General features: G+C 45.3%; 4 protein-coding genes and 2 pseudogenes across 4 annotated transcripts; 2 read left to right on the forward strand and 4 right to left on the reverse strand.

Annotated features, from left to right (window-relative positions):
- Window positions 1-20075: 20075 nt before the first annotated feature.
- LOC127212384 (growth/differentiation factor 3-like) lies at window positions 20076-21581 on the reverse strand. Its single transcript, XM_051172486.1, has 2 exons — window positions 20927-21581; window positions 20076-20237 (listed from the first exon to the last, which is right to left on the reverse strand). The coding sequence occupies exons 1-2, from the start codon at window positions 21344-21346 to the stop codon at window positions 20091-20093; spliced, it is 567 nt and encodes a 188-aa protein (XP_051028443.1). The 5' UTR covers window positions 21347-21581; the 3' UTR covers window positions 20076-20090.
- Window positions 21582-31273: 9692 nt separating this feature from the next.
- Map3k1 (mitogen-activated protein kinase kinase kinase 1) lies at window positions 31274-110251 on the forward strand. The gene is made up of 22 exons (XM_051172264.1): window positions 31274-31306; window positions 46383-46433; window positions 46573-47318; window positions 82483-82633; window positions 85275-85475; window positions 88172-88372; window positions 89040-89156; window positions 89558-89706; window positions 93627-93748; window positions 94311-94392; window positions 94637-94817; window positions 96891-97169; window positions 99346-99467; window positions 100269-100360; window positions 100982-101171; window positions 101433-102702; window positions 103234-103386; window positions 104170-104332; window positions 106232-106363; window positions 107359-107501; window positions 108439-108570; window positions 110087-110251. Exons 1-22 carry the CDS (start codon window positions 31274-31276, stop codon window positions 110234-110236), a joined length of 4860 nt encoding a protein of 1619 aa, XP_051028221.1. The 3' UTR covers window positions 110237-110251.
- A 4692-nt stretch (window positions 110252-114943) lies between these two features.
- Window positions 114944-124355, forward strand: Setd9 (SET domain containing 9). The gene is given in 7 exon segments (XM_051172265.1): window positions 114944-114961; window positions 122478-122739; window positions 122879-122908; window positions 122911-122977; window positions 123821-123903; window positions 123906-123971; window positions 124192-124355. Coding segments are annotated over 7 exon segments (690 nt in total).
- Window positions 124356-129346: 4991 nt separating this feature from the next.
- On the reverse strand, window positions 129347-146693 carry Mier3 (MIER family member 3). The gene is given in 11 exon segments (XM_051172540.1): window positions 129347-130765; window positions 130854-130968; window positions 130970-130997; window positions 131077-131204; window positions 134979-135073; window positions 137436-137517; window positions 139582-139733; window positions 143000-143072; window positions 143994-144079; window positions 144862-144982; window positions 146353-146693. Coding segments are annotated over 11 exon segments (1458 nt in total). The 5' UTR covers window positions 146479-146693; the 3' UTR covers window positions 129347-130313.
- A 15911-nt stretch (window positions 146694-162604) lies between these two features.
- LOC127212206 (WW domain-binding protein 11-like) lies at window positions 162605-163375 on the reverse strand (annotated as a pseudogene).
- A 62253-nt stretch (window positions 163376-225628) lies between these two features.
- Window positions 225629-226842, reverse strand: LOC127212207 (thymidylate synthase-like; annotated as a pseudogene).
- Between the last annotated feature and the right edge of the window lie 61516 nt (window positions 226843-288358).

Raw genomic sequence — 288358 nt, forward strand, 5'->3', positions numbered from 1 at the left:
TCTCCTCCGTCTAACCCATGGCGGCCTTCCTCTCCCCCTCCTGCCTTTCTCCTTCTTTTCTGTGGCAGTCTCTCTTCCTCTTCCCAGAATTCCTCTCTCTCTCTCTCTCTCTCTCTCTCTCTCTCTCTCTCTCTCTCTCTCTCTCTCCACCCCACCCCAGGTAATCTTAGCCACACCTCTATCTCCTCTGTCCTGCCCAGGTGGGAAGGCTTTTTATTAATCAAAAAGTGGGGCACAGAGACAGCAAGTAGTAACTAGCATCAAAATACACCAGACCATCCCCCAACACTTGCCTTCACGGATACAGATTTCAGGAACCATATAGACTCATAGGAGACTGGAAGCTGGAAGCTCTTCAGTTCTGTATTCCTACTTCCCTGATAGAAAGGTTTCTAATCATAATCATGGTTTTGGTTTTTGTTTTGTTTTATTGCTGCTGCTGTTGTTGTTGTTGTTTTGGTTTTTTGTTTTTCTTTTTTTTTTTTCAGGTTTTTTTATTTGTTTGTTTGTTTGCCTTCCTTTGAGATAGTGGCATGGGACCTAGAAGCCAGCCTTTTCCAGATGTTTTCTCATAAAATCACTCATAGTAGTCATCTGGCCCAAGGAGAGACATCACTAGTGTGCTACAGATGACAGCACCGTGAAACAAAAGAGCCCATGTTATTCATCCTTGAACCGTTGATATGGCCCCTGAAATAACTCAAAGTCCAGGATTTTTTATTTATGTGAGGCGCATTTCTTATTTTTAAAGCCGTTTTATTTTGGTATTCTGTTTTACAGCCCAAAGTATCCTGATGGGGGGGGGGTCACTTCATTATTTTGTTTCTTCAATAAAACTACTGAGATTCACAAGACCCTTACCTTCCCAAAAGAAAAAATAAAAAAGAAGAAACAGACTCTAAATACCCAAACCACTTGTCCAACACCACAGTGATTAGGTGACACAGCTACAATCCATACTAGTTTCCTGACTCTTAGGTTGGACATTTCCCAGCAGCTCCTGGAGAACAAACTATAGTGAGATGGGAATAAACTCAGAAAGCAGGCTGGGGGGCTCTGGGGGAGGTGGCGCTCCTATGACCGAATACAGAGCAATGGGACAGGACCTGAGCCAACTGTGTTCCTTCTGCCTTATTCCTGACCGCTTAGTCCACCCTTACGTCCCCAGAAAGGCAATTAAAAACAAGCATCGGCTGTGTCATTGTCCCAGATACACCAAAATAACATTACTGTACATGACCAACAGTAAACCAGATTCTCCGCATATTTTTTCAACTTCCAAAAATAGTTAGGACTCACTGCCAAAGAGAGTGGGGCCTGAATTCCCATGAAAATATTCAGCCCGTGGCATTTGCTCCAGTGTAGAAATAATTAAATACACACTGAAGAATGGAATTCTCGGTGCTCTTTCACCCGATCAGCTTGCTTTCTGAAAGCTCAGAAAAAAAAAAAAAAAAAAAAAAGTCAATAATGTAGCAACCATAGTGTTGCCAAGAACGTCCCAGATTTGTAATTGGGGTTGTAGTCTGCAGAAAACAGTTGCCACTCTCTAGCTAGTCAGTGTCTGAGCTTTTAAGATTAATTAATAAATTAAATTTTTGGAGACTTGAGGAAGTCCTTGTCTTCAGACAAAGAACCCATCTCTCACTGTGTACATTTGAAAGGCCAAATACTTACATGTCTGGCCTCTCTTGTAACTAGTTTGGGCACCTGACCTAAGTTCCACTGTAATCAACAATGGTATGTGCCAATTTGACCTGGGTACTGGGCACCCACATATTTGGTTAAACATGATTCTGTACCTGTGAAGGTATTTCTGGATGAGACTAGCATTTGAATCACAGACAAAGCAAAGCAGAGTCCTCTCCTTGAGGTGGGTAGGCCCCATCCAATCCACTGAAGAACTGAATAGGGTAAACAAGATAGAGTAAGAGAGGTCTTGTTTTCTCTACCTGTTTTTGAGCCAACGTTTTCATCTTGTCCTGACTTCCAGCTCAATCTGGAACACGCATGGGCCTTTTCTGCTACCTGATCTAGCTCCCAAATAATGACACAGAGACCTATTAAATTTATTCAACAAGCTTTAAACTCTATAACTAGGCAGACGTCCATCTGTTCAAACCTAATTATGCTAGTCCACTACCTCCCAGCCACATGCCCCCTTACTTGCCATCTCAGCCTTGCCCTGACCTTCTGCTGTAATTCTCTGTCTCTATAGAGAACTCTTCATTGGTGCCTTCTCTCTTCTTTCATCTCTTCCTTCTTTTTCCTCTCTGCTCCCTCCCTGATCTCCCCGACCCCCACCCCCTGCCTACTCTCTCCATTGCCCTGTCGTTGGCTAAGCTTTATTAACCAAGCAGTGATAACTGGGGAGCGTTGTTTACACAATCTTGAGAGCCGAGCTTCTTCATTAGAAATGACAATGCCCACATCTGGACTGCAACCAGATGTGGTGGGGCACAGAAATCAGCACCAGAACACATCATGCATGAGACCACCCCACCATGCACCATTAGCTCTCCTAACTCTCAGGCTCACTGATTTAGATGGGGCGGGGAGGGGGGGGCAAGGGACAACGACTGTATCACCAGGCCTCCTGACTCTCCCCCCAGATTGCCAACTACAAGTAGACTCTTCTTGCCCTCCGTTACCATGTGAGCCGTTTCCTTTTTTACATAGTCCCTCTCTGTAGGCTCCACGCCATTTTCTCTGGGGAAGCCTGCTATGTCCACCAATCAGCAGTACCTTCCTTAGATTTTTAAATGGGAAGTTAGGGAGGGAGTCAGAAATAGGCGTTGGCAAATAGGGGAGGGAAAAGAGTGGATTAGTTACTCCTTGTTGAGATTTGACCTGGAATTATAATAAATAATCTGGAAGCATTACAGAAAGATGGTTTTTTGTCCTCTCTCTGTGTTGAGATACCAGACAGCACAGATTCACGAGGTTAGCTTTGAATACTGTCCACATAAGAAGTTCCACAGGGGAACAGGATGCCCTGGCCTGTCTGCCATGGTATCCACAGCAACTGCCTCAGGACCTAGAATTCCACACCTGCCCAAGAAGATTTACTGAACAAATGAAGCCCTTTCTGCATAAGAGCACACCTGCCATTTCCTTTTTAAAGTGTATTAGATGGTGGTGATGGTGGTGGTGGTGTCTGCATGTATTTCCATGCACCACACTCCTGCCTGGTGCTCATAGAGGCCAAACAGGGATTTCAGGTCCCCTGGATGTGGAATTGCAGATTGTTGTGAGCTGTCATGTGGTGATGGGGATTGAACCCGGGTCTTCTGGAAGAACAGCCAAGCTCTTGAGCTCTGAGCTATCCCCACAGCTCTGATACCAACCATTTCTTGAAGACAGGACTGTTTTGTTTTCATGTTTTAAAATTCTAATTAAATCAAACGTTGTTCAGTGCAGACACTCTGGGGACAGTCTTAGGCTCACACGGATTACATAACAACCAAGGAGGTCTGGCCTGGAGCTTAGCTTTAAGTTTGGCTTTTGCTTAGAAGACACCAACATTGAATATACAGCCAGTGATAAAAATGCACAAGTGGCTTATGCCTTGGCTGGGAAGGTGACATCTTCAAACCCACATGTTCTCATAGCTCATGCTAAGATGCTCGAGGATACAGGTACCCAATCCAAGGCACTCTGCAGGATTTGGGGGCTGGGAGGGAAACACACACCCTATTACATTGCTGTCAGCTGTAGAATAAAGTGTCGGCGACACTGTGATAGATCTGGACCCTTATCTTTAAAAGAACTGTCAGTTTCTACTTCCTGCATCTCACCCTGAGAACCATAGGAAAGAGCCCATGTGCATGAAGAAATCATGTCAAATGCTCAACCCACTCACCCTAGATAGAACCACCAGAGGGGACAATGACTTACTGTAATAAGATATTAAATGTTATGCTGATTTATTATGTAGCAACAGATAACCAAATTATGATTGTTCACTAGGAAATAGTCTGAAATCTAGTCAATGGTTCATGAACAAAGTTGTTGGCTACATATTGAAAGCTATCATTAAAAAGAGAATTTTTTTTCTTTTTTTTATTGCCAGGTATCACAAGGGTTGGACATGGACCTTGGAAAGATTGGAAAGTGAGTATGACTTGGATTCATAATATGAAATTCCCAAATAATCAATAGAAGTATTATGAAAAAGAAAAATAAAATAACAATGGTTAACTATACATATCATCTATAATGTTGCATTTAAATAATAGTAAACATATAATACTACTTTATAAGGTTAAAAATGTTTGTAAAAGAAGTCACTGAATTTAAGTAATGTACGGTCTTTATCACATAATATGCACACATTTAGAAATGACTAGCAATAAAAATAAATGACTAGAAATAAATTTTTAGCAGAAAGTGCCACCAACATCTTTAGCTACTGGTAGAAATGAGAAGACTATCACTTGCTTATTTACATTTCTTTTATTTCCCTAAATTTTCTATAATGAGGATTTATTTCAGATTTTTTATCATAAATCAATGAATGCACATTATAAAAGAATAAGGAAACACAGAAGTAGAAATGGATACAATGAAAATCAGCCCAAGTCTGTCTGATATAGTTAACTTTTCCTAAAATTTTCATTGTGATATTTTGGAGTTTCTTCTTCTGGAGATATTCATGTGTAAATGTGCCTTTTAAAGTAGCCTAGGGTGCGGTCTGCTGTATTTGTTTTTGTATTCTGATTGTTGCCCCTGTTTTATAAGAAGATACAGCCTAAGATATATTGGTGAGATTTTCCTCAGACTACCTCACTGAGTTTTATCCCTTCCCCTATACACAGGCTGGTACAAAGAGGACAAACTTGGAAACACACACACCACACTCCAAGGTTGTAGTATCAGAGTTGACCACTAAACAGGAATCCCCATGTTACAAAAGTTGAGCTAGTAAGACAGAGGCAAAGCTTCATACTCCTTGTTCTCTCATGGATATTTCACTGCAAGGTCCCTTGAATCTGAGCATCTCCCACCACTACCATACCATCACCACCACCACCACCACCACCACCACCACCACCACCACCACCACCATCACCACCATCACCATCACCACCACCACCATCATCACCACCACCATCACCACCACCACCACCATCACTACCACTACCACCACCACCACCATCATCACCAACACCATCACTACCACCACCACCACCAGGGGAGAGAAGAATATAAAATAACAATGGTGATGGCCAGTATCATCATAGCAGGGGTCTCTGTTGCTGTAATAAACACAATGACCAAAAGCACCTTGGGAAGAGAAGAGTTTATTTGGCTTACAGGGTACAATCTACTTCCAGAGAAGCTAAGCCCAGAACTCTGAGGCATAAACTGATATGTGCAGAGGGTGTTGAGGAATGTTTCTTACTGGTTTGCTCCTCCTGGCTTACTTTGTCTTCTTATATACTCCAGGACTACCGGCCTAAGGGTGGCACTGCCCACAGTGGGCTGGGCCCTCACACACCAATTGTGAATCAAGAAAATGGCCTACAGGCCAATCTGTTGGGGGCATTTGCTCAGTTGAGGTTTTATCGTCTCAAAATAACCCTAGCTTGTGTCCGGTTGACAACACACACACACAAAACAAACAAAACAACAACAATAACCCGGGACAAAAAGACGATGAGTACTTGAACTGCAAGTCTCCTTCCTGTCCCTCCTGGCTCTCAGATCTTGCCAAGCGACTTCAGTTCTGAGATTAATATTTCCTTATTTAAAGCAGGCCACTCTTAATAACTCTGAAGGAACACTGCAAAGATTGAATTGAGGAGACATGGGACTGCTTGGTATGTCCAATTAATATCTAAATGATGGTAATGGAGTTAGTCTTCCTTTATAGAAAAGTCTGTTGCATTTGATAGAGTTCAAACTCTACTTAAACAAACCAGCATTCAGTCTTTAATTTAGAAAAAGAGTAAGTAAGTCAGTGGTCCACAGGAACTGAACATTGCATTGTACATATAAGAAAATTAAACAAGGATCCACAGTCTGTTATTATTTTATGAACTGAATTAACAGAGAGACTGGTCTATAAAAAATATTGATACTTAAGTTTTTACTTTTTTCAGAAATTAAGCATAGCAACAGGAGGAGGAAGGAAAACAAAGGAACCAGTAATTGCTATGTATTTTACTTTATTAAGTACTACACAAGGTGGAGCAGCTACAGAATTAATCATCTTAGTACTGCTGTCCCTATTTTATAAGTGAAGAGGTGAGTCACAGCTTCGTCATAGAGCATTCACTTAGCATATGAAAGGCCTTCCCTTGATCTATAGTACTACAAATAATAATAATAATTAACAGTAAATGAAGAAACTCTGAAATTAATTTATGGTCCCCTGTGCTCTATTGTCCTTGACAAACAGGTGAAGGAAACAAACAAAACTGTTCAAGGCCTGAAAAATGGAAATAGAAGCAGTAAAGAAAAAATAATCTGAGGGAATTCTGGAGAAGAAAACCCTAGGGAAGAGAATAGGAACTATAGATGCAAGCCTCACCAACAGAATACAAGAGACGGAAAAGAGAACTTCAGGTGTAGAAGATACATCGGTCAAAGAAAATGTTAAATATAAAAGTTCCTGACACAAAACATCCAAGAAATCTGGGACACTATGAAAAGAGCAAACCTAAGAAGAATTGGAATAGAAGAAGGAGAAGGTTCCCAGCTCCAAAGCCCAGAATATATTTTCAACAAAATCATAGAAGAAAATTTCCCCAACCTGAAGAAAGATATAACCATAAACATACAAGAAGCTTACAGAATACCAAATAGATTGGACTAGAAAAGAAAATCCTCCTGGCAAATAATAATCAAGACACTAAATGTATAGAACAACAACAAGAACAAAAGAATATTAAAAGCTTCAAGGGAAAAGGTCAAGTAACACATAAAGGCAGATCTTTGGAATTATACCCAACTTCTTAACAAAGACTCTAAATGCCAAAAGGATCTGGGCAGATATCTTGCAGTCTCTAGGCGATCACAGATGTCAGGCCAGACTACTATACTCAGCAAATCTTTCAATCACAATAGTTGGAGAAAACAAGATATTCTGTGACAAAACCAAATTTAAATAATATCTACCCTAAAGTCCATCCTCACAGAAGATGCTAGAAGGAAAACTCCAACCCAAGGAGATTAACTACACCCAAGAGAACATGGGGAAATAAATAACCCCATTGCAGCAAAATGAAAATAAGAGAAACACACACACACACACACACACACACACACACACACACACACTACTACTACTACTACTACTACCACCAACATCAAAATAACAAGAATTAGCAATCATTGATCAGTAATATCTCTCAACATCAATGGACTCAATTCCTCAATTAAAAAAAGACACTGGCTAACAAAATGGATGTGAAAACATGATCCATCATTCTGGTACATACTAGAAACACACCTCAGCAACAAAGATAGATATTACCTCAGAGTAAAGAGCTGGAAAAAGGCTTTCCAAGCAAACAGACCCAAAAAACAAGCTAGAGTTGCCATTTTAATATATAATAAAATAGACTTTCAACCAAAATTAATAAAAAGAGATGGGAAAATATTTTTATATTTATGAAAGGAAAAAAATCAACCAAGATGATATCTCAATTCTAAATATCTATGCCCCTAATGCAAGTGCACCCATATTCATAAAAAAAATTATTAAAGCTTAAACCATGCATCAAATCCCATAAATTAATAGTGGGAGACTTCAACACCTACCTCTCACCAATGGACAGGTCATCAAGACAGAAACTAAACAGAGAAATAATGAAACTAACAGGTGTTATGAATCAAATGGACCTAACATATATATACATAGAATATTTGACCCAAACATAAAAGAATATACCCTTTTCTCAGCACCTCCCAGAACCTAAAATTGACCATATGCTTGATCACAAAGCAAGTCTCAACAGATGCAAAAAATTTTGAAACAGCCCCTTGTATCTTATTAGATCACCATGGACTAATGCTGAACTTCAACAACAATAGGAACAGCAGAGAGCCTATGAGCCTCTGGAAACTGAACAATTCTCTACTCAATGATCATCTGGTCAAGAAAGAAAGAAAAGAATTAAAGACTTTCTAGAATTCAATGAAAATGAAGGCACAACATACCCAAACGTATGGGACACTACAAAATCAGTGTTGAAGGCTATCAGCAGTAAGTACCCTCACAAAGAGATCTCATTCTAGCAGTTTAACCGCACACCTGAAAGCTCTAGAACAAAAAGAAGCAAACACACCCAAAAGGAGTAGAGGGCCAGCAATAATCAAACTCGGAGCTTAAATCAATAACTTAGAAACAAAGAGAACAATACAAACAATCAACAAAATCAAGAGCTGATTCTTTGAGAAAGCCAACAAGATAGACGAACCGTTAGCTGAACTAATTAAAAGGCACAGACAGAATATCCAAATTAGCAAAATTAGAAATGAAAAGGGGGGGCATAACAACATATACCAAGGAAATCCAAACAATCATTAGGTCTTACTTCAAAAATCTATACTCCACAAAATTGGAAAATCTAAATGAAATGGATGGTTTTCTTAATAGATACCATTTACCAAAGTTAACTCAAGATCAGGTAAATAATTTCAGTAGACCTGTAGCCCCTCAGGAAATAGAAGCACCCAATAAAAATCTACCAAAAAAAAAAAAAAAAAAAAAGCCGCCCAGGGCCAGATAGTTTGAGTGAGGAATTCTATCAGACTTTAAAAGAAAAGCTAATACCAATATTCCCCAAACTAGTCCACAAAAATAGAAACAGATAGAACATTGGCAAACTTGCTTCATTCTATGAGACTACAATCATCCTGATACCTAAACCACACAAAGACTCAACAACAACAACAACAAAAAGTTCAGACCAATTTCCCTTATGAACCTTGATGCAAAAGTACTTGCAAACTGAATCCAAGAGTACATTAAATATATCCCATCCACAGTGATCAAATAAGCTTTATCCTAGGGATGCAGAGATGGTTCAACATATGAAAATCCATCATTATAATCCACCATATAAACAAACTGAAAAAAAAACACATGATCATCTCATTAGATGCTGAAAAAGCCTTTGACAAAATCCAACACCCTCTCATGTTAAAAGTCTTGGGGAGACCAGAGATACAAGGGGCATAACTAAACACATAAAGGCGCTATTCAGCAAGCTAATAGCCAACATCAAATTAAATGGAGAGAAACTTAAAGGAATTCCACTGAAATCAGGGACAAGAAAAGGCTGCCCACTCTCTCCAGATCTATATAGTAGTTGGAATTCTAGCTAGAGCAATAAGACAACTAAAAGAGCTCAAAAGGATACAAATTGGAAATGAAGAAATCAAAGTATTACTATTCGCAGATGATATGAGAGTATACATAAGGGACCCCAAAAATTGTACCAGAGAACTCCTACAGCTGATAAACACCTTCAACAAAGTGGCTGGTTACAAAATTAACTCAAAAAATCAATAGCCCTCCTAAATACAAACAATAAATGGGCTGAGAAAGAAATTAGGGAAACTAATCCATGGGACAGACCTAGGCCGCCTCCCTACACATATGTAACATATGCAGCCTGGACCTCATGTGGGTCCCCTAACAACTGGAGCAGGGGCTGTCTCTGACTCTGTTGCCTGCCATTGGATCCTTTCCCCCTAACTGGGATGCGTGTCTAGCCTCAATAGGAGAAGACGTGCCTAGTCCTATGCATCTTGATATGCCAAGACCGCTTGATACACATTCAAGGCCTCTCCTTCTCTGAAGAGAAAGGGAACGGAGATGGGTGGAGGTGAGGTGAAAGGAAGAGACTGGGAGAAGATGAGGGAGGAGGAGCTGTGATCGGGATGTAAGTACATTAATTAATTAATCAATCAATTAATTAATTAAAAGAAATTAATGTGCCTAAGGACACACTGTGGCAAATCACTTAAGCAAGATTTGAATTGAACATTTGGTTCTAGGCCCTGGGCATCACCTTCCCAAAGGCTACATGGCCACAGTATCTGTTTACCTTCAACCTGATCCAGAGTTAATTCCTGTGAGAGTTTCCATGGTGGAATTCTTTATATATATACTGAGACAGGGTTTCTCTATGTAACAGCCCTGGCTGTCTTGGAACCCACTTTATAGACCAGGCTGGCCTTGAACTCACAGATATCCATCTGCCTCTGCCTCCCAAGTGCTGGGATTAAAAGTCTGCGCCATCACCCCAGGCTCCTGGTGGAATTCTAAAGATGATTATGGAATAGTGTCTCCCTCACACCCCACATGAGTTATTTTCAAGGTCAGAAGCTGGTTTCATGGCTGAAGCCTCTCCATGAAGGTGCTAATGTCCTAGGCATGTGTGGATCTAATGAGGCAGCATGAAGTGACACTGGCCTCCATGTTGATTTCTTTGGAGGAACCAGTGACTTCTTTCCCCCTTCCCCCAGGCATTTCCGATCTGTTCACCCAACTCCCATGCTAGGTTGGCTCTTCTGTCTTCTCTCTCCTGCTTCCTACCCCCTCATAGATGACTTTAAATCTCTTTCCTGAATGACCCATCCTCCTCGCCTTTGTAAATTTCCTAGAAGGCTTTGATAAAGCAGTGTCCAATCAATCATGTCAGGAAGTGGGAAATCTCCTTTCCACCATTACAACCCTCCAGATCACCAGCCATCCATCATTCCTAGAAACCTACCCTACCTGATGACTCCTAAGAATAAAAATGTGTCTGATCTCCTTTTCCCAGAGCTGCCTGGCTGACATCAATTTTCCTCCAAGAACTCAGTTCTTAGGAGGGCCAAGCACTGTAATTTCTAGAAGGAAAAACTTCTAGAGCTGGGGAGCACAGAAACAGGCTGCTCCCTGCAACTTGGACAGCTAGCCTAGCTGACACAATGGGCTCCAGGTTCAGGGAGAGGCTGTGGGTATCACGTACTTCCGGTCACTGGTTAAGCAGCTTCCCTACCATGTGCGAGGCCCTGGGTTCACTCTCCAACACCACAAAGGAAAATAAAGCACAATGGTGAAGTCCAGTTCTTTTTATGCCAACCTTAAAATACTCGGGAGGCAGAGGCAGGAGGATTGCTATGAGTTCGAGGCCAGCCTGGTCTACAAAGAGAGTCCAGGACAGCCGAGGCTACACAGAGAGACCTTGTCTAGAGAAAAAACAAAACAAAACAACAACAACAACAATTTTTTTTAACTCAAATCTCTTCGGAATAGAAACAAAACTGCTAACTTTGAGCGGCCTCTTTGATACTCACCGTCCGGTTTTGGTTGCTAATTTCCACTTGGCATCAGCCACTGTGGAATATTTCTCTCTTTCCCCTGATAAGGCCACAGAAAGGAGCTTTTGAGATGAATTGACAGTTCTCTCGTCCCATTGTTGATACCTCGACATGACGTAGACCCACGGAAAGCTTCAAAGAGCCCCCAGCATCCGCTCTGCCTCTGCATGGGAGCCTGGGTTAAAAATGAAGATCTGAGAAACCAGAAGCCGGTCCCAGAATCTGCAGAGCAAGTTTCTCGTTCTGGAAGAATCCAGGACTTTTCCCTGGGTAAGGGCAGAACCACTGTGCCGCTCTACAGAGTCCTCTCGAGAGGGCTTTGGCTCTGCCACTCAGGCCTCAGCATTAATGTCCTTCCTGTGGATACAATAGACCCACAAGGACACAGCCTCCTCCAAGAGGCCCCCACGCCCAAGATGCGGCAGCACACACGGTTATGTCTTTTCTAATTTGCTCCCTATATACCCTCAGAAACAGGGAGATGTGGGGAAAAAAAAACTTCAAGAAGTTGTTAAGCACACACAAGAAAAAAAAAAGATAGTTATTCAGGGATGACTTACTGATTTGAAAATCACAGCAAAGGCCAGCAAGGTGGTTCAGCAGGAAAAGCTTCCCGTTGCTAAGCATGACAACCTAAGTAACTTTTAGCCCGGGACACCCACATGACGGAAGAGAACTGACCCCCACCAATTACCCTCTGCCTCCACATGTGTTCCCACACACATTCGCACAAGCGCACATACAAAATAAGCAAGTAAAAACGCAATCGTTAACTTTGTAAAAGTTTTTGAAGTAAGCATCAGATACCTTAATCTAGATAGGTGACATTTCCATTTGTGAGTTTATTACAACGACGCGGTTTAGTGGGGACAAAAAGCAGCTGAGAATTGGGAAACTTTAAGATACGAAACTTATTTCTTAAAAGTCACTCAAAATCGTCTTGATTGTACCATGAAGACGTGAAGGCAACAGTGAAGATGTGATAACACTAAGGCTCGCCAGATGAAATGAACACAGAAATCAAAATCAGCATCTAACTAGACTTGTGGGAGACTCCTCCCTGGACATGGAGTCCATCTGTTTGTGTTCCGGCGTGCAGTTATTTCCTCTTAGACTGATAACTATGGAAGGACGTTGTAGTCATTTTCACTGTAAGTTGAGCTTAAAGCTTTTCAGGTGAGTTTTGTTAACCATGTGCAAACAAGTCTCTTTTTAATATACCAAAATGCTATCTGAACAGGGGAAAAGTCATTTTAATTGTTCTCCATGCTTTTTCTCATGCTAAAGCCCCAGATATATTGTTCTGGAATGAAATGCTATTTCACTCTGTTTTCCAAAAGGCTGGAAAAAAGGATAAAGAGCAATACAACAAAAACAAGAAAACCTGCTTTGAAATACTCAGCCCTAAGCAGGACGTCTCCATCAAATCTCTCTCCTCGGGGCTCAGGGAATCCAACTGAAGAAAAGGCAGGAAGATTGTAAGAGCCAGAAAGGATAGAGAACAGCAAGGGGGAAAAGTCTTCTAAACAGAGGGCTACCGTTGATGCACAGAGGAATTCAGAGAGACCAAGGGAGGTAGCACGCACAGGGCATGCGTGGGGCGGCGTCAGATGGGGTCCTAGAGCTGAGAAAGGTGGACACCCACACTCTTCCCTAACCCAGAAGCCAGCTCCAACTGATAACTACTTGCAAATGAAAAATTAATTTTCTCCAAGGGGAAACCAAGCACCCTTAAGAAAACGGCCAACAGGAAACCAACTCAACATCTTAGGACGTTCTCTGTCTCTGTCTCATAATGTGTGTCAAGGCTGTTGGTTTTGTTTTGTTTTGTTTTGTTTTGTTTTGTTTTGTTTTAAACCTTACAGGTCCTTTGGATTAGTATGGCTTCGATTCTGAGTTTTTACGCGACAGCCATGTGTATGAACATGTTTGTCTCTGTGGTCTGTTTTTTATGCTTTTTCTCTAACTCCTTTTTCTCCTATTTGTCTTGTTCTGATTCGTGTGTTTTTGTTCTATCTGATTTTATTTTACTATTATTCCTTAGATGCCTATTTGTTTTCTAACTACAGACTGTGTAAAGCTGAATGGGAGGGGATGTGAGGAGGAACTGGGAGGAGTTGGGGAGAGAAAACTGTAGTCAGAATATATTGTATGAAAAAAAATCTATTTTCAATAGAAGAAAATTTTGATCTAACTAAAAAAATCTACCAAAAGCCCAATAACAACCAGATTTTCCCCCTAACTATATTTATTCTTTTTCTGTGAACAGATAGGTATGGGTAATCATAGTTAATTTTTTTTTTACATCCCATGAAACTTGTATTTTTCCACTGATTATAAATGAATACTTCCCATACCATCAAACAAATATTCTCTTGAAAAAGAAAAATACTATTTAAGACATCTCGACCAACTCAAACAGATTTTTCCCATTTGCATTTTTTATTTTACTGCCCATGCGTGACCAGCACATTTTAGTTTTGACACAAGTTGTTCTATTTTCTAACTGAAGAAAAAAAAAACTTCTGAACTCTAAGAATACCTGAGGAATCTAGAGTAGAAGTTTTTAAGCATATGGTTGTACTCTAACTTCTAACTGGATCTATAATGACAAAAATAATCTGTTTTCATATAGGTATTTTTTACATTGATTTGTAAGTATGAATGCTATGAGCACTCTTTTTTTTTTTTTTTTTTTTTGCTATGAGCACTCTTGTACTCATGCGATCCACACAAAATGTTAGCTCCCTGCTCCAAAGTGCGACCCCCTTGACTCTGTAATGAAGTGTCTGTGGCCAGTGCTGAATTTTAAATGAGCACCAGCACCATTGAGAACATCGGTCCACAGACACAGAGGGCCTAGTAAGGCAGTGCTCGCTGAGTTCAGCAGCTGAACCCACTGGGCACAGAAGAAATGCCCCCATTGTCCTCCAAAGCAGAAGTGACAATCCCCCACAAACAATCACTTGTCCATAGCTGATATAAATAGACTTTAATACACAGCCAGCTGTCTGAGAGGAGTTTACAAGTGTTGACCCGAGGCACAGTAGGGAAGGGAAGGTTTCTGCATAGCAGGAAAACAACGGCTTGTCTGCAGGCTGCAGTAAATAAGGGTGCACATCGCACTCCAACATAGAAATACATCAGCATGCTTGGGTTCAGGCTAACATTGTGGGAACAGCACTATGAGCCTCTCGTGGGAGTCTCTCAAGAGATACTGCATTCTTCCCTCCTGAGCATCCATAAATTCATGATTTCACAATAAGTGGCCGTTACCGGCAGGCAGCTTGTGAAGTGCCGGCCATGACCCATGTTCCCGTGATACGGCCCTGATGTGCCCCAATTTGCCTGTGATAAGAACTGTGGCTCTGCCTCAGCTCTCGCCCATTTCCTGTCCTGTTTTCCTTCATCTTCCCGAGAACGACCCTCCTTTTTTCTGTTTCTTTCACAACTTTTCTCATGGATAGTTGCTAGTGTTCTAGACAGTTAATTTTAACCAGACCCAGTCCCTGGGGCAAAATGTCTCAAGAGTCCGATCAGGTGTGACAGAGAACAGAGCCCAGAGCCGCCAGCCATGGACACATGACCGTCCTAAACTGCAACACATCCCGCCCCCACTGCTCAGCCTCCAGGCAACCAGAAAGAACTGCATGTGGCTGAGACGGAAGGCGGTGGAAGAATTGTTGCAAAGCCCAAGGAGACCCAGCAAGCAAACAACCTCTGGAGCCAAATACAGAAACAAAGTGGGCGCACACAAAAAGACAGAATGCAGAATACTTCAAAAAAAAGACAGTCATCCCCCTTGCCCAGAAAAATAAATAAACAAGAAGGCGACATCTTAATTAAAAAACACATGTAGTGCATTTTAATGGAGCTCTTTCTGATGCATCAATGTGAAAGAGGATTTGAAATCCTGAAGTTTCTCAAATGCGGTCTTTGTTTCACTCCCCACCCATTAAAACCTTTAAGACCAAACTATTTTAACTCACTTAAAAAGATACTTTTTTTTAAAAAGTAAGCCTATTAAACTGGGCATGGTGGCCCACGCCTTTAATCCCAGCACTCAGGAGGCAGAAGCAGGGGGATCTCTGTGAGTTCAAGGCCAACCTGGTCTAGAAAGCAAGTCCAGGACAGCCAAGGCTACCCAGAGAAACCCTGTCTCAAAAAAAAAAAACAAAAAACAAACAAAAAAAGAGTTTTAACTAGAGAATTATTTTCCAAGCTGGGTGGTTGGGTGGTAGTAGCCTGTGCCTCAATCCCAGTACTCAGGAGGCAGAGGCAGGTGGATCTCCATGAGTTCAAGGCCAGCCTGGGCTACAGAACCAAGACAAGGACAGCAGGACTACACAGAGAAACCCTGTCTCAAGAGACAAAAAAAAAAAAAAAAAAAAAAAAAAAAAGAACAAAACAAAAAAGCAGAAAAGACTGAATAAACAAAATCATTTTTTAAAAAGAAAGAGAAAAGAAAAGAAAGTTATTTTCCTTCCTTCTGAGAGACTCAAAGTTTAAGGTCAACGCCTAGTCATTGATAGCTTCCTGGGAAGGGAAAGACAGTTTTTTTTTAAGAGTGTGGCCCCTGGTAAGTGGATGACCACACAGCCAGGGCCTATGCAGACTCTGTGTCAAAGAGTACACAAAGTGAGTTGGGTATGGAATTGGGGAATGAGGAAGATTAGGAAAGAGGTGAATATGATCAGACTAAAATATATAAAACTCTTAGCTGAATTAACTAAACTATTTTAAGTGTTTCTGTTTCAAGATGACAAAGCCTCAGCTAAGTAGATGAAGGCATGTTCTCCCATAGCTGTGTATGGACATACTTGGATATCTGCTGCAAGTGTCCAGCTGCCTCATGCCCCGGGCAAGAGCCTCCATCTGCTCTTCTGGAAATCATCATCGCCTTGAGTCTACAGAAGATCAGCTGAGTTTTAAGCAGCTTGCTTTGTGCCCAGCACTTACTTATGTATCTGCTGCAAGTTAGTTCCTTAAAAATGTCTTCATTGCTTTCTTCTTGCAAGGCAATTTTTTATGTACATGCAGAAGAAGTACACATAAAACACACAACTTGAATTTCCACATATCTAAAGACCTCTGCTTAAGCGGCTAAGTAAGAAGGAGGGTCCGAGGGAGGATGCTTGACTCTCACTTAGAAGGGGAAATAGAGCAGACAACAGAAGTGGATGAGGAGAGGGAACAGGGTAGGAGAGGGAGTAGGGAGGGAAATGAGGGTGCGATCGGATGTGGTGAGTGCGGGCGGAAGGACAGAAGGCTTGGAGAGAGAAGAGAAACAGGGCGGGGCGGGGGGGGGCATTGCTGAGACAAGCTGGAGACCTACAATAGGGTAGGCTCTGTGAGGATATGGGGGTGACTCTAGTTATGACTCCTGGTAGCAGGGGTCATGGAGACCGAAGAGACTGCCTCCTAGCCAGACAGGACTCCTAGTGGAAGGAGGGGAACACCAAACCAGCTACAAAAACTTGGACTCAAAAGTTACCCAGCCTACAAGATATACAGATAAAGTTAGACCAGAGATTGAGGAAAGGTCCAACCAATGCCTGGCCCAACTTGAGACCCACCCCACGGGAAACAGCCAACCCCTGACACTATTAATGACATTCTGCTATGCTTGCAGATGGGAACCTAGCATAGCCATCCTCTGAGAGCCTCCATCCAGCAGTAGATTGAAACAGATGCTGAGACCTATATATAGTCAAACATTAGGCAGAGTGTAAGGAGCCTTGTGGAAAAGTGGGAAGAAAGACTGAAGGAATTTGAAGGGACAAGAACGCCACAAGAAGACCAACAGAGTCAAGTAACTTGGGCTCAGGGGTCATACGGAAGCTGAAACACCGACCAAGGACCATGCGTGGACTGGACCTAGGCCCCCTACACATATGTGGTCGATGGGCAGCTTAGTCCTCGTCTAGGTCCCCTAGTAAGGGGAGCAGGGGCTGTCTCTGACATGGACTCTGTTGCCTGCTTTTGATCACTTCCCACTGGTGGGGCTGCCTTGCCTGGCCTCAGTGGAAGAGGATGAGCTCAGTCCTGGTGGGATTTGATGTGCCCAGGTAGGCTGAGGGAGGTTTCCTTTTCTGAGGAGTAGGGGTTAGAGAGAGGAAGGGTGGGAACAGGAGGAGAGGAGGTGGTGGCTACGATTGGGATGTAAAGTGAATTAAAAAAAATATATATCCAGAATATTCTATACTTTCAGAGTTCCCCATTCCCGTTCTCTCTTCCAGACACGTTAGCTCCACCTCCAGCCAGCAGCGGCCATTATCTGGTAGCGCTTTGCTTAAGTGCTAGATATTTCAAGTGTGATAAAACATATACATAATTTACTACCTTAACCATTGGTTTGAGACAAAGTCTCCATAGATAGGCCTCACTACATACACAGAACTCACAACATAGACCAGGCTGATCTAGACTCACTGAGGTCTGCTGCTTCCTGAGTGTGTGCAGCATCATAACCAGCCCCTTTTAAAATTCGTTCTGAAGATTTATTTTTATTTTTTAGTTGTGTGTCTGGGGGATGGGGGAGTGCAGGGGGCCAGGGGTTGTGTCCATGAGTGTAGGTACCCATGGAGGCCAGAGGCATCGGCCCCCCCTACAGGCAGTCGTGAGCCATCAGCTGATGGTGCTGGGACTCAAACAGGAGTCCTCTGCGAGAGTCCTTCACTGCTGAGCGATCTCTCCGGCCCTCCTTCAGCCATTATAAATGCACAGTTACGATCACATAGTCAGGTGATTATCACCACCATCCAGCTCCAACACTCCCCATCTTGCAAAACTATAGAGAGCACCAAATAGTATCTCTCTCTTCACCCAGCTATAGCCCCAGCTAACCTTCAGGCTACTCTGAACCTGATCAGCCTACTCTCCTCCATGAATGTAATGAAAGTACACGTCCTGATCTTGCCATTTTTCCTTCTATGCAAATGCTGCGTCTCACAAATCCCTTCTTTTCTGTGTCTGTCTTCTTCCTGTGAGTCATGTCTGTGGGGCTCTCATCCACTGTGAAGAGCCATACTTCATTCATTAATGCAAATACATATGAAATACCTATTGATAGGTATTTGTATAGTCTTCCTCCTTCCTCCTACCCCCCTCTCTCTCCCTTCACCTCCCTCCCTCCCTCCTCCCCTCTTCCTTTAAAAATCTAGAAACCACTATCAAAAAAAAAAAAAAAGAAAAAAGAAAAGAAAAGAAAGAAAGAAAAGAAAAACCACCTAAGACTGACAGAAGCTTTGGGCATCCATGTCTGCTTTAGAAACTCCAGTTTCTACCAAAACAAAGCCCAAGAAAAGCAAAGCTCGGACCACCACCCCAGAGCCTTCTGTAAAACCAGCCCTCCCGCGACGACCACACCACACAGATGCAGGGCTATGACCGGCCCCCGAGTCAGGGTCACAAGGCAATGTTGAGGTCTCCTCTTGCCTTCCTGTTGAGGGGACAGCACATATGACGTTGAAGGTCAAAGTGTTTCTCCTCTACCCCAAAACTAAAGGTAATTTTGGCATAGAGTCCACACTGGAATCTGCAGACTCAAGGAAAGGGAGGTGGGGAATCCAAGTTTTGTTTTTAATTTTACAGAAAACAAAAGCAGAAGACAATGAGGTTTGTGGGTGAATCTAAGGGTCACCCGACCTCTCCTGGCCAACAGGTCTACACGGTCAAATTAATTTACAAGAGTAATAATTTCTTCAGAAGCCAATTTTTTTCTGTATTTCTGTATGAAGCTGCCAATAACATGAACAGAAGGGGAGAACCATAAAAGAAAAAAAAAATGATATTCAGTGTGTTTGCATTAACCTGAAGCAGCTATGTGGAAATGGGACTATCAGCCGAGGGACTTGGTGTTGCTTAGGGGTGATCCGTACAGTGTTTTGTGTTCTTCATCTGTAACTATATTGCTAAAGCCAAACTACTTCATCATGTATTATAAATAACACTTCCCCAGACCAACCATAAAGTCTCTGCAATGTACTGTCTTCCAGTTGCAGTAAAAATTACTGAGTTGCATCAAAAAAAAAAAAAGGCTCTCAAGTGATAGTATAATATTTTATTTTGTTTTGTTTTGTTTTATTGAACAGAATAAAAAAGCTAATTTCCATTAAGTTAAAGGTAGGAGATTTCTTAAACAGTGACACCTAGCACTCCCATGAGACAAAAGGCCTCCCACACTAATCCAAAGGTGGTGAGAGCCTTGGTGCCCTGCACTCATAGCTAACCTGTGACAGAACAGCCCCTTCGACAGAATTTTCACTCACTCCAAAGGCCAGGAATGCTGGCCTAAAGGGAACTGTCATTCCAAAGCTAGATCATAACAGCTCCAAACCTATACTGAGAATAGCAGAACACCCTGGAAAAATGCAAAAGAGAGCCCCACTTAAACAGGATAGTTTCAGCCCAACATGGAAGATAAAGTCATTTGTTCGAGTTCCTCTTCCCTTATGTGTCCTCAAAGATGGCCATAAAACCTGGCCTCCCTAGACAGTTCATGCCAGACAGCTCTCACAGCTGGATACACACTGTGCCTAGCTCCTTGGTGACACCAATGTCTGAGAAGAGCAGTAAGGGGGTTTTGCCCATAAAGAGAAGAAAGGATCTGTGGAGGGGTGACTCCTGCAACTCCATCTTTACTGTGCTTTGGAAAGAGAAACCAAATCCCCTCACCGACCACCAAAGAGCTCTGGAGAGCAGACCCTTAACAGATAGATGCCTAAGCCTTAAGTGGCCAGCAGACGCCCAGGAGGCTCCAGGGTACCTCAGGAGCAGCCACATTTCTCTATCAGGGAAGTGTTCACATGGTGCACGCTCATCCTGTATTCGTCATCCTGGATCATCAAGGAGAAAAGGCGGACCTTGACAGGACTACAGGCCTGGAAGAGCCGGGAGCAGGTGGGTGCCTCCTTCTGCAGAACAAATGACAGAAAGGTGAAGCCTGTTGTAACCCTGGCTACAGCAAACACGACAGGTGTGAGTAGGAAGGGGGATTGGGTACATGGGACACACCTCCAGATTAGGACTTCAGAACCATCTTTTAATAAAACCTGGAGGTATTCGGCTGGGCATGGTGAACTCACTCCTTTGATTAATTAAAGCAGAGGAGAGGTAGGTCGATCTTTTGTGAGTTCAAGGCCAGCCTGGTCTACATAGTAAGTTCCAGAACAGCCAGCGCTACATAGGGAGACCCCCATCTCAAAACAGAACAGAAACAAACCTAGAGGTGTTCATTGTGAACAAAAACTATAGTAAATAAGATCACACTGGGGAGGGGGTGTGCACGCCTGTAGTCCCAGCACTCGGGAGGCAGAGGCAGGTGCATCTCTGTGAGTTCGAGGCCAGCCTGGTCTATAAAGTGAGTCCAGGACAGCCAAGGCTACACAGAGAAACCCTGTCTTGAAAAATCAAAAAACAAAAACAAAAAACAAACAACAACAAAAATCACATTGAGGAAAGACATGACAGACTACTCTAGTGTCAATTTCATTAGCCTCACCTTCACCGGCTTCTTTGGCTCAAAAGGAGACATGCTCAGAGAGTTGAACATTTAGTGCTATTCCGACATAACCCAAAACAAAACCAAAGCTTCCTTTTATACCTTATAGCATTCAAAATTGGAGTGAAGGAGCTCACTGTTCAGGGCCAGGCAGATTCCTTGACAGTAAGGGAAGTTGAACGTCTTCGGTGCCACGATACACTGGCCCCACGAAGCCCTGTGCAGGTTCACCTTCCGCTCCTGCAGGTGACAGAGCTTCTCTGTGGGGAGATGACCCTGGCCACAACCCATCACCTGGTGATGCTGGCTTAAGATCAGCTGCTCCACATTAGGGAGAAAGGGCTCCTGGACGTAAGGCAGGTGGAACAGAGGTGGTTGTGGGTAGGACTGGGATATCAACAGCAGCACTACATCTCGTTTGTCCTGGGTGCTGGAACATTGCCACAGGATGGCTTCCGAGGCATCGGTGGAGACAGGCTTCTCTTCTGCCAGGAGGATAGGCACCAGCTCCATCCAATACATTAGCAAACAATAGATCTCCAATAACCAGCCTCCTTCCAACTGGTAGGATGAAAAGATAATGGGGAAAGTACCCAGGAGGGTCCTCTGTGGCTCTCTTTGATGGTCCTTGAACTCAAGAATGAGCTCAGAGGCATGAGGAGGAATTGGAACCCAAGCCCAGAGCTGTATTCCAGAAGTACCCAAGAAGGGAGCCGCTTCGAACTGCAGAAGCCAGTAGCTATGTAGGAACTCGGTGCCTGTGGGGACCGAGGGAAGTTTTAGGAAGTTGCTATCACAGATCTTCGGAGAAGGCTTACTCCCTACCACTCCCCAGACTTAGCAGATCCAGCTGTGCACACACACCCAAGGAGCCAGCTCCTGATTCCATGGCAACCAGTCCCATGCTCATCCTCTTGGCTTTCAACCCCACAGCTCGAATTAAATCAGAGGATGACAGCCTCGGGGCTGCTGACCACACAGATGCCACATGACCTAGGACAAGCCACTTGCCCTGTCAAGTTTCATAGCACAGTAGAGTTGTTGGCTGGACTACCATAGTTTAGAACATCTTTGTACATAGAACATTAGGGAACTTGCCGTGAAGTCTTAGGCCATCCTACTTTAGGGCCCCCAACGAGCTGAAGCCAGGGGACCGAGCTGAGGACCAGCTGAGTAAGTGTTCTTACCTAGTAACTCCAATGTGCTATGCCTAATAGATCCAAATGCCTGTGTTTCCCTACTTGGCCCACAACACATACTGCTACCAGACGTGGATTATCGCCTCCCTGTCGAAGAAGGAAAGTTGGAGTACCTCACCTTTAGATATGAGGGTAAACCCATGTTGTCTGGAAGAGAAGATCTCATTTAAGCGAGAAGGCAGAATGTGAGCGGGACATTCCAACGGCTGCATCCAGCTGAAGTTCACGTACCAGAAGCCCAGAACAAAAAGCCAGCATCTAAGCCAAGAGCTGCCACCCATGCCAAAGCGAGCCGCCATCACGCCGCTCCTCAAAGCTCACTGCCCCTCCTTCTGCCTTTAAATACTCACCTACCCAGGTGTGAGCCATCGGTTCCCCACCCACCCCACCCCACTCCCACGACCCCCCCACCCCCGCACAGCTTGGGCCTTATTGGGAATCCAGGAAACAGTGCATTCAGGTGGGAGGCTGCGCCATTCCCAGGACAGCATCAGAACCTGCTTATGCAGTAGAGATGGGGAAGTTATCACACAGGCTGTTTCTCAAACTACACTTGGAATGGGCAACGACGTAATTACTAGTCAGGTGCGTTTACACGGAATACGCAAACTGATGGAAGGTGTCGATCCAAAGGCTACAACGAAGACAGGAATGGAGACTAAACCAGATGCACTCTATCCCAACCTTGAGTCCTCCAGAGCTTGGCTCTCAAACTTCAGACAACAGAACAGTCTTGGTGTTTGTTAAAACAGAGACTGCTGGGGCCCTTGCCAGAGTTTTCCATCAGCTAATGGAATCTGAGAAGTTACCTTTCTAGAAAGTTCCCAGACGATGCTGAAGCTGCTGGTCCTGAGACTAAACTTTGAGAACCACTGATACACATTGTCTACACCACAACCAGTACATAGAAAATGCCTAGTAAGTATGTCCTCTCAGTAGAAATAAGTGGTGCCTTGGCGTTGCAAACTCTGGAACTCTTACAGAAATTGCTTCACATTAAAAGGGTAAAACTCACGAAACCTGGAAGTATCAAATTAAGTGCCCACATTTTCTTAATTGTGTTCAAGGAGAGGAAAAATGTGAATCTTCAAAACAATACAAAAATGACAAAATGACCAGGAGATGCCAACCCAATCCTATTCAAGAGTCAAGACAGTGATTGATATGAGCACATTACACACATATGTGAGTATTTAAAAAAAAATGAACCTGTCAATTAAGCATGCAATGTTACATGTGTTTCATTCATGCATTAGCCTGCCTGTGTAATACTTGCTTTTATTAAAAGATCAAATCAACGATGGGCACGGTGGTGCACAACTTTTTTAAAAAGTATTGTTTTTTAATTGTAATTTATTCAGATTAATTATATAACTTGTATCTTCCCGTTCCTCCCTCCGCCCCTCCCTCCATCATTCTCCCTACTTCCCTCTCCTAGACTTCTGACAGAAGGGGACCTCCTCCTCCACCATTATGTGAAGGGGAGAGAAACCTGTTTCTGTTTTGATCCCAAGTATAGGATGGAGAAGAGGGCAGAATGTTTACCACTTAAATGAAGTCAAACTACTTCATGGGAGAGCTTGGTGAAAAACATCCTTGAATAGACTGAGTGGATATGTGTGTGTGTGTGTGTGTGTGTGTGTGTGTGTGCGCGCGCGCGCGCGTGCGCGCATGCGCGGGTACAGAAGCGGAGGCTTTGGTTGGGACTTGGGTTTTGGTTGTTCATCCCCACACTTCAAGAGGCTCCTAAAAAGAACTGCTTCAGGAAAAGTTTCAAGGCTCTGGACTCTAGCTGAGGCTTGAGGTTCCAGCTGCTGTTCCTGGTTTCCAGCAGCAACTTTGGGGGAATTGCTGGTCTGCTGAAGTCCTGCTGACTACGTCAGGAGAATCATTCCTTGGAACTGATCTCCTTAAGGTTTCTTTAATATCCTTTTCCGATTGTTTGGGTTAGTTGGGTTGTTAGGGAGGTAGGCTCGTTTAATAAGTTCATAATAAAATATAATTGATAAGAAAATTGAGCCTACGATTATGACCACAGCTTATCAGGTGGTGGCGCACACCTTTAATCCCAGCCCTTGGGAGGCAGAGGTAGGTGGATCTCTGTGAATTTGAGGCCAGCCTTATCTACAAAGAGAGTCTAGGACAGCCAAGGCTACAAAGAGAAAATAGATAGATAGATAGATGGATAGATAGATAGATAGATAGATAGGTATTCCATTTTAAACAAAAATTTCCTGCCATCAGCTTGTGAACTCACGCAGTAATACAAAAAGCTTATGAAGTCAGCATTCAAATATTTGTTTTATAGCTGGCAAAATAGAGAAATGAAAGTACAGACCAAGGCACAGCAGGGCTCAGTGACTTCCTAAGTTTCTCTGGACTTTGGCCCTTTAAAAAAAAAAATCATGAGATATTGCCAGGTGTGATGGTCTGCTCCTTTAATCACAGCATTCAGGAGGCAGAGCCAAACAGATCTCTATGAGCTCAAGGCTAGATAAACATATCCATGCAGCTATTTGCAGGACAGTCAGAGCTGCATAGTAACCCCCAATACCCTCCCTCCAAAGGAAAAAGAAAAAGAAATAGTCCCCATAGGAAGCTATTGAAGAGAGTCCTTAACAATTGTGATAAAGATGCCAATGTGAGCTCTGCCACTTTTAATGGCTTCTGGAGGATGCTGGGGGTAGAATTGGGGAAGGACTCCGGTTTTCTTTAAAGGGCTGGCCACTGTGAGTTTGACCATGCTCCAATCACTATATGGACAACACAAATTGGATTTGGTGTATTTTTTCTTCTTCTCTGGGGGAGGGCATAAGGGGGGGAGAGGGTGAACCTGGAGGGTTGGGAAGTGAGTGTGATCAGAGAACAAATTCCCAAATAATAAAAATATTATGTTGCAGGGGTGGGGAAGAACCTCTCTCAAATAAAATAAAATAAAATAAAATAAAATAAAATATATCATAACATAGAAGGCTAGGGATGTGGCTCAGCTAGTCTAGTGCTTGATTAGCACACAGGAAGCCCTGAATTCAGTCCCCAGCACCACCCAAACCAGGGTGGTGGCAGGAAGATCAGAAGTTCAAGGTCATCTTCTGGTACAAAGAAAATGTGTGGCCAGCTTGTGCTTCATGAAACCTTGTCTCAAATGATGATGATGATGATGGGGGTGGTGGTGATGGAGGAGAAGAAGAAGAGAAAGAAAGAAACAAACAAACTAGCTCAATTTATTAAAAAAAAAAATGAGCTTTGGTGAAGGAATGGGTATTTTTTAAAGCTAAGGGCATAAAACTAACTCTGAAAGCAAATAATTTGTGTGCTCCCAAGCAGCCCACTAATTACCACCAGCCCCTCTGTTGTTTTCCTGTCCAGTGAGAAAGCGATGATAACCTCTTCTCCGAGCTTATGTTCTCTGCTTTTTAACGAGCAGATTTTTTACGGAACTCCAATTAGATATGTAGTGAGCTTATGGAATTTCTAGCAAACCCGAGTCTCCTTTTTGTTTACATAAATTAATCTTCAAATTCTCAGCAAGGCTTCAAATGCTGTACCAAGTGTGAATGTGTGAAGGGAACTGCTTCGTGAATGTGTAAATTGCTTTAAGTAAGAGCCATCAATAGCCATCCGGTATGAGAGCTTGTTTTCCCAATTTGTGGCTAAGCAGCTGTTGTTTTGTTAGCTTCTTTTATATGGGAAAATCTGAAAAGGAATCAGGCAGAGAAGCCAGATTGCTCTCTATGCTAAATGTCTTCATATGCTTCTCAGAGGCCTTTCTTGTTTGCAAGAAAAGCCAGCATCAAGAACAAAAAAGATCATTTGTTAACAGTCACTCTGGAGAAAGTGTTGGCCAATGATATGGACACCTCAAATTGGCATGGATTAGATCTCATGTGTCACATCGTGTCACAGCTAAGAGTGTGGGCTGAGAATATAGGCTAAGAAAGTGAGAGCCAACTCCTCCAGGATCTTGCAAGGCCAGACAAAGGCCTGGGGGGATGGGTAGGGCTGATGCTGGTAGCCATGGGCCCTCACAGTACCATTCTGTCCCCGTGGATATCACGTCCCTTCTCTGGATGGGGTGTCATGTGCGCCTAGAACACAGTCATCCTTAAGTTTCCTTGAATACCTTGCCAATAAAAAATAATTATAGTCATGTTCGGCCATTAAGAAAGCAGGGCTGGCAAGATGGTGCAGCTGGTTAAGACGCTTGCTGGGAGAGCCCAAAGGCCTGAGTTCAATGCCCAGAGCCCATGCAGAAGTAGGAGAGAACAAATTCACAAAGTTGTCCTCTGCCCTTCATATGTGTAACCTGAACACACACACACACATAATAATAATAATAATAATAATAATAATAATAATAATAATAATAATAATAATAATAATAATAATAACAATAACAGTTAAGTTCTTAAATAAAAATAAATTATATAAACAAAACTACAAGCATCGCAAATACATTCTAAAGTACAAAAACATAGCACTAGAATAAGAAAAATTAAAAATACACAGGAATTCTATTTTTAGTGTGTCCTTCCTACTCCCAGTGGATTATCTGTGGAGATCTCCCTCTGTGCTCATACTGGACTTACTTGAAGATAAGGGTGATACCATAACTGACATTCACACAGTACATGCAAACACTGCTATTACTAACTCTGGGGCTCCCAGCGTGTTAACTTGTATGATCATGGGGATGGCTTTATACAAAAGGCTTAATTGTTCTGTTCGTTTCTCAGATGATGAAAATGATGACCAAATGGTCTCTTAAACTATCCACAGCCACACTCCTTACAAAGGAGGATGGAAAGGCTTCATGTCCAGGAAGCCTAAAGCCAGAACCCAGCGAAGCTGAGCCTGAAAAGCCTAGTAAATTATCCCCATACTGACCAGTAAATGAAAGGGTTCCTGTCCACTGGCTCCAAAAGTGTCTTTCCATCTTATGATTGCTGCTTCAAATGTGTTGCTTCAAGTATGATTGTTGCTTTTCCCCTGCTAGTCTGAAAAGGCCCTCGGAGCAGAGACCGAGTGTGTGTTTATACAGCAGCATTGAGCACCCATGTACAAGCGTTCTTGGTAGATATTGTTGAATGGCTGTAAAGTGAAAAAAAAAGTTTTAGGTGTGTGTGTGTGTGTGTGTGTGTGTGTGTGTGTGTGAAAGAGAGAGAAAGAGAGACAGAGAGAGAGACACACACACACAAAGACAGAGAGACAGAGAGAGATGGACAGAGAGACAGGTGGAGATACCAAAAGATATCAGAGCCTCTGCATTCTGGTCCTCTACAGGATCAGTAAACATCCTTAACCACTGAGTCTGTCCTTCAAACCCCAGAAAAAAATACTTCAAAAACAGGGTACATAGAAGGACTTAGCCCAAATCACTAAATATGCATTGAAATTTTAATATACCTGAAGTAGGACTGGATATCTCTCCTATTAACAAAAATATTTAGACTTTTCTTTCTACTAAGAAATCAGGCTGTCATTAAGCCAGTACACGCGGGAAATGCTCACGGATAGCATCAAGCTCCAAGTAAGGATTCCAGACCCTTGAGCTTAGAGACCGAAGACGATGAAAAAAGAGAGATGAGATAGACACAGCTTGTGGAAGCCCCGTGCTTATCTCCTCTCAGGAAAGAGTAACACATAAAAGGAGTCTGTGCTCAGGCTTTGGAGACAACAGGAAATAACATCTCGTTGCGACTGTAACCTGAGCAGCTAGTTAGGAAAAATCATAATTGAAAATCAAAAATAAATAAATAAATATGAGTGAGCAGACAAATGGTGGGCTTCCTTCATATAAGCCTGGGTTAATACGGTGTTAGGACAGGGTGTTTCACATCCATGTCTGCTATGTCTTATCGAGATACTCAGACTTCAAGATCACTTACCCCTTATCCTAAACCAGCAGAGTCACGGCGTTTCCACTTCTCTGGATGGCACGATTTGGTACTGAGATAGGAATGCCCAAACCTTGAAAAGTCTGTTCCCATATTTGAAGTTAGACAAACTCCAGAACACATTGATTCAAACACGCATTCTGATAAATCACTCACACACACACACACACACACACACACACGCACACACACACACAAACCAAGTATGTATCTTTTCCACTGATCACTTGCCTACCAATGAACATGTGACTGTTTTAATAAATAACTACTCAGGGTAGCAGGATGTGTTCCATATAAATAATTTTGTCGGTTTTTGATTGCTTTGTTAGTTTTCAAATAAAGGCAATTTTGTAAAAGTTGAGTTCTGACCTGCTTGTGAGTTATTTGTCAGCTGACTGGTGAATGTCACTCTTTGGGGCTTCAATCAGACACAATCCCAATTGCTCTGTAGCAATCCCTGTCGAATTATGTCACTCTGGGAGCTACGACTGTGCTGCCTTCATTTTCCGTTCCCCACAATGATGGCCACTGTAGGGCCTGTAAGGTGTTAATGAATCTTATCCCTACTGAAGTATCAGCAAAACTAGGCTGCTTCGAAGATACTCACGTCTCTTTTTCACATTTATTTTTCTTCTATGTGTACCCGTGTCTTGTCTGCATGTATGTCTCTGTACTATTCTCATGCACTGTTCAAGAAGGTTAGATGAGGGCATTGGGACCCCCTAGGACTGGAGTTACAGACAGTCGTGAGCTGCCACGTGGGTGCTGAGAACTAAACCCAGGTCCTCCGGGAAAGCATTTAGTACTCTTAACCACTAAGCCAGTGGTTATGAACCCGTTTCACAGGGGTTGCCTAAAAACATGGGAAATATCAGATATTTACATTACAGTCCATAACCGTAGCAAAATTACAGTTATGAAGTAACAATGAAAGTAATGTTATGGATGGGGTCACCACGACAGGAGGAAATGTGTTAAAGGGTCGCAGCATTCGGAAGGGGGAGAACCGCTGTGCTAAACCATCTCTCCAGCCCCAAAGACACTCACCTTAAGGAGCACAGAAGATAGAGATACTCTGCCACTCAGAGTGTGGGTGAGTGACCCCTAAAGGGATCACCCGTCCCCCCATCCATCCATCCACCCACCCAACTTGCGTCTTCAAATACAGAAGCCTGCAACTCTTGGCCTTTAGCATGCTTGAACCAGGTAGGTTAAAAAGCAAATTCTGGCTCAGTGGGGCCAAGATTCCGCGGCTTCCAGTGATCTCCTAAGTCCTAATTCAACTTCTCAGGACAGTCCGAAGCAAGAGATGACTCCGCACCTTCAGGGTCTTCTGCCTTCGGCAAAGGAATTTACAGGGAAAAGTCAGCTGTGGGATCACCAAGTTTGTTTAGCCTATCACCCGTGATAGCCCATTTCTACTTGAGTATTTGACCTAAGAGGATCACGCAGTTTCCCTGCTGGGTATCACCCTGTGCTAAACGCAGGGAAGTACCTCCACTAGTTTTCTGATGATGCTGACATTTGGCCCTTCTATCTGGCTCACACATCCTATTGGTTGTCATCATTAAGACAGCCAACTATCGCTTGAGATGGTTATTTTTAAGAGGCATAGAACCAGAGATGTAATTCTCAAGTATTAAGGTGTTAAGGTGTTCTAGAGCCTTTAGGATCCAGTGCTGGTTAAATGTTACTGAAACCAAATAAAGAGATCCCAGAACTCCACCCCACTCCCTCTCCACTTCCCCCTTCCCCCTCCCCCACCCGTGCCTTAGCATTGACAAGCTGACTGCTTCACTGGCTTCCTCACTGACAATTTAAGCACAAATTTAATGTCCTGAAAGGAGAGGTTACCAAAGGTGCTGACATATTAGATTGATACCACGAGTGCTGTGAAAGCAGAGTGGTGATTCCTTAGGGTGGAAGGGGACCAGCAGGGCACAAGCCAGGAAAGAAGATGGAAGATGAGCGTATTTTATATGAAATGCCAAAATGAAACCTACTACTTGGCGTGCTGGTTAAAAAGGTTAAAAGCAAACAAAAGCTTGTTGGATAAGTGGGGCAATTCTAACTCTTAAGAACCAAAAATCTGCCAGACGTGGTGGCGCACGCCTTTAATCCCAGCACTTGGGAGGCAGAGGCAGGTGGATCTCTGTGAGTTCGAGGCCAGCCTGGTCTACAGAGTGAGTCCAGGACAGCCAAGGCTACACAGAGAAACCATGTCTTGAAAAAAAGAAAAAGAAAGAAAGAAAGAACCAAAAAATCTACTGTTTTCTCTGTAGCAGTGGTTCTCAACCTTCCTGATGCTGCGACCCTTTCATACACTTCCTCATGTTGCGCTGAGCCCAACCATAACATTACTTTCGTTGCTACTGCATAACTGTAATTTTGCCACTGTTACGAATCATAATGTAAACATTTTTGGAGACGGAGGTTTGTCAAAGATTGAGAACTGCTGTGCCCTACACCCATCCTCAAAATGTAGTCCCGGATAAACAGAAGCACCCCTGGAGCGGCTCAAAGAAACCTGTTCTCAGGTCTCACCCAGGCTCTACAGATCAAAAGCTTCAGGAAGGGCCAGCAGATCTGTGTGACGTCCTCAGCTGACTCTGATATACGCTAGAATGTGAAAAGCACTGCTTCCTCTATAAGTCTCTGGAACCATCCCATCATTTTCCCTCAGAATGCAAGTGACTTGTCAGGGGAATGTATGTGGTTCTAAGAATTTGCATATCTGAAGCCCGGCATGGTGGCGCACGCCTTTAATCCCAGCACTCCAGAGGAGGAGGCAGAGGCAGGTGGATCGCTGTGAGTTTGAGGTCAGCCTGGTCCACAAATCGAGTCTAGGACAGCCAAGGCTACACAGAGAAACCCTGTCTGGAAAAACCAAAATAATAATTATTGTTATTATTATTTAATAATAGTTATTAAATAATAATTATTAACTTATTATTGTTGTTGTTGTTCTTTGCATATCTGTGTGTACAGGAGGGGTGTGTGGGAGGGGTGAAAAAGTATGTGGGTGTGTCTGTGCACCTGTGTGGGGACCAGAGTTGACATCTGGTGTCTCTTCACTTTTTTATTTTATTTTATTTATTTATTTATTTATTTATTTATTTATTTATTGAGACAAATTCTCTCACTGAACCTGGAGGCCACCGTTTGGCTAGGCTGGTTGGTCAGCAAGCCCCAGGGAGCCTCTTGTCTTTGTCTCCCCAGGGCTGGGATTACAGGTGTGTGCTGCCATGCCTGCGACTCAGAGGCGCACTGGGGATCCAGGTTCAGAAGCATGCTGGGGATCCAGGTTCAGCTCCTAACACTTGTGTGATGGCGACTGATGCAACCCAGCCGCGATGCGCTACACCTGGAAGCTCAGCACTCAGAAGGTTGGGGCAGGAGGGTAACCCCAAGTTCTGAACCAGTCCAGTCCCGGCTACAGAGTGAGACCCTGTATCAAAAAGAAAAAGGGAAAGGAAAGAAGTTAGGATGGGAGGGAGAGAAAAGGAAGGAAGGAAGGAATGGAAGGCGGAAGGAAGGAAGGAAGGAAGGAAGGAAGGAAGGAAGGAAGGAAGGAAGGAAAGGGCGAAAGGAAACCTTGTTCCAGAAAATACGAAGGAATTTCAAATACAGAATGTCACAGGGCAAAACAATTACAGTGAGCAGGGTGTCTCAGCGGTGGAGTTTAATCCTCTCAGGGGACAAGAGATGTGGCCTTCTGCAAGTGAGGTGTGAACTCCCTTGTCCTATCAGTGCCTTGTTTCTCTAAATAGTTTTACTTTTATTCTGTGTTTTATGATTACATTTGTCTCTATAAAATATAAGATCCATAAACGAGAGAAAACTTAGTATTAGAGTAAGTTTGACTTCATTTACTTAAAATGATAATCTCCAGCTGCAACCATTTTTCTGAAAAAAAAAAAAAAAGATAATTTCTTCCCTTTTCATGGCTGAGTAAAATTGGATTAAATGTCTTTTTATTTATTTTTCTTTACACCTTCCTCTGCTGCTTTTTGTTATTTGTATACATTATAGTGGGTATACAGTGCTATTTCATTACATCGCCGTAGTGCAGTGGCTCTCAACCAGTGGGTCTCGACTCCTTTTGGGGGTGGAATGACCTTTTCACAGGGGTCATCTAAGATCATTGGAAAGCATAGATCTTTGTATTGTGATTCATAACAGTAGCAAAATTGCAGTTATGAAGTAGCAACAAAAATAACTTTATGGCTAGGAGGTCACCACAACATGAGGAACGGTATTAGAGGGTCGCAGAGTTAGGGAGGGTGAGAAGCCTGCCTTGGTAGTGAGTGATGTGGGTCATTTTTTTTCACCTGATCATGGGCCATTTGCACATCGTCTTTGGAGAAATGTCCATTTTAATCCTTTGCTCATCTTTAAATTGAGCTTTCGTGTCTTCAACATTAAACCATACAAATCCTTTGTGCTCTACATACAAGTTCCTTAGAAATGTTTCTTCTGTTTCTAGGTGGCGTCATTTCAAGCACGGCTTGTAAGTTTCAGTGTAGTCCAACTTACCTTTTCGTTTTTCTTTTATTTCTGGTATTTTTGGTGTCATATTCAAGAAACCATTGCCACATCTAATATCAAGGTGTTCCCCCCACTGTGTTTTCTTCTGATGTTTGGTAGGTTTGGTTTTTTGTTATTGTTGTTGGTGTTGGTGGTAGTGGTGTTGGTGTTGGTGGTGGTGGTGGTATTGGTGGTGGTGGTGGTAGTGTTGTTATTGTTGTTGTTGGTGGTGTTGTTGTGGTTGATGGTGGTGGTGTTATCGTTGTTGTTGTTGGTTGGTTGGTTGCTTGGTTCTCTGTTATGCTTATGTCTTTGGTCCACTTGGGTTAACTTTTGTAGCTGTGACCAGGGATCTGCTTCGTTCTTTTGCATGTTACTATCCAGTTGCTCCAGAATCATTTGTGGAGAAAAATAAGAATGTCTTCCTCCATTGAATTTTCTTGGGATCCTTGTGAAAAGTGAATTGATTCTGATGTGAAGGCTGGTGTCTAGATTCTCGGTTCATTTGCTGTTTTGATAGCAGGACCATATAGTCTTGACTGCTGTTGCTCTATAGTAAGACTTGGTATCAGGAAGTGTCGGTCTTCCAACTTTCTCTTCTCATGATTGTTTGATGCGTGTGTGTGTGTGTGTGTGTGTGTGTGTGTGTGTGTGTGTGTGTGTGTATCTTCTAACCTATTTCATTTTATGCATGTCCTTTTTATAGTTGACTCCACAGCAAAGCCCTCCATTTCGGTCCTACGTGAAAGCCATCTTTTCCTCCCTGTGTAGATGTCCTGGCTTTGTCCTTCTGGGACTGCCATGATCAGCAGGGTGACTCTTTCTGGAACTGTCTGGAATCAATGCTGGTGAACAAAAGGCTCTCTGTAATGGTTGTGGATTTTCCTTCTTCCTCAAACCTGTTCTTGAGCCAGATCTCTCCTCATAGTATTGTTGTTTTAAACTCCTAGGACCTTTAAGATAATTATTCTAGCTATGATTACTCTGGTTGAATTGTTTAAACTTGAACTGAGCGCATTCCTTAATGACAGATTCTTCAGGATGTTTCCCATGTGTGTATACAAAGCATGTATACAGAGACCAGTATAATTCATAATGGTAAAGGTATATACATACAGTTTTAGAATTATGTTATGAGGGTCATAGAGACACAAACGTGCATAGATACATATTTTCACTTGTAAGATTCTACATATAATGTCTTTTCTAATTGATTAAATGCGAAGTCAGTTTCAGTTTCCCCCACAAAGTAAAATTTTAGTTCAAGCCAACGAAAGAACTTGTCTCTCCTCAGGTGTTAGGGTGTCTATGTCAATTTTTTTTATGGTGTGAAGGACACAAGTCCCTCAATACCCTTCCACTGGCTTTTAAGAAACCCTGAAACTAGCAACATCTAAAGTTCTCATGAGTCTTTGCATGTGGCAAGAAAGCTGTCCTAGCATGAGAGACTTGATAGTTTTCAAGCTTTCAAGCCAATATGTATTTTAAGAAATCATTCTAAAAAAAAAAAAATATCAAGGATTTTCCTATAAGTTAACAGTAAGCAAGAAAAACAATGATAAAAACAGACAGAGTGCTGGTTGTGCAGGCTGCAAGCCTGGTTTTAAATCGCTTCTCCACACTGTGCAGGGCCATGAGAAGGCAAGTCTGGGAAGGTAGCTTGTTAGAGCTTGGATGTTGAACGTCCACCAAAAGGCCCACAAGCCAAAGGCTGTGGCTCCAGACTGCTCCTACTGGGAGATGGTGCGACCTTCAGGTGGAGCTCGGAGGAGCCTCCATAGGTCATTGCAGGACTACTTTGGCAGGAACTGTGAAATCCTGCCCCCTTCCTCCTCCTCTTCCTCTTCCTCTTCCTCTTCCTTTGCCTCCTGGTCATGAGATCAGCAGTTTCCTCTGCAGTGCTTTCTTTCCCTGCCACTACCATCAGGCACCCTTCCCCAAGCATAAAAGTAACGGGTCCTCATAATAAACTTTTTCTCTTTACAAGCTAAAAAAGCCATGTTTTTATTTGGTTGGTTGGGTTGGGTTGGTTTTCTGATTTGTTTGTTTTTTCCGAGACAGGGTTCCTCAGAGTTAGCCTTGGCTATCCTGAAACTCACTCTGTAGACTAGGCTGGCCTCGAACTCAGAGATCTGTCTGCCTCTTCCTCCTGAATGCTGAGATTAAAGGAATGTGCCACTACCCACCAGCTGCCATGTGTTTTTTAAAATAGTGACAGAAAGCTGACTAAAGAAAAGTGTTGCTAACACACAGGAGTGGATTTATAGACCAACATGAGCAGGTTCCAAGAGGCTGTTTATGGCAGGTTCTTTGTTAAGGCAGAATTACAGAGCACACAGGGGCTCCAGCTTTGTACATGAGAAGGCAATTGAGACAGGGCCCAGCCAAGGATTCTGGGTGAGCACAGCAGAGGCTACTTCCTCACATGACCCCTGGCAGAGTGCAAGGCCCCAGACATTAACATCAGACAGGCAATATTATAATACTGTGATGAAAATGGGGAGACTGGGGCAGAGAAGCGAAGACTGTCTCAGAAAACGCGGAGAACGCTCGGTTGCCTGCGTGGGGAGAAGAGATCCTGAGACGGCTCAAATCTCAGACCAGTCCACAGGGTGAATGGACTCCACTTGGGAAAACAAATGAGTGTCATGTCATCCACCTGATACAATGAACACATTCATACAGACCAGTGGTTCTCAACCGGTGGGTCGTGACCCCTTTGGGAGTCAAATGACCCTTTCACAGGGGTTAGTTAAGACCATCAGAAAACATAAATATTTATGTTACAGTTCATAACAGTAGCAAAGTTACAGTTGTGAAGTAGCAAGAAAATAATTTTTATGGAGGCAATCTACTTTTGACAAATTACAGAAGCAAGACAAAAATGAAGAGGACATTAAGAGTCACAGCAATCATACAAAGGGTTAAAATCTTCTCCGTGCTACCAGTGCCTCCCTAGCCACACAGAGTGGGCCAGGGAAATGGACGTGGGAAATGCTGCCAGCAAATCCAACAGGGACTCCCAGGGAAGGGCAGTGCTGGGCTTTCACTGAGGACTCAGTGGGTTACACTATTGTACCATTCCTTGCTTAGGGGATCATGAAAAGCTATGACCAAGACTGAGCTTCTTCAAGTCACATGAAAACAGCATCCAAGGAAGGAAGAAAAGGCCTGAAGGCAACAGAGGTAGAAAATGTTCGCTCTAAGCGGCTGTCCAGCTGCCAGGAGTCTGTCTGTTGCAGATAGGACTAGGCAGGCCACCTGAAGGCAGCCCCCTCCCTTCTGCCACTGTGACTGACAGGGAAACAGAGGAACTGAGGCTGGGCCTAAACCCCACCAAGCAGCTCACATCTGTTCCAGGGGCTGCAAAGAAGTTTCAGGGTGTCCTGGGGCTCCTCTGTCATAATTCAAAAGGAGCCTAACATTGATAGTTTGATAGTTTGATTGGTGGGTTTGTGGCAGCACTTCCTAAGGATTCTGTCACCTCAATACTGGGATCCTGGCACATGACACTTTATAAACATGACAAAATCCGAGGTCAGCACAGCGTCTAAGATAAATAGCAAACCAGGTGTTGTTAATGCAGGGCCCGGACCAATAAGTAAAGCATACCAAAGACCTCAAAGCCTTTAGAAGCCCCCATCTTCCAGTCAAATGACATATGGACATTGTGCCGGAGTATGTTCTAGAGTTGACGTCATCTGTTTGGATGAGGCAGAGACTTCCATTCTGATTTATCATGAAACAATTCAAAATGGTGAAAATTAAAAGCCATTGAAGGCAACTCATATATTTAGAACAACTGAGTTTTAAGTGCACTGGTTTAATGTCCCCACTAATTAGCTACCATACTGTAGTGTCAGCTGGCTATCTGGTCATGGGGAAGAGCTAGCATTTGTAGAGGGCTTTGCTTCTGCACTTTTTTTTTTTTTTTTATAACTGTGACTTTACAGATTGCTGTCTCCTCTCCTACTCTGAGCTCCCCCCAAAGTAGACAGTGATATAGGATCCTTGTTGACTTGGAAAGTGACAGAAACTCTGGAGAAGTGAGTCAAAGAAGAGAACCAAGAAAAATCTGGCTTTCCAAACTGACCACCACTGTGGGTGATTGGAGCTTAATCCTGCTTGGCGAGAGAGACAGAGGGAGAGAGGGAGAGAGAGGGAGAGAGAGAGAGAGAGAGAGAGAGAGAGAGAGAGAGAGAGAGGGAGAGAGAGAGAGAGAGAGAGAGAGAGAGAGAGAGAGAGAGAGAGAGAGAGAGAGAGAGATCTGTAAAGCATTGCAGAACACACCCCCTGAATTATCTCACCCACAGGGTGAAGGGACTAGCACACACTGGTCAATATTTAACAGCTAGCTCTGGGAGAGGGTGGGGGAGCTCTGGTCTGCAGTGGGTGCCAATTTCTGCTGTGTTTATGTTCCTATTAAAGGCATGTTCAAGCTACCCAAGTGGTAGCTCTAGACTTGGAATTAGGAAGAATTATCTAGTCTTGGATCTCATAAATTGGTACCAGCCACCTCTGGGCACCATCACAATTCCTATCACCAGCTGGAAACTGTGCAGGCAGGGTATGGGGCCACTTCTGGCTCAGAGGCCAGAGAGATGCAGGCACCACCATGGAACCAGCTGTGTGTGTGTCAGAGTGGTAGTATGGGTGAGAGGGAGCAGACAAGCCTCCCATGGTGACCATCCTTCCCCATGGTAATGGTGGGTGAACCATATGTGTCCCATCGGTATGAGGAGCCACTGTTAATCATGGAGACTCAGGTACCACAGCCCACTTGTCACTGTGCCACGTTCCTATTGCCCTAAGAAGCTATAAATCTCATAGCATGTGAATAGACAAAATTACATTGTATTATTTCAGGAAGACTGCCATATCAAGTAGGTCCAGATATTCAAGTAATAGCTCACGACTTCAGCTTTATTCCTGAGAGTAAACAGTTGTCTAGGAACCTGCCCTCCATCTGTACATTTAGGGATCCTTTTGTTCTGTGACCATTGTAGCCATCTGTATCCAGATGTGCTGTGTCTCTAAACCACCGCTCGTATACTTAGTTGCAAGGCATCTTGAGATACATAGTCCCTAGCAAAGCAATTAGTTGCTTCCTAGTTACAAGTGCCTGGTAGTGGATAGAGAGAAAATCTTATGAGCAGCTGTCTCTACCGTACTTTTTCATAGAGCATTTATACTAAGATATGATTTTCTAATTCTTTTTACAGTAGATTTTAAGATCCATAGTAATTTGAAAGTTTTATCTTTGAAGTTTATGTCTGGTCAGATTTTTTTTCCCTCAAATAGGTTTGGTTAAACTTTGAATTTAGGTTAAAAAAAATAAAAACAAAGTGTAGTATCCTGTTCGCCACTCAGAGGGTTTTTTGATAAAGAGCTTCTTGGTATAACTTTTACTTGAGACCCTTAAGGAGCCAGTAGGGAATTATATGCACAGCGAGAAAAGGCCTTTGAAGGGGCTCATGAGTGTGCGTGTGTCTATTAAGAAAACAATAGCAACTAACTCCAGAAAGACATCAAAGCAGCTTTGAGGTGGAAACAGACTATCTAAGTTCAAATCTTACATCTTCTAGTTGCCAGGCAGATGAGCTTGTCTGAGTTACTTACCCTCTCTGTGTTTCATCTACATCTGCAAAATGGAGGTGATTACCGTGCCTTCGTCATAGGGTTATTATGTAGATTAGCTGTTAATAACACGAGGCACTTACACTGTTCTGGCACACAGTAAGTTCTCAATAAGCATTTATAATTATGTCTAATAATATTTAGCACCTGCTCTCTAGAAACTTCTAGAATCTTCTTCCTTTATGCTTTGAAATGTGTTTCGTGATATAGACATCTTTCTTCGCTAGGCTTCTATTCCAAATGCCCGCAGCCTTTTGTCTTTGTGAACCACAGTACCACCTGAACCCCAAGCCAGTTTTCAAGGTTCAACTTCCTTTGGTGATGCCCCACCCCCACCCCGCCCCACCCCACCCCACACACTCCCACTCCCTTCCTCCCACCCCACCCCACCCCGCCCTCATCATCCTCATTGGCTCCAGAGGCCTCTCTCCCATCCTCTTGCAGAATGAATTTCACACATATAGGTTCACCTCTGGCCTTCCTCCATCAACAGTCCCAGGGGTTCCGGAAGTGCAGCTTTACGGCCTGAGTTCTCCACCCTTCATGTTCCTTAAGCTTTCTCAACTTTCTGTTTTCCTCCTGTGGATCCCTCCTCAACGCGCCAATTATCCTCAAAAGAGGCCATTAAAGGGCTGGGGGATTGCTCAAGTCACTAAAACGCCTGTCTCACACGTGTGAGGACCTGAGTTTGGTGCCTAGTGCTCAAGGACAAGCCAGGCATGACTGTAAATCAAGTGCTGTGAGGGTGGGGTGGGCTGGGGTGGGGGGTAGCTATTCCTGGAGTTCATCGGCCAGCCAGCCAGGCCAGATCAGGAACCTCCAGGTTCCGTGGCCCTGCCTCAATAAGTAAGATGAAAATAATAAAGGAAGAGGTCTCATACCCTCTTCTGGCCTCCCCAACAAGCACTAGCACACGTTACCCGCCCTCCCCCCCGACACACACACACCTATGCACCCCACATGCATACATCATACATACAGAAGAGATAATTAGAGTACATATCAATAAATAAATGCGGGCCCAGGGTTCACTCTCCAACACCACAAAGGAAAATAAACCACAACGATGAAATCCATTTCTTTTTATGCCAACCTTAAAATACTTGGGAGGCAGAGGTAGGCAGATTGCTGTGAGTTCGAGGCCAGCCTGGTCTACAAAACAAATCCAGGACAGCCAAGGCTATATAGAGAAACCCTGTCTTGGGAAAATAAAAAATAAATAAATACATAAATAAATAAATCCTATTTTTTTTCAAAATTGAATTTACAAATTTTGCAAATGCAGCAATATCACCAGGACATTTCCTGTTAGTCAGCGGTGGGAGGCTGGGGGGCTAAGGTTGGGGTGACTGAAAGGCAGATCCTAAGAACTTGTAGATGGTGTTTTGTAGCCACCTACATGAGCTCCTATTTATTGAGTCTCTGCTACCTAGAAACTTGGGGGTGAGGAGTGGGGAGGCGAGTGAAGATGGTGAAGAGGCAATGCCTCCCCACTGAGGGCTGAAAGCACCTGGCAATGTGGGCATGTGAACAAGAGATCCTAACACAAGAAAACTTTGTGAGTTGCCCCTGGCAACAAGCACTGTCTTATTTTCTCTACTCAAGACCCTAGAACAGGGCCGTGCCCTTAAGCCAGTGCCCAGCCATGCCTCTCTCAGACCTGGGCAGAGGGAAAGTGCACGTGGCCCGCTGTGCATCACAAATGTGGAAAAGCAAGTTTATGTAAGGACACCTTCTTCTCACTCAGTGCTGGCACACAGTGGTGGCTCTGCATAGCCCAACACCCGGAGCCCCCACAAGCCCCCAGGGAACTGTTATTCCACATACTCCCCTAGAACATGAAAGGACCAAGGTTGGAAGATGTGCTGCTGCTGCTGCTGCAGCTGTTACAGAATATCAGCTTGTAACCAAGTGGGGTCACACTGGTTGAATACTCTATCAACTTGCCAAATTCATCCCCTAAAATAACAGGAAGCTAGTGGAGTCTGGGACAGCAACGTGGGGCACTCTACTCACCTGAGGGTCCAAACTCTTGTTTCTCTCTGTAACCCATTTTGTGAATTCCCAAAACTATGCACATCTGTGCACCAATGCTAAGGAATGGGGCTGGAGAGGCGGCCCCACTGTTGAGAGCACATCCTGCTCTTGCAGAAGACCTGGGTTCAATTCCTGGTACCCAGGAGGCAGCTTATAACCATCTATAACTCCAGCTCTAGGAGATCTACCGCCCTCTTCTGGCTTCCACAAGCACTGCACACAGATGGTGCTTATACATGCAGGCAAAGAACCCATATACATAAAATACAAGAAAAAAATCTTTTTAAAAATGCTAAAGATCATTTTATAATATTGAGAGATATGTATATGTAAAAATGTATATTTGTGTAAGGTAAAGCAAAATATATGAAGTGTGTGGCTATTCTACACATTGATAACTATGTGTCTGAATTGCTGGAATTGCATATGCATTTGCATAAAACATTTAATAGTATTCGATCTTCAAGAAGTTTTAATAACTATTTAATACTTAAATAATTAGTATTCAAATGTTTACTAGCCATGGGCTTTATATTTTAAACTTACCTTTGCCTTTTAAAAATACTATAATAAAGTAAATTTAAATTAAAAATAAAACTAGTGCTTTATTGAATTGTTTTAGTGGACTTAACATAAATTATATAAACTGTAATTTGAATTAAGGGGGGGAAAGCCAAGAGCTTCAGCATCATTTTACACACCTGGGCTTGGTAGCGCATGCCTTTATGCCTCCAAGCACTAGGGAGGGAGGAAAAAGATTGCACAGGTTTGAGAATATCCCGGCTTACGCAGTAGTGAATTAGAGGCTAGCCAGGACTATATAGCAAAATGCTGCCTCAAAAAAGCTAAACACCTTTCATTTTTAAAGTTCTAAAATTATGTCTGACTATACTCCTCATCCGAGCACTGTCAGCCCATCAATGGAAAACCCAGATGTGTGCAGCTAAATACACTCAGCACTGGTACTAGGTCATGTCAGTCATAGCAAAACCTAAAGTTGCACAGTCTTTACAAAAATATTCTGTTCCAGTAAAAGCCTGAGGAATGCATTTACTGTTGGCTCATATATTAACTCTATGTTGTGTGGGATCTACTCTCGTAGTGCTGCTCTGCCCTTGACAGTGTCAGGAGGGTGAAGGTTTGGGGGTGAGGTAGATTTAGTTTCTGAAGGTATTTTCAGGAGAATAGGCTCCCATGGGAGAAAGCATGAAAGAACAGGGAGCTGATGTGTGGCTGGAACCACAGTGAGAACTGAGCAGTTGGTGGTCGAAGGGGAAGGTACCGAGATGATGTGGAACCTTGGAGTTCCATGGGGGTAGGAGCCACGGTCTTTGATCTCTGAGGTATTCCTGTGCCCAGTGTGGAAGGATAGATTCGATACTCCATGCTGCATGGACTGATGAAAGAGTCTGAGGAGAGAGACCAGCATCACAATGACAGTCGAGAAAGGCACACTGACTGCACGTGTTACTAACGCATCTGCTGCGTCCTGTTTTCTGCTCATGAACAGGTGGATATGTTTCTCATACACCGGCATGCCTTAATCGGCATTCTGAAGTCCGTAAAACTCACTGGCGTTAGATATGATGGTTCCAAAACTTACAGCAGCCCCAAGCTTCATGTGCATCTACAGTGGTCCTCAGCCTACCTAATGTGGTGACCCTTTAATACAGTTCCCCACCCCATCATAAAATTATTTCATTGCTACTCCATAACTGTAGTCTTGCTACTGTTATGAGTCATAATGCAAGTATCCGATGTACATAATCTGATAAGTGACCCTTCTGAAAGGGGTCACACCCCGCAGGTTGAGAACCGCTGGTCTAGAGGGCTGGAGTCTGAATTAAGCTCTTTGAGATGTTCTATAACTATAAAATGCTCACTGGACATGGTAGCGCAAGCCTTTAATCCCAGCACTCAGGAGGCAGAGGCAGGCGGATCTCTGTGAGTTCGAGACTAGCCTGGTCTACAAAGTGAGTCCAGGATAGCCAAGGCTACACAGAGAAACCCTATCTTGGAAAAACAAAAAACAAAGAAAAAAACAAGTATAAAATGCTCATAAAATAAAAAAGTTTAAGCTAAGAAGAAAACAAATGTCATTAGCAAGATTTTGTGTACTATTAGAACTTGCACTTACATATTTAGGGTATAAAATACATTGTTGAAATTAATTTTACTGTTTACTTACTCTTAAGTGTAATTAATAGAAAACTAAAATTGTCTATGTTGCTTGAATGTGTTTTACATTATGGTTTATTAAACATTATTCTTCTAGTGGATACCAATATTGCATACATTTTGGCCTCAAATTGTGAAAAACAAGAAAGAAAGAAAGAAAGAAAGAAAAAGGCACCCACAAGGCATGATGACATGTGCCTGTCTTCTTGCCACCTAGAAGGGGGAAGACAGGAGGATAAACAAATCTGAGCCCACCCTGTCTCACAAAACCAACGAATAAATCACCTTATACCAACAACCAATATGGCTCATTCAAACGATTTGAAGACTCAGGGCAGGTTAGAAAGGGTGAATTTTTGCTATGAGGGATTATTATATTTAATAAATTTCCAGCCTAATATGGTGGCCCACACCTTTAGTCCCAGCACTTAGGAGGCAGAGGCCAGTCTAGTCTGCATATTGAGTTTCAGGATAGTCTGGGCTACCCAATGAGACCCTGTCTGGGAATCAATAAATTTCCCCTTTGTTCTTAAATTTAAAACTTCCTGATTTGACTGGTTTTCACTATCATAAGATTTAGTTTATGGATTTTTGGGTTTTGGGGGGTTTTGTTTTGGTTTTTTGAGACAGGGTTTCTCTGTGTAGCCTTGGCTGTTCTGGACTTGCTTTGTAGACCAGGTTGGCCTCGAACTCACAGTGATCAGCCTGCCTCTGCCTCCTGAGCGATGAGATTAAAGGCCTGTGCCACCACGCCCAGCTAGTCTCTGGCTTTATTACAGTGCAGGTAAATGCACGAAATGTCTTTAGCTATTCCTTACACAAAGGAAGCCATATGCTTACATGTGTCTTAGTCATTTTACTGTCATTTAAATAACAGGGCTTTGCTTTGATCAGCTTGCTGGTTTGGGGTTAGGATTTGGTGGTGGGGCCTTGTGGTGTTGTTGTTGGAGCGGGACCTCTCTTTATACGTCCATGTGACCTTCTCACAGTTCGCCCTGCCTGCAAGTTGCATTGTCATTAAAGCTAGTAAGCATAGACACTTGCAAAGTAGATTGGTCTAAACAGGAACACTCTCTACCTCACCTGTTGGACAATCACAACCTTAACCGAACTGACAGAGAACGCTCTCCGTGTCTTGACCTCACTCATTCTGTGAAGCACTTAGTTTCAGTTTTCATCGGAACAATTTTCACTCTTACTCACATCTTATTGATCTAATAGTCGATTGAACAACACCTTATTAAATTTCCCAAGAGCAGTTCTAATAAGTGTAGCCGGGTTTGACAAGTGTAGTCACTGGGTTCTCATGGGCCCTGTACCTCACCTAGTGTGCACAGAAGTACATACAAGGCCACGCTAACACAGGCCGCGGGTATTTACTCTGCTGTGGCTCTCTTCGGCATGTTGCGTGGCACACCACCACACCAGTCACAGCTAGAGTGTGCGACTGGATGGACTAGTCATGTCTAGTTAGGAAATTTGTTACTTTAATGTCACCCATGCCCATAGATGACTTAAAACATATGGAATCACCTGAGTAATACAGTCTGGGGCGGGGGGAGGGGGGGCGGAAGCATAAAGAAAAAAGATATAGCTTCATTCTTTTTTTTTTTTTTAATTCTTTTTATTTACGGCGTGCGCGTGTGTATGCTGTGTGCGCAGGTGCCCAAGAGAGCCAGGGAGAGCATCAGGTCTCCTAGAGTAGGAGCTACAAGTGGTTGTGAACGGGGTCCTGGAAACCAAGACCAGGTGTTTTGGAAAAAGCAGCAAGCACTCCCATTTATCCAGAGCTGGCTCTCCAGTCTCTCCAGCCACTCATCCTTCCCCACGGATCTCACAAACAAAGCTATGATGAAAACACGTTTACAGACCTATGCATCTGAAAGTACGTCAGCCAGCCTGACAAATAACCACTAATACAATTACTTGTAGGTTAAAACATTTTATTGTTAAAACAATCAGCGATGCCCCTGAGAGGAAGAAAGCACCCTGCGTGTGCAACGGAGGCGCTGAGCAAATCCGAGCGGAATGGCATACGAGCTGAAATACCCTGCCAGTGCACACACCTTTTCTTTTTCACATCGTGATATTTATGCGCAATGAGGAAACGCCTGCTGTTTATATCCTCCAAGTGAACTTGATGTAGCAGTCAACTGTGACTTAGGCCATTCCTGGCAGCGCTCTGTGGGAGCCGTGACCTGAAAAGCTCTTTGGTAAAAGTTACCGAAACTGCCACAGTGTTCCGGAAGTCACTAAGTTCAAGTCCAAGTGAGAATGGAAGTCATAGCTGAGGGGAAAAATGGAATCAAATGAAGGCAAATTAAGGCCTGCTATTTGACAAATGTTTCTGCAGCCCAAAGACCAAGGTGGAGATGAGGGAGTGAGGGGCCCACTTAATCCTCCTTAAGACTCACTAAGTTGGGTAGGAACCTACCCAGTTAACTGCTTTCAGAGAGGACTTTAACGCATATAGCAGAGAGCACACTTCCTTAGTCCTTTTATTATTTATCTCGGAAAGAAAACCGTGTGTCTATGTGTAGGGGGCACAGTGACAGCAGAATATGTCTATAAAAGAGGACAGGAAATGGGATTCAAACCAGCAGAAAAGGCGGAGAGAGGTAGCATTTAAAGTTCTCCACAGACTTAATGTGGTATGTAGACCAGAGACCTGTGAGAAGTCAACGGTGCTTCACCTGATGCTCCCGTTTTCAAGCAGTTCAACCACTGTACAGAGAGGCAAACGTCACCTTTTGCTGAAATCCCACTTTTTTTTTTTTTTTTTTTTTTTTACTTTGCTATGTTCAGGCCAAACTTCCAAAACTGGCCCAAAGATCGAAACTAAGGCTAAGAGCCTGCCCTGCCTCTTCTCACTCACAGGTACCGCACTATGAGTGTGCCAATTTAAAGTTTATTTTATTTTATTTTTTTTATCTCAGCAGAAACTGGGAAAGCTAATCCTTTTCAATTTAGGATTTGGTGGGTGTGGCAATCTAGGAAGACCTGGGAAATAACTACTATTTTGGTTTGGATGTTATGCTTGTCTACCATTAAAGGAGCATATAATTATAGCCTAAATGTAGACCTGGATCTTGAACGACTAATCTAAACGTTCAAAACGTGTACCTTTTAATGTAGCCATCGAAAGCTATAGTATACCAGATGTTAGGGCACTGTGCAAAACACTGAGCTTAAGCCGAAGTCAGGGTTATTTAAAAATCCCCTTTTTATCACCTTGCTCTCTGGCTGACATTATGCACCTGAGGGGAGGTCTTCATTTGATCTATTTTGGAGACGTTAATAACATGAATTATTTTCTAGATAGTGCAGGCTTTTGTCTACATGCAGGAACGCTCTCCTTCTCTGCGAGAGGAAACCCTTCTTGCCCCTCCCCCACGCCTCATGTCTTAATGTTTCACAAAATAAATCCGGAGATCCTGGTTCGGAGAGATTGGCTATTCGAGACAAAGTAGCTAGAGGAAAAGTAGGAGTGGAGGCGAGTGAGCTACAGGGGACAGGGCTTCTCTATCCTGTTGAAAATGGGTCGAGGGGGCTGCGGGGGTTGGAAATCACTAATATGTACCTAACTGCTTTTCTATCCCCAGCACCCTCTCTGGAAAGAGACTCAGGCAGGGGAAAGGCGAGGGGACGCCATATAGGAGAACCTGGGAGCGGCGGGGGTGGGGGACCCGGGAACCCGGGAACCCGGCCTGTCACCTGACTGACTGCCAGGAAGACGGACGTGCAGCTGGGAGCATCTGCAGGGGGTGGGGAGAGACCTGGGGGAAGGCGGCAGGATCCAGCGCTTCCTGGCACGGCGCTGGCTCCTTCCCCAGTCGTGCTCTCCCACTTTCGGCCAGAGCCTGCCTCTCCAAGAAAACTCTGGCCGAGACCCGGGTTGGTCTCTTCTGCGTAGCCGGTGGGAGGGGGAAGGGTGTCCCAAGCCAGCGGCTTCAGATGTGCACAAGGTAGTACAGGAAATCTTAAGTAGTGTTATTTGTGGCACGAGGGCGGGACAAGAGGTCTGCTTTCCTAAGAGAAGACTTCGCGTCCCTCCGGTGAACGCCAGCCTTCCGTGGGCCGCAGGCGATAGTCCTGGGCGCCACCTGCGCGTCGGGCGCCGGCCGAACCCGTTCGGTGTGCGCGGGGGCAGGGGGGCGGACCCCCCACCCCAGCTCCCGCTACTAAGCGCGTGAAGTGACAGGCTGTGAGAGTCCTCCGGCTTGCGCCCCCTTCCTGCACCACCGACTCCAGCCCCACTTACTGCTCGCTCCAGGGTGAGCGAGCTCCGGCCGAGCCGCGGCCCCACTCCGCACTACCTGGCCGCCCCGGGGGGTGCCAGCCCACAGCGCCCCGTGCGGCACCCCCCGCACAGCCCCTGCCCTCCCACCTGCGCCGCGCGCCCGCCGCTCCGCGCTCCCGGGCCGGGCGGCTCGGCCTCGCTCGCTCCCGCGCACTCGGCGCAGAGCGCGCGCGCCCGCCGCTCCGCCCGCCCCCCGCGCTCTCCCCGCCCCCTCCCTCCCCCGCAGGCACGAGCGAATGTAGCCCGCGAGAGAAAATGGCGGCGGCGGCGGCGGCGGCGAGCGATCGCGCCTCGTCGTCGGGATTCCCGGGCGCCGGGGCGGCGAGCCCCGAGGCGGGCGGAGGCGGCGGAGCTCTCCAGGGAAGCGGCGCGCCCGCGGCGGGCGCGGGGCTGCTGCGGGAGTCAGGCAGCGCGGGCCGGGAGCGCGCGGACTGGCGGCGGCGGCAGCTGCGCAAAGTGCGGAGCGTGGAGCTGGACCAGCTGCCGGAGCCGCCGCTCTTCCTCGCCGCCTCGCCGCCCTGCCCATCTACTTCCCCGTCGCCGGAGCCCGCCGACGCGGCGGCGGCAGGAACGAGCGGCTTCCAGCCCGCGGCGGGACCGCCACCCCCGGGAGCGGCGAGTCGCTGCGGCACCCACTCCGCGGAGCTGGCGGCCGCGCGGGACAGCGGCGCCCGGAGCCCGGCGGGGGCCGAGTCGCCGGCTGCAGCGGCCCCCTCCGGGTGAGCGGCTGGGGCCGGGCCGGGCGGGCAATGAATGAAGCGAGCACAGCGCGCGGCTCCCGAGGTTCCGATCGTGGGTGCTCCCGCGCCCCTCGGAGCCCTAAAGGTCGGGCGGCCCCCCCCCCGGGCACGGCATGGGGACGGGATGGGAACGTGCGGGAGAGTTTGTTATTGTTTGCGGACATGTGACAGGCATGCAAGCCGCGAAGGTGCGCGGCTCCCGGGGCCGGGTCTTGAGAGCCCCACGGCGCGCTGCGAATGGGGGTGGGGGGCACGGAGAGCGAAGGTTGACGGCGGTGGGTCTGCGAGCTGTGACAGGGAAGAGCCACTCGGTCCCACGGGGACGCGCGCCCGCGGGCAGGTACCGGGCAGGGCTCAGGCGGCGCGCCCCGGGCGGCGGCCGGGGGATTCCGCGGGCTGCGGGGGGGCTGGGGGAAGACGCCTGTCAAAGCGACTCAGGCGGACGCTGCGGGCTGGTGGGGCGGCCGGACTGCGGGGACTTTGGGCTCCCCGCACTGCGTTGTCTCTGGGATATTCCTACTGCACCTCTTGAGGCAAGAGCGCTTGGTGCTGGGAGTTTGAATCTGCCTTTGAAGTTCGCATTTGGCGGAATGCCGTAGGGTCCAGGACCGGATGTGTCAGCCATTCAGTTTCAAAGCCGTGGGGACTGTGCCCCGCAGCCCCGCTGCGTGGCGGGGACAGGGACGGTGCGGGGCTGCAGGCTTCGCTCGCTGGGGTCTTCCGGTGCACTAGAAGTAGGATGTGCGTAAGATAGTTTACACCAACGGCTCTTTTGGCCTCGCCCTTTTTTAGCTACTGGAGATTATTGTGTTAAAGGAAATTCTTTTAAGTATATGATACTTTAAAAAAAAAGGTTCTGATTAAAATATGCAAAAGCATAAAATCTGGGTGGATGTGTCAAGTTGCTGGATATGTTTTCGTGATAGTCGCCCGGTGGCCGGGTAGAATTTCTTGACGTTTGCTGTGGGTGGAGAATGTTTTATTGTGTGTCGAATCTGACAGTAGGAATGCTTGGTTTCGGTTAGTTATCTAAAGTAATTTGACCCTTTTTTGTGCACTGGATTGTTTAAAATCACGGTCCGTTTATTACTTGGAGGTCGTTTGCCCTCCCCCACCCCCACTCCCAGCAGTAAAAAGTATCCAGAGCCCTGTTCTCTGGCAGTGTGAGAAGGGAGGTCGTCGCTGCTCTGCTCGAGTTTTCAGTGCTGCACTTGCACACGTATCTTCCTCTGGGGTTTCCTGTTTCTGTGCAGATTAGCTTAAAACCTCACCATAATAATTCTTAGATGGCAGCTTTTACTACAGATCAGCTGCCGACGAAAGGAAAAACACTGACTCCAACTTTGAGGAATTCATTTTATCTAGTTCTGTAAGACCTACTTTTTTTTTTTTTCCTACGTGATAATACAGTTTGCCACAATTCAGCATTATACTTAATATAATGGCTTATGAGTGTAGCATCGGGACAACAACTGCAAAAGTGATAAATAAAATGTCAGTGTGGCCTCTAGACATGAAATCAGAGAACCAAGGTAAAGGTGGGTAGAATTGAGTAACTGAATTATACGAGCTTGGCCTGCCCCCCGCCCCAGGAGTGGCTTATAATTGCACAGGCAGCCTTTAAAAATAAAAACTGTGAAAGCCTCATTTGCAGTAAAATAATGGATTCTCTACCCTTCTGAAAGAATAGTAACCCCTCCCCCCAGCATTGTAGCACTGGTTTGAAATTCATTTCAAGTCTGCTGGTATAAAGCTCATATCATGAAGAAGAGGTATACAGAACTGTTGTCATGTGTTTTGTGTTTCCCGTTAGGATGTTTTATGATTTTATCATTTAAAGTCTTGAGGAAATAATTATAAAGCAGTCATATAAAATCGCAATTGAACAATGCGTTCGTCTTTTTCCAAGTAGCTCTTCATTCATTATTTGAAGAGGAAAATATAATACTGTTGCTTCGCAGGTTGGTTTTTAGTGGTAGTAGAGCCAAAGATTCTTTCTGTGTGCCCAAGGACCTATTGAATCATTTTGCGGGTTTTTTTTTTTTTTTTTTAAATCCAGTTTCTAAACTTTGAGGGTAGAAACTGAAAGTTTACAAAATAGACATTTATAGGAGATGGTTTATGGGAAGTTTCATTAAAGTCAAATATTGTCTGTCTGGGGGGCATACAGTCTCTCCTTCAGAGAAATAAATGGAGTTGATGAAAGTTTGTGCCTGTAAGTGGCGCCCAAGGGTTTGGGATCTTTCCTTAGGCTACAGAATAGGGGCTTTTCCTTCCTATTTACTGTCTTTGAAGAAAAATTACAGTGTTACTCTCCATTGAACAGGCTATTGTGAGTCTGGCAGATATAATTACTCCATCCTATTTTTGTAGCTTCAACCAAACTATCAATTTGCTGCTCTGTGAAAGTACAAGATAGGCTGGGCCTGTTAACGCGGGCCTTGTTTAAAACTAAAGGTATTTCACAAGCTGCATTTGCTCCCTCGTAGGCCTCAGTTTTGCTTCCTTTTAGAGGCTATTAGGCTAAAAATATAACTGACTGACCCTTTGCTAGAGGAGAGTATAAAAACATTAATAATAAGCCTAAAAATAAGTGCTTTCCAACTTCGAGTGGACGGTTAGCCCTGCCTGAATTCCTAAGGTTTTGTACTGAGGAATTCTCTCCAGGTTTTTTTTTTTTTAAACCAGGTAATGAAATTACTGTATTCTTAAAAGATTAACCTTATTAAAAAAGATTCTGGAAGAGAAATATCAGAGCTAGAGTGGTTGCCAGGTTTTGTTTTCCCTTCATATCTGATCTTGGCAAGAGTGACTGGTTAACCAACATTCCTTAATATATGATTTCCAATACACTATAATGGCTCCATTTTGTTACATAGGACAAACGGGAAGGAGCGCCGCTGATTGAGACTTAACTTCTGTATTACTTCATGCATGATGTGTTGCATGCTTTGGAAATGGTCCCTGGCCTGTGGGCCTGAGGATTTGAACATGTGCAGAGAAAGGGGGGGGGTCTCCCATTACTTTTGACAAGGGCAAAAAACAAACCAGCTGCAGTTTGCCAAGGCGCCTGCTACCCTGCCCTGCCCTGCCCTGTCCTGTCCTGTCCTTGACCCTGTTGGCCAATTCTAAAGGAAGAAGCGATGAGGTACAAGTAGTCAGGGGATTGGGTTATCCTGAGGAAAGAGAGGGGCATCCTTGCATCCGGTGCTTTGTGTGCTTTCGTGGGCCCAGGGATAGTCTCTGTTGAAGGAAGTGGAAAACATGGCATGGGAAAATCTTGGTCCATGGAGGACACTCCTGGCCCTGTGTCTGTGCACTTTTCACGGGAGGGTACTTTGTTGGAATCACGTGTGTCATTTCCTTAACACTTGGTTGTCTGCCTTGGTCCTGGCCTCTTTGTAAAAATCTTTCGTTAAAGGTTAGCGTTGCTTAAGACCGTAAAAGGAACCCGTCTAGCTCAGAGGTAGAAGGATGCCTGCGCTGGCATGAGCAAGGCCTTGGGTTTGGTTGCTGAAATAAGCAATATCAAGAATAACAATGCTGTCTTTAGGAAATAACTTGAGAACATTCCTAATCATGAAAGAAGTCAGGACCAAAATTAAAGTGAATGACTCACAGGAAGCAGGAAGTTAGTCTCGTAGTCTTCAGTTCGCTAAACACAAGGATTTTAACCTGTGCCTTCAAACACACTTGTTGGGTTTGTAGATAGATGCATATGCCTTTAATATACTCACATTTCCTGCCTTCTCTGTGGCAGACAGGTTCTATAGCTCAGCTCTGTCTTCTTGCCGCTGCAGCCCTCTCCGGCGTGATAGTTCCTGTGTGGGGAGGTAAGAATTAATTGGAGATATAAAAACCCCATGATCACTCAGCTAGCAGACGGGAGATGAGATTCAACCCCCTCTATTGCCCAGTTCCTCTCATTAGTTTTTTCCTGTTTCTATTTTTGTTTTCTAGTTAATTATTAAATTAATTTATGAGCTTTAAAAAGGGAGTTCCTCTGTTGGAGTCATGAGAGGACTGCCTTGGACTCTACCCTGCTTGCACAGATATGACACATCTCTGTAGCCCAGCCTTGTGTGGGCACAGGTATTTTACAAGAAAGTACTATTTGCACCCTCCAGCAGCCCCCACCCTCCATGCCTTGGGCCAAGAGGATAAATTGTTAATATTGAAAGTCTCCTCAATTTGTGCGGTATTAAATCGTAAGTGAAAAAGAGACAAAGAGGCTGGAATAGTGTTCTCGCTCTTAGATTTTTTCATTCATTCAGTGTAGATGAACTTTGCGAGACAGTGGTCCAGTGGATTAAAAAAGGTCACTGGTACGGAGCCACGGTTTCAGTTGGTGGATGGTAGAGCGAACATGTTTCGTGACCCACACAACTAGAGTCAGTGCTCTGAACTATTAGGTGAATACAGCCACACCTTCCTAGCTCACTGTGGCCAATTGCTGACTGCCTCCTAAGTCAGTGGCTAGGAAAGGTGGGCTTGCCCTCGCCTGCTTGTGGCTTGCTTGGATTTTGCTCCTTTCTTCTGCCTTCTTGCTCTTCTCTCAGAACTGGCATGCTGGGTGTGGGTCGCAGCCTTAGTAAACAGATGCAGATTTGTCTCACGCTCTTTCTGCCTGTCCTTATTAAGAGGGATGTAGATGAAGCTGCAAGTTCAGGCATGATTTTTTTTTTTTTTTCCTGCTCAAAGAGAAAATTAAAATAAGGGTATGGGAGCAGGAAATTCAATATCTGCCAACACTGGTTTAAAAAACCCAATCCTTATTATTAGTAAAAGCAGTTCCTGCTAGTTAGGAAAACAACACAAGGAGATGCAAGATGTGCTCCAGGGCGTAGGATGATTATGATAGCCTTGTCTCTGCTCTGTGGGGCACCCCAGTTCATTCGGGTATGTTTCGTACAGAGGGGGTGTTCTGTACTGTCAGCGTCCGAGTGTTTGGCTTGATGCTTTGATATTATAGACTGAGACGTTATAGGATGCTAGGCAGAGTGTTTCAGCCTTAATCAGGTGTGCATTTCAAGTGCATGGCTGTCAGCAGGGAACTCTTACTGTGGCCGTTGGTTGGACCTCTTGAAACCTCTGGAGCCGCATGGCACGATACAGGAGCAGGTAGACACTAGACTCTATAGATGGGAGCTTTGCTTTCTGCACTGCTCAAGTCATTGCTGACTGATATGTTATCAAGTCACCTATCAAAACGGGGCTGGCAGCATCCTGAATACTAAGTATCAGATCAGGCGCTGTGGTTCCCAGCATGAAGTTTTGTGTTCTGTGCATCGCTTGGTGTTGAGCAGCAGCTTGTTGTTATTTAGTAAGCAGTCGTTGAAAATCTTGACATACGACTTAAAAGCTATACTAATTAGCATAGCTCAGTAACTTAATTGTAATTGTAAAATAACTGGAGCCATGTACAAGCTGTCAGGCATTGAGAAAGTGAACTCTGGTATCCAGAGTGTCTGCTGACTCGAGTAGAGGGTACACACCTTTGTCTGCGACGTCAGCAGTTCTTCCTTGAAGATTGTCTTCGTCCTTTGGGACATTAGGTTAAGTCCTCAGGGTGGTTGGTCCTCAGCCTTCTCTGCTCTGCCTCCTTACATTGCCCGTTCAGAGTAACCCTGGAGTTCGCTTTCCTAGTCGTGGCATCCCTGGACTGCAGGCTGCACCAGAACCAATTCTTCCTTTCCTAAACCTGTGCTAACCTGCTCCTGCTCACTAAGTGCAGAAATAGGACCTAGGAATCCTCCTTGGCACCTGCCCCCTCTCCCGACATCCATATTCTCATTCATTGTCTGTCTGTCTGTGTCTGTGTGTCTGTCCGTTCGTGTGTGTGTGTGTGTGTGTGTGTGTGTGTGTGTGTGTGTATGTGTGTATGTGTGTGTTTCCAAGACAGGGTTTCCCTGTGTAACCCTGGCTGCCCTGGACTCACTTTGTAGACCAGGCTGGCCTCGAACTCACAGGTGTGCCACCACGCTCAGCCCCACTTTCTCTCATAGACCTGCAGACCAGCCCCTTGTGTATCCTGTATCCCACTCTTGCCCTTCCGGAGTGTTTTTACCGCATTATATGCCGGGGTGGCCATTTAAATGTAAACCTAAGCTTAGCTTCCTCCCTCCAGAAAAACAAAAAGAATTCTACTAAGTCCAAAAACTTTCTGAAGTTTTTCACTGAAATAAAGACCAAGTGAATCTACAGCATTCCGTCAGCTGTCCCTGTGTGGCAGAGTTAGCACCACCACACAGAGGTATCTCAGGTCCATCCTGGCTCACCCCAGCCCTTCCACTGGCTTCCTTCATTTCATCAGACTTGGAACACTGCCTCCTTCTGGGGGTCCATGCTTTTCGCAGTCCCTCTGCCTTCACTCTCCCTAGATACCTAAGGTGGCTTCATTGTTGAAATCTTAGCCCATTGTCCCTTCCTGTGGGAGGCTTTCCCACTTTGCCCAGCCTGGCTTTGTGGTGCTGTGTCCCTGTTGACATAGTCAAGATTTTAAATTTAACTCCTTTGTTGACTGTCTGCTGGCCCCAGGAGACTGCATGCCCTGAGTGGGCAGGGCCATGGCTTGATAGGAACCCAGCACCCAGAGAGACGGTGGGCACATGCCAAACAGCCCGGCAGCTGTACGATAAGACAGAAAATGAGAGACAGCGCCGTGGCATGTTCAAACAAGTGGATCCTGTGCCTTCCCTCTGGTCGGATGTAGTTTACGACCTAGCTGAGAGGAGCTCAGACAGTGAAAGGATAGACTCAGCTTACAGTCTCTTGATAGGCTGGCTGGGAAGTTTCTGGACGGGTAAGCAGCCTGGTGCCTCCAGAAGTAGGTCAGCCCAGTGTGGTCTAGAGCATGCGGCTGTACTACCTGCTGGCCTTCAGGGAGGCATTTGCTCCATGCCTGAGACTTCTGTACTTAACTGGGGAATTGAGGATGCAGGCACAGGAAAATGTGCCCCTTATGGGGTGTTGGCCCAAGTTCTCAGGAGGATGATCCTTGAGAACTGGCTTCTAAGATTTGTAATCTTGGTTAAGTCGCTCTGGGATGAGTAGAAGTCCATGTTTACATTAGAGTTAAGATGTGCTAGGCAAGCACTGGGTGAGATTTCAGGCTCCGTGGGCCTGTGTAACAGGAGCCAGACAGGTGGTAACCAAACCCAGCAGATCCCTTACCTAGAACACAGTTTAGTACTTAAGAGAGAAGGCCTCCGGCAGCCAAAGAGGGCGGGCTGGGGAAGGGTGGATTTGTGAAGTCCTTTGATTTTACAAGAGTCTCCAGGCATTTGTACAGGACTGACACTTATTTAGGGATTTGCAGTCTTGGTCATTTGGTGTTCCTCCCTCATGGTAGTTAAAGGAGCGCAGTGTGGGCATTGCAAGAGGCAGGCACGTTCCTTTCTGGCAGAGGTATTGGCAGGCTGACCCAAGGGTGTGCAGAGAAGCAGGAGAAAAGAAGACTTTAGTGTGTGTGTGTTGGGACAGCTAGCTCCACCTGCGTAGGTGTGTTTGTTAAGTATGTGCCATTCGGCATCAAGTTGTTGGGTATCAGTTTTTCCTGACCAGCAAAACGAATGGAATCAAGACATAAAATCACTTTGATTTGTAACAGCCAACAGGGCTTCTTAACTTAAGAGTCTTCATGTTTCGGCCATCGCAGAGCTTGTAGCATGTATTAAGGACGTTTCCTTCAGATATTTATAGAAAGCATCTTAATGCTTAAGGTGGTAAGCCTCTCTCTGTTGTCCGGAAGCTGCGCTCTGCAGTCTAGACACCAAGTAAATGAAGTTTTTTTTTTTTTTTAAGCGTTACATAAAGTGGCTGCTGCTCATTAGAACCACCATGTGGATCTTCTGTGCAGGGAAAACTTTTATTTGTTGGTGTCAGGTTAAACCCTACAGTTTCTTTGAAATAATAAGCATGAAACTGCCACTGGTATATCTCAGCCTTTTCCCTAGATTCCCAAGGGTTGGGCATTCAGCTCCAGGTCCCCGCCCACTGTTGACCAAAAGATGTAAATTACTGAAGGTTCTGGCTTAATGAGATAGTCACTTGCAAAAACAGTGATTGTGCGTGTGTTCCAGGACAGGGTGGTATGTCAGTTTCCACTCTTTTCCCCCAAACGGAGAGTATTTTAATTGGCTGTATCTGTTACTGGTTTTCAGGATTTCAATTGGTGCTCTTTTTACTTTCTTTCTTTCTTTTTTTTTTTTTCTTATTGGACCTCAGATTTTTTAAAAGATGTGACAGGTTGGGGAAATGGATCAGCCATCAAGTACGCTTAGCGTGCACAGTGGCTGTGAAAAGAAAAGTGGACAGACGGACAGATGGAAAGAGACGTTCCAATTAGTGTGGATAGTCTCCTTCTGCTCCCGGCAGTTGAACCCAGAGCCTCCTGCGTGGAAGCAGGGCTCTCCCCCTGAGCCAGATCCCTGGCCTTTTTTCCTATTCTTGGAAAGGGTTTGTCTGTTTTCAGGGAGGAGGGCCATGAACACAGGGACTTCTCATATAGCTCAGGTTGGCTTTGAACTCTGTATGTAGCCTGGCTGCCTTGAACTCGCTCAGTCCCTTTGCTTTGGCTTCCCACGTGCCAGGACATATGCCACCACACCTGGCTCAGTTATGTCTTGATCTATATTTATTTTGATTTTTGAAAATGCATTTTTACAATATGCTTTATATTACAGTGGGGATCTAATGGCACACCTCACCTTTCCAGGCCCAGGTACTGTTCACAAAGAAGTCAACTTCATCAACAAAATAATAAGACAGTCCTTTTGGAAGCAACAGAAGCTTTTACTTGTTAACGGTTTCTTTAGCAAATGGGATCTTGCTATGCACAGCACTGTGGAAGTTGCCATTTCTCCTTGGCAGGAGTTTGCTAACTTTTAGTAAAAATGTAGCTATTTTTTAAGGACTGTATTATAGTATCATATAATGTTTCATTGATTAGTTTACTATCTTTAGACATTTATATTATTTTGAGTTGTTTATTAAACTTTAGTGAATATATATACATTCCATATATGCAGAAAATATATATATTTATATGTAATATATATTTATATATATTATATACTTATATACATATGCCCTTAGTTTCATAAACTGAATATGCTGGCATAAATTATTGAGTCAAAGGTAATGTATATTTAGAAATGTAATAATATAACAAATTACCCCTAAAACATGGTGTTACATCCACTTTACAGTAGACGGCAGTGACCATTTTTCTAGCCTTACTAAAATTGTATATTATCACATCTTCCACTTTTGTTAACTTGGTGGGTAAAAAAAGGTTTCTCACTTCAATTTGCATGCCTTACCGTGGGGTAGGGGTGGGAGTACATTCCAAAATCACCAGATTTCAAGTTTTAGCCAGCCATTGCCCAGATACAAGGGCCTATCTGCTGACTCGCCGTGATGGTGTTTCAGTAGCTGAAAGGCCTTGGCCTTGGTGACAGTCCTCTGTCAGGACTGAGCTCTGTCCCCAGCCCTTCCATCCTCACAGGAGAGTCTCCCTGGCCGGCCTTTCGGGCACCTTCCTGGGTGAATGCTGCCGCCATCTCCCGACTCGCTCAGCTCTTACTCCCACCTTCCACGCCCTTAGCCTCGCTCACCCTGAGCTAGCCTGCCCTTCCTCCCCCACAGCTGTCAACATGGGATCCACCTCCTGTCCTTAAAATGAAACCTTAAACTCCATAATGCAGTTTAGATGCTCTGGGGTACAGAGCATCTGCATCCTCTCACCTCTTGGCACCCCAATGCCCCCCCCCCCACACACACCACCTGCGCCCTCCCATGGTCACTGTTTAATGCCCAAGATGTGTCTTTCCCACTGTGTGGAGTCCTCCTCTCTAAGATGCTCATTTTGTCTCCTCAGTGAGGTTGTGTGTGTGTGTGTGTGTGTGTGTGTGTGTGTGTGTATCTGTGTGGTGTGTATGTCTGTGTGAGTGTGTGAGTGTCTGTGTATGTATCTCTGTGTGTCTATGTCTGTGTGTGTGTTCTCTTTGAAATAAAGAATTATTGCTATTCTACTAAAAATAAATGTTCTATTTGTGGAAGTCAGCACTGTGCTGCAAATACTGCCAAGGTCTTGGGTTTAACATTTCTCTATATCCATTTGTCTTAAAGCTTCTTCCCTTTCTCTTTATCATGGCTTCCAGTGCAACAGTATTCGCAGAGAGGTATCTGCAGAATACATTGTTGTCAAACAAATCAAATGTTCTAACTGACTGGTGTTAAAATTTCAGACGTGCAGTGGCAGGGGAAAAATGTTGGTACCAAGCCGAGACTGCCCTTGAGACTAATCCAAGGCCATCATGGGTCAGACAAATACGCTCAAATGCTTCGAGCGGGAGAGCTGGGCTGGGCATGAGCACGTCTATGGAAGGTTTGTGTCAGCGGCCAGGCCTCCACAGCGCCTCTTCAGAAACCTGCAGTGGTGTGTTTAGAGAAATGGAAGAGTCCAGTAGTGAGTGTGCCAGGATGCATGACCTGTGTGAGTTCTGTCACCACCCCTGACTAAGGGACACGATGCCTTCAGTTAACTTGAGTGTATCTGCTGTGAGCTAGACATCAAGGTGCTAGACACACCACGGGGAGGAAGGCTCTCTGCTGTTGTCACCTGTCCCTTGGCGTTTCCCTATCTGAGGCTGTGCTGCTTTCATCAGCCTGGCTCTGGAAGGTGCTGGGAGAAGCTGGCAAGTGTGGGGTGCTGCCAAGTCCCCAACTCTGGGGAATGGGATACTCATAAGGGATTTTCAGGAGATTTCATGGGTGGAAAGTACAGAGGCCCAGAAGTCAGCAGTCAGCGGTGGCTAAAAATATGTCACCTATAGCTCAGGCAGCCCCACCTGAGTGGTGAGAGAGGGCGCACGTGGGACTCAGAGACCAAAGACAAGGTTCCTGGCTCTGGGCAGCTGGAGAGCTAGCCTAGGATCTCTGCCTGGGCTTTGTTCCACTGACTGATTCTTAGGTCTCAGTGCTTAGAACAAAATAAAAAAGCCTTTGTAGCTGGCCGGGTAACCACAGTCCACCAGGAAGTGGGTCAGCAGGCTCAAAGGGGGAGTTGCGGAGGGAGCTGGGAGCCAGGCCTGTCAGTTACCTAATGCCACCGGGCTCCTGGGAACGAACACTCCTCCTCCCACCTTCACCTTTCTCAGCTCCAAAATGGCGTTCACAGTGGGAGTAGATGACTCCTTTTAAAGCATCTCATTAACTGCATTCGATGCCACTACACATGGCCTTGGATACTCTCCTCCTCCTCCTCCTCCTCCTCCTCCTCTTCCTCCTCCTGCTCCTCCTCCTCCTCGCATCCATGGACCGGATTACCCTCCATCTGCCCTTGTTCTAGCAAAGACCGTTTGTGCATACAACCATCATCTTGTTGGAAGTTCATTTCCCCTTGCTATTTTGAAAGATTATTCCAGAAAAAAGAAATGGAAAAGCCTAGCTTTTAGATTTCCGTGGTGTGGGGTAAAAATGACTGACATGTCTAGCTTTTGAGGCTGCGGCCCTGGAACCCTGCACTTTGCTGTTCAAGTGCAAGTCCAAAGCCGGACCTAGGAAGGAGCGACTTGTGGCCTCAGACTGTCCTGCCCAGCTCAGGGGGAGCTCCTCCTCTGAGCCTCCTGACCCACTTCCCAGCACACCTCAGCCGTTATTGCAGGCCACCGCTCTTGGCACTGCAATGCTTAGGCTCTAAGTTTACAGACCCCTAGTTTTCCTTTAAGTTCTTGTTCCTTTCTGAAATTTAACTTTGGAAGTTATTTTTGTGGCTAAATTTATTGAAAGTTTTTTTTTTTTCAGTTCATAAACTTGAAATTTCAAACTATATATCACCCATAAAGAGAATCATAAAGAAATAATGGGAGGCTAACCATGGCTAGCCTGAGGGCCATAGTGAGAGATCCCATCTCAAAACAATGCGCGCGCGCGCGCACACGCACACGCGCACACACACACACGCACACACACACACACACACACACACACACACACACACACACACACACCCTCCCTCAAGGGAGTGGGGGCAAATGAAGCCACAGAAAAGAGAAACTATCATGTACGAAATAACATTAAGGACCTGAGGAAATGCTTTTAAGCAAGCTTACAACTGACAGGGGAGCGTTCTGTTGCAAAGCAGAGAAAGGATGAGGAGAAAGACAGCGTGTGTGTTCAGCAGGCAGTAGCTAGTTAGGAAGCAGGCCTGCCAGGAGCTGTGAACCTACTTCCTGAAGACCTCACTGCTGCCAAGGGCCACCCACCAGGGGTAACCTGGTGAGCCGACTGATGCTAAACTCCTGTGATTGAAAGGGCTGTTTCATAAACACACAGGCAGTGGCACTTTTTTTTAAAAGATTTTATTTATTTATTTTATGTATGAGTGCTCTATCTGTGTGTGCATCTTCATGCCAGAAGAGAGCATTAGATTCCAGTATAGATGGTTGTGAGCCACCATGGGGTTGCTGGGGATTGAACTCAGGACCTCTGGGAGAGCAGACAGTGCTCTTAGCCACTGACCCATCTTTCCAGCCCTGGAGAGTTTCAGATGGTGAAAGTTGATAATACTATCTTGGGGTTCTTTTCACATAATTTGGACCAAAGCGGCAGTTTCCGGAAAGTATGACTTTAACTACTACTCCTTCCCCCCTCCCCCCTCGGCATCTAATAATTTTGTTTTCAAACTCCAGGAAACGGTGACATTGAACTAGACCTGGAATAAGACCAACTGAGTTGCATAGACTCTCTTGATGGTCCCAGCCTGATGCAGTTCACACAGACCTTGCCTGCCCATGGCTGTTTCTCACACCACCCTGAAGCTGCCCATAACTGGCGGCTGAGCACTGGGTCTTTAGCAGTAATTGCTCTTTGTGTTGCATGGTGGTGAAGAGCGCTTGACCTTTCGTGTTTCCGCAAAGCCCGCCCCCGCCCCCATCAGAGCAGTTGCCTGATCCTGAGTCCCCGCATCACAGCAGTTGCTTAGTCCTGAGCCCCCCCATCACAGCAGTTGCCTGGTCCTGAGTCCACCCATCATAGCAGTTGCCTGGTTCTGAGTCCCCCCCCCCCCATCACAGCAGTTGCCTGGTCCTGAGTCCCCCCCCATCACAGCAGTTGCCTAGTCCTGAGTCCCCCCATCACAGCAGTTGCCTGGTCCTGAGTCCCCCCCCCCATCACAGCAGTTGCCTAGTCCTGAGTCCCCCCATCACAGCAATTGCCTGGTCCTGAGTCCCCGCATCACAGCAGTTGCCTAGTCCTGAGCCTCCCCCCATCACAGCAGTTGCCTGGTCCTGAGTCCACCCCCCCATCACAGCAGTTGCCTGGTCCTGAGTCATCCCATCACACAAGCAGTTTGCCTGGTCCTGAGTCCCCCATCACAGCAGTTGCCTGGTCCTGAGTCCCCCATCACAGCAGTTGCCTGGTCCTGAGTCCCCCCATCACAGCAGTTGCCTGGTCCTGAGTCCCCCATCACAGCAGTTGCCTGGTCCTGAGTCCCCCCATCACAGCAATTGCCTGGTCCTGGGTGCTGCAATCAGATATTGAGATGTGTGTTTGGGGCCTTACTGTATGTTCCCAGGACGTGGTTTCCAGACAAAGCGGTGTGAACAGAGAGCATCTGTTACAGATCCTGATTCCTGAGGTACATTTGGGACATTAGGGACAGAGTGTGATAGCTGGCTGTAGGTTCTGTCTCTAGGAACTGAGGCAGCTGGACTGCCATCTGCACAGTGCACACTGGGCCCATCCTGCAGCCTGCAAAGTGGAGAGTGGGCCATCCCTCTAACGCAAGAGAGTTTGCCAGGAAAGCTTTGACAGCAGTGCCAAGGACAGGGAGGACAAAGCCTTCCCTCTGGGGCAAAGGCCCAAGAAACAGTTTTGGCATCAGAAAAGGTTATACTCAAGGGCTTGTCGCTTTCTCTTCTGCCTCCTTCCTGAGCCAAGTTTTGTGGATAAGATACAAAGTCATTGCATCTTATATAAGCTAAAGTCAGCTTATCTCTTGAGTCCAGCAGCATGCTAAGAAACACATCTTGAATTCTGTTATTCAGTATAATGCTGGGTTCCCACGTTGGGGACACGTTGATGGGTCCCCAAAATGCTGGATGACACAGATCTTAACAAATATGAGTTAGCAGAAAGCTGTTTCCTAGGGCTGAGGATCTAGGCCCCTTTGCCAGAGTGTTTGCCTAGTGTACCATGAGGCCGCGCTTCACTCCCCAGCTCCACATGAAACTGGGCGCACTAACCTGTAACCTCAGTGCTCAGGAGGTGGAGGCCTAGGGATCAGATGTTCGAGGCCAGCTTGGGGTGCCTGGAACCCTCTAGAAATGTCAGTTCTCAACCTATGGATCGCAACCCCTTTGGGAGTCAAATGAACCTTTCACAGGGGGTCACTGAAGACCATCTGCATATCAGAATTACAGTTCCTAACAGTAGCAAAATTACAGTTATGAAATAGCAACAATAATAATCTTATGATGGGGGGGGCCGTCAACACAACATGAGGAACTGTATTAAAGGGTCATAGCATCAGGAAGGTTGAGAACCACTGAGGGGGCTGAGGGCCACCCTTTGAAATGTGAAGCTAGTCTGGCAAGTTGGTCGCTCTCTCCTGTCTGTCTCCCCTTGAACCCCGACTCACCACCCTCAGCATCTGTTTGCTGGCCTTCCAGCCACCTGCTCCGGTGTTGCTCTGTAATGTGTTGTGGTGGGGTCTTTATGCCACGTTCTCTGCAGCACTAAGGTATGCAGATGTGCCCGTGCACCCCAATATCTGTGTTTCCTCGGGGTGTTATTTAGAACAGATCCTACCTTGTCGAGCACCGTGTGATTTAGCATTTGTTGTGCCTTATTACTGGCTTTTTTGGTTTTGTTTGTCTGTGCGTGTTTAGGAGTGCCTGTCTCTGCCCTTGCTCTTTGGGCTCTCTCTGCCCAAACTGGCTCTTTATGTGTGTATTTAGAGCACAGGGACTAATGATCAGAAAATGTTTAAATCACTCACAAAATCAACCTAAAGACAGAAAATTTTCTGTCGGTGGCTGTTGAATTTTTTTTATTGCTAATATACGGTTGATTTTCTTTAATGCGTTGATAAGAAGCATTGATGTCAATATTTGCATGACTTTTGGGAATATGCTTTAAATGATGATCCGCTCTTTCCCTGACACTTAGAAGTCAGAAAAAATAATTCTATATAGTCTTCTTTCCTTAAATAATTAAAATTGTTTTGGAAATCTCCTCACCTGCCATTCTAAGGTGGCCTTTCATGAGTCTTGCTGTTGTCTTTGAGCTCAGAGACTGCAGCATGCTCTTGCGCGCTCTCTCTCTCTCTCTCTCTCTCTCTCTCTCTCTCTCTCTCTCTCTCTCTCTCTCTCTCTCTCTCTCTCTCCCTCCCTCCCCCCCCCTCTCTCACACACACACACACACACACACACACACACACACACACACACACACACACACACACACACACACACACACACACACACACACGCTTCTATCACCTGGAATTCCTCCCTGGGGCTGGAGCTGGGGGGATGGGCCTCGTCAGCACTCTAGCTCACGTGGCTTTCATTGTCCCCAACAACAAAGCAGCAGCGTTGGGAGTCTTTCTTGAAATCTGGGAAGTGAGGTTGTGGGTATGGATGCCTGCCTAGCAGAGGCCTGGCCTGCAGTTCTGCAGCTGAAGGCTGGTGGCCTCCCAGGCCTGAGGGTCCAGATCCCCCATAACTGTCCCTGTAAGCCAGCCTCACTCAGAAGGGCATTTGAGCTGCTCTTGCACACACAGGAGTGTGCGCACAGCTGTGGGTGTGGAAGCAGATGCCGGAGGAGCTCCGTTGTAGGCTGGAACAAGAGATGGGGAGCAGGAATGTGGGGATTGCTCCCCAGAGCCGAGGAACTTAAAAACCCTCTTTCTAGGGAATTTTGACCTTGACAGAAGAAGAGAGGAGGGCCACTCCCCAGAAGCCCTTGGGCCTCCTGATCTGGTTTCCGCAGTGACAGCAAAAGGGAGACCCAGTCTCCAGTAAGGAGGAAGGTGAGGAGCAACACAGGAGGGTGTGTTGCCGGGCGTGGTGGCGCATGCCTTTAATCCCAGCACTCGGGAGGCAGAGGCAGGCGGATCGCTGTGAGTTCGAGGCCAGCCCTGGTCTACAAAGTGAGTCCAGGATGGCCAAGGCTACACAGAGAGACCCTGTCTCGAAAAAAAAAAAAAAAAAAAAAAACAAAACAAAAAAACAAAAACACAGGAGGGTGTCACCTTAAGTTGCGCATGTGCGTACAGCACAAATGCTCCCACGCCTCAGTTCTTGTGAAACTAAACACAGACTTGGCTTTAAATGTGTTCACTGTGATGTGCAAGAGACTAGCCTCCCAATGCGGTTACATTTCCTTCTTACACGCTCCCTGGGGCTTCTGCCAGCAGGAAAGGTGTGCGTGCGCGTGGGTCTGCGTTCATTAAAAACACCCGCGTGCCTTGTTCCTAGAGCTTGCCCACAGTTTGACTCTCGTGGGAATCATCCTTGTGTCACAGATGAGAATAATTCAGGAGGTTGGGGGAAGGAAAGAGTGATGGCTCCAGGCCTGAGCCTTCCCCCTGCCCGTAGCCCAGTGACCTGTGCACACTCCTGGGAGCAGCCCCTGGGTCCTCAGGCATGTGCAGAGTCACTTCTTAATGAACTGGCTCTAGGGTAGCAAGGCCACGGGACAAAAGATAGTTTTCCCTTCCAGCTGTTGTCATTTTAAACTCATTTCAGACTAATTTCCCTCTCCAACCCCCCCCCCCCTTGAAGTTAGTACCTAAGACCAGCATCCAGTGTAAAGTTCTGCCTAAAAAGAGGGCAGGTCATCACCTATCCTCTTCCTGAGCCTTGTTGCACCAGCGAAGTGAGTTAAGGGATGCCTGTCTGCCAGGGGTCGAGTGGGCATCTTTGATAATTAAAAGAACTTAGTGGGGCCAAGAGAATATTCAGTCATCTGCAATCCCAACAAAGGCGCTTATCTACAGGGAGGGTGCCCAGACAGCCCGAGGTCTTTACTGTGTCTCTCATGTCGCATTGGCCTGTTTCCTTCAGTACTAATAGTGTGTTCTCTAGCCCCTAAATTTTACCTGTTGCTGCCTTAACTCCGAGCATGACTGCCATTGTGCTATGCGGGTGCCCCTGTGCCAGAAACTAAGACATGCCCAAGTCAAAGCTGGTGTCTGGGAGGTCCCCTTGGTGTGATGCTCAGCCCTCTAGCTGCTTTTTGGTTACTGGGAGCTTGTCTCACTTACGTGCTCTTGGAGAGTAATCAAGGCATGGCTGTCTGCTCCCCTGGGAGGTGAAGAGTCTGCTGGGCGTGCTGTTTCTGAGAGCTCCTTGGAGAAAAAGGACTTGTGTAAAGTTGATCTCATGTCTCACTGCACTCTCAGTAACTTACCTTCAGGGCTGTGTTTCCCTCTGTTGTTACTTTTGCTAAGAATGTGACTGAAAGTGCTGATATGTGGAGAAATGAATGGCTGGCCCCTAATGACAAACGCAGTTCCTTGATAGGTAGGCCCTGACTCCTGTCGGTATCTCTGAAAGGGCAGCAGGGAAATGTCTGGTTGTTGTCTAATGCCAGTACTTCCTGGAAGAGAGCGGAGACTGGGGGGGACTGGGACATTTCCAAGTGAGGGACACACGACATGCTGGGAAGAGGACTTTCCCAAAGAGCAGATGGTTAGCAGCAAACCAAGGCCACAGAGAGTCCCAGTGACTGCCCAAGACAAAGCAGCTTATAGAGTGGTGGAGGGGAAGCTGCTGTGCCGGGCGGAAGGCAGGTGGAAGCACAGGCTAGCTCTAGGCAAGCCTGGGGAGGAAGAAGGCTGGAGAGAGGTGAAGCCAGATGGGCTGGCTATTGGTTGGTTTCTGTCTTCAAGACAGGAAGGGGCAGATGTTCACAGGTTTTTGGAGCAAAGAGTTTTGTCTGTTAGTAGTGAGCGCGTTTTTCTGAAACACGCTTCTTAAAGGAGGAAGTTTAGGAGGAGGGGCTTGGCTGGGGGCTAGTAGGAAGCCGGTCTACGATGAAAGGTTTGCCATGGTAATGATGTGAAGTATGCATATAGGAATTGTCTTGTCTAATTGTTATAGTTGAGGCTGTAACAGCACTGCCTCAGCACGTTCATTAAGAACCGGCTATGCCAAACTCCAGGAATAGGACAGTAACTGGACACAAATCCCGGCCCTCAGAGATGGTACATCCTAATGAACATGGTTCTGAGTGAGCACAGCCCAGAATCTTGCTCTAGTCTCATGAGTTTTGTTTATTTATTTATTTGCTCTTTTATTTATTTATTTTTGCTTGGTTGGGTTTTGTTGTTCTTCTTCTTCTTTTTTTGGACTCGTGTTAAAGAGTGTTGCAGATGTATCCTTTAACAGTTCGGGCTGCTGTTCTGTGATCCTAATTGTCCTTTTAAATTGCCTTGCACAGATAGAGTATGTCTCCAGGTTCCAGCCTGCTCAGCATGTCTGTGGAGTGGTTAGCAGTCAAAGTCGGCTGGTGTAGAAGCAGAGGCTGGCAGCATATAATATAAGAGAGATGAGTACAGCATGTCAAGGTTTCAGTGTGATTGTGTAGAAAGCAATTTGAGACATGTGGAGTTACTGTCTAAGGCTTACTCTCTTGTCTGTGAATAGCTTTCTCGGGTAAACAGTGTAAGAGAGGGTACCTAATAAGAGAAGCAAGTTTTGTTTGTTTGTTTTTGTTTTGAGACAGAGTCCCGCTAACTAGCCCTGGCTTGTCCCAGACTCACCCTCCTGCCTCGGCTGCATCACAAGCCTGCCCAGCCGCCCGGTTTATTCCTTAGACTTTCATTTTGTTATAACAGCGGTGCTTTTGTTTCTACAGTTTTCAAGTTCATTCCAAAACGTGCAAGATGGGCAGGTACACAGCAAAGGCTCGTGCAAATGTGTGTGAATACGTTGGTTTCTTTGGTAGCACTTGCTAAGCCAGTGTTGCACCATGGAGCTGCAGCCCCAGCTCCAAGGTACAGTCTGTCTTATAATTACCTACTTGGACTAATGAGTTAAATAGATTGAGTCTTGTGGCTTGATTGAACTCGTTTGAATTGTAGATTTTATCCACATACTTTTTTACTTAAGCTTTTGCTGTGTACTGCCCATCTTGCCTGTCTTGAAATAAACTTGAGAACTGGAGGGAAAAAAATACCGCTGTTATAATAAAACAGCCATGTGTGTCTGTGGGATAGAAGAGGGGACCGAGAAATGAATCCATAGGTCTTTATTAATTATTATTATTTTAGTTTTTTGATCAGGGTTTCTCTGTGTAGCCTTGGCCGTCCTGGACTCACTTTGTAGACCAGGTTGGCCTCGAACTCACAGCGATCCACCTGCCTCTGCCTCCTGAGTGCTGGGATTACAGGCAGGTGCCACCATGCCAGGTCTTTCTTTTTTTTAATTTAAGAGAAAAGATGGCATTTTCAGAATGATTCTGGGAAAACTATTTCCACACACAGAAGGATGAAACTAGATCCCTGTCTTTCACCCCACATAAAATCAGTCCAGAGTAAATTAAAGGCCTTAACAGAGGATTTAATTACTTTACGACGGTATAAGCATAGACAGGGATTTTCTGAATAGCTCTGCAGCGGCTCAGGATGACTGCAAGAGTTAGAAGAGCTGCCACATGGCATGTTTACCCGCTGCTCATCTGACAGAATTAATATCCAGAATACATAAAGAACTAAAATCCATAAAATAATCCAGTTGCGGTGCTAGAGAGATGGCTCAGAGGTTAAGAGCACAGACTGCTCTTCCAGAGGTCCTGAGTTCAAGTGTTAAGCAACCACATGGTGGCGCACAACCATCTACGATGAGATCTAATGCCCTCTTCTGGCATGTAGGCGTACATGCAGGCAGATCACTGTATACATAATAAGTAAATAAAAATATTTTTTAAAAAAATAATCTAGTTGGTAGTTGAGCAATGAATAGACAGTTCTCAAAAGGAAGTAGAAATGACCAACGAATGAACATGTTGAACATGGGAAAGTGTCAACGCCCTTGACCATTGGAGAAATGCAAATTAAAACTACATTGAGCTGGGCATGGTAGTCGGTGTGATTCCAGCATTGGGGAGGTTGTAAGAGGAAGAGGGTTAGGAGGCTGAGGTCATCCTCACTTACATAGTGAGTTCAAGACCAGCCTCAGCTACATAGGACACAGAAAAACTGCTTTGAGATTCCTGTCATCTGGAAAACAACTGCCGATGCGGATGGGGGCGGTGGCCACCCTCCTGCCTTGCCAGTAGGAATGTTAACTGGTTTAGCCACTGTGGGAGTCAGTGTGGAGGTTCTTTAGAATAGCACAAGTAGAATTCCTGTGTGGTACGGCTGCGGCCCTAAGGAATCTCAAGTCAGAATGCAGCGGAGATACCTGCGTACTCTGCAAGGTATGGAGCCAGCCTAGGTGTCCATCAGCCAGCAAGGAGGTGGAGACAATGCCGGCTGCTTGCAGGGAAATGGGCAGAACTTGGTCATTGGGTTAAAATAAGTTGGACTCAATCAAATAGGGCACGTTTTTCTTTCGTCTGTGATGTTTATATGTATATGTGCGCGCGCGCGCACACACACACACGGGCTTCAAAGTAGGACGAGAACTGTTTGACAAGAAGGAGCACAATGGAATGAGGTGTCCAGAGGGTGATAGTGGTGGGGGGGGGGGGGCGGCGATGAGAATATGTCGCACGCAGGCATGAAAATGTCCTAATGAAACGCATCCTTATGCAGTTACCATATGCCAGCGGCACAACTTAACGTCCTGCCAACCCCGTCTTCCCCCGTGTCTGGATTCCCAGTTTGGGCACGTGTTCTCTCTAGACACCACTCCCTGGCTGCCGTAGCTCTCGCTTGCCTCCCTGATAAGGCACAGCTCGGGCCTTGCAGCTCTTCGCCCCCCACTAGACACAAACTCTTGGCATTTTCCTCAAGGCTTTGTCACCTCAATAGCCTCCATTACAAGGGCAAGTTTCAAGCAATGGGAAAGTCCTTCTCGCTGAGGAAAAATGGCCTAGACGCACGTTGGTGTCTCACTAATCGTGTCTTGGTGTTTTCCTGGCCTAGTGTCTGAGCTCCTTCTTCATGCCCCTCAGATGTCTCCACAGAGGCCTCAGGGACGCTCCTACCGTCTGGTGATCTTTCCGGGATTGAAGGCTTCTGCTGAGAGGGCCCTTTTTTGCTCATAGCATGTGGAAACCCCAGGGGTACCCATCAACATCACCTGTAGAGTGAAAGATGAGGACAAGTCTGGCCCTTGGGTAGACACAGCGCGAGGAGAAAAAGCTGCCCACTGCCTGTAGGGCTTGTGTCTGTCCGTCCTTGTGCCAGCCTTCCTGCAGAGACAAGGGCAGTGAACTTGAAGCCCACCTCTGCCCCTCAAGGATTCACAGTCTGTTCCCAGGGACAGGGGAGGAAGGTTCTCTTCCCTGTGCTCCAGGGACTGTGGCCTGAAGGAGAGCTGAAGGTAGCATCGGGGGACAGTTTCTCCAAGTAATGGGGTGCCTGTGAAATATGAGCCCATAGACTGTTAAAAGACAGGGACAGGGGTGGGGCGAGGTAGAGGAACGGACACTAACGGGACACAAGATGCCACACACTAGAGAGATGCATCAGGTCCAGGTTTGGCTCACTGCAGACCCAGTAACTCTCATACCCTCTTCAGGCCTCCTCAGGTGCTTAGCACACTCATGGTGCACACAGGAACATGCAGGCAAAACACTCACATAAAATGAGTAATTCTGAGTAAAAAAAAGTTTAAAAATAAATATTAAAAAAAAAAAAAAAAAAAAAAGACCAGTGGACATACCCAGGAAGAGCAAGGCAAATTGAGGGGTTTCTTTCATAGTGCTAGGCAAATGCACATTTTATCCACTATCAGTGGCTCTCGTGTTTGATTTTTAAAGTTTCAAGGCATGTAATTAATTACATATAGTCCATTACTGGCCTGCGTGGTAGTTAATTGAGATGGATGTTCTTGATAAAAGGCCTGGTTGATGCGAGTGCTTACGAAAGAGTCGCCCTTTGTTTAGTGGGAATGGTGGCTTCCGTCCCCCCTCCCACCGGTGTCCGCTCGTCTTTAAAAACTAGACGGGAGATTCTGAGGCGCGCACCTGGCAGTTGCGAAGAAGTCAAAGCGATTTGCTCTTACCAAGTTCTGGCTTTTGCTCAAGCGAAAAGAAACTGACATTTACGAACGGCTTCAGGATTCCACTGAGGCGAGAAAGGCATTATCTAGGAAGACCGTGATTTTAGCTACACATTTGGGACAGGATGTCAGAGTGAACACAGGGAGCTTCTGTCCTGTGATTTGTGCGCGGGCACCTTTGCTCTAGTTGCCTAAATTACATTTTTAAGGAAAGAGCGCCCCCTACCGAGTAAAGCGCTATCTGTCTTAAGCCCCTTTCCCTTCCTGTGGTGTATTTTTCTCACCCTGCCAGTTGACTCTAGTTAGTCTAGTTAGTCTACCTCGCAGTGTTCTCCTAAACAGCACTTGGCGAGTACTAACCGGCTCAGGTAGTTTTCTTTGCTTGTTTCACAATGGACACGTCGCCCCGAGAGAAGATGAGAGCTATTCTGGATAGTAAATAGGGGAGAGTGAAGAAGGAGTGGCCTGGGCGGAGCTCTGTCGGAAGGCTGCGTGCTCAGGGGGCGGGGCTACTGTTTGTGCTGAGCTGATCCCTGTTTACAAGTCACTGCAGGGTTCGGTTGCAGATCCAGAGACCTTCCTAGGTGGGATCCACCAGGGGCTTTTTCATTCTTCGTTTTTGTTTGGTTTTTGTTTGTTTGTTTGTTTTTTAAACAGTACTGGCAGACACGCCAGTGCCGGAGTCAACGAGCGCTACTTCACAGTGTTGCAGCCATTGTGGTTAGGCTGTTGATACTCTGTTGGTGACGTGGCTTAATTAAATTACTAGGCGTTTAATCTTAGCTTTTCCTGCTTTGCTGGACTATAGGAGCTGAAGAGTAACTCCAATTCTCAAGGAATCTGACACCCTCTTCTGGCCACCATGCAGATAGACACACACACACACACACACACACACACACAATAAATCCTTTAAAGCATCTTTAAATAAATCCTTTAAAAACAGTGAGTTAGAACTTAATATAAAATGTTTCTGTGTATGAGTCAAATATCGTCAACATTTGCCCCAAGCACCACCAAGTGTTACAAGACTTTAGTCTCTTGTTCTGTTGTTGTTTGAGCTTAAGGTGACGAGTGCTAACTGGTTCCGTAGCAAGGAGTCCTGAGGAGATGCTCTCAGACTAGCCCTAGTGAGAGCCAGCTGTGCAGCATGGGCCTGTAACCCCAGCGCCCGGAAAGTGAAGATGGGAGATGGGGAGCCCTGGGTCGGCTCTGGTTTGAAGACAGCCTGGGGCATAGGTGGTCCTGTGTGTGTGTATGTGTGCGTGCGCGCACACCCGTGCAACATAATCTCTCTGATTTGGCACAGATTAAGCATTTCTGATACTGTTTACTCGATTCTCAGCAAAGTAGGCCAGGTGCCTACAAAGAGGCCTGTCCTAGAGAGTTCAGTGTAGGCCGTCCGCCTGGCTGGGGCTGTGACTTGGCGTAGGCAGCTACTGTCTCCCTCCAGCCCCTTGCTGTTTTCTGAGCCCCTGCACTTCAACATGGGAAATGGCTATATGTCTTTTGGGGGGGGGGGGGATTCGAGACAGAGTCTCTCTGTGTACCCTTGGCTGTCCTGGACTCGCTTTGTAGACCAGGCTGGCCTCGAACTCACAGCAATCTGCCTGCCTCTGCCTCCTGAGTGCTGGGATTAAAGGTGTGCGCCACCATGCTGGACCCTGACTATGTGTCTTTTAAGGGAGAACATTGATGATGCAGTAATTTTTTTTTTAAAGGCCACAACAGTAAGTAGCACTTGCTACTTTCTTGAACTTTCTCAACAGCTCTGGATGTTTCTAAGAGAGCCTTTAAATGATGCCCATGCTCAGTAGTTAAGTTAGAACTGCTTTTATGCTTTTATAACAGTACAGTGTTGAGTGTCCTCCTGGGCCGTGTCATCACAGAGAGGGTATTATCCGCCTAGTTGCTGACTAGATAGCGATCATACAGGAGTCACGCATCTGAAAACGCTGGTTACCAGGGTGTCTGCGGCTCTGCGAAGCTGTGTCCTTGTGTTCCAGGGAAAGTTACACCTAGCGTTTGACAGCGGCTATATGGCCCTAGTACCCACACTGAACAGCCCAACTCCCTGACGCCAGACCCCAGAGCAGCCGCCGCAGTGGTCTTCATGTTTCTAGTCAAGTGTTGACTTTCTGAGCCCGACGGGAAAGGGTGGTGCGGTAGGCAACGGTTCTGTTTGGTGCTTTCGTGTTTTTCAGATAGTAAATACTGTATAAGGAAAACAAACAAACAACAAGAAGCAGCATGGATTAGGAGGAGGAGCACAAGGCTTTGAGGCCAGGAAGGCCTCTAAGTTCTCACTTACCTGAGAGTCCACTACACTACTCCATCTTTCTGCAAGAGTCCATGCTCAGCCGTGACACGGAGCCCGACCCAAAGCCGTGCTCGGGCCTGGAGCAGCACTGTCCCTGAGGAGGCCTCCACAAGGACAGCATTAACAGCAGCAGCGGTAGCCATAGTTACAGCATCTCCGTTATCTCCATTTTATGCAAGAGATTAACAGGCGGAGATCTGGAAGCTAACTTCCTCCTAACTTTGTATATACAGATCCGCGCTCTGGAACTTAGATGGCAGGTGCTGTTAACCCCACCTTTCCAGTGAGGAGGTTGAGGAACAGAAGTGTTGACTAACTTGGGCCTAAGTTGCATGGCTAGTATTCTAGATTTGACCCTAAGCAGCCTGGCTCTGGAGCTCACATCCCTGGCCTCTAAGCTGATGTCTGACCTTGTCTACCAAATCCTGGGAAAATGCTTTGCAATCAATATTACATGCAATCAATATTACATGATTTCTGCTGGTTAAGAAGCCCTTTGCTTTCTTTGCACTTTGAATGACATCACCGAGCCCCACTTGTTCAGTGGCGCCTCTTTGATGCAAACTCCCCTCAGTTTTTCTGGGCTTGGTGGCTGTTGTCCCATTGATGCCTCTAACAGTCACGGCATGCACGCATACCTGCACCCCAGAAGGCTTCCTCACCCCCTCAGTGTGGGCTGCTGTGTGGCTGGGGGGAGGTCTGTTGCCTTATGCCTTTTTCTGGAGCTCGCTGCTCCTCTCACTGTCACCATCACCTCCCTCGGCTGCGTTGGCCTCGGATCCTCTTCCAGGGCCTGATGCTGAGTGTCCTGACATGATTCAGCCACAGGGCAGTCACTGCCAGTGGCCCGGCTGCGTGTGTTGAAGGCTCACCAACGCCGTGTTCTCAGAAGCCCAGGGGCCATTCCAATGGAAAGAGAACACTCCATACTCCCCTTTTAAAAAATCCACAAGCTGGGGCTTTCTTGAAACAGTAGAGAGGTTTTTAGAGAAAATGGTGGCTCTGAGCTCCTTTGGACTTACTCCAGGGCTGAGTCTTTGGCGGAGAATAAACGGACTAGACTGTAGCTGCCGGGGGATGGATGGAGTCATGTTCCTTCATTGGTGGATTCAGATCTGGAGACTTTGCTGGCACACACCAGGACACCTTTTCCTTCCCTGTTCCGGATCTTGCCTTGAAGACGGTGAATTTTGTGACCACTTAAGCCCTATGTTACCAAGTAAGAAATTCGGTGTCAGGGTCTTCTTTGGGTTTTGCTTCTTAGGACTCTTGGCTGTTGGGACAGGGGCGTGTGAAAGTGAAATCCAGAGCAGATTTTTTTGCAGCCTGTCCCATGGAGCAGCATTTTCTTATCAGACATGTTCTGCTAAAAAGCATGTCCGTGCTGCGTGGTTTAGAGGGCTGCTGCGGGCCTTCTCGCCTGCCCTGCACCTAGGTTCTCATTAGAGGCCCTGATCTCAGTCCTGCAGTGAACAGGGTCAGCCGTCTGTCCCAGCTGGCATTTCCTGGTCTGCATGCACAGGTGTATTTGGAATCATAAAGCGTGTATCTTCTACATGCGTGGCTTCTGTGCGGTTTGCACGCTGCTCAGCACTTCTCATCCCTCTATGGTTCCCTGTCTGTCCTTCCTGCCGTTGGCAGTTGTTCAGGCACCACTACCTTAGTAGATCTTTCTAGATCCTCCATAGGTAAAGTCAACAGTGGATTGATCCTACTGCGGCATTATGGCACTTTTGAGTATTTCGGGGATGGCAGAGGTGGTGTGGTTTTGTTTTTGTTTTTTTCTCGATTCTCTTAAACTCTGCCAACGCACCTTTGGTGCATTTATTCTTATCCTTCTTCTGCCTAAGGAAGTCTTATATGTGCAGGTGTGCCACCATCCGCTAGAGTGGTTTGCTAGCAGCTCAGGAAGCCAGTCTTCTAATTTTGAGCATCCTAGGGAGCATGCTTTCCCACCCGCCAGAAGGAAGGGCTATGCCTGGCGATCTCGCAGGGTGCAAAGAAGTCCTTTTAGCAGAGACCATAGTGGAGTTCTGCACTGTACTTCAGTATTGAAATTTCAGAACATTTAAACCACATTAAAGGGTTTTATTGCCATAGAAAAATAGTTGTTCAAAGTGTTGTGTATTTAACTTTTAACCACCTTTCCTAAAATATAAAAATATGAGTCACTTTCCTCAAGACTAGCCCTGTTCATTGAATCTCATAGAAAGCTGCAGGCACATTTGGAGAAGATCCCAGAGAACAGTCCACACGTCCTCACCACCGACTTGGGATCTTCTTGGTGTAAAGCAAAAACCACAGAAGAGCAGCCACCACCTCTGCCAGACGCCCGCTTTCTGTCACAGGCTCTGGCTGGGCCATGCTCCTGGACAGAGCCCTGGTGGGAGGTAGCACACTTGCTGCCCTGCTGAGAACCTTACCACACAAGTGTTGGAGATCCAATCTGCTCTACTGAAGTCTGAGAGCTCCCTAGGCTTATGCACCATTGTCTGGTGGACTCTCCCAACCCTAGATGTGTCAAGTAGCACAAAGGGGTGGAGTTCTTGAGAGGAAATGGACAGCCAAATAGTGTAAAAAAAAAAGGGGGGGCATCCTTTTCCTTGCTTACTAAGGGAAAGGATGCGCACAGCATCCCATCCCCCTCACAAAGGCTTTTAAAGGTTCTCCTTCGTCAAGTACCAAGGACACAGCCGGGAAAAGTGTAAACACTGGGATTTTTACCAGTGGACATCAAAAGAATGCAAGCTCTTATGAGTGTTTGTTAGAAGGGAGCAAGTGGGACATGAGGCTGTTGATATTAGGCTCTTAGAACACACCGCGTACTCGGGAAATTATCTGCGCACAGTTTCTCTGAATTCCTGAAGAAAAGTGTGTAGAAGTACTGTTCCAAAGAGTATTTCTTTGCTATGTGAGAAAGGACTTAACTTATTTTTAAGTAGTGAGTGTCTCAAGAGTGGCCCCTGACCCTACAGCCCTTCTGTTCCGTCTGTCACTCATCGTGAGGACCACATTGCTTCCCTGCCACTGAAGCTGCCCAGTGCTGACTATTTCCCACCATCTGCATAAATCTTACAAACTGAAATTGTGGTTTCTAGCTCCTGGCAAGCAGCAGTGGGCCTTCGCTGAACTTGAAGACGGGAGGCTGGCCAGTTTCACTTCAGTCTGGCTCATTTCCTTCCCTGTCCACAGACACGCACCCTCACCCTGACAGCACATCTGCCCTCACTTCTTGCTCCCCACAGCTGCTTTCCCCAGAACCTCACTTCACGTCGTAGTTGTGTAGGGGGTTAGTAACCCGCTTTGTCTTACCTCTTTCCACTTGTGCAAACTTCTTTTCAGTTTCAATAATAAAGGTGTGTTTTTTGCGTTTTGGTTTGGTTTGGTTTGGTTTGGTTTTTGAAGACAGGGTTTCTCTGTGTAACCGCTCTGGCTGTCCTGGAACTCACTTTGTAGACTAGGCTGTCCTCGAACTCACAGTGATCCGCCTGCCTCTGCCTCTCACGTGCTGGAATTAAAGGCGTGCACCACCACGCCCAGCTAACTAAGGTGTATTCTTGTCTGCCTCCCCCCCCACTCCCATTGCTTATGTCTGTTCAACTTGTCTGAATTGTCTTTTCCTACTTAGCAAGTCTTAACTTCTGTTGCAATTTGATGTTTTCTCAACTTGTTAGTGAACATAGTTGTCCCCATAACTTGACAAAGAGCACGTGATTTATTTTCATTCGTTTAAATTTGTTGTTATAGTCACCTAGTAACATGTTCAGGAGAATTCTTTTTCCACGTGTAGGTACAGCATTTCCGTGATGTCACCATGAACTTCATGGCTTAGGCAGACTTACACCTGCCCTTGAATAACTTGAGCTTGGTGGGTTTGGCTGGAGTCTTCAGCTCCATTTCTGGGATACCTGGGCAGGGACGGTGTTGCCGAGGAAACACCATAACCCAGCTTTTGCAGTATTGCTTCTTTCTTGGCCCAATAAGCAACAAGATTACTTGGGAAACTGACATGCTCTGTTGTCTTCCACCTTTGTTTGTTGAAGTGGGTGGGGCGGTGAGGGAGAGCCTGTGAGCTGGTGATGGTAGCCACCATGGGGTGGAGCCTGTGAGCTGGTGATGGTAGCCACCATGGGGTGGAGCCTGTGAGCTGGTGATGGTAGCCACCGTGGGGTGGAGCCTGTGAGCTGGTGATGGTAACCACTGTGGGGTGGAGCCTGCGAGCTGGTGATGGTAACCACTGTGGGGTGGAGTCTGTGAGCTAGTGATGGTAATCACTGTGGGGTGGAGCTTGTGAGCTGGTGATGGTAATCACTGTGCCCACCTGGAAGCCCAGCCTTGGCGCTCTACTGCCTCTGTGTTGGTAGCTTTAGGGGTTCAGTGGCTGCGTGTTGATTTTGCAACATTTACTTTTGCTTCAAGGCAGTTTTATCAAAGTCATATTTGAATATTCATGCAAATATTTATGATCAAGAATGATACCTTTTAGTCATAAAGCATTCTTGAGCAGAGTGCGCATTCTTGAGAGAAACCTTTTTGTTAATAAACTTTTCATTTCTAAGTAGTGTACTCTTGTAGCATTCTGTATAACTGATCTTAAAGTTTACATGATGCCTAAATTGAATTACTGGTACTAATCATCCATTTCAAAGGTGGAAGGACACCCAGCATAGGAGAATTGTGTAACTGAAATACAGTTTTCTTTTTGGTTCGTTACCTTGTCTTCTAGAGACTTGGGTTCAGCAAGATGGTTCAGTGGGTAAAGGTGCTTGCTAGGAGCCTGACAACCTGAGTTGAGTCCCTGGACCCACCAGTGGACAGAGAGAACCAACTCCCACAGGTTATTCTCCAATTTTCTCTCTCTCTCTCTCCCTCTCTCTCTCTCTCTCTCTCTCTCTCTCTCTCTCTCTCTCTCTCTCCTCTATCTCTCACTCTCTCTCTCTCTCTCTCTCTCGCTCTCTCTCTCTCTCTCTCTCTCTCTCTCACACACACACACACACACACACACACACACACACACGATAAATGTAAAAAAAGATTTCAGAAAGGCATGTGGTTGACTTCATAGACTAAGTCATAGGTGACTGACAAGTGTGGAGGGGAGGGGGAAGGCTGGAATACAGGAAAGTGACAGAGACCTGCCTCAAAAACAAGGCAGAAGAACTGATTGCTAGAAAGTCAATTGCCAGCTTCCACATATGTACCAGGGCTCACACATGCTGGCACTGATACACACATGCGCACACACACACATGCTGGCACTGATGTACTCATGTACACACACATACAAACACACACACACATGCTGGCACTGATGTACTCAGGCACACACGTACATGCTGGCCCTTATATGCACACACACACATGCTGGCACTGATGTACTCAGGCACACGCATGTACATGCTGGCCCTTATATGTACACACAGACATGCTGGCACTGGTACACTCATGCACACACAAATATAAACACACACATGCTGGTACTTACACAAACACTTACTGGCACTTACACATGCGTGCACATACAAATACAAACACACACACACATGCTGGCACTTACACATACACACCTACTGGCACTGATACATGCATGCACACACACAAAAATACATGTACATAGGCCAGGCGTAGTAGCACACACCTTTAATCCCAGCACATGGGAGGTAGAGGCAGGCAGATCTCTGTGAGTTCAAGGCCAGCCTGGTCTACAAAGTGAGTCCAGGACAGCCAAGGCTATACAGAGAAACTCTATGACTCGAAAACAAAACAAAAACTATGTACATGCTGGCACTTGTATGCACACATGTAGGTACACACACACACACACACTGGCACTCGCACACAGTGAATCTGAAAAGCGGTGCATGTTGAGGAATAGCTCTCTGACATTTTATAATCCCTGTTATTAAATGTACATGGTGGCTTTCCAAACTGTCTCACCCAGCACTAACTTAGAAGTAGGAAGACCTTGTGGTACCCTCTGGTTCTCCTTGAACCTGTCTACATGTCCCCACAGGCACGAATCTGGTAGGAGCTCCAGGCTCTGAGGGCCACCCATTACTTCCCTAGGCCTGTCAATTAGAAGTGACGGTCATGGTCTCTGTTGCTATAAGGTTTGCTCACAGAAGACAGGAAAGGACCCAGGCACCACTTCCTGGGTCAGTCAGTGTGGTGGCATTTGCAGTATGGCTGTGCATTGTGTGGTTATGGCCACACATAACCTCTGTGTCTCTATACTATGCTTTACATTGCAAAACCCTAAATAACATGGTGGAGCTAGCTGTGGTGGTACACACCTCTAACCCCAGCACTCAGGACACTGAGACGGGAGGATGAAAAGTTTGAAGCCAGAATGGCCTGTATAGCAAAACCCTACCTCAAAACATAAAGGAGAGCCACTGCAAGGGCTTGGGTCAGCTGTAATTCCTCTCTCACCCAAGCCTCATGTCCTGAGTTCGAGCCTGGGAACCCACATGGTGGAGGAAGCAGCACTCGGGAGGCAGAGGCAGGTGGATCACAGTGAGTTCGAGGCCAGCTTGGTCTACAAAGTGAGTCCAGGACAGCCAGGACTACAAGAGAAACAAACAGACAAAAAATAAAATTAAAAAGCTAACAGTCACACCTATAATCCAAACACTCCTGGAGGCTGAGGCAGGAGTAGCCTAAGCTACAGAGTGACACTACACCTAGAGAAAAAGAAAGGAGGAAGTTGTCACAGGTCTGTTGTATGTTCATCCAAGGTAGGAGACATTAACTCATTTTTCCTTGTAAGGTAAATGGGCATCGTTTGGTTTTATCTCTCAAGGCCCAGTGTTACTGAATAACAGAATAAAATCTATGAACTTGCCTTGGTAGTGTGAGCTGTTTCCTCCGGCATCAATGGAAGGGCTGCCCTTCCCTGTGGCTCTTCCTGCTGGCGAGGGTGGGGCACACCCATCTCAATTTTGAAATACAGATTTTGGGGGTTTGTTTCAGTTTCGCTTCTCTCTCTGCACATGTTCACATCTGGCACCTGCGAGGACTCATTTCCTTCTGTCACCTGTAGACAAGCCAGTGGTCACTCATGAATCTCGGTTGATTGGTTGGTGTAACGTAGGGACATTTTCACTGTGCACGTAGCCACGCCCCGCCCCCCTTGCTTTGCTTGTCTCTCCTGTGCAGTGGGACAGTGGGAGTTGGGCTCCTAAGAACCAAGCCTAACTCAGCTGGAGCAGCTGGTGCTGTGCCCTGTGTGGGGAAGGGTCCTCAGTGACCACTCACTGCCGTTCTTTCCTGGCCTTCGGTTTCTGTCCTACACTGGCTGCTATCTGTCGAGGTGAAAGGTAGTTCCTCCCTCACTCTCCGCTCTCCTTGGTAGCAAATGTGAGGGCTTACACACGGCTGTGAGCTGCGTTTGTCTCAGATAACCCAGGACTTTCCCACATTTCCTCTTCTAGACACCGAGACAATTAAGAGCCTCCTTTGTACAGTTGTCCAGAGTCTGCATTGTTGAAAAAGTCCTGGCCTATGCTACTTACCTAAGCTGTCCGTAGCCGGAATGGTTGCGTTTGGAGTTGACAGTTTTAGTTGCTCTTGTTACATAGAAGTACTCTAGCAATGAGAAGAATTGGTGCGCTCCTTTCGTTCTGGTAGTAAACGGGTTGCCATCAAAAAAGAGAGCATTGAGCCAGACGTGGTGGTGCACACCATTAATCCCAGCGCTCGGGAGGCAGAGGCAGGTGGATCACTGTGAGTTCCAGGCCAGCCTAGTCTACAAAGCAAGTCCAGGACAATCAAGGCTACACAGAAAAGCCCTGTCTAAAAACCAAAAAAAAAAGCCAAAGAGAGAGAGACAGATGGGGGGAGGGAGAGGGAGGGAGGGGGAGAGAGACAGACAGACAGACACACAGACACAGAGAGACACAAACACACACACGAGAGGGGGGGATGTGATTGATGTAGCCCAGGCTAGCCTGGAGTTTGGAGTCTTCCTGCTTCCGCGTCCCAGGTGCTGGGATTACAGCGTTGTGTCCCAAGACTGGTTCACACAGTCAGGCTGGTGCCCTTGCCTGCTGCGCCACTCAGCTCTCCAGCACACATCAACCTTTCTGCAGCTATGTAGCCTGTCCGGGATTTCTCCACGTCAGTAGTCAACACAGTATTTCCAAGCCGGGATTCTGAGTGCCATTGAGAACCTTGCACGAATGTCCTTGCCCTGCAGGGCTGAAGTCACAGTTGAGCTCTTTGGGATTTTTTCCACAGGGAATAGAGTGTGTTAAGATGTTTTTTTCCAGACTAGACACTTTTGATTTTACGTGTAGATTAATTTAGGAATGATGAAAACCCCTCTTAATAAATAACATTGAAATCTTGGCTTACCTGGTTAAAGAATCCAAAAGGAAAAAAAACTGCTTCCCTCGCTAAGACATGCCTATGCCCCTGGAGAGTTGCAGCTTGTCCCCTGGGGCAGTGTTAGGGCAGCACTAATTGTCTTAATAGCTGCCTAGGGACCCAGTACAACCCTTGTGCCTATTTTTATTGCTTCTCCCTCATTAGCTATTTCCTCCCTGAGGTCCCACTCTCCGCTTTGTTTCTTTGTTATTTTGATAGCATCCTTTATGCGGTGACACTTTTCATGTGTCTTCCTTTCAGATTTACAGAGCGAGCCACATGAGATGTACAACACCACCTCAGGATAGAGTGTCTTCAAACCAAGGCAAACTGTTGGACCAGCCAACTAGGAGCTCCAGGATGAGTTCAGTGCACAACAGAAGGAGAGCTTGCACATGCGTGCGCACGCGCGCTCGCTCTCTCTCGCTCTCTCTCTCTCTCACACACACACACACACACACACACACACACACACTAAAAGGTACAGTGTATCAGGCCCAGCACACTTGGCACTGCCCATAGGAAAATGGCGAAAAACAGGTAGCCCATCCTGTAAGATCTCCCACTGCTGTGAGGAAAGCAGAAATTTAGCTACTCAATTTTACATCGTATCACAGTGGGTATGAAGCCTGCTAGGAGACTATAGAGTTGTGGTAGGGAATTTTATACTGAAGACTTGGGAAGATAGGAAAGAGTATTTCTGGCAGGAGAAAAAATAATATAGATATATATTGTATGTATGTGTATATGTGTGTGTGCATACTATCCACAAAGACGTGTCTGACGCCGTGCTTGCCGTGTACGTCCTGGCTCCAGAATGCTGGTGTTTCACCGCAGCCGATGAGCGTTTTGTCCCTGCTCCTGTCTACCCTGTTTTTCCTTTGTTTTGCTGAAGCTGCTGCTTCTGAGCTGGGAAACTCCTAGACAAGGTCATCATTTCTGATGTTTCTACGAGTGTTCCCCTTTCCTGTCAGGGTAGAAAAATCATTATTCTCTACCTCGACCGGCCTTCCAAAAACAGTTACTGAAGTCAGCCTAGAACTCTAAAATTCGATACTTCTCCCAGAAGACAGGTACTTAGCCTCCCTAGGAAGCAGGCTTTGAAGTCTACCCAATGTGTACATGAGCACGCACATCCGTGGAGACAGCGTCCACGGATGGAGACCAGTGCTCTTGCAGAGCAGGGCTTTCTGCCTATTTATTAGTCGTTGTCCAGTTAGTTCCCCAAAGCTCCTAACTCAAAGATTCTCTTAACTCCGGCCACTCGTGACTCTGCAGTGAAGGTTAAGACGTTCGTAGCAGGCCATTTCCTCTCTCCAGTTATGGAGTACAGCGAGGGCTCCATCATAGTGTTCACGTGCGTTCCAGGAACGCGCAGACTTGATCCTTCAGGCAGTGATTTCAGGATGTTGCTCCAGTTAAGTCCCGTGCAGTTTGTCCTGTGCCGTCATTATAGAAGATAAACAAACCTGCCAGGTTTTCTGTACGTTGACATGAGTAATGAGAAACTCTGGATTAAGGGTAGAAAGGCACTTGCCAGATACTTGTTTCTTGCGTATTACAATATTTGAGTGCTGGGCAGTCTCGGCTAAAGCAGCAGCTAACATCTTGGATTCATTCTGACTACTGCTAGGAGAGGACCTGCACTGATAGTATCACTAAGCCTACAGCCTCCATGTAAAGCTTTTTTTTTTTTTTTCACAACTGAGTTTTATTTTATTTTATTTTATTTATTTTTGGTGTTTTGAGACAGGGTTGCTCTGTCTTAGCCTTGGCTGTTCTGGACTCGCATTGTAGACCAGGCTGGCCTCGAACTCACAGGGATCCACCTGCCTCTGCCTCCCGAGTGCTGGGATTAAAGGCGCGTGCCACCACCACCACCCCACTTTTTTTTTTTTTAAGGTGCTGTTAAAATTGATACAACTGAGGAGTAGCCACGTTAGACGCGATAATGCAGAATGTGCGTTGTTTTAATGCCTTACCTCAAATCTTTGTTTTTTTGAGACAGGGTCTCTCTGTGTAGCCTTGGCTGTCCTGGACTTGCTTTGTAGACCAGGCTGGCCTCGAACTCACAGTGATCTACCTGCCTCTGCCTCCCGAGTGCTGGGATTAAAGGCCAGCGCCACCACACCCCACCCCTCGGATCTTTTTATGGGTCTCATAGCTATCTTTTCGGGTACCTGGAAGCAGCTTGTAACACAACCTCCTTGTCCTTAGAGATGATCCTTGTGTCTGACTCTTCTCTTTGTCCTCTTTTCTCCCTCGGTTTTAGTCGAGAGATGGAGAATAAAGAAACCCTCAAAGGGCTGCACAAGATGGAGGATCGGCCAGAGGAGCGGGTGATCAGGGAGAAGCTGAAGGCGACCTGCATGCCTGCCTGGAAGCACGAGTGGCTGGAGAGGAGAAACAAGAGAGGGCCTGTGGTGAGTGCTCCGGGCGGAAGTGAGAAGCTCGGCTTCCTGGCTTCCTGGTTTCCTGTTTGCCTGAAATAAGTCCTAATCAAAGCTCTGCTCATTAAGCTACTTAAACTGCCGCCATAGGGATGTGTTTGATGGAGTGCTTAAAGCAACACTGCCCTCTAATGCCAGTGTCCGTACCCTGAGTAGTTTTTCACACTGGGCTTTCTGAATAAAAATTCTAACTTACCTGAGATGTCTTACATCTGATAAGGTCTTAAGAATCTTATTTCTAGAAATCTTTCAGGAAAGCGGGGGGGGGGGGGGGGGGGGGGGGGGGGGCCGGGGGAGTCAGATTAAATAGACCCAGGGGTTAAAGATAAACTTTTGTCACAAGAACAACTAGGTTAAGATGGATAAGGACGCTGCACCCTGAGCCGGACTTTCCACCCAAACGGCTGAGGACACCGTTGTGAAATATGCTTCTGCATTCATACAAAGGAAGAGGTGCCTTGCGCCAGTCTCTCTGTCACGGTTCCTTTATGTTTCTCTTTTGAAGCAGAGATAGCAATGATAAGATTTACTGCACTGCAGCCAGGACCTGGCTAAACCCTGCCATGAGTGTTCTAGCCTTCTTCATCCCATTGGGCCTGTTTAAGTTTAAACAGACCACACATGAGGATAAAAATTTCAAATTTGAAATTTTATTTTGCGTGTCTTAGTAGTGTGTTGCCTACATATTGTCCATGTGTCATGTACATAACCTGATGCCCACAGAGACCAGAGGAATGCCTCGGATCCCCTGGGACTGAATTCGCAGAGAGCTGTGAGCCACCATGTGGGTGCTGGGATTCGAGATCAGGGTCTACTGGAAGAGCAACAGCCAGTGTCACTAACCACTGAGCCATCCCTCACCCCACCAAAGTTTAAATTTAGTTGTCAGTCACATTAGCCACCTACATACAGTTATGTATGTTGACAGTTTTGACAGCATTGGTTGACAATTATGAGTAACTAGCGGCTGCTCTGGGCCAGGGTGGCTACCACTGTCTGAGGACTGGGTCCAGTTAGCTTGCAGCTCGCAGCTAACTATTCCAGTGTCTTGACAGCCGTGAGGCTCTGGACTCCCTCCCCTCGCTGCTTTCTGTTGTGCAAATGCCACAGGAAAAAAATCTAATTGTCTCTCCCACCATCTTTTTTTTTTTTTTTTTTTTTTTTTTCCCTACCATGATGCTTAGCTCTGCCTCTGCATTGCTTTTCCTTCACGTGAAGCATGTGGCGGGGTCCTTCACCCTCTTAGTCTTTGCAAAAGACAGACAAATCTAGAACTATGCCTGGACATTTTTACCAAAGCGGTAGTGAAGAGGAGCCTGTCTCTGCTGGGTCAGAAAAGCACCTGTGAGCAGGGAAAGCCTTCGGAAGTTGGAGCATGCCCTCGCCAGGCCCCTGGAGCCGGAGTGGTTCCTCAGGGTTGTAGAGCAAAACCAACCACACTTACGCTAGATTGTTTAAACAGAACTTTTCCCCCCCTCACTATCTACTTTCCAGCAAACACTTAACTACCTTGCCTGTGTATGTCAGCAGGAGGAACGAGAGAAGAGATGTGTGGGATTGGGAGCATACCATAATAACCCCTGAGCAAGCTTGTCCACCCTGCATTTGATGGCTTACAGATTTCAAATTATCCTTAAGAAATTTACTGCCTACTTGGGAGGTCTAATTGTGGTTTTTTTTTTTAATTCAGTTTTATTCAGAGACACCCTGTCTCAGAAAACAAACAAACAACAGCTTTAAGGAATGTAGGCTGCATTGTGTTTATGAACGGTAGAATTTTAATCAAAATTTAGAAGATGGGGAGTCTTCCTCAGGTGAAGTCGTGCTGTACGGAGGAGGAGTGCAAAGGCGTAGACGTCAGCTGCACTGAGGACGCAGCGTGTCCAGCTTTGGTCTGAGAGGCCTATATTTGAACATGGCATTAGCAGCAGCAGCAGGCTGTGTAAATTGCATGTTTCCAGTTTAAGAAATTGGTCTTTAAGCTCGAAGCTTCCCTGGCTTCTTCCTGCCCCTTAATCATTCTTTTTCCCCTTGGTCGTGAGATTTGAGCCTAGGGCCCCATGTGTGCTGAGCGATCTCTGCACCGCTGCGCCGTGCTCCCCTGGCCTTCCCTGGCTTCTTGAGCTGCACCTTAGAAATATTGTAAAATGACATTTTTTATAATAGTTTTAGTATCATTGAACTGTATTTGACTACTTTAATTAATACCCATTGTTATATTTTTTATGGCCTACATATTTTCCAAATAAATACAAAGGAAAAGATCTTCAGCTTTATTGAATAATTCTTGAAATGCCAATCTTTTTGCATTTCTAGTTGATTCTGAATATTAAATCAGCTAAAGAATGCAATAAAAAACAACTAGTAGTTTTTCTATAATTAGGTGGGGTAACCTTAATCAGTATAAACACAAAATAATGACATTTGTGTAAGTAAAAATAGTCTCCCAACACTAGTGACAAAGTAATACCAAATAAAATGGGACCTATTACCGGATATATTTGCAGTAATTAATATAGTATAATTACCCAAATTCATTTTCCACTCTATGATGTTCTAGTGTACTTCTTGTATATTTTCAAGTAATCAAAATATTAAACTCTTTTCTCTTCAGGTGGTAAAACCGATCCCTATTAAGGGAGATGGATCTGAAATGAATAACTTGTCAGCTGAGCCTCAAGGAGAGGGCCAAGCGAGCTCCTCTTCACCAGCCCCCAAAGGCCGGCGCAGCCCGTCACCCGGCAGCTCCCCGTCAGGGCGCTCAACAAAGCCGGAATCCCCAGGAGTGAGACGGAAACGGGTCTCCCCAGTGCCTGTAAGTTAAGATTTGAACCCAGTTGGTTCCTATCGGTCATTTTTCAACTCAGCACACTGTGCCACAGAGCAGCAGTTTTCAAAGCGGACCCATGAGAGGCTTCGTGGGGTCTGTCAGGTCAGAGCTAGCTCTGTACTAAACCCAGTACGTCTCAGCCTGCCTACTCTGTACACCAGTGACTGTGGAGGTGCTGGTGCGCTCACCCCACTTAACACTAGGCTACGGCATCAGCACTGTGGTCTCCCCTCTGTTTGCCTGTATTCACTTGTGTGAATAATCAGTTTTGTTATGGCATCTTCATATCTCCCGCCCCGCGCATTACTCTACCTTAGAGAATTTGTGTCCTTCGTTGCTATATACTATTTATGAAAGAAAGGGCTACACTGATTTAAGAATACCTTTGTCAAAGAGATAGAAATTACGTTTTTTGAATTTCACCAATTATTAAATCTTTATTCTGTGATGCTCGGTAACATGGGACATTTGCGTGAAGCACCTTCTGCCATACATTAAAGTATGCTCACCGTCTCAAGGAAAACACCTGTGCAAGTGTTGGAATTGCAAGATGAGCTAGTCATGCTGTTTGCATGGAACAAAATTATTAATTGAAAGAATGGAGAGCCAGCTCAGCAGCTCAGAGCACTTGCTGCTCTCCCCAATGCCCACAAGGTGGCTCCCAACTGCACGTAACCCCAGTGCAGGGGAGTCTGGTGCCCTCTTCTGGTTTCCTGGACATTGCACATACACAGTACACATGCATGTAGGTAAACTCCTACACACATAAAATAAGTAAATAGATCTAAAAGAAAGTAGGGCCTGCTGTTTGAGCTTTGAGCTTTGGGTGTGATGGGCACATATACTGTTGTAGAAAACAGGCATAATTTTATGCAAAGGCTCTCAAAATACTCCTTCCTTTGGTAGCCAGATTCTTTTTTTAATATGTCTACTTTTACTCAACACATATCACAGCAGACCAAATATACCTTTTTATATTAAATCAGACATAAAAGAAATAAGACAGCAAAAAAAAAAAAAAAAAAAAGACTACACATGTGAAGAGTTGGTGAATGAGTGGCCGCGAGTGCAAGGAAATGTTAGGTTTCCCTCACGGTCGCTAAAGCACATCCATCCATCCAACGTGCACTTGTATTGCTAGCGCTGTAACTGTAACTAACTCATAACACTTGAGCATTGCGGACAGGAGCTTGTCCCTGCTCCTGACGGCCTCTGCTCAAGGCAAGGCTGCTTCTCCACTCATGGCTGCTTCTCCACTCATGGCTGCTTCTCTACTCGTGTACTGTTTCATTTGCAAAGCAAAAGCCATCGGGGCGGTCTCAGTCTACCTTCTGGCACATAAGCTCTTCTCAAGCCCCCATTCACCTCTTGGTTTCACGAGGCACCAAGGAAGGAGCACCCTGACGTATATGAACAGAATCCTGTCTGCCTGCGCCGCCTCCCCAACCACCCTGCTCTAAAAGCGCAGTAAGGCCAAGGTAGACACCATTAGCTGGAAGTTGTTTCTGTACTTGGAAATCTGAGCTTTAACCAATCACAGACAGACAGCCTATTTGTTACGTAACTAAGGTGTGCCTATCACACACACCCCAGTATGGCAAAGGCTCACCATAGCCAGTCCAACAATTGCTTCACGTTGCTTTGTGTTCAGCCTATAAAAAGCTGGCTGGATGTTGCTAAGTCAGCTTCCTGAAACTCCAGGTTTTGACAGCTGTCCAATGCATGGGATGGTTCTTCGCCTGAGTCAATTGTTATCTGCAGTTTCCCTGTTAACAGCAGCTTCTTCATTAGCCGGAGGCAATCACTGGCCTATTTTGTCTATCTATTTGCCTTTTATGGATAGTATTTTATGGCAGGCACCTTTGACTTTGGTCTTGTCACAGCATGCATCAGTGCTCCATTTTCAAGTGTTGAATATTCTTCTGTGCGACTGAATATAGCATTCTGTTTACCCAGTTGTGTGTGGGTATGTTTTGACTTCTCTTGAGTTCATACCTAGTGGTGGGAACCTGTCACACTGTTTGTCACAGCAGCTGCACACTGTACACACCGCCACAAGGTTTTGGTCTATTCTGTCTTGAGTGTTCAATTCAGGCGTCTCCACCAACTGAAATTCCTACTGGGCGTTGATGACAAGAAATGAGTGGTGTGGCGAGTTTGTGACCTCAGAAGGTTTTGGTCGACCTGCAGCAGGGAGTTTTGAAGGAGGACTCTTAGCAGTGTGGCTGGGGAGGACTCCGTGGCAGTATTTGTGAACGCAACCGAGAGAGCCACAAGCCCGGAGACTGCATGTCCAGTCTACATTTACCCCTGGACGTGGCGTTTGGTGGACATGCTTAAGGTGGTCACGTTTTATGCCTTTAATTCTGATTTACCTGGTTCTCTAGAAGAGCCAAGTTTATGGAGGAGTTTGTAAGATGACCATCTAATTGTCTCTCAGGCAAAGAATCATCATGACTTCTAGGAATGACTGACATTCTGTGAGTCCTTCTAAAATCAATATGTCAGATAACTCCATTTTGCTCTCTGTTACACTTCCCACATGAAATTTTTTTTCTGGGAATATAATCCGCCATATGACTTTCTGTTTTTGAATGTTAATGTCTTATCAAGAAGTGAGACATTTACCTAATTAAAAAAAAAAAAAACAAAACAACAAAACAACAACCAATGTTGTAAAGTTTCAGAGCGGCAGGATCACACCGCCCCGGAGAGCCCCGTCACCAGATGGCTTCTCACCGTACAGCCCAGAGGAGACGACCCGCCGCGTGAACAAAGTGATGAGAGCCAGGCTGTACCTCCTGCAGCAGATAGGGCCCAACTCATTTCTCATTGGAGGAGACAGTCCCGACAATAAATACCGCGTGTTTATTGGGCCACAGGTAATACTGAGCACTGTCTTATATCTTATTAGTATATGGTACATTTTTAAGTCTGTGTACTATTACATCGTGTGTGTGTGTGTGTGTGTGTGTGTGTGTGTGTGTGTGTGTGTGTTTAGAAGTTGAATGCACAGCTTCCTGTTGACTACCCATGTGTTACTTCAGCCCCAGACATAGGTTTCTTTTGGTCTTCCCTTTGGTGTTTTTTGTTTTGTTTTTGTTTTTGTTTTTGTTTTACAGCAGGGCCTTAGTATGCCACCTAGCTTGCTCCAGATTCACTCTGTGGCCTCGGCCTGACCTGAATTCACAGTGATCCTCCCGTGTCTCAGCTTTGCAAGTACTAAAATTACAGGCATGTTTGCGCCTGGCTCTCCGTTTTATAAGGCCCTTGCCTGGGATGAGTTAGTTCTGTTTAGTAAATTAAAGTGAGCTTAAAGATGCATCCAGGCCTCATATGATGTTTTTACCATAACTTAATACCTTGAGTAAAATAAATTTAATCTATTGAGTACATTCGTTGAAATAGAATCAGGGCGTGGAAATACCTGTGTCTTTACATGGGAGAATAATGAGGAATATCAGTAGAAAGCTTAATAATAAAACCAACTTAGAGACGCCAGAGCAGGCTAGACATCGTTAACCCGCGGGTGTCCTTTCTGTTCCCCAGAACTGCAGCTGCGGCCGCGGAGTGTTCTGCATCCACCTGTTGTTCGTTATGCTCCGTGTGTTTCAGCTGGAGCCCTCCGACCCGATGTTATGGAGAAAAACTTTAAAAAACTTTGAGGTAATTTTTTTTTTAATATGCAACTCTAGGGCTAAATTGGCAACAGATTTGTACAGCGCATGTTGAAATTTTTCCAAGAGCGCTGAATTTAAGTAGACGGTGACCATGTTGGGCATGCAAAGCTACGTAAGAGTTATCTGGCACCTTCAAAGGTTCTTTGGGGATTTGGCGTGATAAATGGCTTGGGTTTTCTTCTTCCTAAACTGTAACAGGCAGTAAACTCTGGCTTGCTGCATTAAAAAAAAAAAAATCACTGCCCTTAGTAAATTGCATTTTTTGTTTGTTTGAAGTTCTTAAATCAGCTTTATGCAAACGTATGCAAATAAAGATGAATAAATTCACCTCTTCATGTGCATAATTGTGGCACCAATATCATTGACACTGTCTTTCTCCAACGTTAGGTTGAGAGTTTGTTCCAGAAATACCACAGTAGGCGTAGCTCAAGAATCAAAGCTCCTTCTCGGAACACCATCCAGAAGTTTGTCTCACGCATGTCAAATTCTCACACATTGTCATCATCTAGCACGTCCACATCTAGTTCAGAAAACAGGTTGGTACTCGCCACAAAGCTGAGCTTCGATCTCGTGTTATGTCTTAATTTTAGGAACAATTTTTAGACCTTACTTAACTAAATTGCTATGCAATGATAAAATTATTGACTCGGCTTTTTATTTTTCAAGCCAAAGGTAAAGGCTGTTAAGGGTCACTTGGAGACATTTTGTTCTCCACACCGTGGCATTAGAAGTGACGTATTAGGAATTGACGTAATGCCCATTCTTGTGAGAAAGCAGGTGGTGGGTATAAATAAAGAATTTGCCATGTCAGACATTCCGTTAGCCCCGCCCCTAATAGCGTTATTTCATTCTATTCCTTTGCTAGGTTGATTTTATCACTGTCCTACAGACAGTGAAGCTAAGACAGTGTAAAGTAGAAGGAAACATCTGTTATTCTTTTATAAATAAATTATATACAAGACAAAAGTGTTTCCCAAAGCCATTTTCAAATACCAGATTTTTCTTTCTTTTTAAGATTTACTTATTTATTATATATAGTGTTCCGCCTGCATGTAACACCTTCAGCCAGCAGAGGGCACCAGATCCCATTATAGATGGTTGTGTGAGCCACCATGTGGTTGCTGGGAATTGAACTCTACCAGCTGCTCCTCTTAACCTCTGAGCCATCTCTCCAGCCCCCGGATCTGAATATAGTTCTTTAGTTCTTCGTTCATAGATGTTTGCAGAGGACCCTCCCCTGGGAGAAGAGAAACATGTTCTCGTTAAGTAGGCCGGTCAGTTGTCGTTAGGTGCGGTGGCCCTGACTCACGGTTACTACTTAAAGTCTATGATGTTTTACAAACTCGTGCTGGAAACATGACAAAGACAAGCTCTGAAGGATACATAATGCAGCCTAAAATAATAAGTGTGGGTGTTTTCAAGTCTCTAGTGTTACATGGAGACCATACCTGTTCGAGGTAAAAATGCGGTGGCCCAGTCACTGCAGAAAGGAGACAGGCATCCGCGTTCCTCGGCACCCTGCTTTGAGAAGCTCAGGCTGTGTTAGGTCACATCCTCATCCCATCGTCTCCATCCCATCACAGTCTCTTAAGTATCGTATCCGCCTCAGAATTAGCAAAGCATCAGGAGGCGGTGCTGACGGCCCAGAGTGTACACACAGATGTATGAATGTTTCTGAGTCTGTTGTCAGCAGATTGACTTTAGAATCCTAGAGTGTTTTGTGTTATTTGTGAAGCTAAAGACCGTCTGGCTTGCTCAGACATGGCTGGAGCTGGAGCAGGTGCTGCGACTCGTTTCAGAAATAGCATGGCCAGGATGTGGGGATCCTGATTTCTATCCCAGGGTGATGGAGTTGGTCTTTCCTTATCAAGCTTTCCGAAACCAAACTTACCTTCTGCTTTGTGTTGGAGAAAGAGAATAACTGTTTAAAGCTGGTTAGCCAAAGCTTAAGTCAGAAGTTCCTAAGGTGAGCAAGTCACCTTCTTACTATGGGACAGGATTTGAGGTTCCCAGATCATTGGTGTATCAGCGGGGTAGGCACAAAAGCTTAATTGTCATGCTGTAATGCACTGTGTATGTTTTTGTTCCTGTACTCAGATATTTTTAAGGAAAACCTAATGGAGATTCATCTGGGGATCTAATTTTATAAAGATTTCAAGTGGTATTTCAAAAGAACAGAAAAAGGGTAGAGTCAGGAGACGTGGCCCAGCAGTGGGCTGCTGTTCCAGAGGACCCAGGCTCAGTTCCCAGCTTACACATGGCAGCTCACAACCATCCATGATAGCTCTGATTCCAGGGGGTCTGACGCCAGGCACCAGGCACGCATGTGGTGTACGTACACACACACACACATACACACACACACACAGCACTCATATACATGCAATAAAAATTCAACAAAAAAATTAAAACAAATTAAAAGTACATGAAACACTTCTAAAAACCAAAAGGGCAAAGATGTCCCTAGACGGTCAGTGTGCAGATAAACTGCATAAAGGAAATAGTCACAAAAGATTCACAAATTTAAAGAGGTGGGAACACATGTCAGTCAACCCAGTAACATTTTGAAAAATGCTTAATAAGAAAGAAAGAAAGAAAACTGGGTGGAAAGGAGAAAGGTGGGAGCGGGATGAGTGAGGCAGAGCGTAGTGTGCACAGATGCCGGAGTGACGAAACTCATTACCTCATAGTGTGTGTGTGTGTGTGTGTGTGTGTGTGCGAGTGTGGGGGGCGGGGGGGGGGGGAGGGTGAGTGAGGATAGAGAATAGTGTCTGGAGATAACAGAGTGAAACCCATTACCTCATAGTTTGTGTGTGTGTGTGTGTATCTGTGTGGAAGGGGGAGGAGGATGAGTGAGGACAGAGCATAGTATGTGCAGATGGTGGAGTAAAACCCATTACCTCATAGTGTGTGTGCATATCTGTGTGTGTGCACATGTGCATCTGTGTGTGTGTGTGTGTATGTGTGTGCGCGTGCGCACCTGTAGGGGCAGGAAGAGGATGAGTGAGGACAGAGCATAGTGGGTAGACATGCCGGAGTGATGAAACCCATTACCTCATAGTGTGTGTGTGCGCATCTGTGTGCGTGCGTGTGCATCTGTGTGTAGGGGAGGGAAGAGGGATGAGTGAGGACAGAGCACAGTGTGTGCAGATGTCAGCGTGAAACCCATTACCTCAGTGTGTGTGTGTGTGTGTGTGTGTGTGTGTGTGTGTGTGTGTGTATATATAAAGAAGAAAGCACCAGGTTTTGCTTACATACTTAAAGGAGCTTGGTACTGGAATGGCCTGTTCTTGAGAGGTGGCCCCTGGCTTTCGGAAACATTTAATCCCCTGCTCTAGAACCTGCACTAGCCAAAACCAGTGTGCTCGAGAAATGAGAAATGTGTCCCCTTCAGTATGCTTTGTGTGTGGCCGTTTCTCAGCATCATGTAGTGAAGGTTTAGGAACAATTTTAAATAGCTAGCAACAAATGAATGAGTAAGGTGTACCCACATTGTAGCCAGACATGGTGACATGTGCACATAACCCAGGCATTCTCTGAGAGAGAATGATGGGGAGTTTGAGGCCCTTTGCGCCGAGTGGCAAGTTCCAGGCCAACTTGGGATGCACAGTAGGGCCCTATACCTGCCCAAAAGTAGCCATGTTATGAATATGTCATGTAACCATTTAAATTACACCTTTAAAGACTATTGATTGATATGGAAAATGTTTTAAGTGAAATCTTAATTGGGTTATATTGCTCTGTGCCAATTTTTAAATAAAATTATTATGGGTATATAAATATTAAGGCAAAATTATAACGGTCAATAATAGTATATGTTATTATAGGTGACTTGTTTTTCCTCACATGTTTACAGGCCACTAGGTCTGTGTTATGACTGTTCAGGCCTGCCCTTGTAAGCTCAAGAAGCCATTAATGATATGAAAATGAACGGATATGGCCATTTCCCATAAAACTCTATTTATAAAATCAGGCCACGTATTGATCTGATCACTTTGCAGTTTGTTCCTCCCTGTTCTGCATTGCTGCAACTTGACTTCTGAAGTATAAAATAAGTGTATGCAAAAATGTTTATAATGACTTCTTACAATCTGCATCATTGGTGAGCAGGCTCTCTCTATATAAAATCTATCAAGTCAGTGGAACATTGTGCCTCCATGATGTGTCCATGGCTGGGCACACACACTATCCTCCCAGTTCTGGGGCAGGGGGATCATTTCAGGGACACAAGCATTCTTTCTTTCCTGGGTTGCAGCATCTGCACTGAACACTGACATTAGGGACAACCTAACTCACACCCGCAATCTGTGAATCCAGTTCCTGAGTGTCAGTAGGAGATACAGCTACCCCGCGGTACCACAGGGTGCTCTCTAACAAGGATGTCTGGCTAGCGTGTGCCTACCCAGAGAAGGCTCCTGCACTCCGGGGCTCAGCGTTCTGCTCTCTTCCCTCTCAGCATCAAGGACGAAGAGGAGCAGATGTGTCCCATCTGCCTGTTGGGCATGCTGGATGAGGAGAGCCTGACCGTGTGTGAAGACGGCTGCAGGAACAAGCTCCACCACCACTGCATGTCCATCTGTAGGTGGCTCCTCCTGGCCCCGTGCTCAGCCCAGCTATGCTTGGCTCGCTGCTTTGTTTAGGATTTCAGTATGGCTTGAGGGGAGTCTGGCGAGAGCAGAAGAAAGTCCTGCTCAAGCCCCATGAAAAGTTGTCAACACACTGGGGCTTCAGAGCTGTGTAGACCGAACATTGCAGTGTGTATAGGGTGGTGCCAGTAGAAATGGAAGGAACACAGATGTAAAGACTCCCAGCCCAGAAGCTGCACACGCGGACGGGAAGGGTGGAAGACCCAGGTGGGCTTTCCAGAGGGTGAGTCTAAAAGGCTAGCCAGAGACTCCAGTGGGGCAGAATGCTTTGCAGGAAGGCAAGCCCAGCGATGTTATCATAAGTGGTAAAAGTAACATTGCATAGGTATAGGCATTGGGATAATTTGCTCTGCTGCGTTGGCCAGCTTTAAGACTTATGTCCTGTCAAGCTGTGCAAGGCTCTTGCATTAACCATTATGAATACTCAGGACTTAGAAATGCTTAATGTTAAGCATTTGCATTTTTGTGATTTTTCTTTTCTTCATATTTTTCAGGGGCAGAAGAATGTAGAAGAAATAGAGAGCCTTTAATATGTCCCCTTTGTAGATCTAAATGGAGATCCCATGACTTCTACAGGTAGGAATTCTGAATTACTGATTTGTGTGTGCTTAACAAAAAAAATCTAAACAATGTTGTCTGCCCTCTCTTAGTGGCACACACCTATAGTCCTAGCTCTTAGGGGCCCAAGACAAGAGGATCGTGAGTTCAAGGCTAGCCTGAGCTACAGTGCAGTCTTGCCCCACCAAAAACAAAACAAACAAACAAACAAAAAACAGCTTTTAATATTTTGCAGTAAGTTTTGTTATTATTTTCATTTTAGCCACGAGCTGTCAAGCCCGGTGGATTCCCCCGCCTCCCTGCGAGCTGTGCAGCAGCCAGCATCACCGCAGCCCGTGGCTGGATCACAGCGAAGGAACCAAGAAAGCAACTTTAACCTTACTCACTACGGGACTCAGCAGATCCCTCCTGCTTACAAAGACCTAGCTGAGCCGTGGATTCAGGTAAATAGTTCCCTGTGACCCATGTTCTGCAGCCTTAAAAATCCACGGAACTTATAGGCTCACCTTAATTCTTCTGTCTGATTCGTGAACGGCATCCTGCAGAGGCCCTCTCCTTTGGGATCTCAGAGTGCTGGGTTAATTCTGAGCTGTCAGTTGCCGTTCTCTGATGCCATCTTTGGCTGTCTTTTGCTTATATCTTAGGGTGTCATGTAAGGTGGATTAAAACTAAAACTGTGCAGGGAGCTTATGGCACCCTTGCTGGTTGCTTGTCCTTGGAGTTCCTTTGTAACAGAACACATGTAAACACCTCATGACTTGTGTTTCCCAAATGTCTGTTACTTTATCTCTAATATTTAGAAATTTCCACATACATTAACCCAGACATTAAGCTTACTTTTCGCTAATCGACCCATGGCGTCAATACCATTTACTGTCTTCCTTCTGTAGAGGAGGCTTTGGGGCCTGGGGCTGAGGGTCGTAAAAACACACACATTAACTGTCCTTTGCTCATTTAAATAAAGCACTCTCTTCTTTTCATCTCACCTCTCTCTTCGGTCCCACCTGCTTAACATTTAGTGCAGGTCAAAATTCACATAAATTTCCTTGGCTTTCATCTCTTAAGAAAAGTATCCCCCCCCAAAAAAAGAAAAGAAAAGTATCCCAATTTTAAACTCTCTTAGCTGGTGGTGTTCTTAAATTGCCTTGCTTTTTAAAAGAATTGTGTTCTAGTTTCCTTCTCTATAAACTATTTTTTTAAAGCTTTATTTATTTATTATGTATACAGTGCTCAAGAGGGCATTAGATCTCATAGGTAGTCGTGAGCCACTATGTGGTTGCTGGGAATTGAACTCAGGACCTCTGGAAGTGTAGATAGTGTTCTTAACCTCTGAGCCAACTCTCCAGCCCTCTATAAACTATCTTAATAAAGCGTAAATACGGAGTTCTTTATAGTCTTTCGTTTCTGGGTTTTAGTGTTTTGTCGTCATTGTTTTATTTGGTTTGTCTGGTTTTGGTTTCTGGAGACGGGGTTCCTCTGTGTAGCCTTGGCTGTCCTACAACTCACTTTGTAGGCCCGGCTGGCCTCGAACTCACAGAGGATCTACCTGCTGCTGCCTCCCAAGTGCTGGGACTAGAGGTGTGCACCACCACCGCCCAGCCAGGTTTTAGTGTTTTTAGGCATAAAAGTCCAGTTATAGGAGTTTACCCTCAAGTTTACTAGGCGCTAGCTGTTCAGCGTTAGTACCTCAGCAGGATCCCCGCTTGGCTGGTCACAGTGCATCCAGACAGGAAGCCAAGCGGGTGAGCCCAGCTTGTTTCTCCTCTTCACTCAGCCCATGAGGTGGTGCTGAGCACATTTAGAGTGGGTCCACTGCCTCGATTAACATAATACAGAAAGTCCTCAAAAGACACCCGCAGAAGTTTCTACATCCCATGAACTTGACAGTCAAGGAGCCAGGCAGATGACTCTGCTGGTCAGCTCTTTGCCTTTTAAGCACAGGAGGCTGAGTGTGATGCCCCCGTATCCTATAGATAGCTGGGTGTGTTGACATGCGTGCAAGCCCGCCTGTGCAAAGGTGGGCACACGGAGCTCAGTGGCCAGCTAGGCCAGCCTAACTGCTGAGCCTCACGGAAGACCTCATCCCAGAAAAAAAACAAAAACTGGGACCACATCTGAGGTTGATCCCTGCCCTCCACACATACACATGTACACCCATGCAGCCACAACAAGAATAAGTATGTATCATGAAAAATTTTTTGGTTAGAAAAAAAGGTTGACAGTCCCAACTATCTATCAGATGTACTAAAGAATTGAAAAGTGCCGGGCAGTGGTGTTGCACGCCTTTACTCCTAGCACTTGGGAGCCAAAGGCAGGCTCCGTGAGATCGAGGCCAGCCTAGACTACAGAGCGAGTTCCAGGACACCCAGCGCTGTTACACAGAGAAGTCCTGTCTCAAAAACCGAAATAAATAAATAATTGAGAAGTGGCCAGTGTTTAGTTAATCATCAGAAACTGTTCTTAATTCACGCCGTAGGATGGTTTGTTTTTCACCACGCTGTTTTTGTTCCACACAGGTGTTTGGAATGGAACTCGTTGGCTGCTTATTTTCTAGAAACTGGAATGTAAGAGAGATGGCCCTCAGGCGTCTTTCCCACGATGTCAGCGGGGCCCTGCTGCTGGCCAATGGGGAGAGCACTGGAAATTCTGGAGGCGGCAGTGGAGGCAGCTTGAGTGCTGGAGCCTCCAGTGGGTCGTCCCAGGCCAGCATCTCAGGGGACGTGGTGGAGGCGTGCTGCAGCATCTTATCTATAGTCTGTGCTGACCCTGTCTACAAAGTGTACGTTGCTGCTTTAGTAAGTACTGAACCATATTTTATGGGTTTTCTTTCTTTGGCCTTTTGTGGAGTTTTTTTGTTTTTAAGATTGATTTATTATGTGTACAGTGCTCTGCCTGCATGTACACCTGCATGCCAGAAGAGGGCATCATTTCACATTACAGGTGGATGTGAGCCACCATGTGGTTGCTGGGAATTGAACTCAGGAACTCTGGAAGAGCACACTTTGCTCTTAACCTCTGAGCCATCTCTCAGCCCTCTTTGGTCTTTAATAGGTATCAACTTTAAGAAACAGTAAATCAGCCAGGCATGGTGGTGCATGCCTTTAATCCCAGCACTCGGGAGGCAGAGGCAGGCAGATCTCTGTGAGTTTGAGGCCAGCCTGGGGTACAAAGCAAGTCCAGAACAGCCAAGACTACACAGAGGAACCCTTTCTCGAAAAAGCCTCCCTGCCCTCCCCAAAACAAACAAACAAACAAACAAAAAGCTTCTTTACCTTAATTCACTTTAGAAAATCCAAAATTTTTTATTCCATAGTCCTAAGGAATTGCAGTATTCCATTTTATCTGTCCACATAGTTTTACTGACTTTAATACACTCATAATTTCTTTTGCATTTTTCTGCTCTCTAGTAGTAATGTCTTGATATTCATGTGTTTTCTTGAATGAATACATCACACATGACCAAATTAATATTTCTGATGGCTTGTATGGTGATGCCATGGCATAAACCCAGCACTTGAAAGGAGGAAGATAGAGAGCCAGGACTTAAGGTCTTCACCCACGTAGGGAGTACAAGGCTAGCCTGGAGGAGATGTAAAATCCTGTCTCGAGAAGCAAAAAACCAGTTAACAGTGGGATTAGAAAATTTCCTTTTTTGTTTGTTTGTTTGGTTGGTTGGTTTTAACGTCAGGAAACATTAGTGAGTATTTATTTCTAATCAGATTTGTTCTTGGCTTCGGTAAACATTGTGAGAAAGTTCAGAAGCCTTTTACAGAAAATGGCCCCATGATGTCTCAGTTTCTTTCCGGTCACTGATAAAATACACCGGCAATAGAAACTTAAGGAGGGAAGGGCTTGTTCTGGCTCGCAGTTCCAGATTAGTCCATCGTGGCAGAGAAGTCACTGTGGCGGAGACCTCTGGGAGCTGGCCGCATTGCATCCTGTCAAGAAGCAGGGGGTACAAGCGTGTCTGCCCTAGTGCATGGCTCACGTCCCACATACCTGCTTACAGACCACATCGTGGGCCCAGAGGCCCTGTGTGACTCCAGGATGTGCCAAGCTGACAGTGGGCACCAACAGTGTCATGTGCTGTCAGTGCCGTTTGCCTCAGCCTCCCATTCCGGCTTGTCCTCCTGGACAGGCGCTACAAGAAGCTGAGTTTGCAAACTAGTTTGACCTTTTCCGTTTGGAGAATTCATCTTAATCTCAGCCCTGTTGTGACTAGGGGAGGGGACACCAGAGGTAGTGTCACTATAGGATGTTTAGCGCTGTGGCTTCTAACCACTGCACAGCTACCAGTATTAAACCCTCACTGCCTCTCTGTCCTGAGAAAGCGTGTCCTCAGGCACTGCCAGGGGACTGCTAGAGCCCAGACTCATCCCCACCTTAGACTCCCTGCCTTCAGGGAAATTCTTAAATTATAAGACAGAAAAAGGAGAAAGAGGGATAGTGTGTGAGTGTAGAAATCAGAGGGCCACTGACAGACCAGCCAGTTCCTCCTGTGTGCATTCTTGGAACCAAGCCCAGCGCTGTCGTGTTTGGTGACAGGTGTCATTGACACTGGCATGATGTCCTGCCGATGTGTTTAGACCTCGGCCTCTAAGCTGCCTCTCGCAGTCTTTTTTTCCTAAATCAAAACTCTAACAGTTGGGCCTAGGGAATCTTCTTTAAGAAACATGAATGGCTTTGAATACAAGTTTAGGTCAGAGTTCAGTGACCTCAGAAGCGCTCACGATGAGAGCTGTAACTGCGCTTGCTGAGGAGGGAGTAGCCAAGGGCATGTGGACACAGGGCAGATAGTAGAGACCAGAGGCCACATCAGTTTAAGCCACTCACCGCTGCTTTGGTTTGCACTGCCGTGGTCACCCAGTCCCGTTACTGCTTATGTCTCCTCCGATTACGTCAGCCTAGGTCATTATCTCTGATGCGGTTTGAAGGTCGTTAAACTGACCTTCAGGGTTTCTTTCCCCCCAGAAAACACTGCGAGCCATGCTGGTATATACTCCTTGCCACAGTCTGGCAGAAAGAATCAAACTTCAGAGGCTCCTCCGGCCGGTTGTAGACACCATCCTCGTCAAGTGCGCAGATGCCAATAGGTAAGGGCCGTACTATAAAACACTAGGCACCGCGCCTCACACTTAGAATATGACACTTATGTGTTAGTGAGCCTCTGCAAAGTGCTTTGGTAACGTGAGTTCTGAAGTGAAAACATAGGACTTAAGGCTTGTAAGGACTAGGGAGAGAGACCCCAATGGCAGGTAAAAGAGGAGTTAACAAACCGCATGGACCCCCGTGTCTGGTGTGATGATTGCAGCATTCCTAATCTGAAGTCCCACTGACAAGGACGCTAAGTGGCATATATAAGTGGCATATATAACCGTAAGGAGTAAACTTACGTCATTCATCAGTATACTTTCCTCTGCCCCCTATGGATCAGAAAAGAACCCTGTTTCCATCATCTTTCATTTAACGGACTGTTACTATTACACTATAAGAGGTTTTAACTGGCATGTAAGTTTCATATCTACCCACAGTAGTCTTCAAAACTTACAGAAATGAGGAGCGGTGACAGGAAAGGTGAGCGCAGGCCGTGACTCTTAGAGCTGTGGACCCAGCAGTACACTCTCACTTATAATAAGACGCTGTTGGGCACCCACCTTCTCCGTCTTCGCCTCTGCCGCCGCTCTACTCAGAGCGTCCCCACTCATGCCACTCTTTCCGAGTCATAAGTTAGTTTTGTAGAGTTTGTGTATGTGCAGGCCACTTCCTGGAACTCTGCACTGTTTGCCCTGGGTACTTGCTTAAATGGTCGAAAACATAAGAAGTACTGTAGAAAGATCCATGGCACCTGCAGGTCATCTATATCTGGAATTAAGGTGGCTTTCCTTTCTTTGTAGCCGCACGAGTCAGCTGTCCATATCAACACTGTTGGAGCTCTGCAAGGGCCAAGCAGGAGAGTTGGCAGTCGGTAGAGAAATACTCAAAGCTGGTAATAACTTCTAATTTAAAGTTAATGTGGCTTACCACATGCATTGGCCTTGGTTGGTGCAGCAGTTGGTGCAGGCCCCATGGGTCCAGATGCACCAGCCTTGATGGTCTCCTTGTGGAGCTCCTGGACCCTCTCGGTCCTTCTGTCCCCCAATTCTTGATTGAGCCAATGGACAGCTCATTCTCCACGATTGTAGCAAGAGCGGGTACTGCCTCTGACATGAACTCTGGTGCCCCCAATTTGATCACTTCCCCTTGGTGGGGAGGCCTGGTGGGCACTCAGAGGATGAGACCTGATAGGCTGTGGTCATGTGGTGGGGGAGGGGGAAACGGGAAGATGCAAGTGAGATGATAACAATCGGGATGTAATCTGAATAAATTATAATTAGAAAAAAACAATTTTATTGTTTTCCTTGACCTAACAGTTATCATAGGACTGTTATAAAGTATTGAAGTAATTTTATAAATTGATTCACACAGCTGTGTTAAAAATATGAGTTAATCTAAGAGAAGTCCTTAAGACTGATAAAATCCAGAACATTGTTCTAGGCCTTCCTATTATTTAATCGTGTTTGTTTTAGAGTTTTACAACGCTATTTTCCCATTTATTTTACTCCTGTAGGATCCATTGGTGTTGGTGGTATTGACTATGTCTTAAGTTGTATTCTTGGAAATCAAGCCGAGTCAAACAACTGGCAAGAACTCCTGGGCCGCCTTTGTCTCATAGACAGACTACTGCTGGAGTTTCCTGCTGAATTTTACCCTCATATCGTCAGTACCGACGTCTCACAAGCTGAGCCTGTTGAAGTCAGGTCAGTTTCCTGGTGGAAATCAGCACCCTCCTCTTCCTTCTTGTTCGCATGCGCCCCAAGTGGTGCACTAACAACACCTGAGTATTTGATTATCACAGAGGCAAGGCTGCTCAGCTAAACAGTTACAAACGCTTCATGCCAAAGTGGGTTTTGTGTACAAGGGCAGGCTATAAGTTACCTTTTCTTAAAAAAGTGCCCATTTTTTTCAGTACTTTGAACTTGTCTAGTAATTGGAGGTGCTTTGTTTTGGTTTGCCTTCAGGTATAAGAAGCTGCTGTCCCTGCTGACCTTCGCCTTGCAGTCCATTGACAATTCCCACTCGATGGTTGGCAAACTCTCTCGAAGGATATATCTGAGTTCTGCAAGGATGGTGACCGCAGTGCCCACCGTGTTTTCCAAGCTCTTGACAATGGTGACGGCTTCTGGCTCCACTCACTTCCCCAGGATGCGCCGGCGTTTGATAGCCATTGCAGATGAGGTTGAAATTGCTGAGGTCATCCAGCTGGGTGTGGAAGACCCTTCGGACAGCCAACAGGACGGCTTCCTGCAGGCGTTGGCCCCTGCCAGCTCTCCAGAGAACAGTTCCCTTGAGCACACAGTCCATTTAGAGAAGACTGGAAAAGGATTATGTGCTGCGAGACTGAGCGCCAGTTCGGAGGATGTTTCTGACAGACTGGCTGTCATGTCTGTAGGACTTCCTAGTCCAGCCGCGACAGAACAACCAAAGCCAATGGTTCAAACAAAAGGCAGACCCCACAGTCAGTGTTTGAACTCCTCCCCTTTGTCTCACCCCCAGTTAATGTTTCCAGCAGCATCGACCCCTTGCTCGTCTGCCCCGTCTGTCCCAGCTGGCTCTGTAACAGATGTTTCTAAGCATAGACCTCAGGCATTTGTTCCCTGCAAAATACCTTCTGCATCTCCTCAAACACAACGCAAGTTTTCTCTACAGTTCCAGAGGACCTGCTCTGAAAACAGAGACTCAGATAAACTCTCCCCAGTCTTCACTCAGTCAAGACCCCTGCCCTCCAGTAACATACACAGGCCAAAGCCATCTCGTCCCGTCCCGGGTAGTACAAGCAAACTAGGGGACACCTCAAGAAACAGCATGACGCTTGATCTGAACAGTGCTTCCAAGTGTGATGACAGCCTCGGCAGTGGCAGCAACAGTGGTAACGCCGTCATACCCAGTGACGAGACAGTGTTCACCCCTGTGGAGGACAAGTGCAGACTGGATGTCAACACTGAGCTCAATTCCAGCATCGAGGACCTTCTTGAAGCCTCTATGCCGTCAAGTGACACAACAGTCACTTTTAAGTCCGAAGTTGCTGTCCTCTCTCCCGAAAGGGCAGAAAACGATGACACCTACAAAGATGACGTCAGCCATAATCAAAAGTGCAAAGAAAAGATGGAAGCGGAAGAAGAAGAAGCTTTAGCAATTGCCATGGCAATGTCAGCATCTCAAGATGCCCTCCCCGTAGTTCCTCAGCTACAGGTCGAGAACGGAGAAGATATTATCATCATCCAGCAGGATGTGAGTATAGAGTCTTCAAGGTCTTACAGTCTCCTTGGGACATGTTAGAATCTTCTAGAAGCGGTGCTTTTGGGATGAGCTGACTGTGAGGGTTTTCCGTGTATAAGTTAAGTATGTGGTAATAATTGTGAGTCATTGCCATAGCAATACTCAGCCTATCTCAGAGATACTTCCGGCCGGTTCCGAACCAATTGTCACCCACACACTTGATACTGGTGGTTAACAGTGTCCATGAGCCGGGCGGTGGTGGCACAGGCCTTTAATCCCAGCACTCGGGAGGCAGAGGCAGGTGGATCCCTGTGAGTTCGAGGCCAGCCTGGTCTACAATGTGAGTCCAGGACAGCCAAGGCTACACAGAGAAACGCTGTCTCGAAAAACCAAACCAAGCCAACGAACTAACCACCAGTGTCCATGAATTTGTCAGAGGTCAAATGATGGGCGGTTTGGGAATTACCATAGTCTTTTCTCCGACTAGTCTTACAGGATCTTATGCCCTTAACAGTAAAATCATTGTTTTTATGTAATATGCAGACACCAGAAACTCTACCAGGACATACCAAAGCAAAACAACCTTACAGAGAGGACAGCGAATGGCTGAAAGGCCAGCAGATAGGCCTTGGAGCGTTTTCTTCTTGTTACCAAGCACAAGATGTGGGGACTGGAACTTTAATGGCGGTTAAACAGGTTAGTATCGGGATCACAGGCTGAAACTGTTCAAATTGCGAAACGACGCATGTGCGGCTATGAAGACACAGGAGTTGATGCCGGTGTCGTGGTGCTTCGGTGTTGGGGCCTTCTTGCCCCCCACTTCCAGAGTGTTAGGGTTACAGGAGTGTGCCATCACCCTCGACGGGTCTTAAAAGCTCCCGACTCAAAGTAGATGCTGCTAAAAATGGCACAAACATGAATTCTGGGTTTTATGAAGCTGGTCATTTGAAGACACAGTATGAAGTCGGCCAGAGATGGTTGGTCATCCCTGACCTGTGCCAGTTTTGATGACCTCTCGTACTCTGTGCTTTTTGCCTTCTACGAGGAGCGTACTTACCAGGATGCAAAAATAATGACTTTCTGTTTAAAGTCATATTGCTTGTTCCTCTGTAATTGGCTTTTCTCATTGTGACTGTTTCTTTACTGTTACAGTCTTGGCCACAATACTCTCCCCTTTTGTCTTTTTTTTTTTTTTTTTTTCTTTCTTTCTGATGTTCTGCATCTCCTTAAGCTGTATTCTTGTTGTGTGAAAGTTCCCCGACTTGTGTTTCTCTATTGGCCTGTTGTTTTTGTGAGGCATACTGCCTCCATGAGGATAAGTGCCATTCATTGGCTGCCAATATGTGAGATGGTTTGGGTTTGTCCATTTTAGACAGATTGTTTCGAAAACCCAGAACATCAAAAAAAAAAACAAACAAACAAACAAACAAACAAAAAACCCAACAACTCAAAATCTTGTTGACATGCTTATTAACACAGGTGACTTACGTCAGAAACACATCTTCTGAGCAGGAGGAGGTGGTGGAAGCGCTGAGGGAAGAGATCAGAATGATGGGCTGCCTGAACCATCCAAACATCATCAGGATGCTGGGCGCCACCTGCGAGAAAAGCAACTACAACCTCTTTATTGAGTGGATGGCGGGTACGTCCGCTTTACAGCAGGAGTGACTCCACAGCCCTGACTTTCCTCTACCCAAGCACAGTCACCGGGCACTTCATTTATAGATAGATGCTTTGAGGTCTCTAGAAATAAGCTGCTCCTGATGAACAGGGAGACACAAAAGTATTTTGTCTGTGTTCTGAATCTAGTAGACATTAAAATTGTTCCATCTTGCTGGCTCATTTGGTTATACTTGGAATTGAACACAGAATGTTGCACATGCTGGGCAGGTACTCTACCACTGGGCTATTTTTATTCCCCAGCCCAGGAACCTAGCTTAAGAGTGATTTTTTTGGGCCGGGCATGGTGGCGCACGCCTTTAATCCCAGCACTCAGGAGGCAGAGGCAGATGGGTCATGTGAGTTCGAGGCCAGCCTGGTCTACAAAGTGAGTCCAGAATAGCCAAGGCTACACACACAAACCTTGTCTTGGAAAACCAAAAAAAAAAAAAAAAAAAAAAAGGTTTTTGTTGCTTGGTTATAAGAATCTATTTTTTTTCAAACCCAGCTTGTATATCTTCCCTATTTTTCTGGAGAATCATCACTAATTGTATAGATTTAAGAAATCTTTCTCTCTTTTTTTTTAAAGATGTATTTATTTATTTTATGTATATATGAGAGCTCTGTGTGCATATACACCTGCATGCCAGCAGAGGGCATCAGATCACATTACAGATGGTTGTGAGCCACCATGTGGTTACTGGGCATTGAACTCAGGACCTCCAGAAGAGCAGACACTGCTCTTAACCCCTGAGCCATTTCTCTAGCCCCTAAGAAATGTTTCTGACAATATAAAAATAAAGTTACTGAGCAAGGTACATGCCTGCCGTCAGCACTCAACAGGCTGAGGCAGAAGGATGGTGAGTCCAAGCCCAGCCTGTGCTGTAATAGTTGAGAATCTGTCTCAAACAAACAAACAGAACTAGATAAATTAACATACAATTTGAATTTTTTTTTATAATTTGAAATTTTTACCACAGATAAAACCACACTGAGGCACAAAATTAAACCTTGTCCTCTTGAATATAGACTGAATTCACAGCTAGGTTATTTAGCCAACTATTTATGTTCTCGTGTGACACAAGAGTGCATTTCTAGTTTACAATTGCCTGTGCTTGCTACTGTGGACGTGTGCCCACACGCATGCGGTGTTTCTGAGGTCTGAGATGGTGTGCTACCTCCGTCTCTCCGCCCTTGTTTGTTGAGACAAGGTCTCCCTGAGCCTGACACTCATCACTTAGGAAAAGTTGGCCGGTCCATACTGAGGCTACGGCCACACACCACCATGCCTGGGTTTTTCAAAAAACGTGAGTTCCAGAGATTGAACTCAGTCTACATACATGCAGCAAGCACTCTGCCTACTGCGCTGTCTCCAGTGACACCCAGGAGTTCTTACGTCCCCTGCCTGTTGTTTTCCATGAGACTATACTAAACAGATAGCTTGGCTCTTGTGTTTATAAGTGAGGTTCATTGTGTCTGTGACGTGTCCCATCAGAACTAGCACATGGTATTTAATGCCTAGCTGCCTTCTGACTCCTCCTCTTCTCTTTCACTTTCTGCTAAGTAACACATCAGTGTTGTTTACGTAACTAAAAATTTATACACTGTTGATTTTTTTTTAAAAAGGAGCACAATCTACATTGCAGAAATAGTTCAATCTAAAATTATAACTTTTAATGCTTTCTGAAATCTTGGCCCTGTAGGAAGTTGGTTTCTTGAAGGTTCTATAAAAAGTTTCCCTAATTGACAGTTTTGAGATGATGCAGGAGATGAGTTTTAAAGTTTTATGTGAGCTCATGTTGTAAGCTTAAGAAACTACAGTTTCTTACACTGATAAACAAGTGTAGTTCTGGCCAGGTCCACAATTCTGTTTGCCTTTCAGGAGGATCTGTGGCTCATCTCTTGAGTAAATACGGAGCTTTCAAGGAGTCAGTCGTCATTAACTATACCGAGCAGCTACTCCGTGGCCTTTCGTATCTCCATGAAAACCAGATCATTCACAGAGACGTCAAAGGTAAGAATCCTGATCGTTTTCTAGTGACAGCAAGAAAACAAACGTCATTTTTAAACTTGACCATTGGTATATAACACAAGCGTTTATGTTTGAGATTGAATAACCCTGTGATTATTAAAACTAAAAGGACCCTTAAGATTCCACTCAGGCCAGTGGGGTGGGGCACACCTGTAATCCCAGCACTTGGGAGGCAGAGGCAGGCAGATCTGTGAGTTCGAGGCCAGCCAGGTCTACAAAGTAAGTCCAGGATAGCCAGGACTATAAGAGAAACTCTGCCTCAAATTTAAAAAAAAAAAAAAAAGATTCAACACAGTCAATCCACCCTCTTGTTGGGTAGAACATTGTGTTCAATACAAGAAAGGCTGTGACTTGACAGGAAGTGTCCTACCCCTCCATCTTGGCTTTACAATGTATTCCCAATAGATCCCTGTCCTGGAGTTTTCTTAGATAAATGGTGTATCACAAACTTAAGAAAATCCTGTCAGGTCTTGGGAGTTTAGATTGTATTTATTAAAGGCAACTTGGATTTTCTCCTGTGAATCTCTTCCGTACTTGACAATGTACTGAAGTGCTGTTGTAATATTAACTTTTATTAAACTGTGATTATGAAAAAAACATAAATTGGCCTATGCTAGTATATGTCAACAAGACTTTGTCTTGAAATGTAAATTGCACCAAAATTTGATTTCTGGATAGGCTTTTGCCAAGTCAGCATTTCAGGGTCTTAATCCTTACTTTAAAAGGTCTTTATGTTTATTCCTTTATCTCCACACGCCATATGACTTTGACCTTCAGAATTTCCTTCTGAAGCTTTAGGTCAGACCCACACTAGAGAGCCCGAGTGTGCCTTCAGCACCAAGGAGCACAGGAGCAGCTTTCTCAGAGGCTGTGGCTTGTACCCACACTGTCTTGGTTCATCAGCGGGACTTCCTGAGGCTCTAAGGTGTCCTTACCTGACTTTAACATGTGAGGTCATCTGCTGTCTCTGTTGACAGGTGCCAATCTGCTCATCGACAGCACAGGGCAGCGGCTGAGGATCGCAGACTTTGGAGCTGCTGCCAGGTTGGCATCAAAAGGAACCGGCGCAGGAGAGTTCCAGGGACAGTTACTGGGGACAATTGCGTTTATGGCGCCCGAGGTGAGACGTGGCTTCAAGTGTGACGAAGGCAGCATTGCAGAGTTCTGTGTGACAGCACTGGGCCAGGTTATTTCACAGTAGGGTCCAATATGCACTTGTTGGAAGCCCAGGGCCCTATAAGTTAGTTCTTAATAGTACCCTGCATTTCAGACCCGGACTCTCAGCCTTCCCACTTCTGCCTTAACAAAATTATAAAAGACAAGTGTTCATAGATTTGCTTAAAGGCTTGAACACAATTAATACACATTTAACACCGAATCGTGGAGTTAGTTTGTAATAGTTAAAACACACTTATATGGGGCTGGAGAGATGGCTCAGAGGTTAAGAACACTGACTGCTCTTCCAGAGGTCATGAGTTCAATTCCCAGCAACCACATGGTGGCTCACAGCCATCTTTAATGAGATCTGGTGCCCTCTTCTGGCATGCAGATGTACATGCAGGCAGAACACTATATACAAAATAAATAAGTCTTTAAAAAAATAAATAAATATATAAAGCACACTTAGTATGTAGTAATAGTAATAGTTTGTTGTAGTAAAACAAAAGTGTGCACGGTAGAAAGATGCAAAGGTTTACCTCTCGCTTCTGAAGGGAGGCAAACCACGGAGCCGGCCCTGTGTGTCGACATGAACACAGTATGTGCTTCCGCATGTGGCCGGTCCTGAGCTCACAGCTCTTCGCGTTCAGTGCAGTGACGACTTGTTTCTTGCCTCACTGTTCAAGAGGAGAGGGCTGCTTTGGAATCCTGTTTATCTTTGTGCCACATGAACATTAAGCTTGTTCATGAGATTTCAAGTTGTCTCTGTTGTTGCGGGACTGTTTCACGGGCTGTCTGTGTGATCTGTACCGCTGTTTGCTCTGAACTTAGCACATAAAAACTAGATCTCTCCCTCTTTTAAGCAGGTCCTATTTCCTAATTAACTCTCCTTTTTTCAGGTACTAAGAGGTCAGCAGTATGGTAGGAGCTGTGATGTATGGAGTGTTGGCTGCGCTATTATAGAAATGGCCTGTGCAAAACCACCGTGGAACGCAGAAAAACACTCCAATCATCTTGCCTTGATATTTAAGGTGATTATGATGTGACAATTGCTTTTTTGTGCTAAAATTGACAGAAGACAAATTCTTAATGGGTTGTCCCTGCCCAACTTTTTTGTGGTTGTTTTTTTGTTTTGTTTTGTTTTACGTGTATGGGTGTTTTGGCCCATTTTGGGTGCATGTATGTCTGTGTGCTACATGCATGAAAAGTGTCTGCAGAGGCTACAAGAGGAAGTCAGATTCTCTGGGACCAGAGTGATAGATGGTGCTGACATCTATCTGCTCATTTTAAAACTACACTTATTTACTGATTTTTGTAAATGGTGTACGTGTGTATGTGTTTGGATGAGAGGGTGTGCGCGCACCATGACACAGCAATAACAGGACCTCTCCATCCTGTTTGTGGTGGGGTTCTTTTATTGGTCACTGCACTGCATACCCCAGGAATACGAACATCTATCCTAGGGGGTTCTCCTGCCTCTCACCCCAGTTCAGGACTACTAAGCCTACAGGCATCATCCTCATGTCTGCTTTTTTACATGGGTTCAGGGGATCCAAACTCAGGCCAGTCATCGGGCTTGTACAACAAGCATCTTACCCACTGAGCCAGCTCCCTAGTCTGCTCCCCCAGTTTTGCTTTGTTTGGGTGGGGGATGGGGGGTTGAGACAGAGTCTTTATATAGTTCTGGCTAGCCTTAAACACAGAGAATCCACCTGCCTCTGCCTCCTGAGTGCTAGGATTAAAGGTGTGCTCCACCACAGCCCAGCTTAAGCGCACTGCTTTTGACTCATCTGCGTTCCCTGTAGGGAATTTACTCCGTGTCGTCAAACTCAGGGTCAGGCGTTGCACTGTGGCTAGAGTACTTAAAAGCCTGGGCTAGCTCAGGTGTCAACAGACATGTTTGCCCGGGCTAGCTCAGGTGTCAACAGACACGTTTGCCCTTCTTCCTCCCTGTGAAGGATAACAAGAGCAGTGAGTGGTGACACTTGGGGAGGTGGAAGGGATGCTGTTTTTGTTTTGCCTGATGGTATGTGAGATGTATGTGCGCCCACTCGGTGCCTCCTGATAGATGTGGGGTCACAGGTATGTGATCCACCGACTTTTGAGGTGTTTTTCCCCCTCTCTTTTATCAATTTGTATTTTTAATAAGCATTCATGGGTTTGCTAAGGTGAGGGAAAATGGAGAGTTTTCTTGTGATTAAGAGTAAGTAGGTAGGTTTAAATTTAGATTCATCCTTTAGCTGTATATAGGATAGTCAGCTACTATCCAGGCATGGTGGCACACACGTGTACTTGAAGTACCCTGGCGGTGGAGGCAGAAAGATCCAAGCCATCAGCCTGTGCTGAGACCTTATCAAAAGAAAAGAGACAGCCTATTAAACTTAGTGGTTTCTAGTGTTCGATACTAAGAATTAAGATTTGTCCAACACTGAAGAAAAACTCAACTACATACACCACGTAGGTACAGCTGGGAGTCTGTAAGCTTCACGTCCGTGTTCTAGGCAGAGCTGTCATGGAAGCTCAGTGCTCTGGTTTTGTCTCCCGCAGATCGCTAGTGCAACCACTGCTCCGTCCATCCCATCCCATCTGTCCCCAGGCCTGCGCGACGTGGCGCTGCGCTGTTTAGAACTTCAACCTCAGGACAGGCCCCCATCAAGAGAGCTGCTGAAGCACCCCGTCTTCCGTACTACGTGGTAGTCAGTTGTTCAGATCAGCTGTACTGGAGACAGGATGTACACACGACAAGGAAAGAGAAAGAGAACTTGTGGGCAACCACGTTGATAATCTGCTGGCCCTCACACCGCTGGACAGCTAGAATTGAGGCCAGTGGGGAACCCGTACCTAAGTATGTGATTGACAAATCATGACCTGTACCTAAGCTCAAGATGCAAAAGTCCACAACTTACGCAGGAACTGTAAACCGTGCCTTTCACAGGACTGGCTCTAGGTGAACAGGAAAGCGATGGAGTTTGCATGATTAAATAACAGAAGCATAAACTTATTTTTGGAGCACTTTTTCAGCAATATTAGCAGCTGAGGGCTCAGGATCTATTTTAATGTGTCACTTCTTCCATTTCATCTAGTGATCACAGCAGGGGGTTCTACAATTCCATTTGGTTTCCTTTTTGTCACTGGCTATAAAGAAAATAAAAATCAGTGTCTGCCTCTTTTAGGTCAGGTTTGCTGTAAGTAGCAGTAAATACTTGTATTTTTAAACGTTAATAACTTCTTTATGACCCACAACTGACCTTTTTTTAAAAAAACAAAAAACAAAAAAAAAACTCCTGGTCGATTGTGGTCCATTGTGCGTTTTACTGTTGGCCCGTTCATTTCGTGTTTTGGAAAATATGGTTCTGTATTTTCATTTCACCTTCATTTGTGTTTAATATTCAGGGAAAGGTGATCTCTTCAAACCAGAAAAAAAAAAAAATACATAGAAATAAGTGTGAAAGTAGCTTGTTAAATCTGTGTCTGTTGCAAGAGTTCGGTTTTCTTCCTCATTGGCATGTAATGGAACACTGGCTACATCGAGTCAGTCTCTGTCCTTACTGTGTGAGTTAAGTATGAACTCACTTCAGAGTCAGCTGGTCTCGGGTGCAGCTCACAAGGCAGAGCAAGCTTGTCTGAAAGTTCGGTGAGTCGTTTCGCATTATTTTGCCAGCCCGTAGGAAATTCACACCGTTTAAATCTTCCTCTTGTGACCATCCACCATCCACCCCCACTGATTGTAACATGACTGCTGTTTTCCTTCTGCCGTGCATCGTGTTTTCATACTAGACCTGGCTGATAAAGTCTTCCACTCATCTGCCAGTCAGTAATGTTCTTAAACAAACAGTAAATTTGCCTTGCATTTAGGAAAACATTCAGAGAGGAAAGGGAGCTAATTCCTGGACGTTGCACAACTGTTGAATTTGTCTTAGCGTTGAGTCAAAGTCAGATGCATGGCGTCCTGAAGGAAAATGGCAGCCCTTTCGTCTTTGTGTCTTTTAAATCAAGTACTGATTAGCTATTAAATGTAACTTTGAGATGTTAAGTTTTAACTCTTCAGAAGCCAGTGTGAAATAGAATTGGTTATTCTCAAAGACTCAGGATAAACTAAATAAGCTATATATGTACATAGTACATTTGAAATGTACAGCACAAATCGGAAGCAAAATAAATTCCAAGATAAGTTTACAGGGATATATTGCAGAGAATCTTCAGAGGCAGTCTTGGTCAGTGCGTTTCTCAGTGAAATTCGACATTCCTTTGTTTTGGAAGATTGGCAGTATTTGAAGAGTTAAAAACAATACAGAAATGTGAAGTCTGGCAATGCTAACTGTGTTGTACTTGACTTTTTCTTGTCCTTTTTACTTTTTGACTACTTAGAATTTTCACAATTCTAATAAGATCGTTTCCAAGTCTCTCGTGTGCAAGCTTTAAAGGACGCACTCTTGCCGTTTTGTGTACTGGAAGATCACTAGTCAGGCTGCCCTGTGTCTGACAGAGATGTAAACTGAGGAACCTCAGCTAATCAGTGTTAACTGTGTAGATCAACATACCCAGCACACTGCAAACTCGGACTGTCCCCAGAAGTCAAGACCCACTGTGTTTGAGTTTGTCTGCAGTTCCCTCAGCTTGCTGGTAATTGTGGTGTTTTGTTTTCGATGCAAATGTGATATAATATTCTTATTTTCTTTGGATCAAAGCTGGACTGAAAATTGTATTGTGTAATTATTTTTGTGTTTTTAATGTTATTTGGTACTCAAGTTGTAAATAACGTCTACTGCTGTTTGTTCCATTTCTACTACCTCAGGTTCCTATAGATTTTTCTTTTACCAAAGTTCACTCTCACAATGAAATTCTATGTGCTGTGTGACTGTGATTCCTAAGATTTCCAGGGCTTAAGGGCTAACTCCTATTAGCACCTTACTATGTAAGCAAATGCTACAAAAAAAAAAAACCTCTGGGTTAAAATTTGGCTTAAATGTATCCTTTGTTATTTTAAATATATCGAGATATTTTAATTAAAATTTTTACCCCTTTGAACCAATTTTATAGTATTTGTACCTATTTTGGTGTTTTGTCTTTATAGTAAATAAAAGTTTTTGAACAAAAGTCAACCTGTGCTATGGTAATTTCATACAAATAGAAAGGTTCCGAAAGCACAGTACGTCACCTTTCACCCTGGTCCTGCCTCGGCTGCCCTTGCTGTCCTGATCTCTGAAGTCTCACTCAGTCTAGAACCATGCCTCACTCCTTCCTTGGCCTTCGTGTTTTCATGAGTGCAGAGGCCATTGGCTTATGGAAGACCCTCGGTCTGAGTGTGGCGCTTCTTCGTTGGACTGGGAATATCCAGGTTGCCTGCAGCACTTCAGGCAGTGCTGTGCTTTTGGCATAAGACAGTGGAAGGGATGCATTTCCCTCTTTGCTGCTGAGATGACCCGAGCAGCACTGGGAAGCCACCTTTTGCCCTTTATTTTAGCTGTTCCATAGAAGGATGCTTTGAGACCAAGTAAATACCATTTGTCATCAGTTTAGCTATATGCTCTTAGCTTTCTCGCTTGAGATATCACCCTGATAGTTGCCAGATGATGAGTTTTCTTTTAATGTCCTCATTCCCTTAACCTGTGTCAACTGGGATTTTGCTCTGAGGAGACTCCTCCCACTTACTTATAAACCATCATCGTGTTATCACAAGTCTGTGACAATGACGCAATATCAGTTTCTGAGGACTAGCACCTCTGGCCTCGGCTCGTGCTGCCACAAGTAAGGGAACCTGGGGACAGCTTGAAACAGCCATAGTGGTGGAAGACAACCACAGGAAGCAGTCATGGAGAAAGAAAGCTAAACTCTGACAAACTCTGACAAACCAAATGGTCTCAGGTGGCTTGAGGCTCAACCCAGGGCCACGAAGGGAGCAGTGATGAGTGGCCATTCCTTCAGGGCCTTGGAGCCAAGGGCAAATGCACCCTGTGAAAGCTCTGAACCTGAGGCCAGTAGATACGTCAAGCATTGGAGCACTTGGAAGGCCCCTGTGGAATGTTTCACCCACCCACAACCCACTTCCTCACCCCCGAGACACACACACAGACACACACACACACACACCTAGGCTAGACCATGAGCCATTCCAGGGTGGTAACTGGGGAATTTTAGGAGTGAGTGGTAGCTTGCTCGGCCCACAGACTGCAAAGCCAAGGTGACCAGCAGAGTCTCCTGACATGAAAAGAAAGGAAGACTATTAAGGGGAGCGAGCTCTGGCAAACACTTGGTACTCGCCTGGTCCAGGTCCAGCAAAAGCTAAACAAGGGAAGTATAGAACACTAAAGACAGGTGTAATAAAGCCATGGGTCTTCGAGGAGAACCTACCCTGACTTCATTCTAAATATGGATCCTTATGCCCACAGGTAAGAGTAGTTCATGCCCTTCATCAACAAAACTTCCTGCAGGGTGGTGGTGACACGCGCCTTTAATCCCAGCACTTGGAAGGCAGAGGCAGGCGGATTGCTGTGAGTTTGAGGCCAGCCTGGTCCACAAAGTGAGTCCAGGATAGCCAGGGCTACACAGGGAAACCCTGTCTCAAAAAAATAAATAAATAAATAACACAACAAAAAGAAACAAAAACAAACAACAGAAAAAAAAAAAAGAAGAAAAGAAAAGAAAAGTTCTTTTGCAATGGCTAGAGACCATTACAGAAATCAATAAGCAAGCAAAACACCGAGTTATGGAGCCCAGTCCCAACCAGTCCTCGTCCAACACACCTGCGGCTCAGGGAGCATTGCAGAAGACGGGGCAGAAAGACTGTAAGAGGCAGGGAGTTTCCTGTGAGACTGTTGTCCCTGGAAACATCAGAGAGGCTATGCCCATGAAGCCTTAGCAACGAGGCCAGCCGGCCACGAGCTGAACAAGGGCAGAGCCCATGACAGGCCGCGCTGGCGTGCAAAGGAGAGAGAGCTCATGAGGTCTCAGTCCTAGCCAAGAATACTGAGACTCAGAGAAACAGTGTTGCCCAGGGAAGTGCACAACAGTTGGTGAAGCAATACCGAAGGGTCAGCTCTGAGAACACACACAGACAGGTAATATTACAGGGGCTAAGTAGGTTATATTTATATATCTAAGAATAAGTTATACACATGACAACAATTAAAAAAAAAAAGACAGAGAAGCAAGCTGTGGTAGTGCATGCCTTTAATCCCAGCACTCGGGAGGCAGAGGCAGGCGGATCGCTGTGAGTTCGAGGCCAGCCTGGTCTACAAAGTGAGTCCAGGATAAGGCTACACAGAGAAACCCTGTCTCGAAAAACAAAAAAACAAAAACAAAAACAAAAAAAAACCACTGGGCTAGAGGAATGAAGGAAATGGTGTCTTTGATTATTCTCTCAAAACATAAAACTATTATATTTTCCTATATTTTTCTTAAAGAATGGCTGGCGGGGTTGGAGTAGGGAGGGGGGCTCAGCAGGTAAAGCACCTGCTTCACAAGCACAGAGATCTGAGTTTGGATCCTCAGAGCTCAGCAAAGCTAAACACAGGAGCACATGTCTGCAATTCCAGCACTCTTACAGAGAGATATTGGGGGGGGGGGGGTACAGACAGGGAAATCCCCAGGAGCTCATGGGCCAGCTGACCCGGTGAGCGCAGCAGCAAGCAATGAGACACTGACACTTAAGGTTGTCCTCTGAACTCCATAATTGTACACACGTGTGTGCGCACACACACAGGATCCAGATGTTATGAACTTCAGTGGGTAGAAAGATGGGGAGGATCTGGGGGCTGTTGGGGGAGGATAAAACATGACTGAAATATACTGTATGAAAAATATTTTGGGGCTTTTTGGTGGCGGTGGCGTTTTTTAGTTGGTTGGTTGGTTGGTTTTTGGTTTTTGTTTTTTTGGGTTTTTTGAGACAAGGTTTCTCTGTGTAACCTCCCTGGCTGTCCTGGAACTCTCTTTGTAGACCAGGCTGGCCTCAAACTCACAGAGATCCACCTGCCTCTGCCTCTCAAGTACTGGGATTAAAGGCATGCGCCACCACACCTAGATATATGAAAATTTTTTATTAAAAAAAATAATAAAACTGAGCATGGTGGTACACACCTTTAATCTCAGCACTCGGGAGGCAGAAGCAGGCAGATCTCTCTGAGTTCAAGGACAGCCTGGTCTACAAAGCAAGTCCAGGACAGTCAAGGCTACACAGAGAAAGCCTGTCTCAAAAAAAAAAAATCTTTGAGCTGGAGAGACAGCTTAGAGGTTAAGCATTGCCTGCTCTACCAAAGGTTCTGAGTTCCATTCCCAGCAACTACATGATGGCTCACAGCCATCTATAATGAGATCTGGTGCCCTCTTCTGGCATGCAGGCGTACATGCCAGCAAAACACTGTATACTTAATAAATAATAAATAAATCTTAAAAAAAAAAAAAAAAAGAACGAAAACGAAAAAAATCTTTATCCTCTCATTGTCATATGCCTGCAGTTTGCCCTGCGCCTACTAAAAAGAATCCACTTGATCATAAGCCATGTCCAGAAGAGGGCAGCAGAGTAAAGCTTTGATTTAAAGGGTTTCTTACTGTGTTAACTTTGCTAAGAAATTTTAAATTTTGTTACTCTCTACTCAAAACTACAGCATAAATCCCAATGATTTCCTAAGAAAGCTGAAAAATACACACATGCACGCACGCGCGTGCGCACACGCACACACACACACACACACACACACACACACACACACACACACACACAAATGTCTACTAATTCCATTTTTACAAAACCAGAACCTAGAATTAGTGTTTACCTACTGCCTAAAAGGACAAGCCTGTTCCTTCTCCACTCAACAATCTGCAGCACAGCAAAGACTAAGTCCAGACACTGGCTGCCTTCCTGCCAGTCATCCACTCACCCACACACTTTTCCATCTACCGGTTCCTGCAGACTGCCAACCGCTGTCCCTTGAATTCTGAAGACCATGCCCAGCTAGTGCCCTGCTTCCAAACCTTTGATGACTACCTGATGCCTCCTGCTTTAGTGCAATGGACTCACCCCACCTTTATTTCCCACTATTGGCAAAAAACAAAACAAAACAAAACAAAAAACACCTCTGCTTTTCTCCCGTTCCTCTCTAAGAACCATCTGTGTTCTAGCCTACCCCTGCACCTGGGCCAGTAACTCTCCACCTCATTTTCCCCTCAGAGCAACTGAGAACTGCTGCCACCTGCCAGCTGACACTCAGGACTGCTACAACCACCTGTGCTCTACCCACTTCTATGAGCACCATGTATGCTATAGTCTTACTAGGCTCGTGTAGTCACTGTGATTATGTCCTGGCAGATAAAGTGGCCGAAGGAAGAAGTGGTCTTTGCTAATTTGCATGAAAACTAGCAGAGACCACTTTTCTCATTTTAACGTAGCATTTTAAGTATTTCAGCACAAAAAATAATTAAAGGATCATTAATAAACACTTTGCAAAAATTCTCAAGAAAATACTTGTAAAATAAATTTAAGAACACACTATAAGGATCACACATCACAACCAAGATAGATTAATTTCTATATAATATGAAGATGCTTCAACATATACAAATCAATACATATAATATAGCACATAAAATAGAATCAAAGCCAGAAATCACGTGGTCATCTCCATGGCTGTAGAAAAGGCCTGTCACTCAAATTCAACATGGCTTCACCATAAAAGCCCTGGAGAAACACGGAACAAATGGACCACACCTCAGTAGAGTAGCCGTTATACATAACAAACCTATAGCCAGTTTGACAGCCCGGGGAAAACTGAAAGCATATTCTCTACAGCTAGAAATAAGAGAGGAGAGTTCACTATCTCCACTCTGACTCCACAGACTGCTTGATGTGTTGGCTACAGGAACAAAGCAAGAGAGAGAAATAAAAGGGACTAAGGGGATTCAAACAGGAAAGGAAGATGTCAAATTATCCCTATTTGCAGATGGTATGATTCTGTTCTTAAAAGATCCTGAAGACTCTACCAGAAAACTCTTGGGTATAATAAACAGGTTTTTGTTTGCTTGTTTGTTTGTTTGGGGGGGGGTTAGGGGGCGGTTTCGAGACAGGGTTTCTCTGTGTAGCTTTGGTTGTCCTGGACTCGCTTTGTAGACCAGGCTGGGCTCGAACTTACAGTGATCCAGCTGCCTCTGCCCCGGCCCTGAGTGCTGGGATTAAAAGCAGTAATAAACAGTTTTAATAAAGTATCAAGATACAGTGTTAACGTAAAAAATCAGTAGCTTTCTTATATCCCACTGGTGAATCTGGAAGAAAGATACAGGAGGAAAAAAAATCCTATTCATAGTAGCTTAAAAAAAAAAAAACTAACCTAATCAAAGACATTAAAGACATCACAAAGAACCCTTTAGAACTAAAGAAATATGGGGGCTGGAGAGATGGCTCAGTGGTTAAGAGCACTGACTGCGCTTCCAGGGGTCCTGAGTTCAATTCCCAGCAACCACATGGTGGCTCACAACCATCTATAATGTGATCTGATGCATACTGTATACATAATAAATAAATCTTTAAAAAAAAAAAAAAAAGAACTAAAGAAATACGGGGCTAGAGAGATTGCTCAGTGGTTAAGGGAACTTGTCGTTCTTTAAGAGAACCAAGGTTCAACCCCCAGCAGCACTACACAATGGCTCACAACCATCGGTAACTCCAGTTCCAGAAGACCCAGTGCTTTCTTCTGACCCTCGTGCACCAGGCATGCATATGGTGCACATACATACATGCAGACAAATACTCATACCCATCAATAAAATAAAAAATTTTAAAACTCAGAGGCAGGTGGATCGCTGTAAGTTCTAGGCCAGCCTGGTCTACAAAGTGAGTCCAGGAAAAGCCAAGATTACACAGAGAAACCCTGTCTCCAAAAATAAACAAACAAAAAAGAAAGAAAGAAAAGAAAAAAGAAAGAAAGAAAGAAAAGCCAAGGAAATAGAAGAGACTGCCATGCACAGAAACTGGCATCTTATTGGCAAAAGCAGTTATATAGATTCTATACCCTCTATCAGATAGTCTAGAACATTCTATCGGAATTTCAATTCTGTGATACACAGAAGTAGAAAACAGTCCTAAAATTCAAACACAAGCTCAGCAGTTTTCAAACAGCCAAAGCAAGACTAAGCAGAAAGGGTAAGGCCAGAGGCATCAAAACATGTAACCTAAATTATACTATAAGCCACAGTAACAAAGCCAGCAAGGTTTCAGGAGGAAAAAACACACTGGGAAAGCAGAGAAACAAAACAGAGGACATAGAATTAAACCTGCACAGCTATAGCACCTAGTTTTTGACAAACATGAACAATTACCCATTGCTGATATGAACGTAAACTGGCGAACCCACCACGGAATATCTCTCTCTCTCTCTCTCTCTCTCTCTCTCTCTCTCTCTCTCTCTCTCTCTCTCTCTCTCTCTCTCTCTCTCTCACACACACACACACACACACACACACACACACACACACACGATACAATTATGTCTATCTTGAGTATGTACCCGAAGGATCCTAAGCATAGCACAGAGACACTTGCACACTCATGCTTGCCATAGCATTATCCATGATGGTCATGATATGGTATGTCTCTAGATTCCCATTAAGAGGTAAACGGGTTAAGAAAATACAGTATATACCACTACGATGTTTTATTCAGCAATAAAGAATGAAAGTATGATATTTGCAGGAAAATGGATGGAACTGAAAATCATAATTTTAAGCAAATTAGTTCAGGCTCAGAAAGACAAATATCACATTTTCTATTACATGCAGAACCTAAACATGTGTATGCATTTGTGTGTGTGTGTGTATTTGTGTGTATTTAAGATAAACTGTTACAGTATCTTTGATCCCATTGTGATCCCTAAGACTGAAGTGTAAATCCCTGTTTCTTGTAGTGAGCCCTAACACACCTTTAATCCAAGAATTTTCTGTTTATTGTAAACAGGCGAATAAGGCGTGGTTTGACCAGCGTTCCACACACACCTTTAATCCTAGAGCTATCAGTACATAGATTTAATAAAGTTAACCCTAGGTCAAGAGGCAGAGCAAGAAACCAGCTGACAGGGATTAAAGAGTAGGAGGGACTTTGAGTTGAGGGGTTTTTAAGACAGCTTGGAGACGAAGAAGGGGTCTTTGGTCCCCTTTACTGCTTTACTGCTTCTTTAGCTTGAGGTTTTAGCTTGGCTCTCAGCTCTCTAGCTCTTGAGCTCCTCAGCTCCTTGGCCTTTGGTTTTTTGGGCTTTGAGCTAGCAAGCCTTTGTGGGGGTTTTTGGCCTTTTCTTCCGAGCTGTCAGGTGAGCTAAGTGAGCCTTTTTGGGCCTTCTCCACTGGGACATGAACTGGGCAGGAATTTCAGCTGGGTGCTTTCTCTGCCTCTCTGAGCTAGCAGGTTTTCACCCCAGCACCTGGCTCCTGAGTCTTTATTGGTAAAATAGAACAATCTGGGATTTTCAATGAAAACAATAAACATATACGTATACGTTATGTCAAAGTATAAAAGTGACTGTGAGAGAGAGCAGGAAACAACAGGGAACAATATGGGAGTTAGAAATATAGACTATGTTTTCTGTAATATGTGGAACCTATATTAAGCCATATATGCATTTTTGGCATAAAAGCAGGTGACCATTTTCAGGGAAGAAGGGTACCAATAAGGCCGAGTGGGAAAAGGAATAGAAGATAGTGATGACAGGGTGAATATGAACAAAGTTCAAGACATACAGGCATGCAAATGTGATAATGAAACCTGTTTCATTATACAGTAACTTAGAATTAATAATTAAGATTTAAATATATAGTAACAGAACACATTCTGAAACGGAACCAACTTCATTGAGCAGGTCAGATAAATCTCTCTACACCATGGCCAAAAGCAGAGTCCGGGAGGAAAGGCTCCCTTCTGCTCACACCCTTCATGGCGTGAGAGTGAGATAGCAGGGTACGGACAGACAGGCATTCAGTCTCTTTCTTTCTTTGGAAAGGAGCAAATCAGCTCCAAGGCCCCAGGCCTCTGCCTGAATTTTCACTAAATCTGAGCCGTTTGCTTTCAGCGTCTGGTTGGGATTCACCATCACTCTCAAGCAAAGAGGAGGAAAGTTAACCCTCCCGTCTGCAGCAGCAGCACATTCAGGCGGTAAGAAACACGTGCTGATTTGAAGATGGTCCAGGAATTCTTAGAAACGGTCTTCACTGGAACTCAAACTTTGTCCAAACCTGTCGTGTGGGCACCTGACCTATTGCTATTGCTACCACACGGGTGCTGCCTGAGTGAGTTATAAAAAGTTCTTCCAAATAGCACCCGCGGAGAAACGGCTTCCCACCTTCCAGGAAGCCAGTATTACTCTGAATATCAAAACTGGATGAAAAGGACACCCAACACAAGATTACAGACCCATATCTGTCATAAGGACCCATGCAAAAACTTTAGAAATCTTAACCAAGCTGGGCATGATGGCACACACCTTTAAATCCCAGCGCTCAGGAGGCTTCGCAGACTGCTCCAGCTCCGTAGGTCCGGGCGGCAAGAGGCTGGCGGAGGGGGACACCTCGGGCACAGGCCTGGGTGGGCTCCTCCCTGAGCCGGCTGGAGACTTGACTCGCCTTTCCTACACCTTCCCGGTCCCTGCGGCACAGAGCAGCCTGCCAGGAGCCGCTAAGGACGCTAGATCCAGGCAGGCAGCTGAGGAGGGCGGGCCTAAGAGAAGGAGCCTGAAGTGGGTGGATCCCGGAGAAAAGCGGAGGCCGGGCGAGCGGGGCGAGGGGGCGGAGCCTGTGGTGGGTGGAGCCTGGGACAACCACAGGTTTGAGGCGGGCGGAACCTTAAACTGGAGGAGGACCAAGTAGGTGGAACGTGGAGACTGAGAGTAGTGGAGGATGTAGGGGCTACAGGCGAAGGCAGATGCCCACCTTACGGGGGAGGAGGGAAGAGGAGTGTGGCGGACGGAACCTGGATCCCCTTTCCCAGTGTGCGCCGCGCGGCAGGGTCTTACGCGGGCTCTTCTTCCCTTTCTTAATCGGCCCTTGCAGGGACTACGCAGCGGAGCAAGCAGAAACTTACAAAGTGTGTGTGTGTGGGGGGGGGGGGCCCGAAGAACGAAATTTTGTGTTGAAAATAGCCCAGATCGGCTAAGAACAGCACAGAAAGCAGCAGAAAGTAACTGCTCGGGGTGGGTCGCCGCCAGCATGTCCCTGCCCGCATTTCAGAGGGTGCAGCAGATCTGCAGTCAGTCTTCGCAGAACCCACCATAGCAGAAGACTCAGCTGAAAGCTGAAAAACCGAGACACCGAAGCGCTTTCCCGAAGTTTCACTATGGAGATGAGAATTCGGGTGCATCGTTTCTATAGTGTGAAGGGGGTTGCTTCCTCTTTGTTCAGAAGCAACAATTCATTGAGAAAAAAAAAAAAGAGTTGTGGAAGTAAAAGTGATATAGTCAAAGAAGTTATCACACCAGGAAAGAATATGACAAGGGATATGAAGTTGGCTTCAATTTGCTTTCTAGAAGAATACACCTATGAGTAAAAGTGTTTATGAGGATTCTTATTTGAAAGTATCCAAGTTGCTGCTAAATGTTTTGAGGGAAGAACTGAATGTTTCTTCCGACCCTTCTGTGTAAACACGTTTATTACCTTGGGCAAGCTCCCTAACATCGCCATGCCTCGGTTTCTTTGCATAACGCAATAAAGTATGTTAATGCTCAGTAACATGGGGAGCTTATCGAACAGCTTATTGACCTTTTCATAAATACTGGCTACTTGGGTGTGCATTGTTGGGAGTTGGTAGCGTTGAGCTTTCCCAAATAATTGCTTTTTCTATTCATCTTAGTTGAATGCCCTCTATGTACCTGAGAATAGCCTAGTCCATTAAGCCCCCAAAACCAGAAAGCGGCAAGAACATTTTAGCGGGTTGACAGGGGTGGTAAATAAAAATGTTCCCATTTTTCAGACTCTTTGATACATTCCAGAGGAATACAAAGACAAATTTATCTCATGTGAGGATGCACTAGGAACGTTACTGGAGGTTTCTAAGGCTCCATTAAAAAACAAAAACAAAAAACCCACTGTAGTAAACAATCAGACCTCTTGGCTCTGCTTCCAGACCTGTTATGTCGTCAAAATACCAACCCCTACCAGAAGTTGTGAGCACCAAAGGGTGAAACACCCTGAAAATATGCTTCAACAACAAAATATCTTAAAACCAGAAGACATTCTCTCTTTTTTTTGGGGGGGGGGTGTGTTTGTTTTGTTTGCTTGTTTGTTTGGTTTTTTGAGGCTGGCCTCGAACTCACAGAGATCCACCTACCTCCCCAGTGCTGGGATTAAAGGCCTGCGCCACCCAGAAGGTCCTTCTTTTTAAGACCTTGGGTTTCAGTGTTGCTTGAGCAACTCACTGATTTCTGCAGGAAGAGGTGTCTTCATCGCTGAAGGACTGGTACCAAAGGAACAGTTGCCTGGACACATCCTGGTAACAGCTCAGTTAGTACTGCCAAAAATCTCTTACATACCGAAACATTTAAACAAAATGCTTTGTCCTGTAATCAGAGTAAAGGTTTCAATTCGAAACCCAAGTTTCTGTACTTTTAAAAATTGTAATTTGATAATTAACCATATGAATTGTGAGTGCTGAAACGCATGTTGTTTGATGGGATAACTGCAATTTTTTTATGGTCATCTTTTTGGTCACGGGACTCCAATAAATATTCATGTTCTCCTTTCCTTCTTTACCAGTAAAGGAAATAACAGCCTTAAGGTCAAATTCATCTGTTCCCATGCAAGTCTCCATTTGTCATTAACAAAATGCACTTTTAGGAACACTCTCCAGTGGATATCAGATGACAGTGTAAGCAGAGATATGTGCGTGCATACATATGTGTACACAACTTTGTGAAACTGAGCCTCAACTACACTGTTCATGTTAATCATTAAGATAACTCCATTCTGTCTGCTGCATGGGCAACTTGGCTCTGTGCTTCATCATCTGCCAAATCTGTAAAGGGAAACAGCCCCCAAAATATTACGTCCTAGACTGGAAATTAACTGTTTAAGGAAGGCTGAAAGAACATATATAAAAGTGTCATAATAAACTCATTCTTTTGGGAGTGGTTTTTGAGACAGGGTTTCTCTGTGTAGCCTTGGCTGTCCTAAACTTGCTTTGTAGACCAGGCTGGCCTCGAACTCACAGCGATCCACCTGCCTCTGCTTCCCAAGTGCTGAAATTAAAGGTGCGCACCACCACGCTGCCTCTTTCTTAGGTTTATAATTTAAACTGTCCTTATTAGAATATTTCAGTTTTATATGTGGCTATGTCTTAACCTTGTTAAATAATACAGTGTGTCAGAAATAAGAGCCAATCTTTGTCCAGTCCGTTGGAAATCATTTATTTTTAGATACTTGGATGGGATACTCATTGATGGAAATGACAAAGGAATATAAAAGCTGTGTTCGGGTAATGTCCATATTCAAATCCAACTATAGGCTGTAGAACTACATTTGTCATAATGATTGTGGCTTAACCATTTATACTTCAGACAAAATTCATTTAGATGGCTGCTATGTGGCAATGTAGTTGCCTAGTTGGTAGCCAAAATCTTTTTGAAAAGAAACTGCACTTGTAGGGTTCATGTTGTATTGTCGGGTTCTACTTTAACACCCTCTTGTAGCTAATGCTTTCGACTGTTCTAGATCTTGCAATGGGAGAGATCGGCTTGGCTCTTTAAGAATGAGTGACAGTTCATGGTTAACATCAGAAATTCACAATCCACCGGCTATAGGACAGTATGTCAACAACCATTCAAACACTAAGTTGGCATGCTGGGACTTCTGAAGGGGGTACAACAATGGCTAATTCCTCTTCACCACCTGACTGAGTACAAAGGCAGCTGAGTAATGGTACTTAAGCAGCTTTCACTTGTTGAGAAAAGATAGCTTTAGATCATTACTTAAAAATTTCTAAATGACTTGAGAATTTTATCAGCGTTATAATATAGCCTTACAAAGTAATCACTAGACCAGTGTCCCCTTCCTGCCACTAAGTAGTGAGTTATCCATTTATTGGCTTGGTTCTCCTACAGGCAAAAGCCTGAGCACCTGGCTACAGTTGGACATAGGTCTGACTCCTTTACTTAACTGTTTGGAACCCTTAGTTCGTGGTATTTTATTCATTCATTTATTTATTTATTATTGTTGGTTGTTTGTTTTGGTTTTTCGAGACAGGGGTTCTCTAGGCAGCCCTGGCTGTCCTGGATTCACTTTGTAGACCAGGCTGGCCTCAAACTCACAGCGATCTACCTGCCTCTGCCTCCCGAGTGCTGGGATTAAAGGAGAGTTCCTGGTATTTTATGAAGCCAAGTAGTGCATGGCTGTTATCCCATCACTGGGAAGACTGAGGCAAGAGGATCAAGAGTTCAAGACCAACATGGGCTACATAAGACCCTGTCTCAAAGATAAAATCTGCATGTTGACTATATAGATAGTTTATGTATAATCTAAATACGTGTACTTACTGACGTTTTTATTTCACTACATATTAATAGTATTTTGAGTATGTTCCAGTAGTTTGGTAAAACCATACACTAAGCATCATAGTTCACTATTGTTTTTACTCTCACACTGTGTTGTGGCTTTTTCTCTGAAATGATGGGCCTCTCCCTAGACAGAGCCAATGGAGGAGAGCATCTTTGGAGATGGAGGCATCCTTGCCTCCAGTTCTCTGTGGGTTCCCTGCTTTGTGCGCAGATGCCAGCCCCAGCGTTAACAAAACCGCACTTAGAGGTGAGGTATTGTCAGAGCAGACCAGCTGCACGCAGACCTGAAGCCACCTGTCCCAGATATATAGTTTCTTTGATCCATCTACCCGATTCCTGCCCCAACTCACTGCTAAGCTTCAATAGGATGACATCAAATATATCACCAAGGGGTTTTGTTTGGTTTTTTAAGATAGGGTTTCTTGGTGTCTATAATCCACAAATTGTCCCAATTAGATATAGGACAGCCCAGCCCCCTCCTTCCTCTAGGCACTGCACCAAGAGGAGTAATTAAAAGAAATGCAAGGTGTGGGAATACTTTTAAAGGGTATGGCTAGTGACAAAAATACCTGTTCCTGTCTTGTGTAGTTTATTTTGTTTTAAATAATTTAACTTTAGTCTATGTGCATTGGTCTGAAGGTGTCCAAATCCATGGAAATGGAATTACAGTTGTGAACTGCCATGTGGGTGCTGGGAATTATACCTGGGTCCTTTGGAAGAGCAGTGTGCTCTTAACTGCTGAGCCATCTCACCAGCCCCCCTCTCTTGTGTTTCTATGGAGAGGGTGTATCCGCTGTCCTGGGAACTCAGGGTCTGTAGATCAGGCTGGCCTCCAAATTTGGAGATCCCTCTGCCTCTGCCTCTGCCTCCAAAGTGCAGGGGTTAAAGGTGAATCACCACACCCAGCTAAGGGTGATGTTTTACTTGAAACCTTAAGAGAAATAATTCCTTCACAGAGACGACCTAGCTGTGACTTCAGACCTCCTTGCTCGCTCATGCAGACTCCTCTCCCCAGATGGCCTAAGAGCTTGTCCCCTTACTGAGGCTCCCCTGGTGACACTTTCCCACCTGGCAGTCCTAATTTCTGTCCCACTTTCTCTCCAGCACTTAAGACTCTAAGGCTCCCATTTATCTTACAGTGCAACTAGGAATGTTAAGTCCTTTGAGCCTTAATGTTCTAGAAGTCACTACTTTCCTGCTGCCACAGGCTCCTCCTCCCCCAAAGCCTGAAGCTCACTGTAGCTCTCACAGGGTGACCAGCTGTACAGTATTCATGGAACCTCTATGCTTGTATCTGCACAGACATTTCCTGGGAAGGCACTACTGTGTTGTCTGGGAATAGAGGGGTGTGCTTCTAGCCCAGCCAAGGGGTTACGGTTTCCACCCTTTTTAGCTTGCTTTGTGTAACTCTGGTCAGCATGTTCAGTTGGGAATTGAGAGTGCTAGGATTTAATCTAAGATCTTCAACTTGAAAAGATGAAGGCCTGCGAAAGGTACGACCAGAGGCAGTGGGATTATGGCGATTATGAATTAAAAAGTAACTGATTACAGATGCCAGCCTGTTAACTATTGATAGCTGATCATTTTGCAGTTCTCTGCCTTCCCAAGACAGTTGCCTACGCCTCTTTGGCACAGAGACTCAGTAGCTGCCTCCTGAACTAAATGAGACTCCTCACCTCAGATCAAAAACTAGTAGAGAGGATTTAAGGAAACGATTTGTCTCTCAAGCGGAATATCGATGTATCTGGCATAGCTTAAGGTTGGTTTTAAGTTTTTTTGCTAAGTAGTCACACAAACCAGGGAAAACGGATTTCCAGATTTTTATTTCTGGAACTGTACACCAGGTATTAAAGTACAACAAATACAAAATAATGCTCAAAAAATCAGTGTTTATGTACAGATATTAAAATCAATGCAACAATAGCAACTTCCTCTTGAACATTGGATACTAAAACTTGTTCTGATTGTCACTAATTTATCTCATACTCACAGGGTACTTATTTCAAACCGGGACAATGGAATCACTGGTCACCTAAGAGGAATATTAATATCTACCATATTTAACAATAAAACTAATAGTTTCCCTCCTTTTAGTGAAAAAAATTAGGAACTTTTTAAAAAACATAGTAATGTCAATATTTTATAAATTATCTGTTTCCATTCGTAGACAATGTGCTTTGAAACTCTGGGCAAACAATCTCCTTGGTGGTTGGGTTTGTTAGTTTACATTCAAAGTTGAAATAGTTACTAGACTTTGGTTAAATTAAATAGCACTACTCTATTAGGTCTGATCTCAAATATTTATGACTTTCAATTGTAAAAATTAAAAAGGAAACGATTGCACAATTCTTTGATCTAATTGTACAGACTTTAGTATTTTTTAAACAGTATTCTACATCCTTCAAGTAAAGTCAGCAGCTGACCGCGACAAGAGGAAAACTAAACATTGAAAAACCTAGCATGAGCAAGGCGAAGCACGGCCAACAAAAGGAAAGTATTGCAATAGTCACAGCAGCAGCCGCACCTCTCAGTGAGTCCACGTCCTCTCGAGCTCCCTGTACACAAAGGAAGGATGGGTCCGCCGACACTACAACTGCTCACCATGAATTTTTGGTTTGTTCGTGTGAAAATATTGCGGCAAATGAAAAAAACAAAGAATTTATCACAGTTTGCTTATAAGAATTGTGCTTAACGTGATAATAAAGGCATTGTTTTGCTTCATATGACTGCAAATCAGGTATTTATGCTTTCAAACGCAATTCTTTTAATAAACAGTAACAAATTCTCTGTTAAGATGTGTAAATGGAGACAAAAAAATAAGTCCAGCTGTTGAAAGAAAATTCAATAGCTATTTTACATGGATAAAGTCATAGTGTACAATTTATGAATGTCACATCAAGCATGCACAAAAATGGTATTATACATGGCAGGAGTAAGTCAGAAATATTGAATTAGATCTAAAAAGATATGAAGAATTTACTTTACACATATATACAAAAATCTTGCAAATTATTGCCTCATTTTAACAAGGAATTAAAAGTAAACGTTCCCAGCTAGGTAGCACTCGCTAAGAGGCTAAAATCCGGTGAGCATTTAAAAATTCTGTTACACTAGCTGCATTTTATTTTTCTCTCATATTATTTTCTGGATTTTGGTCAAAAATCTATTTAAATAACTAAAGTGTCCATTCAACTTGCTGATAATCAAAGCTCTAGATAAGAAACACTGTTTCCATCTCATATCAGGACCCCAGCAATGCATAGATAAACTGGATAGATTACTGCATCAGCTACTGAGAATGGGCATTTTCCTTTAAGTGCAACTGGTATTAGCATTCAGCCATCTTTGTGAACATTACTTATACAGACCAGCCTCTGTAAACCCAGAGTGAAAATTGTAACAATGGAAGAGTGTGCCCAGTATCCTCCTGCGATAAAGAAAGAATACTGAAGGGGACAAAAGAAATGAGGTTCAAAGTTTAGCACAACACAGCATAACAAGCTAACCACTTGGATAAAAATCATCAGAAAGCAACATAGAGCCCAGGCTACCCATTATTTACTGTGTGCATACAGGAATACTAGATTTTAGCTGTATAAGTTAGAGACTGATTTTAAGTTATTAATTTAACTACCTTTTGTCTTCTGTGCTAAACTAAAATTTATACTTAACGTGCTACTGCGTAAACACTTCAAAGCAATCTTCATGAAAATGCTGCAAAGAGAAACAATACACACCATCCCAAACTAAGGATGTCATTGCAGTTCACAGTTTGTGTAATAAATACCCTCCCTTCCGATCACTAGACCACTACACATCCTATCTACCCTTCAGCACAACCTTGCAGCGACTCACACTACAACAGCAACACAGTCAAACGCTTATGGTTTTTTGAAAAGCAACACAACTAGTTAAAAAAAAAAAAAAATCAAAAAATTTAATTAAGACGGTGCAAAAAGTAATTGCTTTAACTGTACTACAAAAGCAAAGCTTATTACGTCCTAATACTGTACTGAATGGTTTGATTTATCTTAAAACTTAAAGGAGCGGTGTCTAATAAAGCAAAAATGCTCAAAGCTTATGACAATGGCTTCTTATTCAGGTCTGGAATAAAAGTAAGATCCTGTGTGAGATGCATGTGAACGGTCTGTCACTTTTTAAAACATAAAAGTGTAATGTACCATCTATTTCAGATGGAAACTCACATTTTTCTTGCCAACTATTTATGCTAAACAAAATAGCTTAAATGCACTTCAAGGTTCCGCACTGCGTGCCATCCCGAAGTCTCCCTAAGCATTAACACTTTGAACTGCAGTGCCCCGAACGTGAGAGTGGCAACTCCTGGGCTTTGTAGACTGTACTTCTGCAAGTCCTCTGCCTCAGAATAAACTGAATGACCAGTATGGTTTTTACTATCACAATCTTGACAATGGTGGACAGAACCCCTTAGGAATACCACATCTTAAAATGCCAAATTTTTTAGTAAAACACAAATTTCTTTTTAAAAACACAGAAATCTCGTGGCAGTAAAATGACCAATTCTGTGTAAGGTAGCCCTGGTCTAGAACTCTGCAACAGGATCCAAGCGTTCCTCGTCGCTTGCACACAGTTCCTCGTGAAGCTCCCAGCAGACGGCCTTGTGTTCTGTAAACTGAAGTGCTCTAGCTGAAGAACATGAGAGAAGTTCCTGTTTTTTTAAAAAAAAATCCTTGCATGTTTGTGCAGTTTAAAGAAACCTACCCCTGCTTTTATTAATAAAGAAAACAAAACAAAACAAAAAAATGCTACATTGAGCAGGGACTGGGGTTGGTACCTGTAAACACTGTTATCCCACTGCATCCATTACGGCAAAAGGAATTTACACCAAGAGAGCCACACATCAGTTCAGAACGTCTGTGCTGGTTTTGAGCCTGTGGCCTCTGTCTACAGGTTTTAAAACCAGGATGAGGGCAAAGGGAACAGAAAAGGAGGAGGAAGTGGGAAGAGGTATTAGGGATGAGGAAGAGACGCAGAGCTTAAAGCTGCACCACAGAGTTCAATCCTAGTTCCCCACTCTGCTGATCATAGTTCGTTTCCACATTTATGGATTGAAAAATGAAAATACTCTTGATAAATCAAGATATAGTTCTATACATACTGACATCACTGATGTCATAGTGAAAAAGGTTCAAACTTCCAGTGAAAGACTATGCAAACCTGATAGCTCCCCTCAAGTTTACTGGTACTGCACACCCACTGTCTCTGGCTTCTCGTTCACGTCACTCTGAATGAAGGGCAGCGTGCTGGTGCAGACTGTGGGCACTGATGAATCCATTTGTCTCGTTGGCAGGCAAACTGCCAAAGTCAGCCACGGAGACAGACATTTTGGCACTGGTGATGTGATGTGTATGGTTTTCAAAGTCTACACCCAAGTTATTCACAGAAACCTCATTCATAAAGGATTCAGGGACAGCAATGCCCATTTTCAATCTCTTTGCTGGTCTTTCTGATTCTTCACTGCACATAGGGTTTAGCTCTGAGTGATAAAATCCAGTCTCAAATAAATTAAAACAATCACTTTCACCATTGCTGGGCAGGGTGAGTAACTCTTCCGTTACGACAGGCACATGATTGACTTGTCCACGGGGTGTGTTTCCCAGTGGAGGAAAGCTATCGTCCAGACAATTCACCTCTGTGGGGTTGCAGACAGTTGCTACACTGTTGGTCAAAGCTAAAAAGAAATGGAAAGTAGTTAGGTGAGTGTGTGTAACACAGAGAACTCGGCTTGCAGCACGCTGTACACAGCAGGCTCGCCTCACCTGTCAGGTCACTGGCAGTGAAGGAGCTGAGAATGTTCAGTGGCTGGTCAGGAACGGGCTCGGGCCGGTTAGAGGTTAAGGCTGAAGAACTGACCGTACCACCCAGAGACTCTGTTTTCATCTACAAGACGATCCATATAGTCCCTGAAAAACACACATCGATAACCTCGACTGTGCATCAGTTAAACATGACAGTCACTCAAGTCAACTCCACTCTACTTACGTAACTCCAGGGTGATGGTTATAGCGTTTCTTCCCAAATTTTGTCTGTTGAGCAAAGTAATCGTAGCGTTCTGATTTCTTCCACATGTAGTAGAAGGCTACACACTCAGCAACCGTTCTCGATCTCACCTAGTTAAGAAAGGCAAACAAACTGAGGCTCTCAATTCCATTTTTAGCAACACCCCCAACAAAGAAGCTTGAATCCATAGGACAATTATGAAATATGTATATCAGTGGCATGCCTTTATATGTAATTATGAAATATGTGTGTCAGCGACATGTCTTTATATGTAATTATGAAATATGTGTATCGGTGGCATGTCTTTATATGTAATAATGAGCAGATTTCAAAGGTGTAAGTCTATTCAAAAGCACAGCACAATTATATGTTTAGTAAAATCCTCAAACAATTGTCATGGAACTCTTACTGCAACTGACTTGGTGGGATTAGCTAACCTCCAAGGATAGGTCTGTGAATGGGGTTCCCTGGGACCTACTGACCCCCCAATGATGGGCAGGTGAGCAGGGAGAAGCAACACAGCCTCAGCAGCTCACTCACAGCTCCGTGAGCCACTGACAAAGGAGAGCAAACTGTAGCATGGCAGCCTAAGGCCACTCCCTGACCAAAGGCAGCTTTCTGGCCCCTGCATTTGGCTTTCCGCTCCAACAGGCTTAACAACTTTTAAAAGTCAAACAATTGGCTCCATACCCAAACTACGAAGACATCCACAGCAGCCACAGTAAGCACCTGGCTTTATTCAGTCAGCATGTTCTTCCCTGACTCATGAGTGCCTGTACAGAGAGTTCAGAGTCTCTGTCCTGACAGCAGAGTAAGACATGAGCTACAGTCACTTGTGAAACCGTGAACTACAGTATAACTTTCAATAAACATCAACTGTAAGTCTCAGCAGAGAACGCAGGCTTCCTGGAGACAGAGCTTTTCTGTCGTATTCACTGATGCATCTCTAGTGCCTATGGTCAGTGGAAGGATATAAGTGTTTATGGTGTTAGGAGATTAAGAGTAAATTCCATAAGACACTGCAGAACTGACCTTCAGGACGACCCAGACTTCCTGGAACATGTTTAATCTGTTCATACTAAAAGCTCCAACTTACCGTTAAGAAAACACTAGCTCTTTTTTTGTTGGTTTGTTTGGTTGGTGGGTTGGTGGTTTGATTTTTCAAGACAGGGTTTCTCTGTGTAGCCCATATACATATTTTATTCCTTTTAGTTGTAGCACAAAAAAAAGTTTAATTTTTTGCCTTTGTTTTTAGAGACAGAATTTCTCTGTGTAGCCTTGACTGCCCTGGATTGGCTTTGTGGATCAAGCTAGCCTCGAACTCTGAGATCCACCTGCCTCTGGGATTACAGGCATGTGCCAGCACTCCCCGCTCTTGAAACCACACACAGACACACAGACACACAGACACACACACACACACACACACACACCGGCATACAAAAAGCATGAAATTCCCAACATAATAGCAGAAAGGAGGAAAAGAGCCACAAGGCTCAGAAATGGCAGCAGCTATATAGAGACCCCAGAGAATCAACAGCAACAAAACAGGTATGCTGGGGCCTGGGCTTCAGAGTAAGGTCAAGATCAGCCTAGGTACCTCAGGGAGACTGTGTCTCAACATGAAGAGGGCCAGGGGCGAATGCAGCTCAGTGGGAAAGGGTGTGAGTACAACTGTGAGGCCTTGCCAGGCAGGGTCAGTCACCAATACTGAAAACAGTGAAACACTAATACACAGGGTTCAGTGGTAAAGCCTGATCTAGTCTACAGCCAGGCACAGGACTCCGTGCCTAGAGTCTGAGAACAGGGAAGGTGAGGGAGGGAGACCACTGAGCAGTGTGAGGCCTGCTTGAGTTACACAGTGGACAAGGTCAGCCGAGATTACGTGAGACATTAGCTTTAAATAAATATATATGCATTTGTAAATATATAAAAAAGGTAATTCAGAAAAACTATTACTCTGCTATGTACAAATAATGAGTTAAAGTTTAAAACTGAAAACAATTCTACTTCCATCAGTACCTTCTAAAATAGATCTGTGAGTAAAATTATTAGACACTTAATGAAGAAACTGAGTAAACAGAGAGAGATTCTATGTCCATGGATAAGAAGACTGATGATTTAGTGTAACCCAAGCAGCAGGTTATTTTATGGGCAGTGAAAATTCTGTGTGGAACACAGAAGTCCTAGAATAGCTAACACAGGGTCCCAGTAAAAAGCAAAGGATGGGGGATGACGCAGCCTCACGGCTTCTAGCTATACAGCCAACACTGTGAACAGCATGTCAGACAGCTGTCTTTAATCCTAGCACTCAGGAGGAAGAGGTTGAAGCCAGCCTGTCCACATGGAGAATTCCAGGCCAGCCACAGCTACACAGTGAGCCCCTGTCTCAGAGCAGGAGGGAGGGAAAAGATGGCATGATACTGGGGTGCTCAGGTAGAAAAGGCAAGCCCAGAAATGTAAGTGCCGCTATACACCACCGGATCTGACCAAGGGAGGAGGCACGTCAACAGAGGAAAGACAGTCATCACACAAATGGAGCCAGAACAAACAGCACATGTACATGCAACCTTGTGTCTCAAGTCCTTCAGAGTAGTTCCGCATTCATGCAGACTTCCCCTGTACTCACTGCTGCAGCCATCAGTGCCCCATACCTGCCGAATGTGACACGCCTCCACTGACATGTCTATCATTGCCACCCAGAGTCTGGTATCAGACTAAGCAGGCTCCCTTCCGTAAGTCTTCTCTGTGCCTGCTTGCCCCTCCCTCCTGCCTAGCAGCTGCACTCATTTGACTCCTCGGCTACTGGGATTCGTAGGATGCATGCAGCCTTTTGGATTTGCCTTCTTTCACTTAACAAACTAATAAATAAGCTGTTCCCCACGTCTTCTGCCATTTGCTAGCTTTACTGGTTTTGGTGCTAAGTGATATCCTGTTGTTCCGACTGCCACTAGTGTATGGATTTATCTCTGAGGAGATATTGGCTCCAAGTTTTGGCAATACAATGAAAGCTAATTAAATCTGCTCTGAACATCTGTGGGCAGATTCTGCCTGAACTTGAAGTTTTCAACCCATTTAGACAAATGCATGGAGTGCGACTGCTAACTCCTTTAGTAAAAGCTTAGCGTATCAGACACACGCAGTTATCCAAAGTGGCTGTGGCCACACTAGCTATGAATGGGACTTCCTGCTGCTGCCCTGTCCTGCCTGCCCTGGAACACTGATTAGGATAGATTCTTAGATGTTTATACTAGTAGTCCCTTGCTCTGAACCCGTCTGTCTCTCTCCCTCCTTCACCTCCCTTGACTTTTTAGCAACTGTAAAATAGGAGAGACCACAAATATCAGAATAGCTTGGAAGAAAGTGACAGTCAAAGAGAAAAACAGAAAACTTCCTGAAAAATATACCAAATTCTTGATGTATTAAGTTGAATACGGCAGCTAAGTTCTATCATCTCATGAACAGGTGAGGCATCTTTGTAATCACATTCCAATCACATTTAGAATAGTAGAAATGCTATTAGCAGCCAGTCACAGTGGTGCACGCCTTTAATCCCAGCACTCAGAGAGGCAGAGGCAGGTGGTTCTCTCTGAGTTCAAGGCCAGCCTGGTCTACAAAGTGAGTCTGGGACTGTTACATAGAGAAACCCTGACTCAGTAATGCCCTCCCCAGTCCCGAGAGAGAGAGAGAGAGAGAGAGAGAGAGAGAAGAGAGAGAGAGAGAGAGAGAGAGAGAGAGAGAGAGAGACAGACAGACAGACAGAGACAGAGAGAGAGAGAGAGACAGACAGAGACAGAGACAGACAGAGAGAGACAGACAAAAAGAAATGTAACATAAAGCATTGCTTATAACCATTGTGACCAGTGAACAACTTCTCTGTTTACCTTATTTTTCTGTATAAGATGAAAATCTTTCCCATAAAGCATGAGTGCATGTTCAAAACTTCGGCATTCTTCTTCTGTCCATGCTGTCATTCCTTCTAAAAAAGAAAAAAGAACTTAATTGGCCTCAAAACTCTTCCCTGTGCATCTCGACGACCTTTACTGTGCTTCCCTGGGAAAGGCACCACTCAGCTCTTGCCTGGCACACGCATCCTGAATGCTGGGCACTTCAGACAACACCCCTGGCATCTACACACTGGTCATTTAGAATACAAACACTGGGCTGCAGAGAGGGCTCAGCGGCTAAGAGTGTGCCGTTGTAGGGGACCTGAGCTCCATTCCTAGCATCTGTATCAAGCAGCCTGTAACTCTATCTCCAAAGATCTATGCTTTCTCCTGGGCTCTGTGGACACCTCCACTGATCTGTACACACCCTCACACAGACACACACACACACATCTACATAACTAAATCGTAAAAAAACAAAAACATGTCTTTAATCCCAGCCCTTGGGAAGCAGAGGCCAGCCTGGTCTACAAAGTGAGTCCAGGACAGCCAGGGCTACAAGAAAAACCTTGTCTTGAAAAACCAACACCGCCCCCCAACCCCAGAAAAACAGCAAAACCAGTAATCAAAACAAAACAAAAAACATTTTTTGTTCTCTGTACTGTGGGACAAGGTTTAATGGTGTTTTTCTAACTTTAAAAACTTTGTGTATGCACATGTCAGTGTGAACACTTACATGTATACATATGCATAAAGACTCAGGTGGAAGCCAGAGGTCAATTGTGAGTGCCTCCTCAGGACCTGTCCACCATCTCTCCCTAAGGATCAACCTGTGCTTGCCTCGCAGATCTAGAATTACAGGTGTGCAGCACCACAGCTTCTCACGTGGGTTCTGGCAATCAAATGCTGGCTCTTCTTTACCAGCTAAGCTACTGCTCCAACCCCAAACACATCTCAAGTGAAGTAACAATAACTGTGCTCTTTCTGGAGTAAAAAGGAAGGTTCTATTTTGGTTTAACATAAAAAGCAAGTTCTTTAATTCAAGACTATAAATAAAGAATAATCTATATATATTTAATTAAAGTCAGCATGTGAGTGCTGGGAAAATGTAAGAATTCATCCATGCTCTTCAAATACTTAAATACCTTAAATTTCCCGGCAAACCCTATGTTGCTTGTTAAATTAAAAACTCTAGGGGTTGGAGAGATGGCTCAGAGGTTAGGAGCACTATTTGCTCTTCCGAAGGTCCTGAGTTCAATTCCCAGCAACCACATGGTGGCTCACAACCACCTGTAATGAGATCTGGTGCCTTCTTCAGGTGGGCAGGCACATGTATGGACAGAATACTGTATAAATAATAAATAAATCTTTTAAAAAAAAAAAAAACTCTAGTTAGGGCAGGAAGGCCTTCAAAGCCATTAACACCAGGAAAGAAAGAAAGAAAGAAAGAAAGAAAGAAGGGAGGGAGGGAGGGAGGGAGGGAGGGAGAAAGAGAAAACAACCTGCTTTGAACTCAGGAAAAAAATGGTGTCTAAAGACTGAAAGTTTGATAGTTTAAAAAAATCCTTTCAAAGAAGCATCTTCTACAAGAGAAATACTTCAATATATTTCTCAACTTACAAATTTTCAGCTTTTGCATTTGCCGTGCCATTTATAAATCACTAAGTACATTTCCATCCCACATACACTTAATGGCAGCTATAGTACATGATATCCATTTATATAAAGATGAAATATTAACATAGCTACTATGTTCCTTAACACTCATAAACAGACTATTAGCTCTTTAAAACATTTACCCCCCCCCTTTTTTTTTGGCTTTTCGAGACAGGGGTTCTTTGTAGACCAGACTGGCCTCGAACTCACAGTGATCCACCTGCCTCTGCCTCCGAGTGCTGGGATTACAGCCCCAGCTTTAAAACATTTATTATCACATGACCACTGAAGTTATACTTCCTTCAACAAGCTCCATGGAATATGCTCTACATCTTTTTCTTTCTCATTTACTTACCTGTGTTTGTGTGTCCGTGTGTGTGGAAATAAGAGGACGATCTGCAGGAAATATTTCTCTCCTCCCACGTGTCCCCCAGGATTTAAACTCAGGTCCTTAGGCTTGGCAGCAAGTGCTTTTACCTGTTGAGCCAACTCGCCAGGTCTCCCTTAATCCTAAATTTCCATTTTATTTTCTGATTTAAACAAGCCCAAAATATGCTCAACATTTTCAATCAAAACATAAAAATCATTTTAAATTACTTTGGCTCTATTGTTGTTAGTGGGCTCTGTTTGTTCTGTAACTATTTCTACAAGAAGAGGTGACGGAGGTGGAGTCCCAGGTAATTTGAACCTGACAACAGGTCAAGAAAATACTTTACAAAATGTTAGAGGGCTGCTCTGCCCTTTATCCTGGTCCTCAGACAGACACCCTGCTCATTTCCCCTTTCCTTGCCCTCTCACCTTGAGCCGCCTTTCCATTACGGCAGTACCTCTCAGCTGCTTCCTTTACATCGTGGTCACACTTGAGAAGTTCATATAATGCCTACACCACGAGGGAAAGAAAAGACCGTGAGTGCCAACAACCGTTCCCATCTGAAAACACACTAACAGATGGAATCGCATAAGAGAAACTCTACTAAATGCTTTCAACTCTTAGGACAAGCCAGGCACGGTGGCACATGGCTTTAATCCCAGCAGGTGGATCTCAGTGAATTCACGGCCAGCCTGGTTTACATAGTGAGTTCTAAGACAGTCAGGGATATGCAGAGACCCTGTTTCAAAAACCAAATAAATTAAGTCTTGACATGAGCATGTTTGCCTAGATATTTAGTCTACCAAACCATTCTGCAAACTGACTACTCATGTGTGCATGTCTGTGTATTACATGTGGTGTATGCATGCACGTGCAAGAACACAACCCTCCGTGCACCGTGTGGCCAGAGGTTGATTCAGGGATCCTCTTGGACTGCTCTCAGTACAGGGAACTCAAACTCTAGTCCTGATGGCTTACTCACCGAGTGAGTAGATAGTCACTTACCATCTTGACTTTTTACATTTTTCTGGGTCTTCTCACCTGGTAAGGTTATTTTTATTTACTTTTTTTTTTTTTTTAAAATACGGTTTACTGAAACAGGGTCTGATAGAACCCAGCTGGCCTTGAGTTTTAGACAAGGTTAGCCCTAAACAAATTCTCTTGCCTCAACTCCCCAAGCGCTGCGTTACAGGGATTCAACACCACGCCTGGTCCAATTCCCCAAGCGTAGATAACTCTGGTAGTTGGGGAAATTAGGTGTGTCTTTTGCTGTCTCCTCCCTCTTTGGAGCTGTAATAAGAGGGAAGAGCAGCAGGCCTGAGAGAGAAGCGCTTGGCTTCAAACAGGCTCTGCTTTCTCTGGAACCAGCACAGGTATTAGTTATGTCAGTCATCTTCTCGCTGTCAAATGTCTGAGACTGTTAACGTAACACGTAGCAGCAGACAGAATCCCACGGGAGAGGCCACTGATGCGCACCTCTGGAGGAAATCCCAGGAAAGGTGCGGCTGCCTCAGCGTGAGACAAGTGCCCCATGAGCGTTCCAAATGCAGTCAGGGAGCATAGATATGTGTCCTATGCGCACAGTAAATGTAGTCCTCACCCCTCAGCAAGGAAGCTTTTCTTTGCATCAGACAGACATCATCACAGAAAAGCACAACCAATCAAAGGCAGCGCTGTGGTGCCCAGTTCCAACTGGCACAGCTACAAGACAACTGCACCTAAGGCTCAGGGGCCATTGTGGATGTGGGGGATGAAAGACTCCTAGGAGCCAGAGGACCAGGGAGTTTGCTGTGTCAGAAGCCACATCCCAAAGTCTCACAACAGGAGTATGTAAGCATGAGCTGAATAAGGGTCACACGACAGACTTGCTAACGTGGGAAGGGTGACAGCTCAGGAGGCCCCAATGCTACAGAGAACTACAGGCAACCAAGGAATTCCGAGAGCTGGAGATCCCATCTTCCCCAGAGAAAAACACACCAATTGCTTATCCAGTCCCCAATGGTCAGCCCTGAACACATAATCCATACAAGTAATCCATACAAGTAAAGTAAACGACTAAGTATACTTTTATATATAATATATATATATAATATATATATATATATTATATATATATATACACACACACACGCGCGCGCGCGCGCGCACAAGCACGTGACAAGAAAGCCTATGAATTTGAAATTAAACACAGGGGTGAGGGGAGGAGGGGGCAAGAGGGATGGTGCATGGGAGGGTTTGGAGGAAAGGGAAGGGGAAGATGATATACCTATAACACCCAAAAAATTTAAATAATTAGTAACAGCAGTTGTAAAAGGACCTGACAAATCAGTGTGAACTTCTGATGAAAGAGAGGCAATGCTAGTCATATGCGGGTGCACACTGTCCTACAGTAATAAAAACAGTGCACGCTAAGCTACATGCCAGCATTATTCTTGCTGAGATTCTGTCTCAAAGAATTCGGCCTCCCACTCACTCTTCACCGCCAACACACAGAAACCCCTAAGAGAAAAGACACCCAATTCACATGTAGCCTATTTAAGTCACACATTTGCAGTGACAGAGGAGGAAGCTTACCTGTTCGTTATCCCTGGTGTGTGCGCCTGAAGAACTTCTGTCTGTGACTTTTTCATTTCCAGTTCTTAGCGAGGTCTCAGCAAGGTACTCCTTCACTTTGCTCTCCAAAACCACGCCAGGGCGCCACAGTAACTGGTCTTCACTGTCATAAGCTGAGAAAGGGAACCCCATCAATCTTGACACACAGTGAACACAGCAAGGGCTCAGATTGAGCGTCCTCCTCGGCGGAGCTTTCTGGCTGCACAAGTAACTGAGCAGCAGTGGGGCTTTTGGGCACGTACAGCCTTTTGCTGGCATGAGAAAGCACTGTTTTAACCTGACTGACTATCTTGGCCAACGGTCAAGAGCACAGAGCTATTCTGGAAGGTAGACTTACTGACCACTAGGTCCTCTGTGTCCTGTAAAGTACACATGTAAAAGCCCAGTGCTATCTTGTAATGAAGCTGTAAAAAAAAAAAAAAAAACAAGCAAAAAAAAAAACCCTGCCAAATTTTCTAACAACCTCTTTGGAATTTCTTTTAATTCCATAAATGACCCTATAAACCTTCTAGAGATTAAAATTACAAATAAATAAAACAAAAATAAAGGTTAAAATATCAAATAATAACCTGATACCTGAGGACTTTTTCCTCTACAGACTGCTTTAATCAAGAGTTGATTTTTAATTAAAGAAGAAAGACTGGTCAAGGCCCCAGAGGCTTAAGAAGGACAAGCTAAGAGCGAGCTGCACGGTCTTCGAGTGACCAAGGCGTTGACGCAGAATATCACTAACACAAGGCTCGTTTGCCTGTTTGGTTTTTTGAGACAGGGTTTCCCTGTGTAGCCTTGGCTGTCTTGGACTCAATTTGTAGACCAGGCTGGCCTCGAACTCACAGAGACCCACCTGCCTCTGCCTTTCTTTTTTTTTTGTTTGTTTGTTTGTTTTTGTTTTTTGTTTTGTTTTGTTTTTTTCGAGACAGGGTTTCTCTGTGTGGCCTTGGCCATCCTGGGCTCACTTTGTAGACCAGGCTGGCCTCGAACTCACAGCGATCCGCCTGCCTCTGCCTCCCGAGTGCTGGGATTAAAGGCGTGCCCCACCACGCCCAGCGCCTCTGCCTTTCAAATGCTGGGATTAGTCCTGGGCATTTTATTAATGTACTCTATCACTCTAAACAGGAGCAAATACAGATAACCCAAGTGTTTACCCCAGTGTTGGAGCGCAATCCACTCTTCAAGCACACAATACCTTTATATAGAATTAACAAAAAAGAATTTATTGGTAGCATGAGCAAAATGCTTATGTTTTGAACTACGTGAGCTAAGCAGTCTCTTCCCCAGTTAGCAAGGAAGTTAAGAATAAAGATGTCCACGCACCAACAAGACAGACATCGCTACAGTAAGAGGGCACACAAGATCATTACCCAGAACATATTTGAGGCCTGTGGGCTGGTCTAATATTTGAGCCCCAAGTAACAGGTGTGCCCTCATGCCTGGTCAAGCCTCAGTTGCCTTTTTTGAGTGGCTTCTAGAACCAGTTTCTTTAACTGAAATAGATGTTCGGGCTAATTCCAGAAGGTGCACTCCTTTCCTTCTGAGTTTGCAGGCTGGAAAAAACAGTGCTTCTGCTATGTTTGGCCGAAGGCTGAGGCCCGTGTCAGGTCTGTGAGTTGGGGAAGGACACTCATGCACTGAGCAGGCTTTCCCTGCTTCCTGACACGAGCTTCTTCAATCAGTTCACAAGCAAAGTAGGAAAACAGTGCTGCTAACAGCTGCCATGGCTAATGGCTGCAGGGTAGCCAGTCCTTTGGCTCTTAAATAGAGCAATGTAATACGGAGGAAAAGAGAAGGTGGCCTGGGTGGCTGCCCAGAGAAGAGTCAATTCATCTGTGCCAAGACCCCAATGCCCATGAAAATAGTGCAGAGCAGCGAGGAAGGCACAGCTGCATTTGTAATCCCAACACCCTACACTCTCAGGGCCAAACACAGCTGGAACCTACTACAAGTGAGAGGCAGCACCAGCTGAGTGGTGGCAGCAAGGGACACTCAACCTTCTGCTTCCAGCAGTGGGACAAAGAATTCCTCCCGGTTTCTTTTTCCTCCCAGAGTTTCCATCTACGGGATTATGTTTGTAACATTCTCACTACTTTGGTGAGGGATTGTAATTCAGAACATGGCTGCTCTGGCAAGAGATCATATCCAAAGAGCTAGGTCCGTGTGATCTGGCTGGAATACAGACAAAAAGTCTTTAATCCCAAGAGACAGAGGCAGCCAGATCCCTGAGTTAAAGGCCAGCCTAGTATAGAGCAAGTTATGGGTAAAGAAAAGCTTAGGCCTAGGCATGGTGGTACACGCGTTTAATCCCATCACTCAGGAGACAGAGGCATGAAGACCTCTGATTCTGGTCAGTGCTGTTCAGGCACTCTGATAGAGTTAGTGATGGGCAGTGTGGTGGAGCTGAGCTGAGTCTATAGCAGCTCGGCTGGTGGAATCCAGAGGCAGTTTTCACCAAGATAGTTCTACAGAGACAGGCTGAAGAGAGAACAAGCTGGACACAGGTGAGGACAGAATGCGCCAGAGGATGAGAAGGAGCCAGAAGATCAGAGCTTATTGCCAGGTTAGTGTGAGGCCAAGCAGAGCAATTTAGTCAGAGGCTGAGAGAGAAGTCAGCTTCAATCAGCTTGAAAAGGCATTTGAGCCAGAATAGCTGAGTTGAACCAGCCAGGCAGAGTTCAGGAAGAACTAGAAAAGGTGAGCTTACTCTTATCCAGCACTAAGTCTCAGAGGCTGAAACCATTCTAGTACAGAGGCTAGAAGCTACTAGGACTAGGTTAACAGAAGGAGGAAGTTAGCGTCCAAGGCAACAATTACAACAGGTGAATAAACGTGACTTTAACTTTTAAGATAAGATTCTGCTGCCAGGAGGTGGTGGCGCACGCCTTTAATCCCAGCACTTGGGAGGCAGAGGCAAGCAGATCGCTGTGAGTTCAAGGCCAGCCTGGTTATAAAGCGAGTCCAAGATAGTCAAAACTATACAGAAAAACAAAAACAGAACAAAAAAAGATTCTGCCCACATCTCCTGAAGCCCCAGGCAGTCCAGCGTGCTGCTTCTGAGGAGAAGCAGCTCACAGCAGGCCCGGCACACACAGGCTGGGGACCATTATGCACTGCAGTGGGGCTTCATGGCTCATGACCTTTTGACTTTTTGAAACAAGGCCTTGCTACTGTGGTCCTCCCTTCGGGCTCCCCAGTGCTAAGATCATAAGGAGGCCCCCACCAGGCCCATTTTCATGAATAATTTTGATACATTTCCCCCAAAGACAATGCTAAATATCTGGAGTCTGGAATGTTCTCTGATGACCAACATATCTTTATGTCAGCTCGGCTGGTATACAGTCAAACTTTTAAAGTCACACAGAGTGGTGGGGTAGTTTGAACTTACCTTTCTCCTCGCCGCTGTACTCGCCAAGATAAGGGGGTATTTCTGCCTGATACTGTAACCCGATCATTATCTCCTACAGGAAAATTGAGAAATAAAGGCAATATTGTCATAAAAACGTAACACTAGAAAAATTCCAAATCATTAACCTGCTCTTACAAATCAATAAACCTTCTCCTGCAACAATAAAACCATCACAAACTTCAAGGTTTTAGTCTTTTTTTTTTTTTAAAGATTTGTTTTTATTTATGTATCTATTTATGTGTGTATGTATTATTTATTTATTTAGAGATAGGGTTTCTCTGTGTTAACTTGGCCGTCCTGGACTTGCTCTGTAGACACCGAACTCATAGTGATCCACCTGCCTCTGCCTCCCAAGTGCTAGGTTTAAGGGCGTGCACCACCACACCTGGCCTTTAAATTTTATTTTAAGTGTGTGTCCCTGTATGTGTCTTGGAGGATGGGGGGATGCTATATACATGGTACAGGTCCAAGGACTGAAGAAGTGATGGAGTCCCTGGAGCGGGAGTCATAGGTGGATGAGGACCATCCAACATGGTGCTGGGAACCTGAACTCCTGTCTTCTGCAACAGCACCACACTTAACTGTTGGGCTGTCTGATTTTTTTTTTTTTTTTTTTTTTTTTTTTTTTTGATTTTTTGAGACAGGGTTTCTCTATGTAGCCTTGGCTGTCCTGGACTCGCTTTGTAGACCAGGCTGGCCTCGAACTCACAGTGATCCGCCTGCCTCTGCTGGGATTAAAGGCGTGTACCACCACGCCCGGCTTAATGTTGTTTTCTTAACTATGTGTATTTGTGTATGAACCCAAAGGGCAGAGAGTCAAATCCCCTCAAGCTGGAGTTACAGGCAGTTGTGAGCACAAGTTCTCTGCAAGAGCAGTACATGCCCCTAGCCTCTCAGCCTTCTCTCCAGGCCTCTCAAGCATTTTTAAATTAGTCCGAATGCTCTAGCCGACTGTGCCGGTAACTCAACTGACCTTCCTCAGATCTTCCGGTGAGTTACCACTGTCCGTCTCAGCATCTTCAGTCTCTGACTCCTTATCTCCATCACATGCTGTGTTTGCTTAAAGAAAATGGAAGAAGGTTTGAAGCACCCAAGAGAAGGTCATTTATATATTATAAAACCTTGCTGAATAGTTAAGATTCACCTATTAATAAGCCTGCAGTATTTTCTTACCTGGCACCTGTCACAATGACAGAAACACATAGAACGCTAATATTCTAAGTATATATTCTCCTTATTAGATTCCAGTGCAAGGAACTAAACAGAAGCCACTGCCACCACCTGAGAAGTGAAGTAAAGCATGGGGGTTTGTTCTCACTGGGCTAACCCTGGCTAACCTCAGACTACAGACAGCGGAGTCCATCAAAGCTATCCCCACGCACCGCCAGGCATGTGTGTGGACATATACTACCTAAAACCAGCTTTTAAGATAAATGAGGCTGCAGCTAAGCACTTGTTTCAGTGTAATGCTTATTACTAATAAGCATTAAACACCAAGAACTAAAAGGAAAAAAAAAAATCACTAAAAATACTTGTTGAGCCCTGTAAGTTTTCACAACAGGTAGGCAGGGACTTTTTAACAAGCCCCCCAAATATAATCAATAACATTTTGTGGCTGAACTCAGTGCATTACCACAGCAACAGATAAGGCCTGGGAACAGCCTTGTAACACAAGGCGAGTGTATGGACTTTAACAGCATATGGGTTCACTCCACCCCAAAAGCAAAGGCTGCAATCCTATCCAGACCATAACCTTTCCTTCTAGCTCCGTACGACACGTAGAGTGTTTCCCACTGCTGAACGCAGCACAGCGGCCTCAAGCCTGGGGCTGTTGTTCTTACATCGTAAGGGCCGAGGGAAGAAGTCAGAAGTTTCGTGCGAGGTCACGGATGGTGTCAGGTCGTCTGCAGAGGACTGCGTCTCCTCGTCGTCACCCGACAGCAGGTCTTTTGCTATCTCTTCCTGGAAGAACAGGGAAGCAGCACCTGTGCCTTTAGTTCTGAAAAGGTGAACTTCTATAACTTACTCTAAGTGTGTAACTACTAATAACATTTCGTTTTAATTATACTTAATATACTATTTTACATCTTTAATGACTTATCAAATAATAACATGCAATGGTACACTTAACTTGCCTATTTTGTAAGCATGCAAAGAACTCACTGGAAGGTTGAAGACCAATTATCAGTGACTTTATAACAAAAACCATCTAGCACAGTAAGTAGTGCGCAGCCACAGCAGCAGGCTAGAGGCCCGAGGAGGGAGCTTCATGGGCGCGGGAGTTCACGGCAAGTCTGAGCAATACAGTGAGTGGTCTCAAAACAATAAAACAAAACATGACTTCTAAATAGCTAGCAACTACTTTTTTTTTCCAGCGAACTTTTTAAAAATGTAGAACTGTCTCCAAGCTCTACACTTCCACTTATTTAAAAAGTCCAATGAACTAACTGTGACACTCTTAAAAGAAGCCAGCCCATCTAAGTGCACTGGTATACAGTAGGCACTAAAGATTATTGAAGAGCGTGACAAGAAAACGCACAGAAAGACTTTCCAAGATGTGGGTTTCTCCTCTTGCCTGAAGCCTGACAAAGAAAACCTCTCATGTATCCCATGCAGAGCCACGCTACGTGATTCTCCTCAGCAAGGAGTGGACCTCCCTACAGCAGCCTGTGTGAAGAAGGTCACCACTGCCTTAGCTGCTGTGACCATTGTCACTCCCAGAGCCCAGAAACAGAACGCTATGCCTGAGCCAACTTGCTTTGCATGATTCTGGGAGATTTGTTAACAGATATTTTCATGTGTTTACAGATCAAATGTAATTAAGGCAAAATCCACTAGAGTATCTACGCAGAAAAACACTGGACAAGGGAAAAGCAAGAGGATCAAAGCCAAACGATGTTCAAACCAGGCATCAAAATAATAGAAAGTTAGCTGGGCGTGGTGGCGCACGCCTTTAATCCCAGCACTCGGGAGGCAGAGGCAGGCGGATCGCTGTGAGTTCGAGGCCAGCCTGGTCTACAAAGTGAGTCCAGGATGGCTAAGGCTACACAGAGAAACCCTGTCTCGAAAAACCAAAAAAAAAAAAAAAAAGAAAGTTTATATTTCAGAAGTAGAAGATGCCGGGCAATAGTGGTCCATGCATTTAATCCCAGCACTCGGGAGACAGAAGCAGGCGGATCAATGTGAGTTCAAGGCCAGCCTGGTCTACAAAGCGAGCCCAGGACAGCCAGGGCTACACAGAGAAACTCTGTCTTTAAAAAAAAAAAAGCAAAAGAAACTTAAAAAGCCAGATGATAGTGACCCAGCCACTTCTTACGAAGGCCTGTACTTACTTTGTCTAGAGTCATATCTGGTAGTTCATCTGCAAGTTCACTTGGGGAGCTGTTTGCACTGGAATTTGTAACTGCTGGAATTGTAGATTCATAGCCATAGAATGCCAGTAAGTCTTCCAGAGGCATATTTCCTTCCTATTTGAGCAAGGTAGACATGGACTCAGTAATGCCATAATCAGAAATGTGGGTCAACTGCAATTTGTATAGCACAGTGTCAACAGGGCAGAATCAACCACAGCCAAGATTTATGTTTTCTTGTGTATTGCTGCTGGAAAATAGGACTAAACCTAGTGCCTAACTGGTGCATTAACAAAAGCAAATAAGGGGCTGGAGAAATAGCTCAGTGCTTAAGAGCACCAACTGCTCTTCCAAAGGACCCGGGTTCAATTTCCATCACCCACATGGCAGCTCACACCTGTCTGTAACTCCAGTTCCAAGGGATCTGACACCTTCAATTAATGCACATTAAATGAAAAATTTTTAAAAAACAAAAGCAAATAGTTCCAATACATCAAGTGACAGAACTTCACAACATTTTCAGTTTGTTTCCGCGCAGTTAAATAATTATTCACCACTTGGATTCTTCGTGTTAACTGAAGACTCCAAAGGAAACCTTGGTTGAACCAGCACCAACAATATTTATATAATGTCCAAACCACAACTATCCTTTTATGTTCTTCGTTCCCAGTTAAAGCCCAGTCCCAAGTGCACTGACAGCACGGCTTTGATGCGCTGCGTGCTTCAGCTGCAGCACTGTACCCTGGGCTCCTGTGTCCTGCTTCAGTGTGGCCCAGAACTGGTCCCCACGGACCGTGCGCTTCTCAAGCAGGCTTGCTTTGACTACCACAGTACACAGAACTGCCTGTGACTACCACCCACAATAACTTCACAATAAGCTCAATAACTTACATGCTTACCTAATCAATTAAGAAATTTCTGTCTCTCGACTGCTTCTTGGTTTAGTGTTCCCTTTAAGACAAACACCTCTGTCATACAGTACACTGTACAGAGGTGCTGAGGTGGAACATGTAAATAGTGCCCATGAGTGACCACCAAGTGAGTTAAGCACGGACAGTGCCCACAGAAATGCTAGCTACCACAGGGCCCACAGGGAAATGTAGGCTCAAGGTCCCTGAGCTTTGCCCTTCATTCACTAAGAACGTAGATACAGCACTGGGCCTGACCACAGACAGAGCTCAGACTATGTCATATGACTTAACACTAACTTACAAATTTGAGGTCAGCCCAAACTGAGACACGTTACCCCCAGGATAATTTGCCCAACCTAAAGAATTCCTGAATGGTACCAGTACCTAACTCAGTCTCTCCCCAGCAGCATTCCCTCCTATCTCACTGCACTGCAGGAGGTGATGGGGCTGCAACCTTTACCAACCATCTGTCAATAGCCTCATTTCTCTCAGACTACCTGGTGACACCCCTCTGTACTGCTGCTGACCCTCGGCCCCTGATGATCTACCGTCATTCACTGACTTCTAGTACTCTGTTGAGAGTTCTGACAGGGATATAGAAAGTTACAGAAAATTCTTTCTCTGAAGGAATTCAGGGTTACTTAGAGAGACAGACAAATTAACTGCCATACAACCTAATGGCTGTGACGCCCAACTGGTGCTCTGAAGCCGCTGTGTACCCAGAGAAGGGACTCGACTCCCCGAGAGGACAGATAAAGGCTGCATTTCAGGCTGCGTCCATCGTGAGCAACAGTAGCTGTGTGGTGGGAGGCTACTGCACTATGCTGGTTCTCAGGCTTAGTCTTAATTAGGAGAACCAACAATACACAAACATAAAGCTGCCAACTCTGCTGAGTACACATAAAACACAAAGGACCCTCAGATAAAGAGCAGGGCTGGGGTCCATCTGCATTGACTAGCAGAGAAAAGGCACAAAGCGGACTTTGATTGAGTCTCAAAGCATCGGACGTAATCGTCCAGTGGCAAGCATTCCCCATCAGAGGAAACAAGACGCACCTGAAAGCTGATGGTGGCCATGGCTCAGTGGGATGAATGTGACTCAGAATGGCAAGAGTAGCAAGGACAGATCAAAAGGGCCTCGGGGCAAGGGAAGGAACTTGGACTATGTTCCAAAGAAGCAGGAAAGCACTGGAGAACCACAGGAGGGCCAGCACGGCGGCTCAGCACTGGGGCACCTCAGCCAAGCCTGACTGAGAACAACCTGAGAGCCACATGACGAGAGAACTGACTCCTGCAAATTGTCCGACTGCAACATGTGTACAGCACAAATGAGTGCAAACACACGCACAGAAGCACAAAACATGGTTCTAAAAGGAGGAATAGAACACCGTTTCTTCTTAAAATATTGGAAAGTTGCCTGCAGAAAGCTGTGGGTCTGTGGAGAGACAGGAAACCCACTTAAGGACCCTTGTGCTGGCCTTGGCTAGGGATGTGATGTGCCGAGGTGGAATCCTGTGGAATCACACTAGATGTGGGGGGCGCAGGGAGGAGGAACAAGTGCTGAGACCTCTCCTTGAGCAAGAGGGTGGTTACTCTTACAGTGACAGAAAAGACAAAGGGGAAAAGGCATTTGTGTGTATTTCCCCTTTAGGACTTATACGCAAGACTTTTACAGAGGACACAAGTTTGAGAAAACTTCAAGGCATCCAAGAAGAAAAGTCAGGTTGGCCAAGAGCCTGGAGCTCAGAGAATCAGGCTGGGCTAAAGATATAAATCTGGCATTCATTAGCATCTAGATGATATTTAAAGCCATGGGAGCTGATGAGCTCACCTACAAAAAGGGCAGGGAGAAAGAGGGGTCTGTGCTTTCTTCCAAGAACTTCAGATACAGGAGTTTATAGGCATTGGGGTACAGCTACAAATCCTAAAATGGGATCTTTATTTTAGAAAGTGTTCTAGACCAAGGAGAATGGAAACCTGAACTAAGGGGAACTATTTCTGTAACATGTGAGAGAGGAAAATACAGCTTTTTAAGTTACTTGATAGCGGGAGTGAAAAAGATCTGAGCTGGGCGTGGTGGCCCGCGCCTGTAGTCCCAGCACCCGGGAGGCAGGGGCAGGCAGATCGCTGTGAGTTCGAGACCAGCCTGGTCTACAAAAGGAGTCCAGGGCAGCCAGGGATACACAGAGAAACCCTGTCTGGAAAAACCAAAAAAAGACCAAAAATCAGAAAATGAACATTAACATCCTATCCTAAAATTGCCTACATTGTGGATCCAATAATAAAAATCAACATATTATCTTAAATTGTATAAAAATAAATCAAAATAACTCTGCTTCTTTTATTCATTTTGTATTTCACTAAATAGCTACAAAGGATAGAAAGTTAACTTTATTGCAGGAAGAGCCACCAATCAAGGGAAGCAGCAGAATTCAAGAAAAATTCTGCCTCCTGAATGGAGACATAGCTCTGGAGTCTTCACAAAAACTTAAAGACCATTGTATTCTGCCAAGAAGAAAAACTGTCTAAATGAAGACACTGGTTATACATTAGAGACTATGAAAGCATAAGTTTTCTCAGTGTACAAATTCAGAGACTGGTGTCAAACACCAAAGATGTAATTACCAGATGTATAAAGATGAAAGCACAGAAAGAGGGATTGCACACTTAGCAGGTAAGTCTTTCTTATTATTGAATTGGCTTGTTTGTGTGTTTATAGTTCAGGCTGCACCAGAGCTCATTGGGCAGTCCAGGCCGGCCTCTATTCGTGGTTCTCCTGCCTCTACCTTAGAAGGCATAAGCGTCTATCCTAGAGATAAAATGAATACATAAACTTAATTATAATCATACTGGGTTGGTTTAGCAGTGACTGACGTCAGGTGTGCTGGAGCAAGCTTCCGAGTCGGCTTCCCTGCTTGCTAACAGGGAAGGGTGACTACAGTGCCCAGCAATCTCCACAGTCAAGGGGCACGTTGTCTGCATTCTAACAAACAGGAAGTATGGGAGGGATGGAAACTCGGACAACCGCTAATATTCCTAGTATTCCTGAAGGCTTGTTTCCACGTGATTAGAAAATCCCCGATGGGGTTAATTTACCGACAGTGCAATCCTACAGCTTTCCAAGGTGGTGACCCTATGGACCCCTTTCACTACAGCCCTAGTGTAAGTGAATTCACTGGAATTTATATTGACTTTGGGTTTACGAAGTTATGAACTACACTCAACCTAGCCAAGTTTTCAGGATATGACTAGAGGGTAAAGATGGAGTATTACCAATTTACATTTGAAAGTGCAGTAAAACTTAATCCTACCAAGCATAAGTCTTTTGAAGGAAAAGATTTTTTCCCCTATTTTATTACAGCACTAAGTTCTCTCAAAATAATGAAGACATCTATAATACTTTATTAAGTTAGGTTAAAAAAGAAAAAGACATATAAAATATTTTTTATTTCAGAAAGGTTCCAAAAGAACTTATAATAAAAATTTTAAGCCAGTGCCGGGCATGGTGAGACACATTGGTAATCGCAGCAGAGGCAGGTGGATCTCTTTGAGTTTGAGGTAAGGCTGGTCTACAGAGTGAGTCCAAAGCCAAGGCTACACAGGGAAACCCAGTCTGGGAGGAGGTGAGGACCAAAAAGAAAAATCTAAGCCTTTGCCAAAGTCTGTGCTCTAAAATACTAAAGAAAACCCTTTACCTTTTCTAGGTCTTCAATTTCCGAGCTGAAGTTTTTGCCCTCCTCCATCAACTCCTCCTCTTCAAGGGTTCTTTCATCGTCATAGTCATGGACCAGCATGTCAGCAGTGGGGTCAAAGTCATGATCCTCAGAAGACAAAGACCCAACTAGAGAGAGACACACCGAGGCACTTCACACATCCACAAGGCAATTACAAAAGAAAACAAAAATGTGTGCTGCTCTTCCAGTTGCTTTTGATATCTACGTGATCTTGAAAATCATCTAAACCAGCAAAAGAACGAAGCAGAGCATGCACCAACACTTCTACCCCCACCTGGACCATGAAAAAGACAAATGATTTCAGCGGCACGGTCTGAAGAGAAAAGTCAGTCGACCTTCTCATCAGTTAAACTCATTTGCTTACAAGAGCAAGGGCTGGGCACACGCAAAGTGGGAGAATATGTCTGTCTGGACAGGCATACACACTGTCTGTCACACACGCATACACAGTCTGTCACACACGCATACACAGTCTGTCACACACGCATACACAGTCTGTCACACACGCATACACATACACACTGTCACACACGCATACACACTGTCTGTCACACGCGCATACACAGTCTGTCACACACGCATACACATACACACTGTCACACACGCATACACAGTCTGTCACACATGCATACACACTGTCACACATGCATACACACTGTCACACATGCATACATACTGTCACACACGCATACACACTGTCTGTCACACATGCATACACACTGTCACACACGCATACACACTGTCACACACGCATACACAGTCTGTCTGGACACGCATACACACTGTCACACACGCATACACACTGTCTGGACACGCATACACACTGTCACACACGCATACACACTGTCTGGACACGCATACACACTGTCACACACGCATACACACTGTCTGGACACGCATACACACTGTCACACACGCATACACACTGTCACAAACGCATACACACTGTCTGTCACACACGCATACACACTGTCTGGACATGCATACACACTGTAACACACGCATACACACTGTCACACATGCATGCACACTGTCTGTCACACACGCATACACACTGTCTGTCACACATGCATACACACTGTCACACACGCATACACACTATCACACACGCATACACACTGTCACACATGCATGCACACTGTCTGTCACACACGCATGCACACAAATAACACTATCTCCATGAGACTTTAGTTGCCAGGAGGTTTTTGTTTTTGATTTGTTTTTTTAAAGCTAAAGAACAGCACATGCTCATTTTTGTTGAGATGGCTATGGCTTAGCTTACTTTTAGAGTTTCTATAGGTTTTCTTTCCTGAGAAACACCTGTGGTATGCCAAAGTGAGGATCAAACAGAAGGCTCTGTAGGTCTACTCCTGGCTTTGCCCTTGACTTGAGACCTGAGGCAAGCCATTCAAAATTTATGGATCTAACTTGAGTTTTTCATTTGTGAAATACATGGAGCTAAGGAGATGAACTGAGTCCCTTCCGGCTCTAAAATCCTCTCTAAACATTGGCTAAATCATTAAATACTAAGTGTGTGCCTAGATACTGAAGCCAGATTGCTTTTGGATTTACGTACATTGCAACTTCTTACATGCAGACAAGATGACCTGATGCTTCAAATCATGAACATAAACATTTCTTCCCTGAACTTAGAACTGTTTGCCTAAAAGCTAGGGGTAGGGGGAATTGTTTTTTGAGCAGGGTTCCTCTGTGTAACAGCCCCTGCTGTCCTGGACTTGCTTTGTAGACCAGGCTAGCCTTGAACTCAGAGATCCACCTGCCTAGGATTAAAGGCATGTCCCCCACACCCGGACTTAAAGTTAGGAAAAAATTGTAAAGCATTTCTTGTACAAAAAACAAATTTCTTTCACTTTGTGTCGATCACTTTTACCACCTTAAAAGACAGTCAAATAGTTCTTTGAAAGTTACCTAAATAGAAAACTAAGAATGCAAAACAAACCAAGTGTGGTCTGCATGCCTTTAATCCCAGTGCTCTGGAGGCATAGAACATTATCTCTATGTAATCTTGGCTGTCCTAGGCTTGATTTGTAGATTAGGCTGGGCTTGAAGTCACGGTCACAGAGATCCGCCTGCCTCTGCCTCCCTGGGTGTGCCACCACTCCCAGCTTAGGACAATTTTTTTAATAAAAAATAAAAAATAAAATAAGGGCTGGAGAGATGGCTCAGCGGATAAGAGCACTGACTGTTCTTCCAAAGGACTCGGGTTCAATTCCCAGCATCCACATGGCAGCTCACAACTGTCTGTAACTCCAAGATCTGACACCCTCACACAGACATATAAATAGGCAAACCGTCAATGCACATACAATAAAAATAAATTATTATAAATAAATAAATAATAAAGCCTAAGTGGTGGTACACGCCTTTAATCCCAGCACTCAGGAGGCAGAGGCAGGTGGATTGCTATGAGTTCGGAGGCCAGCCTGGTCTACAAAATGAGTCCAGGACAGCCAGGGCTACACAGAGAAAGCCTGTCTCGAAAAAACAAACAAACACCTAAGTGCTAAAATTTGCAGAAAGTTGATTTAGGATTCATTATTTCTAGCTTAAAGGAGAAAGTTATGCAAGAACAAAAAACATTACTTTAAAAAAATATCTGTCCGAAGCTTTGTAAAAAGGACTCTGAGGTATTTTTTTTCAACATGCACAGAGAATAGCAGTAAACTATCTCTTCCTCCAAAAGAGTAATCATAGTAGGACTCTAAGCTCCAAAGGACGGAAAAACTCCCAGGATGAATTTCTGTGTGCAGAACCCTTTTTAGAAACTGATCTTTGAGCCCCCACTTCCCTCTGGGACACCGCCGCCCCCCCCCCATACACACACACACCTACCCAGAAGAGGTAAGAAAATTGAACAAACCTGGGCTCGAACTTCCAAAAGAAGCCTGGGAGAGAGAGAGAGAAAGAAAACTGTGAGGTTGACTCGCAAGGAAAGGAAAGGAGGCAGCGCAGGCAACAAGGCGCAGAGGGGGCGGAGCCGAGCGCTCCTAGGCAGCTGCCAAAAAGTGCAAGACATAGCTTCGCTCCAATCGCTCCCGGCCCCTTTCGGGCCCCCTCTTGGCTGCCTCGCCTTCCTCCCCGAGTCCCCAGTGTACAAACTCGCAGACTCCGGACGAAAGGCTGGAGTTGAGACAGGCAACTCCGAGCCACCGTTTGAGTCTCAGCAAGTTACAAAGCCGAGAAGCCCAAGCCAGAGGCTAGTCGGTTCGCATCATCAAGTCCTTCATCCCGGGCATCTCGGGAGTCCCCTGCACAGCTCACCCTGCCTCTCTCCGCCGGGGCAACTCCTTGAAACGCAACCCCTTTCTCTAAGGAGGGTCTCACCCTCAGACCCAGCCTGCCCTTTGGGGGCGCGGGTGGCCTCAAACTCCGGGGTTTGTCCTCCTGTCCCAAGCTGAGGCCAGTTCGACCCAGACTCTGGTCCTCAACCCAGAGCCGGAGGCCCCCACCCCCACATCTACTGAGGCCGGAGCCCCGGCCACCGGGTCTGGGGGGAGCCGGTTCCGCCCCTGGTGAGCGGTCAGACCCCGGCCCGCCAGCTCGGCCCTGCCCAGCCCCGGTGCTCCCATCCCGCCGTCCCCTCCCCCAGCTCCGGGTCCCAGGGGAGATAGCCCGGACAGCCCGGCTCCCCCCAACCTCCGCCGTCCGGCCCGGGGTCAAGGGACTCTGAGGCCGCTCGGCCGGCCGGAGACGGAGGGCGTCGAGGTGTGGGATCGGTCCTCTGTGCCCGGGGACGCCGCGCCTCTTAGGCTTCGGGGCAGGGAGTCCCGCTGGCCTCGGAGCCCCGGCTCAGGAGGGGCGGCGGGCTGTCCGGGAGCCTCGGGCCGGGCCGGCTCACTCCGGCGGGGCAGTGGCGCAGCCCGCTCTCCGCGCTGCAATCCGGCCGCCGACGGAGGATCGGCCGCTCTCCACCCACCCGGACCCCGGGAGGAAGGCGCTGAGCGAACGGCGGCCCGCGTCACCCGCCGGGGCCAAGCCCGGAGCCTTCCCCGGCCCCAGGCTAGCCGCCGTCGCCCGCCACCGCCCGGCCCCCCGCCGCCCGGCCCGGCCGGGGTCGGAGCCGCCGCGGCCTAGTCCCGGAGGGAGACCGCTCCCGCGCCCGCTCCCGCCCCCCCGGCAGCCCCGCCGCGCCTCGCCGCCGCCCCGAGCCCCCCACCGCCGCCACGCCGCCTTCCGAGGACCCGCGGGAGGAGCCGTGGGTCTCCGGCAAGCTGCTGGGGGGGCTCCGGGGGTCCCGCCCCGGCTCCCGCTCCCGCACGGCCGCCGCTGCCCGGTTTCTCCGCTCACCTCCGCCATATTGGTACCTTTAGGGCGAACGAGCAGCGCCGAGCCCAGTCCCCGGATGGGGCGCCTGAGCCAATCGCAGCCTCCGCCGCCGCCGCCGCCGCTGCCGCCGCCGCCGCGGCCCGCCAGGCACCCGCCCGGAGGCAGAGGCGGCTCGGCCCCTTATAGGGCAGGCGGGCCCGCGACGCCCCCCGGCCCGCTCGCACACCCACGCCGTCCGGCGCTCCTGCGGCCGCCGCTCCTGCACGCGCCCGCCCCGCGCGCCCACGGCGCTCTGCCCCGGCTGGAGTAAAGTTCCAGACGAACTGCGGGCGAGCAGGCGCGGGGGGCCGGCCGGTGCGGTGGAGGACTCGAAGCCCGGGGTGGGGTGAGGGTGGGGGGGCGGGAGGGGGTGAGAGGTGGCGCTGGGGGCCGGAGGCGGGGGGCGGCGCGGAGGAGGACTCGACGGACTTCCCGAAGTGAGAACAGTACTCGATGGAAAGTGAGCGAGTTGGCTGATGGACGGCAAAGGGAGAGCCTGCAGGAAGCATACCACCGTCGACCAAGGCACCTGCAGGAACGGAATGCGCATCGGTGTGACGTTCACTGGAGTGGAGTGAACTGTGTGGAAGTAAGACCTTTGCCAGACAGGCTCTGAGAGTTAAGGACGATTCAGAAGAAAAGGCCACAGACTGACAGGGCAGACATGATGAGCACGCTTGCACAGCCCAAAGAAGACATCCATAAGCTATACGTTTAATTTAAAAAAAAAAATAGACTTGTCCTGGGAGTTATTAGTCACAAATAGTCTGGAAGATGACCCAGAGATAAACACTTGATAAACCTATTAGAGGACGGAGGGAACTGAATTCCAAAAACTGCCTCTCACACCTTCCCCCCGCCCCCGGGAGAAGGGGCAAACGTTTGAGATTACACAGTAAATGTAGTCCCATGGGTAAGTGGATATGGGGAGGAGAGAGTAGACTTAGCAGATGTGTCTGCTCCGACATGGGCTAGATTGCCACTTTCTTTGCACTGTGGGAGTTAAGTCTAGCCTTTGGTAGGTCTACATTCACACAGAGCAAAGTATACAAAAATACACACTACCTGGCTAGTGGCCTGCAGAGTTAGATTGTGCAAGACAGTTTGAGGGGTTCACCCTGGCAAACTTCGAAGACACACAGTGTCCTTGGGTGGTATAAATAATATGTATGAAAACGGAGGTCTTCACTACCTGGACCCATGAGAGATAAACACACAAACAGAAAAGTTCATTAGGGCCTTACCTGGATCTAGAAAGAGTGCCAGCAAACACCAGAGCTCTCCTCCCAGCTGCTAGGACCGTGGAATATAAACAGCAAAACTGAGGTTTGCACTGTAACGTCATAAATTTAAGCACTTTTGTTTGGTTTGTTTGTTTGTTTGTTTCTCAAGACAGGGTTTCTCTGTGTAGTCCACCTGTCTCTGCTTCCCAAGCGCTGGGATTAAAGGCGTGCACAACCACAGCCCGCAAATTTAAGCACTTTTAAGAGGCTAGATTTTGCCAGGTGTAGCGGTGCACGCCTTTAATCCTAACACTCAGGAGGCACGGGCAAGTGGATGTCTGTGTGTTCAAGGCCAGTGTCGTCTACAAAGTGAGTCCAGGACAGCCAGGGCTCTGTTACTCAGAAAAGATGGGGGAGGGGGATTTCAATAATTATAAAAAGCTAAAATTTTTCATGCTTTTAATTCAAACTGAACTGTTCGGGTTTTAGCCTAGGGCCTTTCCTATCCTTGGAGAGGATGAGGCTAGAGACCAGGCTATGGGAAGAAGGAAGAGTTACCGTGAAGAGTATTGCCAAGGCATGCTCAAAAGCAAGCCAAGAACACTGGTAAAAGTTATTTCTTTGTGGAAACTTTACAGAAAAAAAAAAAATCACTCAACTACTTTAAAACATCCAAAAGACATGGAAAATTACACTTTCTCTACTGTGAACATTATCACGTGACCTTTTGTTCAGTCAAATAACTCAACAGGCTTGGCACATGTTGTACCTTACTGTCCTCAATGAGGCGTTGAGTTTTTCAAACTGAAATTTCAAACTAAAAGACTGGCTTGAAATGGAGTGCAAGCCATCAGCTTCAGGGACGGGCAGCGACCATGACAGGTGGGCAGAGCCACTAGACACTGCCCTTGGCAACTCCAACAGCCTGCCTGTTTGTTACACCATGAAAAAAAATGGTTCATCCTACCAAATTTGGCAAATCTACATAATAAGTGTGGCCTTAGATTCTATTAGCCGATTCTGGGAAATCTGTGGGCTCACAGCTCCACATGAACGGGAGCGGTTCCAGCGGATTCTCTTTTGTCATGTTGACAGCTTACAAACTCCACATCACAGGGGAAGCTTTGTCCATGTCTGTAAAAGTTCATAAAATGATAAATAAATTAGCAGGGTTGTGTTTGTTGTTGTTGTTGTTTTTTAACTAGGCAAAGACTTTTATTAACCCTATTCCAAGCCTATTTCCTAGGCTTCTTCAGCTTCATTTGCCAAAAAGAATCAATTGTATATAAACAAAAATGGACAAGACCTGCAGTGCCCAGGAGGTTTGGGCTTTAAAATATTAGAGACCTAGAGTTTATCAGATCCATAAATAAAAAGAATTGTAAAAAGCAGTCGTGATATAAAATTGCAGCTCAAGCCTACTTTGATCCCAGCACTCGAGAGGCGGAGGCAGGCGGACCTCTGTGAGTATGAGGTCAGCCTGGTCTACAAAGTGAGTCCAGGACAACCAGCGATACATGAAGAGAAACCCTGTCTTTAAAAACCTAAATAAATAACAAAATAATAAAAATAAAATAGCAAGTGTCACCTTTTCTCTCTCTCTCTCTCTCTCTCTCTCTCTCTCTCTCTCTCTCTCTCTTTCTTTCTTTCTTTTTTTTTTTTTTTTTTTTTTTTAGGTTTTTTGAGAGAGGGTGTCTCTGTATAATAGCCCTGGCTGTCCTAGACTTGCTTTATAGACTAGGCTGGTCATGAACTCATAGAGATCCACCTGTCTCTGCCTCCCAAGTGCTGGGATTAAAAGTATGGACTATCATGACCCGACTGACAAGGGTCAGCCACCTCAATTCAGTTCGCCTGGTTCTTAGAAGCCACATCAAAAGTCTCTACCAGATCTGGAACTTTATTACAATCCTCTCCAGTAGTGAGTGGTGCTTTTCCATCCTCAGGCTGTTTGGGCGGAGCTTCAGCCAGTCTTAAACTAATGTCTGCACTACGCTGGTTTAGGATGCTAGAAAGCGTTTCTGTCGGCTGGCCAGTGATGGTAAAGGGTTTGCTGCCAGAGATGCCTGAACTTGAGGGGGGTTAAAATGGATCCCTGTTCCTAGGTTTGTAAGTATGTTCACCTCTAAAGCACCAGAGATAAATTTTTTTAAAACATTTGTTTATTTTATTTATTTCATATAAGTGCTTTACCTGCAGAAGAGGGCATCAGATCACATTATAGATGGTTGTGAGCCACCATGTGGTTGCTGGGAATTAAACTCAGGACCTCTGGAAGAGCAGGCGGTGCTCTTAACCACTGAGCCATCTCTCCAGCCCTAGCACCAGAGATATTGTTCTCCCCTGACTTCTTTAGGGAGAACTGGAGCTTTTTACTGTCTGCTGTGGTGTTACAATAATGCAATATCAACACCCAGCTGTCTGTATACTCTCTCTGACCCAAGGGGGAATAATTAATGAGCTATCCAAACTTGACACCTCCATTTAAAATGCCTATCAAAGTCAAGCAGAACCCAGAGAGGAGTGAGGCAGGCTAGCGTAGACACAAGCCAGAGAGACAGCAAATACAGCAAACGCAGATCTGGTATGTACTGGCAAACGGAGCAGCAGTAAGTATTCAGCAGACTGGCTCTTGACCAGTGAAAACGTGGAGCCAGGGCTTCCATACATCCCAGTTTACCCAGAGTCCCTGAGAAGCAGAATTGTGGTAACATTTCTTGCTTTTTGTTTGCTTGGGTTTTTGCTGTTGTTTTGTTAGGGTTATGAACTGTATGTGGTGGTATACACCTGTGGTCCCCACAGAAAGATCTCTTGAACCCAGGAGTCTAGAGCCCAAGCAGTGTGGCAAAACCCAGCCTCAAAAAGCAACCAACCAAACAAAGAATACAGTTAAGTACGTCATGGAGCTTCCAATATAAATTTTCATCTAGGGGCTGGAGAGGTGGCTCAGTGGTTAAAAACACTGGTTGCTCTTCCAGAGGACACAGGTTCAACTCCCAGCAGCCCCGTGGCAGCTCACAATTGTTACTCGAGTTCCAGAGGATCCAAGACCCTCACACAGACATATATACAGGCAAAACACCGATGCACATGAAATAAAAATAAATAAATAAACAACCCCCCTTGAACAGTCACTAAAACTTTCGTCCTATTTGGTAGGGGTTGATCTCAGTGGTTGAGGGTTTACCTAGCATATGCAAAGCCCTGTGTTAAACCCCAAGACAATCCCCAACACCAAATTACCGCTCTGTACGGCTTTGAATCAGATCATAATGATGATAATTCAGGCCACCACCAAGCCAAGCTACTTCCTTTTTTTTTTTTTTTCCTAATTGCATCTACTTATCTACTATGATATTGAATTAAATGAGATTTTAGGCTTAATACAGTTTCAAGAATTAGCCTGAACAATTTGCTGGCAAGAGTGGCTACTGTCTGAGGAGGTGAACTGATTATGATAAGCTTTGCCTAATAAGGATTTACCGACAAAAAGGAAATGGTTTACATGGTAAGTAAAAGAGGACCTCACACAGATCAAAAAGGGTCTTCTCGGTCCATGCGAAAGGAGGCTGGAGGCTGGTCCACAGACATGAGGACTTCTCCAAGAGTCAAGGCCATCAAAATAAGATGGATTCCTTAAGCTAACATGTCCTTGTTAGTGGCCCCAGTTCCACCTTCCAGACTAACTGATTTTACCTTTAAGTTACAACACACACACACACACACACACACACACACACACACAAGATTTATTCATTTGATTGTATGTGTATGAGTGTTTTGCTTGTATGTATTTTGTGCATCGCTTACATGCCTGGTACTCTCAGCGATCAAACGAGGGCATCAGATCCCCTGGATCTGGTGTTGCAGATGGTTGTCAGCCACAGGGTGGGTGCTGGGAACTGAACTGAGGACTCCTGTAATAGCAGCAACTGCTCTTAACAGCTGAGCCATCTCTCCAGTCTTCAAAATATTTTTAATAACTGTGCGCTCTCAAAACTCAACTGGATATCTATAGTGAGAATATTGTAATTTGGGGTTCTCTTGAAAATGCAGCAATGTTATAGGACTATGTTTTCATCTTAAGTCTCAGGTGTAGAGACCTAGGGATGCTTCATAGCTGGTGACTATGATTTGCCTAGTGCTCTAGCAGGGCCCTGAGAGGTGTTTTTGCTGTTGTTGGCTGTTTGGGGGATTTTTTATTTTTTATTTATTTTTATTTTATTTTATTGGTTTGGTTTGGTTTTTGGTTTTGTGAGACAAGGTTTCTTTGTGTAGCCTTGGCTGTCCTGCACTCACTTTGTAGACCAGGCTGGCCTCAAACTCAGAGATCTGCCTGACTCTGCCTCCCAAGTGCTGGGATTACAGTCGTGTGCCACCACAATCGGTTGTTGTTAGTTGTTTAGAGGTCGGATGCTGTTGGTTGCAGTTTGTTACATAGTTGTGCACAAAGAATAAACAAAGAGATGAGAAGAATAAATTAGGTATCCAGACAGCAAAGATGAAACTTTCCCCAAGGACTTGCCCATTTTCCTCTAACATTCTTTTCTCCAACCTAATATGGGGGGGGGGGGGTTAGAAGGGTGGAGTAGGGGAGAAAAATGAACTCACAAAGTACCCAAAAGTCTGACTACACACCTCCCATATACACATGTGTGCACACACTGTTTATTTTTTTTAAGAGTGATACCAATTCTATGTGATTATTTAAGCGTCTATTGCACACATTTTAAAGTGTTATGTAGACTTTAGTTTTAATGGTCATTAAATCATATCCTTTGCAATTATTTAAACAAGCAACAAAAAGAAAATATCAGGGTTGGAGAGATGGCTCAGCAACTAAGAGTATCTGCTGTTCTTGCAAAAGACCTGAGTTCAGTTCCCAGCACCCACATAGAATGCCCGAGAACCAACCATGACTCTGGTTCCTGGGGACTCAACATTCTTTTCTGGTCTCTATGGGTACCTGCACATACATGGTGCACACATGTGTGCATGCACAGAAACACACATAAAAACAAATTAAAAAGGGATATCTGTAGCCAAACTTTGCTACTTTGTGGGTTCTTTTTTCCTCTCTTCCACCCTTATTAAGGCCCTAACACTAGATAGGAGAGAAATAAAAAGGATGGAGGGAAATAAAAAGGGGTGCCGAGTTCCTTGGAGCAAGTTTGATATTTGCCCTCAGGATATTCAATGTCATCTTTTCAACTCTGCACAGGACTATTTGACAAACAGCAGCCAACCTCAGGAACTGCAGCCAGCAACTACCACCATCACCACCACCATCACCACCACCACCATCACCACCACCATCACCACCATTACCACCATCACCACCGCCACCATCATCACCACCACCACCATTACCACCATCATCACCACCACCACAACCACCACCATCACCACCATCATCACCACCACTACCACCACCACCACCACCACCATCACCACCATCATCACCACCACCACCACCATCACCACCACCATCACCACCATCACCACTACCACCATCACCACCACCACCTCCACCACCATCACCACCATCACCACCACTACCACCACCACCACCACCACCATCATCAACACCACCACCACCACCATCACCAGCAGCAGCAGCAACAGCCCTTCTTGGGGCAGCATACACTTGGCATACACTTGGAGACACTATCTGCCTCTGGCAAAATCACAGCCATGCTAGAGCATGAGGCAAATCACAGTCAACTGCTGTGGACCATCTGAAGCAACCCCATAACCTCACACCTAGGGCTGAAACAAAAACACATTCCTATAGTATTTCTGTGTTTTTAAAGACACCAAACTTCTCACTATGGGGGTGGGTGTGGGGGGTGAATTATGACAATGGGAACTGAGTCATTACAGAGGAAAAACGTCTTGGGTAGTGAAGAGGAAGGCAGCACGGGTGATTAAAAAAGCATATGGGGGCACTATTGGAGAGGAAGGGGACCAGCGAGCAGAGGGGCACCAGTGACAGCACTGGACGTGTAAGTGATTGAGAACAAAGTATAACAACACATATCTACAAAAACGGTGTAATAAAACGCATGGTTTCTGTGGCTTTCTTCTCGATGGTAGCAGCACTTGCATAGTATGCACTTGCATAGTCGGCTTTCGGTCGCTGAAAGTGGCTGGGTGGGGCATGCAACACCCCTGGGTTGGGCAAAGGGGCTGGTGGGAGCATGCCAGGTGGGGCAGGTCCCAGGGGAGGCACCAGAGGTGGGCGCATCATGCCAGGGCGAGGAGGAAGGATAGAAACTGCTCGCGTCTGAGGCCCATATGCCGAGGTTTTCCTAAGGACGGAGCGTGGCTGGGCACCAGGAAGCAGAGTGTCCTGCCTCAAGATGCTGGGAGGAGCATGCGGCATGTCTGGCAAGGGATGCTCTCTACTCGCACATGCTGAGCGTTCCTGATGGCATCAAAGTACTGGCTCAGGTGAGCGCGCTTCTGTTCATACCCTACTTCTAGCTTTCTCAAGTCTTTGTGAATATCTGGATTTTCTTCTTCATAAAGTCGTAGAATTCGTTCAAAAGTTTCCTGCAGCTTTTTACACTTGTCTTTTAGTGCTTTCTCATTTAACTGTGGCTGTTGCGCTGGGTTAAACTCCATTTCATCCCGTTTCTCCATCCCGGATAATCTGTTTGGGATCTTTCATCTTTAACACCGCAGTTCGTACCATCATGCTCTGTTTTTTGTTCTTTTTCAATTCTCTTTTCCAGGCTTCCTTTCGTGCATGGTCTGTGGGGTTCACAAGCTTCCCACTCCTGGTGGAGGGTGTTGATCTCCATCCCATGTTGACGGAGCTCTTCATCAAATTAAAAAAAAAAAAAAAAAGGCAACTGCGGGTCTCCAAGGACGGCGAGGTCAGCTAGCAGGCGGTCCCAGCCTATTTTCTACGAAGAGGCCTCCACCTCTGCCTCTCCGTCAACCACCCAGCCACTGCCATCTAGAAACCTTACTTTTTAAAAAGGTTTTTCAAGACAGGGTTTCTCTGTGTAGCCTAGGCTGTCCTGGACTCTCTTTGTAGACCAGGCTGGCCTCAAATTTATAGCAATCTGCCTGCCTCTGCCTCCTGAATGCTGGGATTAAAAGCATGCGCCACCACTCCCATCTCTAAAACCTTTTTTGCTTGTTGTTGGACCTCGGTCTGTAGACTAGGCTGACCTCAAACTAAGAGACCCACCTGCCTCTGCCTCCCAAATTCTGGGATCAAAGGTGTGCGCCACAACAACCAATCTGTCTGAAATTCTTTGTAATCTGTTTATCTTGCTGGGCGTGGTGTCACATGCCTTTAATCCCAGCACTTGGGAGGCAGATCTCTGTGAGTTTGAGGAAAACCATGTCTTGAAAAACCAATAAAGAAAAAAAGATATCGTTTCTCTGTGTGGCTCTGGCCGTCCTGGAACTCACCAGATTGGCCCCACAACTCAAAGAGATTTGCCTGCCTCTGCCTCCCAAGTGCTGGGACTAAGGCATACACTATACAGCGTGGCAAAACCCATATATATACATATATATGTATATACTTTTTTAGTATATAAATGCAGGTTTATTAGAAGCGGCACTGGAGGGGGAAGGGAAGGAGAGAGGGAGGAGGAGTGAGGAAAAGAGACAGAGAGAGAAAGAAAACCCATATTTCTTTTTCTCAAGTCAGAGTTTCTCTGTGTAGCCTTGGCTATCCTGGAACTTGCCCTGTAGACCAGGCTGGCCTCGAACTCAGGAGCCACCTGCCTCTGCCTCCCAAGTGCTGGAATTAAAGGTGGGTGAGAACCCATATTTTAATGATCTATAAACTCAAGTTTTGTTACAGATAAAGAATGAAAGACTAGCTGACTTGCAAAATGGTTATTCAGCCCTCTAGCCTTTTATAATTGCATCAAAATCAGTATCACAACAAAAGAGTACTTACCTTTGCTTGGAAACTTCTATTTACCTCACCAGTCTCAGAAAAGAGAGTCAAAATGGAAGTGTTCTTAACTTCATATACTCTTGCCAACGCAATATTTATAAGTAAAATGTTTGTATCTCATCGCACAAAGTATCTTTCTAGCGGGGTGTGGTGGCACACACCTTTAATCCCAGCACTTGGGAGGCAGAGGCAGGTGGATCCCTGTGAGTTCAAGGCCAGGCTGGTCTACAAAGTGAGTCCAGGACAGCCAATATAACACAGAAAAACTGTCTTGAAAAACTAAAGCAAACAAACAAGCAAAAAACCAGAGAAATTCTGTCTCAAAAAAAACAAACAAACAAAAAAAAAGAATTGTCACGAGAGCCGGGCATGGTGGCTCATGGCTTTAATCCCAGCACTCTGAGGCAAGGGCATCACTGTGAGTTCGAGGCCAGCCTGGTCTACAAAGTGAGTCCAGGACAGCCAGATCTACACAGAGAGACCCTGTCTCGAAAAAAACCTAAAAACAAACAAACAAACAAAAACCCCCACAAAACCAAAAAAAATCTTCACGAAGGGGATAATTCTGTGAATGCTGCATTTACCACGCTTGTGTGAGAGCTTGAGTCAGACCCCCAGCACCTATTTGAAACCAGACCTTGCAATCCCGTTCCTACAGCCCCATGGAAGGCAGAGACCCGAAAACCCCACAGAGACCCGAAAAGCCCCATGGCCAGCTAGGCTTGTGTATGCTGCAGGGAAACCACAAGCAAATCCTACATCACAACACACTGAGGGGAAGGCAACAGCTGACACTGGCGGTTGTCTGTCCTCTGACCTTCACACATGTGCAACACACACACACACAGACTAAAAGTATCAAATAAGTTGAGCATGGTTGCTTATAAAAATCCCAGCAGTCGATAGACCAAGGCAAGCTTGCAAGTTAAAGGTCAGCCTGGGCCACACAGAGCAAGTTCCAGGCTAGACTCTGCTACTGTTGTCTCAGCAATAGAAACAGAAGGAGAGGGAGGGAATGGGAGAGAGAGAAAAAGAAAGAATGAAAGAAAGAAAGAAAGAAAGAAAGAAAGAAAGAAAGAAGAGAAAAGAAAAAAATGAAGAAAGGCAGACAAAGGAGTTGGAGCCACACAGCTCTGGGAACTGGACTTGTGAGGGAGAAACAGAGAGGGGACCCCTCTCCATGACCACCTCGTCACTAGAACAGCTGGAGAATGAGTGTGAGGAAAGAGATGAGTGACCTCACCCTCCCTCCTCCAGAGTTAGGTTTGGGTGGACAAGGGGAACCTTCTAGTTCGCTGGTTGGCTTCTCATTGTGAAAATATCTTGAGCATAACTCTGGTGTTTAAAGAAACACTACTTTTTTTTTTTCCTTTTAGTACCACATGGCCTGTAAATTCAGGCCAGCTCCTTCATGTGGTATTCAACTAGAGAAATGCCCAGCACTGAAGGAGAGCTTCCTGCATTGGGCTTTTGGGGAGACTACTCATGCACCCACTTTCTTGTTGCTTTAGTAAGGCCTTTCTTTAAAAAAAAAAAAAAAAAAAAGCTTAAATTCTTTTTCAGCTGGGTGTGGTGGCACACGCCTTTAATCCCAACACTTGGGAGGCAGAGGCAGATGGATCACTGTGGATTCAAGGCCAGCCTGGTCTACAAAGTGAGTCGAGGACAGTCAAGGCTACACAGAGAAACCCTGTCTCAAAAACGTTTAACTTCTTTTTAAAGTATTATTGTGAAATATTTCTGCAATAGCAGAAGACCCGTGTCATTTAAGTAGTATCATTTTTCCTTCATATAATCCAAACAAATAACTAAACATGAGTATAATATTTCATTTTATAAGCACATATTGAATTACGCATTACATGCACAATATTTTATTATCAACTCTTTTGCAAGACAGCGTTATTTTCTCCCTGTGATAGCCCCAAGAGTGTTGTTTGTCTGTTTTGTCACCAGGTCTTACTATCTAACTCTAGCTGGCCTTTTTCCTTCACTATGCAGTCTAGGCTGGCCTTGATCTGCCTGCCTCTGCCTCCCAGGTGCTGATATTAAAAGCACATGCCATTACACCTGCCCACAAGAGCGTGTGTGTGTGTGTGTGTGTGTGTGTGTGTGTGTGTGTGTGTGTGTGTGTGTGTTTTAAGAGATTACTCACCCTCACTCAGGAAATGGGCACATAGGGGTCCAGCCTGTTTTCTTGAAGTAAAACTCAAATGCACTTGAGAACTGCCAGAACAGGTCCATTAATCAAGGCAAAAACCTCTAATCACATGATCTCAGACTCAGAACGCAGAGTTAAACAGAAACACAACCCAAGGCTTTCCGATTCTTCTTTGTGTGCTGACAACATTGCTTCTTCAGCCATGACAATACTGAGATCTGTTTCACCCTGCACTAGAACTCTTCATCCTGGAAGAAGCAGAAATGGTACAATTGCCAACAGCTATTTCTAAATAAGCCAGCCATAAAAGAGAAGCCATTGATAAGAGAAACAATTAACATTATCAAATGTAGGCTGCTGTCAGTAAAAACCTTGATTTATGGTACCCCACACCCACTGCTGTTTCTCCCCAACTTTGCAGCTGTGAAATAAAATGACTTAAAGAAACGAGAGAGATGGCTCAGAGGTTAAGAGCACTGGCTGCTTTTCCTGAGGTCCTGAGTTCAATTCTCAGCAACCATATGGTGGCCGACAACCATCTGTAATGTGATCTGATGCCCTTTTCTAGTGTGCAGGTATACATGCAGACACCACATTGTATGCACAATAAATTAAGAAATTCATCCTGTTAAGAATCTAATCCCAATATTTGGGAGGCAGAGGCAGGCAGATCACTGTGAGTTTGAGGCCAGCCTGGTCTACAAAGTGAGTCCTGGACAGCCAAGTCTACACACACACACACACACACACACACACACACACACACACACACACATATGTGTGTGTGTACATATATATATATAGAGAGAGAGAGAGAGACAGAGACAGAGAGAGAGAGAGACAGAGAGAGAGAGAGAGAGGATGGATGGATAGATAGATGATAGATACATCGATAGATCAATAGACTTACTATAGAATTTGATTTATGCTCCAGAACAGGCCAACGTGTCTCAAGATTTGCCTTCTCAATGGTAGAGTCCCAAGAAAGCCAGAGGTGTGAACTGCTCCACATCTGCAGGCTGAGGACCAGGCACTCCAATGTCTGAAGACAGAAGAAACTAGAAGTCCCAGCTTAAGAAGAAAGCAAGTCCTTGCTTCCTCTGCCTTCTCGTGGTTAAGAACCTAAACTAGCCAGCCGTGGTGGCACATGCCTTTAATTCTAGCACTTGGGAGGCAGAGACAGGCAGATCTCTGCGAGTTCAAGGCCAGCCTGGTCTACAGAGCGAATCTAGGACATCCAGGGCTACACAGAGAGAAAGTCTGTCTGGAAAAACTAAAACAAAACAAAACAAAGAAGCTAAACTATCAACAACGCGCACCAAAGATAAGTGTGACCATCTTTACTCACTTCGCTGACTCAAATGTCACTCTCCCCCAGAAGCATCTTCTCCGACACCAGAACCACTTTCTCAGCTATCTTCTAGTGCAGTCAGGTTACCATGACAAAGTCAAAGGTAACTCGGTTACACTCCTCTTCCCCTTTGAGAGTGGGATGCTGGGTACCTTGCTGTGGACACTCCCTTCCTGGTAGACAAAGTCCAGGGCTAGCTCTGTTGGAGTCATGCGGGATGCCTTGCACAGGAAACCTAAAGAACCCTGTGAAAAGGAAGCATGTCAGTGAGGACCGGCCACTTCAGAGCCTGCGAGCCTAGGAGGAGCTGGAGCCAAGAGCCCCGGGGGCCCAGGTGAGGCGGGCGACACAGCTCTAGGACAGTAGGCAGTGCAGTGCTTCCTTCCTTCCAGCATGCAAAAATATTCCAGAAACAACCAGAGAGGGACCAGAATGGACGATGACAACTGTTGGCAAGGATGTGGAAAACTGGAGCCCCTGCCTGTGCCAGTGGGAGCGTGAAACTGTGTAGATTGCTTTAGAAAACAGCCTGTCAGTTCTTCACAAGGCTTGCTGTAGAGTTAGCCTACAACCCAGCATTTCACTGCTAGGAATATGCTCAGTGAAAGTATACCACTACACAAAAGCTTGTGTACCAACGCTGTACAGCATTAGTCATGCTCGCCAGACATGAAAACAACAAGGATGCCAAGCAGTCGAAGACCCAAGAGAACAAGCATGGTACATCGGTAGACTTGGATGTTTAGTGCCAAGAACGAGTGAGGTAACTATTCGTGCTGCAGCCTAGATGGTTCCTGAAACCCTTACACTGCTCCAGAGAAGCCAGTCACAAAGACGGCGGATTACAGGATTCAGTGTATCTGAATGGTCCAGAGCTGCATCTGTCAATGGTGTCCGGGGGACCCAGGTGAGGGGGGTGATGGGGACCCGGGAACGGTGGGCAAGGAGTGCAGTGCTTCCTTCTGGAATGAAGAAGCTGACCATTGTGATGACTTCACAGCATTGCAGCTGTATTAAAAGTCACCAGATTGTGCTTGAGATACACACAGTTACAACTGCTTACGAGTCGAGAGGATTTATCTGGGCGCATGAATTCAGAGGATGCAGTGTATGCTCACTTGGCTGGCTGTGAGGGGGATAGCACAGAGGCAGGAACGTGTGGCAGGGACGCTCTTACAGTGTGTTTGTTTTATTTTTCTTTGTTTGTTTGTTTGAGAAAGGGTTTCTCTGTGTAATAGCCCTGGCTGTCCTAGACTTGCTTTGTAGACCAGGCTGGCCTTGATCACTCAGTGTAATACTGAGATCACTCAGATCTCGAGACCCTCCCCCAAAAAAGACCACCAGGACTCAGGGTTAGGATACCGATGCAACAAACATAGAGTCCTGTATCACGGGCTCAGAGCTTCGGATCACAATCCTTCCTAATGCAGCAGGATGGAAGAGTGACCCCGAGCTTCAAGAGCAATGAGCTTATATAGGAAAGCGGGGGTGGTGGGTCCCAGGAATGTTGATCTTTGGGCAGGTTGGGAGGAGGCTGGGTCTGGAGGGGGAGTCTTTGTATCTCAGAAGGACATTGGGAGCTAATTGTATGTAATCGCTCCAGTGGAGTTTCTGGGGACTGCTAGCAGGTGTCATTCCCAGGACGCAGGGAGAAGAGTCACCTAGGGGACAAGTTCTCATACAGACCATCATTAATTGCAGAATATACATTACATATAGAATATGACATTAATTTTGCCCTTACAAACTCACAGAGATCCACCGGCCTCTGCCTCCAAAGTGCTGGGATTAAAGGTATACGCCATCATGTCCAGCCTTATTTTTATTTATTTATTTATTTGTTTAGCTTGTTAGTTAGTTAGGTTTTTTGTGTTTTTTTTTTTTGTTGTTGTTGTTGTTTTTTTTTTTTCCTGTTTTTTGAGATGGTGTTTTTCTGTGTAGTCTTGGCTGTCCTGGTTTGTAGACCAGGCTAACCTTGAACTCACAGCGATCCACCTGCCTCATCCTCCCAAGTGCTGAGATTAAAGGTGTGAGCCACCACGCCCGGCTTTTACATTTTAAGTGGGAGGGACATGCATGTTCACATGCACATGTGCATGAATGCACATGTGAGTGCAAGCACCCATGGAGGCCAGAGGTGGTGGATCTCCCTAGATGTGGAATTACAGGCAGTGGTGAGCTGAACCTTGTGTTGGGAATTGAGCTTGGGTCCTCTGTGAGAGCTACACACACACACATACACACTCTCTCACACACATGCTCACACAGGCGCACACGCACATGCATCACACACGCATACACACGTTCACACACAGGCACGCACACTCTTATGCATGCACGTACGAGCGCACGCGCGCACACACACACACACGTAGAGGAACTTCTACATGATGGAGGAATCGAGTGAAGCAGAACCTCTATGCCCACTTGGCTTTTTTCCTTTCCTCTTTCAGCTGTCTTGGCTCACTCAAGCTGACAATGAAAACTACTGTAAGAGGGACACTGAGATAAGCACCATCTTAGGAGAGTGGGATTCCTCACACACTTAACTTTATCCAAGGTCTTCCTGGTAGATTCTATCAACCCACCTTACAGAGCATCCGCCAGTCTTTCCATCGCTCTTTGACTTAGGCTTAGACTCTGTGGAATGAGGTCTCTATCCCTCCCAAGTTATAGTCACAGGTGTTTCCTTTAATAATACCTGGTAATAACTTGGTATGTCTGTCTTGGCATCTGCTTCATAGTAGACCCATGCTCACCTATAATGCTATAACACACACAGAGGTATACACACACGTGTATACACACACACATACATTATGTGGCCAAAATAAGAATGCTATAAAGATTCCTTGGAGATCTATGCATAGAAGGAAGTGGTTGAACGAGAGGTTAGGGATAGATGACTGGAGCGGCTGCCCCAATAGTCTCCATATTCTCACAGCTGAATGTGGAAAGAACCCAGTCTCCCTGCTACTCAACCCGTTATCCCTAATTTCTTTCTACGAGACATAGGATGATGTCATTCCCTTCCCCCCCACCCCACCCCTCTGATTACTAAAATTATTTTCTTTTCTTCAGTACTTATTGCTCTACAGTGGTTCTTTTTCTGTCAATTTTCTATTATACACTTTTTTTGTTTGTTTTTTCTTTTGTTTTGTTTGTTTGTTGAGACAGGGTCTTACTATTGTAGCCCTGGCTGTCCTGGAACTCACAATGCAGACCAGGCTGGTCTCAAACTCACAGAAATCCTCCTGCCTCTGTGCTCCCAAGTTCGAGGATTAAAAAGCATGCACCACCACAGCTGCCCCTCATTGTTTCTATTTTTATATTTAAATTATGAAAGAAACTATGTGTAAAAACTTGTAGATCCTAAATGTTGAATCTTTATGGGCTTTAGGCATTGCAAACACTTGCTAATTTGCCACAAACACTTCCTAATTTGCCACCTAGCAATTTTTTTTTTCTGTGTGTACCCTTGGCCATCCTGGACTCACTTTGTAGACCAGGCTGGCCTCGAACTCACAGCGATTCGCCTGCCTCTGCCTCCCAAGTGCTGGGATTAAAGGCGTGTGCCACCATGCCCGGCTCCCACCTAGTAATTTTTATCTGTGGTGTCTTGAGTTAAACTAAAGTTCTTAATTTTATTATAATCTGGAACTGGACAGTGATTGTGCACTGTGTCTTGGTCAAAACTTAGAACTATGGTTAGGTTCACCCTGATTTTATTTAAGACTCACTATGTCTGATTTACTATATTATCTAGTTAAGCAGCTTTTGTATTTTTGAGTTTACAAACTCACTCCCGCATATGAGCATGCACATGTGGCTGCCTGTGCATCTGTGTCTATGTGGAGACCAGAGGCCAACACTCATTTTTTCAAAGTCCTATAAATATAAGCATGAGCTACTATGCTGGACCAAGATAAGACATTTTTGATATTTATAAGGAGTAGCTAAAGCCCTGAGTGAATGCATATTATTGCCATTAGCATGATCCTGTCATGTACCCCAGTGACTCAGACCCATAGGGATGGCCACGCCTTCCCCAGGCAGGCTCACCAGAATACCCAAGTCTTGTCCTGGCTGGAGTAATGATTGACCTTTAGCCAAGACCGGTGTGCGCAGGAACTCTCACTCACAGCAGCTTCTTCTTCCTAGATGACAGAGGCCTCCTTTAACTCTCTGACTTTCCAGGCTGCTATTAGTGTGTCTCCATCCTAGCTCATGACACATCTGGTCCCAGTATTCCTCTGTGTATGTGTGTGTGTGTGTGTGTGTATGTATGTGTGTGTGTCTGGTGTTCCTTCATTGCCTGTTGGACCATCCCCTAAGCACTCCGAGTTGGAGTAGATGTTCTATTGGGATTTGCCTTTGCACATTGGATTTGCATTGGCTCCCCGCAACATGGAAATTATTGTAACCATTTCTGGTTATTCACGCATGGGAGGTCCCTTGAATGCAGCAAATGTCTGCCCTCTCCTCCCCATGCTCCTTAAGGCCACAGCATCTCCCATGAAGGTAAACAGAAAACCGAGCGCACAAGGAGCTCTTCAAATGTCCCCGTTTAATTTTGCCGTTCATACTGTCCACATACATTGTGGTTTCACTGATGTGGTGCAGCATCTCCACAGCCCCAGTACTTAGGGGCTGACAAGAGGATTGCAATGAGGGCAGCCTTGGCTACCATATAAGTTCAATGCCGATCTGAGCTACACCGTAGACCTTGTCCGGGGAAAAAAAAAAATTAAATAAATTGTACAATTTGACCTGATGTTTGTGTTTTACATTCAAATAGCCCAAGGACTACATCTTCTTTAGGAAGAACCCGGCAAGTTCCTGTGATTTTAACTTCTCATATTAGAGGTAGGGGTAATCTGAGAGATGCCAGCCATCTGAAGCAACAGAGATAGGTAGCTGGTTGGTACCCAGTGTGCATTTTTATTCACCTTTCTGTAAGGCACAGGCCTTTTCCTTGAGAAAGACCAGGTCACTGAACTTAACATCTTTGTGTTATCTAATCCAAATCTATAATTCATTGGCAGAAATTTCCAGCTTGGAATCTTTTCAAGTATACGAAGAATTTACACCGTGATTTTTTTTTCCTATGCCTCTTTACAGGTGCTCTTAGTCATATTTAACTTGTTAAATAATTGCTTATCATATTTTCCCAAAGTACACAACTTAATTTTCTTAGGAATAATCCTTCACACTCAGATCTACTCAGCTTCTATACTCTGTAACTAAATGGTACCATCACAATAAATACAGTGAGGCATCATTTACTTGAGGTCTAGGGATGTGTGTGTGTGTGTGTGTGTGTGTGTGTGTGTGTGTGTGTACACCTAACCATCTGTGTGTGTCCTATGGAGCATAGTTAGTTCTTGGCTGCAAATGGTCTGCACGTCCTTGGAAATGGTGCCTGTGGGATTGAAGAACACAGGATCCTTGGCCATCTGATGAATTGCTTAGGGGAGGGCCTGCTTCAGTGTGTCTGTTCTCTCCACTTTGACTGATTTTCCCAGTACGTGGCCTGGTGCTTAGTGAATGATTGGTAATTGTTGCTTATTGATTAATCCTAAGCCAGTGGTTCTCAGCTTTGGGTCACCTGTGCCAGGGAATATCTGACAACATCTGAAGACATTTTGGGTTGTCACAGTTAGAGAGGTTGAAATAGTTTCTAGTGGGTCCTAGATACCAGATGTCCTAAATACTCTCCAGTGCCCAATAAGTCCCTCATGTGAAATGCCATCAGTGCCCTGGTGGAGGCCCAACACTAGATCACATGACAGGGGAGACAGGAAGCCAACAGCAGCCCTGCAGCATCTCAAGGAGTCTGTCCTGACACCTGCATGCAGACTGGCTAAATGGGCAGGAGGCAGGAGATGAGGAGGGAGTGTATGTATTCCAAGTCAGGTGTGAGACTTCACAGGCCATGCCAACAGACCCCTTCCCAGAAGAGAAATCCACGCCTCCCTGAGCCTGGAGCCGACTCGACAGCCACACCGGTGGTTTGCTCTTGGCCTTGAGTGTGCAGCCCTTGCTGTTATATTCATCCTTTCAGCTTTTGTTTCTCTTGGTGCTTGATCTTGGGATAGACATCCTGAACTCTGCACCCTCCCTGTAATTCAGCTGCGGCTCATTGCTCTGATGGGCCTGGCCCCTCCACCTAACCATCAGTGTTCAGCTCCTGCCCTCGTGCCTGGCAAGGAGATCTTCCTGACTCACAAAAGACTACACAAAAGGAGGAGAGGGGTGTTCGCGTGGGGTAGAACCGGACAGAAGTCGTTTACCCAGCACTCCCTTCCCCTCTCTCATCTGCTGATCACTAATATCTTGCGCAAACCCCACACTTATCTTTCTGTACCCTCTATTTTCTCATCCATTAAATGAAACAATGATGCTTTTTAACCTATTTCACAGAGCAGTTTGTAATAAAAGATAAAGAAATAGGTGATTTTTTTCTCTTTTTTTTTTTTTTTTTTAAAGAAAGGTTTACAAAGAGCCCAAGATATATGTCCTTGGTACCAATGCCAAAGGAGCCGTGTTCTCACAGCCATATCTGTGACATCCGTATAAATGGCTTTGTTGTTTGATCTTCACAGCCTTGCCAGGCAAGCAAGAGGGCAGAGAAATGTTCCTTTTCACAGATGGGAAAGGCAAGGCCTTATGCAGATACCTAGTGTATCCCAGGGAGACCAGACCAAAACAGGCCCCCCCCCCCCGCCCACCCCATTTCTACCACCATTCTGTGCTACCATGCATATACTCCGAGGACACATCAAGATGATTTATATAAAATAACATAATCACATGTGGGAGAGGTTAGCATACAAGAAAGCTGTGCAAGTTGTACCCTAAGGATATATTTATAAGAATGTTCCAGAATGTAAAATAAAGTAAGAGGGAAACTAGAGAACATTTTGTCTTCTCCTCGATTTCAGACATTTTATACTTGTAGAGCATTTTGCATGGGGCCCTGAAATTTTCCTGTTCACTAAAATGTTGGCTCTTCTCTTTGTGGCCATAACTTTTAATTCATGCATGACTGTTGCCTGTGTCACTCTGTGGGACGCAGCCAGGCCCAGCAACACTTGCAGATGGGAGGAAGGGGAGGAAGCAAGGAGACTTGGAAATATCCCTGTCCCCAGGGGCAAAACACAAGGGAGGGAGGGAGGAAGACCACGACAGCTGCAGCTGCAGTTAATTCTGGTGGTTTGCACTTTGGCGCAGGGCAATTGTGACTGCAGAGATCTGGGTGTGTGTGTGTGTGGAGGGGGGGAGTCCCTGTAGGATCATGAAGCACAGGCACAGTGCATTTCAGGTTTGTCACTTGTAAAGTCCAGGGCACCAAGTCACAAGGCTGTGAGCATTGGAGATGCTTGTGACTCTGTCTACTCCTTATAAAGAGAAGGAGGCTCCTGTCCGAGAAGACATGGAGAGACTGGTCGTGCTGTTGGGAACAGACACAAAGATAGAAGCCCAGCTGGGAAACATGTGGTGTATGAAAGAAGAGAGCCATGTGAAAGGTAGGTGCTGATGAAGGTCTCTTTGAGGGTCGGCTGTGGGTGAGCACCAGGTTCAAGGCCAGGCAGAAAAGGACTCAGTTGTGAGTAAACTGCGAGGCTGTGGGGACCTTGGTTGTTCCTGGTGCACAGCTTAAGCCCAGCAGCTGGCCCACTGTGGTCTCCAAGTTCTCTAGAGCCTGGCTGCCCCTGGAGTAGCCTCCCAGGTGGACCACAGAGCTGTGATGAGAGAGAAAGGGAGTTTTGGGAACTTCGGTGATTAAGATCTTAACTATTGCCTTTAATCCCAGCACTCAGGAGGCAGAGGCAGGTGGATTGCTGTGAGTTCAAGGCCAGCCTGGTCTACAAAGTGAGTCTAGGACAGCCAAGGCTACACAGAGAAACCACGTCTTAAAAACAAACAAACAAACAGCCAACAAAGACTTTCACTATCTGCAGTGTTCTCTGAAGCTGCTCTTGGGTTAACTTTTGTTTCTTAGTGCTCTTGGATGTCTCTCCAACCCACACAGTTCTTTCCCTGAGCACCCAAGTCTGTGGCTGAGGTTGTTGGCAATTTTACTGACATGGTGGATTCAGTATTCAATATCTTTTAAATAAATGCACTTAGGTTTATCATAATCCTAGAAATTAGAACTTGAAGGACATTTTAAAAATCAATCAATTACTTAGATTTAATGGTATAAACTAGCCCCAGAGTGGTGACGTGTCTGTCTTCAATATCACAAGTTTAAAAATGGCTGGACTGCTGGGCGTGGCGGTGCACGCCTTTAATCCCAGCACTAGGGAGGCAGAGGCAGGCGGATTGCTGTGAGTTCAAGGCCAGCCTAGTCTACAGAGTTCTAGGATAGCCAATGCTACACAGAAAAAGAGTCTCGAAAAACATGACTATGAAAACCACAAAAGAGCTCAAAACCTTTAGTGCAAAAGTAAAAATTCATCAGCAAATGTCATTGCTTTTTGGGAAGAACAGAGCAATCATTCTTGCAAACTGGTTGTGCACTTTGGTCAAAAATAAAAGAAGATGCATCGTAGGATTTCTCTGGGAAGAGCAAAGGACAGAGGGCACCAATCTGTGACTGCAAGCTGCAACTTTCCTGTTCTAGAAAGCTCCACTGTCACCCAAACTCTGGCTTGCATCACGTGGTACTTCACCTCGACTGTCAATCGGACAGACTCCAGAATCACCCAGGAGCCGAACCTCTGCAGGTGTCTATGAGGAAATGTCCAAATTAAGTTACCTGAAGTGGGGAGACCCACCCTAGCAGTGGGCAGCACTGTTACAGACGGGAGGAAAGAAGCAGAATACCAGCGGCCATCTCTCTCTGCTTCTTGACACCTGATGCAAATGTGACCAGCCCCAAGGGACAGAACCTTCCAACTGTGAGCCAAAATAAGCCGTTCCTTAAGTTGCTCTTGTCAGACAGTCTGCTGCAACAGGGAGAAAGTGGCTAGTCCATCTTGAAGCTCACACAGCAGGAGAAGAGATGAATGGTCCATCAGGGAGGGACACGGCCTCTCCTCAGAAGCCAATGCTGCGTGCCGGCTTGTTGTCCAGTGCTTTAAAGAAGACCTCAAGTGGGCATGGGGGTGCATGCCTTTAATCCCAGTACTCACTCGGGAGGCAGAGGCGGGCGAATCTCTGTGAGTTCGAGGCCAGCCTGGTCTACAAAGTGAGTCCAGGACAGCCAAAGCTACAGAGAGAAACCCTGTCTCGAAAAGCCAACCAACCCACCAACCAAAACCAAACAAACAAAAAGAAGGCTCCGAGAGACATGGATGCTGACCAGGACCCATGGTGAGATTCCAGTGTGAGGCAGGTGGACCTATAGAACAGCTGCTTATGAAGCAACAATAAAGGGACAGGCGTGTGGCTACCAACTGCAGGAGAGGGCTGCAGTTCTCAACATCCAGGGGAATCCAGCCTTGAAGTAGCTACATCCTATTCCTGACGTAAAGCCACCAATAAAGGCCACAGCTTCTGTTTGCAGGTTAAAGTCGTTCCAACACTTCACAATAAAGCTCTAAGATGAATCTACTTGGCTTTTGGCTGCTAGAGACTAGGCTGCTATTACAAGCCAACAAATGGTATATCTTTCCTTGCCAAGCAGTCACTGAAACACTCCCTACAGAAGATATAGGTGAGGCCTAATCATCTTCCCACACTGTCTGTGGTATTTGAGCAACCAGAAGGGTGTGGCTTTATCATTCAAATTTCTTTTTCTTTTTTTCTTTTTTTGGCCATTCTTGATAAAGAGGGCAGCTTATGAAATTGGGCCCCTGTGAAGCGCTTCAACTAACAGTCTTTGGACTCTATCCACAGAATAGCTTAAACCAAAATCAAGTGTTGCCAACCAGAATATTTTGGAAATATTTGTGTGTGATCCCGATTCTTAAAAATGTTTATGGAGGCATGCTCTTAGGCGCTCTCTTTCTAAAAATATCTCCTGCGTACGCCAGCAACTGTGCGTACGACCTGTTATCTGTTCCCTCAACCCTTCAGACTGGTCCGCATCTTAGAAGCCAGCTGTTGAGGGCACGGGTAGAAAGATCGTTCACTCATCATCCGACACAGAGCTTTGGAAGGCGCCACACACTCATTCTTGGGTTGGGTCTAGTTAATCGGTTCAACACAAACTATACTGCAGGTGGAAGTGGAGGGTACGCTGTGTGCGCCCCGCGGGATTGCAAAAGCTCAGCGGGACCAGAGAACAGTCATCGGCACTGCGGGGTGGGGGTGGGGGGCTCTTGTGAAAATTAAAATGTGGATGCTATCGTGTTTGCCCTGTGATGACTGACGGAAGAACTCTACCAGTCAGCTATGATGTTGAGACCTCCGACTTGCAAGATGCATCTAACTCTCCTGTCTTCTGGTTGACACCATAAAAGCCGGAGGAAGGTGTCTGCTAAGCAAATAAATAGTCACACAGAGCTGGGTTAGGAGGTGGCGGAGCCTCTTTTCCACAATGGTTTCCCTAGGATGTTGACTGCAAGAGTCAGCTTAATCTCTGTCACAGTGTTCAACCACATCCTGCTCGGCAGACCTCAGACACAGGAAAGTGTGAATGAATGAATGAATGAATGAATGAATGAATGAGAGTGAGCCTGCCCACCCTAAGAACTGTCTAAGAACTTTTGCTATAATAAACGTTCCCAGGAAATACCTTAAGGTAAGTGTGCTGGCTAATTTAAGGTCAATTTGACACATTCTAGAGTCATCTGAAAGTGGGAACTCCAAATGAGAAAATGCCTCCATAAGATTGGGCTGTGGTGGAATTGGGGTGGGGGGGTCACTTAGGTACACTAACATATCATCTGCAAATAGGGATAGTTTGACTTCCTCCTTTCCCATTTGGATCCCCTTGATCTCCTTGTGTTGTCTTATTGCTCTGGCTAGAACTTCAAGAACTATGTTGAAGAGATATGGAAAAAGTGGGCAGACTTGCCTGCTCCCCGATTTTAGAGGAATTTCCTTGAGTTTCTCTCCATTTAATTTGATGTTGGCTAGTGGCTTGTTGTATGTAGCCTTTATTATGTTGAGGTATGTGCCTTGTCTCCCTGATCTCTCCAACACTTTAAACATGAATGGGTGTTGGATTTTGTCAAATGCTTTTTCTGTGTCTAAGGAGATGATCATGTGGCTTTTTTTTCTTTCAGTTTGTTTATATGGTGGATTATAAAACTATTGCACCAGCCAAGGACAATACAAGTAGTAAACATCGAACCCCTACTCTGATCTACCCAATGGACAGGACATTCTCCACAGTTGTGTGGAGAGCAGGGACTGACTCTGACATGAACTCTGGTGCCCCACTTCCCCTTGGTGGGGAGGCCTGGTGGCACTCACAGAAAAAATAAACAGGCTATCAAGATGAGACTTGATAGCCTATGACCATGTAGTAAGGTAGGAGGTCCCCCTCGGTCATAGACCTAGGGGAGGGGAATAGGGTAAAAGCGGGAGGGAGGGAGGAATGGGAGGATACAAGTGATTGAGATGTAATCTGAATAAATGAATAATAATAATAAAAAGATTGGGATGTGGAAGCGGGCTGTGGTGGCACACGCCTTTAATCCCAGCACTTGGGAGGCAGAGGCAGGTGGATCTCTGGGAGTTCAAGACCAGCCTAGTCTACAAAGTGGGTCCAGGACAGCCAAGGGTACACAGAGAAACCTTGTCTCAGAAAACAAAAACAAAAACAAAAAATGGGCTGTGGGTCAGCCTGTAGAGCATTTCTTTTTTCTTTTTTATGTGCATTGATGTTTTATCTGAATGCATGTCTGTATGAAGGTGTCAGATCTTGGAGTTACAGAGAGTTGGGAGCTGGTATGTGGGTGCTGGGAATTGAACTCGGGTCCTCTAGAAGAACAGGCTGTGCTTTTAACCACTGAGTCATCTCTCCAGCTTTGCATTTCTTAAATAGTGGGCGGTGCCATTCCCCTGGGCTAGCAGTTCAGTCCTCGGTCCTTTTAGAAAACAGGCTAAATACACCATAGGGAGCAAGCCAGTGAGCAGCACCCCTCCATGGTCTGCACATCAGCTCCTGCCTCCAGGTTCTCTTCTTGTGTGACTTCCTGTCCTGACTAAGGATGTGGACGCAGAGCCAAATAAAGCCTTCCCTCCCCAACTTGCTTTTGGTCATGGTGTTTCATCAAAGCAATAGTGACGCTAACTATGACAGTGAGTGGTTGTAATTCTAGGCCATGAGCCCCAAAGTTTAGGTTTCAATTTCCCACAATAAAGTGATAAAATAAGAGGAACCTACAACTGTTGTTTCTGACACAGTGTCAAACGTCCCTATAACTGTTTCTGTTTCTACTCATTTGTCAGTGCTGAGCTTAGCTTTGTTCTTTGCATCGTTAATGCACACTCAAAACTGATTTAAATGCTGATAATACGTTATTACTGAGTCCTTGGCTATGAGTGGCATGTCACCACCACCGCCCCCACAACTCAAGAAACACCACACAAGAAGGGTGGAAAGTAAAAGGCAGAGGATAAGCAGGAGTGCTATGCTGTCTTCTGGACATGATGAGGCTGCACCCATGGACTCACAACGGCTGCGCTTGCCTGCTAAACCTTGCACAAACAGAGCCATTTAACATTTCATGTTGAATAGGGGAGGGACTCAAGAGGCCACGCCTCCCTGGAGAACTACTGGTAGTTAGTGGTACCTGGGGAAGAAGGGGTCATTTTCTTCAGGGGTGTAGCCACTGGTAAGTTGAACGTGCTCCACCTACACTCATACAAGCAGCCCTAACTTAGCACAGTGGGGTTACACACTCAAAAAGACATGAAAGTCCAGGGGGTATTTGTTGGGAAGGGGCTCGATGGGAGTTAAAAGAGGATGAAAGGGAAAATAATAGGAGGATGGAAATGATAAGAGTCCATGATACACAGGTATGAAATTCTAAAAGAATTACAAAACAACAACAACAACAACAAAAATGTTGGCAAGCTCTCCTACAGTCCCACTTACAACCTACAAATTAAAATAAGACTGTGGTTTGGCCAAGTAATGCTATCGTAGTTATAAGAACAGAATGGTAAATTAGCACTGCTACCTCAGCAAATTACCCTAACAAAATAAAGACAGAGGCAAAGATGGATTTATATGGATATTCATCACAGGGAATTAGGTGACAGTACCATCATTAAAAATTATGACACACAACAGCCGGCATGGTGGCACATGCCTGTAATCCCAGCACTCGGGGAGGCAGAGGCAAGGGGATCTCTGTGAGTTCGAGGCCAGCCTGGTCTACAAAGTGAGCCCAGGACAGCCAAGGCTACACAGAGAGACCCTATCTAAAAAAAAAGAAGAAGAAGAAGAAAGAAAAAGAAAAAAGAAAAGGAAAGGAAAAGGAAAAACTTAATATCATACACAAAAACACTTACATTAAATGTCAATCTAACATAGAGAAACCCTGTCTCAAAAAACGAAACAAAACCAAAAAAATGTCGCTAGCCTGGTCTACAAAGTGAGTCTAGGACACCCAAGGCTACACAGAGAAACCCTGTCTCAAAAAAAATGTCAAAAAAATGGAAAAAGTTATAAAATACTACTCAAGGATGTGACTGTTGACCCTGACTGTCAACTTGACTGGATTTGGAATTGCCTGGGAGACAAAGCATGGGCATGCGTGTAAAAGCATTTTTCAGAGCGTTTCAACTGAAGTAGGACCACTCACCTTCAGTATGGGCAGCATCATTCCACGGTCTGGGGTCTCAGACTGAATAAACAGGAGAAAATAGAGCTAGAGAGATTGATTGCTCAGGGGTTAGGAGCACTGAAGGGGTTCAGATCGCTCAGGGGTTAATGTTCCAGAGGACTTGAGTTCTGTTCCCAGAGGCCATGTGGGGTGGCTCATCACCTCTTATAACTGCAGCTCTAGGCACTCTGATGCCCCTCTGCCTTCTGTGCACATTGCACTCACACACACACACATACACACACACACACGTTACACTTAAAAGGAAAATCTTAGAAGGAAAGGACACTAGAACACCAGCATTATCTCTTTCTGCCTCCTAACCAGGAACCAGATGTGGTCAGACACCTCACAATCCTTCTGTCATGTCTTCCTAGCCATGGTGGACTGTCTTCCTTTTAGTTGTGAGCCAAAACAAACCCTTCCTTCTTTAAGCTCTTTTTTCCAAGTGTCTGGTCATAGAGCAAGCATGGAACTAATATAACTAGCAAAAGCTTTTGTTTTTGGTTTGGTTTTTGGTCTTTAGAGACAGGGTTTCTCTTTGTAGCCCTGGCTGTCCTGTCCTGGACTCACTCTGTAGATCACGCTAGCCTCAAACTCACAGAGATCGACCTGCCTTTGCCTCCCCAACTGCTGGGATTACAGGTGTGTGCCACCGCAGCCAGCTAAGAGGTTATTCTTATAGGGACGGTATATTATATTAAAAAAATAGTTCATAAACTGTGTCCATACAATAATGTTTTTTTCTTTATAGAAGCCTGTTTTGAATTTGCCTATACAAAACATCCACTATTGAACACTGTCTCCAAAGTATTTTATCATGACTTCAAAATTTACTATAATCTAAACTTATCTTTCCATCATATGTACTTTTTATTATTTCTTAGGACTGATAGATAACCTTTAAAAGTAAATTAGAATTCTCTCATTCTGAGCTTTGATGTTAGAATGCATATTTTAAAATAAAATAATTTGTCACAAGAAAAAAATAGCAAGAGCCAGGCAGTGGTGGTGCACGCCTTTAATCCCAGCACTTGGGAGGCAGAGGCAGGAAGATCTCTGTGAGTTTGAGGCCAGCCTGGTCTATAAAGTGAGTCCAGGACAGCCAAGGCTACACAGAGAAACTCTGTCTCAAACAAACAAACAAACAAACAAAGAAAAGAAAAGAAAAAAGAAAAAGAAAAAGAAAAACTAACACATTCTAGTTTTTAAAATATGAGTCCAAAACCTCTACTAGACAGAAATTTACTATGAATAACTGCCACTCTCCTCTTTTTATTTGGAAGTCAGGAAGGCTAACTGATGAAACAAACAAACAACAGTAACAAAAACCTGATCTCTTGATAACCAATGCTTGTATGAGTCTGGGTGTCCCAGCTGCTGGGACATGGTGTGACCAGGCCTCTCAAGCTGTTCTCTGAACAGGGACCTAGTGACAAATGTTCCTTCAACTTTGCAACTCCATTGAATTTATTGTGTTAGATCAGCATTCAAGAAACCAGGCAAATAGTGGGGTTTGGTGGCTCACACCTGTGATCCCAGCATTCCAGAGACAGGCAGAGTTAAAGGCCAAACCAGTGCATCCAGGACAGCCGAGGCCACACAGAGAAACCCCGTATTGAAAACAACAACAAAAACCCACCACCACCACCAAAAACCAACAACCAAAAAAACAAAAACAAACAACCAAACAACCAGGCAAAAAGAACCAGACAATTAGAGGATTTCATGGGAGATTTTCTTAAACAAGCTGAAAATAACTGTCAACACATATGGCTGAGTCCATTGGTCAGAAATCAGTCACTGACCTTATCTACCAACAGTGAAGACTAAAACTCACTCAATGATGAGATGAGAAGAATTAAAACAATCATTTGAAACAGCTGGAGAGCTGGTAAGGGGCTGACTCTGACCCGGTAACCACACACAGCAATGGAGTGGAAAGGGCATCTTGCCGAGAACTTGAAAATGATGATATGAAACTTAAGCTCCACAAAAATAAAAGGAACCTCAATCTAGCTAAAATCAATCCAAATAGATATGAAGTATATCTAATTCTTAGTCATTTGAACAGGGCATAGGAGAGAATTAAACAAATGTTGCAAAAGAAGACAGGGCCGGAGAGATGACTCTGTGGTTAAGACCACCTGCTGTTCTTCCGGAGGACTCAAGTTCAGATCTCAGCACCTATATCAGCTGGCTCGTACTCACCTGTAACTCCAGCTCTGAGAGATATGAAAACCTCTTCTTACCTGTGAGAGCATCTGCACACATACAAATAAAAATAAATCTTAAAAAGAAGAGGGAAAAGGAGGAGGAAAAAGAAGAGAAGAAAAAGGAGGAAAAAGATGATGGTGATGATGGTGATGATGATGATTAGGAGGAGGAGGAAAGCTGCATTCTTAGGGGGTCTCTGTATTTCAGGCCTTCATTTTCTTCAAGTGCCCATCTCATTATTATCTCATTGCCTGAATGAGGTCACGCCATGCTCCATCACAACTACAGACTGGCCATGCAGATGGAGGAGGGTCTGATGGCATCCAGGCAGAACTGGTTTTGGTCCTAGCTTCCAAAAACTTCACTTGCTGGGTGGTGGGGGGACGCATGCCTTTAATCCCTGCATTTAGGCGATCTCTGAGTTCAAGGCCAGCCTAGTCTATAGAGCAAGATCCAGGGCAGCCAGGGATACACAGAGAAATGCTGTCTTAAAAACAAAACAAAACAAAACAAAACAAAACAAAACAAAAACCAACCAAGCAAGCAAACTTGACTGTATCTATACATCAGAACCATATAACAACCAAATATCTATGTGGTCAAAGATACTAACTTGGGACAATGGAATGAAGGACCCTTATTCCTTATCCTAGACACTTATCCTAGAAAGAATAGCTAGCTAGTTAGTTAGTTAGATAGTTAGTTAGTTAGTTAGTTAGTTAGTTAGTTAGTTAGTTAACTCTTCAGAAAGTTTAGTAAAAGAAAAAAGTAAGAGTAAGAATTTGGCCAGGTGTGGTGGTGCACACCTTAAATCCCAGCACTTCGGAGGCAGAGGCAGGCGGATGTCTGTGAGTTAAAGACCAGCCTGGGCTACAAAACCAGTTCCAGGACAGCCAGGGCTACACACACAAAGAAACCCTGTCTTGGGGGGGAAAAAAAGAGTAAGGATTCACCATTCAGGAAAGCCATCAGACCACATTTTTATCTCATTCTCTCTGAGCGGCATGGCTTCCTAACACTCAGTTCCAGGGCAAGGCTATGAAATAGGTTCTATGACAAAAAAGATTCGGGTCACTTCAACAGATAAAGAAACTGGCAGTCAGGGACCATAAGTGACCTGTTGGCATTTTCAACATGGGAAGTTAGATTTTCATACCGGAACCTGAAAACTCACCAGCTTGATGCAACCTGCTCTGTATTCATAGGAGGGGCCCGAGGATCACATGGAAAATATAGTCCGAAGAACCCCAAGTTCTGGAGTATACAGGAAAACACTTGCAATCGCAAGCCTTCCGGCTCAGTGAGAGACTCCAGCGCCTCCCTCCCTGACCTACCACCTGTCAGGCCTGGGCCCAGGCTTCTTTCCCGGGCTTCCAAAGGGACTGTGTCTCAATCTAGCGACTCAAGCAAGTTTTGCCTCATAGATTTCCATATTGTTGCTGAGACCTCCCTGCATGTGAGAACTGGGTAATGCCGGGTCAGTCATTTGTCTATTGACACATTTGAATATTCATTAACAGAGGCAGCTTTAGTGTTCCCAAACTGTGCTCCATGAATAATTCATGTGTTTGACAGCAACCTATGTTATTCAATTTATTTAAAGACTACAATCAATATAGCATGCTGCACCAAAACATAACAGCCATGCCTTGGAGTGTGGTGTGCTTTGAATTTTCCTTCCAGTTATTTTTCCATCACATTGAACCCCAAATATAAGGTAATTACTAATAATTCTATCTCCATTTTGCATATCGCCACAATCAACATATTGATTGCTTTTTGATTATAATAAATGGTTGGTTAAATTGAGGGTTTGCGATTAAGAATGTTAAGCTCCGATAGTCATTTAATTCAGCTGCACCAATTTAGGTCCTACACGGTAATTTCATAAAAAGCGATCGAGAATCAGAGTCGTTATTTGAATCAAGTTATAAAGACAACCCCGAAGAATCTGACATTTAAGTCAATTACTCCAAGTAGGGGTTTGGTTTTGCCTCTTGGAGCATGCAAAAACCCTCCAGCATCATGCTTTTTTTGGTATGTAAATACAGTTGAGGAACACTTAGTAATCCTTCCTGTTAATTTGTGTTTTAGGATTTAAAGAAACAAGTATCAGAAAAAGAGTACAAGGAGACACACTGACATAAAATCGGGCTGGAGATAAAAGAGAGATCTAAGCTAGCTGCTTAAACACACAAAGGATGGTCCCCAAAGGCGGCTCAGTGCATTCAGGTCCTTCGTGCCAAGTAAGATGTTAGGGTTTGGTCCCTGGAACCCACATAGTGGAAGGAGAAAACCACCTCATGTAAGTTGTGCTGACTTTCAAATGAGTGCTACGGCACTAACAGGACAATGACAAAATAGAAAGTTAGAAGCGAAGCAGAGGCAGGAGGTTCTCAGAGTTCGAGACCAGCTTAGTCTACAAAGTGAGTCCAGGACAGCCAAGGCTACACAGAGAAACCCTGTGGGGGGTGGGGTGGCTGGGCATAGTGGCACATGCCCTTAATCCCAGCACTCAAGAGGCAGAGGCAGGCAGATCTCTGTGAGTTCAGGGCCAGCCTGGTCTACAAAGGTTCAGGACAGACATGGCTGTTACACAGATAAAGCCTGTCTGTCTCAAAAAAAACAAAAAAGGAAGGAAGGCAGGAAAGAAAGATGGCACCTTCCCATGAAGCCTGCACTTTTCCATCAACCAGAGACGTGATGAAGTTACATGGAAGCAGCTCTTGGATTTTCTTCTCTAGGCCTTAAATGTTTAATACTGACATTACTCTGGAGTCATGATGCACGGTAAATGTACTGTTTCTTGTTTTCCTTTCAAAGCTGTTACTAAATGGATTCATGTTGTCTTAGAACAGAGAAAGCATGGTACAGTCGTTGGTCATGGGCTCGTCCCCCTTGGAGTTCTCTAAGAGGGGTGCCTGGCTTATTATAGAAAGTCAAGTCATTCCTCTGCATAAAGCTACTCTCTTAGATACTCTTGCTGAGAAGACACACCATGACCAAGGCAACTACAAAAGAGTTTATTCAGAGGGTTAGTCATGACCATCACAGCAGCAGCAGGCAGGCAGGAACAGTACTGGAACAGTAGCTGAGAGCCTACTTGTCAAGACTACAACCATGAGGCATGGTGTGGGCTTTTAAAGCCTCAAAGCCCACCCCCAGTGACACCCCCCCCCAGGGAGGCCATACTTCCTAAGCCTTCCCAAAGAGCTCCATCAAACATATAAGCCTGTGGGGACCATGCTCATTCAAGCCACCACAGCTATGGTGGAGACCAAGTCCTCCAAAACCTTGCTGTTCCACCAATCAAGATGAACCTTGTTCTTCAACTCTTTTCTCTCACACTCCTTTTCCCCACACTATTTTGTCCTTCCTTTCCCTTGCTTCAACCCACCGTTTTTCTTCTTTCAAATTCTACCCATTATGTATGCCCTTGGGAAACCCCATTTTCTGTACATAAAATTCCTCTGGATTTTAAAAAAATAATTTATTGTATTTGCATTGGTGTAAGGGCATCAGATCCCTTGGAACTGGAGTTACAGACAGTTGTGAGCTGTCATGTGGGTGCTGGGAATTGAACCTGGGTCCTTTAAGAATAGCAGACAGTGCTCTTAACCACCAAGCCATCTGTCCAGTTCCTCCCCTGGACCACAAAATGTCAGCATCCCTCTGAACACATGTTTCTCACTCTTGTCCTGTGCCTTGTACTCAGGGCAGGAGATAACTGGACAGCATCTTCCTTCAGCAATACTGAATTCAGTCACCATTCTTCCACCCCTGAACACCCATGAAGGCCGCATGGTTTGCTTTACTCTCCTTTTTTCCTCCTCCTTTTCCTCTCTGTGTCTCTCCTCTTGACTTCCTCATTCTGCCTCATCACTTCCTGTAGACCCTAGTTCCTCACACACCTTCTCCTCTTCCTCTGAGTTTGTCACCATTGATAGTTGTTTCGATGTCTATACTTTTTAAAAAATGCACCCAGCCTTCCAATGTCTTGTTTCTTTACTATTCAGCCCCATATACTAACACATTTGCCTATTCCAATGTCCCAATGTGCAACTCCCTCCATCAGCCAATATGATGACGTCCATTAACCTCATCACACCCTCCCAGCCTTACAGCTCTCTCACTGTCACTGTTTGTTGTTTCCTGTATCACCGTTCTCTACATTTCCTTATGAACCTGATGCAGATGCTATAGGCTACGGTTCTACCACTATCTGTCAGTTTCCCCTAATCCTCCTTCTGTGATTCTCCCCTCGTATCTGCCAGGGGGAAAAAAAAAAAAAAAAAGACCAGTCTGGATAACCCAACCGTCTGCTTCCCATACCAACAAGATGCAAAATCCAGCAGATGTGCAAGAGGTTTCCTGGTGTGTGTGAGCAACAAAGGGGAGAGGATGAGCATAGGCCATGACTGTTCCATCATGATGCTATTTGATACCTGAGAGAAGAACGGAGCCGGGCGGTGGTGGCGCACGCCTTTAATCCCAGCACTCGGAAGGCAGAGGCAGGTGGATTGATGTGAGTTCGAGGCCAACCTGGTCTACAAAGCAAGTCCAGGACAGCGAAGGCTACACAGAGAAATCCTGTCTTGAAACACTCCGCCGCTCCCCCCCCCCCCCCCCCCCCCGCCAAAAAAAAAAAAAAAAAAAAAAAAGAAAGAAGAGAAAGGAAGGTGTTCGGGTACAAAGCATCTCAGACTGCCACATAACCCTAAAGCATTCTCGGCCAGGCCCATGGGGAACTGTGGAGCCAATGTTGCTTATAAGTAGCTCCAGCATTGTCCAGGAGGTAGGATCTTGGCCTGAGCATGGTGTTGAATCCAAAGTGGGACCCGTGTCTGTCAGTCAACCATCTCTCATATGAGATTCTTCTGAGAAAGGTCTGGGCAATGCTTTTTCATGGTGACCACACACACCTACACATTTCAGCTTTGCCAAGGCCCAAGGGTTTCACTGGAACCCTTTAAAAACATATTTAGATTCTGCTGCCCCCTGACACTTTTGAGTCATTTGGGTGAGGGTGAAGTCAGTCAACTTCATTTCCTAAGACACCAGCAATTCTGACTTCAAGAAAGATGTGGGACCACCTATCTTTATGGCAATAATTCATTTCTTTCTTTCTCTTTCTTTCTTTTTTTTAAAGGACTACTTAAACAGTCTTTAGTGAGAGCTGTGTATGAGAGGCCTCTGCTCCACATGGACAGTTGTGCCTTTTCTCGCTGCACTTGTTCGGTATAGATGACATATCTTTTCCTGTATACCTGGACCACTCTGCCGATCTGCTGGCCTTTGTAGTGTCCTCGGACAGCCTGAACTCTATCATCCTTTCGAATGGGCATGGACCGGATGTTATCCTTCTGTCTCAGCTCTTTGGAAAGAGGGGAGGACATGATCTTCCTCCGAATGTGAGAAGGTGCGTTGAAATGGTGTTTGCGGTTCTTGCTTCGATCAGAAGTCATGAAGGGACTGAACTTCATTTTGGCAGCTGCGGTCCAGTGATGGCCGCAAAAAGGAGAGAGGCCTACCTCATTCATTTCTCTTTCAGCTTAGTTCCCCATCTTGAGGTCCGGACCCATAGGAGGCTACCTACAGGTTCTTTCTATGTGAATATTTAGCACAATTAAAGCCACCACCGTCTTTGCCAAGCCAAATCTTCCATGTGCATTTTCTACTTTAGCAAATAATCAGTGCTCTCTACCTTCTGTGGTAGAAATCAGAAACCATGGTACCAGTCAACTCTTTACTTTTTCCTGTGACCAGTTAGCCATCACATTTTGTTAATTCTGCCCTCTTCCTCTTCTTCTCTTCCTCCTCCTCCTCGTTTTGTATTGGTTTTTTGTTTGTTTGTTTGTTTGTTTTGAGACAGGGTTCCTCTGTGTAGCCCTGGCTGTCCTGGAACTTTTTCTGTAGACCAGGCCAGCCTCTAACTCAGAGATCTGCCTGCCTCTGCCTCCTGAGTTCTGGGATCACAGGTGTGCACCATCACTGCTCAGCCTGATTCTGGCCTCTTGGTATTTTCTATATATCTCTCCCTTTCCCAATGATGCTCGATTTTGGGTTAGCCTTCTTGCCTCCTTCAGACCACTCTTTACACCACAGCCACACGATGCCCACCTAATGCAGGTCTGATTATATCACCTCTTTGTCTCCTCCTTACTCCTAAAATAAAATCTAAAAGTCTTGATATCTTACACAAGGATCTACACATCTGGGCTTCTATTTACCTACACTATTTTTTTTCTCTTGCCATCCTCTTCTTCTACCTGAGCTTTTGGGAGTTCTGGGAGAGCTTATAGGCCTTCATGCTATTTGCACGCTCTTGCCCGGCCTTGCCCCACTTCCCCTGTAAGCTCTAGTTTCTGGAGACTGCACTGGGATGCCATTCCTTTGCAAGACTGAGTTAGGTGTCCTCTACTCCTGTAGTATCCTGTCATTGCACGGTCCAGGGTGACAACATGAACCTTGCAACAGTAGGTGAAACACTTCACCGTATCCCCCCAGCACAAAGTCCAAAGTCCAGTACCTGGTACATCGTAATATTCAATAAACACTTGTGCAGAATTGAGTGGACAAATGAGTGCTGTTGTGCCTTCTATATGAGACATGGAGTCTAAATGATGTGCCATGAAAACTCTGAGCAGTAGACAGAACACAGGCCATTCTCTGGGTTAACCCCATATTTGCACATAACTTCTTTGACCCTCTCTCAGCTATTAACTGAAAAATATCCACTCTGGGTTTAGAATGACCTAGGCACTATTGGCAGCATGAGGGCTGGCATGTGGAAGGTTTGTTCCAATATTTTAGTTTCTTGGCTCGCTCCTCTTTTACAACATCTCAGTTTAACAGTTCATGTTCAGGGATTCAATATGCCTTCTTCATTCTCCCCTCATCCCCCGCCCTAGCCCAGAGAGCTGTTTCTTTCCTGCTCATGAGACCATTTTCCCACAACTCATCTGCATAGCCACCTTCCTCTTTTCTTTGATTTCTTCCAAGAGCTAACTCCTGTGCCCTGCTGCTGAAGCAGACATCACTAATGGCTTTTGCAGAAGCTGTGGCTTCAGAGGCTACAGCAGGCCCATGAGTGACTATACATCCTTGTGAGCTTAAATCCCCAGGTGGGAGATGATAAATATAATTGCTGGAGTGGATGCCATTAATGGTTTTTGCAGAAATCGTGCAGTCAGATCCTTCCTCACATGGACGCCTGAACTCCCCACAGCAGCCAGGGTGATAAATTCTGGTGTGACAAAGCTTCGCAGACAGGTCTTCCTTATTAAAACTCAGTCTTGTGTGAGTACTGGATGGGAGCAAAGCAAAATCTAGATAAGAAATTGTTCTCTAGTTTGGAAAAAAAAAGAAAAATCTCTGATATGGGTCTTTATATCAACAAAGATCAATTAACTAACTAATTAAATCTGGAAATGTTTACTCAGTGTCTTCTGTGTTCTGGATACTGTGAATGGATGAGGGAAAAGTAGAGTTTGGAGCAAGAAGTGCTTAGCACAGGACTTGACATTATGGTGTCTAGATCATGGGTATCTAGAATGCAAGTCTAGACTCTATCATTAGCTACTTGTGTGACCTCAACTGCTCGCCTCTTAATTTTGTTCTCTGTAGGTGGCAAATGGTGACTATTTTTCTGGTCAAGGTTGTAAGAAATAGATGAATTAGCCCTTGCTAATGCTACTTAGACCCATGCTTGCCACAGACTACACTTCAACACATTAGTCAGTATTAACATCAGACGCAGAGAAGAAAAAGGTACTATGCGTACATGCACCTGTGTGGGTATCAACAGCAGAAGAGCCACAGGAGTCGAGAGAGGTTAGCATGTGTGCCATGGGTTCCATTTGCTCCTATGGCTTCTTCTCTGTCTTTCTCTTTGTCCCAAGACTGGCTACTCTGGACAACTTGCTGTCTCCCTTGCCTGCTGGCTGCCAGGTGTATGTAGCCATTGGGGATCGCCGAAGGCCAGAAGAAAGAAAAGGTTGATGAGAGTGGTGAGGGTGAGAACTCCCCAAATTCTCCTCCTGTGGGCCACTGAGTCCTAGCTCACTTCAAGCAGCCTTCTTACCTTGCAGGCTTCCCAGTATGGTGAGGATCCCAGGCCAGGAAACAGCCCAAGTCTGATGTTCCTTTGATCCTCACATATCTTTAAGACCCACCTGATCCTTTCCTCCACACCCCATGGCCAGACTTGGAGAGCAGAGAGAAGCAAGACCGGTCTCCTTCTTTCTGTGTACCCATTCTTTGCCTTTAAAAAACACCTAGAGTCAAAAAGCTTAGACTTCAAATGTTCGCTTCCTTGTGTGTTGTCTGTTAGAGCCACTGCCTTCATGGCTTAGCCTGTTTAATGGAAGCGTGCCCACTTCATGCGTCACCATCAATCTCATGGATGGCTTTGGAGCCGTCCATATCCACGGGATAACTTGGCTTCAGAGACTACCTAGGATAAACACTTCCTTTTACAGTCTTTACCTTTCTTCCACGAAGTTTAGCCTTAATGGATGCATGACATAGCATACCATCCCTCCCAGATAGCAAAGCTTAGCTTAAGTGCCAGTTACAATCTTGTAAGTAACAGCAGATGACACCGTGATGTGATTACCATCAACACCTCCTTCATTCCTTCCATCCTTTCTTCAAGACACAGACCAAGGCTGACCACTATAGAGATCAGGCTGACCTCAACTTTACAGCAATCCACCTGCCTTAACCCCCCAAGTGCCGGAATACAGACATAGGTCATCACCTGGGGCTTGACTATTAAATCTTTTGCCATGATTCTGATAGACTCTCTCTATTAAACCCAAACAAACAAAGAAACAAGCAAACAAATAAAACAAAGAAAAAGGAAGAGGAGGAGGAACACAGGAACACCTGTGGCACCTGAGAGTAACGAAGTTTGGTTGCTTGGTGGTGCAGCGGTGCACACTTTTAATCCCAGCACTCAGCAGAGGCAGGTGAATCTCTGTGAGTTCAAGGCTAGCCTGGTCTACAAAGCAAGTCCAGGACAGCCAAGGCTACACAGAGAAACTGTCTTGGGAAAAAAAATGCAGGAGGGAGATGGGGGGAGAGAGACGGGGGGGGGGGGCTAATGCAAAACTGCAGTTCTGTTTGCTTTCACTTTTCTCCATAGCTTGGATCTTTCTATTTGAAAAATTACCAAATTAAACTAAACCAAAAAACGAAAACAGAAAACTGGAACAAAACTCAAAGGCCTTAATTCTTTTGCTCCGCCCACGACACTCTGATGAAAGCCACATAAATAAGGCATGTGAAATAATTGTTGGGGGAACTTGATTTGTGTACACATGGGGCAGCTGATGAATCTGAAGGCACAAGAGAGCTCAAGCCAGAATGAGGAACATATTATGCAAAAGAGCCCAGCGCAAGATTGGCCTGTGACCCTTCATTTACTGAATAAATATTTACCATGTATCTGTCAGTACAGAACTTGGGGTGATAAGACAGACACGGCCTACTTCCTCGCGGAGTTTATTGTAAAGTGAAAGGGATAGATAACTAAGAGATGATTGGAGAAATGACTGTTTGGCTGTGGTGACAGTAATTACCACAAAGGAAGTGTGTACAGTGAGTTCCGAGATTGCAACAGAGGCCCCTACCACCAACTCAAGTTCTTTGTCTCCCTGCCTGCGGTATTTACATATTGTATTCATCTGTACTTTGTGAAGCTCGCCCCTCACCTACTGCATTTGCCTTGCCTGCTCAGTCCACCGTCTTCTGATTTCTGTCAGGTCACTAGACTTGTGTCACTGCGGCAAATCTGGAGTTTGTATTGCTACTGTGCATCTTGCCTTGGGCACAGCTGATCAGGATAATCCAGAGGACATTCCTTGAGTCCCTTCCCTTCCACAGTGGATCTGCAATGTCTCTATGATGCAGTAGGAGAGACGGTCATTGAAATAGTAACCCTCGGTTCACTCACTTCCAGAGCCTTTTCTGTCCCTGTCAGTGGCAATGAAGGAACGGACATGGTGCCTATATTACTTCATTTCCGTAACCATAACAAAATACTTGAAGTTGGCCATCTACAAAAGAAAGAAGTATATTCGTTGCCCAGCTCTGGGAGTTCAAGGGCACAGCGCTGGCATCAGTTTAGCTCGAATGAGTTCTCACATGGGCAAGAAGGCGTGATCACTACGGCATGCTCTGCAACAACCCTCTCAAAAGAATTAACCAGGAAGAGCCGACCAGAGTGTTCATAGGTGAAGAGCATTAGCTGATCTTGCAGAGGCCCTGGGTTCAGTTCCCAGCCCCTACACGGCAACTCATAACTGTCTGTAACTCCAGTTCCAAGTATTCTGACAACACCCCTTTCTGGCCCCTGCAGGCAAGGTACACATGTGATAAACAGACAGTTTCAGGTAAAACACCAATACACATAACAAATAAACATTTAAAAAAAGGAATTAACCAGGGTTCCCAGAGAGCCACAAAAGTTCTTTCTGAGGGAAATGTCTCCATTTGATTCCCCCATGAGACCCTACCTTAGAGGTTACACAGTACACTCTCATGCTAACATGGGGTGGAATTTTTTTTTCTGGTTTTTCCAGATAGGTTTCTCTGTGTAGCCTTGGCTATCCTAGACTTGCTTTGTAGACAAGGCTGGCCTCCAACTCAGAGATTCGCCTGCCTCTGCCTCCTGAGTGTTGGGATTAAAGGCGTGGGCCATTGGGAGACACAAGCATACTGTGCCCACACTGTAGCAATACCTCAAAGGAAGTGCTAATTTTCATGCTTTGGATCTGCTCCAGTCTCTGGGTTTGACAGCACCAGCTGTACGTGGACACACATGGCTACATCAGCACCTATAGTCTTGACTAGCAGAGGCAAAGGATACAATATGGTGCTGACTTTCCCCCCTTTTTCTTTTGTCTTAGTTTATGAGCAAAGGTAGCCCCTAAGAACCTAGCATTTATGGCTGTGGGCATCAATTTACGGAGAAACAGAACTGAAAGTAAGCCTTGTCAACAAAGCTGTGTAGGGTCCACTCATTCGGGGGCCTTTCAACATACATGGGCTTCTACACACATGGGCTGTGTCCCATGCTCAAGAGGACTCAGGATGAAAAACTATAATGACAGTTTCTGGACAATATGCCAGATTGAGGTGATACAAAAAAGAGCAAACGGTGATATGAGAGGGAGGAAAAAGCCCAATAAAAATTTAATACATGGTAAGCTGATGTCAAACAGGGGAGATGCTCATGTGCCAGACACAAGATTGGAGGTGAAGCCAAACTTCTCAAAAGAGTATTTATTTATAAACGAGTCTAGGTACAGAACTCAAGGACGACGGTGTTAGGGGCACTGGGCTTCTTGGGAAAGCCAGTGTTAATGAGGCTGTTTCTGGCCAAGGTAATGGGGCAGAATATTAACAACAGCCCAGAGAAATCACTGGAGGCTTTTCACAGGGAAAGGCAGCACCTCTTACAAATCATGTGGCCACATTCCTGGAGGAAGGACAGAGAGAGGCCACAAAGACGCAAGCCCTGCCAGAAGTGATGGCCAAAAAGCAGAAGGCCAGGGGACTATTCATCTCTGCAAAAGAAGAGGAAGAAGAAAGTGGGGATGGGCCACAGGTACGTAACACCTACTGAGGACAGAAATCCAGACTCAGATGAAAGGAAGGATGCGAGTGGAAAATGCCGCCACCTGAAAGACCTCCTTAACAACTCCGGCGCGGTGGCACAGAACCAGAAACAGCGCGCAAACCGACCTGGATGGGACAAAGAAGATGTGGACAAGAAAGCAAGATGTGGAAAGTAAGAGAGCAGCAGGAAAACGCATTCACCTAGGAGGATATGGGGCCAAAGCTGAGCTTCCCAGGGGAGCAGAATCCAGAAACAGGAAGCAGAGAGAGGGTTAGAGAGCGAACTGGAGCCTGGCCTGGGGCTTTAAAGCCTCAAAGCCCACCCACTCTTGGTGATGTACTTCCTCCAGCAAGGCCACACCTCCTAAACCTGCTCAAGCAGTGCCAACTACCGAGGAACCAAGTGTTCAAATATCAGTGACTAAAAAGAAACCGTCATCCAAATCAGCACACTGTGTTAGTCAACTTGCTTGTTTGTCTTTTGCAGGTCACTGTGACTAAATGCCTGAGACAAGTCACTTAATAAGGAACGGTTTATTTTTGGCTCAAGACTTCAGAGGTTCGTGTCCATACCTGGTTGACCCTGAGGAATTTGAGATGAGGAAGGCTATTAGTGTATTTTAACATGTGGTGGAACAATGAAATTCACTTCCCAGTAGCCAGAAAGCAAAAGAAAGAAGAATGGGGGCTCGCGAGATGGCTCAGAGGTTAAGAGCACTGATTGCTCTTCCAGAGGTCCTGAGTTCAATTCCCAGCAACCACGTGATGGCTTATAGCCATCCTAAATGAGATCTAGTGCCCTCTTCTGGCAGGCAGGCAGGCACACATACAGTCAGAATACTGTATAAATAATTTATAATAAATAAATAAATATTTCTTAAAAAGAAAAAGGGATGGGCAAGGTCCCCGTATTTCTTTCAAAGGCATATTTCCAGTGACTCCACTTCATGCCAGAGGGCCTTACCTCTTTAAAGTTGTACCATGTGATGAGGACCAAGTCTTTAATACATATGCTTTATCAAACAGTCAGAATTATTAAATAAAACAAAGGTCAGTAGGAGTTAGGGTAATTACAGGATCAGTGTTGGGGACATGTGAGTCAAGAGTGCAAAGTTTCAAGCAGGTAGGAGAAATAAATTCTGGCGATCTATTGCAGAGTGGAATAACTTGTGGCTTATAACTTGCTGCGTACCACAAACTTGCTGAAAGTGGATTTTAAACATTCTCACCACAACTGGGTAAGTAAGTCTGTTAAGTGCTGGGACATTACTTAGCCCTTTTTTTTTTTTTTTTTTTTTTTTACCATCTTGCAACAGGAACATGCACTGAAACATTATTCCTGAGCCAGGTACGGTGGTGCATGCCCATAGTCCCAACACTCGGGGAGGCAGAAGCAGGTGGATCTCTGTGAGCTCAAGGCCAGCCTGTTGTACAAAGCAAGTCCAGGACAGCCAGGGCTACACAGAGAAACCCTGTCTCAAAAAAAAAAAAAAAAAGAAAGAAAAAAAGAAAAAGAAAGGAAGGAAGGAAAAGAAAACAGAAAGAAAGAAAGCAAGCCAGGAGAGGTGGCACTCACCTTTAATCCTAGCACTTGGGAGGCAGAGACAGGCAGTTCTCTGTAAGTTCGAGGCCAGCCTGGTCTATGAAACGAGTCCAAGTCAGCCAGGGCTATTATTACACAGAGAAACCCTGTCTCTAAAAACCAAAACCAACCAAACAAAAACAAAAAAAGAAACACTACTATTTCTAAGTATATACAATTGTTACTTCTAAATTTAAGGTTGCCAAAAATAAAAAAATAAAAAACAAAAAACCACACCAATGTGATATAGGGTATTTGTCTCAAAGTAATACAGAAGAGTGCTGGAGAGCTGGGTGTGCAGTTTAGAGCACTTGTTGGTGTTTCACAGCAACTGGCTTTGCTTCCCAGCACCCAGCTGGTGGCTCACAACTATCTAGAACCCTGGTTCTAAAAAATCAAATACCCTCTTCTGACCTCTGTGTTCACCAGGCATACACATGGTGCACACACATACAGTCATATGCACACACATGCAGGCAAAACAGTCATACACACAAAATAAGTAAATCTGGGGTTGGAGGAGAAATAACACAGGAAGAAACAAGCAGGGCATTTACCAGGCAGGATCAGCTAAATCCTGGTCATTTAGGTATAAACACTGGGCCTTATGAGGTTACTCTACCTCTGTCTATCTCCTAAGCTCCTCATTAACAATTTTTTTTTTCAAGAAAAGGTTTCTCTGCAGCCCTAGCTGTCCTAGAACTCTCTTTGTAGACCAGGCTGGCCTGGAACTCACGGCGATCCACCTGCCTCTGCCTCCCAAGTGCTGGGATCAAAGGCGTGCGCCACCACCACCCAGCTTCCATTAATTTTTATGGAAGAACCCCACTGTCTTAGTTAGAATTCCTATTGCTGTGAGGAGACCCTGACCACGGAAACTCTGAAAAAGGAAAACAGCTATTTGAGGCTGGCTTACAGTCCAGAGGTTTAGTCTGTTATCGTCACAGCAGGAAGCATGGCAGCACATAGGCAGACACGGTGCTGGAGAAGGAGCTGAGAGTTCTTCATCCCAGCAGGCAGCAGAGAGCAAGCGAGCTACTGGGCCTGGCTTGAGCATCTGAAACCTCAAGCCTGTCCCCGGTGACACACTTCCTCCAACAAGGCCACACCTCCCAACAGTGCCACTCCCTATGAGCCTATGGATGAAATTTTCTTCTTCTTTCTTTTTGTTTGTTTGTTTGTTTTGGGTTTGGTTGGTTTTGGTTTTTTTTGGTTTTTGTGTTGTTTTTCAAGACAGGTTTTCTTTGTAAGCTCTGGCTGTCTTAAAACTCACTCTGTAGACCAGGCTGGCCTCAAACTCATAGAGATCCAACTGTTTCTGCCTCTCAAGTGCTGGGATTAAAGACTTGCACCATGATCACCCAGCTGGCCGATCAAACCACCACCTTCACCATGGCCACCACTGCCACATGTTCCTTGTTTGCTTGCAGGGCTGGGGGTCAAACCCAGGGCTGTGGGTACACTAGGAAGACACTCTAAAGCTGAGCTGTATCTGTAGCATCCATATTATTATTATTATTATCTTTTTTTTTTTTTTTTTTTTTTTTTTGTTTTTTCAAGACAGGGTTTCTCTATGTAGCCTTGGCTCTCCTAATTTGCTTTGTAGACCAGGCTGGCCTTGAACTCACAGTAGCCCACCTTCCTCTCTGCCTCCCGAGTGTTGGGATTAAAGGCATGTGACACCACACCTGGCTTAAATGTATTCTTTAAATAAATGGTTAATTTCGATGCATGAGGTTTTTATTTATTTACTAGCAAGCTTTCACTATAAAGTTCATCAAATGCATCGTAACTCGTCTTATGTTCTAGTTCAGATTATAATACTTTGTATCTACACTGTAAGTATGGTATTTGTGTATCTTCTGAGAACACGGGCCTCCGTGAGGTGGGATCAGCAGTTTGAGCAAGTGTGGATTTTAATACCCCGAGAACTGCTGATGGCAAGATGAGAAAGAGTGCTGTCCCTGTTTCGTCCTCACGATCGCCATCTGTTCTCACATAGAAACAACCTCGTCCCTTGGGATAATCACCTCTCTAGTAGATGTTGATAGTTGTGTACAGAGATACTAGAGAGTCCCCACAGGAGCCAGGGAGGAACGCGCTCCTCTTCTTGCTGCACGTGGTAGGTGCCGGGGTGCCCCATATGCTTGAAACAGGAACCACCTGCACCCCAAGGGAGTGTGCCACAAGCTCCTTGCTCTCCTCTCCCAGCCTCCCCCGCCCCCACTGCTGTTTATGGGTAGAAAGTGGTTTAGGAAGCATTTTCAGGGCAGTCAGTGACACTCTCCTGGCGAACCTTGGTGGGCTGGTATGTACTCTAAGATGCCCAATCCGAACGAAGAGAGGCCATGCATGTCTTGTTTGCAACCGCACAGTTATCTATGCTTCGAATAAGGCTGACACAAGAAAGAGGAGACCCAAGAGGATGGTGGAAACCCAGAGCTGAAGCCACGTTTGTATCTTCACCTGGCAGCTGTTCCTTTCAAAGTCATACCAGCACCTCCTACAAGAGGAACGAAGGGGCTTGTGTTTTCTCTGCCTGTCCCTTGGAGTCTTTAGTTTTTGTTGTTGTTTTTGCTTTTGCTTTTGTTTTTGGAGACAGGATTTCTCTGTGTAGTATTGGCTGAGCCGGACTCACTTTGTAGACCAGGCTAGCCTCGAACTCACAGAGATCCGCTGAGTGCTGGGATTAAAGGCGTGCGCCACCAACGCCAGGCTCCCTTGGTGCCTTGGTGTACACAGGTGCTCGGTGTAATGTGCTGAGATTTCCCAGTGCCTGTGTTCTACAGAGACAGGACACACACAGAGATGCAAAGCGAACAAAAGGTGTGGCAGGGTCAGCAGAGGTGACCAGTGTCCTATGGTGGTTCCGCCTGCTTGTTCTCACATCTTGGGCCTCTGCTAAACCTATCTCTACCATCTTCCCATCAGCTCTATTGTCTGTATGATGGTCTCCCAATAACTCGCTTCTCTGACTAAGTTAACCCGAAATCGATCTATTTCTGCTGTTTGCAACTAAGGACCTCAACTTACCACCGGGGCCTGTAGCTTAGTGGCAGAACATGCATGAAGTCTGAGGCTTAATCTCTGGTATCAGACGTCTTCGGGAGGGAACTGTGGTGGGAGGGGCAAGGGAAGAGTTAAAGGATAGAGAGTGCAGGGTTGTCGATTGGATGAAAGTGCATTATGTTCTTTTTTTTTTTTTGTGCATTATGTTCTTATATGAAATTCTCAAAAAAAGAAACAAAAGAGAACTGTGATTCTTTTTAAACAATGTGAAAGAGTCTTTTCAATAATATATTGCTTCTGTAGCCTTAAGACTTTGGCATCTGCCTGGACAAACAGAATATATATAGTGTGGGAAATGTTGAAAGACTCGCTCACAAAATAACCAGAGAAGTCGGGGGAGGGGTGTGTGTGGGGTGCTATGGGACCCCTGTTTCTCTTGGGGTAAGGGGAGGGAGTCAGGTCAGGTCTTACATAGAAGTAGCAGGCATCAAAGCTTTACAGGGCCATCAAAATTTCATCAGAGAGAGAAGAGAAGGACTTGTGTGTAAAAAGGAAAGTGTGAAAAAGCACATGCTAGGATTGAGCTGGAGCCGAGGGGTAAGGTCATCTAAGTGTGAACAAAACTAGATGGAACATTAAAGAGATGCTTGCAAGATGGGTCAGTGGGTAAAGGCACTTTCCTTGAAAGCCTAGTGACTTGAGTTCAGCCCTGAAGCCCACGCAAGCACAGAAGACAAGACCTAACTCCTGCAAGCCGTCCCCTGATCTCCACATGTCATACCACGGCGTGAGTACACACACACACACACACACACACACACACACACACATATGCATCATATATACACACATACATTAAGAAGGAAGGAAATTTAAATTAAAAAAGAGAGAAAAGATGAAGTAAATAAGCATTGACTGAAGAGAAAATGTGAAGACTAGACAAGGAAAGATCTTGGTAACAAAGCTGGGTAACGGGTGGAAGCAAGTTCTTAAAACGTTTCGGTTGCCCTTCCAAAGTGTTTGAGAATTATTCCAGTCTGAATTATGTCATGTTTAGCGAACTTCAGCCTCAAGGGTTGGCACTAGAAAAGGCCACTAGCCTGGGTAAGGGACATGGGCTAGAGAGCAAAAATCCAGCCCCAAGCATACTCACTGCAAACAGGCAAAAAAGCATGAATTCTTTCAGGTTTCCACAGCTTTGTTCAGACTGAGACCGGAGCAAAGCAAACAAGGACCATATGGGGAAAATGGAAAACAAATATCAACATGGCGAATTCAAATCAAACTACACCAACAATTGGAAGCTGTAAATGTTTAGACACTCTAATTAAACCACAGAATAACCTATCAATATTGGCACATAAGCTGTGTTGTGGACGGCATCTTGTCCTCTTTAAAATTCATTAAAAGCCCTAATTTGCCAGAGCACCTGTATTTGGGAACATCAGAGATACGATCTTTAGGTTGGGAGAGTCTTGAAGTGGATTCCTAACTTGATAGAACTGTGACCTCTTTTCTTCTCCTCATGGCAAAATCCAGGCCAGGTACAGAGATGTAGTGAGATACTGTCTCAAAACAAAAGCAAAAACAAAACAAAGAGAATTTAAAAGTAAGAATCCCGCTGGAAGTAAAAAGGTGAACTCACAGTAATAGGAGTCCAATCAATCCTGAGTATGTACTAATCTTAAATTTTTTATGTGCCCAATAACAAAGCTTCAAGTAAACATTGAAGGGAGTGGACATGCTGTCACACACCTGTGATGCCAACAATCAGAAGACTGAGACAAGAGAATTGAAAGTTTGAGGCCAGCCAGTGCTACACAGTGAGACCTTGTCTCAAGAAAGAAAAAAAAAAACTACTTATAAAATTACAAGGGACAATAGGCAAATTCACAATTATAGTCAGAGATTTCTTTTTTTTTTTTTTTTTTTTTTTTTTTTTTTTTTTTTTCGAGACAGGGTTCTCTGTGTAGCCTTGACCATCCTGGACTCACTTTGTAGACCAGGCTGGCCTCGAACTCACAGCGATCCGCCTGCCTCTGCCTCCCGAGTGCTGGGATTAAAGGCGTGCGCCGCCACGCCCGGCTATAGTCAGAGATTTCAATAATCCTGTTCCAGTAATTAATTAAAGTGAAGAAAAAGCCAATAAGGACATGAGACTTGAACACTCACTGAGCAACATGACAAAATGTATGTTTAGAGACCACTCAGATCCCCAACAGGAGACTTCAGTTCATACATAGCATTTACCAAGAGACACTGTCTTCTACACAAAGTTTCAATCTTTGCAAATTTCATTTTTTTGAAATTTCTTATTGCATTTGTTTGTATGTGTGTGCATGTATACGAGCATGAATGCATGCGTGCAGATGCCCACAGATGCCACCTCTCGTGAGTGGACGTCTGAGAACAACTTGGAGAAGTCGGTCCCCTCCTTCTACCATGTCAGTTCTGAGGACCAAACTCAGATTGTCAGGCTTGGTAACAAGTGCCTTCACCGCACTGAGTCATAAAAAAAAAAAGCCAGGCGGTGGTGGTGCACGCCTTTAGTCCCAGCACTCGGGAGGCAGAGGCAGGTGGATCTCTGTGAGTTCGAGGCCAGCCTGGTCTACAGAGTGAGTCTAAGACAGCCAGGGATTATTACACAGAGAAACTCTGTCTCAAAAACAAAACAAACAAAACCAAAAAAAAAAAAAAAAAAAAAAAGGCAAGAGCCCACGCGGTGCAGCAGCACACATCTGCAGCATTAGCTGCTTCAGAGACTGAGGCAAGAAGATGTCTTGAACACCTGCGTTCTAGGCCCAACTAAGCAACATACTGAAACCATCTGTCTTAAATGTACACCACGTTGTCTACGGAATTCCACTCATATGAGAGAGCCTTAAGAAAAGCGAAACTCACCAAGGCAGAGTACAATAGTGTCACCAGAGACTGGAAATGGGTGTCAGGTTTCAGGTTTTGCAGTGAGAGGAATTTTAGCAGCACAGCGTGAAAGTCCTTAATAACACTACACACATAAGAAAAGCTGATGTGAAAAACTGTAAGCCATGCGTATTTTACCACAATTTAAAACAGCCCAGTAGTATACATAAATGGGAAAGTGATGATGAAGGCCATTGTTTGGTGTAGGTAGCCTATGTTAATAAATTAAAAGTTCAATATTAGGAAAACAAATAGCCAACTCGGGTAAAATATTTGAACAGATTCTCCCTGAAGAAGACATGCAGATGAGGCTGCTGAGATGGGCAGTGGGCGAAGGCGCTTGCTGCCAAGCCTGACAACCTAAGTTCGGTGCCAAGAACTCACAGGAAGGAAGGAGAGGACTGAGAGGTGACCTCTAACCTCCACATGTGTGTTGTCACAAGCATTCTCTCCCTCTCTGTCTATCTGTCTGTCCGTCCCTCCGTCCGTCCACCCGTGTCTCTCTCTCTCTCTCTGTCTCTTTGTCACACACACACACACACACACACACACTTTAATTAATTAACTAGATTAGTGTTTCTCAACCTTGGCCGGAGAAGCTTCTGTTGTGGCCATCGGTTGTAGCAGAGACTCATAGCTGGTGAAACGTTGTCTTTGGGACATGAAATGGTCATTGCAAAGAAAGTGTGACGCATGCTGCAACACAAATAAACTTATTTAAAAATTAAAAAAAAAAACAATATGAAATATAATATTTATTATCTGTTCTTTGACACTTTCATAGATGGAAATAATGTGCTTTTGTCATATGCATTCCAAGTGCCCCCTTCCCGCCCATCTCTCCTCCCCAAACCTCAATTCCTCCTTCACACTCCCCCCAAACCCCTGACTTTCCCCAGGAACCCCTAACTCCTCCCTCTCATCCCTCCCAGGAATTCCCAACATGTCCACCTCCCCAATTTGCTTTCTCTTTTGGAGTTTTGTTTTGTTTTGGAGACAGGGTCTCACTATGCAGCCCTGATTGGCCTGGAACTCACAGCAATCCTCCTGCCTCTGCTTCCTGAATCTAGAATTAAAGGTGTGTGTTACCGTATGCCTTTCGTTTGTTTGTTTGTACATTTGTGTGTTGTTATTGTTAATAACCCACTGAGTCAAGTTAACATTGCCTGTTGGAAGGCTGGCTGATTTTACGGAGTTGATTGATCTTGGGCAGGTAACCATAGCTATGGTGAGTTTGTGGCGCATGTCTGTAATCTCAGCACTCAGGAGGCAAAGGCAGGAGGATCTATGTGAGTTCAAGGCCAGCAAATCCAGGACAGCCAAGGTTACACAGAGAAGACCTTTTTCAAGACCCCCCAATGAACCCCCAAAAAGTACCACAGTCTAGTAATGGTTTCATTCCATCAACAGATAAGTGGACAGTATAGCCATATGATAGGCAGCTACCTGATCCTTCGTATTTTTCTTTTTCATTAAAAATTAAAAAGGACTGTGGGTAAATCACAAAACCATTTTACCCAATGAAAAATGTCAGAACAATACTACACACTTATAATTTAGTTTATACTAAGTTTCAGAAAATACAGACTCAATAGGGGCAGGACACAAATCCATGGTTTCCAGAGTTATGTACTGGGGGGGGAGTTACATAGAAGAGAGGGGCATATATGTGCACACACACGCATGCTCACACACACACACACACACACACATACCCTACATCAGGACAGAAAGAAATATGGAGGGATGTTGGATGCTTTCTTTATCTTGAGTGTGGTGATAGTTTAATGGTTATAGCCACATGCCAGAATCTAACAAATTACACATACTAAATTGTGCAACTTATTGCATGTCAATTTTACTTCAATAAAGCTATTAACAAAATAAATAGGGGAGCTTTGTGAACTCAGCCTCGATCTGCCTCAGTGGGTTCCATCTGTTGTTAGAGACAGAGATTAAGGACCATAACAATTTGGAATTTCCACTTTGGGAAGCATCCAAGGGATGAAACAAATGTCACTAAGCAAGACGGAGGGTTTGAAGATATTAAACATTTGCTCTGCACTTAATCAACACGGGGAGCCCCCAAGTCACAGGATATTGGAGCCAGGAGAGAGCTAAAAGACAAAGTATAATCAAGTTTGTTTTGCAGATGAGGAAATGCATGCAATAGAGATGAAGCGACAGTTTACAGAGCTGAAGACAAAGTATGGGGCCTCTAAGACCAGCTTTGATGCCGTCTTATTCTGTACCTGAAAATTACAAGGAGTCCTTGATAATTGTTCAACATATCTATAGACAAAAGCAAATCAAGACATTTGTCATGGGACACTGAACTCTGTCATGGCCATGTAAATGGTCCAGAAAGTGGAGGGGTACCTGTCACCCCTACCTTCCAATTTCAGTCTCTGACAACAGCACGGCCTTCCTACCCGAGCCTTATGCACAGTCAATTCTGATGACGTCAGTATGCAAAGTGATTGATGATGTATTAGCAAACCACATGAGTCTAAAACAAACCTTCCTTTGTCTGAGTGAGATCTCAGGGACTAGAGTCACTTGGTCTAAACTGTCCTCAGGTCAACAGATCTACCTGGCATATGCAAAATGTACACATATACACATATATACACACAAATGCACACACATACACATACATACACACATGCACCCATACGCACATACACACACAAATACACATACAAACATAATGGGCACGCAGACACATATGTATATGTATATACACATACATGTATGCTCACACACACACACAAAATGCACACATATACACACACATAATATACACACAAACACATATACCACACACATATATACACACACATGCACATATACACTTTTTTCACGCACACATACATATACACACAAATATACACACACATACACATACACAAAAATGCACACACACACACACACATATACATATATACATACAAACATACATACACACACATACACACATACTACACAAAAATGTATAAAACACATACATACAGAAATGCACACACACATACATATATATACATACATGCACACACACAAATATGTGCACACACATACACACACACATACCTGCATACACTTGTACACCCATGTACACGTGTTTGTGCACTCACTTGCACACTCACAAACAACTGCCTGCTCTTTCAGTTCATCGTGTGTGTGATATATGTAATACTCAAAACCAGGCATGATGGCACACACCTGTAATTCTAGCACTTGGAAGGCTGAGGCAGGAGAGTTGCCATGATTTATTTTTGGGGCGTTTGTTGTTGTTGTTTTGTTAGTTAGTTTGGTTGGTTTTTAAATTTTTCTTTGAGACAGGGTCTCTCTGTGCCGCCTTGGCTGTCCTGGACTTGCTCTGTAGACCAGGCTGGCCTCGAACTCACAGCAATCTGCCTGCCTGATTTGGGGCACAGAACGGGCTACTGAGTGCACCACAACCAAATGGTTCCTGACATCCTGTAACTTCTTTTCCATCAAATTACAAGCTGCAATCTTCCACACAGTTTCAGGTCTTTTAAAGGCAGGATGCCCTGTTTACTATATTGTGTGTGGGTTTAACCATTTATTGTATGTAAAACCGCTATAGCGAAGGATTAAAGTACACTATATCCACGTATGAAATCGCCATCGTGAAAATACCACATAGCATGGTGACATGGTGACTTTAGTACAATGCTGCCCTGAAAGTGTAGGCTCCTAAGAAACTAATCTTAATCTTGGGTCACAAGAGAGAGAGAGAGAGACAGAGACAGACACAGGGACAGAGACAGAGACAGAGAAAAATAAGAAAAAAATATATATTTATTTTTAAAAGAACAAGGTCACTGCAGGGTTCGGTGAGAAATCCAAGCTACTTCTCCCTAAAACAGCTGGACCTCACTGTTCTGCGCATGATCATCGTTCAGTTACAGTGGCTTGTGCGGGACTGGCTTTAGCTCAGCGGTTACTTCGGCAAAAAGACAGTGGCTCGTCCAACGTCAGGCATTATTGTTGAGGATTTGTCATGAGTTGACTTTACCATGAAGAGCTGGTTTAAAAAAAAAAAAAGGAACGTGCAGAGAGGGGCCTGATAGATTAGAGAGCGTTGTTCCATAGCTGGTTCATTAAGTTCGTAGCCCATCTGTCTGTCAATATTTTTCCTAGAACTTTGAATTAAATCCTCTGGTGTGTTCTGAAACAAAGACAAGACATCGGTAGCTTCCTAATGAGTGCTTTCTCTCTTCTCTCTTCTAGCCTCTGATTAAATAGCACGAGCTTCTGCATTTGTGTATGAGATAGGCTGGGAACGACACAGCTCTGAAATTGCATAGACATTATGAGAGCCTTAAAGGGATATAATTATTTTTCTGGAGCAGATAGCCATTATTATAACGCGCGTGATACCTTACGATCGTTAGCCAGTATAACTGGGATAGTTAACATCTTTCACCTTGGAACGTGAGCATTTTATGATGCTTCAAATCACCAGAAAAATGCTGAAATACCTTAACTCCTTCCCTGTTATTCCCAAATACGTGTTATAAAATAATAATAACAGTACTTAATATGCCGGGAGGCCAAACTGGCAACTCTACTTTCAAGTATGCATTTGCCAATGGACACTTCGGTGAAGATGTGCTCCTGAGCACTCTCGAGGCAGAGGCAGGTGGATCTCTGAGTTTGAGTCCAGTCTGGTCTACAAAGCAAGTCCAGGACAGCCAGGGCCATTACACAGAGAAACCCTGTCTTGAAAAACAGAAAGAAAAAAACAAAACAAAAATAAAAACCAGCTGGGCAGTGGTGGCGCACACCTTTAACCCCAGCACTTGGGAGGCAGAGGCAGGAAGATTGCTGTGAGTTTGAGGCCAGCCTGGTCTACAAAGTGAGTCCAGGATAGCCAAGGATACACAGAGAAACCCCGTCTCAAAAAACCAAAAAAAAAAAAGAAAAAGAAAAAAACAAAAACCGTCACGGCTGAGGAAGGAACTGAACCCGCACCTGGCCTCCTCATAGGACAAGGAGGTTCTCCCCTCCAGACTGCATCTATGATAGCCTCCTACCTCTAAGCCAGCAGCTATGGACTATTCCTCAGGCTCCATAGGGGGGTCATCAATGGCATTGTCAGTGTTGAAATGAGGAGCTTCTGCCGAGAGCACCTTCCTCAGAGTCCTGGAGAACATGACGCAGCAAAAGGCAGGAAAAGGTTTCTAAATAAACTTGATTAAGGTGGCCAGGTGGTGGTGGTGGTGCACGCCTTTGATCCCACCACTCAGGAGACAGAGGCAGGTGGATCTCCGTGAGTTTGAGGCCAGCCTCATCTCCAGAGTGAGTTTCCAGGACAGCCAGGTCTACACAGAGAAACCCAATCTAGAAAAACCAATCAATTAATGAATTAAAGGGCAAGGTGGACTCAGCCACTGAGCGATGCTGAAGACCCGGGCCTCCGGTCCTGGAGCCAGCGGCGTTGATGTATTGTCTTGTGTTTAGATCGCATGTCTAAGCTATGCACGTTTTCATTTCAAGAGCTTCAAGTTAACAGGCAGGACTCAGATTCTTTTTTTCTTGCCCCCGCCCCCCATCATTGGCTTTCAGCTTTCTTCTCCTGGGACCATCCCTCCCACAGCTGATTGGTGGTATAGCCTCATTTTCATTTGCCAGTGAGTTGTTGTCACTTTATCCCCGTTCACCCACAAGGAACCCTACCAGCCACCCAGCCTCGACCTCATGATCTCACCAATCAGCAACTTCAATCCCGCCATACTTAAGTAGGAGCAATATTCTCCCTCTCCCCCTTAATCCATCTTTCACTTCTGTAAGTCCAGCAAACATCCATGATTTAAGTTCCTAATGCGAGCCCCCAGGGCCCCTGGACTATTATTTATTAACCTGCCCGAAGCCGATTTCCCCTCCACATCTGTTGTACCTAGCTCCTCAGTCCACAGAGAGCAAAAGACTCGCAATGTACTCAGTACTCAGTAAATGCTTGCCTTTTCCATCCTCCTAAAGATGCTAATTTACAGAAACACCATGTCTCCTACAACCACCAGGACCTACTTATACTGTCTAACAAACTCATTGGATATGGCCCCATGAGGTGCTGATAGCCAACCATTTCTGTCTTCCTCCCCACGAGCATCTGGTCCCAGATGTGTGGCAAGATACACAGGCAAGATACACAGCCAGCCAGACCCAGCAGCATACCCCCCACCCCACCCCCACCTCTCACCCCTGCACAAGGCACCTGCAGGTAGCATACCCCTCCCCCAGCCCCTGGTGCACAAGACACCTGCAGGATGGCACCTGCCAGCCAGACCCAGCAGCATACCCCCTGCAAAGCACCCGCAGGATGGCAGCTGTCACCCCCATCTGCTGCTGCTAGAGGTGCTTTGTGCTGACTAACCTGGTTTTGAGGGTGAAGTGGAGGAAGACTATGGAGTGCGAGCAGTAAACACATGACACAGAGCTTTTAGGGCAGGGTGCACAGCACGCGCCTTTTTCAGCACCACACCTCAAATACTCAGCAAGCAGCCCAGGTACAGGGCACTCCCTAAGCATCAGCACCCCATGCCGAGGTTTGCATGACTCACCCCGGACTTCTACTGCAGCCCAGCTCTCCTTAGGGGAGAGGCAGACTAGAGGCGCAGTGTCCCAGCGGAAGAAAGATAAAACATGGGAGAGAAAGCAGGGAAGTGACAAGTGTTCACTGACTGGGCACTCGCCTTGTGCCTGTTTGCTGGTGACGTTTAGGGACAAGAACAGTTAGTGAGGCTGTCTGGGGGGCTACAGATAACTGGCCAGGTGCTTCGGCACTGAAAGATACTTGGGGGCAAAGATGAAAGAGACGATAAATCCCAGTGGGCACTTGAACTAGAAGCCGTTCCCACGGAGGACAAAGCTGCGTCATTTTTCTTTTATTATTTCAGGCGTATTACAGAATGGCTTGATGGTAGACTGCTATTAGTTACAAAACACTCAACTATATAGCGCTCTGGCTGTCTCTAAAGTAGGGTTCTTGGAGGTGTCGCGAGGAGACTAAGAGCCGTTGACAAGGGTCAGTTGAGGGCTGTGATTTACCAGGAACTGTATTTGTGGCGCAAATAGGCAGAGACGCAAACAGGTGTAGAGAATTCCATCAGATTCCGTCAGGCATCCGGTTAAAGTCCACCTGAGAGGGACCTTGGAGCAGTGCTTGTGCACTGGACATTTACTGTACCACTGAGTCACGGGCCCTCCCTGAGCTTGGCAACAAAGACAGGAACACCGGAGACAATGCGTACCTGAGTAGATTCCAGAGAACCAGCAGACAACACGGGCCAGAGAAATAATAACTTGAAGGCTGTGGGGACATCCCAGCAATGAGGGCCACTGTCTCAGGCTTATCTAGGCTCCTGACCAGGTTTCCTACAGCAACCAGGAAAAAAAAATCAGGGGGAGGGCCTCTGGAGGCCCTACCCATAGCCCAGGACCTGTTAGAGGTTGATGGCTTCTCAAGGAGAGAAAGTCACTTTTCTTGAGGAATGTGGCCGCTAGAAGGTTGCCCACACCTAGTGGATGACCCTATTCAGATATGGCCAGCACTAATTGGACTCAGGAGGATATTAATAATGATGATAACTTTTTTAAAAAGAGAGTGTGAAGCTGGGCACAGTGGCACAGGCCTTTAATCCCAGCACTCAGGAGACAGAGGCAGGTGGATCTCTGTGAGCTTGAGGCCAGCCTGGTCTACATAGTGAGTCTAGGACAGTTGAGGCTACACAGAGAAACCCTGTCTCAAAAAACAAAAACAAACAAAACAAAACAAAACAAAGAGCAACAAGTTGGGAGGGGGGATGGGTAGGGAGTCTCTGGGGAATTTGGAGGGAGATAGTGGAAGAAAATAAGACGACAACCCTTGAAGGAGTTTAGCAGGTAACAGAATGTCCTGCCAAGGGTCACTCCTTTTGAAAGCCAATCCTATACTTGCATAATTCCAGAACCAAAAGCCCTCCCTAAATCCTATGTCCTAGTACCCTAGTACTCTCATGCCTTACCCTAGTCCCGAGTATTTATTTATTTATTTATTATTTCTTTGGTTTTTCAAGACAGGGTTTCTCTGTATAGCTTTGACTGTCTTGGACTTGCTTTGTATACCAGGCTGGCCTCGAACTCACAGAGATCTGCCTGCCTCTGCCTCCGGGTGCTGGGATTAAAGGTGTGCACCACCATGCCCCGCTAGGCCCAATTCTTTAGAGACCCAGCCTTATCCCTCTTAGCCAGAATAGAAATATTGTCCAGTACCTTAGGCTAAGTTTGACTCAAAGAGTTTATGTGCAGGTCCAGGACAGAAAAGCCCAAGACAGAGGCACCCAACACCAAAGTGACCCATGGAATTAGCCACCACCAGGTACCACAGATTCCCCAAACCACAAGATTGTGTAAGGGGAAATCACACAACTCATACCTCAGCATCTTGGGGAAGATGGGGAAGAGGTGAGTTTTTAGCCATTGGCTTCATCCTTCACTGACCAAAGTTTCCCCCTCTGAGCCATTTCATCTCCCATACTGTCAAGTCAGGCCATGGCTGAACTCTTAGAACTGGCCTTGGAGCCATGTTTTAGACTTGTCCTGTACATCACAGCACACGCACACACACACACACACACACACACACACACACACACACACCACGGCTGTCACGTGGAACCACATTATCAATGTCCTCGCAATACAACCTCTAACCTTAACATCTGCTCCAGCAACTAACATGAGTCGGATCAAGCCCAGAGGAATAATCCTACCCACATGCTTGGCCTCCAAATAACTGTGCAGATGCAGGGAATTCGTGTGGATGGTTCCTCTCTCATTGCAAGCCAAGACTTCCCCTCCTCACCCCCCGCCCCGTTCTGGCACCAAGGTAAGAAAAGAGACATATTTGTTAAAGTTGTCACATCTTCCTCAGGGAGCCTTTAGGTAATAGGTTCTTTCATAAGGAACTATCATCCTCTTTGTCTCTGTCTCTCTCTCTCTCTTTCTGTGTGTGTGTGTGTGTGAGAGAAAGAGAGAGAGACAGAGACAGAGACAGAGAAAGACAGAGGCAAAGAGACAGAGAAAGTGAAAGACAGAGACAAAGAGACAGAGAAAGACAGAGAGATAAAGAGACAGACAGGGAAAAAGAGAGAGAGCGCACACACAGGAGAGTGCATTTAATCAACCAACGTCAAGCAATATTAAATGGAAAATTCCAGAAATAAACAATTCATCTGTTTTAAGTGGTACTCCTTTCTGAGCATTGAGAAGAAATCTAGATCTGGTTAGGTTGTCCTGGAGGGCACAAATCATCACAGTCCAATGAGTCCACACTCACAGCTTTTGCCACCCTGAGTGATCACATGGTACCTGCCATAGTCACATGGTAGGTTAAGGTGAGCCAAGCCAGTAGCTGTTGAAATCTTCAAGTACCTTCAAGAGTCCCCTTACCACTTTTTTAGTTATTTTGTTGTTGGTGGTGGTGGTGGTGGTTTTTCGAGAAAGGATTTTTCTGTATGATAGCCTTGGCTGTCCTGGACTCCCTTAGGAGACCAGGCTGGTCTCAAACTCACAGAGGTCCTCCTGCCTCTGCCTCTGCCTCTGCCTCTGCCTCTGCCTCTGCCTCTGCCTCTGCCTCTGCCTCTGCCTCTGCCTCCAGCGTGCTGAGATTAAAAGCGTGCGCCCCTACGCTGTTACAGTGACACTTGCATGATCAGAGTGAGAGATCATCATCTCACAGAACCCTTAGGATGAGGGCACCCTGGACTCTAAATGGTTTACCGCGACCAGCTGGTTCCTCATGACAAAGCTAATAATACTCCCTGTCAATATGCTTGGAGGCAAAGTTGATTCAAGGAAAACATTCCCTACAATGCTCCATCTGCTGCCCTCCATGCAGAAAGCAACAGATTCATTGTTGAAGAGTATGACCAGCTGACCCCTGTGCTATCTGTGTAGAGGCTCTGTACACGTAGCGTCCTCAGACCTCTTGGAATCCCCTTGGGCCCCGTGCTCAACTCAGAGTGTAGGGGGTTAAAAGCTCCATTCCCCCTCCTCAACTGCTTAGATGTATACAGTGTGAGTCAACTGTCGTTTAATTTATTTTGCTTTGTTAGATGGAAGTATTAATTACTTTTCTTTGTTGCCTCACTTTCCTCTTGGTAACGTCATCCTTTTTTAATAGCAATAGAACCTTGCAAATGTCAAGAAGCTTGCCCCAATCACAACTGACTATGCCCGGCGGCGCACACCTTCAATCCCAGCACTCGGGAGGCAGAGGCAGGCAGATCTCTGTGAGTTCGAGGCCAGACTGGTCTACAGAGTGAGTCCAGGACAGCCAAGGCTACACAGAGAAACCCTGTCTCGAAAAAACAAAATAAAACAAAATAAAGGTGTGCACCACCACGTCCGGCTACTTTTTTTTAGCTCTTACATGTTTAACTGATTCCTAAAAGTTGTATTTACTGTTAAAAGCAACTGGTGTGACTAGTGAGATGGCTGTCGGGATGAAGGCAAATCTTGAATACTTTTTTTTTTTTTTTTTGGTTTTTCGAGACAGGGTCTCTCTGTGTAGCCTTGGCTGTCCTGGACTCGCTTTGTAGTCCAGGCTGGCCTCGAACTCACAGCGATCCCCCTGCCTCTGCCTCCCGAGTGCTGGGATTAAAGGCGTGCGCCACCACGCCCGGCCTTGAATACTTTTTTCCTTGTCTGGGAGACCTCAGTTTTTGCTCGAAAGGCCTTTGCCACACTGGACAAGGCTCATTCACATTAACACATTATCAAGGAATAGATGCTGGTCAACTTGTTATCTATATTAACTGCATCTACAAATACCATCCCAGCCCCCTGCAGACTGGAGTTCGACAGAGTAACTGGGTAGGATAGCTACCCAAATCGATGCATAAAACCAACCATCTCACGTACATAAAATGGTCTTTGAAAGCTACCTGCTGAATTTACTGATGACTTTGCCTAATTAAAAAAGTTGCGCCGGGCGTGGTGGTGCACGCCTTTAATCCCAGCACTCGGGAGGCAGAGGCAGGCGGATCCTTGTGAGTTCGAGGCCAGCCTGGTCTACAAAGTGAGTCCAGGATGGCCAAGGCTACACAGAGAAACTCTGTCTCGAAAAACAAAACAAAACAAACAAACAAACAAACAAAAAGTTGCTTATTGGGCCGGGCGTAGTGGCACATGCCTTTAACGCCAGCACTTGGGAGGCAGAGGCAGGCGGATCCCTGTGAGTTCGAGGCCAGCCTGGTCTACGAAGCAACTCTAGGACAGCCAAGGCTACACAGAGAAACCCTATCTCGAAAAACCTAAAAAAAAAAAAAAGTTGCTTATTGTTATTGTTTTCAGGTTTTTCAATTAAAAGCTTGTTTGTAATTACTGTTTGTGGGGCCATGGGTGTGCCAGGCACAAGTGTAGTGTTTAGACAGCAGCTCTGTGGGGTTGGCTTTCTCCTTCCACCTTCGTGTGGGTTCCAGGAATTGGAGCTGGATTGTCAGACTCACGTGGCAAGCTCCTTCACCCACTTGCCAACCGTGTTTGCAAGTTTTGGAGTTTTAAGTAGGACCAGATCTTTACTAAGCCGCGATCGGATTCAGCAATGTCATTTAAGTTTATTGAAATCAGGGCATAAATGTGTTTATGGACTTTGACATAGTCTGTCAAATTACTTTATAAGAATACATAACAACATACTAGGGTCAATAATTTTTTTGTTTAATTTTGCTATACTGCATTGATGGTCAACCAAGAAAATACCTGGGTTTAGTTTTAATTATTGGTGGATGAAACATCTCCTAACTGTGTACTTGAATTAGTAAATAAATCATAAGGCATATACTTACTTATAATTATTGACCACGTGATTCTACTTGTCTTTTTAACTCTAAGGAAATGGACTGTTGTAGGAATAAAAAATATTTTTCTAAGGTGGTTAACTATATTGAAAAATCAGAATTGATGTTCCCTTTTGAGGACTTAATGCTTAATTATGATGAATTTGTTAATAAACCCTAAAAGTAGACACAACTAGCCAGGCGAAGTGGCTCACCCCTGTAATCCCAGCACTCGGGAGGCAGAGGCAGGTGGATCACTGTGAGTTCCAGGCCAGCGTGGTCTACAAAGTAAGTCCAGGGCAGCCAAGTCTACACAGAGAAATCCTAGCTCCAAAGACCAAACCAACCAACCAACCAACCAAACAAAAAGTTACATAAGGCAGGTGTGGTGGAACATACCTTGGAGCCCAGCACTCACAGGTGAGTCTCTGAATTCAAGTCTAGCTTTGTCTACCAGTGAGTTCCAGGATAGACAGAGATATATAGTAAGACCCTGTCAAAAATAGATAAAATAAAAAACATGTTATATAAATGAAATTATATATACTGGTTTTTTTTTCAAGACAGGGTTTCTCTGTCTCAAAAAACAAAAACAACACACAACAATAAATAACTAGATAGATAAATAAATAAAACATTAGCAATTTAAAAGAATGCACAAGAAGATGTAGAACAAAATGTGTTAGAATGTAAATGATAATATTAAAGGATAAAACACTAAAGGCCTACATTGACTTTATTTTAGATCCCTACATTATAAACATCCATTCTGTTTTATGAGATAAAGAATTGTCTTGATTCCAGAATAGAAAACAAAGCCAATTAAAATCTTCAAGTTGTTGCAATGTTGCCCTTTGACTGTGGTTGTAATAGACTCACAGGATTGCTGGTACTTTTTCCTTCAATTACCCAATAAAATTGTCCATAAAAGCATTGTGTAATGTTTTCTTTCTTTCTTTCTTTCTTTCTTTCTTTCTTTCTTTTTTTTTTTTTCCTTGGTTTTTCTAAGATAGGGCCTTGGCTGACCTGGACTCACTTTGTAGACCAGGCTGGCCTCGAACTCACAGAGATCCACCTGCCTCTGCCACCAGAGTGCTGGGATTAAAGATGTGCGCCAGCGTGCCCAGCTGCTGCCCAGCTCTTAAACCCTTAGCCATTCCTCTAGTCCATTTAATGAGCTTTCGAGTTTAGTTCTTACATTTGGGTCTATGGCCCATTGTGAATTAAATTTATGTACAGAGCAACAGTAACTTTATTTAAAAAACAAAAACAAAAACATAGTAATTATCCAGTCTCTTCATTATTTGTTTTACATCTTTCTTTTACATCGAGTTGGTGTGGCCTTCTTTGAAAAGAAGTTCGACATATTTTTGGAATTCCAGCCATTTTGTCCCGTTTATCTAGATGTCAGTCGCTGAGCTGGTTCTCTTCTGCACTGGTTACTTATAGCTTCATAGTAAGTTTCACTATCTATAGATTTCAGTCCTGTGTCTGTTCACATTATTCTGAGACCTGGTGTTGCTATGTAGCCTTGGCTGAGTTTCAACTCATGATCCTCCTGCCTCTGGCTCCCACGGGATGTATTACCACATCCAAGCTGTGTATCTGCCACTTTTAATTTTAGACATACTTAATTTTCTCAATTTCAGTGTTCTTATTCTCTTCGATAATGATATAAAGAATACATTGTTGAAGTTATAAAAAGAATATATTCTCACATCCTAGAGATAAATGGATTGGTCTGAAGTCATGGAAAAAAGTAGTCACCATTATCACATTTTAACTCATTTAATTCACCAAGGGAGGCTTGCCTCGGAAAACACACTTCTGCAAGCCAGTCAGGGCCGGCTCTTCACTTCTCAAAGCCGGCCACTTGGGAGACACTCATTTCGAGGTTATAGAGAACAGATTCCATTGTCAAGTAAGTTCAGGAAATAGTTGTTATTTTATCTCCTTCTTGGAAGTTCACCATACCTCTGTCTGGGGTTGGTTTCCTAGGACATAGATTGGATGGAGGTCTGTGCAAAGGTGGGGTGTTAGGCCACGCCCTTTGAGACTCCTCTTGTGAGTGATGCCCGGACAAGCACTGTGAGCTTCAAACTGGGGAACAGTGCTGGGCAGTAGAATCTCGAGGTCCACATGCTTGCCAACGAGCCTCCAGATCACCCCACAAAAGGCTCTGGAACTGGAAAAGCCCTCCTTAGCTGCCCTGCAAAAGCCAAGAGGGATCCTATTTCTGTCAGGACATAGGCTATGCCAAGGGAGCATCCATTCTGCCAGGACAGCTCTCAGAACCGATTAGAATTAACGAATTGTCATCAATCCATATATCCATCCTTCAGCTGAGGAAATGAATAACATGCCTAGGGGCAGGGTGGGGGTAGGTGGGGGGTGGGAATGGGGGTTGGATTTGTACAAGGGAGCACTCCAAGAAACACTGTGGGTTTGTTATGGTTTTTAATTGAATCAAATTTTGATTTTTGCATAGTCAGAAAACTCCTTACGTCATTTTCACACAGGGTGGAGACCCAAGGCCTTTCCCTTCCTGAGAGACTGGATGGCTGAAATGTCCAGTTCTCTAATTGTGTCTAGTCTTTCTCCTGAGTCTTCCCCAAAGACAGGGGTCACTTCATCAACACAACCAAGACATTTATTGTTACCTCAGGAAACCTCAAAGGTTTTTTAAATTCTGTGACAGAAATAGAGACCAACATTTAATATCTTGTGTGTGTGTGTGTGTGAGAGAGAGAGAAAGAGTTTCTCTGTGTAGCCTTGGCTGTCCTGGACTCGCTTTGTAGACCAGGCTGGCCTCGAACTCACAGAGATCCACCTGCTTCTGCGCCCCCAAGTGCTAGGATTAAAGGCGTGCCCCACCTCACCCGCTTGCCTTGGGATTCTTAATACATCGAAACAAGGAACATCATAGGATATACAAACTATGTGGCCCACTCTGTAACACACACCAAGACATTCAGGCGGGAAGAGAAATAAAGGAAGTATCTTTTCAAGGTGGATATGTGTATGTAGGAGAAAGTAGAGACCATAAAATGGAACTCCTGGGTCACATGAAGCAGTTACTAGAGTAAGCAAAGTAAGCCAGGTTTTTATTAAACACAAAATATTTCAGAATATAGAGCTATGGAATAATAAGGAATAGCTGGGCTCTGTGGCACACACCTGGATTCCCAGCACTCGGGAGGCAGAGGCAGTCGGATCTCTGTGAGTTCAAGGCCAACCTGGTCCACAAAGTGAATCTAGGACAACCAGGCCTGTTGCACAGAGAAACTGTCTCAGAAAAACAGAACAAAACAAAAACAAACAAAAATCCCAAGGCAGCGGCGTGAGACCGGGAAGCCAGTCGTGGGTCCTGTGAGCACAGATCCGAAATCTGTAGCGCCAAGTGTTCCCAGGATAATCTCTTCAGCCTTGATTTGGCTCAGAATTCAAAGGAGCTCGGCCTGCTTCACTGCTCTCCTCCCTTGACCCTCACTTCTAAGGCATCACAGCCTGTAAATCTCTCCACTTAACTCTCTCCAACCTGTCTACATCTCCGTACCAGCCTGCCTCGCACAGGCTGTCATTACCCCTCACCCAGAAGACTGCCTTAGCCACCCACTCTTCTTGCCTTCCATTTCAAAGGCAGCGGAAGACTTCCAAAGGGCAACCCCATAGTCGGTCCTCCTGCCCTGCCCCCAGGGCCCCTTTGCCTTCCTGTATAGCGCACATCCACCCCGGCACTCCTTACACTCCTTACGGGTAAAGTTCAAATACCTCTGCACTTACTTTTCTATTCTCGGTTCTCACCATGACTCTTTCCATCCCGGTGGCTGTTAGGTCTTCTCTGTCCTCCTGCACCAGATGCTAAGGCTGTCAGGAGTAGAGCCAGACTTGTTAACAAAAAAAAAAAAAAAAAAAAAAAAAAAAAAAAAAAAAAAAAAAACCCAGGGCAAATAGGATGAATAGAATTTGAGGGGAAATGGGTGAGAGGACCCTCACTAGCTGTGGCAGTGTGACCATGGACGGAGCAGGAGAGTGGGGAAACGCTGAACCAGGTCTGCTGGGATGTTCAGTGGTGTTTCACCTCAGTTGCTTATCGGAAAAAAAAAAAAAAAAAAAAAAAAGAGAGAGAGAGAGAAAGAATTCTGTGCATGAACACTAGGCTATCTGGTAGCAACAGCAAGCACTGCTAACCACCTACTTCGTGACCTGCGTTTCTCTTGGTCCAGGTTTCTGTTACGTGACAGCTAGGGCTGGCAAAATTGCTCTTACCCCCTTATGTCACCTGCATATTGGTCTGTCTCCCTTTGCCACTGAAATTTGCCTATTACTCTATTGTCTCTTGCCAGAGTCCCAAGTTCTCCTAGAGAATCTGATTGTCCCAGAGCAGCCTTAGATGTGAGCTGTTGCTGTCAGCGAAGACAGGGGACCAGAGGAGCATCTTAACTAGTATCTAACTCCTTGGATTCTGAGCAAACAGTAGAAACAAGAGCAGCTGGTCTTGCTCTGTTCTGCGGGATATCTGGGAAAAAGCCTTTCCCAGGAGCCAACCTGGAGCCCATGCCTCATCCAGGCCTGCACAAGGGCTGGCAGCTCCATGTGACGGAAGTCTGTGCCCTCTGTAATTCCATTTTAAACTTCTGGCTGGAGATAGGTGTGGTGGCACTCGCCTTTAATCCCATCGTGTGGAGGCAGAGGCTGGTGGATCTCTTTGAGTTCAAGGTTGGCCTGGTTTACATCATAAGTTCCAGGACAGCCAGAGCTACAAAGTGAGACCCTGCTCAAAATAAATACGGAAACAACTCTGTCTGCAACTGGGACCTGGTGGCCTGTGATTAGAATCCCAGCACTCAAGCCAGGCTTGGTGGCACATACCTTTGATACCAGCACTCAAGAGGCAGAGGCAGGCAGATCACTGTGAGTTCAAGGCCAGCCTCTTCTACAAAGAGAGTTCCAGGACAGCCTGGGCTGCACAGAGAAACCCTGTCTTTAAAACAAAAACAAAAACAAAAAGAAAACAAAACAGAGACAGAGAGAGAGAGAGAGAAAATTCAGAATTCCACAACTTACAATAGCAAGATATAGAAGTCGAGCCGGGCGTGGTGGCGCATGCCTTTAATCCCAGCACTCGGGAGGCAGAGGCAGGCGGATCGATGTGAGTTCGAGGCCAGCCTGGTCTACAAAGTGAGTCCAGGATGGCCAACGCTACACAGAGAAACCCTGTCTCGAAAAACAAAAACAAAAACAAAAAGATTTTTATATAATTACATGAAACCTGTATATATTAACAACACTGGGTCTTTGGACATCCAAAATGATGGGTTTATCTATCTGGGTCTCCTTCACAGTCTCTTGGCAGGGTTCCATAGTGTTGTTGTTGTTGTTTTGGAAGCTTTTGGTTTGATGTGTAGTTTTTGTTTTGTTGTTTTGTTTTGGGTGGGTTTGTTTTGCTTTGTTTGGTTTGGTTTTTTGAGACAGGGTTTCTCTGTGTAATAGCCCTGGCTGACCTGGACTCATTTTGTAGATGAGGCTGGCCTGGAACTCACAGTGATCCACCTGCCTCTCCCTCCCGAGTGCTGGCATTAAAGATGTGAGCCACCACTCCTGGCTTGGTTTGGTTTTTTTGAGACAGGGTTTCTCTGTGTAGCTTTGGCTGTTCTGGACTCACTTTGTAGACCAGGCTGGCCTCGAACTCACAGAGATCTCTGCCCCCCTGAGTGCTAGGACCACAGGTGTGAGCTATAGCTTTTATTATATGTCTTCCATGTGTCTCCTGAGACATGGACCTACCACCCCTTAATAGTTGATACCATTCTGTGACGTGCTGTTATACATAGCCCTTAAATAATTTTATTCTCTAGTTGATTATTGATCGTATATAATAATACAATTAATTGTTCCCATCGATCTTATATATAGTCAACTTTCAACAATTTCAATAACACATAAAACTCAACATATTCTTTGAATTTTATAAGTATATAATTTTACTTTCTCCTTTCCATCTTTGAGCCTTTTATTCATTGCTTGTTTTGCTCTTTTGTGTGCTCTAGAAACTCCAGTCCAAGGCTGAAGAGAACTGATAAGCCCAGGCATCCCTACCCAGCTAAGCTGCTGCACTCTTGCAGTGTCAGCACTCAGGAGGTAGAGTCCGGAGGACCAGGAGTTCACATGCATTCTCAGCTATGCGGAGAGTCTGGGGTCAGCCTGGGCTACAAGAGGCCCCACTTCAAAACAAAGAATCAGAAGACTGTCTTGTTCTGGTCCCAACTTTAGGAAGAAATATGAAAATAGGATTCACCAGTAAAATTGTGTTTGTTGGGATTGTTTTGTGGGTGCACTGATGAGGTTCAGAGCAATGTACCCTAAAATACCATAATGTGGAATCTGAGCTTACAGAAAATGCATGAAAGTCACCTACGCCTGCTTTTAAAGGCCACAAGGCCTCCGTGGACTTTCTCTAGACACCAGACTGGACTGTATACTTGAAGGAAAGGATTGTTTCCATCCGAAGGCAGAGGAGGCTCTGGCTTGGCTGGTTTCCACCACTCATCTCCTCTAGACTATAACAATTTTGCCCAATACATCTACACAACTGTCCACTCTTTACCAAGCCTGTGACAGTTAATTTTCATTGTCACCTTGACGCAATCTGACATCACCAGGGATGAAAGTCTTAAAAAGAGATGTCAAACTGGACATGCTGGCACACGCCTTTAATCTCAGCAAGGGAGGCAGAGGCTGGCGGATCTCTGTGAGTTTGGGCCAGCCTGGTCTACAAAGTGAGGCCAGGACAGCCAGGGCTGTTACACAGAGAGACCCTGTCTTGAAAAACGAGAGATAGAGCTAGAACTAGAGAGAGAGAGAGAGAGAGAGAGAGAGAGAGAGAGAGAGAGAGAGAGATTGAGAGATTGTCTAGATTATGTTGGTTCTATGGGAATTGCTATTAGGGATTCTCTTGATTACATTAACTGTGGTGAGAACACCTGCCCAGTCCCCAGGCAGGGGATCCTGAGTGGAGAACACCAGTCGAGCACCAGCATGAACTCATGAATCCATTGCTTTCTTCCCTTGACAGTGAATATGTTCTGACTGGTTATCTCAAGCTCCCGAGGCTGTGATGTCCCTGACATAATGCACTGCAACTTGGCACTGTGCACGGAGTTAACCCTTTCTCCCTTAGGCTGCTTTTGTCAGGGTATTTTGTCAGAGCAATGAGAAAAGATAGTAAGACAAAGCCTAAATATATAAATATGCTTTCCCTGTTTCTTTAGATATTCAATTTTGAAGGTTCTCATATAATGTAAATTTTATATCAAATAGGGATGGCTCAGTTGAAATAGTATTTTCTTTTTCTTTTTTCTTTTTTGGTTTTTCGAGACAGGGTTTCTCTGTGTAGCCTTGGCTGTCCTGGACTCACCTTGTAGACAAGGCTGGCCTGAAACTCACAGTGATCCACCTGCCTCTGCTTCCTGAGTGGAAATAGTATTTTCTGACCAAGCATAAGAATCTATGTTCAAGCCTGGTGGCAGTGGTGGTGGTGGTGGCACGGTGGCACACACTCAGGAGGCAGAGGCAGATGGATCTCTGTGAGTTTGAGGCCAGCCTTGTCTACAGAGAGAGTTGCAGCACAGCCATGGCTATACAGAGAAACCCTATCTCAAAAACAAACAAACAAAATCTCAGTTCAAGATGCCTAGAATCCACAAAAAGTCAGAGGTGTTACACTCCTGACTATAGTCCTAGTGTTAGGAAGATAAAGAAAGGAGCATTCTTGGCCCTGGCCAACCAGTCTAGTCCATCAGTTAGCTCCAGGTTCAATGAGAGTCTGAGTCTCAAAACATAAAATAAAGGAGCCGCGAGATCACTCAGCAGGTGAAAATACTTGTTTCACAAACCTGGTGATCTGAGTTTGATCCCCAAGCCCCACAAGGAGACAACCACTTCCACAAAATTGTTCCGTAAGCTCCACACACGTGTCACATTACAGATGCACACCCACACATCATACTTGTGCATAATAGTAATAAATTAAATACAATTAAAAAAAAAACCAACCAGGTATGGTGGCACATGCCTTTCATCCCAGATTCGGGAGGCAGAAGCAGCCTCTATAGGTTTGACACCAGTTTGGTCTTCATAGCAAGTTCCAAGACTACATAGAGTAGTCTCAAACACCAAAAATAAATAAATAAAGTAATATGAAGCATGATAGAAGGTACCTCATGTTGACATCTGGCTTATAGGCATGCATACAAACACACATACACACACAAACACACCCACAATTTTAAGGACTTAATGAATCTGAATGCTTTCTTCTCATCAATCTTTTGCTATGGATGCCAGGATTCTGTGGGGGCCACCTTTACCCACTGAGACATCTCGATTTCCCTTCTCCCCTCCCTCAGTTTAACCTTCTGTCTTTTTTTAAATATGTAATGTATATATTTTTACTTTACATGCATTGGTGTTTTGCCTATGTGAGGGTGCCAGGTCTTGGAGTTACAGACAGTTGTGAGCTGCCATATGGGTGATGGGATTTGAATCCGGGTCCTTTGGAAGGGCAGTCAGTGCTCTTAACTGCTGAGCCATCTCTCCAGCCCTAACCTTCTGTCGTACATTGAGCAATTGTGTGGACCTAGTCTACTAGACTGTTAAGTTACAGATGCAGCCACTGCTCTGGCCTCCTCCCTGGTCTGTCACACTTCCTCAGTTGCTAAGGTCACCTTCGAAGTGACCGTGCCCATTTTTTAAAAACTGCTGCCCTTTTGATACACCTATACACTCCTAATTCTAGCCTTTATTACATCTCTCTGGGCTGTGTCTTAGAGAAGTTAAGAGATGAACGCAGTGCGATTTTATGAATCACATGGTTTATACTCATACAAAAGGCTTTTTCTCAGGTTTGCAGTTCTTAGTGAAGAGGAAAATACCGTGAACACACCTCCTAGGGGATCCACTCCACAGATAAGGCACATTAACCGCACAGGGCATGAAGCACTAAAATTACTCAAGTGAAATTGCTCAATTAGGAAAAGAAGCAAGCAGACGGGCCTCTGTGGAAAGTCAAGGCTCACTAAAGCTTCCAGAATGTTCTCATGAGTGGTTCTTGGAAGAAAGCTGGCCTACACTCCACAGTGCAGATACACATCATCACACGAGGCCCCAGGATGTTAGAAGACGGAGTTGGGGTGGATGGTGACCTTCCATTGCCTGCTCTCTTTGTGCGCAAAAATGGCTGACAGCACAGCCTGTCCTAGCTTACACCCTTGGTCTTTGGAGAAGCCATCAGCCAAGTGTAGCCTTGTCATACACTAAACATCGCAAGTAATTAAATCAAACTCCTGAGCTTGGATGTGTTTTAAATACAGTCATAGAGGTCAGTTACTTAAAGACAGGGGTGTGTTTTAAATACAGCCATTGAGGTCAGTTACTTAAAGACAGGCAGTCCTGTGCGGTTTGAATGAGAATGGCACCCACAGGCTGGTAGAGTGGACTACCTACGGAGTGGCACTACTTGAGAGGCATTAGGAGGTGTGGCCTTGTTGGGGTGGGTGTGGCCTTGTTGGAGTAGGTGTGGCCTTGTTGGGGTGGGTGTGGCCTTGTTGGAGTAGGTGTGGCCTTGTTGGAAAAAGTGTGTCACTGGGGGATGGGCTTTGGGTTTTCAAAAGCTGAAGCCAGGCTCAGAGTTTCTCCCTTCCTCCTGCCTGGGGATCTTGTTCCAAGATATTTGATCCCATTGTGAACCCTGAGATTGTAAACTGTAAAAACCTGTCTCTTGTTTGATAAGGTTGAGCCCTAACACTCACCTGTAGTCCGAGAATTTTCTGTTTAATATGAACAGGTGAGTAAGGTGTGGTTCAGACAGCCCTAACACACACCTTTAATCCAAGAGCTTTCTGTACACAGGATTTAATAAAGCTAACCCTATGTCCAGAAGGGGAGCCAGAAACCAGCTGACTGAGATTAAAGAGTAGGAGGGACTTTGAGTTAAAGAGTATTTAAGACAGAGTGGAGAAGAAGAAAGAGCCTTTTAAGCTTTGAGCTTTTGGCACTGGATGATTTTGGCCTTTTCCTCCTGGGCAGTCAGCTGAGCTCCTGAGCTTTTTGGGCTTTTTCCTCTGAGACATGAGCTGAGTAAGAAGGTCAGTCAGGTGTTTTCTCTGCCTCTCGGAGCTAGCAGGCTTTCACCCCAGCGTCTGGCTCCCGAGTTTTCATTAGTAAAATCCAACAGTTGGGATTTTCATTCTTTTTTTTTTTTTTTTTTTTTTTCATTTTCCTTTAGAAAAAACTTTTTGTTTTGTTTTTTGAGACAGGGTCTCTCTGTGTAGCCTTGGCTATCCTGGACTCACTTTGTAAACCAGACTGGCCTCGAACTCACAGCGATCCTCCTGCCTCTGCCTCCAAAGTGCTGGGATTAAAGCCATGCACCACCACATCCGGTGAGAAAAAACTTTATTTTATCCTAAAAGCTAGTCAGATTTATAGCATCGCCGGGCGTGGTGGCACACGCCTTTATTCCCAGCACTTGGGAGGCAGAGGCTGGTGGATCACTGTGAGTTCGAGGCCAGCCTGGTCTACAAAGTGAGTCCAGGACAGCCAAGGCTACACAGAGAGACCCTGTCTTGAAAAAAAAAAAAAAGGAAAGAAAAGAAAGAAAACAGATTTATAGCATCATTGAAAGAGCTCTAAGCAGCCATTTCCATTTTAATTGTTGGGTATGGATTATACCATTCAATCTGAAGGTCTTCAACTTTGAAATCATCAGTTGTCTCAACTTTTCAAAGGATTTTGAGCTTTGGGAAAGGTCTTGGTTTTCACTGATGCTGGATTTTCAGCAGCTCGATATGATTAGGTAAATGTGTTTATCCCCCAAAGTATGGACAAAATCACCTGGCTGCAGGCCCGTGATGGGTGCAATCGTGTAGGTGAGCAGGGCAGAGCTGGCGATGATGAAGGGCACGCCCACACTCATATCTCCTGACCTCTGGTACAGCTGGCAAGATAGCTCCCCACTCACCACATAGAGTTGACAAAGGGCACGGCGTGGAGGCACCGCCATCAGGGCAAGATCCTTTGGGTTCCAGGCACACATGATGATTCTTCTGTCATCAGGTTGGTTTTAATGGTATCAGTCACTTTTTGCAGCTGGTCTACTCCTTAGCCCGAGGAATCTGAATTCATATCTTTATAACCTGCTCCAAAATGCCTCCACTGAACACTATAACCAGGGCCCGGGGCCCCTTCCTGTCGGGCAGAGAATCCCAGGCTGTCTGAAACGTCTCGGGACCCATTGGCACCCCAGATTCTTACTCTCTTGAAGGACAGTTCTTTAGCATTTGTGGATCCCTTGATAAACCACAGCAACTCCTCCAAAACACCCTTCAAGAACACTCAAGTTTGCTTGTGAGCAGAGAAAAGTCATCTGTCAGGCTGTACCTCGCCTGCATGCTGAACACTCCACGAGTGCCTGTGTGACCCTCCTTAAAGCCACAGCACCTTTAATCCCAGCATTTCAGGAGGCAGAGGCAAGTGGATCACTGTGAGTTCCAGGCCAGCCTGGTTTACAAAGTGAGTCCAGGGCAGCCAAGGCTACACAGAGAAACCCTGTCTCGAAAAACAAAACAAACAAAATGTCACAGCACATGGTGTGCTCCACCTGCCCCAGGTACGGCAGCTCCCCAGCTGTGGTGCTTTCGCTCCCACCCCGCTGTTGAGAGGGAGACTGTATGTAGCCCACACAGCAGAGCAGTTGGCGCCAGAGCAGGGACCTTCCGCCAGGATTTTCATTCTTTACAACAAAACACTGATTTTAGTAGAGCAGGTTTTTCTCTGATACAATTTGTCTTTCCAATCTTATTCCACACCATTGCCTTTGATAAACTCAGTTCACCTTGACCATTTTCCATATAATTTCTTTTTTTCTTTAAGATTTATTTATTTACCTTGTTCAGTGTTCTGCCTGCATGTACATCTGCATGCCAGAAGAGGCCACCAGATCTCATTATAGATGGTTGTGAGCCACCATGTGGTTGCTGGGAATTGAACTCAAGACCTCTGGAAGAGCAGCCAGTGCTCTTAACCTCTGGGCCATCTCTCCAGCCTCCATATAATTTCTGGACATGAGATTTCTAATTGTGTACACATTGCCTCTGGCACGTAAGATAGTCCTGTGTACCAAATACCTGCTGGCTACAAACGTCAGTTCTCTACTTTACCCATACACAACATGAGATTGACTGGGTTCTTTACACAAACTATTACTATTATATTATTATTATGTGCATGTGTGCATGATATGAATGTGTGTGTGTGTGTGTGTGTGTGTGTGTGTGTGTGTGTGTGTGTGTCCCACGACACATTTGTGGAGACCAGAGAACAACCACTGCTGTGGCTACCCAGTACAGAATTGTCTAGGAGTGGTGCCCACCAGCTCTTGGGAAGTACAGACAGGTGGTTTGGGGACTACGGGTCATCCTAGAGAGTTGGGGGACAGCCTAGGCTGCAGGAGATGCTATTTCAGAAAAAGAAAAAATTTTCCCCCTCTAAAGAACAAGTGTTTCCTAGTCCAGCTCAAACTACTTCTCTGTGGATTCTCAACACTTCTGGGGCAGCAGTGTAAACAATGGCTATGAGAAATCATCCAGGGCTGTGCTGTCAGCCCACAGAGGCAGTGGGCTCCATCTCTACCCTGTGCTTGTATGACTAAAATCTTTTGATTTTTCCCCCCTTGGTAGTAAGCTATTATTTAACATAGTCGTGACATGAATAAAACCTACCATTTCTTTCATTGCTTGTTTTAATTTTGTGTTGTTTTCAGAGCCTTGTCATGGAGCTCAGGCTAGCCTCGCCACTCACTGTCCATAGGCCAGCCTGGGCTTGAATTCATGATCTCTCTTCCCCAAGTGCGAGGATGACAGGTGTGCAGGACCACGTCCAGCTAGGTCACTGCTTCTTAGGGAAGTCTTTGTGTCCTAGGTCTCCTTCAAATTGCACGTATGAGGTGATTCTTTGCCGTTTAAAGGTAGATAGGACTATAAACCCACGCCATGTTTTGTGTTCTAAGAAATTACTGTGCAGTCTAGGGAGCCCTCAGCTTTCTCCAGCTATGGTTTCCTTGTCTCCCAAAGCTACATGGGAAAATTCTTGGTTCTCAGGATGGCACTATTGAGAGATGGTGGGACCTTGAGAGGTGGATCTAGTGGCTGGTCCTAACGTCACTGGAAGCATGTCCTGCAGGGGATTGTGGGGCCTCCAACTCCTTCTTTATTCACTGGCTTGTGGTTTAGACTGGCTTATTCTGCCATGTGCTACCATAGTGATGCTACCTCACCAAAGACTCAAGGCAATGGGATCAATTGGTCATGGAACCCTTTATTCTTTTTTTTTTTTTTTTTTTTTTTTTTAAATATCTACCTATTTATTTATTTATCTATACAGTGCTCTGACTGCATGTACACCTTCATGCCAGAAGAGGGTATCATATCACATTATAGATAGTTGTGAGCTACCATGTGGTTGCTGGGAATTGAACTCATGACCTCTGGAAAAGCAGTCAGTGCTTCTAATCACTGAGCCATCTCTCCAGCCCCGAACCCTTTATTCTTTATAAGTTGATTATCATAGGTGTTTCATTATGGTGTCAGAAAATTGCTTACCACATGACCCATATTACAGAATATGTCCTCCGGGCATCAAATTATCTCTGTATTGAAAAGCATCTCTCGTTAAGAGCACTGACTGCTCTTCCAGAGGTCCTGAGTTCAATTCCCAGCAACCACATGGTGGCTCACAGCCATCTATAATGAGGTCTGATGCCCTCTTCTGGCCTGCATGCAGAGCACTGTATACATAATAATAAATAAATAAATCTTTAAAAAAAAATAAATCTTTAAAAAAAAAAAAAAGAAAAGCTTCTCTCCTATGCCTTTATTACAGCATCTAATAAAAATATGGAGCCAGGGGCTGGAGCACCTGCTCTTCCAAAGGACCTGGGTTCAATTCCCAGAACCCACATGGTGGCTCACAACTGTTTGTAACTCCAAGATCTGATACCTTCAGACCAATGCACATAAATTAAAATTAAATAAAAATTTTAAAAATATGGAGCTGGTAGGATAGCTCAGTAGGTAAAAGCACTTGGCCCTCAAACCTGAAGTCTTGTGTTCAATCCCCGTGACTCATGGAAGGAAAAAAAGTAATAGTGTGACTTTCGCCCACCCATCCACAAGAATAGCATGATCATTTTTGTCATTAGCCTCAATGTGCGCCCTCTCTCCCATAACAATCTATAACATCCCTGGGCAAGAAATAGTAGTGAATGCCTCTAATCTCAGTGCTTGAAAAATGGAGGCAGGGCTAGCCTGGTCTACAAAGAGAGTTTCAGGACAGACAAAACTACACAGAGATACTCTTGTCTCGAAAAAAAAAAAAAAAAAAAACACCAAAAAACAAACAAGCAAACAAACAAACAAACAAAAAAAAAAAAAAAAAAAAAAACACCCAAAAATAAAGAAGGAGGAAAAAGAGGAGGAAAGAAAAAAGAAAAAAAAAGGCCAGCCTGAACCATTTAAGAAAGAAAGGAAGGAAGGAAGGAAGGAAGGAAGGAAGGAAAGAAGGAAGAAAGAAGTGACAACTTGGTAATTCATAACACCATGCATTGGGAAGTGGGGAATTAGACTTCAAGTCATCCTCTGCTACAGAGAGAGCAAGGCCTCCTCCCTCTACTTGAAAACAAGTTCACCAGGGTGTGCCTTACTCCCAATGAACCCAAGCTGGCGCCTGCTGCCAAATAAAAGGATTCTAATTTGTTTAGCAACGTCTACTGCTTCAGGGACGCGTGTGCGGCTCCTGGCTCTCCCCACGCTGAAAGGAAGGTGTTACCCTCGCTGAAACGAGACAACCTGGTGACTCATTCGCAGGAGAGACGTCGTTCCTGCTCTTTATTGCTTGTCACCACCTAGCAGCAGGCACGCAAAGTCAATCCAGGTGACATCACCATCCTCTAGACTTCCTGCAGTGACAACTTGTCTCCTCTTACACACACACAAACACACACACACACACAGCCAGTTCAGAGGAAGCTGCAGCCCAAGCCTGGCCTTGATGTCACCTGAAAGTGCACCCCCAAGGAGCACCAAATCACTAGATCATGTCAGAAAACTGCCGCTGCCATTTGTACAGAGTTCACTTCTAAGAATACGGGTTATTCTGGCATGGACATTGTTCCTGCTGCTGTTTTCTCTGTCTGAAATTATCTGGGAGGATTACATCCAATATATACTTAGCTTGAGCTTTGCCACGTACTTGATGACAAAATCTAATTTTTAAAAAAAATTTTTTTTTTTACAAAGTCTAATTTTATTTGTTTTGTTTTGTTAAAAAAATTTTTTTTGCCAGTCCTGATAGCTCACGCCTGCGTTTAATCCCAGCACTCAGGAGGCAGAGGCAGGAGGATCTCTGAGTCTGAGACCACACTAGCCTTCAAATCAGTTCCAGGCTAGCCAGGGACACAAAGTAAGACCCTGTCTCAAAAAAGAAAAAAATTTCTTGAGGCCAGCCTGGTCTACAAAGTGAGTCCAGTACAGCCAAGGCTACACAGAGAAACCCTGTCTTGAAAAACAAAAAACAAAATAACAACAAAACTTTCAAAATTTTGAACCTATAGGCTTCATTCAGGTCAAGAGGCAGTGTTTATTTTAACCTTTGTTCCTTGGCTACCAATTCTCTTTTTAGACAAAAGTTATATTTCTGTTAAAATGAAGGGATCTTTTGATTTATTTTACTTTTTTTGTTTTGTTTTGTTTTCTGAAACAGGGTTTCTCTGTGTAGTCTTGGCTATATATATACCAGGCTGGCCTAGAACTCAGAGATCTGCCTGCCTTGCCTCCTGGAGTGCTGGGCTTACAGGCATGCACCACCGTGCCCAGCTCTCAGATTTTAAATTTAATATTTAAATCCTAATTAATGCAAATATTTAATTCTAATAAACTTCCCCAAGCTCCAGGAGACATTAGGTTCTACCATTGCTACCTGGGATTTCTGTAAGAACATAGAACACAAAATAATATATTAGTAACAATTTTCATTAAAAGAATTAGAAAGCCGGGCGTGGTAGCACACGCCTTTAATCCCAGCACTTGGAAGGCAGAGGCAGGTGGATTGATGTGAGTTCGAGGCCAGACTGGTCTACAAAGCGAGTCTAGGACAGCCAAGGCTACACAGGGAAACCATGTCTCGAAAAAAAAAAAAAAATTAGAACAAAACTTTGCCTCGCTATAGGCTGAGACGAAGGATTGCCAACTTAAGGTCAGCCAGGGTTACATAGTGAGTTCAAAGCCAACCCAAGCTACATAACTAGATCCTGGCTGTCCCCCAAAGACTTTGTAAGTGGAATTGCATTTGTTATGATTTCCAGCCTTGACATCATTATTTTTTTTCAGTTCCCAAGAGGAATACTTCAGATGGACAATAACAATGAATACCAAAATGAAAATAAAAACTGACAAATAGGAAGGCAAGAGGGCTCGTCAGCTAAAAGTGCCTGCTGCACAAGCCTGAAGACCTGAGTTCAAGTCCCTGGAATCCATGTTGGAAGGAGAGAACCAATTCCTGAAAGTTGTTAGCTAACCTCCATCTGTGGGCTCTCTCTCTCTCTCTCTCTCTCTCTCTCTCTCTCTCTCTCTCTCTCTCTCTCTCTCTCTCCCCCTCTCTCCTCTCTCTCTCAAATAAGTAAATATGAATAAACATACAGGTATAAATAAATATGATTTGAATAATAACTGGCAGAAGCAGAGGTAATAGCCAACAAGCTCAGGTCGGATAAAGCACTCTGAAAGCTGAGCACAATGCTCCACTTCCGAAATCCAAGCACTGAGGAGGAAAAGGCAGAAACAGGAAGGATCACACATTTGAGGCAAGCCCAGGCTACATCTCAGAAAAGAAACAGAAAAACTCTCTGGCTAAGTGTAATCAATTGCTCTCCTTTCTTACCCCACTGGGAAAAGGATTAACCTACAGAGCAGAGGACAAGTAGACAATCCCTCAAGCCAGTACACCTTGACTAAGCAGCGATGATTACCTACTGTGCTTAAATTACCTAAGAACCAAATCCAGATAATTGTTATTTTCCCAGCTTATACTTCCTGGACTTCAAACTTGCCCTGGTTTTTAAAAAAGACTGTAGTTTTGAGAGACCAAAGGCAGACAGCCTTCCCCCAGTAGAAGTGCTATTTCAAGGGAGCCTCTTAAACATTCAATTCAAAAAGTAAGCTTTTTTAAGCCGGGCATGGTTGTGCACGCCTGTAATCCCAGCACTCGGGAGGCAGAGGCAGGCAGATTGCTGTGAGTTTGAGGCCAGCCTGGTCTACAAAGCGAGTCCAGGACAGCCAAAGCTACACAGAGAAACCTTATCTTGAAGAAGAAGAAGAGGAGGAGGAGGAGGAGGAGGAGGACAAAAGTTAGATTTTAGAACTCTTCTGTAATAGCTTTTAAAAAAAAAAAAATCAATGCCCAAACCAAACAGGATTAGCAGTGATATGAGGTATTGTTGCCAAGGTAAGTCTAGAAGACCATTGGCAGAGCTGTGGGGTGTGCGGTGAGTGTGAGATTTTGTAGATCCCACTAGGAGACTCCCTATCTCCTTCCCTTCCCTCCCTCCTTCTTGCCCTTCTGTCTTCCCTTCCCTCCATCCCTTCCCTCCCTCTCTCACTGTGGGTCTCACCATGGAGCCCCAGTTGGCCTTGGGGTTGCTACGGTCCTCTTGCCTCTGTCCAACCTCGAGTGCCTTGCTTTCAGTTACGTGCCACCACACCCTGCTTGTGTTGTACTTGTTTTTGATGTTGTGATTGTTTAATTGTCTGTGTTTGAGTCTCATTCAATAACCCAGGCTGGCCTTGAACCCTCAGTGATCCTCCTGAGTTCTTTCTCTGTGATACTTGTCACCAGCCCAAGTGCTTTAAGTGTGTGTGTGTGTGTGTGTGTGTGTGTGTGTGTGTGTGTGTGTGTATCACCCACTATTCTTGATTTCTCTTGGTTTTAATATGCAGTGACCTTTATTATGTGTCAGCTGCATCCTCCCCTGGGCACACCTGGGACCTTTGTTTATTGTGACTCCGCCTCTGATACTGAATTCCAGAAAATTGCTCTCTGACCACAGCCTGCCACAACTATATCTGAGTCCTCCACTTATCCTTTGAGTTCTCCACCCCCTAGGTGACTGCCTGCCCAGAGGTTTCCTCTAACTCACCCCTTGTCTGTCTTCTCCACTTTCCTTCCAGAGCCTGTACGGGTGCAGCCATAGGTTTATTTGTGCTTTGGCTTTGGCTGGCTCTTCTGTAGCCCAGCAGAGCCTATAGCTCCTCATCCGCCTGTTTTGTTCTGGGATTGTCTGGCCACTGACTTCACTACCTTTGCCTGTCTGCCTCCCATCTCGCCCCCAGCTCCATCCATTTGTCAGCTTAGTCCCTGCATTCCCACTGCTTGAAGAGAAATCGTAGATTGGGTGGGACAGTGTTTACCTTACATGCACAAAGCCCTAGTTTTAATCCTCAGTGCCATATAAACTGGGTGTGGTGGTACCTGCCTGTAAGCCCAGCTCCTCGGAGCTGGAGGCAAAAAGATGAGAAACTCACGGTTATTCTTGCCTACGTGGTGAGTTACAGCTTGTTTACATACACTGTAGTCTATCAAACACTGTGAAAGAGTTCCTAGGGTTTTTGTTATTTCGTCTTGGTTTTGGGAGGGGCAGAGTCTCAGGTAGCCCAGGCTGTTCCTGAACTCACTGTGTCTTAAGGATGACCTAGAACTTCTGACCCTCCAGTCTGCACCTTCCAGCTGCTGAAATCAAAGGCAGCAACAGCCGTGCTGGCATCTTCTTTAATGTGGTGCTGGAGTTCCAACCCAGGGCCTTATGTTCAGGCAAGCACTGTCAAATAAGCTGTGCCCAGCCAGCTTTTCTTTTCTTTTCTTTCTCTCTTTGGTCTTTGTTTCTCTCTTTGGTCTTTGTTTCTCTCTTTGGTGTCTCTCTCTCTCTCTCTCTCTCTCTCTCTCTCTCTCTCTCTCTCTCTCTCTCTCTCTAAGACAGGGAGGTTTCTCTGTGTAGCCTTGGCTGTCCTGGAACTCACTTTGTAGACCAGGCTGGCCTGGAACTCACAGAGATCAACCTGTCTGCCTCCACCTCCAAATGCTGGGATTAAAGATGTGCGCCACCACTGCCTGGTCAGTTTTTTCTAAGTTCCCAATTTTCGGCTAATGCTGTCTGCTTGTCTCTTTGTCGTAACTAAGTCATTTCTTTCTTTCTCTCTTTTTTACCTCTAAAAAACAGCACAAACCTCTAGGTCTTGATTTCTAGGAAACAGCATCGGCTTTAACAGATTGGTTTGAATCACTAAAGACTTTTCTTCATGTCTCCCAATTCCATACAAACTTCTGTGTCAGTTATTAAGCCCTTGTTTTTCCTCTCAAATCTCACCCCTGTTTTAAAGCTGGGACTGTGGCCTGGCAAACCACACTTCTCCTTTGTTCTCCGGCTTCCTGTTAGGATCTTTGAAGGCTTCCAGTTGGTGGTTGGCTAACGGATCCCCGAGTATCTCCCAAGTGCTCCCATCCTGCAGCTGGGCTCCTGGCCCACAGCGTGAACCAGCATCACAGCTCTCTCCTTGGGATGCGGATTTCCCAAGCTCTGGGGTTCAGCACAGCCATCTGTGCCTGCCCCTCCCTCCAAGGTCTGGAACTTTCTCCCGCACCTGCTAAGCAGGTCTCAGAAATCCCCACATTGTCTGTATTCAAATAACAGGTTTCTCTTCTCTGACAGTGACCAACACAGACACATGCATATGCATATATTGGTCTTTTTTTTTTTTTTTTTTTTTTTTTTTTTTAGTTATACTGGTAGATTTGCATTGCTAATGACTAGTTTTGAAATTTTGAACTTATATAAATTAAATTATAGTTTTTTCTGCCTCAATTCTCAAAATGTGATGGCTGTGCTGAATTTATAAAAGTGGTGTGAAGGGGCTGGAGAGATGGCTCTGCAGGTGAAACCATTGCTTAGCTTGCTGAGGGTTCACTTCTCAGCACCCACTTGACAGCTCACAACCACCTGTAACTCCAGTTCTCAGGAATCCAACGCCCTCTTCTGGGATGTGCTTCCACCATATGAAAAATACATTTGTTAAAGTTTTTTTCAAGACAGGGTTTCTCTGTGTAGCCTTGGCTGTCCTGGACTAACTTTGTAGACCAGGCTGACCTTGAACTCACAAAGATCCACCTGCTGCTGCCTCCAAGAGTGCTGGGAGTAAAGGCGTGCGTCATCATGCCCAATTTACTGAAGGTCATCTTAACACCTTAGGCTGCAAAGTGATTCTGAAACTACACAGGAAAACTGACTCAAAAGGAACAAACAAACAAACAACAACGACAAAAAAAAAAAAAAAAAAAAAAAAAAAAAGGCCAGGCAGTAGCCCACTGGTACAGGTACCACATGCAAGATCCTGGATCCTAAAGTCGGCCTGGCCCCTGGCGAAAACATCTTTCCTGCATCAGTGCATCAGGGTGCATCCATCATGTGGAGGACATGAGGGAGCCAGCAACTGATGGTGAGACATGAAGCTGGCAGAGTTCTGGGCCAGGCTTGATTTTTTTTTTTTTTTTTAACTCACTCTTTAATTACTTTGCCCTGGGCCCCACATCTTTTTCATTGTCTTCTGAGGCAGTATCTCCTCTAGAACTCAGCAGCCTCAAACTTTCTATGTAGCTAAATATAGCTTTGGACTCACAAGCCTCCTGCCTCCATCCCCAAGTGCTGGCTGGGATGACAGGCTTGTGCCATCACTTCCAGCCTGAAACAGTTGTGTGAAACGTTAGATATTAAAACCCCTGGAAGGAGGCTGGTGGCATGGCTAAGAGGACAAAAGCACTTGCCAAGCAGGCCTAACCCCTGAGTCCCATCCCCAGAACCCTCGTAGGTGGAAAGGAGAGAACCATCGCCACAAACTCCATCCATACACATCCCTTCACCTGCTGCAGGGCATTTGGTCACACTGTGAACCCTGAGATTGTGTTATTTACTGGGAAAACCTGGTTTCTAGCTGTGGCGTGGCTCAGCCCTAGCTCATCTAAGAGCTTTCTGTTTGATTCTTGTAAACAGGATTAAATAAAGTCAACCCTAGCTCAAGAGGTGGAAGAAGCAACCAGTTAACAGGGAGTGGACACAGAGAAAAATAATATATGAGAGCAAAAGGAAGTCCGGAGGACTGGTAGAGAGAGACACAGGAAGTAGAAGGGAGGGACATTCAGTCTGGGGTTTTTGAGACTTCACGGGGAAGATGGTTTTCTTTTCTTTTCTTTTTTGTTTTTTGTTTTGGTTTTTTTTTTTTTTTTTTTTTTTTTTTTTTTTTTTTTTGGTTTTTCGAAACAGGGTTTCTCTGTGTAGCCTTGGCCATCCTGGACTCACTTTGTAGACGAGGCTGGCCTCAAACTCCCAGAGATCCGCCTGCCTCTGCCTCCCGAGTGCTGGGATTAAAGGCATGCGCCACCACCACCCGGCATTTGTTTGTTTGTTTGTTTTGGTTTTTCAAGACAGGGTTTCTCTGTGTAGCCTTGGCTATCCTGGAGTCACTCTATAGACCAGGCTAGCCTCGAACTCACAGTGATCCACCAGCCTCTGCCTCCCAAGTGCTGGGATTTAACGGCGTGCGCCACCACGCCTGGCTTGTTTGTTTTTTTAAGATAACATCCTCATGTAATGCAAATTCTCTCACCTCCTCTCTCTCTCTCTCTCTCTCTCTCTCTCTCTCTCTCTCTCTCTCTCTCTCTCTCTCCCTCTCCCTCTCCCTCTCCCTCTCCCTCTCCCTCTCCATCAAGATGACTCCTGATCCCCCACCCCACCCATTCCACCCTGCTCCCAGTCTCTAACTCTCTTTCGTGTTGGGATACTGGGCTTGAGCCACCATGCTTAACCACAGCGAGTTCCTTGAACTCTCATTTTGAACCAGGTGTGGGTGGCCCATGCCTATAAGGTCAGCAATCAGGAGGCTGAGATGGGATTATCACTGTTTATTTTCCCTTGAGTTATATAAAATGTTACCTGAATCGCGTTGATTTATCCATGCCCACCATAGTATATACACTGATATATAGTGATTTTATGACGATGCCTAAAAGCTTACAAATTTCACCACTGAAGTCCTTCTGTCCTGGTCTTTTCCGTTCCCAGGTACCTGGTCCTTGTGTTAATCTCAAGGGATGTTATCATTGCTCGTTGCTGTGGAAAATTCCTTTTACCTCTGTGCACTCTTTCCTGGCCAGCCAATCCTCATGAAATGTTACCTACATCCATTCACAGTACTTCCTTTTTTCTTCTCCGTGTGACTTGGGCTCTCACTGTCTGCTAAAACGGCCTCTTTTTGTGGCAAAAGCCAGCTGACTTGAGAAGCGAGGTGGCCGGATGACCTGAGAGGCCATTGCAATAAAAGTCACTGGAGAAAATGACAGTGAAAACAAAGGGATGTGAGAGACCACAGAAAAAGACAGAATTGTAGGAGTGAGAGGCCACCAGATGACCTCTGTGAGGTGAGGCGTCCCTTCCTGGTATTGGACTGTGGAGGAAAAACAAATGCAGGTCGTCAGGAACAAGGAAAGCTGGTCCTAAGAAACTAACTGTGCTCAAGGAAAATTGGATGGAAGCATGAGGGGCTCTGCTGGAAAAAACAAAACAAAAAACAAAAAAACCTGTTGTCTGGTTGATGGAATCTGGTTTGGCCCTTTGAGTCAGGAATAAGGAAAGCCAGTAGTAAGAAACTAACTCTGCTCAAGGAAAATTGGACAGAAGCATGAGGGGCTCTGCTGAAAAACAAAACGAAAACCTGTTGTCCAGTTGATGGAATTGGTTTGGCCCTTTGAGAATTTATTGATGGGAGGGGGTGCAGATGAGGGTTTCCCTGTTTCTCTGTTCTCAAATTCATAGGTCTAAAAGCTCCCCAGTACTACCTGTTCAAGGATTTTTGAGGGGAAAAAAAAAAGATCAAACCAAGTAATCAGGTTGTCTTTACCCGGAAACAAAAAGATTCTTTGTTTCAACGGAACAGACGCTAGCGTGGAAGCCCCACTTGGGGGTGATAAAGGCCCAAGCCGGACGCTTCTCAGGCCTCCCTGCTTAGATTGTTTCTGGGTCAGAAGATTTCTTTGTGTAGAGAAGGCAAGAAACAAGAGATTTCCCTTGCTGATCACTCCCCCCCGTATACCAGAACTTCAAATACTGTGCCAAGACTTTCATATTGGCCTGGCTCAATTCTCACAGCAATTTTATAAGGTAGGGGTAGCTGTATCCTCCACTTTGGAGGCAAGGACAGTAAAATGCACACATGGGGCCCTGGAAAGGTGCCTCAGCAGCTAAGAGCCTTTGCCGCTCTTTCCAAAGGCCTGGAGTTGGGTCCCAGTACCCATGTTTTGCTCCAGCTTGGACTGGAGAGATGGGTCAGTGGTTAAGAGCACTGTCTGCTGTGCCAAAGGATGCAGGTTCAAGTCCCAGCACCCATGAGGCAGCTCACAACGGTCTGGAACTCCAGTTCCAGGTGATCTGACACCTTTAACATAGCTCCAGGGCCTCCAATGCATACTCTAGACTCTGAGGGTACCAATATGCACATGACAGACACAAGCACAGACACACACTTATACACATAAATAAATCTTTTCTTTCTTTCTTTTTCTTTTTTGGTCCTTTTTGGTTTTCTCTGTGTAGCCTTGGCTGTACTGGACTCAATTTTATAATAGCAGGCTGGCCTCACAGCCATCCACCTGCCTCTGCCTCACAAGTGCTGGGATTAAAGGCAAGCACCACTGTAGGCTTCGACCTTTCCCAAACCTACTTTATTTGGGGTTCTTTAACACTATACCTCCCTTTCAACCCAACTACCCTAGATAGGAGAAAAGAGGTTAATGGGAACAGAGAAGTAGATCTTTTTGGACTCAGTTCCTGGGAGCGATTCCCCTGGCATAGTCGGCAGGATTTCAGCAGACCAGCAACTCCACCAAAGTTGCTGCTGGAACCTGGAGCAGCAGCCGGAACCTGGAGCCCCAAAGCGTTCTCCAGCGCGGTCTTTCTGGGAGCATCTCGAAGTGGAGCAATGAACAGCCAAAGAATACCAAGACCCAAAAAACCCTTGCCTCCTGTTTTGGATATATATCCTCTCAGAGTCTGTACTAAGCTGGCAAAAACTAAGGCTCCCACGAGAGGTGGTTCGGCTTCTATTGGATAAACATCACCTGATCTCTCACAAGTCTGTTGCCTCTCCCACACTTGGGATCGAAACAAAAACATGTTTACATCCACTACATACCACCATGCCTGGTGAGATCACATACATAAATCTTTAAACACACACACACACTGCAAAAAGTTAAGATACTCACCCAAAGTCACGTAGACTCATAGGGACAGGGCTGGGATGTAAACCCCTGAAGGCTAACTCCAGGGTTCATCCTCCTAATGGCGCATGTGCCTGAGGGTGAGGCCCTGTTTCTGGGACTAGGGCTCCTGCAGGGTTCAGAGTCAGTCATGTGCGATTTAATCAGATGCGCCTGTAGATGAGCAGGAAAGACCAGAATTGGGGGAAATCTGAGAGCAGAGCAAGCCTACGACTGGTGAGCGAGAGGACTGAAATGCTTTATGACTGCTTCCTAGACAAGGGTTTTCTTGTCTGGACAGATGGTCTAAACGGGTCTTCCTGTTCCATGAGGACAAAACAGAAAGGGAAGCCATGCAATCAGGAAGTCTTGGGGGTGGGGTGGGGGGAATAAATTGATGCCTCTGAGCAAGATGGAGGGTCAGGGGTGGTTTGTTTTGTTTTGGTTTGGTTGGTTAGTTATAGGTTGTTTTTTTGTTTTTTGAGACAGGGTGTGGTGGTGTACACCTTCAATCCCAGGAGGCAGAGGAAGGCAGATCTCTGTGATTTCCAGGCCAGCCTGGTCTACAAATCGAGTCCTGGATAGCCAAGGCTATGCACAGAAGACCCCTGTCTCAAAACAAAACAAAACAAACAAAAAAAAAGACAAAACAAAACAACAACAATAAAAATTTTTTTTAAAAAGGGGCTGGAGAGATGGCTCAGAGGTTAAGGGCACTGACTGCTCCTCCGGAGGTCCCGAGTTCAATTCCCAGCAACCACATGGTGGCTCACAACTATCTATAATGTGATCCGATGCCCTCTTCCGGCCTGCAAGTGTACATGCAGCCAGAGCACTGTATGCATAATAAATAAATAAATCTTTAAAAAAAAATTTAAAAGAAAGAAAGAAAAGAATCCAGGCTGCAAGCCGGTTGTGGTGGTCCATGCCTTTAATCCCAGTACTTAGGCAGGCAGAGGCCAGCCTGATCTCCAGGATAGCCATGGCTACCTATAACGACCTGTTGTTATGGCCACCTTGTGGCCAGGTCTTTGTTTCAGAAGGTTGTTAGGACTAATTTGTTCTGTTCTGTTTTTGTAATCCTGCCTATTTTGCCCACCAAATTCCCCATTTGGAAACCCTGTTCCCATGAGCTATCCAAAACCAGGTGATGGTGGCGCATGCCTTTAATCCCAGCAGTTGGGAGGCAGAGGCAGGTGAATTGCTGTGAGTTCGAGGCCAATCTGGTCTACAAATCGAGTCCAGGACAGGCAAGGCTACACAGAGAAATCCTATTTTGAAAAAACAAAATGATAAAAAAAAAAAAAAAAGAAAGAAAGAAAAAGCATAGAAAAGACAAAGAAAAACCAAAGTGTTAAATACATATATAAACTAAAATTACATACCCTGAAAAATTGTCTTTTAATGATGAAGGGTAGGGCTGAAGGAGTGGCTCACCACCGAAGAGCACTTGCTGCTCTTTAGAGAACTCAAACTCAGTTCCCACATCTACATGGTGGCTCACAGCCCTCAGTAACTCCAGTTCTGGGCTATCTGTCGCCCTCTTCTGGCTTTTAAGGGTACTTGTAGACATGCAGTGTATAGACATAATACACATAAAATTATAAAAACAAAAAACAAAAAAACACTTCAAAAGCTAAAGAGAAATATTTTCACATAAAAAAATTAAGGGAATTTGTTGTATATAAGATACACTGAAAGTCGACAGTGGTGGCGCACGCCTTTAGTCCCAGCAATCAGAGAGGCAGAGGCAGGTGGATCTCTATGAGTTTGAGCCCAGCCTGGTCTACAAAGCAAGTCTGGGACAGCCAAGGCTACACAGAGAAACCCTGTTTCAAAAAACCAGAGAGGGGGAGGTGGGGGGGGAGAGGAAGAAAGTGCAGTTCCTGGAATTCAGAGGCAGATTTACCACAGAGTTCTACAGAGACAGGTTGAAGAGAGGACAAGTTAGACACAGGTGAAGACAGAAGGAACCAGAGAGTGAGAAGGAACCAGAAGATTAGAACACATTGCTACAGTTAGTTTGAGGCCAAGCAGAGCAATTCAGTCAGAGGCTGAGCAAGAAACCAGATTGAATCAATCAGTCAGCTTGGAGAGGAGTTTGAGCCCGAACAGCTGAGTTGAACCAGTCAGCCAGAGTTCAGAAAGAACTAGAAAGAGCTTATTCAGAACTAAGTCTCAGAAGCTGAAAACATTCTAGGCCTAGATTAGAATGTACGGAGGGTAGAAGCTTCCAGAACTAGGCCTAGGTTAGCAGATGGAGGCAATAAGCCTCCAAATCAACAATTAATTGTTTTCGGGCCATATAAAAGTGACTTATACACTTTTAAAAATTAACTTTTATAGTCAACATTCAAAGTAGTGAATTTCATTATGTTCTATTCATACCTGTGGTGTTTTGGTAGCTAGACATTATGTACTAGGTAAGAGGGACTTCCTTATAGGTCTTTAAAAATAATGCTGAAAGAGAGAAGTCATAATATTGGCTGTCAGAACAGTGGTCCTTACCACCACTAACACACAGACATACACAGACACACACAGACACACACACACCAAAGCCAACCATTTCTAAGCTTCTGTTATTGTGTAAGAAAGTCTCATAGAGCCCAAACTGGCTTCAGAGTTTATATAGCCAAAATTGGCTTTACACTCATCCTCCCTCCTCCACCTCCCAGGTTTGAGGAAGTCATTGGGCAGTTTTAATTGTTTTTAGATCAGCATGGTGACTTCCAGACTATATAACTTGAACCAAATGGTCCTCAACTAAAAAGAAAGAGAGAAAAAAAGGCATATTGGTGAAAGACTGGGCAGGAGACTTTAAAAAGCCTTTTGTGTCACAGAAAGGAATATCCAAATGGCAATGATATGTAAAACATGCTCAAAGTCATTACTAACAGGAAAAATTCAAATCAAAGCCTTAGCAAGATAATGCTTTTTTGTGTTGTGTTTTAAAGCCTCAGCTGTTTTAGAGTTTGTTATGTAGATTAGGCTGTTTGAGCACACAGAACTTTTCCTACTGATAAACCTCCCAAAGTGCTGGGGATTAAGGTGTGAGCCGCTTGCACCAACAGTACCTCACATTGGAGTTCAGTTTAAGTTAAAATAATTTACAAAAACTTAAAAATAAAATAAATTGACTAAGCACAGAGCCGAGGAGATGGCTCTGCAGATAAAGGAGCTTGCTGCTGACCCGGATGACCTGGGTTTAAGCCTTTAGTCACACATAGTCCCAGGAAAGAACTTTTGCAAACTGGCCTTGGCCTGCATACCCATATACTGTGGCACGTGTGTACTCTGCTCCCCAACCCCTCCCTGCCCACTAAGTAAATGTAATAAATATTTTAAGAGATAACGACTGATAACAGTGAAACTGCAGGCCCTTCCCACTGCAGTAGGGCAGTGTCACGGTCCTTAGTCCTGAAATTCTGTCTCTGGGAGCAAGCTGTGCCTGAGAGCTTTCACTTTGAAGGAGATTTTCTGCCTGGGGCTTTGGCCACATAAATGCGAGAATCCTAAATCCTCAGAAGGTTCTGGAAACACTCTGCCGTGTCACGGAGCACTCCTACTACAGCCACTGTGAAACTAAGCTCCCAGGTCCTACAGGTGGAGAATCTTAAGAGAAACTGCCTGCTCCCCTGAGGGTCTGCGCCCTTTAATTGTCAACACCTAAGGCTCCTGAGGCAAGAACAGAGCTGAAAGCCTGACTGTGTGTCAAAGATAGGGTCGTGACACTTCAAGGGACTCAGGACAGTCCACCCACAATGGGAGCCTGAATCATCTGGTGACTCAATCCCCTGGTGCTTAATTCTGACTTTTGACTGGAGGTGATCTGGAATCGCTGATTGGAATAACTTTATGTGGGCTTCCTGACTGTGTTGCAAATACAGTCATCAAGAGCATTATAATAAGCCAGGCGATGGTGGCGCACGCCTTCAATCCCAGCACTTGGGAGGCAGAGGCAGGCAGATCTTCGTGAGTTCGAGGCCAGCCTGGTCTACAAAGTGCGTCCAGGACAGCCAAGGCTAACACAGAGAGATCCTAGCTAAAAAAAAAAAAAAAAGGCATGAGCCATGAGCCATCATGCTCAGCAGTTCTATGATTTTTATTTATTTTATTTTTATGTTTTTTGTTTTTCAAGGTAGGGTTTCTCTGTGTAGCCTTGGATGTCCTGGGCTTGCTTTGTAGACCAGGCTAGCCTCGAACTCACAGAGATCTGCCTGCCTCTGCTGGGACTAAAGGTGTACACCACCACGCCCGGCCAGAGTGGAATAATTTTTGAAACATGTTTTGTGGTATGTGAGAGAGAGAGAGTGTGTGCTCGCACAGCCCAGCTCACATGTGTAGATCAGAAGAGAGTTTGGGGGAGTCATGTGGTTCCTGGGGCTCCAACTCAGGTCATTAGACTTGATGATAAGTGGGTAAACACTGAGCCATTTCATCAGCCCTGAGCAAATGTTTAAATGACCGTTTTACTTAAGCAAAGATCTACTCTGATGAACTTCATGATGCAGAAAACAGGCCATGTCGCAGAAAAGGCCATTCTAGGAAACCATGCAGAATTGAAAACTGAAGATCACCGGCAGCTGTGGAAAATGGTCATAAAGAATTAAATGAGCCAGGGCATGGTGGCGCACGCCTTTAATCCCAGCACTCGGGAGGCAGAGGCAGGTGGATCACTGTGAGTTCAAGGCCAGACTGGTCTACAAACTAAGTCCAGGACAACCAAGGCTACACAGAGAGACCCTGCTTGCATAATAAAATGGCTAACAGCCTACAGCTGGGTGGAGAAAGAAGAAGGAGGTGGGACTTCCTCTTAGGGAGACAAGAAACTCTAGGAAGAAGAAGAGAGCTAGCTAGGCACGTAGATGGATGGGCCTGGGTGGTCAGGTTAACGTAGATGAGCTAGCTGAGTATCTGCCCAGCTAAGGCCTAAGCTTTGAAATATTAAAAGGTCTTGATCTTTTTATTTTTGTGGCCTAAGGGATGCCCTGGGCCTTAAGCCTTTCCACTAGGAGACATAAGCCACTTGGTCTCCTACAGGCTTAAGGCTTGGGCTTTCAACGTTAACAGGAAGATGAGCACAAACTGGGGCCAGTTTCTCACTTTGCTTCAAAAGCACTCTGAGCCAAGCATGGTGGCACACACCTGTAATCCCAGCACTCGGGAGGCAAAGGCAGGTGGATCACTGTGAGTTCGAGGCCAGCCTGGTCTACAAAGCAAGTCCAGGACAATCAAGGCTACACAGAGAAACCCTGTCTTGAAACAAACAAACAAACAAACAATCAAAAGCACTCTGAGACACCTGTTGTTTAACATGTCAAAATCATTCATCTCTTCCTTCAGCATGGCTCCACCCTGCATCCTGCCTCACACAGACAGCATTGCTGCCCACACACACCAGCACAGTAAAAGGCCTTGGAATTTCCACACATCCTTCTTCCTCATGCTCCGTCATAAAAAGTCATGTAAGTTCTCTGTATGCCTCTTTTGAAGTGTGTCTCTTTAGCTCCCTATACTCTCTTGCAAGGACTATTGCAAAATAGTGGCATGCACCTTTAATCCCAGCACTCAGGAGACAGAGGCGAATGGATCCCAGAGTTGGAGTCTAGCCTGGTCTATGGAGTGAGTTCCAGGCTAGCCAAGACTACGCATAGAAACCCTGTCTCAATAAACAAAAGCTGCTGGGCGGTGGTGGCACACGCCTTTAATCCCAGCACTCGGGAGGCAGAGGCAGGCAGATTGTGGTGAGTTCGAGGCCAGCCTGGTCTACAAAGTGAGTCCAGGACAGCCAAGGCTACACAGAGAGACCCTGTCTCGAAAAACTAAAAAAACAAAACAAAAATCAATAAACAAAAGCAAGAACAACCACAAAAACAAAAGCCCAGTTTCAGGGTTAGAGAGATGGTTCAGTGATTAACAGCTGCCCATGAAGGGGATCCGGGTTTGGTTACCTAGCAACCACAGGATGATGGTCCAACACCATGTACAACAGAGACATATGTAGTGCATGTCCATATATGCAGACAAACTATCATACACATAAAGTAAAGTAAGCAAATCTATTTTTAAAAAGATTGAAAGAGCTGGGCGTGGTGGCGCACGCCTTTAATTCCAGCACTTGGGAGGTAGAGACAGGTGGATCTCTGTGAGTTCGAGGCCAGCCTGGTCTACAAAAGAGAGTCCAGGATAGCCAAGACTGTTACACAGAAAAACCCTGTCTCGAAAACCTAAAAATAAATAAATAAATAAAAATAAAATATAGTAATAATAATAATAATAATAAAATTGAAAGAGGACTGAAGAGATGGCTCAGAGGTTAAGAGCACTGGCTGTTCTTCCAAAGGTTCTGAGTTCAATTCCCAAGAACCACATGGTGGCTCACAACCATCTATAATGACGTCTGGTGCCCTCTTCTGCTGTGCAAGTGTACATGCAGGCAGAACACTGTATACATAATAAATAAATATATTTTTTTTAAAGCCAAAAAACAAAAACAATAAGTTTTTAAAATGTCAGGCATGGTGGTGCACGCCTTTAATCCCAGCTCTCAGGAGGCAGAGGCAGGAAGATTGCTGTGAGCTCAAGGCCAGGCTGATCTGCAAAGCGACTCCAGGACAGCCAAGGCTAACACAGAAAAACCCTGTCTGAGACTGGAGAGATGGCTCAGAGGTTAAGAGCACTGTCTGTTCTTCCAAACATACTGAGTTCAATTCACAGCAATTACATGGTGGCTCATGTTGGCTCTGTTTTTTAACAATTAGACTTTATTATACAGTCCAACAATCCTATACAAGAAGGAAAAAAAAGTTAAAGGGAAACAAGAGTAAACTTTCCGGTATCTGTTCCATGGGACAGATCCCCAGGTGTCTCTGGCCTGCACGCTGGTCCAGCCTGTTAAGCTGGTAGTCTCTCCACAAATCCACATGTGATCCTGATCCAAAAACTGTTTGTAGCCTTCTCTCCTCTCCGCCTGTGTCTCTCTCTGGCGTGCAAGGGCCAGTCTGGGTCAGGACCCCTCCCCCCATCAATGTTTGATTAGAAACACAATGGCCCAGCCGGAGTCCCCTAGTCTGCTTCCTGAATTTCAGACCCAGGATGGCTCCATCCAGTCTATCACAATGTATCCACGGTGTTTTCAAGGGGCAAAACCCGCTAAGACTGCTTTCACCTGGAACAAAGCGTACATTTCTTCCCACAGGCTCACATCCATCTATAATGAGATCTGGTGTCCTCTTCTGGAGGGCAGGCACACATTCAGGCAGAATATTGTGTACATAATAAATAAATAAATCTTTAAAAAACAACAACAAACAAACCCTGTCTCAAAAAACAAACAAACAAAAAAAGATAAAAAGATTGTAATAGGAGGCTGGAAAGATGGCTCAGAGGTTAAGAGCGCTGGCTGCTCTTCCTGAGGTCCTAAGTTCAATTCCCAACAACCACATGGTGGCTCACAACCATCTATAATGTGGCCTGCAGGTGTACATCCAGACAGACCACTGTATACATAATAATAAATAACTCTGAAAAGAAAGATTGAGACCAGGCAGTGGTGGTGCACACCTTTAATCCCAGCACTTTGGAGGCAGAGGCAGGCAGAGCTCCATGAGTTCAAGGCCAGCCTGGACTAGAGAGTGATTTCCAGGACAGCAAGGGCTGTTACACAGAGAAATCCTGTCTTGACAAACAAACAAAAACAAAAACAAAAAAATTGAAATAATATTTAAAAATACACTATGCATGTCTCATTACTAATATTTATATTCTGTATGTTTCTTTCGGGTTAATAAAAATTGTCAGGACCGAGTGTTCTGGCCTGCGGGGTCTTCAATGAGTACCTGTGGAGGGGGGAGACAAGTGGGGGGACAGGAGACACAAAGAAATGAGGGCAAGTCTGGATTCTGATCAAGCCCCATTTATTGAAAAATTTCGCAGAGTTTTTATAGGCAAGGGGGCATGGGTATTTGCGTAAGCAAGGGTTGCTATGGATACCTAACTCTGGAGTCCTCCAGCAAGTGTCTACCTTTACAGCTGCTATAATCGCGGAATTCCAGAGAGAAAGGGAAGTTGTGAAAGATCTGGTTAGTCAGGAAAAAGTCCCGGAACCACTGCTCGCAGGCAGCTGGCCTTTAATCTGATCTTACCAGTAGTCTTACTGGAAAAGCTAGTTTATAGCCAGAAAGGAGTAGCTCGGGGGTCTTAGAATGACCGTCCCACACAATAAACCACAACAGGTGTGTCTAACTGCTGAACCATGACAGGGTCAGCTGGTTTCTGGTAAATGACAGACTGCTGGAGAAATAGGAACCTAGGCTCTGACAAGATGGAAGAACATTGGCCATAAGGCCCGTCCCCAGCAGACACCTGCCCAGCAAAGAATCCTGACTGTGTGATGTAATGAGTGCGTGCCTAGGGAAGGCTTCCCTGAGAAACGAAGGTGGCCCAAAGTCTAAAGAATAAATCCATTCAGCAAATGGGAAGACTGTGCAGTCCGAGGAACTGTAAGGACAGAGCTCTGAGGACAGCGAGACAGCTCAGCAGGAAAGAGTTTGTACCGCACAAGCTTGAGGAACTGAGCTCAGATTCCAGCGCCTATGTAAAAGGCTGGCCATGGTCTCTCTCACACACACACACACACACACACACACAGCTGGCCATGGTCTCACACACACACACACACACACACACACACACACACAGGCTGGCCATGGTCTCACACACACACACACACACACACACACACATACACACACATACACACACAGGCTGGCCATGGTCTCACACACACACAGAGGCTGGCCATGGTCACACACACACACACACACACACACACACACACACACACAGGGTGGCCATGGTCTCACACACACACACACACACACACAGGCTGGCCATGGTGTCACACACACACATGCACACACACACACACACACACACACAGGCTGGCCATGGTCTCACACACACACACACACACACAAACACACACACAGGCTGGCCATGATCTCACACACACACACACACACACACACACAGACACACACAGGCTGGCCATGGTCTCACACACACACACACACACACACACAGAGGCTGGCCATGGTCACACACACATATGCACACACACACACACAGGGTGGCCATGGTCTCACACACACACACACACACACAGGCTGACCATGGTCTCACACACACACACACACACACACACAGAGGCTGGCCATGGTCACACACACACACACACACACAGAGGCTGGCCATGGTCTCTCTCACACACACACACACACACACACACACAGAGGCTGGCCACGGTCACACACACATATGCACACATACACACAGGCTAGCCATAGTCACACACACACACACAAACACACACATAGAGGCTGGCCATGGTCACATACACAAACACACACACACAGAGTCTGACCATTGTCACACACACACAGGCTGGCCATGGTCACACACACACACACACACACACACACACACACACACACACACACACAGGCTGGCCATGGTCATACACATACACACACAGGCTGGCCATGGTCACACACACACACACACACACGTGCATGCATGCATGCACGCACGCACATACACACACCTGTTACCTCGACACTGTGGGGAACAGAGGCAGGAGGACCAATAAGACTTGTTCCAGGCTCAAGGAGAGACTCTTTCTAAAGGGAAAAGGACAGAGCAATAGATCAGGGCACCAGCATTCTCCTCTGGCCTCTTTGAGTGTGTGCACAGGCACAGACACAGACGATGTGTGTACCTGCACACACACACACAAGCACATATCCCATATATACACTCTAACATACATACACACACACAATCAAGACTGGAATTAAAGCTGGTTGAATTTTAGCAACTAAAAGTAAACATTAAGCTATGAAACCTAACCAAGATATTGGCAGTGGACAGAAAAGCAAGATCCAAGACCAGGATCACCGCTCACCACCGCAAACACAAGATAATCAGAAAATAAAAGTATGTTATATAAAGTAAAAGCAAAAGGCTGGAGAGATGGCTCAGAGGTTGGGGGCACTGACTGCTCTTCCAGAGATCCTGAGTTCAATTCCCAGCAACCACATGGTGGCTCATGGCCATCCATGGTGAGATCTGGTGCCCTCTTCTGGTATGCAGGTGTACATGCAGGCAAAACACTGCATACGTAATAAAAAAAAAAAAAAAAAGCAAAATACCACACTCCTCTAACCCTAGACCTTGGCAGGCAGGGGCAGGAGTTCCAGATCATCCCTGGCCACATAAAATGTTTGAGGTTAGACCAGAGAACAAAAAATACTGACTCAAAAAAAAAAGTCTATGAATGTATTCAAAGGGGCACTATAGAACACTACTGCTCTTCCGGGAGCCTGAGTTTGGCCTCAGGACCTAGGTTAGACAGCGAACAACAGCATTTAGTCTAGTTTCTATTCTGCCTCTGGGCACCCCACACATGGCATACGCTCACACACACAGAAAAATAAAGTACATCTTATTTCTATAGGGTGCTATTCACAAAGTTGTAGGTGTAGGAAAACACACATACGTACACCCTCACACACACAGAAATGTCCTGTCCTTGAGGCCTGAACCTGACCCTGCACTCTTGAATGCTAAGAAGATTCAACTTGTAGAGTTGTAATCAGCCACCCTGCTGAATCTACAGCCCCCCTTCAAGGCCCGGCAGAACCTTCCTGATCACTGTTGGCCCCGCCACCCACCTCCCTAGCCCTTATCTCTGGGGTACCACCCACTGCTTTCTGTTAAACTTGAAATGAAGTGAAGGCATCCCGCTCGCCCTGGGCTGGCTGCTTGCTGGGCAGGGAGGTTTTACGCATTATCTCCTTATCTCCCTCAGACACATTTAGAGATGAAGCTGCGGGGAGGGAGTTCATGCTGCCCACCTCACAGGACATGGCACCCCTTACGCAGCCTAAGCACACAGTCACCACAAAGAGCTCCTGAGGAAAAACTTGAGGGAGAGAGAGAGAGAGAGAGAGAGAGAGAGAGAGAGAGAGAGAGAGAGAGAGAGAGAGAAGAACTGGGGCACAATTCGATGGTAGAGTATGGACTCAGTGTGTGATGGTCCCTGTTCAATTTCAGTACAAAGAGAGGAAGGAAGGAAGGAAGGAAGGAAGGAAGGAAGGAAGGAAGGAAGGAAGGAGGAAGGAAGGAAGGAAGGACACCCGTGTACACATAACAAACAAGGCCAGGTTGTAAATCCTCCCAGGCACCAAGTTAATTTTCTGAAGCTGTCACAAACACATCAAGTGCTTTAGTGTAGCCAAAATAGAGTGAGCTCGATTTTCCATTCATGGCACTAATTTATATTCTTTCACAGTTCAGTAATTACCACCTATTTTCCCACTCCACACAACCACGTTCTCCAGGCTTATTCCTTCAGTGAATTTATATTACAAAACAAACATAATTAATGTGGATTTGACACATTTCTCCCATTGTTTGTATGAACAGCTATGAATGTATAAGAAAACGGTGGTTAATTGCTATGAAGCCCTTTCCAGGCTGTGTTTTCCGGAAATAACCCCTGACAGAAGTTAGCATGCAGGGTTAGAAAGTGTTCTCAGCACTCACACCTGAGGGAGAAACAGGAGACACCTAGCTGCCATACAGGCCCAGCAAGGGTCTCAACCCCTATGAGCTGTCCTTCAGGCACATGGCTTTCAGAGTTGTCCAGAGCGGAGGACAGCTAGACTAGACTTTGGTCTTCCAACATTTGTCAGTCCATGGCTGGAAGCCAGCCCGAAAGGGACAGGGACTTAGGAGAGGCAGTTTTTTCCAATAGCAAGAGGTCATGAAGAGGTCTACTCTCGGGGTTCCTGGCAGTCGTTGCAGGGGCACCTAAGATCTTCATTTCTGACTCAGGATCCAGGCGGAACATGACTGTCCCCCCCCCCACACACACACAGCAGCTCCAGGGGAGAAGTGACTGGCCTGAGAGGGGTTCTTTGAATGTGACTTGTTGAATTTCTGAAGCCCAAGAAAGGTCCCTTCGCTGCCCCTTCTAAGCCACACCACATTTCTTTCGAGTCAGGAGACTTCCCCTGCTGCCGTCCCCCCAAATCCCTGTTTAATTACTCTCATATTCCGGCAGAGCCAAATACTACAATGAAGCTCGTCCCTGAAGCAGAAGGAAATGTATTTAACTGTTAGCTTTAGCATATGGCCGCTGCAAGAAGAGCCATGGAAAAACAGACCAAAGTGCAGAAGGACAGAGGTTCTGACAGGACTGGACACACACGATACACCAGTCAGCTTTGGCTGCCACAGCAAAGAGAAACTGGAGTCCCAGGAAAAAGCAGCCTCTTCTCTCAAGGCCTTGTATGCAGACCTTACCTGAGTAGGCCACGAAAGCTATAGAGCAACGGTTCTCAAACGCTGTGACCCTTTAATGCAGTTCCTCATGGTGTGGTGATTCCCCCCAGCCATAAAATTATTTTCTTTGCTACTGCATAACTGTAATGTTGCTACTGTTATGAATAATATGTAAATATCTGGTATGTAGCTGGGCAGTGGTGGCGCACGCCTTTAATCCTAGCACTTGGGAGGCAGAGGCAGGTAGATCTCTGTGAGTTCCAGGCCAGCCTGGTCTACAAGGCGAGTCTAAGACAGCCAGGGCTATACAGAGAGACCCTGTCTCAAAAAAAAAAAAAAAAAGCCATCTATCTTCTCTTTTAAATATGATTTAATGGTCTCCTGACTATTGCGTAACTTCTTAGATTTCACTAGGCTTAGCAGATCTGTAAAGCCAAAAATGCTGTAGGGGTGGGGCTAGGGAGATGGCTCAGTGGTTAGAACACCTGCTGCTCTTGCAGAGGACCCAGTTTGGTGGCCAGCAACTACATGGAAGCTCACAAGCATCCATAACTCTGCTTTCAGGGGATCTGACACTTTCTTCCAGCCTCCTCGGGGACTTTATGCACATGGTACCCAGATATACATGCGGACTAGCACTCATATACATAAAATTTAAAGTGAAACATGCCCTTAAAAAGTAAATAAATAAAGTTCATGAAAAGATGTCTCCACCAAGTAACCTGGTAATTATATTGATTTACAACTTTATTAGTCATATGACAATAAATATAACATAGACTCTACCCAGTAGCACTTATCAATAAGGGTACCTGGAATCTGTGTGCTTGGGCCATCTTCTCACATTTGGCTCATAATGAACCAGTTTCTTCCTTTCAGGTAGGATTATTTTATATTGCTATAAAATTCTACAGAGAAAAGAGAGGGGGAGGGGAGACTACAGAGATGGCTCAAAAGTTAAGAGGACTGGCTATTCTGCCAAAGGTCCTGAGTTCAATTCCCAGCAACCACATGGTGGCTCACAACCATCTATAAAGAGATCAAGTGCCCTCTTCTGGCCTGCTGGCTCACATGCAGACAGAATAATGTATAAATAATAAATAAACAAACAAACAAAAAAATCCTACAGAGGGGACCTGGAAGGATAGCTCAGTGGCTAAAAGCACACACTGCTCTTCCAGAGGAACTGGGTTCAATTCCCAGCACCCACATGACAGCTCACAACTGTCTTTTTTGTTTTGTTTTGTGTTGGGGACGGGCTATATGGCCAATGTTCTTCTATCTTGTCAGAGCCTAGGTTCCTATTTCTCCAGCAGTCTGTCATTTACCAAAAACCAGCTGACCCTGTCGTGGTTTGGCAGTTAGACACCTGCTGTGGTTTATTGTGGGGGACGGTCATTCTAAGACTCCCCCCTCCCCGAGCTCATAGTAAGAGCTACTCCTTTCTGGCTATAAGCTAGCTTTTCCTGTAAGACTACTGGTAAAATCAGATTAAAGGCCAGCTGCCTGCGAGCAGCAGTTCCGGGAACTTTTTCCTGACTAACCACATCTTTCACAACTTCCCTTTCTCTCTGGAATTTCTCCATCTTCTGCGATTATAGCAGCTGTAAAGGTAGACACCTGCTGGAGCATCCCAGAGTTAGGTATCCATAGCAACCCTTGCTTAAGCAAATACCCATGCATCTCTGCCTATAAAAACTCTGTGAAATTTTTCAATAAACGGGTCTTGATCAGAATCCAGACTTGCCCTCATTTGTGTCTCCTGTCCCCCCACTTGTCTCCCCCCTCCACAGCTACCCATTGAAGACCCCACAGGCAGGGCAGTTTTGTTTTTTTGTTTTTTGTTTTCTGAGACACAGTTTCTCTGTGTAGCCTTAACTGTCCTGGACTTGCTTTGTAGACCAGGCTGACCTCGAACTCACAGCGATCCACCTGCCTCTGCCTTCTGAGTGCTGGGATTAAAGACATGCGCCACCACCACCCAGCAGCAACTGTCTATAACTCTAGTTCCAGTGAATCTAATGACCTCTTCTGCCCTTCATGGGCACCAAACTCACAGATTGTACCCACATTTCCATAGATGGAGGCAAAATGCTCATATACAAACAATAATAATAAATCCTTAAAAAAAAAAAAATCCACACTTGGGAGGCAGAGGCAGGTGGATCACTATGAGTTTGAGGCCAGCCTGGTCTACAAAGCAAGTCCAGGATAGACAAGGCTACACAGAGAAACCCTGTCTCAAAAAGCAAAAAAACAAAACAAAACCAAAAAACTACAGAACTTTGCCACTTTGCTATGGATGAGGGGAGGTGTCTTCTCCTGTGCCCTCTGTGATTCCAACTGGAGCAGCAATCTATAGTCTCACACTCCAGAGGAGAAGAAGGATGGCCCAGGCCCAGGCAGAGTGAGCAAATGGCTGAGGGTTACTCTCTTTCTCTCTCTCTCTCTCTCTCTCTCTCTCTCTCTCTCTCTCTCTCGTGCGTCTGTCTGTCTACCCTTGGAGGCCTAAGGAAGACAAGTGGTCTGTTCTGTCACACCTCACCTGAGTCCCTTGAGACAGGGTCTTTCATTAAACCTAAAGCTTCCTTTTTAAGATGGCTGGTTGCAGCGCTCCTGGGACCCGCCTCTTCCCTCCACGCCACGCCCAGCACTAGGATCACGGCCACTAGTGGCGTTCTTGGCTTTTTTTTCTTTTTTTGGACATGAGCTTTGGTGATTCTAACTCAGGTCCTCACGGTTGCCTAACCAGTGCCCTGACCTACTGAGCCACTCCTCAGCGGCCCTCCCCCAAGGTTATTTCTTAGTGGGCCAGAGAAAGGGAACAGAAAGTACACGGAGAAGAAAGGAGGTCATCAAAGAAACCCAGTCTCAAAAAACAAAAAATGCAAACACAAAACAAAAGCCAGGTGTGGTGGCACACACCTTTAATCCCAGGATTTGGGAGGCCGAGGCAGGAGGATCTCTGTGAATTAGAGGCCAGCCTGGTCCACAAACAGAGTACAGGGCAGACAGACAGAGAAACTCTGTCTTGAAAATACCAAAAGAAAAAAAAGAAAAAAAAAAAGGAAAGAAAGAAAGGAGTTCAGACAGAACAGAGCCTAAGACTACTCCTACCCCTGAGGCAGTTTGGGATCTTATTCCTTGAATAGATAGGGGCTTTCTTAGAAGCTGTCCCTATCCACAATTCAGTGTTAGCATAGAGCAATGTCGCAAGCCTGCCTCCAGGCTGCCTAGCAACCTATGACATCATCACCTGCCGGTCTCTAGGTGTGCCAGGTGCCCAGGGTATAAAAGGGCAAACACACCATGTGTGCATGTGTGTGTCTGTGTCTTGTTCTCTCTTACTGTCTCTGTCTCTCTCTGCGTCTCTCTTTCTCTCTGGGCAACCCTCCCCCTTTCCTGCTCTCCCACGTGTCTACAATAAACTTCTCCATATCCGAGCTGTTGCCTGGCATCTTATTTTTCATACTTAACATTCAGTCCGTTGTAATAAGAAACACTGGATGCAAGAATGCCAATAAAGGTTTAACTCCCCTTTCTAAAGCTTAGAAGTTGACTAGGAGAAAGGGCAAAGTGCCCTCAGTAGCCTTCGGGGAGGGTTCCCCGGCGGAGGACAGCATTGTTGTTTTCCAGGAGCCCTGCGCTCCTGCCCTCTTATCTGGCAGCTTTACTACCTTCACCTGTGCTCCCAGCCTTGCCCTTTTAACTTTACCTTTAGCGCTAACGACTTGAAAAACAGAGCATTGCTTTTCACAATTCTAGATGCCAGAGGGCTGAGGTCAGCAGGGAGAGGTCTCCTTCAGAGGTGCTTGTCCACCGCCTTTCCTCAGCGTCACCCCTTTAAAAATCCTGTATCCACTATCATTTTCTAAGCTGAGGATGACCTGGACTTTTTTTTTTTTTTCACAAGTCATGGTTTCTCTGGGTAGCCTGGCTCTCCTGGGACTCATTTTGCAGACAAGGCTGGCCTTGGAGCCTCACCTGCTTCTGCCTGGTGCTGGGATCAAAGGTGTGCACCACCGCTGCCTGGCAACCTAGAATGTCTTATCCTCCTGCCTTCTCTGTGCTTCCCAGGTGTGTGTGTGTGTGTGTGTGTGTGTGTGTGTGTGTGTGTGTGTGTGTATGCAAATATATACAAAAGATACATTCTCATCTATCTCGGAAAAGATACAGTCTCTTCCTCTTTGGCCGGCATGGTGGCACACGCCTTTAATCCCAGCACTGGAGAGACAGGGGCAGGTGGATTTCTGTGAGTTCCAGGCCAGCCTGATCTACAAAGCGAGTCCAAGACAGCCAAGGCTACACAGAGAAACCCTGTCTCGGAAAAAACAAAACAAAACAAAACATTTTCTTCCTCTCTTTGTTTCTTTTTCTGCCTTTCTTCTGAAGACAGCGGTTTTGGGGGGGGGTCGGGGGTTCAAGACAATGTTTCTCTGCATAGCCTTGGCTGTCTTGAACTCACTTTGTAGACTAGACTGGCCTTAAATTCACCACGATCCATCTGCCTCTGCCTCCCTGTGTTTTGGGATTACAAACCTGGTTGAAGACAGAATCTTACACAATTGCGAAGGCTAGCCTTGAACTCAGGGCAATTCTCCTGCCTTAGCATTCTGAAGTGTTGGTGTCACAGGTGTGACTCCTTTTTTCTTTTTTATGCCAGAGAAAACACAGTCCATGATCTACCTCAGAAGACTGAGAAATGTTGCTTTGCCTGACACTCTCCTCTGAGTCACCAGTTTGTCTGGAACGTCGTTACAAAGGTTTAGGGGTAATTACTACCGTACTATACCTGTGGTAGTAACTACTGTCTGTCCTTTGGGGGTCTTCTCTCTAGTAATGGCTGCAGCCCCTTAAAACCGCTATCTAGAATTGGTATGAAGCAAGCGCCCCGAGGTTACTGCTCTTACAGAGGGACTGAGTTCTGTTGCCAGCACTCAGATTAATGGGCTCATAACTGCTTGGAACTCTGGCTCCAGGCCATCTGTCACCCTCTTCTGGAGTCCTCTGGCATCTGCCCCTATGCATGCACACACATGTTCAGAAGCATCATGTCTTAGTTAGGGTTTTATTGCATGAAAAGACACCGTAACCAAGGCAACTCTATAAAGGAAAACATTTAAGTCGGGCCTGCTCACGGTTACAGAGGTTTAGTCCATTATCATCATGGTGGGAAGCAAGCAGACATGGGGCCAAAGGATCTGAGCCTTCTACATTTTTTTGTTGTTTGTTTTTCAAGACAGGGTTTCTCTGTGTAGCCTTGGCTGTTCTAGACTCACTTTGTAGACCAGGCTGGCTTCGAACTCACAGAGATCTGCCTGCCTCTGCCTCTCGAGTGCTGGGATTAAAGGCATGCTCAGCAAGGAGAGACTGTCACACTGGGCAGAGCTTGAGTTTAGGAGACCTCAGAGCCCGCCCCCACAATGACACACTTCCTCCAGCAAGGCCACACCCACTCCCACACAGCCACACCCACTCCCACAAGGCCACACCTCCTAATAGTGCCACTCTCCCTGGGCCAAGTAGTCAAACACATGAATCAATGGGGGCCATAATTATTCAAACACACAAACACATAATTTAAAAATAAAAACAAATCTTTTGTTTGTTTTTGTATTTTTGAGACAGAGTTTCTCTGTGCAGCTCTAGCTGTCCTGGACTTGCTTTGTAGACCAGGCTGGCCTCGAACTCACAGAGATCCACCTGCCTCTACCTCCTAAATGCTGAAGTCGTGGGATTACAAGGCCCCAATACATCTTATTTTCAAAAGCCTTCCCACATTTCCCCAAACTTGCCTCATAAAGACGAGTCCATGAGTGAACCCAAACTCACAGGGATACAGAGTGTAACATGTTTCTTATTAATTTTGTCTGTTGTCAGGTCATCACAGTGACTCTTCAGAAGGGAAACTGTCCCTTTGCTTTTAGAGCGCAAACAAGTTTACCTAATTTCAGGAACTATTAAACCATGTATTGAGCTGGGCGGTGGTGGCTCACGCCTTTAATCCCAGCACTCGGGAGGCAGAGGCAGGTGGATCATTGTGAGTTCAAGGCCAGCCTGGTCTATAAATCGAGCCCAGGACAGCCAAGGCTACACAGAGAAACCCTGTCTCGGAGGGAAAAAAAAATACATATGGAAGGTGAGGTAAGTGTTAATTGCCATTTAAAGGCTGGAAAAAGCCCAGGAGGACATTGGTTATGAGCCTACGATGTTCCTTCACTCCAGATGCCCTGGCCAGTCAAGGACAATAACGTTTGCAGATTTCTTAACACAAACACAGCTTCTGCAGAGAATTTTGTGTCACAGCAGAATCCCAAGACAACTGTTTTCTTTTAAGGTTTAGTTTCATTACTTTTAATCATGTGTAGGTATGTATGTCTGCATGTGGGTGTGTGCACCTGGCTACGGGTGTCTATAAAAGCCTAACGAGTCGGACTCCCCAGAGGTGGAGTTGTTGTGAGCCACCTGAGGTGGGTACTGGAAGTCAAACTCTGATCCTCTGTAAGAGCGACATGTGCTCTTAACTGCTGAGCCATCTCTCCGGCCCCCAAATACCTATTTTCAGAGCAAATACAACTTCCAAATAGAGAAGAAGGCGTGAAAACTGTCTTGTCAGAGTAGGTCTTGAAAAAAACATCTGAGCTGGGCAGAGGTGGCACACCCCTTTAATCCCAGCAGTAGGGAGACAGAGGCAGGCGGATCACTGTGAGTTCGAGGCCAGCCTGGTCTACAAAGCTAGTCCAGGACAGTCAAGGCTACACAGACAAACTTTGTCTCAAAAAACAACAACAACAAAACAAAATAGAAAAAAAAAATTTTTCAGTAAAATCAGAAATTAACAGGCTGAATATGAAAGTAGAAAGAGAGAATAGGTGGTTTTCAAAGATGCACCCACCCATCTATATATTTAAAAAGACAAATGTGCCTATCGAACACACAAGCACCTATCTGAATTTTACAGGTCCCCTCGGTGAGGTGCGGCCTTTGATCGCTCAGATACGATAGCACAGTACCCATGCTAGTCCCTAGGAAGACAAAGACGTCTGCATCCTAGCGCAGAGCCTTTTGGTTCTAAGTCTGAGCTATTTTTCCCATTAAGGCATTTACTATCTACTTGTCAAACATTTAACCCATCCTTCCCTTAGCCACGTGGCTTCTTCCCTGGGTTCTGGTGATCTGGAACCGGGCCCTCTGCTGTGCACCAGGCACTTTGCCTGTGGAACCATCTCTTTCACCTTTATTTGTTTACTTTTATTGTACTTGTATTTATTTTATGTTTCTGAGTGTTTTGTCTGCATGTGTGTATGTGCCCCCACATGCATGCCTGGTGCCTACAGAGGTCAGAAGACAAAAGATCCCCTGGAACTAGAGTTACACATGGTTTAAGACCTCATGTGCTGCCGGGCGTGGTGACACACGCCTTTAATTCCAACACTCCGGAGGCAGAGGCAGGTGGATTGCTGTGAGTTTGAGGCCAGTCTGGTCTACAAAGTGAGTCCAGGACAGCCAAGGCTACACAGAGAAACCCTGTCTCAAAAAAGAAAAAAAAAAAAAAAAAAACCATAATGAGAAGCTGGATACAATCACCTAGCTTCTATAATTAGCAACATTTTGCTCATCTTTGCATTGTTTATTTACTTTTTAATAAATCTCTAGATTTTAAAATCTGTGTCTGTGTCTTGTCTGTGTGTCTGTGTCCATGTCCGTGTCTTGTCTGTGTGTGCGTGCATGTTCACACCGTGGCTGGAGTATAGAGGCTAGAGGGCGACGTCATGGAATGAGTTCTCCCTTCCACCTTTCTATGGCTTCAGGCTTGCATAGCAGCCACCTTTATCCTCTGAGCCATCTGCCAGCCCTGCAGGTGGTATTTTAAATGTTTGAATTAACTACTAATAATTAAAGGCCAAGAAAATGTATATTTAAGAAAACATACACGGGCCGGGCATGGTGGTGCACTGCTTTAATCTCAGCACTCGGGAGGCAGAGGCAGGTGGATAGCTGTGAGTTCAAGGCCAGCCTGGTCTACAGAGTGAGTCCAGAACAGCCAAGGCTACACAGAGAAGCCGTGTCTCAAAAAAACAAAATAAAACAAAAGGGGGGGGGGCACGTGGGGAAGAAAAGAAGAAATGAAAAGAGAAAGAAAAAAAGCAGAAAACTTAACATCTGAGTCAAATACTCTTACTTCTGAGTTAGAATCCCTCCTCCTCAACCCCCCCTCCACCCCCACCCCACACCCTGTGCGTGCATACCCTAACCAACATGAAATCCAGATTTAATTATGCTTCTGACATTTTGTTTGGATTCCTAAGTCTCTTAGAAGCATCATAGGATTTCTTTTTTCTCTACCAGCTAATTTGCTCTGGGTGGAAAATGGGTATGAGTTGCCTTTTCGGAGACAAATAGCTTAAGGTTGAGTGTGGGTTGATTGTCTAGAGTCGGACACACCTGGTTTCAAATCCTGATCAGCTGTTGACGCTCCTGTGACCCTTGGGTACGTCACTTAACCAGTGTGAGGTTCGGCGTCTCCTCCGTCAACCCGGAATAGAAATGATTCCTGCCTCACAGGAATTCATGAGTGGAATTTTAATTATAGATGACTGCGTGACAAATTTCCTGCAGAACAATTTACTCGCAGGTCTGTGTTCTGGGCTGTTCTAGGTCGGGTGGTTCCACTGGTCTTGGGGTTCCCTGGCAGCTGCAGCCGCGGTGTGACTGGAAGTCCAACTGGTTTCTCCAGTGAGGCAGCCAGACTACTCACACGGCAGGTTTGGGTTCCCATGAGTGGAAGCAGAAGCCGCTGACAGTCTGAGGTCTGAGCTCAGGAATTTTTCTTTGTTTGTTTGCTTTTTGTTTTTGTTTTTCGTTTTTTGAGACAGGATTTCTCTGTGTAGCCTTGGCTGTCCTGGACTCGCTTTGTAGACCAGGCTGGGCTCGAACTCACAAAGATCCTCCTGTCTCTGGCTCCCGAGTGCTGGGATTAAAGGCGTGCGCCACCACCGCCCGGCTGAGCTTGGGAATGTGAAGCTATAATTTGTTGGTCGAAGGGTCATAGATTTCTCTGACTTCATGTTTGCGGGGATGACTGAGCGCGCCGGCCACTGTACTCACCATTGCAATCAGCCACAGTGACGCAAAAGGCAGTTCAGACTTCAAGTTTTTTAGTAAAAAAAAAAAAAATCTGGCCTGGAGAGATGGTTCAGAGGTTAAGAGCACTGACTGCTTTTCCAGAAGTCCTGAATTCTATTCCCAGCAACCACATGTTGGCTCAAAACCATCTGCAATGTGTGTTCTAGTGCCCTCTTCAGGCCTGCAGGTGTACTTGCAGGCAGAGCACTGTATACATAATACCACTATTTAAAAAAAAAAAGAAAAAAAAATCTTCCACCAGACTTGGTGGCACATCCCTTTAATCCCAGCACTCTGGAGGCAGAGGCAGGCAGATCTCTGTGAGTTCCAGGCCAGTCTGGTCTACAAAGCGAGTTCAAGATGGCCAAGATAACAGAAGCCCTGTCTCAAAAAACCAAAAAAAGATTAATTTATAAGCCGGGCATGGTGGCACATGCCTTTAATCCCAGGCAGGCAGATCGCTGTGAGTTTGAGGCAAGTCTGGTCTACAAAGGGAGACCAAGACAGCAAAGGCTACACAGAAAGACCCTCTCTTGAAAAACCACACATACCAAAAAAGATTTATTTACTTATTATTTTATTTTATTTTTGAGTCTGGATTTCTCTGTGTAGCCTTGGCTGTCCTGGACTTGCTTTGTAGACCAGGCTGGCCTCGAACTCACAGTGATCCGCCTGCCTCTGCCTCCTGAGTGCTGGGATTAAAGGCCTGCGCCACCACGCCCAGCTTATTTATTATTTTATGTGCATCATTGTTTTGCCTGTATGTATGTTATGAGGGATTTCAAGTCCCCTGGAACTGAAGTTACAGACAGTTATGAACTACCTTGTGGGTGCTGGGAGTCGAACAGGGATCCTCTGGAAGAACAGCCCATGCTCCTAACAGCTGAACTATCTCTCCACCCCCAAAAAGTTTTCTTTTAAAGATTTAATTATTTAGCCGGGCGGTGGTGGCACACGCCTTTAATCCCAGCACTCGGGAGGCAGAGGCAGGCGGATCGCTGTGAGTTCGAGGCCAGCCTGGTCTACAAAGTGAGTCTAGGACAGCCAAGGCTACACAGAGAAACCCTGTCTTGAAAAACCAAAAAAAAAAAAAATTATTATTATTATTTATTATTATGTATACAGTGCTCTGCCTGCATATACACCTGCAGGCCAGAAGAGGGCATCAGATCATGTTATAGATGGTTGTGAGCCACCATGTGGTTGCTGGGAATTGAACTCAGGACCTCCGGAAGAGCAGTCAGTGCTCCTAACCTTTGAGTCATCTCTCCAGCCCAATTAAGTTTTGTGGATTTTTTTTAAATGTCATATTGGAAAGTCAGCCTGAGTCCAGAAGGGAGCTCACATACCAGCACTTGGGAGGTAGAGGTAGGGGGATCTCTGTGAGTTTGAAGCAGGGTTTCCCTGTGTAACCCTGGCTGTTCCTGAACTTCTTTTTAAATCATGCTGGCCTCTAACTCAGAGAGATTCTCCTGCCTCTGTTTGCCAAGTGCTGGGATCAAAGGCGTGCACCACCACGCCCAGCTCAGTTTCTTTCTTTCTTTTTTTTTTAAAAAAAGATTTACTTATTTATTTATTATGACGATAATGTTCTATCTGCACTCAGAAGGGGGTACCAGATCTCACGATAGCTAGCTATGAGCCATCACTTCTGAGCCATCTCTCCAGCACAGTTATCAATTTATTAAGTTCTTATCTTAGTGAGTGGAAAATATTCATCACTTTTCATTTCTTTTTTGTTTGTTGTTTGTTTGTTTCGAGACAGGGTTTCTCTGTGTATCCTTGACTGTCCAGGACTTGCTTTGTAGCCCAGGCTGGCCTCCAACTCACAGAGATCTGTCTGCTTCTGCTTCCATCACTTTTCATTTCCTGGTGATATTTTTTAGTCTTTTTCTTTCCCAGGGATATTTTAGTCTTTTTAGGAAGTTTGGTCTCTAGTTGAGAAAAGTGAATTCTATGCTGTCATAGACAGCACAGTCCGTATTGAGACTCTTCTGTATATGAAGATAAAATGGCAGGACCAGAACTACATGGACAGCTTACCTTAAGCACTGGGGCACAGTTATCTGTGCCTGCATGTGCGCCATCAGGCCAGAAGAGGGCACCAGATCTCATTACAGATGGTTGTGAGCCACCATGTGGGTGCTGGGAATTGAACTCAGGACCTCTGGAAGAGCAGCCAGTGCTCTTAACCTCTGAGCCATCTCTCCAGGCCTTAAAATTGATTTTTAAAGCACCTTCTTAAAGGTTTCTGTTTTTTTTTTTTTTTTTTTTTTTTTTTTTTAGATTCTCTTTCTAATTATGTGCATTTATGTTGGAAAGGTGCATGAGGTACATACATATGTGAGCACTGGTGCCAATGACGTCAGGAGGAAGGCATCAGATCTCATGCTGCTGGAGTTACAGGCAGTGCTGAGGCACCTGGCAGGGTGCTAGGAACCAAACTCAGGTCCTCTGCAAGAGCAGCATGCACTCTTAACCACTGATACACATCTTCATGTCATTTAAAAAGTACTTTTTAGCTGGGCGTGGTGGGCCACGCCTTTAATCCCAGCACTTGGGAGGCAGAGGCAGGCGGATCGCTGTGAGTTTGAGGCCAGCCTGGTCTACAAAGTGAGTCCAGGACAGCCAAGGCTACACAGAGAAACCCTGTCTCAAAAAACAAAACAAAACAAAACATAATAAGTACTTTTTATCCATTGTGTTATGTCACTGTCCCTAAAGTCTATTATTATTATTATTATTAATTATTATTGTTATATCATTTTTTGAGACAGTGTATCTCTGGGTGGCCTTGGCTGTTCTAGATTCACTTTGTAGACCAGGCTGGCCTCGAACTCACAGCAATCCGCCTGCCTCTGCCTCCTAAGTGCTGGGATTAAAAGCGTGCACCACCCCACCTGCCTCATTTTTATTATTTTTAACTGTCATTCTGGGAATCAAATCCTAGGCCTTGTGTATGCTGGGTCATGGTTCTAGCACTGAGCCAAGTCTTTCAAATACAAATTATTCTCCTTCTTCTTTTTCTTCTTCTTCTCCTTCTTCTTCTTCTTTTCTTTCTTTCTTTTTTTTTTTTCTTGGCTCTTTGAGACAGGCTTTCTCTATGTAGCCCTGTCTGTCCTGGACTAGTGTCAAATACACATTCTTTTTTTGTTGTTTTGTTTTTTTTGTTTTGTTTTTTGAGACAGGGTTTCTCTGTGTAGCCTCGGCCATCATGGACTCACTTTGTAGACCAGGCTGGCCTCGAACTCACAGTGATCCGCCTGCCTCTGCCTCCGGAGTGTTGGAATTAAAGCCATGCGCCACCACGCCCCGCTCAAATACACATTCTTATTCCTTATATAAAACAGTAGTTTCTACTGGAGCCAATTTCCCAGCTAAAGTCCAGATCCATGTTTACATATTCAAACCCATCCAAATATTCAATAAGACAAAAAAGCTTTTATTTCTCAGTCTCTATGCACACTTCTCCAACAGACATTGTGATTGACAGCTTCCGGCTGGCTAGTGGACTGGGGTTAGGGCTCAATTATAAAGCTTTCGGAAGAGCCTAAGTTGGACCCCAACACACACACACACATACACACACACACACATACACACACACACACATACACACACACATACACACACACACATACACACACACATACACACACACACACACACATACACACATACACACACACACATACACACACACACACACACACACACACACCTTCAATGTACCAGGTAGGTAGAACAAGTGAGACTCACACTTGTGTAAGTTACCATGAAAAGCACAAACTGGAGAGTAGGGCCTCTGAGGCCAGGGGTTCACATCTGAAGGTCAACTGTGTAGAGTAACGCGGTGGGTGCTGGTTGGGGGCTTCCAACTTAGACAGATCCAGGTCCTAAGGAACGAGGCATATTCAAAACAAACACCGGGGAGGAGACTGTGTTGATGTTTCTGTTTCCATGTCACGGGTGCAAGGATTGGATTACTGTTTCAGAGGCTTCGGGCCATGGTTGCTTGGCCCCATCTCTCTGGGACTGTCGTGACATCATAGGTGAGTTACAGTAAAGAATGCAATCAGCCTATAGGTGGAGACATGCCACTGTCTCATCTCTTAAGATTTCATCCTGGGCCAGACTTGGCACATGCCTTTAAACCCAGCACTCAGGAGGCAGAGGCAGACAGATCTCTGTGAGTTCAAAGCCAGCCTGGTCTACAAAGCAAGTCCAGGACAGCCAGGCCTACACACCGCAGAAACCCTGTCTCAAAACAACTCTGAAAAAGGAGATGGCTCAGAGGTTAAGAGCACTGTCTACTCTTCCAAAGGTCCTGAGTTTAATTCCCAGCAACCACAGGGTGACTCACACCATCTATAATGAGATCTGGTGCCTTCTTTGTTTTTTTAAATCTGGTGCCTTCTTATGGTGTTCAGGGATACAACATTGTACACATAAAAAATATGTCTTTACAGCCGGGCGTGGTGGCACACGCCTTTAATTCCAGCACTCGGGAGGCAGAGGCAGGCGGATTGCTGTGAGTTTGAGGCCAGCCTGGTCTACAAAGTGAGTCCACGATGGCCAAGGCTACACACAGAGAAACCCTGTCTCGGAAAACCAAAAAAGAAAGAAAGAAAGAAAGAAAACAGCCAGCCGGGTGTGGTGGTAAATGCCTTTAATCCCAGCACTCAGGGAGGCAGAGGCAGGCAGATTTCTGTGAGTTCGAGGCCAACCTGATCTACAAAAAGAATCTAGGATAACCAGAGCTCTGTGTAACAAAGAAACCCTGTCTCAAAACAAACAAACAAACAAAAACAGAACCAAAGAAAAACAAAACAAACATGCTAGGCATGGTGGCGCATGCCTTTAATCCCAGCACTTGGGAGGCAGAGGCAGGCAGATCTCTTGAGTTCTAGGTCAGCCTGTTCTACAAAGTGAGTCCAGGACAGTTAGGGCAACACAGAGAAACCCTGTCTTGAAACCCCACTCCCCAAAATCCAAAACAAAAAGAAATAAAAAAAGGAAAAACAAGCAACAACCCAAAAAACCCAAAAAGAAAACACAAAACAAAACAAAAAAACCCAGAAAAGTCAAACAATAAAAACAGAATTAATGCATTAATTGAGTTTGGCATGTCAGTCACCTGTGCCACAGGACCGCCTCGCAGGAAGTCAGGTGCACCCTAAGCTATGCTACAGAGATGGAAGGAATCACTAGCCCTTAATGAGATAATGTACTGTTCTTTCCCAGAATTCCCACCCCCACTACAATCTGTCCAAAACCACCTTGAGCTTCTGCTCTGTGTGTCTGTCTGTGTGTCTATCTGTGTGTCTGCCTGTGTGTCTGTCTGTCTGTCTTTCGAGGTACTGACTTGGAGAATGGCGCCTTTTCCTGGTTCTTCTCTTCTGCCGTTTTCTCTTTGGCTCTGGCCAGAGCTTAGGTGTGCTTTCCCTGACTCCGTGGCTTCTTTACCCCTTCTCTAAGGCTCCCGTCCCCGCCCTGCAGCTGCGTTTACACCGCGAGGCTGCGCTCCATTGCTGCTTAACTCAAATGCCAGGTCCATTTCTCTCTCTTATTTCAATTTTCCTCCTTCAAGCAGCTGCTAAGATTTACAGCTTGCTGCCCTAGGGGTTTTCTTTTTCTTTTTCATTTTATTGTATTTTATGTGCACAGGTGTTTTGCCTGTGTGTGTGTCTGTGGAGCATTTGCATGCCTGGTACCCATGGAAGCCAGAAGAAAGCACTGGGTGCTCTGAAACTGGAGTTCCAGACTCTCTCTCTCTCTCTCTCTCTCTCTCTCTCTGTGTGTGTGTGTGTGTGTGTCTGTCTGTCTGTCTGTCTGTCTCTTTGTCTCTGTCTCTCTCTCCTTTCTTCTTTCCTTTCCTTACTTTCTTTTTCCTCGAGACAGGGTTTCTCTGTGTAGCCTTGACTGTCCTGGACTTGCTCTGTAAAACAGGCTGGCCTTGAACTCACAGTGATCCGCCTGCCTCTGCCTCCCGAGTGCTGGGATTAAAGGCATGTGCCCCTTTCTTTCTTTTTTTAAAAAAGATTTTTATTTATTTATTATTTATTCAGTATTCTTCCTGCACATGTGCTTGCATGCCAGAAGGAGGAACCAGATCTCACACTAGATGGTTGTGAGCCACCATGTGGTTGCTAGGAATTGAACTCAGGACTTTTGGAAGAACAGCCAGTGCTCTTAACCTCTGAGCCATCTCCTCATCTCTTCTTCTTCCTTTTTTTTTTTTTTTTTTTTTTAACTTTTCCTTTTATTTGTATGAGTGTTTGCCTGCATGTATGTCTGTGTACCACTCGTTTGCCTGATATCTGCAGAGGCAGGAACATAGCTTCGGACCCCCAGGTAGTGGAGTTAAGGACAGTTGTGAGGCACCCTTTGGATGCTGAGAGTTGAACCCTGGTCCTGGGGAAGAGCAGCCTCTTAACTGCTGCGTCACCTTTCCTGTAAGTTGTCGTCTGACTACACACACACACACACACACACACACACACACACACACACACACACACACACTCACAAGCACGCATTGGACACTCAACAATGGTTTCAGCTTCTCCTTATTGTCACACGAGCTGGGTTCCTGCCTCACTTCCTCTGCTAACTTCTTACTCCTCCTTTAGCCAGATGTGACTTCTTCAGACCCCAAACTGGTCTTTCTAGGATTGTCCCTGATGGGCTAGGAGCCCTCCCCTGATCACGCGTGACTCAGCTGAGGCTTTTCTCAACCCGTTCAGGCAGCTCTTGGCTGCCCTCTTCTGGGGTTAGGTCCCCAGGCCACCCACTCCTGTCGGCTAACCCTGCGTTCTAAGTTCCCAGTGAGGAGGCTGCTGTAGAGGGGGCTTGTTTTACTTTATTCCGCAGCTATGGGATATTTTACTCGTATCTCTACTGGTTTGTATCCCTCTGTGGTTTTGTTTGTCTGTGTTTGGAGACAAGGTCTTCGTTTATAACCAAGACTAGCCTCAAACTCTGGGTCCCTGTCTCAGACCCCTGAGGGCTGGGATAACAGGCATGCATCATCATGCCAGGGTGTTTTGTTTTGTTTTATCTCATAAATGTTGCAGCTATTTTTGCCCACAAAGAAGGTCTGAGGAGGGAAGCAACCCTAAAGGCCTTTCAGATAATAAAACTTGAAGTGGATTCAATAAAAACAGATAAGAGCCAGGAGCCCACGTGAGGAAACCCTGGACACCCAAGGCTGAGGGAGGAGGCTAAGGATTTGAGGCCAGCCTTGGATACAAAGTCAATTCAAGAGCAGCCCAGGAAGAAACCTTATCTTAAAAGCAGAAACAAACCCCACAGAACAAGAGCAACAAAAAAAGGACAGATAACATTATTTGGCACTGTCAGTTAAATTGCCTTTTCTACCCTGTCTCAAGAAACCAAAAAAAAAAAAAATTGCCTTTTCTAAAATTTTGAAGAAATTCAATGAGCTAGGTACGGCACTTGGGGGGTGAAGGCAAGGAGAGGAGGATTTCAAGGCCTTCCTGGGCTCCTTGAGACTCTGTCTCAATCTCCACCACCACTACTACCCTAAAAAAAAAAAAAAAAAAAAAAAGGAAAAAGGAAAGAAAAAATGTGAAAAATGAAAAACAGGGATGTAATGTGAATAAACTAATTTTTTTTTTTAATTGAAAGAAAGCCAGCTGTGGTGGTGCATGCCTTTAATCCCAGCACCTTGGAGATAGAGGCAGGTGGATCTCTGAGTTCAAGGCCAGCCTGGTCTACAAAAGCAAGTCCAGGATAGCCAGGGCTGCAGAGAAACCTTGTCTCAAAAAAACCAAAAACCAAACAAACAAAAAACCCAAATGAAAAACATAAATAAATGTTGGGGAAATAGAGGTAAAGAGGAGTAGGAGTAGTTTGGGTTTTTCTGAGACAGGGTCTCTTTATGTAGCCCTGGCTGTCCTCGAACTTGCTATGTAGACCAGGCTGGCCTCAATCTCTTAGAGATCCTCTGACCTCTGCCTCCCAGTGCTGAAATGAAAAGTGTGCTCCTACATGTCTGGCCTTAGTATTATTAATAAAAAGAATATGAGCCGGGCGTGGTGGCGCATGCCTTTAATCCCAGCACTCGGGAAGCAGAGGCAGGCGGATCGCTGTGAGTTCGAGGCCAGCCTGGTCTACAAAGTGAGTCCAGGATGGCCAAGGCTACACAGAGAAACCCTGTCTCGAAAAACCAAAAAAAAAAAAACAACAACAACAACAAAAAAAGAATAACAGAGCCAGGAGTGGTGGTGCACACCTTTAATCCCAGCACTCGGGAGGCAGAGGCAGGTGGATTGTTGTGAGTTTGAGGCCAGCCTTGTCTGCAAAGTGAGTCCAGGACATCCAGAGTGACACACAGAAACCCTGTCTCAAAACAAACAAACAAACAAACAAACCGAAAACAAAAAAGAAAGAAGCTGGGCAGTGGTGGTGCACGCCTTAAATTCCAGCACTCGAGAAGCAGAGGCAGGAGGATCTCTGTGAGTTTGAGGCCAGTATGGTCTACAGAGAGAGTTTCAGGACAGCTAGAGCTGTTACACAGAAAACCTTGTCCTGGAAAAAAGAAAGAAAGAAAGAAATGAAAGAAAAGAAAACACCAGGGAGGCAAACTTTATGTCCTAGCAGCTGCCCTAGAGGAGGAAGATGGGAAAGACAAAGAGAAAGGCTGTTCTAGTTAGCTGCAGGAGGTCAACTACCAAGAAGACACAGCCACACAAGCCACATAGCCACCCAAGCCACATAGCCACACAGCCACACAAGCCACATAGGCACCCAAGACACATAGCCACACAGCCACACAAGCCACATAGCCACCCAAGCCACATAGCCACACAGCCACACAAGCCACATAGCCACACAGCCACACAAGCCACATAGCCACACAAGCCACATAGCCACACAGCCACACAAGCCACATAGCCACACAGCCACACAAGCCACATAGCCACACAGCCACACAAGCCACATAGCCACCCAAGCCACATAGCCACACAGCCACACAAGCCACATAGCCACACAGCCACACAAGCCACATAGCCACACAAGCCACATAGCCACACAGCCACACAAGCCACATAGCCACACAGCCACACAAGCCACATAGCCACACAGCCACACAGCCATACAAGCCACATAGCCACACAGCCACACAAGCCACATAGCCACACAGCCACACAAGCCACATAGCCACACAGCCACACAAGCCACATAGCCACACAGCCACACAAGCCACATAGCCACACAAGCCACATAGCCACACAGCCACACAAGCCACATAGCCACACAGCCACACAACCACACAAGCCACATACCCATACAAGTCACACAGCCACACAATGAAGGGGAACATTGGAGAAGGAGTGGAAAAACCCAGGGAAGGCATACTGAGGTGTGCCCTGCATCTGAAGGAAAAAGACAAGAGAGAAGGAAGGGGAGAGCTATTCCTCTCTGAGTCAGGGACTAGAGAGGTGGGCAGAACAGAGTGTGCCAGCAGAGAGTAGGGCTTGTGCTTTTAGATAGGGATCATGGGACCGCACACTATCTCATTACAAGACTAATGGTTGAAAAGCCACTCGGAGGGGTGCTCCTTCAACCTAGCTGTCGACCTGTCTAACTTGACTAGGTCCGTAGCTGTAAGCCAGGGTACACTGAAACCCACCGAACTGGACCACTCCATGGGTAAAAACAAGGCCTTATTTTATTGGGGGCGTCAAACTGCCAAGGCTATGGGGGGAGGTTGGGAACAGAGAGAAGATAAAAATGGCAGAAAAGCAAGTGGATTTTATAAGAAACAACAAGGTAGAGGTCTTTCAGTTGATTCGGGCTTTTTGGGTTGACCTGGAGACAAGGTTCCCTTGCCTGAGGTTGCTGACCTTTGAGTTTGGATTAAGGAAGGCTGCGGTAAACAGAGACCCACAGCAGGCCTTTACTCAATAACAATCCTTCTGTTTGTCCAGCCAAAGTCCTGCTTAGACATTGTCAGCAGCACCGCCATTAGGGGGTCCTCTTTGGACCCAGCATCAGCTAGGCCAGAGACTGTGTCCTCTTGAGCTGCAGAGCTCTTCCTTAGGAGGCCCCAACTGCTAAGATAACATTGTCTCAAAACCACAAAAGAGAAAAAACAAAGATGAACATAAAAGTGTCCTGTATAGGTTGAAATCTTTAACCATAAATAAGTATCTCAAACAATTTGTCTAGGGGCTGGAGAGATGGTTCAGCAGTTAAGAGCACTGGCTGCTCTTCAAAGGATTGGAGTTTAATTCCTACACCCATCTCAGGTAGCTCACGAGCCCCTGCAACCCAGGGCTCCGGGGATCTGACACTCTTTTGGCCTCAGATACCCACAGGGATCTACACAGACAGACACACACACAGAGACAGACAAGACACACACAGACATATACACAGACACACACACACACACACACACACAGGGCAGGCTGGCCTTGCACTATGTAGCAGAGGCTGGCCTTGAACCCTGGTACTATCTCTAGCGTCTATGTCCTAAGATTGCAGGAGTAGGACACCTTTTTGTTTGTTTGTTTGCTTGTTTTTCGAGACAGGGTCTCTCTGTGTAGCCTTGGCTGTCCTGAACTCACTTTGTAGACCAGGCTGGCCTCGAACTCACAGCGATCTGCCTGCCTCTGCCTCCGGAGTGCTGGGATTAAAGGCGTGCACCACCACGCCCAGCATGTGTGACTGTTGCTTATACCACATGCAAGCCTCATATTCCTGGAGGCCAGAAGAGGAAGTCAAATCCCCTGGAGCTGGAGAAGGCCATCCCTAAGAATTACCACCTGAGGTTGTCGTCTGGAGCCCACATGCACATTTACACATGTACACGTATACCATGCACACACATGTACCCCATACCAGGCAAAGGCACACACACACACACACACACACACACACACACACACACACACACACACGCAACACAACGCCAACATTGCTTTGCACTAAAGACACTTGGCATGTAATAGAAACACAAGCTTTCTGGACGCTGGCTGTGTGTGGTAAGAATCTGCTGTGTTGCCCAGGCTAGCTCCTACCACGTGATTCTCCTGCCTCAGCGCTGAGGTTGTCATGCCGCGTCTCTTGGCTGACTGCTGAGAAATAAGGGCTGGCGCCAGTCTCCTCTGCAGGGAATCTGCTACATTAGGAGAAAGGTCAGAGTAAAAGCAGGGACTTTCGCAGCTCTGAAGAAAACAGAAGTGACACCCATACCTGCAGGTCCTTAGCTAAAGCCACTGGGCTTTGGTATGTCATATTTTGGCTCATTCCAGAAGGCTCAGTTTCAGTGAGAGAGAGGCTGCTAGGGAGCAGAGAACAGAATGCCTCGGGTGGGCTGGTTGTCCACATTAATTCCTTTTGGGGCCAGCCTGGTCTACAAAGTAAGTCCAGGATAGTCAAGGCTACACAGAGAAACCCTGTCTCAAAAAACCAACCAATCAACCAACCAACCAAGCAAACAAATAATTCCCTTTGGCATGAGTGCTGTCTGCATTCAGGGCGGGTCTCCTGTTAGCTGACTCCCTGTGCACTGCCCCATAGGCGTGCTACAGAAGCCTCCTGCAGTCTCCACCGCATCTAAATCCTTTCACATTAACAATTAAAACTCGTCAGCCGAGGCATCTGCTTGCCTAGTCTTTCACAACTGTCACTTAATCTGTGTGACTTGCTCTCTACTCAGGATGACGTGAGCTGAGTCAAAAGGCTAAGAGGAGCAAAAGTTGGGATGGCAGGCGGGCACCACCCTCCTTAGCTGAGGTGGTTTAGTGGGTTTGGTTTGGTTTTCTAGACAGGGTTTCTCTGTGTAGCCTTGGCTGTCCTGGACTCTTTTTGTAGACCAGGCTGGCCTCGAACTCATACCCATGTACCTGCCTCTGCCTCCCAAGTGCTGGGATTAAAGGTGTGCACCACCATGCCCGGCAAAGTTTTAGTTTTTATTTATTTTGTTTTGTTTTGCTTTGTTTTTTCTTGTAGCGCTGGGGACTAGACCTCGGACCTCTTAGGCTGGCTTATCACAGTTCAGTGACACAAGCCCCATATTTAGCAGTGTTTGTTTTGTGTTGTCTTTTGAGAAAGAGTTTCTCTGTCCTGGATTCACTTTATAGGCCAGGCTGGCCTCAAACTCACAGCTATTCCCCTGCCTCTGCCTCCTGAGTGCTGGGATTAAAGGTGTGCCCAACCACACCCAGCTGAGAGACTAGTTCTTGCAAGCTGCCCCGACCTTTGTATAAGTGCTGTGGTGTAAGCCCTCCCCATACACACATACTCAGACAAATAAATAAATAAATAAATAGCCGGGCGTGGCAGCGCATGCCTTTAATCCCAGCATTTGGGAAGCAGAGACAGGCAGCTCTCTGTGAGTTTGAGGCCAGCCTGGTCTATAAAAGTCAGTCTAGGACAGCCAAGGCTACATAGAGAAAGCCTGTCTCTAAAAAAACCAAAAATAAAATAAAATAAATAAACTTGGGAGGCAGAGGCAGGTGGATTGCTTTGAGTTCGAGGCCAGTCTGGTCTATAAAAGGAGTCCAGGACAGCCATGGCTACACAGAGAAACCCTGTCTCTAAAAAAAAAAAAAAAAAAAAAATCAAAAATAAATAAATAAATAAGAGAAAATATATATAATAAAAAAGATGAGTACAGGTGCTATGGTGTATGCTAGACAGACAGATAATTTTTTTTAAAGGAGTGTGGGTGTTCCAAGGAGCTGAGTGGAGGAGGTTGGTGTCACAGGCAGAAAATACTATAAACAGGGGCAACACCAAAGAGCAGATCAGTCATGGCAGGAACTTTCTCTGTAAAGTTTAAAGTAAAGTGGTAGATATAGTCATCATGCTAAAGCTGGGCCCAGGAGGCAGAGGCAGGAAGATCTCCGCAAGGTCAAGGCCGACCTGATCTACACACAGAGCTTCAGGGCAGTGAAGGCTACACAGTGATATCTTTTGTCAAAAGAGGAGCGGGCAGGAGCAGTATATAGAGCTATGAGAACCGAAATTAGAGACTGGACATTTGTTGTGGGGCAGTCAGGGGATTTTTTTTTCCTATAGGAAAGTCCCCAAAAGTAGGTAGTGATTCCCCTGAAAGCAAATCAAAGAACGGTGGAGAACCTTCTGGTAGAAAACCGTTTTCCTTTTGAGGCTATGGTAGATGGCTTGTTGGCTGGCAGGGAGCTCTAAGTCCACGCCTGCTATTATACCTTTGGGCTACAAGGTCAAGGTCATCTTTGGCTGTATGGTGAGTTAGAGGCTATCCAGGGATACCTGAGGCTGTCTCAAAATCAAAGAAATAATAGAAATCCACCTGCAGAAAATATTATTTTTCAGCCAGCTTTAATCCCAGCCCTTAGGAGGCAGAGACAGGAGGATCTCTATTAGTTGGAGGCCAGCCTGGTCTACATAATGAGTTCCAGGATAGTCAGAGTTACATGGTGAGACTCTGTCCCAGGGGAAAAAACAACTATCATTCCTTTCTCTGTCCTGGACATGCTTTGTAGACCAAGGTGGCCTCGAACTCACAGAGATCCCCTGTCTCTGCCTCCCGAGTGCTGGGATTAAAGGTGTGCGCCACCTCGCCTGGCACCCATTCCTCTCTCTTGTCTCATCAAGAGGTGAGCTCCCAGGTGCTCCTGACACCATGGACTCTGACTCTCTTCTACTATAAGCCCAATTGAAAAAGTTTTCTTTTGGGGGGTGTTTGTTTGTTTGTTTTTTGAGACAGGGTTTCTCAAATAGCAATCCACCTGCCTCTGCTGGGATTAAAGATGTGAGTCACAGCCAGGTGTGGTGGCCCACGCCTTTAATTCCAGCACTCGGGAGGCAAAGGCAGGCAGATTGGATCTCTGTGAGTTTGAGGCCAGCCTGGTCTACCAAGTTAGTCCAGGACAGCCAAGGCTACACAGAGAAACCCTGTCTCGAAAAACCAAAAAACCGAAACAAAGATGTGCGTCACCATGCCCAGCCTCTGAAAAAGTTTTCTTAAAAACAAAACAAAACAACAAAAACGAAGAAAGAAAATGATCTTTTCTCTTCAGTCTCATAGCCCAGGCTGGCCTGGAACTCCATGTATAGCTAGGGATTCAGTGCGTAGCCCAGGCTGGCCTGGAACTCCATGTATAGCTGGGGATTCAGTGCGTAGCCCAGGCTGGCCTGAAACTCCATGTATAGCTGGGGATTCAGTGCGTAGCCCAGGCTGGCCTGGAACTCCATGTATAGCTGGGGATTCAGTGTGTAGCCCAGGCTGGCCAGGAACTCCATGTATAGCTGGGGATTCAGTGTGTAGCCCAGGCTGGCCTGGAACTCCATGTATAGCTGGGGATTCAGTGTGTAGCCCAGGCTGGCCTGGAACTCCATGTATAGCTGGGGATTCAGTGTGTAGCCCAGGCTGGCCTGGAACTCCATGTATAGCTGGGGATTCAGTGTGTAGCCCAGGCTGGCCTGGTGTTTGTGATTCTCCTACTTGAGCGTCCAACATGACAGGATCTTAAAATAGTGAGCTTAATGTGAGTGATCAGAGGCTGTTAGAACTTCTGAGATTCAGGGCTGGAGAGATGGCTCAGAGGTTAAAAGCACTGTCTGCCCCTCCAAAAGTCTGAGTTCAATTTTCAACAACCACATGGTAGCTCACAACCATTCATAATGAGGTCTGGTGCCCTCTTCTGACCTGCAGGCAAAACATTATATACTTAATAAATAAATAAATACATAAGTCTTTAAAATGAACATGTGGAATTCGGTCCAAGACTTGGTTTTTCACCGGGTTAATCCCAGCATACAGGTAGGTGGATCTCTGTGAGTTTGAGACCATCCTGGTCTACAAAGAGAGTCCAGACCAACCAAGGCTACACATAATCCAGAGTTCAGAGCCCAGGGGTCTGCAGAAGCCAGCGAGGACGGAAGTGGGGAAGCACACGGGCCATAGCCCCACCTAAAACAATCCCCAAGGGTGATCTGGGAATTTATGAGGATGATTCTGATTGTGAGACAGATAGCATTTAGTGAGCCTAAATTTACCAATATTTCTTATAGGTTTCAGTACTAAGAATGGAAATTCTGATAAACTATGGAACCATATTTCTTTTTATGGGAAACTTTTCCAAGAAACTACCAAAACCTAGAAAACAAAACAAAACAAAAAGAAAAAGCCAGGCTGTGGTGGTGCACGCCTTTAATCCCAGCGCTAGGGAGGCAGAGGCAGGTGGATTGCTGTGAGTTCGAGGCCAGCCTGGTCTACAGAGTGAGTTCCAGGACAGCCACTGTAGTTATACAGAGAAGCCCCATCTTGAAAAAACCAAAAAACCCAAACCAAACCAAAACAAAACAAAAACCCAAAAAACAAAAACAAGCACTCTACCAATAATATATCTGCTAGTTTTATTTGGGTCAATATAATATACTTAGGGTTCTTTTTTGTTTTTTGTTTTTTTGAGACAGGGTTTCTCTTGTGTTCCTGGTTGTCCTGGACTTTCTTTGTAGACCAGGCTGGCCTTGAACTCACAGAGATCGCCTGCCTCCGAATCTTGGGTGCTAGGATTAAAGGCGTGCGCCACCAGGCCCAGCAGTACATTCAGTTTTACATCGGCCGCTTTTCAATATTCCCAGTGTGATTCCAAGAAGTCTGGTTGTCCCAATGCTTTCTGGTGGAACTGGCTAAGCACTTAGCTGCTCACTGAGCTAACCAGTCACCTTCATCTATTGTAGTAAAGGAGAAAACACACATCAGGTGTTCTCGGCGGGGAGCACTGCATCTGCAGAGCTGAGACCCGCTGAACCAGCCTCATGGTGTGAACCTATAAATCCCCACACTCAGGACAGGATTGTGACTTTGTGGTCAGCCTATACACCAGTGATTCCCTGTTTAACAAAGCAAGCAAGCAAACGAACAAATAAAATGAGATTTTGCTTGTTTATTTGATTGTTTTTAGTTTTTTTTGTTGTTTGTTTGTTTGTTTTGGTTTTTCGAGACAGGGTTTCTTTGTGTAACCTTGGCTGTCCTGGGCTCGCTTTGTAGACCAGGCTGGCCTCGAACTCACAGCGATCCACCTGCCTCTGCCTCCCAAGTGTTGGGATTAAAGGCATGTGCCACCACTGCCCAGCTGTTTTTAGTTTTTCAAGACTAACAGGTTTTCTCTGTTATCTTGGCTGCCCTTGCAGACCAGGTGGACCTCAAACTCACAGCGATCTTCCTACCTCTGTTTCCCAAGTGCTGGGATTAAAGGCCTGCACCACCACCACCCGGCTTTTTGTTTTGGTTTTTCGAGACAGGGTCTCTCTGTGTAGCCTTGACTGTCCTGAACTCACTTTGTAGACAAGGCTGGCCTCGAACTCACAGCGATACACCTGCCTCTGCCTCCCAAGTGCTGGGATTAAAGGCGTACACCACCACCGCCTGGCTTGAAACAAGATCTTATGTGTCCCATTGATACTGGCCTTGAACTAGAGAAATAGACATTTAATCCAGGCTTACCCTCAAGTTCTTTTCATTTGATCTCCTCCTGATGAGTGCCACCATGGCCTGTTGGGATGGTCCTGGGAATGGAACTTATGGCTTCAGCGATGGTAGGGCAAGCAAGCACTTGACCAGCTGCTCTGGATGCCAGGAACACTCCTATACAGAACCATAAATATGTTCATAAGCAGCACACGCTTAGTCTGAATGTGGGCTTACTCAGGAAAGCTAACCGGAAGATGATGTCAAGAGGTCAATGTTACCCTTCCTGATTGAGTCTATTTAAGCCCCCTGTGTAGAAAGGCTCCTGTCTGCCTGGGACAAACTCCTGGCCATGGTCCACAGTATTTTTCCTGCCACTTGCAGACTCTGAGATAATAAAATCAGTTAGGTGGATGGTTTGTATTCTAAATGTTCATTGTCTCCCATTCTCCCCCTTCTCAGGGTTAGAAAATCTGTTTCTGGCAAAACAAACAATTTTGTTTTGTTTTTGAGACGGTGTTTCTCTCTCTCTCTCTCTCTCTCTCTTTTTTTTTTTTTTTTTTTTTTTTTTTTTGGTTTTTTGAGACAGGGTTTCTCTGTGTAGCCTTGACCATCCTGGACTCACTTTGTAGACCAAGCTGGCCTCGAACTCACAGCGATCTGCCTGCCTCTGCCTCCCGAGTGTTGGGACTAAAGGCGTGCGCCACCACACCCGGCGAGATGGTGTTTCTCTTGAGTAGCCCTGGCTTTCCTGGAACTGGCTCTGTAGACCAGGCTGGACTTGAACTCATCACCTGCCACTGCTGGGATTAAAGGCTTGAGCTAACCTGTTTCAGGCTTTTTTCTTGTTAGTGGTGGTTTTTTTGAGACAGGGTTTCTCTGTGTAGCCTTGGCTGTCCTGGTCTCACTTTGTAGACCAGGCTGGCCTCGAACTCACAACGATCCACCTGCCTCTGCCTCCCGAGTGCTGGGATCAAAGGTGTGCGCCACCACTGCCCGGCCTATTGCTCATATTTAATAGTCATCTCTCTTTCACCCCTAGAATCAGATTTCTCTTTTCACAATACAGATTGAGATGCAAATATATTAGGCTCCCTGGTGAATTCTCTGCATTTATTCTGCCTCTGAGGTTAGAGTAGGCTTCCAGTCAGTTTAATGGGTAGGTGAGTGGCTTGACCATCACTAAATGAGCCATCTGTGTATTAAGTTAAAGCAAACAACAACACAGAAAGGGCCCGGTGAGTAAGATTACTGGGGTTTAGGTTTCCCTAGCTAACCCTCCCATTATAATGTCTCACTCTTGCTTTTCTCTCAGTCTTCCATCCGCCAACTTCCTTTGCCATCAAAGTTGTTGTCTTTTTCACCCATGCATGTTTTACACTTCTAGAAGCTCAGCTGAGTTTGTCCTATGCAGCAGAGAAGGAGGTCGGGTGCAGGGAGATTTCCTGGGGTCTTGCCCAAACTCTTCCCCCCTCTGTGAGTGAAAGAGCTTGTGCCCTGGGTGACGGGGAAGATCTGTGGAGGCAAAATTGTTTCTCTTTTCAATCTACCTTCCACAAAAGGCATCCTGCTTTGAGAGGGAAACGCCTTTATCCACAGAATAAGGGAACTGGCTTCTTCTTTCAGGTAGCCATGCAACTGAGACCGAAGTGAGAAAACACCAGAAGCGTAGCCCTCACCTCACATTGTCTCAGGTGACCATCTCCCTTGCCGGAAGCTCAAGGCAGTCCTGGATTCACTTTGGAAGTCACCGATGAAAGAAAACATTGCATAGTGCCAGTCACCTTCAAACAGAGGCTCTGTGTTCACAGGCGCTCCCTGCAACAAGGGTGATAGAAATCCAACACAGACAGCAAAGCCCTGAGCAAATTTTATTTGCTTGGGTCACTGTGCCATTCCAGAAGTGACAGCTTCAGGAAGGACTGCATCCGGAAGCCACAAAGATGTGAAGGTCTGATGGTGTCTGAGAACTGCACAATGGCAGAAAGAAAATTCCGTTTTTCTTTCTTTCTTTTTTTTTTCTTTTTCTTTTTCTGAGACAGGGTTTCTCTGTGTGTATCCTTGGCTGTCCTGGACTCACTTTGTAGACCAGGCTGGCCTCCAACTCACAGAGATCCACTTGATTCTGCCTCCACCTCCCAAATGCTGGGATTAAAGGCATGTGACACCAGGCCTGGCTGAAATTCATTTTTATCTATTGAAATTTCTGTATGTATGTGTGTATGTGTGTGTGTGTATGTGTGTGTATGCATGTACGTATATCTGAAATATATATGTATATCTAGAGGCTGAAGGACCTATGTGAGTTCGAGGCCAGCCTGGTCTACAAAGTGAGTTCCAGGACAGCCAAGGCTACACAGAGAAACCCTGTCTCGAAAAAACAAAACAACAACAACAAAAATATCAGAACCAAAACCAAAACCAAACAACAACAAAAACCCATATAAGAATGTACATCCTGGCCAGACAGTAGTGGCACATGCCTTTAATCCCAGCACTCGGGAGGGAGAGGCAGCCGGATCACTGTGAGTTCAAGGTCAGCCTGCTCTACAAAGAGAGCTACACAGAGAGTCCCTGTCTTGAAAAAAAAAAAGAAAGAAAAAAAAAAGAAAAAAGAAAAAAAAAGAATGTATATCCCAGTTTGGGGTTTTTCCACTCTATTTTGTGTGTTTGGGAGGGGATAGGAGTGTCAGAGGATGTATGTGCCAGGTATGTGGGTCAGAGGACAACTTGTGAGGACTGGTTCTCGCCTTCCTCTGTTCAGGCTCCTGAGAGTGAACTCAGGACTTCTGGCTTGGTGGCAAGGACCTTTACTCACAGAACCATTTCTCTGGCCCCTAATTACCTTTAATAGCAGAAGACTGAAGACAATCTTAATTGATAGCATCAATTATTTACGTAGGATCAGAACACAATTGGACAACTGAACAAGTGGCTGTCATGGGTAAATCAGATTTGTCATTATCAGCCTGAAAAGGCAATCAAAATTCCTAAGCCAAAAAAATTTTTTTTTCTTCCAGGGAATGGTGGCTAATCTCAGCACTGGGGAGGAAGAGGCAGGTGGATCTCTGAGTTCAAGGCTAGCCTTGTCTACAGAATGAGTTCTAGGACAACCAGGGCCACACAGAGAAACCCTGTTTCAAAAACCACCAAATAGATAGATACAGTATTACATGGTTGGGACATGGGCAGATGACCTAAAATAAATGTAAACACCTGAGTTGGAATCGTCAGAACCCATGTAAAAGCAGAATGGGGCGTGGAGGCAGCTGCAGTGCCAGGCCTTCTCTAGGGAGACGGGACTCAGGGGCAGGGGCATCCTTAGAGGCTCAGGACCAGCTGGCCTGGAGGAAAACACCAGAGGAAAACTCTCAGGTGGACTGTGGTGGTTTGAACAGGAATGGCCCCATAGCCTCATGTGTTTGAATGCTTGGCCCATAGGGAGTGGTTCAATTAGGGGGTGTATAGCCTTTTCAGAGGACTTGTGGCCTTGTTGGAGGAAGTGTGTCACTATAAGGGTGGGCTTTGAGGTCTCCAATGCTTAAGCCCATGCTCAGTGGCACGCAGTCTCCTTCTGCCACTCTCAGCTCCTTGTCCAGCACCATGTCTGCCTAGCTACTGTCATGTTTCCCACCATGACGATAAGGAACTAAACTTCTGAAACTGTAAGCCCAACCCCAATTAAATGTTTTCCTTTATAAGAGTTGCTGGAGCCGGGCGTGGTGGCGCACGCCTTTAATCCCAGCACTCGGGAGGCAGAGGCAGGCGGATCGCTTTGAGTTCGAGGCCAGCCTGGTCTACAAAGTGAGTCCAGGATGGCCAAGGCTACACAGAGAAACCTTGTCTCAAAAAACCAAAAAAAAAAAAAAAAAAAAAGAGTTGCTGTGGGGGCTGGGGAGATGGCTCAGAGGTTAAGAGCACTGACTGCTGTTCCAGAGGTTCCGAGTTCAATTCCCAGCAGCCACATGGTGGCTCACAACCATCTATAACATGATCTGATGTCTTCTTCTGGTCTGCAGGTGTACTCTCAGGCAGAGCACTGTACAAAAATAATAAATAAATAAATAAATCTTTTTTAAAAAAAAGTTGCTGTGGCCAGGCGTGGTGACGCACACCTTTATTCCCAGCACTCGGGAGGCAGAGGCAGGCTGATCACTGTTGAGTTCGAGGCCAGCCTCGTCTACAAATTGAGTCCAGGACAGACAAGGCTAAATACAGAAACTCTGTCTTAGTGGGGGGGGGGGGGGGGAGGAAGAGTTGCTGTAAAGTGGGCAAAGGCAGAGGCAGGACAGCCAAAGCCACACAGAGAAACTCTGTCTCCATAAAAATAAAAACAAAACAAAACAAAGAAAACCAAACCAAACCAAACCACAGAGACCCTGTCTCAAGCAAGCTGTCATCTGATCTCCACACATGCTCATGCCTGCTTGCTGCCAAGCCTGTTGACCTAGGACCCACATGGTAGAAGATGAGAACCAATTCCTAAAGGCTGGCCTTTTCCCTGCACACATGTGCTGTGGCCCGTGTGCTTATCCCCAAATAATATGGTTTCTGCTGTGTAGTGGTTACATGCTTGCCTAACACACTAGATACATAAGCGGATGTAATGGAAGAAAAATGAACATGCTATATAGCAGAGGATGATCTAGAACTTCTCATCTTCCTGCTCCACCTGTCAAGTTCTGCTTCTCCGCAGTGTTGGGACCAACCCCAGGGCTTCTTGCAAACTAGGCAAGCGCTGTACTGGCTAGGCTGCATCCCTGGCCCCGAGCCTTTTGACTGCCTTAAGACTGTCTCTCAAGTTCCAGGCTCAATGTTTTTCAACTTATTCTCCGCTCTGTATACAGAATATTTTAACTAAATATTTAAATTTGACCATGACTCTTTCCCATTTACCTACTGAAACATCCTACCTTTCCTATTTAAATTAACTGAAGTCAAAACTGCCCGTCTGAGCCAGCTGTGGTGGCCCATGCCTATAATCCCAGCGCTCGGGAGGCAGAGGCACGTGGATCGCTGTGAGTTCGAGGCCAGCCTGGTCTACAAAACGAGTCCAGGACAGCCAAGGCTACACAGAGAAACCCTGTCTCAAAAAACCAAAAACAAACAAACAAAAACAAAACAAACCCAAAAAAACCAAAACTGCCCGTCTGTTCTCTTTTCCCTTTCCTGGCCACTGTCCACTGAGAAGTCTTCTCTTTGGCTCTTTGTTCTTTATTTCAAGACAAAGTCAGTGTAGCCCTGGCTGCCCCGAGACTCCCTGTGGGCCTCGAATTCATAGATACCCCTGTTTCTGCTTTCCTGAGTGCTGGGATTAAAGGCATGTGCCACCACTCCCAGTTTGGGGCCAGTGACATGGCTCAGTGGGTGAAGGGACTTGCTGTGGCGGCCTGGTCACCTGATTGCCATGTCCAGAACAGACGTAATGAAGGAAGAAGACACAACTGCACACAGTTGTTTAATGACCTTTTCACACTTGTGCCTTGGCTCATGTATACTTGTAACACACACACACACACACACACACACACACACACAATTTTAACAGACAAAGTCCAAGTATCTTCTCCCACACACCATGCCATACACAAACTATAGTTGATTAATTAAAAAAAGAAAGAAAGAAAAACAGTAAGTGGCAATATTCTTCAAGGACAATTGTGGGTTTTGGGGAAAATGGAGATCTGGTCCCAGCCAGGGATTGTTTTTCACCTGGTTTACTGCACATCTCTCACATTCCTCCTCCTCCTCCTTATCTCCTTCCAGAGGATCACAAGAAAGCCCTTCCTAAAGCAGGAATGCAAAGCCTAAGGCTGAGCAGCTGATTTCTCCAGCATTATCAGGATCTGGTCTCTGTCCTGCAGCCCTGGTTCCAGCAGGCCAGCAGTGCCGATCCTGGTCCCCACCCTGGTTCCGGCCCTGGTTCCGGTAGGCCAGCAGTGCTGGCAGTGGCTTTTCTTTTCATCTGTGGAAAGCCTTTGCTCCAGCTTGGTTTTACCTTTTGCATCCTTAGTTGTACACCAGTTTCTAGTGGGGAGGCCCTTCCACCTCCTGGAATTCCTTTCACACTGCCAGCCTCAACCTTAACGGCTTCCTTTTGAAGAGTCCCATAGCCTTTACCATTGTACTTTTGCAAAGCCTTCAAATTCTTTTATTCAGAAAAGGAGGTACCCATCAGATGGGCACTGTTTGTGGGTGCTAGAATATATAGCAGTGAGCAAAGTAGCTATTATGTCAGCTCACTCATCGGGCCCTCGTAATTTGAAGGGTGGGACCCCCAATCTCAATCATTTCTGTATCCTCAGTAGCTGGCCCAGCCACAGTGCCTAAATCTCAACTCAAGCTTAGGTTTGTCTGCTTCCAGAGGAGACCCGTGCTCTTTCTTTTGAGACAGGGTTTCTCTTGTAGTCCTGGCTGTCCTGGACTCACTTTGTAGACCAGGCTAGCCTAGAACACCCAGCGATCCACCTGCCTCTGCCTCCTGAGTACTGGGAGTAAAGGCGTGCGCCATCATGCTCAGCTGACCCATGCTCTTTCTACAGCTGTGTGCATCCAAATTAATCTGAGTCATCAAAGTACCTAGTAGTATATTGATTAGTTGGGCGAAGTGGCACACACTTGTAATCCATTACAGTGGCTGGTGTGTGATTCAGAGTTACAGGCCAACCTGGACCACATAGTGAGGCCTTGTCCAAAACAGCAAAGGTAACCCAATAACTCCTTATGGTGGCCAATAGTTACACAGGCAGCTGTGTTGGAGGCCAGCCCGAGGTACAAGACAGAAGGTCTCTCAATAAACAAACAAGTTAGGTGTGGCTCATGGCTGTAAGTCCAGAACTGGGGCAGCGGAGATGGTAGTTTGTCAAGAGTTAGTGGCCAGCCTTGGCTACAGAGTGAGTTCTAGGCCTGTCTGGGCTGCCGAGTGAGACTCTATCTCAAAAACATCAAACCCAAACAAAACAGGAAGCTTGGGAGGGAGAGACTATTAAGGAAAATGGCAGCTTGGAAATGATTTCTTTCAGAATGATTATCAAGCAAAACAAAACTGTAATAAAGTAAGGCCATGACCACTCCAGGGTATGGTTTTTGTCATAGATACAAGAAAAAATACAGCCAGAGGCATCTGGAAGGAAAGAACTGAATCCATAGATTTATCCTCTGACCTCCACACGTGTGCTTCCCCCAAAGAAATAAATGTAATAAAAAAAAAACTTATTACCTGAAATAGCATGATATTAGTATAAAAATACATGAAGAAACTGAGGGAACAGAACAGAAAACCCCCATATAAATCTACTAAATCTATTTGTTTACAGTCAATTAAGATAGCAGCAAAACACCTCGGAAAAGAAAAAATTCTCCCTGATAAATGCTGCTGGGGGTGGGCAGAGCATGTGACAGATGACTCAGCTGACAAAATACTGGCTACACCAGCATGAGGGCCTGAGTCCGCACACCCACACAAAAAACACCAGAGCCAACGGCATTTGCCTGTAGTCCCAGTGCCGGGAGGAGGAGGCTAGAGGATCTTGGGCGCTCTCTGGGCAGCTCCAACTTTTCTGGGAGACTCTGACTCAAAAACCACTGTGGGGCCTGGCGTGGTGGTGCACGCCTTTAACCCCAGCACTCGGGAGGCAGAGGCAGGCGAATCTCTGTGAGTTCCAGGCCAGCCTGGTCTACAAAGCGGGACCAGGCCGGCCAAGGCAAACACGGAGAAACCCTGTCTTGAAAAACCAAAAAAGAAAAAAGAAGAGCCAAGCAGACAGAGGGAGTGCCTCTCGCCATCGACCAGGACAAAGGTCTTTGGAGAAGACTCTAAAGCAGAAGTAATTAAAGCAAACATTGGCAAGTGGGATTATGTCACTTAAAAAAAAGCATCTGAGCAGTGAGGTGCAACAGCTCGCAGTCACTGTGACAACATACCCCACATAACAAGTGAAGGGAAGAAAGGTTTGTTGGGTCGTGGTTGCAGAGGAGGCAGTCATCACCGAAGGGAGAGCACAGTCCAGCAGAGCAGATCACATCCTGGCAACCGAGAAGCAGAGCAAGGGGATGGAGGGAAGGGCGGGACGTACTTCAGGGACTCCCTCCCTCCCTCCTTCCTGCCTCCTTCCTTGCACCACGGAGAGCCTCCTGACCTGAGGATCCTCCCAGGACGCAAATTATAAATACCCCAGAATTGTGTTTCACTAATCTTCCAGGTGTTTCTTCATCTAATAAATGATGTTGACAATCTAGATAAATCATCATGGAATAAAACAATATGCAGAACAAATACACAACCTAGAGAGTGTGAGGGAAGAGATTCGTGTAAAAATGAACTAAATCCAGAATGTACAAGGCATGCAACAAACAAGTCACCAGGTAAACACACACACAGATACACACACCACATCCACATACATACACACACATGCACACACTCACATCCACACACAGATATATACACATACACTACACACACACACAGATACACACATATGCACACACTCACACAAACATACACACATGCACACACCGGAAACACACACAAAGAGTCACATACAGTCACACAGATACAAATATAACACATACATGCATGAATATAGACACCAAACAGGCACAGACATACAAACACATACACATACACACAGAGACACACATATACACACTCATACACAGATATATGCACACACATACTCACAGGAAGGAGGGACAGGGAGAAAGATTTTATTTTTTGCTTTTTCGACACAGGGTTTCTCTGAGAAAGACTTTATTTATTTATTTATTATTTTGGTTTTTCGAGACAGGGTTTCTCTGTGTAGCCTTGGCTATCCTGGACTCACTTTGTAGACCATGCTGGCCTCAAACTCACAGTGATCCCCCTGCCTCTGCCTCCCAAGTGCTGGGATTAAAGGCATGCGCCACCACGCCCGGCCCCTGAGAAAGACTTTAAAATGAGCAAATGAGTGGAATTCTTTTGATGTTTCTCTATGATAGATAGATACAAAGGGAGAAAAAATATATTAAAAATGAAAATGCTGAACATCAGGGAAATTAACACACACACACACACACACACACACACACGCCACAGGCTGAGAACTAATGGCACACACCTGTATTCCCTGCACTTAGGATACAGAGGCAGTAGAATCACTTTGAGTTTCAGGTCAGACTGTATTATATAATGAGAAACTGTCTTGAAAATTAAGATAGCTAGCCAGGCCCGGTGGCGCACGCCTTTAATCCCAGCACTCAGGAGGCAGAGGCTGGAGGATCTCTGTGAGTTCAAGGTTAGCCTGGTCTACAAAGTGAGTCCAGGACAGCCACTGCTACACAGAGAAACCTTGTGTTCAAAAGCCAAGAAAAATAAAATAAAATAAATGAAAGAAAGATAGGAAAGAAGAGAAAAGAAAGACAGATAATTTCACTCTGGCTAAATAGACCCCTAGGAATGCGATGGCCCAGTGTTTTGTTTTGTTTTTTTCTGATGGCCCAGTGTTTTAAGAGCACTTCAGGCTTTTGCAAAGGATGGGAGTTCTTGAATTCTGTTCCTAGCACCCACATCAGGCAACAACTCACAATCACCTGTAATCCTAGTTTCTGGCCTCCCAGGGCACCTGCATAAGCACATCTTACACATGTACACAACACACACAAACACACACACACACACTAGATTCTAGGTGGAAGCTGAGAAAACTCATTTCAAATGCAGAAGCTTAAAATGAAAGCTTCATTTTCTGAGCTCAGGGAGGAGGCCAGCTCAGGATCTGAACTGCCTCCTTGAGGGGACGTTGCATTGCATATTTAAAGGTTGGAAACCACAATTAGCTCATACAGGGGGTGGATGGTGGAACCGGGTGCTCAGCTCTGGCTCAAGTTACTTTGCTAACGAGAAGTTCTAGCTAATCTTGAAAGTGTGCCTGGCATTTGGAGACAGCTGGGCTTATGGTTGGGAAATTTTCACTGATTAATAAAGCCATAGAGTATGTCGAGGATAAACATAGTTTCCAAGTGCTGGGATTAAAGGCGTGTGCCACCACACCCGGCTAGACATTCCTCAGCAAAGAGCTGAGATGATGTGGCTGATGGGCCTGAAATAAAAATATCTTATAGTTGAAAAATATATATCTACAAGGCTATACAGAGAAACCCTGTCTCGAAAAACCAAAAAAAAAAAAAAAAAAAAAAAAAAAAAAAAAAAAAAAAAAAATATATATATATATATATATATATATATATATATATATATATATATAGTTATGCTACCCAAAATGAGCAGGCCTCAACAACAACACAACACACACACACAATACATTTTCTTGTGTCCTTTTTTATTTGTTTGTTTGAGACAAGGTCTCTCTGTGTTAGCCTTGGCTGTCCTAGACTCGCTTTGTAGACCAGGCTGGCCTTGAACTCACAGTGATCTGCCTGCCTCTGCCTCCCTGAGTGTGATCCTATCAGTTTGGGGGCTAAGGCTTGAGGTTTATGAGTCCAAGGTTAGCCTGGGTTACAGAGTGAGAGCCTATCTCAAAAGACAGAAATGTCTAGAAGGCCACAGGGGTGAAGGGACACCCAGACTCTGTGGCTCCATTTCCACAGTAAGTGCCCTAGAGGAGCAAACGGCAGCATACCAAAACGGTTGAGTAACAGCCTGTGTGGATGAGGGGAAAGGAAAGGAGGAAGCCAGAAGGCTCCAGGCCCTCTGATTAGATCTTGGAGTAAGAGGGAAACCAGGGCTATTCTACTGGAACGTGAAGAAGCCAAACGCAAAGTTGCCTGCAAGGAGAAAAGACCTGTAGGGCATCCAGACATGTTTTCCGGAGTCTCTGTGAAATGGGCCGAACGCGAAGTTGCCTGCAAGGAGAAAAGACCTGTAGGGCATCCAGACATGTTTTCCGGAGTCTCTGTGAAATGGGCACAAAGGGACGGATGTTTCCGCATGCCGATAAGATTACAGGATAGTGGACAATTCCCTGAAACCAAGGGACAACAGGGAGAGAGCCCTTGTTTTGTGCTTATGGAGGCACTTTGCATAAGATGCTGGGTACAGACCCAAGGATAGTGATTCCCCAGCTCTCTTCTGTGATGGTCCTGCTGACATTCTGTGTAC

This window comes from Acomys russatus, chromosome 30, assembly GCF_903995435.1.
Source record: "Acomys russatus chromosome 30, mAcoRus1.1, whole genome shotgun sequence".
Classification (NCBI taxonomy): domain Eukaryota; kingdom Metazoa; phylum Chordata; class Mammalia; order Rodentia; family Muridae; genus Acomys; species Acomys russatus.

Bases quoted from the DNA above. Each gene is read 5' to 3' on its own strand.
- Map3k1 (XM_051172264.1), top strand. From the start codon at position 31,274: ATGCGCTACACCTGGAAGCTCAGCACTCAGAAG. The intron at 31,307-46,382 runs GTTGGGGCAGGA...CGTGGGCCGCAG, and splicing joins GGAAGCTCAGCACTCAGAAG to GCGATAGTCCTGGGCGCCAC. The intron at 82,634-85,274 runs GTGAGTGCTCCG...TTTTCTCTTCAG, and splicing joins GAAACAAGAGAGGGCCTGTG to GTGGTAAAACCGATCCCTAT.
- LOC127212384 (XM_051172486.1), bottom strand. From the start codon at position 21,346: ATGTATTGGATGGAGCTGGTGCCTATCCTCCTGGCAGAAGAGAAGCCT. The intron at 20,238-20,926 runs GTATAAAAGGAA...TTTGTTCTGCAG, and splicing joins CCAATTTTGAATGCTATAAG to AAGGAGGCACCCACCTGCTC.